The sequence below is a fragment of the Phascolarctos cinereus genome, unplaced genomic scaffold (genome assembly GCF_003287225.1).
Source record: "Phascolarctos cinereus isolate Bilbo 61053 unplaced genomic scaffold, phaCin_HiC Scaffold_726;HRSCAF=1367, whole genome shotgun sequence".
Taxonomy (NCBI): Eukaryota; Metazoa; Chordata; class Mammalia; order Diprotodontia; family Phascolarctidae; genus Phascolarctos; species Phascolarctos cinereus.
In genome coordinates, this window is record NW_027556098.1 from 54,858,238 (window position 1) to 55,068,091 (window position 209,854).

The 209,854-nt window shown below is 37.3% G+C and overlaps 1 protein-coding gene across 1 annotated transcript; it reads right to left on the minus strand.

Moving 5' to 3' along the window:
• Nucleotides 1-42,402: 42,402 nt before the first annotated feature.
• Nucleotides 42,403-177,319, minus strand: HUNK (hormonally up-regulated Neu-associated kinase). The gene is given in 11 exon segments (XM_020995942.2): nt 42,403-48,590; nt 55,297-55,474; nt 72,338-72,421; nt 76,389-76,471; nt 76,474-76,556; nt 83,579-83,714; nt 91,252-91,379; nt 100,265-100,400; nt 112,918-112,973; nt 126,342-126,634; nt 177,004-177,319. Coding segments are annotated over 11 exon segments (2,121 nt in total). The 5' UTR covers nt 177,280-177,319; the 3' UTR covers nt 42,403-47,922.
• Between the last annotated feature and the right edge of the window lie 32,535 nt (nt 177,320-209,854).

Sequence of the window (209,854 nt, forward strand, 5' to 3'; positions counted from 1 at the left end):
GTTCAGAAACCTTTTACTGTTGCCAAATTTTTTGTGACTCTCATTTTAAGCGTTTTTAAGTTTAAGAAGCACTGGTATAAAGAACCTGATCCTCTGGCTTGTGAGCTGCATAATTCCATTTCTGTTTTATAGGATGTTAGCCCTAAAAGGAACTTCAGAGGCCCTCTGGACCTGAATCATCAGTCTCTTTTAGAACATTCCTGACAAGTGATTGTCCAGGTTTTATTTCAACAGGTCCAGTGATAGGGATCTGACGGTGCTAACAAAGCAGTCAGTTACATCTTGGGAGTCATAGGGACTGACATGTATGCAGAGCATCATTGATGGCAAACCAGAGATCTTGTTTCTAGGAGAATCATGATGACATGTAGTGAAAGTGCTCTGGATTGACTATGGCACATGGGTAGACAGTACATAACTGGTTTTAGTATACTAACCATGTGGCTAGGAGAGGCCATTTTAATTGGCTATAGTTATGGAACTGGAACTTGAACTGGGGCCACCTTGAAAAAGCCTTAGTTGGCCTTAGCTTCATTCCCTTTGGCTGCTCCTATGGTAGAACTCTATTTGGTTTGACTCTCCTGACAACATCTAATGAAAGAGTGCTTTAAGGTGAGTGGTCTTGATTCTTTTCTCCTCTGAGACTGATGTGTGGCCCCATGATAACAATGTTCTTTTCTTTTGCCTCTACTCTTTTTTTCATTGAAGCGAAGGAAGGATTCAATCTTTTGAGTCTCAAAAAGCCAAGAGAATGATTCTCCAGAAGTCATATAGAGTTGGAGTCAGACCAGCATCAATGTCCCAGGAATCATGGAATGACCTTCTAGGAGCTATCCCAGTGGTAGCTGAGTCAAGCACTCATTCAACAGTCATGCCATATCTGGACGTGAACTTGGTGGGACCAATGTTATGTAGAAACTGTACCAAGTCTGAGCCCACTCTTCTCAGAGACTGAGATGGTATAGAAGAGAGTGTGCCCTTGAAATGTTGAGGAGAAATGTTTGTACTTTTGTTCTTTTATGTCTTGAAGTAAATCTCCCTTTGTAAAAACTAATTGGTGTTAAGTGTTTAAATGAAACCAGTACCTGGCACCTGGTAAAAGAAGAGGGAACATGGGGGCAGCTAGGTGGCACAGTGGATAGAGCAATGGCCCTGGAGGAGGACCTGAGTTCAAATCCGGCCTCAGACACATAACACTAGCTGTGTGACCTTGGGCAAGTCACTTAACCCCAACCGCCTAAAAAAAAAAGAAGGGGGGGATGCAACTGGTGAGGGGCTTGAGCCAATGATGTTAAATCAAACCCCTCTGGCTACCCCTAGAACCTTGATGGAGAGATCTCCCTGGCTATGGGAGGTAGAACCCAAAGAATACTCTCTACATTGGAAAGTTCTGCTGGGAAATTCTTGCTTTTCCCTCATTATCTTCCCTGTTAAAGTAGCTGTAAATAGCAATTATTTCTGTTTTGGGCCAGAAACCATGAAGGTCTTCCCCTCCTAGATTGATTTTTTTTAACTCGGTAGAAAAGGCCATTTGGGGCCTCATTTCTCACCTAGCCATAATCACGGAAGTCATATTGCCTCAGTTAAACCGAGACTTGGGAATGAACTTAACTTAAAAAGACCAAGGTACATTTGGGTGTGCTTCATTCGGGACCATCTCCAGTCATCCTGATCTATATCTTGCCACTTGGCCCAGGTGGCTCTGGAGGAGAAGGTGAGGCTGGTGACTTTGCACAGCCCTGCCTCACTTAAATCCAATCCACTTGCAAGTCATGGCATCACCTTCCTGGTCCTTTTCAGGAAAAAGGAAAAACAACAACAGCTGGTAATGCTATCATCTTCATCAGAAACAGAGCAGGGAAAAGGGAATGGGAAAGGAGGCAAAACTAAAAAGCTTAGAGAAAAAAATGTTTTATGGGATGCAGACTGAAACTAATGATTGGCATGAAGTTTCTGTATTGTGAGTAAGCATGCTGTGACAATGACATCCCTGTCCCCATACAAATATTTCAATTCAACAAACTTTTCTTTAACATCACTTTTCTAGATAAAGATATGCAAAAATATGCATGACATGTATCTTGCAATTAATCCCAATCACTCCACTCTGCATCTGCTGCTGGGCCTTGAACAAGATGCTCCTCCTAGGATAAGCTCATCACTTCTAACCTCATCACCATTCTGTTAACTCCCTCAGCCTCCTCTCTCCTGTGATTAGAGGACTGGAGGGTGGCATACCAAACTCCTTCCAATGCCTTCATTTAGAGAGGGCAGAAACTGAACTTTCAGATCACTCCACTTGGCATCTGCCTGGTTTTCAGAATGAGCATGCTCCCACTGTTTCCCTCTTCCTCCTTTCGAGTCTCCTTTTCTGTGTTGTCTCCTCCCATTGGATTGTAATCTTCTTGAGTCTGGGACTGTCTTTATTTTACTCAGTTGTCTCCCCAGTTCTTACAAGGGTGCCTGGCCCTGAATAGGTGCTTAATAAATGTTTATTGAATTTGAATGAATCCCAAAGGTTTGGCCAGGGCTGGGGAGAGAAACATCTTTGTTTCTTTCCACTTGGGTGAACTTGGACCTCAATCACTTAACCTTTTTGGGACATGTTGTAAAATGAGGGGGACCTCTAAAGTCTCTTCCAGTTTTAAAGCTATGATCCTAAGTATGCAAATAACCACAGCTTGAAAAAGGGAAAGGGAGATAAGGGCAAAGGAAAGGTGGTATGAGACATGGAGAAATCATTTTAATTTTTCCCTAGGGTGGGGGTAGAGGGTGAGGGTGGGTAGGGAAAGTGATTTGGGGAAGCTGTTGTGGAGGTATTGATTTATGAGTTCGGCCTTGAAAGAAGAAAGGGTCTTTTGCAGATAGGAATGGGGGACTCCTTCCTAGGTGGAGGGGGAAGGTATTAGCAATAGCAACAGAGACAAGAGAGGGTAGAATGAAATAGGAGAAATGAGATAGGTAGAATGAGATATTAGAAGGAGAGAGGGGAGAGGGGGTGGAAAAGACTGTGGAACTCAAAATTAAAAAAAAAACCTGAATATTAAAAAAGATTTTACATGTAATTGAGAAAAATAAAATAAAAGAGAAAAAAGGGAAAGGACATTGAAATGAATCAATGCAGACTAAAATTCTTTACTTCATTCTGTCACAGTGTCTGAAATTCTACCAATTAGAGATTCATTTGGGTTAACAGGTATCCCAGATCTCTCACAGTAGCTGCCCACATTCCAACAACCGAGGATGCAACAGAACAGACCTTGGGGAGCACTTCCCCTCCCCAGTCCAGTCTTATTTCCTAGTTCCCACCAGGCACCCCCTTCCACATGGATGCCGACTTCTTCCCTCCCCACATTTCCCTGTCATGAATAACTTAGAATTCTGATCCACTCCAAGCTTTAGGACCACAACCCCTTTCTGGTAGATCTTAGTTGGGAACATGGCTAGTTTTACCACTTAGATGAGCAGTGACTCATCAACTACGATCCTTCCAGCAAGACGATGGAATACTGAGTATTCCCATCTGACCTGATTGTGTTCCCTAACTCCCACTAGGCATTCCTATCTACCCTGCCAATGTGCTTTTCAGACACTTGGACTTTTATCTCTGACCTGCTATTGCATCCTAAGCACTCTTGGGCTTTATCATCTATTATGCTGCTGCATGCTAAGAACAGCCAGGCTTAGTGGATAGAGCACCGGCCCTGGATTCAGGAGGACCTGAGTTCAAATCCAGCCTCAGACATATAACACTTACTAGCTGTGTGACCCTGGGTAAGTCACTTAACCCCATTGCCTAGCTAAAAAAAAAAAAAAAAGAACAACCAGGCTTTTCCATCTGTACCACAGTTGCACTCTTTTATGTATGTCGTTTCCCCTAATAGGAAAGCAAGCTCTTTGAGAACAAGGACTGTCTTGATTTTCACTTTGTATCCTCAGAGCTTAGCATAACACAGGAAGCTCTTAATAAGTGTTTTTCCATTCCATTCTATCTAACCACCACTGTCAACCAATGACGGCTGCCTCTTCGCCCTGGGATAGCCTTCCAGAAGACTGAAGATCAATCCTGAGGCATCTCTCCCTAGATAAGAAAACTTCAACCAAAAGTCTCCGCTGTTTGGCTAGAGCTTTACCTCTGATTGACTGTGAAGACATACTGAATTTCTTTTTACAGCCTCTTATTAAGTGCACCACAAACACATGTCCTTCAAGTATAGAAAGGGATGGCCACGCTTTTTTTTTTAAAGCACCCTCTTTAATCTACCTTTTACCTTCTACCATCACAGTCCTCTTCTTCCTCCAACTTCTCCTTGTTATTTTTCTTCCTAACCACCTTTGCTGGTAGGTAGCCAAAAGACAAAATTAAAGCCTAGCCCCGCCCCTAAGTCAATGCATCAAAATGGAAGAGATTTCATGTAATCAAATACATACACACATTAGGGAGCTCTAAATCAAAGAAGGAAAAAGGTGTCCTGAAGACGTATAAATCTCTCCCCTTGTATCCACATGTAAGCAGGAAATTTTTCACAGGATCATAAAAACAAGATATGGGAATGAACTATGTGGTCATCTTGCCTATACCTCAGCCAAGTTGGAAAAAAAAAACAGCATTGAATTATGTTCTGCTGCCTTTGGTTTCTTCCAATTAAAGACGTTCATATGTGTGTTTCATATATATACATCTATATATGAAAGGTGGAGTGATTCAGAATAATGATTTCTATAGCCACATTAGCTTTGCACATAGGCATTACAGTGAGGAAAAGGCTGACCCCTTTCTTTAGAGGCCAGATTCCCTCAGGATTGAAACTAGTAGTTTTGAGCCCAGAGTTGGGGCCCTGAGTGGAAAAGGGAGCCCTGGTGTTCCTGGGCCATTTCTCTTGTAATACCTGTGTGCAAAGCCAATGCGACTATAGAAATCTTTATTCTGAATCACTTTACTTCTGTGTATGCTCAGGCCTTCAGCCTTAAATGTCATATTACAGAAATTTGGGCAGGTTATGAAGCAAGTCTGTCTACTCACAAATCATCTGGAGAGAGTATTTGAAGTTCAATTCAAGTGTATTGGGAATAAGGATTAGATCTGGAAGAAATAACCACCCTAGTCTATGGTAATATTCTGATTGATACCATATGTGTGGAGTATCCAATAAATTACACCCAAGTTCTAAAAGCTGGGGAACAAGGAACATCGATATGTATACAAGTTAGGAGAGCCTTCGGAGTCACTAATGGAACTTAATTTTCTCAGCTGACAACCTCCTCTTGTTTAATGCTCTGAGTTGCATTCCTAAATTCAACCACAATAAACACACATGAAGTGTTTACTATGCACAGAATGCTGGGAAACAAAGACAAAAACAAATCAATGCCTGTACTTGGAGGAGCTTTCATTGTTCTGGGAGCAGGGTCCATATGATATATAAACAGATAAGGATAACAGAAAGTAGGAAATGATGGGGATAAGGAAGTGTAAATATTTGCTGGCCTAGGAACACTAGGGCTCCCTTTTCTGATTCATGGTAACTGGGTTCGGGCCTAAGGGAGCCTGGCCTCTAAAGAAAGGAGGAGTCAGGCTTTTTTCTCATTGTGCTTGGCATGTTATGCTCCCAACCCCAAAAGTACTCTGAGGATAATCTCTTAAACAAAGTTTCAGTTTAACAATTCACATCTAGGGTCTACCCAAAAAAGGATTAAAAGGGTCCCTTCACTCAGTATACAAAATATGCCAAATGTCTAAAACAAAAAAAGATTTATAAGTACACACTGACCAATATTTAAGGCCTGAAACAGTTACACATAGCTCTTATGTGATTCTTCCAGCAAAGTGATAATGTAAAACAGCAACTACTTGGTGGGCTGCTAAACAGGTATTTCCCTTTCACCTCAATGGCTGTAGCTTCTAAAAAAACCAAAAGCTGGGGTATGGCTTGAGCTCCTGCTCCTGCTGGTGGTCATATCCTCCAAGAAGAGTGTAGTTGGAAAAAAAAATCCTCCTGCCACCAGTCACCTGGACCCCTCAGTAACTCCAGCTGTCTCACATTGACATGGTAGGCTCCAAGGCTGGAAATATTCATCTCAGATGCACTGTTTGGTCACATGTATTTCATAGAAAGCAACATAAAGCAGAAGAGGAAGCCAGAATCTTGGGATCCAGTTTCAGGCTTGACTAGGTCAGCACATGCTATTGCTTCCATGTGCGAGCTGCTGAGGGGGAAGGGAATAAGTAATCCCTCCCCTCTCCATAGACAGTCTATCAGAGAGCTGTTATGAATCCAAAGCCATATGTTCAGAAGGAAGAACAGAGCAGGAGGAGAAGCTGTCACTAACTTTAAAGTTTCCTGAGTGGATAACTCTTGCTATTCAGGAGCCAGTCTTCTCTGGTGGAGTACCTTGCCCTTCCAACTCCCTCCTGGAATGTTGGCACCTCATTGCCACTCAGAAGTCTCATGTCATATCCTTTGTCAAAAGGTCAAAGAACATCTTGCTAGAAGTAGTCAGGGAAAAGGCTCCTCACTTCTGGCTGGAAGCATCTTAGCCAGAACCCATGTGTTACCTGAAATGACCAGGACATTGGCTTATTCCCACGTATAATCCCTGGCATGGCCACTGTTAACAGAAGAAATACAAAGTCCTATGGGAAATTTGAGGAGGGAGAGAGAAAATTTTTGGTTTAAGGGAATGAGAGAAAACTATATAAAGTAACTGAGATAAGTCTTGAAGGAAGGTAAAGATTTGCAAGGTGAAGATAAGGCATCCCTCTCATATGCCACATGTAATCAAGGATGGGAAGTGTCTTATGGAATCCATGGAGGTAGGAGACAGAATACAGAGTTTAGGAAACAAATAGTCCAATTTGGTTGAAACATAGCCTGTGTGAAGGGGAAAAATATAAAATAAAGCTGCAATAGTAGTTTGGAATCAGACTATGGAAGACCATAAGAACTAGGCTAAGGAATATGTATTTTATCCTAGACCCAACAGTATACCACTAAAGATTCTTGAGTGGTTTGTGATTCAACCAGATGTATGACTGAGGAAGGTCTTTTTGGAAGCATGACTAATGTTTGGAAAGAAACTAAAGAATAGTTTGGAAAGATTAGTGACAAGGAGACCAGTTAAGAGGCTATTGCTATAGTCGAGATTTTGGATGAGAGAATGGAGGACTGAACTAGGGTGGTTGCCAATTAGGTAGCAAGTAGGAGAGAAATACAAGAGACATTGTAGAGACAGAACAGGAAAGATTTGGCAACTGCTTCCATATGACTAAAGAGAAAGGTAAGAGGCACGGATAATTCCAAGATTGCAAATCTGAGGGGCTAGAAGGATGGAGATGCCCCCAACTGAAATAGGGAAATTTGGAGAAGATAGCAAGTTCCTCTGGTTTTTTCTTTTGACTTTTAAAGGAAAAAAATATCATTAAAGTGAGTCAAGAAGTTATTGTTTGTTTTTTGTTATTTTTTTTTTAACAAAGAGAAAACTCTATAAGAAGTCAGGATAATTGAAACCTCCCATTACTGCTTTATAGTGTTCTTTGCTAGGCTGTCCATCCATCATCCTTCATTCCTGCCTCCTTTTCTGCTCATTGATCTTTTTAGTTACAGCTTTTGAACAGCTTCTTAGATGCCTTTCCTTTTTGTTAATACGTTGGCATCTATTTTTAGCCATCATTCCTCACTCCATTACTCTTTGGGGAAACCTGTCATTTTGATTCTGGGGAGATTTCTCCATTTGAAGAAATGGAACATCACTAGAAAAATACTTTCAATACTTTCATGGATGTATGGTCTCACTGATGAGTGTATTTTTGCCAATGACAAAGCTCCCTTGTCACTTTTGTTTATATGTTCCTCTAAAACCTCCACAGGGAGCCCATCCAATGGGCAGAGGGCCTTCCTCTGATTTTCTGTGGGTACCAATGGAACATAGAGCCTATCTGTTATCTCTCATTTTCACTGCATGACCGACTTACTTCTTCTAGGCAATATATCTTTTTGATGATATGTTTTATGTTGATTCTGATGCATTATTCTTCATGGCTAATGGATTAGTCTAGTCACAGGTGCTATAACATATCTCCATGGCACTTTTGGTGACCTTCAACTTTAATTCTTCTGAGATTATGGTGTGCCATGTTTTGAAGCTACATAATATCACCAGAAGAATTTTTTTTGGTCCAGACCTGTGATTTCATCAGTGTGAGGGACTCAAAGGTGTGGAAATTCCTAGTACTGATACAAATAGGCAACTAGTCAGTAATGTATGGACTTTAAGCTTGGGTACTGAGAGGGGCAATGATTTGCCCATGGCCATACAGTTAGCATGCATTGAAGGCAGGACTTAAATTGAAGTCTTTCTGACTCTGCGGCTGATCCTATTACGCCACATAGTCTCCCTACCAGAAAAATATTGTTGATAAAAGATAGGTCTTTGATTCATGGAGAAACTTGGGATCATTAAATGTACTGTATAATTTCCCAAATGCAATCCAAACTTTCCCACGCAAACCAAATCCATGCTTTACTCCTCCTGTTCATTTGTGGATTCAGTTTACTGTCCATCTGTAGTTACTGTTCAAGATACATGTACTGATGGACCAGATTTATAAACTGTCTGTCCATAGTCTTGACAATAATCAGTCTTTATTCATGTGGTTTTTCCAGCATGGATTATTAGGTTTAATTATTTTGAACTATTATAGTTCTTGGAGAACACCATGGCGATGAAAGTCGCAAGTATAGTAGCAAAAATAATGTTATTAAAGCAAAAGAAAAGATAAGTGTAAGAGAAAGTTTATACTTTTTACAGCAGGAGGAGGCCCCAATGACATCCTTGTATAATGGGCTGGCTCTATGGGGAGCTCCTAACATCACAGGTTTGGTCTTGGTAGAAGCCTTACTAAGCTAGGCCAGAGCAGTATTTTTTAAATGAAATTGAATTCTTTGGCATGGGACCAGTTCAGCAATTTGATCTTACACAATAGGTCCCATTCAGTGGTTCAGTATTTGGGTATTATACAAAACATAAGGACAAATAAGAACATTCCAATGGTTGGGGTTCAGGAAGAAGTCACAACATGTCTGAAATGGAGAGAGACCTTTTGTTAGATTTGTCCTTACATAAACAAAATCTTCTGCAAAATTCGCTTTTGGCTACAATCCACCTCCTTATACAAAAGTTTCTATTCCCTTGAATAGGGTGATAGGCCCCTCACAAAAACATGTTGATGTCTACAAAATGAAGGCAGTAGAAATACAAGCAGTAGGGTTTTTCCTACACATATATCCCATCACTGTAGACTCGAGGATGCATGTTCCTAGTGACACTAAAATTCATCATAGGACAACATCTAGGAAAAAAAGTGCTTTAAAAGGAGGAATAAGAATGTAGTTTAAAAAATAGCAAACTATTCTATCAGGCCTGAAAGTCATAGACTGACAACATAGTCCTTCAACTCAATTTGATTCCAGATAATGGTAATAAATACTTCCTTGGAATAGCCAATTAATATACAAGAACTCTACATCAGTGGTGTCAAACCCAAATAGAAACAGGGGCAACTGAGCCATGCAGAAGGATCATTGCAGGGCAAATATTGGCTTAGAAAACCACACATGTTTATATTCCTTTTTTTTAATTAATTTTTATTTTGCTAAATATTTACCAATCACACCTTATTCTGGTTCTGTCTTTCTTAAATGCAGCTGAGTATTTGACATCTCCTTTCTACATTATTCAAGGAGTGTTCTCACCTGGCACAACAAAGGTGAGAAATTTTACCATTCAAAGAGAAACAGCATAATGGGGAAACTAAGTTGAGAAGATCCTGCCATTTCCTTTTTAAGTCTGTCTTCTCAACCTTCCCAAGAACTTATCTCTACTTAGAACTGAACCTTTACTGAAGGTGTTATGCATCACTCCTTGGAGATGCCTAGCAGCACCTTCACCTACTTTGTGGATTCAGCAGCATAAGCACTTTTACCGGTATTCAAACTGAGGTCAAATCAAATTTACAGTCCCAAGAGGTCCTCTCCTCATATAGCATGCTCTTGAATAAAAACAAAAACTGGAAATAGAGTCCATTTGTGGTCCACATTATCATTGATACAAGAAAATTTTCAGTTGTAGCTTAATCCCTGACAGTCATTGAAAACATCCATTTTTTTTCTTTTTGAAAAGAATGTTTATTTTATTTTTAATTTATGAAATTAAATAGTGTTTTATTCCACATTTCCATAACATAGTACAGTTCAAAAGATGATTGTACATGAAACTGCAAATCTCATCTATTTTTCTTGTACCCATTAAGCTTATTGGGTTTTTTTTCACTAAGTGTTTTCAGCTCTTTGCCTCTCTCCCTTGTTAAACATTTTCTTATGTTAATAAAAATAGAGGTATTTTATGACCACAAACATAAACAATCACATTTTGGGACTTAACCCCAAAATGAGCACATGACAGTTTACAGAGAAGTCATGGAGAGTTGCTCAAAACCAGAAAGACTCTCGTTAGCAAAGTGACTCTGAGGTTACAGGAATTGTATGCCAACTTCTCAATGGCAAAAGTCTTTTAAAATGAGGTCAGTGGAACCAAGGTTGAAAGTTCTGATGTGAAGTAACAGTGCTAGTGGTCTGGGGTGTTAAGTATGTTCTTTTCCCAGCAAGCTTGAGAGTAGTCTAGGCTTGGGAATTAAAAATTTTAATTCCATTATTGTTCAGTTGTTTCAGTCATGTCCAACTCTTCATGACCCCATTTGGGGTTTTCTTGGCAGAGATACTGGAGTGGTTTGTCATTTCCTTCTCAGCTTATTTTACAGATGAGGAACTGAGGCAAACAGGAAAAACTTATTATATGCAAAGCTACAAAGATGGTCTATTTTTCATTATTTTATCCTATTTCTTAGCACCATATAACTAGCAGATAAGAAAAGCAAGAGGCTTTGAAATAACTTATATATACACATGTTTATTAGATAAATAAAATTTTAAAGTTCAGAAGCCAATTTTCCAATTTCTATAATTTATGGGTTTTTTGTTATGAAAAAAAAATCTATGGAAGGTTTCTTGGACCACACAAACATTCTTTTAGAAGCTAATACTTTATCTCCTACCAGAGAGCTGATGAGGTTATATAACCAAAGGCAGTACAGGAACTAGACCTATGATTTCATTGGTATAGGGAAATCCCAGGTGAGCAAATTTCCTCTACCGAACAAGTTGGCATCCTTTCTGCCACTTATATTCTTATAAAGTTGCCCAAAGTACCGAGAGATTATGACTTGCCTAGAATAACACAACCAGCATTTATCAAAGGTAAGACTTGAACCCAGTCCTTCCTGGCTGTAAAGCCAGATTGCTATCCACTGAGTCATGCTTGGAGGCTGGCCTATTCTCAGATTTCTTGCAGACCTGAGACTTGCCAAGGTCTTTTGTACTTTTCCCAAAACCAAGCTAATTCTTCACACATGAGGATTAGGATGACATCTGTGAGATTCCACATAAAAAACATTTATTTGATGTCTCCCCAAACCTCTAGTAGTGGTCTGGGTGGGTGGGAGTTTCTTTAGCAGGAGGCTGTTCTAGACTTTAAGACAAAACTTCCAATTATAAATCACAGTCTAATACAGTTAAAACAATAAAATACCCTTTCAATTCTTGGTCCACCAGGGCTATACACTGAAAATCTAAATGTTTTTCTTTTACAAAAAACATCAATATAATCAAGGCAGCTTTTAACCAAACTCCTATGCTTCACAAACTCTGTCCTGGTCATGGTGGGAGAAGGGGTGGGAGGAGTAGGAGAACAAAAAGAGTATACTTTTTGATCTGGATGCATTAACATAGAAATTTCATAAAATCTCTACTTTAATAATTCCAGGGGGCCATAGCCAGGAAACCTCACTAGATTTTAGCATATGAAAACAGTCAAAATTCATTCCCATCACAGTTTGGAAATCCACGTTAAAAAGATCATGCCTCACTCCTTTTAAGTCACACATACAGTCCTTTTTAAAAATTTCCAATGCAACAAATCTTGGGAATGAGAAGTTATTTTTTAGTTTGTTTGCTTCTTTCTGTCCAATCCATAATTAGTCAAATCTAAGAGGAGAGGAAATAAGCCCTGAAAAATTCAGAGAAGTATTATTTAAAAAAAACCAAAATGATATTTTCTTAAAGTGATTTTGCATTTTGTTTTTTAGGAGGCAATTGGAGTTAAGTGATCTGCTCAGGATCACCCAGCTAATAAGTGTCTGAGGGCAGATTTGAACTCAGATCCTCCTGACTCCAGGGTTAGCATTCTATCCAATGTGCTGCTTAAAGTGATTCTTTAAATGCACTAGAGGCTATTCTTCTCTTTTTTTTTTTAACTAAACAAGCCCAAGTCTCCTCAGATGCAAAAAGACTCAGAAGGAAAATGAAAGTCATTTTCTGAATTCACTTTCCCAACTTAAATTACTCTAGCAGTCTAGGTTCCCAGAAGTCAAAGACTGCTTCATCTCCCATGCTTCTAGGGGTATTGAAGGTTGGGTATTGTGGTTCAAAGGCTCCATCCAATGTATACTTTAAAAATTGAATACCAGTTGACATTAATTAGTTTTTCCAGGAAGGATATTTACTGAAAAGGTATAGCAGAAATAGTATTTCTAAAATAACCTCCCAAGTCAGGGGCAAAGTTTTCTCCCCGTACACATTTGGTCCCTAAGGAAGGTGGGCTCAAACTCAAAACGCTAATGCAGTGAGACACACATATAAAGAATACCCAGCACTGAGGACTGATTTGGGACTTCTGGTTCTAAGGGTCTTTTTCTTCACTCAAGTCCCCACTAAGTTGTGCAGAGGGGCATTTTGTGAGCAATGGACAAGTTGTTTCCTTGCTCAACTGGAATGGCTCCTTATAGGATGTGGTGTCTCAGCTGCTAGGTCAGTTTACTGCTGGATGGTCAATCCAGTCCAGATCACTCTGCTGCCCTGTTGGATCTTCAACAGTCTCAGCAGCCACTGCTATAGGCTTAGGTGACAGGTGAGACTTCTCTGATGGCTCTGATGGAATTTCCAGACTCATTGGTCAGCTGGGCATACTGCCCTCAGAATGCCATTTAACAGCATTTAGCATAGTACATGGTACATGGTTGTTATTGTTCAGTCTTTTCAGTCACGGCTGACTCTTTGTGACGCTATTTCGGAGGCTTCTTGGCAAAGATATTGGAATGGTTTGTCATTTCCTTTTCCAGCTCATTTTACAGATGAGGAACTGGTATGTGGTAGGCGCTTAATAAATACCTGTTGACTTGATTTGGCCTAAGATCAGTTAAGAATAGAGACAAAAGAAAAAGAGGCCCACCATGGCTATGTAGGAGATAGAGAAACCAATGCCCCTCCCCTACCTGGAAACTCAGAGCAGTTCTTGTGCGGCTTACTTTTGGAAAGGAAAATGCACAAAGTACCCAGGGAGGGATGTTATCAATCATTTTGTATGCAAACTCAGTTCCAGCTCTGTGCCTCCTAAGTCATCATTCTCTCCAGCTCCTGAGCTAACTAAAAAACTCCTTGTCACCACACACTTCCAGCATCCCTAGTTATTCATGGTTGGAAGTAGTTTCGCCAAACCCCTACATGCTGCACTGGAAGCAGGCAGGGAACATTGCTCATCCTCTGTATAACTCATCAGGAAGGGCAAATCCGAGCATACTCCAAGGACTGGGACCTCATTGGCAATGCCCCCCAAACTCCTGTTACCTGTATAACAAAGACCAGATGAGACTGTGAGATAACTTTGCAAACTTCTCTCCTTTAGAAGAGATGTGGCCACTACTATTTCTGTTGAAGAAGAGTTAAACCCTGTGGCCAAAGCCTGGGAGGTACTGGTTTTTCTCTCTGCCAAGTCTGCCTACGATGCTTTTCTTCCTTTTCCCTCCTCCTCCCAAGCTCATCTTCTGCAGCAGGACTCCCTCCTGTTTCCCTAGGCATTAATTGCTGATTCACTTCTCGTCTCAAAACGCTTTTATATTTGCATGTTTTGAGCTTTTGCTTGAAGCAGACTCTCAGTTAGGTAAGTGGTAACGATCCCCAACTGCCTTATATTTTGCTCTACATCTTTTTTTCCAGACCTGACACTAGTACCCCAGCTATCTGTAAAGTGATTAGAGACCTGGATTTGAACAATGAGAAGGAAGGAAGGGAAGGGGGAAGGAAGGGAAAGAGAGAGGAAAGAAAGAAGGAAGGAAGGAAAGAAGGAAGGAAGGGAGGGAGGGAGGGGAAAAGGAAAGGAGGGAGGGAAGAAGGAAGAAAGGAAGGAAGAAGGGAGGGAAAGAGAGAGGAAAGAAAGAAGGAAGGAAGGAAAGAACAAAGGAAAGGAGAGAGGAAGGGAGGGAGGGAGAGAAGAAAGAAAGAAGGAAGGGAGGGAGGAAGGAAGGGAGGAAGGAAACTATTTATTACTATGGGGAACCCCTGTGGGGGGAAATTCTCTTTATCAATACAAGTCAACACCTTCTCTGAAATTTAGAATCTAAGAGAATTGCCTAGAGCCCTGAGAAGTTAAGTGACCTGCCCAGCCAGGTCATACAACCAGGATGTATCAGAGGTGGAATTCGAATCCAGGTCCTTCTGATTTCAAGACTAGCTCTCTGTTCACTATGCCACCAAATGTAAAATGGCCAATTAGTAGCCATCAAAATTAACCACAAGGAACTGTTTGCCTGAATATTAACCTCTCAACTTGATAGTAAGGTTATTTGTTCCTGTAAAAGACAGCAGAGGACACACACAGACTAGCTGAGTTCTCAGCCATCACAGTGATATTCAAATGATCTTTTGCCACCCATAGATGTGGGATTTCTTCTCAACTATTTTTGCCCAGACCAGTGACATGGCTTCTACCTGGAGTCATTCTGTCCCTAATAGTTTTGCCAAATGGACACTACAGAAGATCTAAGTTCAAGGGTCATGGGGAACACAGGCATAGTAGCAAAACAAGTTTAATTAAGGTAATAGAAAAGATAAGTGAGGGGAAGCTTAGCTCCCAGAAGCAGGGGATGACAGTGACAACATTCCTGCAGGATGGTTGGGTTGTGTGGGGAACTCCCAGCATAATGGAATGGATCTGGGTAGGAGCCTCACTGAATTAGGTAACAGCAATATTTCTTAAATAGAATTGAAGGCTTTAAAATTTTTTTTTCCAAGGACCAGCTTGGGAATTGCACAACAAGCCTCAACTAATGAGATAAGACAAATAGGGAATTCTGATGGCTGGGTTCAGGCTGAGGTCATTGACTGCCTCAAAAGCAAGAGAAACCTTTTGTTCACCTGTCTTTATATAAATAAACTCTCCTGCAAATTCCCTATGGGCTACAGAGTGTCTTTAAGGTGGCACTTTGCTCTACTGAATGAAATGCTTTTTTATAATCAACAAATATAATTGACACAGAAAAAATGAGCACAGTGGGATCTTGAATTCTTAGCACTTTTCAATCAATTGTGCAAAAAAAAAAATACTGCCTGCTGATATCATTTGTGGAAGCCTGCCCTTTTCTTTCTCATATTTTCATAATGAATGTCCTTGATATGTGTTCAGAGTATTCTCATAATGATTTTCTAGAGATGAGAAAGCAGGTATATTGGTCTGTGGTTATTGATGTCCTCTCAATTATTTTTTCCAGCAATAACATCACTCATGATTTTTTCCAATTATTCAGTATAAGCTTCACTTTCGAATCTCTTAAAAACCAACCCCTCAATGCCCTTAAAAGTGTTTTGCTTTATGTATAGACGATCTCTGTGTGTACTTTGTCTGGCCTAGCTATTCTTCCCAAATTTGTTTTCTTTTTGTGAATTTCTATGTCTTCCTGTAGGACATTAGATATTGTGATGTTAAAGTCTAAATATGATGGGGGTAAATTTCCAGAAGAAAGGGAGAGCATTTCAATAATAACTAGATTCTGTGAAATGAGAGTGGAACAATGCCAAGAAAGAAGGAAGGGAGGGAGTAAGAGAGAGGGAGGAAGGAAGGAAAGCAGGAGACTAGTACTTTATAAATAAATCTAATTTGATCCACCTAACAACCATGGGAGGTAGATGCTATTATAACCTCTATTTCGTAGTGAAGAAATTGAAGCAGACAAAGTTTAGGTGACTTGCCCAGGGTCTCACAGCTATTGAAAATCTGAAGCTGGATTTGAACTCAGGTCTTCCTGACTCTTGGCATAGCCTTCTATCCATTATACCACTTAGCTATCTCTAATAATTTCCTGGGTTAATTAGAAACTTACTAAAAGCATTTTAAAGAGATAAGGAAGGAAATTAGAACCCTGAAAGGAGAATTTGGAAAGACAAACATGAGAAAAGAATGACAGAGGCAGAACAGAAGAAAGCTTAAGTGTAACAAATATTGGAGAAATGATTTCCTAATTATTCATGTCTCCATGCATAGATATAACGAATGTTTAATTGGATTAATAAAAGCATAGCAAAACAGAAAAATTAATGAGCATTACCCATTCACATAACCTAAGGCTCTAATCTCCCAACCTAAGCTATATCATTCTGCCTAGATCCTCCCACATAGACGAGAGTTTAGTAGCAATATTGGGAAATCCACTTGCTCCTTCAACCACAAGAGACACCCTAAAGCCATCACCTCTTTGTAATGGATGGTGTGTTTCATCGTGAGTCATCTGGAATCATGAAGGGCCATGGTGTTGATCATAGATCTTATACCTTTCAATGTTGTTTGTTTTCACGGTGTTGGTATTGTATAAAATGTTCTCCTGGTTCTCATTCTTCGTCAGTTTGTAACAGTCCTCAAAACTTTGTACACTCTTCATGTGGATTACATTTTAACATTCACTTTGTGTTGATGGTATTGTATAAATTGTTCTTGTTCTCCTGTCTTCACTCTGCAACAGTTCATATATCCTTTTGTGTCTTTTAAAAATCATCTAATTTTTCATTTCTTACAGTTCAATAGTACTAATATACCACCACTTATTCAGCCGTCTCTCAATTGATAAGCTTCCCCTTAAGTCTCCAGGTTTTTGTTTTTTAACCACCACAAAAGAACTCCGTTGGCCATTTTAATAGGTCTCTCAGGCAAGAAGTGGTTGGGGTAACTTCTTCCCCTCTTTCATGGGTCCCTTTCAGCCTACTAGTTTTGTGACAAAGTATCCCTTAGAGCAGTGGGGTTTTTTTGTTTTGGGGGGTTTTTTTAGGCAATTGGGGTTAAGTTACTTGCCCAGGGTCACATAGCTAGTAAGCGTCAAGTGTTTTGTCTGAGGCTGGATTTGAACTCAGGAACTCCTGACTTCAGGGCTGGTGCTCTATCCACTGCGCCAGCTAGCTGCCCCAGAGCAGTGTTTCTTAAACTGTGGGTCGTGACCCCCTGGAGGGTCATAACTGAATGTGGGGGTTGTGGAAAATCTGGCAACAGTATAAGGTTTCAGAATGTGCAATGACCAAAAATTAATTCAAAATCAAATGCATAATGAATCTAAGGTGTTTCTGGCAGCTCTTGCCCATGTTGCATTGTGTGACTTCACTATTGCCTTGGTTCTGAATACAAAATATGAACACTTTGCATTGTGCGAGCTGTCACACCATGCAATGCCAAGGAAGGCTGCCAGAAACGCCGTGGCTGAGATTCGAGACTATTGTATGTTATGAATTGCAGTGTTTTTACTGTACATACAAAGTTTTCTGCTCTTACAGAAACATAATAGTTTAGTTATGGAAAATAAAGACTTTTAATATTTCCTACTGTCATTCCTCATGCCTGTAGATATCAAATTAGTATATCTTTGGATTGTATTCTGTTAGAATGGTTACTTTTAAAAATTGCTGTTATCTCCTTTTATAAACATATGTAAACATATATAAAATTGCTGTTATCTCCTTTTATAAACATATATAAATATATATAAACCTAAGTGTTTAATTGCAGCAAGTAAAGACAAAAGCCCTTCAATAACATTTCTCCATCACTGCTATATGCATCTGTAAATGTGAACATTGATTTTTTAAATTAAGCACAAATAAATGTAATTTCATAAACTAAAGCTAGCATTTACTTGAAAAATTATTAACAATATATATTTATATTTTAGGACAAAATATTTTTCAGTTATGGACAAGTGGCTAAATTTAGACAGAAGAGATAAAAATGCTGATGACAGTGCTGCAGAGTCTTCACTGCCAGGTTGTAGTACACCTACATTGACAAGAAAAAGAAAATATGTCAAATCATTTTTCAATATGTATTTACTTCTGTTTTTGTTTTGCTTTCAGGCAATTGGGGTTAAATGACTTGCCCAGGGTCTGACAGCTAATAAGTGTCAAGTGTTTGGTCTGAGGTCGGATTGAACTGAGGTACTTCTGACTTCAGAGCTGGTGCTTTATCCACTGCACCAACTAGCTGTCCCCTGGATTTACTTCTAATAATGATGATGGTGTGGAAAAACCTCTTTGCTTAATTTGTAATGAAGTTTTGGCTGCAGAGACCATGAAACCAGCCAAACTAAAATGACATCTTAATATCAAGTATGCAGTGTATGCAATAAACCAAAGGATTATTTTGAACAACTTTTAAAATCTTCAAATAAGGAAAAACAATTTTTTGAGAAATTTGTTACTCTCAATGAAAAGTATTGACTTGCATCTTATGAAACTTCTTACTTAATTGTAAAAACTAAAAAGCCCTATGCAATAGATGATGATCTCATGTTACCTGCTGCTATTAAAATGTCCGAAATAGTGGTACATGGGAAAAAGTATGGGGAAGAAATTTGTAAAATTCTTTTATCAAATGATACTGTTTCCAAAAGAATTTCTGAAATTAGTAACGACCAATTCCAGCAGCTTATTACCAGGCTTAAGGGCATCCCAAAGTTTGCAATTCAGTTAGATTAAACAATTGATATTTCTAACATGGCACAGTTGTTACTTTATGTAAGATATGTTTGTGAAGGAAGCATACATGAGAAATGATTGTTTTGTTGCCCTTTGGAAGGACACACAAGAAGGGAAGTTATATATCTTAAAGTTGATGAATTTTTTTTTACAAATGAAAGTTTACAGTGGAAAAATTTCATTGGAGTCTGTACAGATGGTGCTGGAACAGTGATGGGTGAGAATGTTGGATTTGTAGCCAAAGTTAAAGCTGGTGGCCATGATCATATCACTTTACTCACCTCATGATCCATCAGGAGGCACTCATAGCTAAAGAAAAAAAAATCACCAGAGTTAGATGTTGTGCTTCACCATACTATCAAAATCATTAACTTCATTAAAAGCTGTGCTCTTAACAGTCATTTGTTTTCAAATCTTTGGAAAGACATTGATTCTGATTACAAAAGCTTATTACTACATGCAGAGGTAAAATGGTTCTCAAGAGGGCAAAGTTTAAACAGATTATTGAAACTGAAAGATGAATGTTATATTTTTGACTGAGCAGAAATCCAATTTTGTTAATTTTTTTTCATAATCACTTATGGCTTTCAAAATTGTATTATTTGTCAGATATTTAAAAAAACTCAATGATTTAAACATGTTGCTTCAAGGAAAAAATTGTAACATATTTATGTTGAAAGATAAAACTGAAAATTTTGCTAAGAAAAGTTAACATATGGAAGAATAGGGTGGAAAATAGTTCTTTAGGAATGTTTACAGCTACAGATGATTTTATAATTGAAAATAACTTTCCCAAGGATTTAATTGTAAGAATTATAATTGATCATCTGAAGCGCCTGGAGACAATTTCAGAAATACTTCCCTTCAAATTTTGATTCTAAAAAACTAGGTTGGGTTCATGAACCACACACAATTGAAATTAAAAATAAATCAGTCATCTGCCACTAAAAGTTCAAAAAGAATTTGCCAAGTTATGAGGTGATACAGGTTTAAAACTTGAGTTTCCTAAAAAAAATCATTAAGTGAATTTTGGCTTGAGATTGGGACAGAATTTCCAACAATTTCAGAAATGGTCCTAAACATACTTCTGCCATTTTGTACTACGTATTCATGTGAAGTGGCATTCTCAGCACTGATGATTATAAAATTAAAATATCGATCAACTCCGAAAAATGTTGAAGATGCTCTATGTCCTGCAGTATCAAATATTCTGCCAAAATTTAATTATTTATGTAAAAATAAACAAGCATATCTACCTCATTAGTATGCAAATTTGCTTTTGTCTTTAATAAATGGTAAAATTACATGTATACCAAAGAATTGTTTTAAAATAAATTTCTTTGTGATTTATTATCAATAAATGTTTTATTTATAAACCTATTTTATGTACCTACATACCTGGGGTCGCATAACAATTTCTCAGGCAAAAAGCGGTTGCAAGTGGAAAAAGTTTAAGAAGCCCTACCTTAGAGTTTATTTCAAACTGATTTTTTTATATAAAAATCTTAGTGAAAGGGAGGAAACAGTGAAATTTTCAACCTTGTGGGACAACCCTGGGTCTCACTAATAAGAATGGCCTTCAAAACCACAAAGTTCATATAGAGAAGTTTCTGTCTTCTGCCCCTAGCCTCCACATCAGAAAAAAATCTAAGGACAACACAGACATCTGTGCAGGGGTTTAGTTGTGTAAATAGTACTTCCCTGGGCAATCAAGAAAGTGCCATAGTCTCTTATAGCCTTGAAAATACATTTCTCACAGTTTGTTCCATTAATATTGCTTTCCTGGCTGAGTTTCAAGCCAAACATTATATGTGAATGGTAATAAGAGGATGAGGACTGTGGCATTATCCTTTCTTTAGTAGACCAGAACAACAACAATCACCAAAAAACACTAGTAAATACATGGATACAAAGGTAAACAGGCTAGCTATTTCTTAGCCACTCATGATAGGCCCTCTCTGAAGATGTCCCCATTCTGGGGACAGGAGAAGCTAAAGGTATATCTTGCCAGGGCTGACTTCAGGCAAAGTTGTGTCTAGAGGAAGTTCTTGTTACTTGGGACAAGCACACTCAAGCTGGAATCTGTAAAGAAAGAGACCCAATTAACCAATTCATTATCATTTGCTGGTGCCTTATGCTATTTCTTTTGGAAGTATTTGCACTTTAAAGGAGGATGCCTGGGAAGGTAATGAATCATTAATGGTATCATTCCAGGTACTGGGGAATCTGAGCAGAAGAGTTATTGCAAAGCAGGAAAGACCTTTCTAGAGGCCCTTCAAGGGTGGGGAAGCTGTGGTCTCAAGGCCACATGTGGCCTTTTGGGTCCTCGGGCACCTCCTTTTGACTGAGTACAAGTTTTACTGAACAAATCCTTTTATTAAGAGGATTTGTTCTGTGATGTTTGGATACAGTCAAAGGGCTGCACTTGAGGACCTAGAGGGCCATATGTGGTCTCAAGGCTGCAGGTTCCCTACCCCTGCCCTAGACCTATCTACTCCCTTGTATTCATAAGATTGGGTCATGCTGCTTGCTTTTGCTAAAGCCTTGCATAGAGCTTTATCTTGAGGTAACTGGGGCTTTGTTTCTGGGAGCAGAATTTAGAGGTTGATAACAGCACTAAGGCAGGCAGTGTGGCTTAATGGATAGAGAGTTGGTCTTAAAGTCAGCAACATCTGGATTCAAGTCCAATCTTTTAATGCATATTAGCTGTGTTACTGTAGGCAAATCGATCAACCTCTCAATGCCCTAGGCAACTCCCTAAGACTAAGTTATGGAGGTGCCAATCTGTGTTTGTAGAGGGAGTTTTCTCTCCTGGGAATTCCCCATAACAGTGAGATCACAGGTCCAATGACTATCCCTAATCCAAAGAGCACTTCTCATCCTACTGTAGCATAGAAACAAAGAAGTTTAGCATTCAGTTAATAAGAATAATTAGAAGGTAGCAGATGTCAGGTGACCTCTTTTTTCTCCCTTCCTTGTTCCTCCCTGATTTTGTGTGAAGGCAGCTAGGTGGTAAAGTGGATAGAGTGTTGAGCTTGGAGTCAGGAAGACTCATCTTCATGAGTTCTAATTTAGCCTCAGACACTTACTACCTGTGTAATTGGGCAAGTCACGTAACCCTGCTTGCCTCGATTTTCTCACCTGTAAAATGAGCTGGAGAAAGAAATGGCAAACCACTCCTGTATCTTTGCCAAGAAAACCCAAACGGGTTAGATGTTAGACTGAACAACAACTCTGTGTGATGGTCACCCAAGAACTGCCTTACTTTGATGTTCCAGGGTCTCTACTTCCTTTGCCTTGTTAAAGAATCTCTCTCCGTAGATTGAAGATGTGCTTTGAAATGCTTCTCCCAGGCCCAGAAATTCCTAGTTATGTTTCTAGCCCTGGTCTCTAATATACCAAATCAGCAATGTTCATTATTTCAATGTTAGGCAGACAGTCATCTTATCTGTCATGTTACAAAGTAAAGGAAAAGCAGAGAGAGCTTCAGGGGGCATTCAGCTTGGTGCTGAGCAGTGCTCACTTGTGTGAAGAGAATATTAGATGAAGCATAAATTATTTCACCCCCAGGCAACAGTCTTGCTAGAGCAGAGGAGTCTTGACTGCATGCCTAAGGTTACTAGACCTGGTGGAAACAGTGAGATTTCTGTGACTCTGAAAAGGGAATGTGGCCTAAGTCTATATACAGACAGACAGATAGATGTGTGTGGTGGGGGGGGAGCACATCTGTGTGTGCCTGTCTGCACTTCCAAAAACCTTTATTTGGGAACATGGACCTCTGAGTCCATGCTAAATGGAAATAGATAAAATGAGAAAGGAGACAGGGAAACTCAGACAGTATCTTTACATCCTGTGAAAAACATTTTTTTTCCCTCCAACAATAATAGATCTGGTATTTTCAACCTGCACAGCAAATGAATATGATTCTATGAGTAGGGTCTCTCTTACTCGTATCTCCTCCCCCAGAGGCACTCATTCTTTCTCTCTCTGTCTCATTTCCCTTTGACCTATCTTCACACTGGCAGGTCACGGTTTCCCCAGAGAAAGGCAGCTGCTGCAATTCACCGCTCTTGGGGTCTTAGGGTTAACCTTTGTGGGTGACTATTCCTATTAAAACTGTAGGTCATGAGCCTCTGATGCTGTATTTCCCATTAATAAATCAGCCACTAACACTCAATTAACCTTAACCAAAACATTTAATGAAATACAAAGCAAACACACAATATTTATATACATTCCACCCATTAAGCTCTTCCACCAATGAACACAGTGTTAGTAGGAAAGCATATTCTTAAAGTGAAAGGAATGCATGTGGCCGGGACAACTCATAACTCCAGAACTATAATCTTTGATATACTTCTCCTTTGATTTACTTCAGGTACTGGCCATAAAAGTTTCTTGAGGAGCTAGCTTCTGGGTAAATAAATGCGTCTACTACTGTTAAATTGAGCTCATCCATATTGTGCTGGACAAATATCTCCCTGAATGTGGCATCTCTGTAATTCAGAAGGAAGACATTAACTGACGTTGGATAAATCCATGAAAGGCCTCTTACAGAAGGTGAAATTTGAGCTGAGTCTTGAGGTAAGCCAGAGAAACCAGTAGGTAATGGTAAAAAAAAAAGAGAACATTCCAGGCTTGATAAGGCCCAGAGTCAGAAGGTGGAATGTTGTGTGCAAAGAACTTTTAAAATGTTTATGGCAACTCTCTTTGTGATGGCAAAGAACCGGAAATTGCAGGGATGCCCATCAATTAGGGAATGGCTTAACTAGTTGTGGTATATGATTGTGATGGAATATTACTGTGCTATAAGAAATGATGAGCTCGATGATTTTGGAACAACATGGAAAGACTTGCATGAAATAATGAAGAGTGAAATGAGCAGAACCAAGAGAACATTGTATATGGTAACGGCAGCGCTGTTTTAAGATTGACTTTGAGCAAATAAATTATTTTGATTATTATAAATACCCAAATTAACTATAAGGGACATATGAAGAGAGATACTATCTGCATCCAGAGAAAGAACTGATAAATAAAAGTATGTATAGGACAATTTGACATATGTATGTATGTATGTATGTATGTATGTATATGTATGTATGTATGTATGTGTATGTATATATACATATATAAATACATACACAAACATACTTGTGTCTAATGGCAGCCCTCTCTGGGCGGGGGGAAGGGAGAGAGAGGAAAAAGGGGAAAAAAAGAAATTTACATGAAAATTTTGTTGTATATTTGAAAGGAATAGGGAGCTGTGCTTAGCAGATTTGCCGTTTCATGTGCAATCATCTTTTTTTATTATGTTATGTTATGGAAATGCTTGTTTTATTCCATAAATTTAAAAAAATTCATATATAAAAAAAAGCTAACATGGTTGATTGTAGCATATGTGGAGGTATTATTATCTATGCCTTGTTTCAGAGAGGATCAATGACATCAAGAGGCGGTGTCTTGACTTCAGCATGAATTGTATTTAAGTGAAGTAGAGTTGTACAAAGTCATCATCAGCCTCATTCTCTCTTCTGGAGTAATTGAAGTCCAATGGCAGGACCAAAGTCAGGATGACTGATGATGGCCTGGGATGAAGTGGTTGACATTGGTGTCTTCTGTATTTGACCAAGCTCTAAGTACTCCACAGTGCTTGCTTCAGCTGTTTTCATGGATGTTGGAACAAATAATTCTCTTCTACCCATTCTGTCAGGGGAAATTTTCACGTGCTTGGGGTATACATATCACTGATGGTTACCCACAACCTGGTTTAGCCCATTTGCCAAAATGGTTTTACTGGGGTGTGGATGCAGTGCATGCTACAACTTCTTGGAGCCACAGGTGAGAATTGGGTGAAGGTAAACACCAAAGGTGGATGAGCAGCCCCATAAAAGGGATCTCTCACACCAGAGATGCTCATCTTCCTTAAATACCCCATACACTCCTGTGGAGGTATATAAAGTATAAGAAGACTTGAAGGGACAGGTTGTAAAGGGCTTTAAATCTCAAACAGATTTTTATATTTGGTCTTGAAGTAAAACCACTAAAGGTAATTGAATAGGTAGTTGAGGGGGACCAGTCAGACCTTCAGTTTAGGAAGATCAATTTGACAGCTGAAAGGAAAATTGACCAGAGTGGGAAGAGATTTGAAACAAGGAAATCAATCAGATGGGGAGTTACTTGTCTATCAGTGGTAGCTGATCAGTAGTTGGTCATGGTCATACTGGGAATAGTGGGCTCCTTCTCTAAAAAGGATACTACAAAACATTTTTTAAAGAAAGATAAAGTATAGGAGAGGAATTAATTGTTCATGGTTAGGTTGTACCAATATAATGAAAGTGACAACTAAATTAACTTATATATTCAGTGCCATACCTATCCAACTACCAAATAGATTTAGACAAATTAATACTGAAATTCAACTGGAGACACAAGAGGTCAAGAATCTCAAGATAAATTGTGAAAAAAAATGAGATTTGCCAAATCTGACACCAATTTGATACTGGTTAAAAATGCTTTTAAAAATCATTTAAACAACAAAACCCAGAAGCAATTAAACATAGTAGCACTGTGTTCATTAAATCTAAGGACACCAACTACTAGGATAAAGACTCTCTGTTTGACAAATACTGCTAGGAAAGCTAGAAAGCACTCTGGCACAAATGAGATTTAGATGTGGGAGGGTGTTGATGGAATCAAAGAGAGGGAAGTCAAAGAGAAGGAGGAAACTGGAAGACTTCTGTCCCAAACCAGCAGTCATCTGTCCCTAGCATCTTGATCTTCTTGGCAACACCTAGAAAAAGCTTGTACAAGAAAGTGATGTTCCTTTACCTTAGATCAGGCCTGCACAACCTGTGGTCTACAGGCACGCCAAATGATTTATGGCAGCCCACAAAAAATGTGAAGGATGTTTTCCTCTACATTTTTCTCAGGCTGCCCAAAATCCTTTGGTGGGCCACAGATTGTGCAGGCCTGCTTTAGATGGATCATGCACACCCTCATGACTTTTTTCTTTTCCTCCAGTTCCTACCAGAATGCGGAGAAAGTTTGATTGAGTTGTACCTATAAAAGTGTTTTGATGTCTGTGAGTGCCATTTAAATAGAAATTATCCTAGATGATCAATGCCTAAAAATTAATCCGTGAATGACTAATCTAGAATGATGCAGTGTAGGAAACGCTGATAAGATAATACTGGAAATGAATGATAGAAGAGAAGGAAACAATAGGATGAAACACCAAAATGGAATCCAAAATGGAATCATTTGTTCTCCCAAAAATTGAAAAAATAAATCAGAATGGAAATCCTTGTCTTCCTTTCTCTTTCCCTTTCTTTCTTTTCCCCCTTGCTCAGTGAGATTTGTTTAAACATGTTTTTTTTGTGCTTTTTATCTTGAGAGGAATTTTGCTATTAGTTCTACCCATCTCACATGACTGGTCTTCCTCTCTTAGACCAAACATCTCTTCTGTACATTTGCCTTTTCTGGTCAGACACCCCCAAACATAATGACAATGAGCTTCCAGAAGAATATACCACTCCTACTCCTCCTAGCCAAGGAACACAAGATTCACTCCAGCATTTCCAGTAACTTATGTCTGATTTTAAGTATATATCCCTTACAGAGGATTTAATTTACAAAAAACAATTATCTACGCATTGCCTAAAGTGAGATACATATTTGGTGTTAGGAAGACCAGCTAACTATATAAAAATAATTTTATTGCAAACTAAAAATTGAGACAACCTGTTATTCTACTGAGAATTTATTTAAGGAAGAGTAGGCAGAAAATATTGGATAGAACGACATTTCTGTCCAGTGCAATGTGGGGTTGGGTTTGGGGTTTGGGAGTGGATTATATATTACCTCCTGTGTAATCTTGTAAATAAAGAAAAATCCATCCTAACATTCTAGTTGCCTCTCCCTTGGACCTGATCCTTAGGACATTTGTTAAGAGTACCTACAGTACAGGCAAAGGAAATAAAAGTTGTTCGATGCATTCAGTGTCAACAGCTCTTATAAAAGCTTTGCCAAAGGAAAATTTATCATTGACTAAAGTGAGGGGTTTTTTTTTTGGCTTATCTGTGGATTTCCGTTTTTCTCTAGTAAAGTGTGTGCTTTCCATGTAAGATATGTATGTCCACATGGGCTATCTAAACACACAGACATGCAGTTTGAGGGTGAGCATAGATAGATAGCTCTAGAACCTTGTCTATTCCTCTCCAAAGGAAATTGAAATTCCTGCCTTCAGAGGAGAAGAAAGGCTTCAAGGTTGGTGCTCTACTTTCTAATCTCTGAGAGGAGGATACCAGACTGGACTTATATCTATCATTCCCCCCTCATCTCCCAAATATTGCTGGATGCTCTCACTTAAAAGGAGGAGATTATACCCACTGACTTGGCCTCTTCTCACTAACTGCTGGTGAATATCTGTAAACCTATTCACCCAAGCAAAGAGCAAACAGAAATTGAAGACATTTTATGGATTGGAATATGCCAGAAAATATACAAGAGTGAATGAGCTCTTTAAAAGGTAGTGATTTCAACTTAGCTCAAACCAAATGAAAGAAATCCCAATCTTATGCAAAGGAAAAGTACCTGAAGTTTTTAGGAAGGCAAATTGGAAAGCAGGGACATATGAAGGAGCCAACTTCCTGTACATTTCTGTAACTTGTCCTAAAGATTGTCTGAAACTATGCATGTCCTTATTTGAAGAAAGAATACCTCTCCTCCCCAAAGTTCTCATAGTGCTACCTTTCCAGGTTGCTGTTTTCTTTAAATATTTGAATGGGAATCAGACTTATTCTTATTGTCTCCAGAGATGAGAACTAGAAGTAATATTGGAAAGCCAATCTATGTTTGATATAAGAAAGATCTTCCTAACAATTAGATTTGGCCAAAGATGGAATGCAACAGGTTCAGGTAGAGTGGGCTCCGCATTAGTTGAGGTCTTCAAGTGGGATAATTTAGAAGACATTCATGTTTCAGACAAGAGTTGGAATCCATTTTTTTAGAACCTTTCCAATTTGAAGAATCAAAGAGATTTCATCCATCCCCTCACAGATTTTTCAGCTTCCCTTTATGTGCTCTCTTCCCCTCTTAGAATGTAAGTTCCTTGAGGGCAGGCACCATCTTTCTTTCTGTCTGTATTTGTAATATCAGCATTTTGCACAGTTCCTGGCTTGTTGACTTACAATAATCATATGATTTAGATGAACCTGATAATTCTGCTAGTTTCTTCTTTTTTTTGGTGAGGCAATTGGTGTTAAGTAACTTGCCCAGAGTCACACAGCTAGTAAGTGTTATGTGTCTGAGGTCAAATTTGAACTCAGGTCCTCCTGACTCCAAGGCTGGAGCTCTATCCACTGCACCACCTAGCTGCCCTTGCTAGTTCCTTCTTAACCACAAATATGCCCCAAATATGTACTGTTGGTGTGGAGACTCCCTGATAGCTAGGTAAAAGAAAGAATGAGAATGTGCTATGGTAAAATGTACACTGGACTTGGATTTTGGAGACTTGGGTTTGAATCATAGCACTCCTACTTACCACATATGAAACTCTGGAAAAGTTTTACCTTTCTTGAACTGACTATCCTTGTCTGTAAAATGAAAGCGTTGGACCAGATCACAGATTTAGATCTGGAATTGACCTTGGAGATCATCTAATCCAATCCCTTCAGTTTTACAGTCAGTGGAATTAAGTGACTTCTCAAAGACAGCAGTTCCATTTACCAGCTCTTCCATTACTTTGTAATAGAATTTATTTGGACCTAGTGAGCTGGACTTGTGGGCCAGCCAGACTAAATCAGTGATATTATTCAGAAGGGTCACCTTTTAGACTTCAGTTGAAGCATGTGCAAAAATAATGGTTTTGTACATCATTTGTTAATTAGAAAGTTCTAGACATGAAAATTTCTGATGTAGTTCAGTATAAATTTCTAGCCAAGCTTCAGAAGTCCATGAAAAGAATGACAAATATTTTGAAAAACATTTTTTGATTTGAAATATATTCATTCATCTTCTATTCCCATGCAGGAAAGATTTTGAGCCAAAAAAGACCAGAAGGTAGACAGTGACTCTTGTGTGATTCTGTTTCCAACACTGATCTTTCTACTCCCACTTAGTAAAAGGTTCTGTGAATCCTTCTAAATCCCAAGCACTCAGAAAATTATCTGGAATCCAAAGTCCTAGAGCTATACGTGTTTACCTGTGTGACCTCTGGCCAGTTATTTCACTTCTCCATTTCCTCATCTGTAAAAAGAGAGGATTGGACTAGGGGATGTTTAAGGCCCTTTCCAGTCCTAAATCCTGTGATTGGCTGGTATATTTTCCCAGCCTTTAAATTGTTCTGGTTGCTGCCTGGAGTCCCTGAAGATTAGATTTCAAGTCTGGATCACAAGCATCTGGCTTCAGTAGACAGGGAGTGAGACAGAAGCTCTGCCATCTGTGGAGTGTGTACATGGAGGATTTGAAAGCATTCAGTGACTCTGCAATTGTTTGGCATTTTAACATCCCCCCCCCCCCCCGTGGGAAATCACGGGAGAGGGGAAGCTACAGTCAATAAAGGAAATTGTGATGACAAAAAGCAGACTAATCACTTAGGAGGGTCTATTGAGCAATTTCAGAAAAATTTAATCTAAAAAGTAAATATTCAAAGACACAAAAAAGAATAAATATAATTATGAATGAAACAAAATTTTGTTTAAAATTTGCTTGAAATATGCAGATTGTAATTTTAACAATATTACAAAAATTCTATTTATTTCCATATCTCTTTCTTATCTTTTTCTTCTGTTTTACATATTTTGTGGCTGTCAGCATCTACAACACTATCATTATTTTAAAATTATTATCAATATTTATCAATTAAGTTATTACCAATAACTCAATGAGGAGAACATTTAAAGCAATTAGCTCCTATTCAAAACCAGTCAGAAGATGTACTTTTAGAAATGTAAAATGGACCATAATATATTTGGAAATTATCCTAACAAAAACTTATTAACATTAATGAAGCACGGGGACCATCATTCTTAGACAACTATGAAAGGATTAATATTTCCTTTCCAAAAAGGAAGAAGAGAATTAATAGACATTGATTGGTAGAGTACATGAGAAAATAAAAGCCTGCAGGAGTAGTTTTAGAACAAGCAGACTGGAAACAAGCAGTTAAGGTCACTACACTGAGCAATTGTAAAGATTTAAAATAAGTACATACCTTTGGATTTGTCCAATGTAACTAAACTCTAGATTCAAGCTGTGAAACACCTAAAATCCAAGGGTAGAACCAAAAAACCCTCCATGGCAACATCTGCATGAGCTCATCCAACAATACATTGACAAAGAAGTATTGAATAAATGACTGAGTGGTAGGAATTTACATACAGACACGGAGGCATTTATGTTGGCAATTCAGGATCAAGTCACTGCCATTAGAAATTGCAAAGGAGTTATTAATCCTCCTCCTTTCCCTTCTTCTCCTCCTTCTGATCTTCCTACTTCTTGTCCCCCTCTTCCTTCTCTTCCTTCTCTCTCTTCTCTCTCCTTCTCTCTCTTCTCCTTTCTCTCCCCCTGCCCTTTTCCTTCCTCTTCTTCTCCCCTTCCTCTCTTTCTTCCTTTTTCCTTTCTCCTTCCCTTCTCTCTTTCCCATCTTTTCTTTTCCCTCCTCCCTTCCACTTTCCCTTCCTCAACTTCTTCTTTCCTCTCCTTTCTGCTTTTCTTCTTTTTTACCTCCTCCTCCTCCTCTTCCTCTTCCTTCACCACTACCATCACTACAACTGCTACTACCACTACTACATCAACAACAAAAACCCAATAATCTAGCAGGGGCTATTTTTCTCTCTCCAGCATGTGGTAGTAGTACAGCCATAAAGTACATAGCTTTCCCCACCCATACTATTTCCTGAATTTGGAAAAAGTGAGTTCTGGATAATTTGAACAGTTCTGTCCAGTTACTCCCATAAAGGACACATGAGTATTTGAAATGAATTTGGGGCATTTTATCAAATTTCCAGACCCATGCAATGTACTTACTTGAGCAAAAGACACACCTTATCAGTGCCTAGGGAAAAGAGGACATTTATCAGTCATGTCCCATCTGGTACTATTGACAGAGACCCACTTGAAACCAATAATAACTGTAGCTACCATTTATATATTGCTCTAACTTTTGCAATGCTCTTTACATATGTTATATCATCTGATCATCACAACAATCCTGTGAGGTAGGTGTTATTATTATCCTCATTTTACATTTGAGGAAATTGAGGCAAACATAGGTTAAGTAACTTGCCTAGGATCACACAGCTAATAAAGGTTGGAGGCAGGCTTTGAACTCAGACGTTCTTGATTCCAATTTCAGCACTCTATCTATACAACCTATGTGAAGATAAGAGGAGTAGAGGTCTGTTCCTGACTTCTGGTTAAATTTTTGTGAGGGCTCAAGCTAATAAGCATTTATTAAGCACCTTCTATGTGCCAGGCACTGGATGAGTACCAGGGATACAAAGAAAGGCAAAAAAGTCTCAAGAAGCTCACAATTTAATGGAGGAGAGAACATGCAAACTACCATGTACAAATGAGATTATACAGGATAAATTTGAGGTAACAGAGGGAAGACATTATTAGCATTAGGGGGACCTGGAAGAGGCTTCTTGTAGATGAGATTTAATTTGAGATTTGAAGGAAGCCAGGAAAGTAAAGATGGGAGGGAGGGAGGAAAGAGGGAAAGAAAGAGGGAGAGAATTTCAGACATAGAGGACAGCAGGTAAAAATGGTTGGGGTTAGGAGATGGAGTATTTTATGAGAAGGACACTCAGGAGGCCAGTCATTGGCTTCAGTAACTGGAATGAAAAGTTTCCATTATACACAAGAAGGATTGTGTCTCTTGCTTGGTCGAAGAAATTTGGGAGTGTTTTATCTTCCATATGGCAAAGAGACCATGATAGAGAAGGATTTTATCTGGTAAAAGACTCAATGATGGGCAGCAGCTTCCTGGAAACTGTGAAGAACTACAGTAAGAGTGACATTAGATGTGGCACCAGAACCACAGCTTGGGCACTCTGGAAATCTACAAGATGAATCATGTGCTGAGGAGGACTCAGGAGAGAAAATAGGTAGTATCAACAAATAAAAAATTACTGGCAATAAAAACAGTGGGTTTGATTATACAAAGATAAAATTTTGCTTATCAAAAAACAATATGTCTAAAATTAATAGGACAGAAACAGATTGGGAAGGATATTTGCAGAAAATATCTGATAAAAGTCCAACATTCAAAATTTCAAAGAATAATGATGCATAGGATTAGTAATTCCCCACTCCCAATGAAATAATCATGAACGGAAATGAGCAATTTTTGAAGGAGGAAAAATAAGCTATTGGTTAAGAGCATGAAACAATAATGACATTCTCTATTAATCAGAGAAATGCAAATCAAAACCATCTTAAGACACCATCTTATACTCTCTAAAATTAACATAATAAATGAAAAATCAAAATAATAAAAAGTATGCTCACATAAATAGATGCATAAAAAGCTTTTTGAGAAAATGCAACTTCAATTTGTTTCTTTAACAAAAACCAGTAAAAAATAGGAATAAAAGGGATCTTTCCTTAAAGCGGTAAAAACCATCTATCTAAAAATAAGAGCTAGCATTACTTATAATGGCAAAACCCTGGGGATTTCCTTGCTAAGATCAGGGATGAAGCAAGGATTTACACTATGCCTTTTATTATTTGGCACAGTACTAAAAATTCTAGCTATTGCAATTATATCAGAAAAAAGAAATTAAGGGAGTAAACATTAGTTAAAAAGAAGGCAAAAATCTGTATTTCTGAATAGGAAAGTCCACTTAAGTGAACCCAAGAGAATCACCTAAAAAATCAGGAAAAGAAATAGCTTCAGCAAAGTAGCACATTCAAAATAACTTCCAGAAATCACAATTCTGTATATTTTTAAACAAAAGCCAAGAAGAAAAATAGAAAAATAAATTCCATTTGAAATAAACTACAAAATGTATAAGTATAATCTACCAACACAACATGATATAGAAATATAATTGTACACAGTGTTTACATAAACTTACTAGATGTGTGACTCTGGGCAAGTCACTTTAATTGCCTCAGTTCTTCATCTGGAAAATGAGCTGGAGAAGGAAATGGCAAACCACTCCAGTATCTTTGCCAAGAAAATCCCAAATTGGGTCACAAAGAGTCAGACAAGACTGGAAAACAACTGAACAACCACAATAAAAATAATTGGAGAGATATTTAGTGATCATTTCTGGGATATGACAATAATGTTAAACTTCTATATGTAGGAAATGAAACTTACTCTAGTGGTAGTGGCCCTCATTTGCACTTCTAATAACCAGAGGGAAGGATTTGAAAATCTCACAGACCATTCTGTCTCTACCTTCTTGGCCAGCTCAGAGTGGAACTTTCTCTTCTAGTTCTTGCCACTCAGTCCCCATACTCCCACCTCTCTCTCTCTCTCTCTCTCTCTCTCTCTCTCTCTCTCTCTCTCTCTCTCTCTCTCTCTTTCTGTGTGTCTCCTTTTCTCTATCTCTTTCTCTCCCCCTCTTCCATTTCTCTCTCCCTCCCCCTCTTTCTCTCTTTCCTGAAAGTGAAGGAGGGGAAGTGCTCTCCTAGGAATTATAACATAGGCTCCATCTAGAAAGAAAAAGAGATGTGGATTCCATTTTAAGGCTTTCTGCATTTTTATGACATCAACAGGATTATTAATAAAAGGAAAATAAAGACAAGGTTGGCTCAATATTCCCCAAAGGTGATTTTTAATAGATTATCAATGCTGGAGAAAGGAAGGTTGCAGCATGTATGCCCTAAGGAGTCACACTCCTTTACATGCTCTGCATACTTTTTAAATCCTACACAATGAAATGTATTAGTCTGAGATCAATCACATATGTTTGTCTGAAGACACAATTAAGATAATAAATAGATAAGACATAAATAAACAACAGATTATAAAGGTTTGGAAGACACAGTAAACAGGTAGATGAAGGAAGGAGGGGAATTAAAGAAATAATCATTGCCAGGCGTCTCCAGGTTCCCAGTAAACACGACTGGTGTTCCTTTGCAATGCAGTGGAATTCTCAAATACCATCTTGGTTTTATAAATACCAACTCTCAAATACCTCTTAGCTTTCCAGCCCTACCCCCAATCCCAAGGTCCAACTCCATTCCTTCCCAAATTTTCCTTCCACAGTCTCATGGAGAAAGCTCAGCCAAAGTTCCCAGTTCCAGAAAGTTTAGCTTAATATTTGCCCACTCTAGCCTGGGGAAAGATGGACCCAACCATGCATGGCATATTCAGAAAATGACAGTATTACCCAAATTAATCTGTAGCTTTAGCCCTATACCAATTGAATAACCAAAGAATATAAAATTAGACAGTGTAAAAACAAAATTCACATAAAAACCCAAGAATATCAAGGGAGCTAATAAAACAAGCAAGAATGAAAGGGATATAGCAGTACCAGATGTGAAATTATATTGTAAAACAGTAACAAAAATTAGCTGATGCTGGACCAAAAAAATTAGAATAGATGACATAAGCAAGAACTAAAAGCAAATGTGTGCAGTATTTCAGTGTTCAATAAGCCCAAACACAAACTACTAAGTGGTAGGGTAGTGGGTGGAAAGGACTCTTTATTCAACATGAGCTGCTGAGAATGCTGTTTAGTAGGAAAATAGGTTTTATACCACCAGTTATATCATATATCACAATTAATTCCAAATGTATATACAATCTAAATAAAAACCTGCACCACAAAAATTGAAGAGAATAGGAGGTTATAACTTTGGAAACTGGGGAAGAACTCATAATTGGAGGTGGAATGGAGGAAATTATAAAAGACAAAATAGTTTTGATAAATAAAAGCAGAAAATCAGTGCAGGGAGAACAAGAAAAAAGATATCAAATGGGAAATATTTTTTATCAAACATCAATGATAGAAGTCTGACATCCAAAATCCATGGGTGATTGATACTAAACTATATTTTTAAAAAGCCATTCCACAAATAATTTTTTAAAAGTTTTGAAAAGAATGAATTGGGAAGCAAAATGGTAAAGCAGAAACAGCACAAGTCCTAGGTTGGAGTCCAAGGACCTGGGTTGGAGTGTTACCTTGGATACTTAATTTGTGACTTCAAGAAAGTAATATAACTTCAATTAACTCATCTATAAAATGAAAGGATCATACTAGATGGGTTCTAAGAGACTTTCCTTTATCTAGCTCTGTAATTCTGTGATTTGTGAACACACTTGAATGGTATAAAGTATTCTACAAATGTAAATTATTAACCAGCTGAAAAAGTGCTAAAATCATCAATAATCAGAGAAATGTAACTCTGAGTTGTCACACATACTCCAAATTCACAATAATGGCAAAAGATGGAAAAATACTGAAAAGGTTCTAGGAACACAGGCATGCCAATTTACTGCTCTTAGAACCATAAATTGGTCCAATTATTCTTGACAACATTTTGTAATTAGGCAAGAAAAAATTGCTCATATCAATTATTAATAATATCAATCATTAATCAATCATCATTTGATTATTATTAATTATCAATTATTAATCATATCAATCATCAATCCCTTGTTCCACTCTTGGCTTAATAATTGAAGGACATCAACAAAAATCCCAAACATTTATATGCAACAAAATATTAGGAACAGAACTATTTGCAAGAGAACAGCTGGAAATAAGTAATGTATGCAATGAGTAAGGAATTGCTAAACAAATTCTGGCACATGAATATGATAGAATATTATTATTTTAATGCGAGGAATGATGACTTTGAAGAATTAAAAGGAACATAGAAAGTCTTATGTGGACTGATGCAGACTGAAGAAAAGAGAAAGAAAAGAGAACAAAGTGGTTGCTCAGTGGTTTACAGTTCTGACTTTTCATGACCATTTGGGGTTTTCTTGGCAAAGATACTGGAGTGGTTTGCCATTTCCTTCTCCAGACCATTTTACAGATGAGGAAACGGAGGCAAACAGGGTGAAATGACTTGCCCAGGGTCACACAGCTAGGAAGTATCTGAGGCCAGATTTGAAGTCAGGAAGATGAGTATTCCAGACTCCAGGCTGGGCATTCTATCCAATTTCCCACAAGACTACAACAATATAAATGAAGACAATAGTTAAGACAACAAAACTCAGGTCAAACATAATGAATAATGTTCTAAATTACTAAATTCAAATCACAAATCCTTTTTTTTTAAAGCATGTGATAAACTCTTAAAATGGAAAGTAGGAAAGAAATAAAAAGTTTACCAGATACACATACTGTCAGTAACAGTCATTATTTTATATAGCTTGGCTTAATTGTTTTTATGGGAAGATGCTATAGGGTAGAGAGTTGTTTGATGGGATGTGACTAGTGTCAAAACAAACTATCACTAAGCAAAGCAATGCAGAAGGCCATCCTTTGAAAGAAGCATAAGAAAGCATCCGATAGGCTTATAGGTTGTGTTCTTCTACAAGAACCCGCAACCAAATAATCTCTAATATTCATTGACATTTCCTGAGTGTGCACTAGAGATGGGCAGTGCCAGTTGTAAGAAGCTCCTTTACACCTAACATAGGTGTGGTGATTCCTAGGATTATTTTATATTCTCCAAAGTAAGAGAATTCGAAAGGGGCATTTTGACAGCTGGGTTTACTTAGTGGAAAGTTTGAGAGAGTGACAATTTTGGAAGGAGACAGAGCTGGGCCTGGGATTTGGGATGGTGCTGGAAAGCAAAGAGGATGCTGGTGTCAAGGTCCTACTGTACAAATACAGGACAGATGTAATTCAACTTGTATATACTGAGATGTACCACATAGATACAGATACTGAGAGAAAATTTGCACAATACCATAAACACCGCTGTTGTTTCTTTCTCTGGGCTTCTTTCCCCTCCTGTATTTAGAAGGAAAGAAAAAAATCAACATTGAACAATGTTTTCCAATTTTTGTAGGATCACTTCTACTGATAGGCCCTATCCTGGTGTGGTAACAGGGATGACCAATTCAATTTCATGTAGAATCCTAAATGGAAGTTTTCTATATCCGTGGTAATTATCGCATTACAGTTTACGGGGAAAAAATGACCAAAAAGGGTGCAAGCATACAGACATGATCTTATTACACAGTTATAATTGTGTGATCTTGATCACATTCATTTTAATCTCTCTTCGTCTCATTTCCCTTCTTCATAAAATGAGTCCTCTGTCAATATCATGACCTCCCTTCTATTGATGCTGTAAGACTATATATGTCGCCCTTGTCCCAGTTAGAGCCAGTCCCTCACAGACTTAGGCTTGTATTATGGAGGGTGTTCTCTAGTAAATGTGCTTCATTTTGCTCTGATCTAGGTGTCTTGCTAGGATCAAGCTAACCGAAGTATGGAGCACAGAACAAATTAATTACACACAACCAAACATACAAGGATTTGTACCAAGGCCCTGAGGCAGTCAAGAAAACTTTCTCCTTGGCTGAATATAATCTCTCCCAGGAATAGTTCCTTCAGGCATATAATACCACTCTGGACTGCCCCTCTGTGTCTCTGTGCATCCTTTCCCCTTGCTATCCCAGGAAGGCTAGCACTTCGGGATAACTAGGGAATCTTTTGAATTTTTTTTTCAGTCATGTCCAATTTTTAACCCTGTTTGGGGTTTTCTTGGCAAAGATACTGGACTGCCATTTCCTTCTACAGCTTATTTTACAGATGAAGAAACTGAGGCAAACAGAGAGACTTGCTCAGGTTACACAGCTAGTGTCTGAGGCCAGATTTGAACTTGGGAAGATGAGTCTTCCTGACTCCAGGCCCTGCCCTCTACCCACCGTACCACCTAGCTGCCTCAGGAAATCTTAGGATCACAAATAAGATAATAGATCTTCAACTAGAAGGGACCCCAGAGGCCTTTCTAGTGCTGGCCTAGAGGGTAGGCCCTCAGCCAAAGCAGGGACAAAAACTCAAGATTACTTAAGATTCCGGAAACTCTCCTCTGCCATGTCCCCACCTTCCTTTGGGACTTACTTGGTCCAAGTGACTCACAGTACCAGTAAAGAGTAATGTCTAGATTTATTCCTCTACATTGTGTCCCTGTGACTTGGTACTTTTTAGTTCCATTTTCTCACTGTGGCTGGAAACTCCCTTGTTCTCTACTTCGCCATTTTGTTCACCATCCACTCCTGTTGTGACTGGAAAGTTCCATTGGCCTGCTGCTATTATACTTTCTGATCCATGGCTGTCATCTGCTTCCCAAAGCAGCAGCTGCCTTTTTCTTTTTTTTCTTTCCTTCTTTCCTTCCTTCCTTCTTTCCTTCCTTCTTCCTGCCTGCCTTCCTTCCTTCCTTTCTTCCTTCCTTCCTGCCTTCCTTCCTTCCTTCCTTCTTTCCTTCCTCTCTCTCTCTCTCTCTCTCTCTCTCTCTCTCTCTCTCTCTTCTTCTTTCTTTCTTTCTTTCTTTCTTTCTAAGAGAATGAGATTAACTAGTCAATCATCCTTAGGGCTGGTCAATAAATTTCCAGAACAGTTGTTAGTGTAAGCAGTTCTACCTACTATCACAAAAAGGAAAGTGACTCAGGCAGCAGTCAAAACCTCTACAATCACCCTTCTCAAGGTTCTCAGCTCTTACTTTTAGCTGACTTGGTGCAACTGAATTCTGTTCACCAATTCCTTGCCTTAGATGTAAGTTATGTGCCCCACACTCAGTCAAAACCTCCTACTGGGTATCCTGCTGAAGAAAACACATACCTGTTACTATTTCTCTTTCTAACTCTCACCATCCTCTTTGGTGACCATGCCAATTGCCTAGAGGCTCTAATATGATTCAAGAAAACCCTAGATCAGGGAGGGGCAAAGCTAGTGACCTCTGTCAACATTCCTATTACCATACCAGAAGTCCATGGCTCCATTATATATGCCAAAGGCTTTGCATTTCTTGAAAGAAAAAGCTTTCAGGGAATTTAAAGTATTATTGTGCTTATTTCCTATCAGCCAAGAGTTCTTTGTGCATAGAGGGTAGCAGAATCTTTTCCAGAACTTTCCCTTCCTCTAAGCAAAATGAAGACAAAGGATTTAGGTGAAATCATTGGCATGGGTGTGAAATAGAGCCTCTAGTGTGTCATCTGATTCTCCTCTGAGCCTCAGGCCTAAATCCAGTGCCTTTTACAAAGACTACTCTTTTGTTCCAAGCCTCGTTGACTTATGACTGAACTAGAATCCTCTCTATTTTCAAAGAACCAAAGGCCCAAAGCAAATCCAAAATTGAGGTCAGTTTATGACAAACCCTGCAGTTGAGTTCATCAGGCCACTTTACCCTGTTCTACAGTGGAAGTCAGCTTACACCTTACCCCCACCGTTGACCCAGTTTCATGGAGTCTTCTGGTTTGGTGGGGTGGTGAGGATTTGCTCTTCTATTGCTGAACATACAACTCTGAGGCTAAGCCCAGAACAGACCATAAGTGAATGAAGAAAAAAAATTTATTGTGTGCCCACTATGTGCTAGGCACTGTGCTAAAAATGTGGATAAAAATACAAAAAAATCCCTACCCTCAAGGAACTTACATTCTAAAGGGTAAGGCAATGTAAATAGGAGACTGATGGCAAATTAGGGGGGCATTTTGGTTTCAGAGGTCACAGGGAGAGTGGGTAGAGTCAAAGAGCAACTGATTGACATATCCTTTACAGAAATGATAATACGATATTGATTTGATTACTCTTCCCAGAGCAAGAGGTGGAAAGAGCTGGGGTGGTGAGGATGGAGATAACAGGAAGAAGGCCCAGGTATAGTGTGCTGGATCTGAGGATGCATAGATGTATTGAATTCTTCCCAATCAGTATGCATTGGAAAGTAGTTGGAGTATTGGGATGGGTATCAAGAGTGTCATGTAGTCTTCTAGGTCATACTGACCTAAGGGAAAAGGAAATTAAAGAAGTCAATTCTCTCTCCCTGATGGCCTTCCTAGTTCTTTCAGACCTGTACATCCAAGTGTTAAAACAGTGAATGGGGGTGGGGTTAGCTAGGTGGTGCAGTGGGTACAGCACTGGCCCTGGAGTCAGAAGGACTTGAGTTCAAATTTGACTTCAGATACTTGATACTTACTAGCTGTGTGACCCTGGGCAAGTCACTTAACCCCATTGCCTAGCCAAAACAAAACAAACAAAGAAAAAACTATGAATGGGGAAGAAAAGATAAGGAGCCTGTAATGAACAAACCCTGATTGTAAAGCTTACTTGCTTCCTAGGGAAGCTAAGCAAATTTTCTTCTTTTGGCACCTCTTTTCCTTCCAATTCCCTCATGAGCCAATAATAAGGAAAACTATATTGCCAATTACATTGATAGTGTGATTTAAAGTATTATTATGTCATTTGAAAGGCTCAAGAGGATATTTTAATACAGTCACATGAAAAGAGTTCCAATCAACCAGTAAGAATCACTTCCAAAACATAACAATACTTTTAATTAAACCAGAATTCTGAAAAATAAAATGTGTGGTCTTTTACCAAGTTGGTGAATTCTGGCTCCTCCTTTTTGTCAGGTTTTTACCAATTGTGTTGATAAAACATTTTTCCCCCTCCTATGTACAGAATCTGCTTGGCTATCTAGTTCCAAATACCCATGGTAACGAAGGCCTAGAAAAAGTTAAACTCTGAGATATCATTCATAAGGATTTGGAATATAAACCAAAGATTTAGCGTTGAAGAGTTAATGTGTTATATTGAAAGTAAGAAATATGTTTACTAGCTCAAGCTCTCCAGCCAGATTAATTTATTTTCATTGAAAACTTCAGTTTTATTCCCAGTTAACATTGCCACTCTCTGTCTTTGCCCTCTTCTGGATATGGAAAGCCTTTAGATGAAAACCACTTAGTTTCAAATGAATCTAGAACTTGGATGGCATCAAGCTACTCTAGCCTTCACCTTGTACTGTGATCCACATACACCCCAAATATTTTAACATCAACCCTGGTGTGAGTATAATCAAGTCTGAAGAGATTTTGCTGCTGAAGCTTGAAATAGTTTCCTCATCAGAGCTTTAAGGCAGTTGTGTGTAGTGAAAACAGGTCCGTAGAAACATGTATAACCTATTTGTCTTTAGAATCAGGTGTCTAAGAAGTCCTTTTATGGAAAAGTTGCCACAAATAATACACTGATTTACTACTCGGGGGTAAGTTTCTCACGTTGAAAAGTGATGACATTAAATTGAACCAGCTCCCAGTATTCCACTGAATTATTCTTACTGTGCCTTCAGTGTGCTGAGGATCCTACAATGAAAATAAATACTAAAACCAAGGTGCCTCTAGGCCCAATCTCTCACTATTCCCAGCCAAAAAAAAATGCAAAATAAACAAAAACAAACAAAAAACTCTACTACCTTGGCCCCCGATACTTTATGAATTTACCACACATAGTATATGTCTTCATAGAAAATGATTTATTTGAACAAAGCAGGCTATAAAATTAAGCAGGAGTTAAATTTCATCTTGAAGGTGGTGTTAAGTGAGGTTGGAGGTGGGGAGAGGGAAGGAGGAAAGAAAGCTACTTTTCTATATAGGTTCTTACTCCACCAATCCCACATGACCTTATCACCTGTTTTGGACTTCAGGAGGACCGAAGGAACTAGGAGAGGAGATACCTTCGCAGATAACACCCTGCCTCCAATACAAAGCTCGACCAATCTCTTGTCACCAATTCACAAACAAGCCGATCTAAGACATCCTTCTGTCTCAGAATCCCAGCCTCAAATCGCTACACTCAAGAAAAGAGAAAAATCCTACTTCATCTTGATTAAATGTGAACATGTGACTTTGAAAACATTAAGTACTATGTACATGTGACTTAACATTATTATTAATTATCACAATGGCACATTAGTCAAAAACACGAATACATTCTTTGTTCTTATCATGTTGTATCTGGTACTTCTCTGTACTACAAGATTGTAAGTTCTTTGATGGTGGCAACTATGTTATCATCTTTTATCTTTGTAACCCCAGACTCTTTCTTAGTATCTGGCATATAACAGGAACTTTAATAAGTTTGTCAAGTTGAGTTGAACTGAACATTTGTCCTCGTAGGGATAAAACAGAAACCAAGAATGAGAGAAATATGTCTGAGGAAAATAGCTTTGAGCTTGCTTAAAAGTAAGGAGTGAATGGGGCAGCTAGGTGGTGCAATGGATAGAGCCCCAGCCTTGGAGTCAGGAGGACCTGAGTTCAAATATAGCTTCAAACACTTGTCACTTATTAGCTGTGTCACCCTGGGCAAGTCACTCAATCCCAATTCTGTTACCAAAAAAAAAAGTATTGAGTGAAATTTCTTAGTTAAATTTGACAGGTAAACTGTGCAAGTCAGTGGCTGAGATGAGATCTTTCGTGCTGCTGACAACACCAAAATATGCCATTTTCTCTTTTTTTTCCTTTTTAAAAAGCATATAAAACATTTGAAGGATGCAGATGTAGGAAGAAAAATATACATTTCACAATGACTTTGAAAAAGTACATACATTTAATGATAGTGACATAAATACAATCTTTACTAATGAACAAATCACAATTAAGATTTCATTTTTCTTGAACTTCATACAATCACATTTCAGAAATTTTCTTACACAATGACAAATTGAGTCCAGGTGTAGACAGATAGAAAACAGCTAACTCTTGGCAAAGCAGGTTACATTTGTATGTTCACCAAATAGATTGGATGGGAGGGTCAAATGCTCTACATAAATATAATAAAATGAAAGATTTGATGTTTTTCTTCCCTTCAATTACATGTATTTGCCATATACTCACAGAAAATACAGTTGTACCTGCCTCCTCCTGACCCAACTACTTTTCATGGAGTTCTGAATAAACCTAACTTCAAATGAAGTAATCATTTGTAACAGTCCATTACGCAGGAATCTGGGCTTGTTTCTGAAGTATGTATGGAATGTTCTTCTTATACTGACAACACACTGGTTTTTATGAGCAAGTATAAAAAAGTTTACCTACTAAGTTATATTTAAGGGAGAAAAGGAATTCACAGAATTTACTGGCACACTCATTGCAAACTTATAAAAAAGTAATAGAGAGGCAATATGGGGTAATGGAGAAAGATTTAGACTGAGGAGACCTATGTTTCAGCCCAGTCTCTGACACTCTAATAGTCACTGTGCCACCATAGGTAAGTCTTTATTTAAACTCCCTGAGCCTCATTTTTCTTGATGTAAAATGGGGATGATACTTGCTCTCCATATCTTGCAAGATTTGTCATGAGCAAAAAAAAATAATAAAAAGCCCTTTTTTGGGTAAATCTTAGAATCCTATATAAATGTAATTATGTTTGCAATTGGAAATAGCCAAAAAAAGTTTCTTCCCTGATTTAGAAACAAATAGTGTCAGATAGAGGGATATTATTATTATTATTATTATTATTATTATTATTATTATTATTGGCAATGTGGTCCCAGAGAGCCAGGAAGATGGGTTCAACTCTGCTTCTGACACCTACCAGCTGGTTACTTGTGGGCAAGTCACTTAAATTCTCAGTGCTCTAGACAACTTTCTAAGATAAGTAAGAGCTTGCAAAGCAGAAGCTTATCTGGAATGGTAAAGGGAGTTTCATCACCCAAGAGCTCCTTATATCAATTTCCTTATTATTAACTTTGCTCTTCCTTCCCTTAAAAAAAAAGTCAGTGTCAACTCTGAAGTTCTAGAGATTAATTTGAGGGCAGCTAGGTGGTACAGTGGATGGAGCACTGGCCCTGGATTCATGAGGACCTGAGCTCAAATCCAGCCTCAGACACATAACACTTACTAGCTGTGTGACCCTGGGCAAGCCACTTAACCCCATTGCCTAAAACAACAAAAAAGAAAAAAAGAGAGATTAATTTGGATTTGCATACAAAAATAACAAAATAGTGGAAATATAATTGCCCCTCCCCAAAACATAGTTTAGAATTGGAGGATGTAGAAGTTGGAAGGAACCTCAGGGGCTATTTAATCCAATCTGTAGAGTCCCTTCTACAATACAGATGACAAATGCTCACTCCACCCTGAAAATCCTCCAATGACAGGGACCCCATTTCTTCTCATGGTAGGCATTTTACTTTTGGCCAGTAAGCACTGCTAGAAGCTTTTCCATATATCAAACCAAAATTTATTTTCTTTGATTTCCACCAAGTGCTATTCTTCCCTGAATCCAAGAATAACAGCTATTCTCCCTTTCATACAATGGCCCTATATATTTTTGAATATGGATGAAATACTGTTCTAGGAGTCAGGAAGACCTGAGTTCAAATTCCACCTCATACAATTACTAACTGCCTAATCTTGGGCAAGTTATTTGACCTCTCTGTGCTTCAATTTCTTAATCTGTAAAATGAACGGGTTGATCTTGACAGTCACTAAGACCCCTTCCAGCTCTAAAACTATGATCCTTTGTACCTCCTCAGTATTTTCTTTTCTAAACTAAAAAATCTTGGTTTCTGTTAAGGCATAGTCTCCAATCTCCTCACCTTCTTGGTCATCTTCCTCTGGAATGCTCCATTTTTTATCACTGTTCTCACTAAAACATGGTCCTTGGATGTAAATAAAATCCTCAAGACCTGGTCCACCCAGAGCATAATACATTGAGAATATTACCTCCCTTTGTTTTGGATACTGTTTTTTTTTTAAATAGCCTAGTATATCATTAATATTTTTGGTTGTCATGCCACACTATTGTCTCAATTTGAGCTTGCAATCTTATAAATTCCCTACATCTTTTTCACACAAACTGTTACGTGGCCATACTTCCCCTCTTCTAAACTTGTGAAGTGATTTTTGTTTTTAGAGCGCAAAGGCAGAACTTTACATTTATTCCTATTATATTTCATCTTACAAGTTTTGGTCCATTGCTTTAGCTTAAAAGATTCTTTTTGATCCAGAGTTTGTCAAAAACATGTTAACTATACCTCTCTGCTTCATGTCACCTGAAAATTTGAGGAGCATGTTAGAAGGACTCACACAAGGGAGAAGAAAGTAGTTTATGCTTTTTATTACTGAAACTCCCATCTGTTGCTAGAAGTATGGGGAAAGATAGGAGATGATATGTTTCAAAAGTCTGAGGAATCAGTAAGAAGAAAAATATTATCAATATACAACCTTAAATAGATTTTTTCATCTTTTAATTCAATTAAATTCAGAAAGCATTTGTTAAGTGTTACACATTTCCTCCACATGTACCTACCCTTCACCCAATTTAGCTTATTTGCAGATCCTTGTAAACAATATTCATTCTACACCTCCAAGCTTTTTCACAAGCACTCTTGCATATGGCATGTTCTCACCAACACTTTTTACAACCTTTAGTTTCCTTCTAGGCTCAGAGGGCTTTCCTGATTTCCCCATGTATTTGTGTCCTCCCCATATAATTTTGTATTTATTTTCTCTATTTCCTGTATTTACTTATATGAAAACTTGTATCTCTCTAGTAGAATATAAGTTCTTTGACGGTCAATGGGGAGGGAACAGTCTTAATCCTTAATTCGCATTGTTTTAGGGACTATTTGCCCGTTTACCAAGAGAAGATGAGGTCCCTGACCTGCTTTCAATGGAGTGTTCATATGGGATTCTGGCTCGTGATTACCTTATTCAATAGGCAAAGGACTTTCCCTGAGCCTGTGACCCATCTCTCCAAGTTATGTAACACCTATGTTAAGCTAATCATGTTAGTGTTCCAACTCTGCTCACTCTCCTTTGATTACCAATTGTTTCCCCCAAAGTGTCAAGGTCCATTCATGATTCCATGAAGCAGCAGCAAAATCAACAGCTAAGAGGAGAAAGTAACTAAAGCAAAGAGCTTAAGCTGGAAATAATCAGATACAGTGAAGATAACAGCCCAGACAAAATCCTCAATGCACCCAGCTTTGGTTCAGTCTTTTAAAATCCTCAGCAAATCTGTGTGGGGAAAAGAGAACTAAAACTTAGTGCTTACCCTCCCTCCTAGACTTTCTCCCCCTTCCCCTCCACCCCCAACCAAGGGCAGTACTTCAAAGAAGACAATGGATTTAAACATGGCATATGCCTGGTAAATTTGTTTTCACAGCTTGTAACAGATAGCTTTGTTCTAGAATGTGCTACCTTTCTTGGCAGTCTAGAAATAACACTGCTACAGAGATGGTTTAGCCTTCTGGCTATAAGAATTCCACTTTAGTGCTCCTTTTGAGGAAACCAATTGCAAATGTCTGAGAAACATTCTGGAATGTTCCAAGCTAGCTTGTTAGAAGATGGGTGTGTCAGAACACACCAACACAGCAGATTTACGCCCCCCCCAACCCCTAGCCCCTGCAAAACACATACAATCCATGTATGTGAAATGGATAGACATAGGCCATAATTGGCCTACTACATACCAGACACTTCGCAAATTTCATTTGATTCTCACAATAATTCTGGGAGGAAGGTGATGCTATTGTCCCCATTTCACAGTTGAGGAAACTGACACAGACATATTAAATGACTCGATCAGGGTCACATAGCTCTTAAGTGTTTAAGGCCAGATTTGAATTCAGGTCTTTCTGACTCCAAGCCAAGCACTCTATTATCTATTCCACCACCTAGCTGCCTAGCCAAAAGAAGACTGGGTTCCAGCTCTCTTTCTTACTATGTGATTGGTGAACAATCTCTGTTTCTTTCTCTTTAAGATGAAGCTGTTGGTAAAGTCCCTTCCATCTCAAGGACTATAACCTTTAGCAACCTTTTTAAAGTTCCCAGTGAAACCATGTTGAGCTTAGTAGAATCATTTTTTAGCTTACCAAACAACTTCTAAAATAGTTATGCTATTTGTGTTCAGTATCTCATGATGAAAATTTCCTTTGTGAAAGAGTGGTTTGCTATTTTGGAAGCTGAGGTGGGGAGAGGATCAGTGAATAGTGATAGGAAGGAAAAAAAAAGAATGGACTAACAGCAAGACATTAAAAAATACACATAAGAGCAGAAGGAATTTCAAAAAGGGGCACAAATAGGACATTTTTGTCACTACCATGTTAAACTTAAAACACAAACTGTACTAACAGAAGTTCATAGTTACATATACAGTCGTCTTCTGTTCTTTGTCTATGTTTGTTGATATGAATTTCGTAATAAAAATTTTTAAAAGAAAAAGAAATGATTCACCCATTAACTAGTTTCAGGTAAGGATGGGAGGAGGGTCAAACACCTCAAACCAAACAACAACAGAAACCTTTGGCAAAACCTTGCTCTAGAGAGCAGAGTTCCTGTCTTCTTTCCCATCTTAATTCTTGAAATTCAGTTCATTCTCAGTCCAACAGCCCTTTCTCTGGGGAGGTGGCTCTGTCTTGCGTCTGTGGCTCAACAGTGCATCAAGGTTGCCTGTATCTCTTAATTGTGATATCCTGTGTCAACAAACCAGAGCAATGAACTCTAGTTCTTAGCTTACTGGAATTCCATGACATTGTAATGGAGTCACTCCATTGCAAAATCAAGGACTACTTCGCTAAAAATAGAAAGCTTTTGTGAATCAAACTTTTCTGCCAACTGAATGCTTTTTTGATATAGCTGTTTACACATGATTATGACATATAGTAGAATGAGAAGATTCCACTCAGAAACACAGAGATGTTGGCAGTGTCTACATGAGACAAAATTAAGGAGAAACCTAACAATTATCTGGTTAATCTGATACACATAGACTGTCAATACATAAAAGTTCTTACTCCAAAGGGGATGGTGATGAAGGAAGAGGGGTTGAATGATATATCAAATTCCTCCCCCTCCCCCAATATGCTTTTCTGTATAGGCTTCAGAAACATGGATGAACTTCAACTGTTGTTTTTTTTTTTAAACACAAAATATATCAAGAGCTTATCTATCTCTCATCTCATAAAATAAGCCTGTAAAAGACAATCAATACAAGATTCCCCAGACATAACACTCTGGCAGATATGCAGAGTTATGTAACAATACTTTCCCTTTGTGGTGAAATGTTCAAATCCTAAGACACTAGAACTCTGATGACCTAAATTAACATTGGCCTTTCACGCTGTCATTGGTATCAAATGAAATGTTTCCTGGATTAATCTGATGTAGTGGAGGCAGCCGGGTCTCCAAAGGCTTGTCAGCAGAGGACTGAATAGTCTGATTTCTCTTTCTCAACATTTGTCCAACTCCCATCATGGGAAACCTGCCTCTACTTTTCACACAATTTGGACTCCCCAGAGGATGTGTGGTGCCATTAGGAGGAACTGCTGGAGGGGAACACATACCCTCTTCCCTTGAAGGGCTATTTTTTTCTTCACAGGCAAAAGAGACTGGAGTAGAATGAGTGGGAGCTTTGCTAGGGGAGATGCTCCCCAGTGGTAAGACTGGGGATAATGTCCTCTCATTAGAGTTTCTTCGTAAAATGTTCACTGGTGAACTCAAAATCCTATAGTGATGAGTTGGAGAGAGCAGTTCTATTTGGTCCTCTCGATCAACAGATTCAAAAGACCGCACAACATCTAGGATTAAATGAGCTTCCTTTGACTGGATCCCCATGCTTGCAGGTTCTTGCTGATGAAGCTCCTGCTTCTTCATAATTCTTGGGGTCCTGGGATGCTGAATTTCTAGATATTCCAAGGAACAAGAAGCAATACACCCAGTCTTGGCTCCTACAGCAGCTTCGTGGAAGGGGCTAAGGCCACGAAATGAATCTGCAATCAGGAAAATCAAATTATAGAAAAAGCCATAAATGCCTGATATGACTTGCCTGATATCAACAGGATAAATGAGGACAGGAAGAAAGAGAGTAACTTTTTACTTCTTTTTTAAAATTATAAATTATAAGTTAGTCAACAAAAACAAATATTTCCACATATAAAGGTCAGAAAAATATGATTACATAAGAAACCATGAATCTAAAAAAAACCCATGGATCTATTACATATTTTAATACATACTTTAATATATAAGTATTTTAACACATACAGTATATCAATCATAACAATTATATATTATTGTAATATTAATGTATACAGAATTTTTACTACATATGGCTATGCTTTTCTGAGCCCCCATCTAAGCTTCCTTCTGATCTCTTCTGTGTATTTTTTAAATGTTTGTGTGGTTCTTCCTTCCTTCCTTTCAGTTCCTTACCACTAATCTTCCCATTCTACATCCCAAAACCCTTCCAAATAAAAGCCTTCTCTTTAACAAATAATTATAGTTAAACAAACAAATTTATGTTGTACCTATTCTATCACCTCTCATCCAAGAGGTAAAAGGTATGCTTCATCATTAGTCTTCTGAAGTTATTATGATCACAAACCAATGATGCACAAATAAAATTAATTGTTTTAAAAATCATTTTTGTTGGCATTTAATTGGGCAAAATGGTTTTAAATAATTTCCTTTATTTTCTCTTCATCTGTTGTGAGTTCTTCATTTTTTGAACTTAACAATGTGGTTTTTCTTTCAAAAACATCAGATTAGCAAATACTATGTCTATTGGTTCAAAAAAACCCCTCTAGTTCCTAGTATTATTTATAATTGAATAGGTTTTTTGTTTTGTTTTCAATTTTATCTCTTTGATTTTCAGAATTTCTGCCTTGGTGGTAAGCTAGTTTTTAATCTGTGTAACAGACAGAATACAAAAGTATCTTTCTACAAAAGAAAATGGAAAAAAATCTTGACAGACTAAAACTTTAGGTTTAATCTAATATTACAAAATTCAGAGATAATTATGTCTTGCACTTGACTGAAAAACCAACCTTTTAAGTACAAGATGGAGGATTCATAGATAGACAGGAACTGTATTGAAAAAGATCTGTAAGCTTGTAGAGTGTCAGCTTAAGGAGTCAGCAATGTGACATGGCACCCAAAACAGGGGTATTGTGATGCATTAAGGAGCATAGCTTCTAAGAATAGAGGAGGTATTAGTCTTACAGTACTCTGATCTTGTCAGGCTTCATCTCAAATAATAGTTTTATTTTTGGGCTTCAAAGTTTATAAAGGACATTGATAAACAGGAGAGGATCCAGAAGGAGGCAACCAGGATGATGTAGGGTCTCCAGTGCATGACATAAGAAAAGAAGACTTAGGAGAGACACAATGGTGATGTTTAATATTTGAAGGGTGGTCATATTGGGGAGGAATTAGAGGTGTTCTCTTTGGTTCCAGAGGGTGAACCAAGAGCAAAGTGTAAAAGTTGGAAATAGGCTAAATTATTGTTTGATATCATGAAAGACTTCATAACAAGTAGAGCTGTCTCAAAATGGAATGGACTGCTCTTTGTCCTTGGAGGTCTTCCAACAGAGGCTGGATAAACAACTTTTGGATATGCTACATCGAATGTTTCTTTGATGCCTAGAGTGCACCATGTGGCTGTTGAGGGCCCTTCCAAATCTAAAATTCTGCAATTCTATGAAAGAAACTCCAAATTAAACACACTTATAAATATCATAGACACAATCTAGAGATTCCAGGCCAAAGAAAGAGTCTCACAAGAAACCAGGAAAAAAGTATGAAAGAATCAAGTACCAAAGAATTACAGTCAGGATCACACAAAATCTGGCAGCAACTTATCTTAAAGAAAATAAATCTTGGAATACAATATCCCAAAAGACAAAAGAAAAATGCCTATAACTGCTGGTTCATAAAAGCTTCTCATAGAAACTATAGATACTGTTACAGTATCTTTAAAGTCCAAATGGGATGTTGAGGGAGGAGTACTTTGCACTGACAGTTGGGGGGTCAATTGAAAAAAATGTCTTACTGTGAGATACCTTGCCCTATGGAGTCAGGAAAAGAGTGTGTGTTTTAGAGTTTTGATTTATGGGAAGGAAATGAGTTTGGTAAAGAGAATGTTGGAGAGAAGCTGGAAAAGAAAGGTAAAGAATATGGACAGCTCTTTTCTTATGAAGATGTTATCACCTTTATTTTGAGGATTTTTTGAGAAGAAACTATATTTGACGTCTTAAGAGAGATGTGGAACTTGGTTTTTACAAGTGAAGAAAAGTCATTTGCTGTTAGAGTAAGGATTTGAGGTGACTAACTTTGACATTTGCCATAACCAAAATATTGTAAATAATTATCTGTCTTTGCTCTATTACTCATTTTTATTTGTTCATAAATTGTATATGAGTAACTACTATTAGGAAAGGAGAGTTCTCCAGTATATTAAATAGATGATATTGAATGAACTAGTTGAGGGACTTAATTAACTAATGAATAAAAAGAGGTCATATTTTTATTAATTAGAAGGAAAACATCCAACACACCCTCTAAATAACTGTAAACTTCTATATAACAAGGATAAAAATGGGAAAAAATCAAGTAGCAGGCTAAGGAGTGACTTACAAGCGAGTGTGGTAAATCCCATAAAACCTGCCTACACAACCAAGAAAACTTATCTGTAAAAAATGACTATAACATTACAGAGGAGAAAATGGGGAAAAATAGAATAGAAGACTTTAAAGCATTCCTTTTGAGAAAAACAGAGCTGGGGACCAGTCTTTCCCCTCTTTCTACACAAACAAGAGAGACAAGAGAAACCTAGAAAGGTAACTATGCTTGAGCAATTTGAGAGAATTAAATAATAATTAGATGTTTACATCTTAATAAGGAGAAAGATCATTATCCCTTTAAAACCTCACCTTTTTTAAGAGCCAAAGAAAACCTCAAGTCTTGAGGGGAATCTGTGTTGTTTTGTTTGATTTAAGAGAGCAAAGAAAAACAAAGGGAAAAGGCACATAGAAAGAAAGAAATGAAGAAGAGGGAGGCACTTACTATTCATCATTATAGGTATGCATCATAATAAAAATATACAAACATGGAGGCAGGGGTAAGGGCATGCAGTTATCTTACGAACTTTTATCTGAAGGTGGAGAAGAAGACCCATGAAGAATGGAGTGTAGAATTAAATAAAAATCAGTTGGGAAGTTGAAAGGGACACGGAGAAGGAAGAGGAATGTTTAAAAGGCTGGGTAGAACTGAAGAGGAAATAATCAGAAACAATTCCTTTTGCTATGGAGGTCACATTGCAAAGGGAGCTTAAAAGGAAAAAAAGATTAAGATCCAGTAACTTAAATATGGGCTGGGTGAATAGAGGAAGGACAAAAGGGCGAGATCAGACAGACTATTTCAATTACAGATAACTATCAGTAATCCCAGGGGCAGCTAAGTGGACCAGTGGATGGAGTGCTAGGCCTGGAATCATGAAGACTTATCTTCATGAGTTCAAATATGGCCTTAGACACTTATTAGCTGTGGATCCTGGGCAAGTCACTTAACTGTGTGGTTTTTTTTTTCATTTCCTCATCTCTAAAATGAGCTGGAGAAGGAAATGGCAAACCACTCCAGTATCTCTGCCAAGAAAACCCTAAATGGGATCATGAAAAATCAGACATGACTGAAAAAAAAAAACACTGAACCGAATAACTGAATTGTTAATGCCAATACATTTGTCTCACTTTTCTTTTTCCTATAAAAGGAGCAGGGGGCAGACAAAGAAAGGATATGATATAAGGAAAAAAACTAACAATCATATCCATGAATTTGAATGAGATGGGAATTCTCATAAAACAGAGGGTGGATGAATGGAACAGAAAGCAAAATTTAACAATATTTTGTTTAACATTCTCCTACTGAACCTGTTCTTCACCTTACAGACTTCAAAATCATGCCTCTACTTTTCTCTTATCCTGAACCTTTCCTTCTCACCCTGGAATATCCTACCACACCTGTGGTCTGCTCATAAAATATCCCTCCACCAGATTTTCCTTTTTCTCTCATTGGTGAGTTGCTCCTGAAACCTCCTTTTTAAAAAGGGGCCCAGGCTGGCCTGTCTTCATTCCTCTTTCAGCCCTATAGGTGATTTTCCAGATTTCAAAATCAACCCTCGCCCCAACTAGCTAAGTACCACAATCCCACCTTCCTCACTTTGCTTCTCAGCTTCTTTTTTGCGCGTCTTCCTCCATTAAAATGTAAATTGCTTGAGGACAGGAAATATTTTTCCTATTGTTTGTATGTTATCTCCAGCTCTTAAGACAGTTCCATCATGCTCTCATACAAGAGAATAGTGAAAATGTAAACAGTAAAAGGAATTAAGAAAGGAAACTATATTTTATGTAAAGGTAACATAGAAAATGAAGTAAAATAAATATTAAAAACATATGTAACTCAAATGAAACAGATTAAATATTTAAAGGAAAATCTAATTGAACTTCAGGGAAAAACAAACAAAACAGTAATTTTGAAGAATCTTAATTTGCTCCTTATTTAGACATATTTAAACAAAATATAAGTATGGAAAGATTTAAAAATATGAATAACATTTTAGAAAGGCTGAATGTGATAGTTCTCTGGTAATTTACTGAACAGAGAATTAAAAGGACATATTTCTTGGGTCTAGATGGCACTCTTAATCCAAATAAATGTAGAAAAATCAAACATCCATTACTTATAAAACAAAATTATAATCAATAAACATAATTTAAAGAAAGGAAGGCCTAAGTGGAGACAAAAGAGTGTGTGAGTCAAAAAACAAATTATAGACATGACAGAAAATTTTATCAAAGAATATTATAAAATTTTAGTCAATATTATAAATATTATAAAAATTTTATCAAAGAATATTACAATATAATATCATATTAAGAAACCTGTGAGATGAAGCCAAAGCAATTTTAAGGGGAAAAATTATATCTTAAAACATACTAATCAACAAAAGAGAGATGCTAGAAAAGCCACAAACACAAAAAAAGAAATTTTGAAAGATATAATTGAAAAAGTTTGATGAATAAATAAAATTTTGAAGTTTTTAAAGAGACTAATAAAGTAGAAAAACCATTAACTAACTTTTAAAGGAGGAAATACCAAATCACCAATATAAAAATATATAAAAGGAAAAATCACAACTAATGATGAGGAAACAAAAGGAATTTAGACATCATTTTGCCTAATTACACGCCAACTTATATCAATGGATAACTTAAATTCATATTTATAAAAATATAAGACACCTGACCAAGACATCAAGTCACTTTAATTTTTAGGTGCAACTTTCTGAGGTTTACACAGTAGGGAATGATCCGCATTATACAGAGAGAATTAATTTGAGCTTCTTTATCTGGGAATTCCCTACACCTGTGAAATTAGAGGTATAGTCCCCATTCTTATCACTATCAAGTAGGTAAGGGATAGAGGGAAGGGACCTATAAATACAATAACATTTAAGGCAGCACTTTTTATTATAATAATTATAAACAAAATGGGTGCCTATTATCTAAGGAACAGCTGAACAAATTGTCATTAACATGAATGCAATGGAAATGAAGGCTATGATAGATTCAGATATATGGAAGAATATGTATGAACTGATGCAGAATGAAATGAGCAGAATCAGGAGAACAATTTGTGTTTGCCATAATAATGTGAGGGGAAACAACTCTGAAAGACTTTTGACTACAGGAGCAACCAATCATGATTTCAAAAGATAGAAAACAAATCTTATCTTGCATCTCTTAGTAGAAAGCTAATGGATTAAAGCACAGAATTAGATATACATTCTCAGATACAGCTAACATATTTGGTACAAGGAAGGACTTTTCCTTGGGGGGCAGGGCATGGTAGAGAGGAAGATAAGTTGGTAGTTGCGATAATTTTAAAAAGCATCAATAAAACATTTTAAGGGTTAAAATAAATGAAAAGAACAAGATAAAAGTAAAACAATATTTTAAAAACAAGCTTAGTTATATAAATGTTATCCATTATTAATCTTTAATTAATGTCAAATTCTTAGCTTGCAATTTATGCCAGGAAAGAAAGGGGAAGGCCCACAAATTTGCTTTTAATAAAAAAGATAGATTTCAAGTTCAATTTGTAACATGATGCACTTCTATTTTTTTTTCTACCAAATATATATGTAGGTATAAATGGCTTATTTTAATGGCCCAGTGTAGGCAGCTGCCTAAGTGGTGTGATATGACGAGTGATTTAGGGGCCCTGGCAAATCTCCCAGCTGAAAAATATCCCCTTTGTAGACCATCTCCCTGTTCCCAACACCCCATGCTCATTCCTGCCTCTTTGCTTTTGCTCCTGCTGTTTCTTTACTTCAGGCCCTCCTCCCTAATCTGTCAAGTTCTGCTGCCCCATAAAGCCTCGAACTTCTCCAGCCCACACAGATATCTCCCTTCTTTGACCTTCTGTTGTGCGTATAATTGGCAACACAGTTAGACGTGTACTTGTTCTCTGTTTTATGTACCTTAACCTTGTCTCCTCAATATGACTGTAAACTGTGAGGGTAGGAACTATGCTTTATACTTCTATATCTTAACAGGACCAAGGATAACAGTGGGCATATGGAAGGCATTCAATAAATACACCTAGGTTGATTGATGAAGGAAATTGCTTTTGACTAACCTTTTTCTGGGAAAGTAGGCTTGGTAGCTTTCTGGTCCTTTCTGGCCTTGGTGTTTTGAATCTGTGTGATGAGACAAGCAGATGGCTGCTTGTATGAAGTCAGGTTTTTATCTAGTGTTTTTGGAAATGGTCGATGAAGAAAATCCCCTTTCTTCTCTTGCTCTTTAAGCTTTTTGTCCTTTAAATCAAGAGACAAAGAAACACACACACACACAAAATCAATTTGATTCTTCTTTAAAACGGAAACAAACGAGAAATGTTGGACCATCTGAGCATCACACTATGGGCTGTATTTAAAGAAAGAAAAAGAAATCAGTTAATCAGGGAATTAAATGCCCCTTGAAATTCTGCTCTCCTGTGCTCCTGGGATTTGATGACTTCTGGATACTTTGAACCATGCTGTTTCAAGGAATTCTACCCCAGGGCAAGGTCATTCTTGTGAGGTCATTTATTATGGGTCACACTGATTAAAGTTAGGACATATAAATCTAGGCTATCACAAATCTACCATCTGCCTTTAAAGTGATACTCTGAGATTCTGTTTATAGCATTTCCTTTGCAAGGGCAGCACTAAATTTAAAAGCTTCTAATTTACTTTAAGCCAACAAGTATTAAGGAGAGTCAAGGAAGTGAATAGCAGAATTATGACTACAAATTAGTTTCTCTGTAAGATCCTGGATAAGAGTGAAGTAGCACAGTGGACAGAGTGTCTGTCCTGGAGTTAGGAAGATCTGAATTAAAATCTGGATACTTATTTAACTGTGTGACTCCAGGCAAATCACTTAACCCTTTTGCCTCCGTTTCCTCATCTATAAAATGAGCTGGGAAAGGAAATGGCAATCTACTCCAGTATGTTTGTCAAGAAAACCCCAGATGAGGCCATGAAGAGTTGAATATGACTGAAACGTCTGAACAACAAGAAGATCTTGGATAGTGGACTTTGGTTTAGGTAGAAAGGCTAGAACTTTCTCTTACTCACTATTCTTAGAGGCATATAATTGAGTTACTTAATCTTATATATGTATATCTAAGGGTGTGCACATACATTTACCTTTTAATTTATGAGTCTCCAATCCCATGACATAGAAGGGCATTCTTTAGGGGTTCAATGAACTTATAATAAGTAGATTTTGTTATGAAGAACAAAGTTTGGCCAACAGAACAAGGGTAAAGCAGATTCCTCCCAAATTATACCTATTTTATCTAATTGGGTTTGGCTTCAGGCATCACCTATCACCTTCCCCTGGTAGCTGTAGGGCAGAGACTGTCTTTTGCCTGTTTTTTGGGGTATCTCCAGTACTTAGCATAATGGAAAATAATAGGTACCTAATAAGTGTTTATTAACTGACTGACGGCCCTTTTCTACCAGTTTCTTTCACTTTGGTAGAGGCTGGAGATTTTACCTGGGTGATTGGGGTTTTTTTTGCTAGCAATAAGCTGTTTATTAGCAAATGCTCCCAAAACACATTTTTGCCATATTGTTTTTGCTGTGTTGGTTAAACAAAACCAGTGAATCTAAATCACCTTAAGTAAAATAAAGTATTGAGTGTTTTTATCTGTCAAATATCATACCAAGTCATACCTTGTTATGACAATTAGTTTGTTTTAGTCTACAGGCTAAAATACAAGCTCCTTTTCCTTACTTTCCTAGAGACTTTAAGAAAATCTAGGTTATTAATAAAAACTTTTAACCTTAGAACCTCCAGATAAGAATCTGCCTGGTCATTAGGACAAAGTCAGTCCCTGACCTATTTAAATTCTTGTATATTCAGATTAGCCATAATCATCTCCTCATTTATACTCTCTGTAGGGAATTAAAGACTAAAAGATAAAGATTGTTATCATCACTCATTTATTTATTTTGCCCATATTCTATTTAAAATTGTATTTTTCTCCCAATTACATGTAAAAACAATTTTAAACATTTAAAAAAAAAATTATAAGTTCTAAATTCTCCCCCTCCTTCCCTCCTTTCCCTTCCATTCATTGAGAATGAAAAGGAAAACAATTTGAAAACAAGTTATAATGTGTAGTCCTGCAAAACATATTTGTATATAAGTCATGTTGTGAAAGAAAACACAGGCAAAAAAAATAACCCTGCAAGAAAATAAAATTTTAAAAAGTATGTTTTGATCTGTATTCAGACTCAGTTCTTTCTCTGGAGCCAATGGATAGCATTTTTCATCATGAATCCTTCTGAATTGTCTTGGACCATTGTGTTGCTGAGAATAGCTAAGTCATTCACAGCTGATCATCACACAATATTGTGTTATTGTGTTAAATGGTCTGGTTCTGCTCATTTCACTTTGCATCAGTTCATATAAGTCTTTCCAGGTTTTTCTGAGAACATTCTGATCATCATTTCTTAAAGTACAACAGTATTTCATCACAATCGTATACCTCTTCAGTCATTCCAACTGATAGGCATCTCCTTAATTTCCAATTCTTTGCCACCATAAAAAGAGCTGCTATTGATATTTTTGTACATATAAGCCCTTTTCCTTCTCTCTTTTGGATACAGATCTAGTAGTGGTATTGCTTGGTCAAAAGGTATGCATGGTTTTATAGCCCTTTGGGCATAGTTCCAAATTACTCTCCAGAATGCTTGAATCAGTTCACAACTCCACCAACAGTGCATTGGTGTCTCAATTTTCCCACATCCCCTCCAACATTTGTCATTTTCTTTTTCTGTCATATTAACCAATCTGATAGATGTGGGGTGCTTCCTCAGAGTTGTTTCAATTTACATTTCTCTAATCAATAGTGATTTAGAGCATTTTTTCATAGGACTATAGATTGCTTTGATTTCATCTAAAAACTGCCTGTTCATGTCCTTTTACTTTATATCAATTGGGGAATGACTTGTGTTCTTACACATTTGATTCAGATCTCTATATATTTTAGAAATAATGCCTTTATCAGAGAAACTTGCTGTAAGAATTTTCTGACAGTTATGATTACTGTGTATTTTCCCTCCATCCTCTTTCCCCTCCTGTATATCCTACTCTTCCTCTCCTTTCACCCTGTCCATCCCCAAAAGTGTTTTGCTTCTGACTACTGCCTCCCCCAACCTGCCCTCCCCTCTTTTCTTACACTCATTTCCCCTCCTACTTACCTGTAGGGTAAGATAGATTTCTATACCCAAATGAATGTGTTATTCCCTCTTTGAGCCAATTCTTATGAAAGTAAGGTCAAAAGTTCCTCCCTTTCCCCCATCTTCCCCTCCACTCTAAAAGCTCTTCTGTACCTCTTTTCTGTGAGATAATTTATCCCATTCTACCTCTCCCTTTCCCTATTCTCCCAGTGCATTCTTCTTTCTCACTTCTTAATTTAATTTTTTTTAAGATATCATCCCACCATATTCAACTCACATCCATGCCCTTTGTTTATGTACACTCCTTCTAACTGTCTTAATAAGGATAAAGTTCTTAGGATTTACAAGCACCATCTTCCTATGTAGGAATCTAAACAGTTTAACTTCATTGAATCCCTTACGATTTCTCTTTTCTATTTACCTTTTCAAGCTTCTCTTGAGTTTTGTATTTGAAAATCAAAATTTCTATTCAGCTCTGGTCCTCTCATCAGGAATGCTTGAAAGTCCTCTATTTCATTAAATATTTTTTTCTTTCCCTAAAGGATTATACTCAGTTTTGCTGGGTACGTAATTCTAGGTTGTAATCCTAGCTCCTTTGCCCCCCGGAATGTCATGTTCCATGCCCTCCAATTCATTAATGTGGAAGCTGCTAAATCTTGTGTTTTTATGACTGTAGTTCCACAATATTTTAATTGTTTCTTTTTGGTTGCTTGAAATATTTTCTCCTTGACCAGGGAGCTCTGAAATTTGACTATAATATTCCTAGCAGTTTTCATTTTGGAACCTCTTTCAGGATTGGTGGATTTAAATTTCAATTCATATTTTACCCTCTGGTTCTAAATATCAGGACTGTTTTCCTTGATAATTTCTTGAAAGATGGTATCTAATCTCCTTTTTGATCATGGATTTCAGGTAGTCCAATAATTCCTAAATTGTCTCCCCTTGGTCTGTTTTCCAGATCACTTGTTTTTCCAATGAGATAGTTCACATTTTCTTCTTTTTCATTCTTTTGATTTTGTTTTGTTGTTTCTTGGTGTCTCATTAAGTCATTAGCTTCCACTTGCCAAATTCTAATTTTTAAGGAATTATTTTGTTCAGTGAGCTTTTTTGCTTCCTTTTCCATTTTGCCAATTCTACTTTTTAAGGAGTTCTTTTCTTTAGTGAATTTTTGTACATCTTTTTCCATGTGGCCAATTCTTCTTTTTCAGGGTTCTTTTCTTCAGAAGATTCGTGTGCCTCTTTCAGCATTTGGTGTATTCTGTTTTTTCAGGTGTCATATTTTTCAATATTTTTTGTGCCTCTTTCACCAAGCTGTTGACTCTTCTTTCATGATTTTCTTGTATCACTCTCATTCCCCCCCCCAATTTTTCATCTATCTCTCTTATTTGATTTTTAAAAATCCTTTTTGAGATCTTCCAGGAAATCTTTTTTGGGCCTGAAACTAACTCACATTTTTGATTTGAGGCTTTGGATGTAGCAGTTTTGACTTTGTTGTTTTCTGAGTTTGTGTTTTGATCTTCCCTGTCACCATAGTAACTTTCTATGTTCAGGTTCTTTTCTGTTGTTGTTTGTTCATTTCTCTAGTCTATTTCTTGACTTTTAACTTGATGTTAAAGTGGGGCTTTGTTTCTGAAGTGCAGGGTGCACTTTCTCAAGCTTCAGGCGTTTTGTGAAGCTATTTTCAGAGCTAGTTCTGGGGGATCTGTAAGTTTTCAGTTGTTCCAAGGTGGTAAGGAAAGGAACATTTACTACTGTTCTGGCCTGTGTTCTGGTCTGTAACCCATCACAAGCACTCTTTTCTGCCTCGAACTATGACCAGTGTCTCCACTCCTCTCCAAGGTGTGCTAATGCTCCTCCTCACCTGGGACTGCAACCTGGATCCATGTATGGGAAATGCAGAGTCCTACACCCTTACCAGCAAAAGGATCCCCATAGTCTTTTGACCAGTTGGATGACCTCCTTAATGTCTATGGCCTGAGAGCCCCAGAAGTCACTGCTGCCAATTCAGTAGCTCTCAAAGCCTGCTACTGTCCTGTTGGGGGACTGCCTGTGCTGGATTGAGCCCCCTCTCACCGCAGTATGACAGACCTTTCCTGCCAATCTTCTAAGTTACCTTAGGCTGGAAAATTATTTTACCCATTCTTTTGGGGGTTTTGCTGCTCCAGAATTCATTTTGAGGGGTCATTTTAAAGTTGTTTGGAGGGGAATTTTGGAGAGGTCAGGCAAGTCTCTGCTTTTTCTCTGCCATCTTCTCATTATTATTTAGATAAAGATGACTTTAGAGTCCTACTGGCTACAGTGAAAGAATAGTTTTAAAAGATTATAGCAGGAAGAATTTGGCATGGGGAGAAAGAGTTGGAAGAGATTCAAAGCCTTTGCTGTTTTTGTATAGTTTTTAAGGTAAGATTGTCACCTGAGTTCTTTGTTCTATAACATGAAAGGGGTGGATGGATTGAAGGGGCAGCCAGATATACTTAGTCCACAGTCACCATGGTACTACTACTCTGTCCTTCTCTCTCCACTATCTCCTGTTTTTTCCCCCCTTCAGACAGCCTATTCACTCTCTTTTGCTACTTACAGAATGATTAAAAAACATACTGTGCAGAAATTCACCATCCAGCTCAAAGGATGCAATAGCTTGTTTTTTTCCAGGATCACTGTTAGTCCTTCACTTTAAAAAGGATCAATGACCTCACAGGGTGATGCCTTGACTTGCATGCAAACTGGATTTAAAGCCTCACTCTCTTCCAGAGTCATTGAGGTCTAGTAGCAAGACAAAAGTTAGGATGACTAATGATGGCCCAGGATGCAGTGAATGACCTTGGTGTCTTCAACATCTGACCAAGCTCTAAGGGTTCCACAGACCCTGTTTCAGCTGCCCTTATGGCCACTGGAACAAATTGTCCTCATCTGCTCATTCAGCTGGGGGAAATTTTCACATGCTTAGGGTAGACACCCAACTAACTCACCATTGGGTTTGAGGCCTTTGGATACCTTCAACTTGGTTTAGTCCATCTGCAGAGATGGTTTTACTGGCGTATGGCCACTGCACATGCTATAGCTTCTTGGAGCCATAGGTAATAGTTGGGTGATAGGTAGGCACCAATGGTGGATGAGCAGCCCTGAAAAGGAATTGGCAAGCCCTCATGCCAGAGGTGTTAGTCCTCCCTGAACACCCCATACACCCCTTTCCAGGAGCAGAAGGACCACAAATTCCATGATGTTGGACCCTTTACTCCATCAGCAAATCACTCAATCTGAGACCTATCTGAATAGACTGTTACATATACTAACTGAAATAAACATTATTGGGTTTTTGTTTTTGGGTTTGGTTTTTTTGGTGACTTGCCCAGAGTCACACAGTTAGTGAGTGTTATGTGTCTAAGGCTGGATTTGAACTCAGGTTTTCTTAACTCCAGGGCCAGCACTCTATCCACTGTGCCACCTTGCTGCCCCAATAAATATTATTGTTAATGGAAACTGAACTGAATTGAAACTGCTTGAACTTTTGTGTAGGAGTATTATCACTATTAAGAGAAAGCATTTTCCTGCCCTGAATTCTTTTTGTAATATTTAAAGTTAAACGGGCAGCCACACACCTGGCCTCACAAAAGGATAAAAAAGGATTCTGACTTTTATATTTTGCTTAAAGTTTAAAAGCACTTGTAATTGAAAAAAGAGTCATCTATTCTTTCATTGATACTGTCCAAAAGCTTTTCAAGGAAATAACTTCTTGTACTTTCATAATTCCTTCCTAATAAAAAATTTCAAAGCATTTTAAAAATAAGTTGAGTTTCATTATTCCTATTTAGTGTGTTAAAGTGATTTCAAGGAAGATATATTAAGTGGCTCATATGAAGTCATTCAGCAGGAGAGTGAGACATAGAAACCAAAGCTGAATGTCACAATAGGTGGTGACTGTGGGTATGGAATGTGATATGTGATGTTAGTTGTTGGCTTTGCTTTGCTATAGGGAGAGATAATAACATACTTATTAATTTTCATGTTTAATTTTTAATATAATACATCAACATTGAAATAACAATATATTATTTTATGTAAAATAATATAAAATGAATAATATATTTAACTCATATTTATAGAAAACTTTAAAAGTTTGCAAAGTGCATAGATTATCTGATTTGGTACTCACAACAGGCCTTCAAGGTAGGCAGAGGCAGAGAAAGAGCTTGATTTAGTAGTTTCAGATCTTAGCCCAAACACTCACTATTTATGTGACTAAGTGATCTGACTTCTCTGGGTGTCAGTTTCCCCATCTATTGATGAGGAGTTTCGACCAGATGAACATTGTTAGTCCTTCAAATTCTAATTTTATGATACTTAAACATGTACTACAGTTATTATAATCCTTATTTTACAAGTAAGGAAATCGAGGCTTTGAGAGTTTAAGTAACTTGTGCATAGAAAATAAGGATTAGAGGCAGGATTTTAACCCAGATCCCTCTGACTCCAAGTTCAGCGTTCTGCCCCTGTTTTGGTGAGGGCTTGATCTCTCTATGTCCCTGGTAGTCCTCAGGCTGGGATGATCCCCAACATCAATCTGCACAAAAGCTTTAGCCTGTTCCATTTTCCCAAAATTGCACATTGTGTCTCTGCTTTGGCAGCCTGCCCTCTGCTCTGAACATATTGAGATATGAAAAGAAAACAAGCAACTTGAAGAAGAAAAAAAGAAAAGAAAAGAAATGGAAGTCAAGATTCCTGGTCCCCAGGATATTTCCCATTCTTGACCCTAAACTGCATGTGGGAATGGTAAGGAGGAAAAGGTAGGGCCTCCCAAAGAACTATAACTTTGGGGGCAGGGCCATGGAAAATGTCTGGTGGTGGTCACAGCATTATCTCTGAATATTCACGAGAAGCCCAGGAATGGAGGGACAGAACCAGGGATAGGCCTTACTGCTATATTTTTTCATTTCCGTTAGCTGCTCAAGACACCTCAAAAATGATCCTTCTTGTCTTCTAGGCTTCCTCAAGTCTATGCCAAAATAGATTAAAGCACCACTTCTCCATCTTGTTCTCCCCCTCCTATGGATATGCTCCCGTGTCTTTTGAGAAAAACTGACAAAGAAAAACCTCTCACAAATCATTTTTGCTTTGCAAGGTCTATTTTTGGCCTTTTCTGAAAAGGCCAGAGTCAATGTTTGTAAAAAGGCCTTTAGTTCTTCTCATTTTTCATATTTCACCAAAAAGTAGATCAAATCTTCCTTGTGTATTCATGAACATTAAAATAATCAATACCAATTCCAGGGACTTGATTTTTTAAAAAATCAGTCCAAACAATAATAAAATCCAAAATGGAACTAAAATGAAGAAAAAAAAATTGAGGGGGGAAGGAGGTAGACTTAAATTCACCCTACCTTAAAAATATATTTTTTGAAAATACAATACTCTTTTTAACATGTTCAGAAGCCAGCTTATAGACTGTATTCCTCCACTACATCCCCCCCAAATGATCAGTAAACTTTCAAAATTTCAAAAATCAAAAGACAAAGGGCCAATAGAATGATAGGTTTGACAGTTCAAAATGTATAATGGGCTGTCAAACAAGAGACAATTTTCTAAGTAAAGAGAAGAAAGGCATCCCAAAGCATCCCTCTACTGATTAACAAAATCATTTGTCAACTAGTAGAGAGAAATTGATGCTAGGGAGAGGACAAGTTAATGTATTAACCTGTAAATTCTAAAGCTAACACAAAGGATTTTGGCTGTCTTGGTAGGCATTCAAATAAATGACCTGATCCCTGCATGCTATTGTATTCTGCTAGTATTTTAACCCAAAGAATCTCTACGACTGTCAAAGTTGGCTTACCAGTGCCTCTTTCTGAGATGTTGAAATTGTTATAGGATCAGTATACCTCTTAGTCATTCTACATAAAAAGAGCCAAATACCCACCTGAAATTGTGAAGGATAATCTCATTGACTCTGAATGACTTTTACCACATGAACAAATCAATCATTCTACAAGCATTTATTTCATATTTGTATGTACTAGGCCTTATGCTAGGTACTGGTGATAAATGACTTCTCAATTATACCTTTAATTTACATGGACTATGTCCTCTGGGGAAAAATATTGGGGAGTTCCATCAAGAGCCCAGTTCCTCCACAGAAATAGCTTAAAACAACAACAACAAACTTCTAAGTGAATGAACTATTAAGTGAATTAAAAGGTAAAGGAGAGAAAAGAAGACAAACTCTTAGAAAAAGAATGAGAAAGGATAGGGAAATGAACAAACAATGGGGAGGGGGGAATCCAGCAAAATAAACAAATAATATGGATTAAAAGATTCCAAAGTGATATCAACACAAGGAAAAAACTGATTTTAATTCTGGCCCAAGAAATAAAGCAGGACCTAGCATATGGTATATCAAATTACAAAGTAAACACTAAAGAAAATCAGAGGACCTGATATCAGCAAAGAAAGATCAGGCATCTTTAATGAGAAAGCTATTATTGATAACAAGAAACAACACCAACTAATAGCAGAAGAGCAAATAAGAAAGAAATTACAGAATCTTACAAAAATTTGGAAGAATTACATATGATAGTTATACAGAACTGAATGTGTGAACAGGACATTCATAAAATGGTATCACATTTTGAAACATAAAGGACTTAGAAATAAATACACAAAAGGAGAATTTTAAACAGGTCATTAATGCTATTAGAATAGTAATAGATAAGGAACATACAGGAAGATCCAAGACTAAATGGAGACTAAAATGGTTTGCCTAGGAATAATCTTGTTATGTACGTAGAAAAGTATTTTAGACATATTTTCATTGTAGCAAAGACCTGGAAACAAAGTGAGTGACCATCAAATGGAGAATACTAACACAGCTTCTTGCTTGGAACCATTAGGCTCAGCAAAGTGTTCGTGTTAATGTAGATATATTTGGCTTTGATTTAGCATTGTTGGGATTTAGAGCTGAAAGGAACTGCAGGGGAAATCTAGTCCCACACCTTCATTTTAGATGTAAGGAAAACTGAGGCTTACAAAAGTTAAATGGCCTGACTTGGATTCAAACCCAGGTTCTCTGCCTTCCTTTAGCATTCATAGTCACCTGCCAATCCTCTACACAATGCAATAAAATCTTGTGTTTGTGTCTAATTCTCAGTGCAAAATATCAGTGACTCCTATTTATGTTTCTCAGATTCACATGATGCCCAGGTTTTTCCTAAGTTTACTGTATTTCCAAATCTTTATCTCTCAATTGCTTCATTCAAGCTTTTTCTTCCCCATAATAGTTAACAACTATTTAATCTCCTCCTTCAATCTTTCTACTGTCATTTCATTTTGCAGGAGAAAGTGCTGTCCGTGAAAACTTACTCCCCGTTTTTCTTTCTTCTAATAAACTGAATAGCCTATCATAGACATTCCCTGCACTAGAAGGGCCCAGGGGCTTGGAGAGGACAAATATAGTTTCTTCTGTATCCTAGCTTGGCTCAGTCCATGTATATTAGACAATGGGAAAATACTGAAGATGGTGACAACTGTGATAGGAGGGAGAGAAGAAACTAATCAGATTTCTGAGATTTCTTCCAAGCTGCAGAGGTTATTTTCTGACTGCTGTTTTGTTTGTTTGTTTGTTTCTCCTTGCCTGCCAACTTCATAAAGAAAAGTCAATGGGGGATTTTCTTCTCTCTTCCTTTTAGAGGAGGATTTTCATAACAAAATAGACAATAAACATATCTATGGGTGATTTAACAGGCAGAGTCTTGCAGAAAAAATTGGGTTGTGACTATAAGTCTAGCTTGGGAACACCTGGCAAACTACCCTTTTTAACTTGGGTAGAAATACCTTCTGCTCAACCACTATAATGAGACGGCTTTATGTAAATTGTATTATAAACATAATAATCATCAACAAAGACCAATAGACGAAAGCAATAAAATATGAGATGGCTTTACACTACTTTCCAAAGGACTTAAGTGTCGGAATGTTAACTGTGGGAAAACCTTAAATTAAGTGGAGGAATAATACTGAATAAATCTTGGCACAAAGTGGGATGTAGACCTTGAGGCAACATTGGTGGGCCAGAACTATGCAGAGACTGGGCTTACCGAAAAGAGTTCTAGTCCAACTATCTAACTGATTTGATGCACATATGTCGTATTATATATTAGTGTTATTCATGTTTGTGTCTCATTTCCTTATTAGACTTTACAAGCTCTAGGAAGGAATGGACTGGTTCTCAACTGAACAGTATGTGATTTAAGGTGTTCTATTCAGGTGCCCAGAGTAACCTTCCAGAAATAAGCATTTTTAACTGCTCTAGTGTTTCCTTAAGAAGCTGCTGCTAGTCGACCCGAAGTCCAGTGTCTTGACCACCTTTCTTAGAATAGAGGTTCTTAACTTGGGGTTAGCAGGTACTTAACAAATGTTTATTCCCTTCTCTTCTCCCATGAAATTAATAGATAGATAGATAGATGTGTCAATATAATTATATGAAATAAATTCCTTTGTAAGCCTACATATTTTTATTTTAAATATTTAAAAACATTATCCTGAGAAGGGATCCATGACACAAAAAAGGGCTGAGAATTCCCTGCCTCAGAAGCTTTCATTAAGAAACCATGTTCTTCCTCTGAGAATATTCAGAGAATATTCAGATCTAGTCACTACTAGAAAATTTGGCAATCTCTAGTTTTCATTTTTTCTTCACGATTTTGGTGTTTTCCATTCTAAACTGTTTCAGGTAAGTTCCAGGATAGTAGTGAAGAGATATTATCACTATAGTTTAGATTTATGGGGTCCAAAGTGATCCTTCACCCTAAGAGGCTGGAGTGAGGGGTGGCAGAGTGACTTACTAATGGATTCTGCAGAGTTCAAGGGGGCAAGTGGGAGGATCAAGTTCTATGCCTGCCTCTTAGTATTATCAAAACCCACCTGCCTAATCTTTGATCTATAGAGCTACAGGGATATTTGATATCAAGTCACTCATTGTCAATAAAAGACACTGATTCAGACCTTCCACCTTGGCTTTCCATAGTACTTTGTTCTGTATCTATCTGATGTGCTTCTGTAGTATTATGCATTAGCATTCTCTGTTTCTGTCTTATTTTCTTACTAGACTTTACGAACTCCATGAGAGAATGAATTGGTACAAACTGACACCAACCTAAACTTTGTATCTCTCTTTACATCTCTGTTTCACATATGGTCTATTGTCTTAATAAATGCTTGTTGCAAATCTACCTCTGATGTTGAGAACAAATAAAAAGTCAACTCACAGGAGTTAAATAAATTCATATGCATTAGGATAGGACTTAGAAGAAGAAACTATTTTTGTACTTACTCATAACAAATGATTCATAAAAATTCATCGAGAGTTTACATCTACAATAATAATTGTTTGCATTTAAATAGTATTTTAAGGTTTACAAAATGTTTTACATATGTCATCTCATTTGAGTCTCACAACTCTGTGCGATTATCTCATTTTACAGATGAGGAAACTGAGGCAGAAAGTGGTTAAATGACTTGCCCAGGCTCACACTGCTGTAAGTATCTGGGGCCAGTATTTGACCTCAGGTCTTCCTGATTCCAGGTCCAACACACTTTCCATTATGCCACCTAGCTGCTTGTTTTTCCCTTCCTTCCTTCCTTCCTTCCTTCCTTCCTTCCTTCCTTCCTTCCTTCCTTCCTTCCTTCCTTCCTTCCTTCCTTCTTTCTTTCTTACTAATGTTTGAAACAACATTTCAAATTAAGCTTAGCTACCAAATGCAATACATCATGCTAGATATAGGATATGCAAAAAAAAAAAGCTAAAAAAACCCTCTGCCATCAAGGATCTTATACTACTTATATTACTGGAATATATATAATGATATAATTGTTATTATATTACTAATTGTATTACTTATATACTTACAATACTGGGGATTAATAATCCACACACCAATACATGAATAAGAGTAGCAGGGAAAGCTGCATGGAGGAGGTAACATCTGAGCTTTAAAAGAAAGTTAGAATTCTGAAAGGTGGAGATCAAGAGGGAGTGCATTCTAGACATGGGGGAAAGTTTGTGCAAATGCATGAAGGCAGGAGATGGAACAGGAAATTCAGGGAAAAATATCCAGCAGTCCAGTTTTCCTGGAACATTCAATGTCAGGTGGAGCCAGATTTGGAGAGCTTTGATTTTGTTCTAGGGGCAGCACCTTTATTTTAGAGGCAAAAGTTTTTAGGCAAAGGGATAACATGGTTAGACTTATGTGGTGGGAAGGTTATTTTGGCAGTCATGTGGAGTATGAATAATTGGACAGACTAGAGACTGGAGTCAGGGAAAGCAATGAGGAGGCTATCATAATAATCTAACAGAGAATCAGTCGGGGCTTGTAGTATGGTGGTGATTGTATGAGTGGGTCAGAAAGAGATGGAGACATGCAGAGATTAGAATCAACAACAGTTGTTAACTGAATGAATCTAGGCATTGAGGCAGAGGAAAGAGTCAAGGATGATTATAAAGTCATGAACCTGGGGGATTAGGAGAATGATAGTACCCTCCAACAGAAATAGGAAGGTTCTGAGGACGGATACACTTTAGACAGTGGAATGGGAAAGGTCATCACTTCCACTTAGATCTGTTGAGTTTGAGATGCTAATGAATGGATGAAAATACATTTGTTAAGTGCTAAGTATGGGCCAAGGATGGAACATCCAGGGAGGGATGCAGGTGATTGGTAACATGAGGCTGAGTTTAGGGACTACGTACATACTTGGTCCATCTGAAAAGAGATGATACTTGCTATCCTGGAAGCATATAAGATCACCAAAGGGAAAGTATAGACAGAGAAGAGAAAATGGCCCAGTATATAGTCCTGGGAAATACCCATGTGTAGGTGACAAGAGGTGTTGAACTTTCAAAGGAGACTGAGAAATGGCCAAGGAGGAAAGAAAGCAAATCAAGGAAGGATGCCACCATAAAAGACAAGTGAGGTAAATAAGAGTATGGGGGGAGAGGGGCGCACGACTGATTGACAGCATCAAAATCAGCAAAGAAGTCAACCTTCTAACATTTTACCTTTAAATGTCCTTTTAAAAAGTTTATCAGTATTAACTTTGCTTTGTATAGAGGGCTCTCATCTCTTGGCAATATTTTACATTTTAAAAATGCAATTAATAGTGTTTTTTTTAAAGATCAAATCAGAATTCGTTTGAGCTTTCTGACCTGAGGAAAGTTTTTAAATGGGCATTCCCTCTATAGGGGTCACTACTGTTCATAGGATAGTTTTTGGGAATAAATAAAGTCATTAGGCTCAGACTAATTTAATTTAATACAGGTGCAGTTATTTGAAATTTGTAATCCACCTCCACTGATTCAATCTTTGGCTTTTAAGTCAAAAAGGGGTGGGGGGGAGGTTTGGGTAGGGAGAGGGAAGATAATAAAGCCTTAAAATCATAGAGCTCTGATCTCTGGATTTAATTTTCTTTTTCTTCATCTCAGTTCTTCAAAGGGGGTAAAAAAAAAAAGAATGAGACCATGAAGAACAAAATGGCAATTGACCATATTTGATGAATAGAAAGCATTTTTATGAGCACCCAGAGGAATATAAGCTAGGAATAGCCTTTTATTAATCATTGAGACAACCCTTTCCCTATCACGGCTAATATCCTATCCTACCAAGAACACAGATTCCTTTCTTGGACCATCAACGTAGTTCAAGCTAAAACCAGAAAGGCTTTTAGAGGCTTTTACCTGCAGAGTTTGGCTCTCCAATTACTTTATTGTGGCTATTTTTGGCTCTTTTTCTTTAGCCTCCTACATAAAACTAAGATAAATTTATCAATCTAAAAAGAGTCTGTAGTTTAACTAACAAAGATAAATAAATAAATTTGTGTTATTTTTCCATCAAAAATTCTGTTTTCATGCTATATCAGATCCAGTCATTAAGGACTTAATAACTATCTTCATTAAAGAATTAAGATGTTGAAAGTGTTCTGTGTTCCCAACTGTTAATTCAGCCCACTTTTTTATCTCTTGTTCAATTCTGGGTATAGCTCACGGTCCATCTGTAGTGCCTGTCCAAGACAGATGTCATGAGGGATTAACTCAGTGAGCTGCCCATTCAACTGCACGTCAATCTAGATAAGTATTTTTCCATTGATCTAAATTTTGATGACCACTCTGGATTGGAGAGGACTGAAGATGAAACATACCTCTCTCTCCTCAGGGGAGAGGAAGTACAAATGAAGTACATGATTTTAGAAATGATCAACATGTTGGGTTTTTTTTTTGCTTCACAACTTTTTTATTAAAAGGGAGGCTTCTACAAGGGGAGGGGATTGTTAATGGGAAGTGAAAACAATGTAAACAAAAAGAAGCAATAAAAATTTTAAAATAGAAAATGAGGCTAAAAATGGCTAAATGATATGCCTGTGTTTACACAGCTAGAAAGTGTCTAAGGTAGGCCCATGTTTTTTGACACTTTCCAATACAAATATTTGATTTTAAACTCTCACCTACGAGAAAAACCCAGAAACAATGTTCCATGGATTAGCAGCAAAGTGAAGGGCTAAGTAAGCTCAGTGGATTTGGAGGGCTCTAGCATCTATTAGCTATGTGATTATAGGTAAGTCATTTAACATCTCTGAGACTTTGTCAGTAAAATCTTGTCTGTGTAATGGGGATAATAATACCTGGAGTATCTACCTTATAAGGCTGATGATATGAATATCAAATGAAATGATATGGGGCATCTCCCAAAAGTTTTAGTGCAGCTAAACTAGTAAGCTTTAATACCTGAAAACTATTGACAAAGTGTGAAGCACTTTGCAAACCTTAAAATTATATAAGGGTTGGCTATTTTCATACTATTATTATACAAATTAAGGAAATCTTGAGATTAAAAAATGGAAGATGAATAGGCCCTTCCTCCTCATTTGGTAGTCAATTCTTGCTCTGCCTTCAAAAGAAGGAATTCTTGGCAGCCTCTCCTAGAGAAAGACAAGCAAAGCAGGGAGTGCTTTGTGAAGCATGCTCTGAGAAAGAAACAGAAGAAGCCACTTTAGGGGGGCAGCTAGGTGGTGCAGTGGATAGAGCACCGGTCCTGGATTCAGGAGGACCTGAGTTCAAATCCGGCCTCAGACACATAACACTTACTAGCTGTGTGACCCTGGGCAAGTCACTTAACCCTACTGCCTGGCCAAAAAAAAAAAAAAGAAGAAGCCACTTTAGGGAAGGAGTAGGAGTATGGGATTGTCCAGTAAGGAGAGGTGACTTGAAAGTAAGAATAACTATATCCCAACTCCCCTCTGCTGAGCTTTTGAAATTAAGAGACACTACTGAAAAATCACTAAAAATTCTACACCTATTTGCGTGACTACTTGCCACATAAATCATTGCAAAACTGTGAGTTTCCTTTTGGGAACTTCTGAGGCACAATAGTCAATCCTTAACTTTTCTTTCTTTTTTTTTTTTTAGGCAATTGGGGTTAAGTGACTTGCCCAGGGTCACACAGCTAACAGGGTCACACAGCTAATAAAGTGTCAAGTATTGAGTCTGAGGCCAGATTTGAACTCAGGTCCTCCTGACTTGAGGGCCAGTGTTCTATCCACTGCCATCTAGCTGCCCCCAATCCTAACTTTTCATACCAGGATTGTTGACAATAATTATTTTGGTCATTCTAAAACCTTTTCAGACTCCTTTGTCACATTTTCCTTTCTTGAAGCCAAGTCTTCTGTTCATTTATGTGTGACTTTAACTTTTGCTTTTAATAAATCCCCTGAAACTCTGCAAACCAATGGATCCCACATATTCCATTTTTCATGGTCAAGGAGTCATTTGGTAACTTTTGCTCCTGTAATTGCACTACGCTACTTTGGGGCCTGGAATAATTTACCTTCCCTTACTATACATAAGAATGGAAATGACTGACCAAAGATTCCTTAGTCTTAGAGTATCCCAAATATTGCTGATGTCCTTACCTCACAAGATTCTTTATTCACGTTGTATTTTTCTATCTGATAGAGCTGGTTCTTGTAGAAAATGTTGTCCTGAATGTTCGATTTCTGCCAGGGGAAAAATAAATAAACCTTAACCATTAGGAACTATCAGTTTCCATTATGATGTTATTAATCCTCTCTGGCCTGAGAATATTTGAATCGTATATTTATTGTGAATATATTTTTGTCATGCCCTTTGTCTACAGATCAGTCATTTTAACCCCCACATCACCCCTATTCCAGATGGAACCCTCCTTTATAACACTGAAAAACAATTAGGCAGAAACATCCTATAGAGTGATATATGTGACCCTATTATACCATATATTTGATTATCCCTGCCCTTCTTCCTGGAACAAGGACACATAATAATGTTTCATTATTGCTTCTGTAGGCCCTGGATGGGCTTTTCAGTCACTCACAGTTCAATTTCTTTTTAGGAATCTTTTTGTTTATGATGTTCTAGTTATTGCTAATATTTTCTTGGTTCCATTTTGCTCTGTATCGATTTTTTTTTTACAAATCTTCCCATGTTTCTCTAAATTCTACATATCTTGTGGTTCTTATCACATAATAATATTCCATTAAATTCATGCCCTAGCTTTATCAGCCTTTGTCCCATCTATGGTCACCCAGTCTATTTCTAGTTCTTGGCTACCACAAAAACTGCTAAAAATATTTTGGTATAGATTAAAATTTTGCTTCTGTCTTTGACTTCCTTGAGGCATATACCCACAATCCTGGAACTCCCAGGTCAAAGGGTAAGAGGGAATTTAGTCCCTTTAATTGCATTATTCCAAACCAATTTCTAAAATGGTTGGACCACGTCACAGATCCACCAATAGTGCATTAGTATTCTCTCTCTTCCCACAGTATATCTAATATTGAATGTTTCAATTTTTTGTAGATGTCACTATTTTTTTTTCTTTAAAGAAATTAGTTTATCTGAAGATATTTAAGATCATAGGGTCAGAGATTTAGAATTGGAGATGATATTAGCAGTCTAGTACAACCTCTGAATTTTGCAGATAATAAAGTTTACAAAATGTTTCACATACATTGTCTCATTTGAGGCTCACAATACCCACGTACAACAGATACTATTATCCCCATTTTACAGAAGAGGAAACAGGCCCAGAATGGCTAAGTGCCTTGCCTGAGGTCACACACCTCAGCCTACTATGTTCTAGGGCAGCCCATTCCTTTGATGACTGTGATAGCAAGTTTTTTTTTTTTAATGAGACAAATTCTGTAGCTTCCACACATTTCTTCCAGTTTTGCCTTCTGGCATCAAGTAGAAAAAGCCTGATTCCCCACTTCAACATGTTAATCCCTTAACTACCTGAAGGCAGTTATTAAGTCCCCTTAAATCTCTTCTACTCCAGGCTAAACATTCCCAATTCATCCTGCGATCCTTGTATGGTAGATTTTTTGTTTCGTTTTTGAGGCCTTTCACCTTCCCTATTGTTGTCCTCTAAATAGAGCTCTAATTTATAGATGTTGTTTCTAAAATGTGGGTCCCCAAAATGAATATCATCCTCCTGTTATGGTCTGAATGGGACTAAGTACCTATAGGTCTATCTTTTCCTTCATTCTTCAAACTACAATTTTTCCTTGATGCTGCCTAGGATAGTAATAGTTTTTCTGGCTGTCATGTCACATTGTTGCATCATTTTGCATGTCCTATGTGTTCACTAACATAGTTAGGAATTTTTCAAATGAATGCTTATCCACGAATGCTTCCCTATCTTGAACTTGTGAAGTTGTTGTTGTTTTTAATCAACTTATTCCTATTAAATTTCAGCTCATTCTCTCTAGCCCATTGTTTTAGCCTTTAGAAATCTTTTGGGATTCTGATTCTGCCATTCAACCTAGCCATCTCTATCAGCTTTGTGTTATCTGGAAATCTGATAAATATCCATCCATGCATTTAACTAAGACATTGATTAAAATACTGAACAGAATAGGACTAAAGATAGAATCTGCAACACTTCTTTAATGTAGCTTCAAGAAATTAAAAAATGCTTATTTGGAACTATATCCCTTATGATTCATGACAAACGGGACTCAACATAATTTGTGCAAATTGTTATAGAAGCCTTCATAATTGATTAGCATTATAGGATTTAAATTTGGGGGGAACCTAAGAGATCATTTAGATCAAAGCCTTCATTTTACACATGAGGCAACTGAGGCCAACAGATTTGCCCAAGGTGTGTCACTTGACTGACATCAGAAAGTTTGCTTTCCACTTTGAAGTAAGTTTGAACCCATTAGGAGATTACATGGAAAAGTCATGACAAACCAAGTTCAGTGCCTATAATAAACATGGTAAAAACTCTTTTCAAGAACTCTCATCTTCAAACAAGATTTGATTATCTCCTCCTCCTTCCTTTTGCTTTAATTACCTTCCTTTTTTTTTTTTTTGCTAAGTGGTACAATAGATAGAGTATTGGACCTGGAGTCAGGAAGACATTAGCCCTGTGACCCTGGGCAGGTTCCCACGCAGAGATCAAAGGTTCTTTCCTCACATTCATCTATGAGCAGAGTTGTTTGATGAATCCCTAAGCTTTGGGAGTTAACAACAAGCAAAAAAGGACAAAGTTCCTCTAGTTATCTCTTAAAAAAAAAAGACTTGGGGATCATATACTTACAGTCAGCCTTTTATCCTTCCAACTATTACAAAGTACCAAGTGGGTAGAATTCATCTTCACCATCAACTATACCCTTCAGGTTATATTCTGTGTGATTTTTTTCCCCTTATTCAGAGATGCCTTCAATAGTCACTTAAATCTGATTTCACCTCCAAAAAAATGTTTCAGGAGTAGAACAAGAACACAAAATATAACATGCCCAGAGCCTTCCATTATTTCTTGCTTGGAGTTGTCTTAGGAGGAACAGGCTGGCTACTACTCCAGCCTCAACTCCCCAAGGCTTAGCATCTGCTAAAGGGAGCTTATAATGCTTATTTCCCAGTGATGCTATCAGGATTAAGAAATCAAATGATCCATAAAAAAAAAGTTAAAAGGAAAATATCTTCTGTATGATTTTTTTAAAAGCATACCTATTAATACATAATTATGAATTTGTTTATCAGTTTTCTAGTGGCCAATAATGAGGGCCCTAGAGATGAGTAAATTTAAACAGGGACAGTATGTAGCCCTGCTGAAGAGGGCAGTGTTAAAATTAATTATCTGAAATAAAAAGAAACTGAGGTACAAAGTTACTGAGTATGATTTCATTTGCAAAACTAGAATTTGCATATCAAAACAGGTCATCTGACAGATGTCAGAGACAAGCAGTGATTTAAAGGGGTAATTTTTATAATAGAAGAGAGGAATAACAAAAATTACAGAAACTTGTTTTGAACATAATTCAATTGGACAAGACAGGTCATCTGACTAGTGCGTTTCTCCTAGGCTTTCTTAACCCAAGATAATACCTAGCTGTCAAAACAAGATTACCCCAGAAGCCCTTGCCCTCCAAGTGATACCTTTTGTAACCAGAAAGCTTACTGGGAAAGAAATACTTGTGGCTTGGAGTTAGCAGTCACCGTCCTCCTATGTTAGTCTAGCTTAGCTGTTAGGGCTAGCTCTTCCTGAAGAAGGGAGCTTAATCCTATAATAAAACTAAATCAATTTCTGTTTCAGCAGGGAAGTTTAGAGAACATATTCTGGCATGGATACCTAGGGAGATAACAGGTTATGAGTCTAGGGTTGAAGGAATAGAAGAAAAAGGAAAGATGCCAAAGGAGAAGTAAAAAAAGTCAAGAAGTTTGAATCCTTTGCCTAGGGCCTAACTTTGTGAGAGATTATTTTTAAAACATCTTGACTTCCCTTGAACTAAAAGTGTGATATGTGACCCAGGTTTGGATCCTATTTTATCTCACATTCCAGAGACTCAGCAACACATCAGATTAAATTAACAGCTGAAGATCAAGTGTCAGCAATTGGAAAATAGTTATGGATGAGAAAAAGAGAGGTTTTTTCCCCCCACCAAGAACAAAGAAATCTATCAGCAATGCCAAACTTACTCTAAGGCCTGACAAATAGCGTTCAAGTTTCTTGTTTAGCAGGAAGTAGATGGCAAGGATGTGGCAAGCCCTGTTGGACAAACTGTGTTGATCACATCGCTATTTTTGTACCCGAGCTTTTCAGTCATGTGAAGTACCACACTTTGGCTCAAGTCTTCTAGGTGAATCCTAAACCAAAAGGGAAAAAAGAATACTGTATGTGATTTTTGAAATCTTCCCAAAGGAGCCTTAGAAAATCCACTAGTTATAAAAACAAACAGATCCATATATGCTCAAATAGCACTGCCATACAAATGAAATATTTACTGTAACTAAAAGCTATATGCATATGTTATTTTAGCTATTACATGCAGGGTGGTTCACTGAATACAGTTCTAGGCCTGGACACAGGAAGACCTAGGTTCAAGCCTGGCCTCAGATACTTAATAGCAATAAAATGAGGATCTTAATAACACCTACTTCACAGCGCTGTTGTGAGCATCAAACGAGATCATATTTGCAAAGTTCTTAGCACAGTGTCTGCCACATGGTAGGCTCTCAATAAAATACTTATTCCTTCCCTTTCCTTCAAGATGAGTTCAAACACTACCTTCCTTATGAAGTCTTTCCTGGTCCCCTCAATTGCCACTGCCCTTCTTCTTAAACTACATTATATTTGTATTTACTCTTCCCTTCTTTTTTTCCCCTATAAATCTGTACTTGTTTACTCCCCTTCAGAATGTAATTTCTGTACATTTGTATTCTCAAGGCCAAGTATAGCATCTAGCATATAGCAACCTTAATAAACTTAATAAACACTTGTTGAGTTACTGATCGATCTTATCTTACAGACTGAGGTTGTTCTGAGTCAGCATAGAGCTTATGCTAAATTATTTGATTCCTCCTCTAACCCTGGAATATCTTCCTTCCTTCCCTTTGCCTGTGTATATAACACATATATTATATACAATATAATATAGAATATAGAATATAATATGGGCAGCTAGGTGGCACAGTGCTGGACCTAGAGTCAGGAAGATTCGTCTTCCTGAAATCAGATCCAGCCTCAGACACTTAACTAGCTATGTGATCCTGAGCAAGTCACTTAACTCTGTTCACCTCAGTTCCTCACCTATAAAAATGAGCTGGAGAAGGAAATGGCAAACCACTCCAGTATCTTTGCCAAGAAAACCCCAAATGAGGTCATGAAGAGTCAGACATGACTGAAAACAACTGAAGAACAACAAAATATGCTATAATGTTTTATATGCACTTATAAAATACACTTTTGATACAATATTGTGAACTTAGTGAGAGGACATAAACAAAGTGGGTGGGAAAGTGGATAGATTTTGCTGGACCTAGAGTCGGAAAGATTTAAGTTCAAATCTGGCCTTGGAAATTTACTAACTATGTGATCCTGGGCAAGTCACTTAATTTCATTTGCCTCGGTTTTCTCAGCTGTAAAACGAGATTAATAATAGCACCTTCTTCCCAGGGTTGTTATGAGTATTAACTGAATAGCATTTGTAGGGCACTTAGTAAAATGCCTGGCATAGAATAGGCACCATATAAATGCTATTGATGATGATGGTGATGACTGGCATGGGATGGGCAGGCATAGATGGGTTATGATCTGCAGATATTGTTGGGGGGAAATTCCAAATCAATGAAATCCCAGATCCATTGAGCAACGAATATTGTGTGTTATAATTATTTGTGTGTGAGCCCTATTTCCTTGGTAGACTATAAATTGCATAATGGCTGGAACCCAGATCTCTGTATCTCTCACACTGCTTACTATGGTGATCTGCACATAGATAGGATCAAATAAATGCTTAGTGTTATTATATTATAAGCAATAAAGCCCATAGGTATACTCCTGTGTGTTGTAAACACGAATTACAGTAAAGAAGGGTGTCAAATGCTGGACTTGGAATAGGGAAATATGGACCTGAATTCCACTTCTAACAGACATTACACTGACTTCTAGACAAGACCTAAGCTTCTGTTTTCTCGCATCTAAAATGTGAGTAATAATACCTACTTATAGGCTTGTGAAGCTAAAATGAAGAAAATATGAAGAACCTATATGTTAGTCAATATTAGCTATTATTAAAATCATAACTAGATGATTGTCACTATTATAATGTGGATGCTATTAGAAATGGCACTAGATAATAATTTATTAATGCAGCATAGTATGAAAAAAGATCACAAAAAGACTATCAGGCTTTCTATATAGTATTACTAAAAACTAATAGAAAGAGATATAAAAAAATCCCATTCACAATAACTAGAGAATGTATGAGATCTCAGAGAATCCATCTATCAAGACATTCCCAGAATTTATATGAATACAGAAACAGAAGTAATGGAAGATAAATAATTGCAAAGATATTAATTGATCATGGTTGGGTCCTGCCAACATAATAATATTGATACATTTAGCACCACAAATTAGCATCACAAAGTTAGTGTCAAACAAAGTTTATTTTTCTAGATGCAGACAATAAAGTTCACTCAGAGAAATAAGATAAAGATTTCAATGGGGGGAAAAGTAGGAATAAAGGAAAGCTAGTAGTATCAGATCTCAAATTGTAATGATTGAAGGGATTTGGTACTGGTTAAAAAAATACAATTGATCATTGAAACATATTGGGTAAACAAAACCCAGAAACAATTGTACATAGCAGTATAATGTTCAATAAAATCAAGGGCACCAACAAACAGGAACTGACTTCATGTTCCACAAAAAACTGCTAGGAAAACTAGAAAGCAGCTCAACAGAAATCAGTTTAAACCACTATTTTATTTCATATACCATAATAGACTCCAAATGGATACATGATACTTAAATACATAAGATCATATTATATAGAAGTCAGAAGACAAAGGAAGAAGATAACTTTCATAACTAAGAGTAGTGGAAGAATTCCCGCAATTTTGATTTTATAGAATTGAAAAGATTCTGCACAAGCAGAATAAATGCACTTGGACTCAGATGGGAAAAATCTTCAGAGTAGAGTTCCTCTGGTATATTGGTGATTGATTGGTGATTGGTAATTGAAGATAAGAAAAATAAGAATGATTAATTCCCCAACAGATAAATGGTCAAAGCTAATATAGAAATGTTTTGCATGACAATGCATGTATAACCTATATTAAATTGCTCGCCTTCTAAATGAGGGGGGGAGGGGAAAGATGGAGGGAGAGAATATGGAACTTAAAATTTTTAAAAATGAATGTTAAAAATTGTTTTTATATGTAATTGGAAAAAATAAAATATATTTTTAAAAATACATGGTCAAAGGATATGAACAGGCAGTTCTCAAGTTAATTAATGCAAGCTACCAAATCAATATAAAAATGCTCCAAATAACTATTAATACATAAAAATGTACATTAAAGCCATTTTTTATTTCCATCTCACATCTATCAGATGTTTAAAAAGGAAAATGACAAATGTTGGAGGGGCTCTGAAACAATAGTCACATTAATGAACTACTGGCATAGCAGTAAACTGGTTAAACCATTCTGGAAAATGATTTGGAACTATTACCCTTCCCCCCGCCCCCAATCACTAAAATATGCATGCTTTTTGACTCGGTGATACTTCTATTAAGTATGTACTCCAAGGAAGTCAAAGACTACAGGTAATCTTGTAGGGCTATACTATTAATATAGGAGCCCCTACCAGTGTGTTTCCCACTAACAGCCAGCAGATTCAATTAGCTCTTAGCAAAGACATTTATTCAACATAACAAGCAGAGCAGTCATAAAACATGTTCCCCTGAGGTGTACTCCCACAGATACACACAGCATACATGGTCAGATTAAGCTAAATGGTAGTGAGACACATATGGAAGATACATAGTGGGCAAAGGCAACTGACTACTCTTGGTATTGCAGAGATTGGACGTTTTTTTCTCTTTTCATAGAGTCCTCTGAGAGCTCTCCTTGGATTCAGCATCTTCATTAGGCCACTTAGGCAATTGAGTTCCCAGGGTTCCCAGACTGATTCTCTTTGTTGTCAAGGGCTACATTCCCGGAATGTGTTTCTTTCCCTGAGTGCCCATCTTTCTGTATATTCTTCTTGAATATTTATCTCTGTTCTTGTTGTATACAGTGTCTCATACTGGCCCAGTAACTCCCTTTCAAAACTCCATGGCCAATGGGAGGTAGGAGAGGGAGAGAAATTGACTCCTCCACAGGCTTGTAATGTCTTCAACTCTTCAGCTCTTGAACTGTTGAAATTTGTCCACAGGCTTAGCCTTTTAAAGCCCTTCTCAAAGTCTGGCTCATCTGTTTGTTCAGCCAATTACATTGTTCCTTTCTTAACTCAATGAAAGTTGTTTCAAAAAAAAAATCAGGGTGTATCTTTTACAGTTAGCTTAATACCTCATTAATATATTGTATTGTAATCATGTCTCAATTCACTCCAGCTTCTCTAGCCATCAGGTTTCTGACTTTTTATTCAATTCTAGGATGAAGGAGCTTAATACTGTTTCTCTCTTGATTTTCTTAATCGTTATTTGATCCGTTGACCTTTTTAGGTATTTTCTGGAGTATGCTGAGATTCTCTGTAATATTTCATGTTGCCATATTAGCTAGAAGTGTTGTTTTCATCCTGTATTAAGACGTCTGCCTTCTGCATAGACTAAGTAACAGGTCCATCATTACAGAAGACATAACACTGCTGCTTTCTTTAATATACAAGTTGCTACCTACTCTCTAATCTACCCAACTAGTTAGATGTTTAGCCAGTTATGATTCTGATTAAACCTCAAAGCAAAATCTGAGCTAATAGCATAAAGTATCTGGAACTTGTTCTTGATTTATGAGAGTTTACCTACAGACAGTGACAGAATTAGAGGCCAAATCATAATTTTTTTTAATGGAAACCAGGCCAACACAGGGAGAGAACTGCTTCTTAATTTCAGCCCTATTTACTTAACAGATGTCACATTTAGTGGATTCATTACACTCATTTAGACAGTGATTACATTAACTTAATGACCTATTCCATTTCCACTAATTTTCCCTTCCTTTAACAGAAAACATACCTATGTGTTGTACATTATTAGCAAAGTGTAATGAGCCATAGGCTCTTAGTTTTGCTTTCAGAATCTCTTTCAGTTTCTTTCTTTTGGTATCTGACTAGGACTGGTGTCAGAAAGCAGTAAACAATCCATTTCAAGATTTCCTCTGTAATATTTCTGTTGTTGTCTAAATTACTTCCCACATGCTAGAACTTTGGGCAGTGACTGAATGGAGCCACCATATGTTTACCTGAAATACAAATAGTACCGATACTATATATACATAAGGTTCTCTGAGCCATATCAGGGTAGATCTGAAGAATCATGAACTGGATCTGTTATTTCCATTGGAACCTCTTCTCTACAATGAAGAACCTTCTAACCCCTACCAATAACTATTTTGTCCTCTCTCATTTTAAGAACTTTTCAAAAGGCTGCTCTTGTAATTCTGTATTTCTCCAATGAAGAGTGTCCACATCTTCCTTTTTATTCTGTATTCATTTTCTCCCTATTCCTAATTCCCTCTACATTTCTCTCCTCACATTTTTTCTATTTAAGCAACATTTCCATCTCAATCATCTAATCTTGGTCAATTGCCCAGCCTGCTGTCATGTCAGGCATAGGAGTATTGACATAGGAGTCTTGGCAGGACTATCTTTGTAATTGCTTTTATCTCAGATTTAGAGTAATGTTGGCTATATCTGCTTGCTATTTACATAGGAAAAGCAAAAATCTGAGTCAGCTGAGAAGAATGTGGATTTGCACTCACTTTACCCTCAGCACTTTTCCCAAGGGGAAATGAATTAATATATTGTATTTAAGGACCAGTGAGTCTTTAATATTTACTTGCAAGATTGAATGAAAGATTCCTCCCTTTCAGGAGGCTGAGACAGTAATGCCTCTTATCTCTCTGGGAACAAATATTACCACTGCTTCCCTCATTCCACCCATCTGCCTACCCAAACATTTTTGTATTGGTAAGAGCAAGCTAAAAGGAAGATTAAGAACAACCCAGAAGAAAAAAAGGTTACGAAAGTGCTGACTAGATGAGTCTATATACTTGTTGAAGACACAAGAATTTTTGGACTGATTATAAGAGCCTTAGCCATTTTTTGATAATGGCAGGAGCCCTACTGCCGTTTCCCCAAGTCACTGTCCAATGACCAGCAGCATAGGACTTCCCAAAGGACTGGACTCCACTTACTTTACACTAGAGGACTCTGATTTCATGCAATCAATAATCAAGATGGCAGACAGGTTGGCAGATAGTATCGGAATGTTGGACAGAGTCAAAAAGCCTGAATTCTGTTCAAATTCTGCCTTAGACTTTTCTAGCTGTGTGACCCGGAAGCAAGTCATTTAATGTCTCTAAGCCTCCATTTCTTCAACTGTAAAATGAGATGGTTGGACTGGATGGTTTTGAAGGTTCTTTTCAGGTCTAAATCTCTCATCCTATAATCTAAAAGCTACAGATGCAAAGACAAAGATGAAGTAGTCCTTGCCTTCAAAAACCTTTGATTCTATTGAGGGAACACAATACACATATATATTAGCACATACAAGATAAATTATGTAATTTATGGGACGAAAGCACTAGCAGCTGGGGGGGAAGGGATCAAAAAAGGCCTCATGCAGGAAGGAGCAGTTAAGTTGAACTTTGATCCAAAGTATTTATGAGGAATGAGGAATATCCATTGCTCTACACTCAAAGTATCACTTTGGTGATATTCCCAGTAGTCTCTCTCCTACCTGGGGATAGAATAATAAGCTGCTCATTCCAGTGAAGCACATAAAAGTGGAAGTTTTTTTCTCTGCATTCACTCATGATCCTATGACTTTCTTAGCTCAAAACTTTCCTAAGTCCATTTTCTATCAGCTACTCTGTTTGGCTTTCACTCTAAGAAACAACATGCCCCTGAGTTACTTCTCTCCCCCTCCCCATTTTTTAGTATTTTTTTCAACGTGTATTTTCTCCCATTAGACTGTAAGCATCTTGAGGGCAGGGACTACCTCTTTTTCTTATTTGTATCCCTAGCACTTAGCGCAATGCTGGCAACGTAGCAGGTGTTTATTAAATGTTTATTTAACTAAATTGAATCTTACATCATTTTCCAAAGTGGTCTCACACATAAACTCTATTTCATTAGAGATCAGCATTTACTGAAGTACCTGTTTGGATATGTGATGTTATATGGAGCTTTCCCGGGACAATTCTCATTAAGCCAACGATTTGCCAGTGCTTGCTGAATGTTCGGTCTCTTTGCAGGATCTGGTTCTAGTAGAGATCTTAGGAAGTTTGTGGCTGCTGTGAAGACATCAGGAAAAGAAAATACCAGTGTCATAGGCTTGTCAATCCCTAAGAAACTCTGGGACCCCTACCCCGCTCTGACTAGTAATTTCTAATCATTCGCTACCTACCTCCAATGTAAACTCCTGGGAATCTCTGCGGAGACTAGCAATTTCTAACTGCTCCTGTTTATAGACATAGTTCCAAAGACACTTCTGCAACCCCTCCCTTCATGCAGTTCAGCTATTTTGAGAGCCCTACAAGTGACCTCGGCTTGGGGTACAGGCAGTGGCCTACCTCTGTTGGCTAGAAGTGGCTTAAACCAATCCTGTGGTTTTTCTAGGAAAGTGCTATCACTCTGCAATAAATAACTTGTGAAGAGCTGTTCCATCTATCTACCTAGCTGTCCTGCTTCTGTTTTGTTTGTAACTAGCCTCACTGAAGTTCCTTGTTTGATTAAGACAGTGCCATTGTTCCAAACTGCAATTCTTTGACCATGAATAAATGCCTTACTTTATTTATTGATTACCTTGCTGATCTAATTTTTATACAGGTTTGATGGGCTTGGTAGGGTAATTACTGAGCAATTACAGTAGATAACCATTTTTTTTGTCCCTCCTTTCCACCTTTTTTTCAATCCCCCTAACTTCCCACACATCAAAAAAGAAAACAAAAACCAAAAAACTCCAAACCACTACAAGTCTCTATCTTTGGGAATGTTCTCAGAACCACTGATCTGAGAACTAGCAAGATCCTCAAAAATTCCATTTGTTCCTATTCCCTCTTTCTTGCTGGCTAGTATGAATCTGTAGTCCTGTTCTCATGCGAGGCATTTAAAACCTAGAGAATGAATAGATCTATACAAGAGCATAGAGATAGCAAGTGATGCAATGGAGACCAGAAGCGATAACCCTTAGGGCAATGTTTCTCTCCATTATACAGCACTTCTTCTTTCTATCCGTTAGCAAAATGGAAAATATCCAACATAATTACAAAGGAATTAAGAGAAACAAGCCAAGTAGGGGGTTTGTTCTCAATGGAGCCTTTCAAACCTATCAAAAGATATCAATAGGGCAAAAAGCAAGTCTAAGATGTACCACCACATAATAATTCATACCACATAATACTGTTTAACTCAAGAATTGTAGTGGATAGTTAAAATCTGTTTCTGAAGTTGTCAGTTTTTTTTTTGGTTGATAAAATCCCTTTCAGCAAGCACAAATTTTCACTAAATTGAAAAAACGTGATTTTTGCAATATTTGAATACAAGTTGGGTCATGAAAGAGAAAGGATAGGCCTAAAAGATATTGTCTTTATGAGGAAGTTACTAGTAAAATTTTAAAGTATGATTCAGAGCATTATATCAAGCTCCATTGAATAAATTTAAAATATGGGTACCTAGGCAAAAGGTCTGGAAAGGTCCTATTATGTTTTCCTTGCCAAACAAACCTTTCAACTAAAATGTATCTTAAGAGGTTAGCGATCTAAAAAAGTTTTTTGTGTTTTTTTTTTTGGTGAGGCAACTGAGGTTAAGTGACTTGTCCAGAGTCACACAGCTAGTAAGTGTTATGTGTCTGAGGCCAGATTTGAACTCAGGTCCTCCTGACTCCAGGACCAGTGCTCTATCCACTGCACCACCTAGCTGCCCCCAAAAATTTGTTTCTTAAACCTTCTAAATCTGTAGTTCCCATACTGGAGTACCCTCACATGGTTCAAGAAGCTGTCAAGGGGCATGGGGAAATTTGGTAAAGAACTATATTATCCTATTGAAATAGTCTAAAAGTAGTAGTATTAATGGGGGAAAAAAACCCAATGGATTGGAGAGACAACAGTGAGGAGGTGGGATTGGAGTAGGAAATGGAGGAAGCTTTATAGCCCATGTGAAAATTTTTAAAGAAAACAGTTGAAGGATTAAGTCCTATTGACCTAAAGCAAATGGTGAGATTTAAATATGAAGTCATTTTCATTCTGGGCTAGAAAAAGTCAATGATGACACAGTGAAGCTAATTGATCTTCGTAATAACCAGAGACTCTAAATTGATTTCCAACCAATGAAATTACAAAAATTGTTAAATGTTTCCTAGGCAAAGCATATGCTATTCTTATTAAACATGCTCACAAAGCTTTAACTCCATTTGCAACAACTTATTTTTGTGAACCAAAACTCTCAGCTCTGTTCTCAACCAAATCCAAAGCAAGAGATAACCAACACTCAGCAAAATGATCAGGGATCTCTTTCAAAAATAAAATAAAATGGTTGGTTGGCAAGAAACAGAATCAAGAGTCTCATCAATTTGTTTGACTGGGTTCTGAAAAACATTGAACAACTTTATAATACTAAAAATGTTACATGTCAAAGTTTTAGGAAAAATTAATCTATTTTATTCCTTACGAATATACACATAGTTAACTCTAGAATTTATTTGATTTCATATTGAATAGGGGTATGGAAAGGTTTATTGAAAGCCAAAGGAACATGAGACTGAAAAATTTTGGGAAATTTCCCTAAATTTAAAGAGTCATTCACTTTTACTTTAAATGTCTTTTAACTTAATAAGGAAGGGAAGGGAACAAATATTTATTAAGCTCCTTCTCTATGACAGGCACTGTGCTAAGTGCTTTAGAAATATTATCTCATAATAGTCCTGTGAGGTAGGGTACTGTTATTATCTATGTTTTACAATTGAGGAAAACTGAGGCAGATAACCATTGACTTCACACAATAAATGTCTGAGATCAGATTTGAACTCATATTTTCCTGTCTCCAGGCCTAGCTCTTTCTATTGTGCCACTCACCTGCCTCCAAGGAGCATCTGTCAAAATAGTGATGCCATAATATTAAAAAAGAAAAATTTCATAGGAATAGAACTAGTTATTGCAATAGTCATTAAACTTTTAAGTCCTAACATATAAATATACATATACAAGTCTCCAAAGAATTTAAAAGGAAAGAAATATTAAAATGCATGGGTTTAATCATGTATTCTTTAATTATGTTACAATATGGTACAACTCATCATTTATATGGATTTGGAAAACAAAAAACAAAATGGCAATATCACCATGCAACAAAAATCTAAAATAAAGTGGTTAATCTATGAGAGGTATTTATTCTAACTTCTAATATCACATTTTGAAGATGCTCCAATTGAATGTTGTTTCTCTACAAAGGCTTTATCTACTGCCACCTTTATTCAGTTATCAAATAGGCACAATTTTCTGCGTTATAAAATGACTACTATACCCGGCCTGGTTGACAAGCCAAATACTCTGCAAAAATGCACAAAGAAATTTACCTGAAGGCATTACCTATTCATGTTCAAAACAATAACAGAAATTTACTTGAACAAATACTTTTTGAATATACCTCTACTAGGATATTTAGCATGTAGAGGACAACACCAGGAAAAGTCCATCTATACTACAGAAATGCCTGTCATTTGATTGCATAATGAACAGGAAGCCTGCCCCTTCAAAAATGATGGGTCTTTGTTTCCTTATGCTTAGAGCTCTTCATAGGGAAAGAGGCCTGCCATCAAAGATGGGAGTAGCTGATAGGCGATCGTGTATCAAAGGAAAAGAAACATACCTGAGACTCCAAGAAAGAACATGCCAGAATAACTCTGTAGACCCTTAAAAGTTTGAGTGGAACAGTCAGGAGCCCCACTGGTAACTTTTGGTACATACTTCCTGAAGGAGACCAAAGACATCAAGGTCCACCTTCCAGCCAATCCCTCAATAAATATTTATTAAGCACCTACTAGGCAGCAAAGTGGATTGAGTGCCAGGCCTGGAGTCAGGAAGACTCATCTGCCCGAGTTCAAATCTGGCTTCAGATGCATACTAGCTGTGTGACCCTGGGCAAGTCATTTAACCCTGTTTGCCTTGGTTTCCTCATCTGTAAAATGAGCTGGAGAAGGAAATGGCAAACCACTCCAATATCTTTGCCAAGAAAACCTCAAATGAGGTCATAAAGAATCAGACAAGACTGAAAAACGACTAAACAACTAGAGTCTTGAGTTGTCCCAAAGACATGGGTGTCCCATACTAATGTGTTTCCTTACTAGGTTTCTGTAACTTTGTGCCCACTCTCCCCCAATGACACATGATGTACATTGGTGGTAGAGTCTGACCAAAGTTTATGGATATTTATTATTGTTCAGTTATTTCAGTCATGTCCAACTCTTCATGACCCTGTTCGGGGTTTTCTTGGCAAAGATATTAAAATGGTTTACCATTTTCTTCTCCGGCTCATTGTATAGATGAGGAAAAACTGAGGCAAACAGGGATAAGGGACTTGCCCAGAGTCACACAACCAGTATGTGTTTAAGGCTAGATATGAACTTAGGTCTTTCTGACTCCACACTCAGCACTGTATCCATTGCACCTCCTAGTTGCTCTCAACAACAAGAAGAAGCAGACTTTCAAAGCAATATTAAAAAATAGACAACACTTTTATCATTTCACGATTAACTGAACTATGTAGAGAATGTAAGATCCTATTGACCAAATGCCGCCTTATAGGCATAGGCTCTTTGGCACCAAGACCATCAAGGACTCTTTGGAAGACAGAACAACATAAATATTGTTAGCTGTTTGTTGTTTAGTCATGTCTCAGTCATGTCTCTTTGTGACCCCTCTTAGCCTTTTCTTGACAAAGATACTACAGTGGCTTGCCATTCTTTCTCCAATTCATTTTATAGTTGAGGAAACTGAGACAATACAAATAACCCCATTCAATAACTTTCTTATAATAAATATCAATCAAAGCATAAAAAACAATATGTACTCTGGCAAAAGGCATTTGCCAGTGTGATAGAGGAGGTCCAGCAAAGAATACAGATCAAAGGGCAATCCCTATGGATGGTGAGGTCTTCCAGACACTCCTGTTTGAAGATACTATGCTGATTCCATCAAGCCCCAGGACAATGGAGAGTTTCCTGGAAGACATCTGTAACCATGCAAAGGAATTTGGCGTGTCTGTTCACTCCGGAAAGACCAAGCATAGATGGAGAAAGCCATGTGAAAGCAAAGGACCATCTTTTCATTATTAACATTTTAGTAGTGTTGTAATATGGCAGTGAGACAAAGATCATCAGCTGCTTTCAAAGAACTAAAGATGAGGGCAATGGGGAGAAGTACAAGGACTGTCAATAGGGTACAACAAATAAACATAGAGAAACTCCAAAGAGTAAGAGTAAAAAAATGGCTTCAAGGAATAGCCGGTCTTGTGGCAAGAGTGAGGGATGAGAACTGGACAGCCAGAGTACCCCCACTAGAACCTTTGTAATGTCAGGAGAAACTGAAGAAGGTTTCCATCATGTTGGGTAGTCCCTTATGGTGAACTCATAGACAAAAGATACATAGGATAGACAGGCATGGATGGGTTTTGATCTTCATCATAGGAGAAATTTTAAGTATTATTATTTTTTTTATTGGTTATTCCACCAAGTCCCTTGCAAATCAAAGCTATCTTCTTGGCATTTAAAATCTTCTCCTCTCCAAAAAAGCAATGGGAACAGTTTAGCTATGGTTGATCCTCACTCTCGTTTTCTTTGTATTGCCTTTTCCCATTCTTACAGGCCCTGGGTTTCAAGATGAGCCACGCATAAAGGAGATGTACCGTGTTTATTCTCACACTACACTCAACCCAACACAAGGCAAGTGTACCTGCTGTGCACAACCCACATTTTCTATCTTGAAGGCACTTGCCCCCAATTCCTATTGCTGTCTCAGTGTTTCATCAGCTTTCCAATATTTGTCCTGGCTTGTTTGGAGTATGCTGAAAGTGGGACGAGAGAAATGACTTCAGGAAATATATGAAGACTATCAAGATCATTTCACTACAACACTGAAAGTTGGACAGAACAAGCCAAGTCCCGTCCAGACTCAACAGGCCTCCTCTTCTTGCATCTGTACAAGTTATTAGCTAGTCTAGTGTTTTCTGAAATTTTAATTAGCATTTGTTTGACCCTCATAAACACAAACATCTCATTTTCTGCTTCATCTCAGTGAGCTTAATGGTACAAACCTTCAAGTAACCTCAAGCCATTGCTTAGAATGTATTACAAATGCTATTCCTGAGCTGTAGTAATTAAAAGATGCACTGTCAGAGAAATTCATCAGCCATGGAAGACATTTGTTATTCCATGATGCAACAGCTCTAGTAAGCAGAGAAGAAAGTACCTACTAGGGGCAGCTAGGTGGCGCAGTGGATTGAGCACCGGCCCTGGATTCAGGAGAACCTGAGTTCAAAATTGGCCTCAGACACATAACACTTTATAGTTGTGTGACCTGGGCAAGTCACTTAACCCCATTGCCTAGCCAAAAAAAAAAAAGTACCTACTAGAAAAGTCAATCAGACAGGCTAAATTGATTAATCTACACAATAAGAGGGTTCCAGTGTTATGGGAACATTATGGCTCTGTTATTTAAACAATCCTATATTTTTACTTGCAGTGATGGTAAGGTCTATTGAAAACTTCTTTGGGAAAAAAAACTCCCTTAAAGAGTAGTGGAGAAAAAGTGCTGGCACATTACTCATTTCTAAAACAACAACAAATTACATCATTCACATTATTAACAGCTTAATTAAGAAGTTTGTAAAGCTAGTAAAAATGTGACATAATTTCAATTTAGATTGATATTACAAAAAACAAAAAAGGAGATGCATCATTGCATAGTGGATAGAGAGCTCACCTTGGAGCCTGCTAAATAACTGTTTGCTAAATTAGAACACCGATCAGGATACGCAAATTCTTTACTTTTTAAGTTCAAAGGGCTGTTATGGGGAAGAGATATAAGGTTTATATTGGTTGACCTAGGCTGGGGCAGGAGGAGAGAACTAAGAGCTGAGTGGAAATTAAAAGGAGACAGATTTCAACTCAACATTAAAGAAAACTTTTTTTTTTAATGATTAAGTTAGTGTTAAAATGAAAACTTATGGGGGTAGCAAGGTGGCACAGTGGATACAGCACTGGCCCTGGAGGACCTAAGTTCAAATCCGGCCTCAGACACATAACACTCACTAGCTGTATGACTCTGGGCAAATACTTAACCTCAATTGCCTCACCTCCCCCCAAAAAAAAAAAAAAAGAAAAAGAAAAAAGAAAAAGAAAACTTATGTTTCAAGGGCAGTAAGCTTCTGTCACTAGAAGTCATCTAAACACTAGACCTCTTAAAGATGTTGTAGATTCATGCTTTGAGTAGGGGTTGAAATGGGTAATATCTGAGGTCCCATCTGATTCTAAAACTCTAAGATTCTATGAATATTCAGATTGCTACTTTTAAAAACATGTTTTGCATGACTTCACATGTAAAATGAGCATCATATTGCTTGCCCTCTCAATGGGTGGGGGAAGGACTGAAGGAAGAGAGGGGATTTGGAATTCAAAATTTAAAAAATGAAAGTTTAAAAAATAATTTAATTAAAAATCTCTCTTTTACACACACACACACACACACACACACACACACACACATACATACACACACACGCAAAATCTGTTCAGAGGTAGAATGATATGTGCTGGATTTGGATGGATATGGGCATTACCGGGAGAGAGTTGAGTAGGGAGGGGGTTCATTTCTTTGTCCACCATCTTTTGGTATAAAGCTCTCAGACTGAAGGGCTCCACGGTGAAAGGCAGTGTTCCAGTTAACATAGCAAACATATTCACACCTCTACAAAAGAGAAAAGAGAAAAGATGACAGTTATTGGAGCAGAATGATTCTATTTGGGGAAGGGTAGAAACATGATGGGGAAGCTTAAGGTCAATATTATTTGCACATTATTTCATTCTAGGAAACAGTAAGTTCACTCATTCATCTTTTTGAAACATTGTCTGCATTAGATGAGAGCAGCAAAAACAAAAACCTGGCATCACTGGAGTGAAGCCTTGGGCAATGAACCATGGAAACAGGTTAGGTCTACAATGATAATGATGAAAAAGGTAAATAAATTTTCCTTTTCTTTCTTCAAATTGATAAACTCACAACAATGTCCTTAGCCGCAAAGTACAGAGAGGATTATTTGAAAGATTTTTTTGGAACGTTAGATATAAGAATTTATTTCTAAATGTTTAAATGGAACTTGAGATAGTTATAGTTTATGACTGTAAGAACCATAGAATCCTAAAGTTTGAGCTGGCCCTCATTTTATAGAAGAAGAAAATGAGGCCATGTTAAATGATTTTCCCAAGCTCACATCGGTATTAAATAGCAGAGCTCGAATTAAAACCCAGATACTCTGTCTCCATAGCCACTTTGTATAACAATGTTTCATAATGTAGCACCTAACCACAGAGTCGTGCCTGGTGATTACTAATTCCTAGTACTTTGCTATTTCTTTGAATTAAATTTTGGCTTATAATCAAAGATATTTCTTTTTGGTGTTTTCTTATCACCTTCTTATTTATAATATTATTCCTAGCATATAGTAGGCACTTAATAACTTGTTGATTGATAAATAATAAAAGATATACAAAATAAAGTATGCAAAAAAAAAAGGATCAGTGATTACATTGATGAGGAGGAACTCCTGGTGTAGAAACCCTTTCTAACAATGCTATGTGTACTCCCCATAGGCCCCCTATATTATAAATTGGTAGGTAAGTCCTAGGGATTTGCTCCAAGTATTTAGTGTTTAAGTGACTTAACCAGGCTCACACAGTTAATAAGTTAGAGTCAATATTTCCAGGCCAAAACTCTATCCACTACGCCATACTATCTCTTTAATAGCTCTGCCTCACATAATATAATTAGATGGCTGTTGGCCAGTAATGGCCAATCTGATTTTCTAGATGTATCTGAAAGGCCATCAGAATGAACCTGGCTGTTTAGATCAAAAGCTGATGTGTCTTTGGAGGATTTTTTCCCCCCTAAAGTGCACACTAAATATAGTTCTGAAGATTTTCCTGATGGGAAGGAAATTTTTCACTGCCAGAATGCTTAAAGAACTTTGGAATGCCCAAAGAAAGATGCGTTTAGACTATAGAAGAGGATTTCCAGTAAAAAAAAAAAAGCAAACCATAAAAACAGATTTAAATTAAGATTACTGAAGACCAGTTTCACTGAAATTCCACTGAACATTTCTGAAGATAAAACTGGTATAGCAATTCAATAATTCAGATCTATAAAGGGGCTGAGGAACTGTTTCTTTTGGGTGGATGGAGGAGGAGCAAATGAATTTTCTTGCCCCTTCCTCAACCAACAAAAATTTTGCTTTTATCTTCTTATTACTTATTTGGTTCTCCCCAAGATTGCCCCCTCCCTATTAGACTGTAAACTCTTTGAGACAATAATCTATCTCTTATCCGTCTCAAGTAAATTGTCTGGAATTAGAGATGTATACCATTTATCCTAATGCCATTGATTTTACATATGAGAAAACTGAGGTCCTAAGAGGTAAAATTAGCCAAAGATTAGAGGTCATCTGACTCCAAATCCAATGGTCTTTTCATTAGGGCTTAGCTTTACTCAAACAAAAGATCCTGGCATAGGAAAAAAAAAGGTATGTCAGAATTCTAGTGTTTGCTCTTGCATTCCCCAGATGCCTTTTCGTATCCCCATTTCTAGATCTCCCTAGTAATATGCAATACTTTAATCCTAAGAGTCTTAGATTCTACTGATCCACCTACTCCATAACCTCTGATGCATAAATTCCTTCATTATACACCACTGCTACTCAAGTTTTCAGAAGCCTGGGGAATACAAAGGGTTAGGCTTTGCCAAGAAGACTGTGATAAAACCACCAAGTACAAGTTACAAACCAAAATGTTCCTTGCATTAACTATTAGTACTTTCTTCCATGAGCACCCAAAGAGACGAATAAGAGGACTATTTCTTTTTGGAAACTAAAGACCATCTCTATACCTTTGTTCCATAAGCCCTCCTCATGAGTCTCCAGCAATCAATTAACAAGCATTTCTTAAGCACCTACTATGCGTCAGGCACTGAGAATACAAGTGCAAAGAATGATGCATTCTCTCCTCTAAAGGAGCTTACACTCTTAAAAGGGGAAGACAAGAAATACATATATAAGGATAGGTCAAATAGATACATACAAATAAATACAAAATAGTTAAATACAAGATAGTTTAGGAGGAAAGCACTAAGAAGTTAAGGGTGTCAGATCAGAAAAAGCTTCACATAAAAGATGGAATTTGAACTCATGCAGGAGGACAGGGAATCTGAGGTAGAGGCAAAGAAGTGTATTCTAGGCATGTGGGAAACACTGGGGATGGGAGATGGAACTCATGTGTAAGGAACAATGAGAAGGCCAGTTGAGCTAGATTGGAGAGTGTTGAAGGGGAAATGTTGGCCAAGGAGTCTGGAAAGATAGTTGGATCCAAATTGTGAAGGGCTTTAAAGGCCGTTGGACTTTTTCAACATATGCAATCGTACATTTTTATATTTTCTCATTTGTTAATGTATATACTGTCAGACGTGGTCAGTATGTCCGTTTTTTTTTTTTTTTGCTTAACTTTTTTTTTTAAACAAGAGAGAATTCTAGTTGGGTGGTTGGTTTAGGAAATGACAGCTCTGTAAAAAGAAAGAATCAATAAAACTTTTAAAAATGATAATCTATCTTTGTCTCTTTCCTTTTTCTTTGTTACTAATATATAGAAATGCTGATGACTTTTTGTAGGTTTATTTTGTGCCCTACCTTCTGAGAGGCTATTTATCAATTAATTTTTGTTGATTCTTTTAAGTTTTTAAGTATACCACAATATCATTTGCAAAAATATTGTCTCCTCATTGCCAGTGTTCATTTCTAAGTCAACTAATACTGATTTTACTGAAAATTCTTGCATCACACCTGATCTTAGTAGGAAAGCTTCCAATATTTCTCCATAATAAACAATGGGAAACTGTTTTTTTTAAATATGAAGCAAATATTGAGCAAATTAAGGAAACGTCCTTTGACTCCTACACTTAGGGTTTTTAAAAAAAAAACACAAATAAGAACCACATTTTATGGGCTTTTTGCAGATCATTTTGTTTTAAATATTATTTATTCTGTGAATTCTTTCCCTAGTTTTGCATTATCTTTATGTTCTTATACTAAAAACCACTTGGTTATAATTTTTGGATATATTGCTGTAATCCCTTTGCCAACATTTGATTTTTTTTGCATCACTATTAGAGATCTTAGTCCATAGTTCTCATTCTATGACATAATCTTTCCTTGGTTTCATTATCACGTTTGGCTCATAATTGAGTGACATTCTCCATATTAAAAGTTTATGTGGCATAGGAATTATTTTTTAAATAGTCAATAAAATTCATTTATCAATATAATTGGTTCCAGGTTGTCTTCCCCTCCGTGAAACTTCATTTATGGCTTGTTCAGTCTCTCTTTTTAAGATTAATTTGTTTAACCTATTTGTTCAATTTGTTAGATGTTTTATATTTTTGCAAATAGCATCTATTTCATAGAAATCTTCTGATTTTGTTTCCATATAGCTGGGTATGTAATCGTTTCTGAAAAATTTTTATTTCCTCTCATGATTTTATCTCTTCTTGTTTTTATTGTTAATTTGCTTTTTAAAATTATCATTAAATTAAGTAATAGCTTTCGGTTTTATTGGCATTTTAAAATGCTCTTTACTTTGTTTAGTAGTATGAGTTTTTAAAAATGGAAACTTTATTCCATCTTTAATTTTCTTATTTTCTTCTCTTTTGCTTTTTTGAGATTTATTAAGTCATTGATTTTTTACATTTTCAAATACTGTTGCCTCTGAAGACTGATTTTCTTGCATTTCCCACATTTTGGCATGCTGTATCACTCTTGTGATTACATTAGTATAACTAGCAATTATTTCCATAATTTACTTAGGGTAATTAGTCATTACTTAGAGTATTTTTTTAAACTACCTATTTAGGATTGCATCTTTTGTTCATATCTTTAGTTACATAACTCCAGAGCTGTTCGTTCTCATTAACTCCACTTTTTCACCACACATTTTTTAATGGTATCTTGGCTTGGGACATCTTTATTTAATTGAAACTTGTTTTCTACAGAGTTGTCAGTCTTTGTCCCCTGTCTTCTGTCCTTTCTTGGCCCTTTCTATACCCTCTCTTATTGATTTTCACAACTTCTACAGGTTCAGTGATTGGTCATCTCTGAGAATATGAATCACAAATCAATGTATATATCCAGCTTTTGGGGTTATAGGGTCATAGATTTAGAGCTGGAAGAGATTTCAAAGATCATCAAGTTGAAACCTATTGTTTTTATGGTGAGGAAACTGAGGACCAGAAAGGTTTCATTATCACATTTGGCTTGTAATTGAGTGACATTCTCCATATTAAAAAGTTTATGTGGCATGGGAATTATTCTTTAAACATTCGATAAAATTCATTTATCAATACAATTGATTACAGGTTGTTTTCCCCTCCATGAAACTTCATTTATAGCTTGTTCAGTTTCTCTTTATAAGATTAGCTTGTTTAATCTATTTGTTCAGTTTGTTAGAGTGTTTTATATTTTTGCCCATGGTCACAGAGGGACCAAGAAGCAATATTTTTAACACTTTACATTTTACATTTGTCATGGGCTCTAGTACCACAGCTATACCCAGGTGACACCTTCAAGCGTTCTAAATTCCATGTGTCTAAATCTAACTTATTCTCTTCTCCCTGAAACCTACCCCTCCTTCAAATTTTCTTATTTTTGTTGAGGGAACCAACATCCTTCCAGTCACGAGGTTCACAACCTCCGAGTTATCCTCAACGCTCTCCAACTCCTAAACTCCACCCACCACAGTAAATTAGTTGGTAAGTCTTATCTATTCTATCTCCACAACATCTCTTGTATATAAATTCCCTTCTTTATACTCACATGATCACCTAAACCCCAGTTCAAGTCATCATTATCTCTTGACCAGACTATGGGAATAGTTTCCTAATTGATCTCCTGATTTTCAGCCTCTCTCTTCTCTAATCATCTGTTTGCCACATTCCTCCCAAAACAATTTCCCCAAAACACAGCTCTGTCCATGTTATTCTCCTGTTAGAGAATCTTCAGTGGCTTCCTATTGCCTCTAGGATAAAATACAGACCCTTCATCTAGGTATTTAAAGACTTCACAATCAGTCCATCTTTTTATGCCTGTTTCCCATATTCCCATTCATGTATTCTGCATTCCATCCAAAGTGGACTACTACTGTTTCCTGAACCTGACTTTCCATCCCAGTGCCTTTGAACAGGTTTCTTCATGAATAGAATGCGCCCCTTCTTCATCTTTACCTCTTAAAAGCTACCTCTAAGACTCAGCTCAGGTACCTCTACCTATAGGAAGTTTTTCTCCCCCCCCTCCAAAATTTTCTTATATTTTGTGTTTATAGGCTTCATTCCTCTATATAATATTTCCGTGATGGCATAAAATGTTTTTTGATGTTTTTCTTTTTATTTCAGACTGTAGCAAAGTGCTTCATCGATACAAGATGCTTAATAAATGCCTGTTGAATTTATTTAAATACTTCCTTGGTTATTTGTTGTTTTATTACGTGATGGTCTAACAAAGACAAGTCAATATGATCCAGAAACAGTGCTAAGGTCTGTAGCTAAAAAAAGAGACAAAAAAAACACAGTTCCTGCCTTCAGTGAGTTTACATGCTATAAAATATTTGGTTGATATTTCTGCCTTATGTCCTATATTATAAATGCTTTTTATAGCAATACCATAAAAAAGAAAACTCTCAGTTCACATAGAATTATTTCCATATGTCTGTCAAATTCATTTCTCCCTAAAATTTCTGTTGGATTGCAATTTCCTTCTTACTTTTCTTTCTGTTAGATTTATCAAGTTTTGATAGAGGAATATGAAAATCTCTTAGTATTAACGCCTTACTGTGTAGGGTTTTTTGTTTGTTTTCATTTCAGTTGACTTTTTCGCAAAAGGGCTTACTGAGGTATCAAGACATTTGTGTGTGTGTGCACACGCGCACGCGAGCGCATACACACACACACACACACACACACACACACAAGATCTATGCAATTTCATCTTAGAGGGACCATTTAAACCCAAAGACTTATTTTTCCTCTCTCTCTCTCTCTCTCTCTTCTCTCTCTCACTCTCACACACACACACACACACACACACACACACACTCCTCTGTCTCTCTCTCTCTCTCTCTCTCTCTCTCTCTCTCTCTCTCTCTCTCTCTTTCTCTCTTTCATGATTCTTCCTATTTTGACTTCTGCCTTATCCAAAATCACGATTGCAGTTTCTGGAGTTTGGTTTTCATTTTTTGAGGATTCAGCAGAAGCATAAAATTCTTCATTCTAGCCTTTCACTTTAAGTTTGCATGTATCCCTAGGTTTATATGTTTTCTTAAGATGACATATATTAAAGATTATTACAAATCCAGTCTACAACTCTTTTATGTCAGTTCAATCAATTTGTATCTAAAGTTATAATTATTAAATTGCATTTTCCCCTTATATCACTTCCTGTCATATTGCTTGTTTTTACCAGCACAAAGTGCATTGCAGCTTGTTTTATTAGTTTCAGTTCAATTCCAGATGTTGCACAAAAACATAGACAAACACTCTACCCTTTCTAGATGAAAAATGAAATAATCTGTAAAAAATTCCTTTACCTTTTCTCTGTCTTCAGGTAGATATTTGGTTTATGAATTATCATCTCCCCATGTCCACATTTCCTAGCTAGCTTGTTCTTTATCTATAGTGCCCAAATCTAATGTATAAAAATCCCCTCCTTACCCCCTCATGCCCATTTTTAAAATTCTATTCTATGGAGTTTCCCCCTTTTCCACCTAGCTAAAATGCTTGGCATATAGTAAGTGTTTAACAAATGGCTGTTGCCTTGTTGGCTCAGTTCCTAGCTATGACTCCTCAATATTCCTATTACAAACTGGTACTTCAAAGAGGCAACAACCTTTCTTTTCCTTAGTGCATGAAAAACATGAGCCATAATTTTTAAAATTTGCTTACAATATTATTTATCTACTAGGGTTATACTTGACATTCATTTTGCAAGTTACCAAGCCTGCCAGGATCTGGCTCCTTTTGCCATAAAGTTTGGAAGTTTTTACTAGCATTAACAAATTATCTTTTCTCATTAAGGAATACACCATTACTATGGCACAAAAAAATTCCTGGGGAGCAAACTATGTAGACTGGTAAAATTATAGTATAGTCACATATTCCACTTAACATATCTCATACATAAATTCAGCCTTTTCTTTTCAATCCTAGATTGGTTACATAATGCCTCATAGCTTCAATCCATGGGAAATCTATGTCCTTTCTAAGGATGTTGAAAATGATTCTCTTCTGTCACTTGAACTCCAAGCTAATTGCTGGTTCCTCTGTATTCCCTGACCTTTTTTTTTCTTTTAGAGTTCCCTTCCTTTATTTTGATCTCTAGCCTTGACTTTGGTTGCTACTTAATAAATGCCTGTTGCTACATTTCTGGTTGCTTACTCAAGCTGCTACTTTTATTTCAAATCAGCCTTTCTCACCTGAAGAACTTCTGAATCAAAATCATATCTCCTCCCCACCCCCAATCAACTTCTGTCCCACAGCCTATTTCCCTCTGCCAATGTTTATAACCTCCCTGTCCTGTTTCCGTCAATCAACTCTTTGCCCATCATAAAATTATCACTCACATTTACAGTAATGTGCATAATAACGTTTTTGTCCATTGTCAGGAAGGGAAACAATTATAGTCAGTTTGTGGCTTACAAATAGGTCATGTTTCCAAAGTTCGTTTGGAAGTTGGTGGACAGGAAATTGGAATGCATTTTTATCATAAAAACAATGTAGTTTGGTTCCCAGGACAGCCCACAAAAGTCCCTTTGAACCACAGTGCAGTGAAACTGTAGGATAGTCATAATATAGAATGCCAGAGTACTATAGTACCACAGAATTTAACCATAGTTGTTTGTATGGGAAAACCCATCCTGAATTTCCATTCACATCACTGGAGCATGGAGCCTCTCAATGCAATGGAAAAAAATGTGAAGGGATGCCCCCTGCCCAATCTCCCAGCTCTCACAAATTCCAAATACTGAACAAGGTACAGCAAATACAAATGAGATTCTGAGGCTGCAGTAGCAGTACAAAAGAAAGTATGAAAGGGAGGAGGCTTCTAATTGCCCAAGAACATAGAAGAAGTAATGATCCAGAGGCAATATAGGAGAGTTGTAGTGGCTAGGCTGAATGGGTGAGTGCTTCGCTGGGGTAGATATGGTAAAGAAGGGGAAACTGTAAGCAAAGTACATTTATGTGTCCATTATATACACATAATAATGAGGATAGAGCTATTCAACACAAACACTTGGGAAGTCAGATTTACTGACTAAATGGTTTTGGCACAAAGCCTCATCTCTGAGTAAAGATGAAAGATTCTGATGGTGGTATATTTCTTTCTGGACCCTAAAGAATAGAAAATCATTTATTATACTCTCCACAGCTTTCAAGAACATGATATCTCTTCATTTAACATGCTAACTTCACGCCTATATTAAATGAGTGGGGGAAGGGAAGGGGAAGACGGGGGAAAAAAAATCACTTCTGTAAGTTGAATAACTCACATGGACCAGACATCTATTTTGGAGCCATATTTTTTCCTGGCAAGAAGTTCTGGAGCTGCATAAGCTGGGCTGCCACACTGGGTACTGAAAGGATCTGAGTAACCCAAGATGCCTGCATAGTTGCTCAAGCCAAAGTCTGTAAAAATGGGAGGGGGGGAGGGGAGAAAAGATGCAACATTAGAGATGAAAAACACACCAAATCAACAATAAAATCAGACTTATTCTCCATCAAAAACATTCAATTTTAGGTAACCTTAAATTGTAAGAGTGAACAATAACCAAAATATTGGTGACATAAGCTTGCCAGAATTTATAATTTTCTTTCAAAATTATATAACATTTTTATCAGACTTCATTATAAAATCCATTGAAAGCTAAAAACATGTTGCAAACCAAATACTTTTCCATCAAATGCTTTTTTCATTTCTAAATGAGCCATCTAAAATCACAGAGGACAACAACATGGTGGGTCTGAATCCTGAAGTTAGGCTAATTATGGCAGGCTCTCATTAATCAGGGGGCCAAGACCCCAGGGTGGGAACTGGAGAGCTGGGCTGGAAGGGAGGAGACATGGCATGAAGATGACCAGAGAGCAGGCAAAAATATACATCTATGTTTATACATATACATGTGTGTATACAAGTGTATTTGTGTGTGTGTATATATATATACATGCACCGCGCACACATATTCCTAAGAGAAAGATAGATTTAGACTATCACATTACACCATATACTACAATAAGCTCCAAATGTATAAACAATCTAAATATAATCACCCTTATTCAGCCCTTAATCACCTCTAGCCTAGACTATTGTAATAACCTCCTCCTTGGTCTCACTCCCAGATGCCAACAAGATTTTCTTTAACTGCTGGTCTGACCATGTCACTCCCCTACTTAATAAACTCCAAGGGCTCCCTTTTGGGCCTGGGATCAAATAGAACAGTTCCCCTGTTTAGCCTTCAAAGCTCTTCTCAGGCTGGCTCCAGCCTATCTTCCCAAACTTATTATACACTACTTCCCTTCCTGTACTCTAGGGGAATATTTTTATTAAATATTTTAAAAATATACACTGAGCAGAAAGAAGTTCAGAAGGGGACACAGATTAGCAAGACAGTGTTGGAACTAACATATTAAGTTTGAAATATGCTTGACAATAATAACCGCCATTTACATAGTACTTTGAGGTTTGCAAAGTGCTTTACAAGTACTTCACTTAACCCTCAAGACAAACTTTGGGAAGTAAGTGCTATTGTTATTCTCATTTTACAGATGAAGTAAACTGAGGCAGAAAGGTTAAATGACTTGGCTAGTAAGTGTCTGAGACAGGGGTAATCCACCTCAGTTCTTCTTGACTCAACTAAATCTACCTCATACACTCACTAGCTATATGACCCTGGGTAAGTCATTTAACCTCTGTTTCTCCATTTCCTCAACTGAAAAATGGGAATTGTAATAGCACCTCTACCCAGGGTTGTTGTGAGTAACTGGTTGTACTCTAACCACATGACAAGAAGGAGCCTCCTTGATTGTCTGTGGAGCCAGATCTGAAGATGCATTCAAAAGGTACTGGCTGATTAGCCACCTTCTCTCCAGCTGACTTCTTCCTATCTGTTGGTCTTCCAATGAAAGAAGAGAAAAAATACTGTGGTGCTGACTGTGGGCCTAGGTTCCTCATCTCAGTAAGTTCTGTACTTCATTCTCTCACCTGTGGCTCCAAGAAACATGTGTAGAGGCTACATTCCGTTAAAATAATCTTGGCAGATGGGCTAAACCAGTGTGAGGGTAACTGACAGACCACAAACTTGATGATGAATTAGGTGGATGTCTACCCCAAGCATCTGAAGACTTTCCCTGGTGGAATGGATAGATGGGAACATTTTCTTCCAATGGCCATGAAGGTGCCTGAAGCAGGCATCGAAAATGCCAAGGTATCTCCTGCATCCCAGGACATCACCAGTCATCTTGACTTTTGATGACTCAGGAAGAGAGAATGAGACCGATGACTGTGCAACTCTGCCTCACTTCAATCCAATTCACAAACAAGCCAAGACATCATCCAAGTTGTCATTAGCCTTCTTCAAAAATGAAGGATAAACAACATTCTTTTATTTTAGATGAAAGTTAGAGACTGTAGAGTTTCAAAAGCTCAGGAGAACAAATGATCAATAGATCCATGAGAGGATTCTATGCTGAGGTCTGCAGCCAGTCAGTACAGTTTTGAGGCCCCAAGGAGGGACCTTTGGGATCCAGCCTAGGCATAGCTTAGACAAGGAGCAATCCTGCCTTTGAACATGAACTTCTCAGGACTAATGCTATTTAAGTGTTAAGTATGAGGCTACTCTCTTGAGGGAAGAGTGTTTGGGGGAGTGGGGAAGAAAATATTTGTATTTCTATTCTTGCTACATTTTCAAATTTAGTAACCCTTTGTAAAAGTCATTAATCTTAATTGGCTAAATGAAACTGGGGTGCTAATCATTTGCAGCTAAATGTTGGGAGAACACAATGGAATAGAGGCTTCAGCCACTGTTATTACGAAAAGACATTTCAACCCCTCAAGGGGACCCCTAGAACCTTAAGTAAGATATGTGACTAACTGGCCAGCCTCTGGGAAAGTAATTCCAGAAGACTAGATACTAGTACTATTACTAGTACCAGTAATAAAAAGGAATTCTTTTTTTTTCCTTCTTAAAAGAATACCTTCGCTATTTCAAAATTAGGCTCATGACCCTTTTTCAATTCCAGCCCCACCCCTCAACTCAACTATTAATGCCTTGATCCTGTAAAATCTATCTGGGTGCGTGTGTGTGTGTGTGTGTGTGTGTGTGTGTGTGTGTGTGTGTATGCTTATTTTAGATACATGTTGTTTACCTCAATAAAATGTAAACTGTTTGGTTTTTACCGTTATAGCCCAGTATGTAGCACATAGTAGGTACTCAATAAATGTTTGCTGATTAGTTGAATGATTACAACAATGCAGCTGGAAAGAACAACCACACACAAAAAAAGTGAATGTTATATAATTATAATGACCAAGCTTGGCACCCAAAAAGAGACATGAGAATTCACTTTCCTCCCTTTTTGCAAAGTTGGGAGACAATGTAGGTGGAGGACAGCATACACTATCATATTTGATTGATGTGTTGTTGAGTTTTGCTGACCTGCTTTTATTTTGCTTTATTCTTTGTTTCTCTGAGCGAGGAGGGGGATGTATTGGGAAATGAAGGGTTTTTTTTTTCAAAAACCTAAAAGGTTAATTTTTTAAAAGCTTTAAAAGTTATATAAAAATTATAAGTTATATCAGCTAGTCAAGAAGTATTGATGAAATGTTTGCTCTGGGCTAGGCATTGTGCTAACATTGAGGATATAAAAAAAAACTCCCTGTCTTAGAGGAATTTATATTCTAATGGGGAAACAATATATACCTCTGTGTATGTAGGTAATATGTGTGTGTGTATGTATGTATAAACAATGTAACTTTACAGAGGAAGGCACTAGCAGCTGGGGGATAAGGCCTCCTATAGAAGATGGAGCTTGAATCGAGTTTTGAAGGATTTCAAAGATTCTAAGAGATAGAGATAAATGAACGAAAGAAAAAAAACATTTAATAATTGCTTATTGTGTGTCAATAGTGAGGATACAAATACAAAAGCAAAAACAACCCCTGCCTTCAAAGAGAGGAAGGAAGGAAATAGGCACCTGCCATGTGCCAGGCACTGCGCTAAACATTTTATATTATCTCATTTGACCCTCACAACAACCTCGCAACAACACTAGGAAGCACACATTTTATGGTTGAGGAAACTGAGGCAGAGGTTAAGTGACTTGCCCAGGGTCACATAGATATTAAATATCTGAGACTGGATTTGAACTCAGGTCTTCCTGACTTCAGGCCCCACCTAGCTGCCCTAAAGACCTTACGTTCTAATAGGGAAAAACAATGTACCTGAAGAGTGGGGCCACAGGAGATATTTTGTCTTAGAATGTTGATTGGAGAATGGTTATTGGAGCCAGAGGGGAGGAGTAATGAAAGAGCTGATTTGATTATGATTTCAGAAATAGAAAAGTGGGAAAGAAGCTGGACAAGGGGTACACATTTAGGGGTTTGGTGGCTGGTGAATGAAGTCAAGCATGACTGCAGCCAATCCTAGCTGCAATGGGCAACTGAAGCAACTACCAATGGGCAATCGAGTCCCTGGACAAGAGTTCCAGGAATTAAAAGGTCAAGTCCTCCAGAGCCTGGTTTCTGGTATGTGGGAAGCATGATGTTTGCTGAGATGGCTGGGGAGTGACTTTAAAATACCCCAGGCACAGGGAATAGTTAGTATAAACACATGGAGATGATATGTTGAGTGTGACGAAAGGCCCAGTAGGCCAGTCTGCAGGAAGGGGAGAAATGTGTAAGAAAACTGGAAAGATAGGAAGGAGTCAGGTCTTACAGAATTTAAAATGCCAGAAAGTCTGTAATTGTTCTTGGAGGTGATAGGGAGCCATTCAAGTTCATTGAGTAGAGGCATGACAAAGTAAGATCTGAGATTTAGGAAAACCATTCTGGCAGTTGTGTGATTGTCAAACTGCAAGATGAGAAGACTTCAAATGCAGAATGAAATAGGCATTTTTGGACATGGTCAATGTGGGAATTTGTTTTGCAAGACTATGCACATTTGTTAGGAGGGTCTTCTTTTTATTTTAAAGTTGTTCAGTGGCAAAGAGTACAAGAGGTAAAATAAATGCTTATAAAAATGTTTTTAAACAAAAACAAATAAAAACATAGAGAAGCAATGAAATATAGTAGCAAAGAGTTTGATGTTCAAAAATCAATCCATAAATCAACTACTAGGGTAAGGGCTCACTATTCAACAAAAACTGCTTAGAAAATTGGAAAGCAATTTAACAGAAATTAGGCTGAGGTCAACATCTCATTCCATAAATCACAATAAACCCCAAACAGATACATGACCTAGATTTAAAAAGTCAAATTATAAAAAAAAAATTAAGAATATTGAACAACTATTGATAAGCAGGAAAATGTTTAAAGGAAGATGACAAGAATGGTGAAGACTCTCTAGTCCATGCCATATAATGAAGGAATTGAGCATCTTCAGCCTAGAGAAAACTCCAGGGGCCATGCTAGCTATCTTCAAGTACTTGAAAGGCTCACACCTAAAAAAGAGATTAGACTTGCTCTATTTGGCCTGAAAAGGCAGAAACAGAGCAGGTGGAATATATGGAATAGGTGGTAGTTGCAAAAAAGTAATTTTAGACTTGATTTAAGGTAAAACTTCCTAACATTAGTTATCCAGAAGTGGAAAGGGCCACCCAGATTTCCCTTCATTGGAGGTCATCGAGCAATGGCTGGATAACCATTTGTCAGGTACATGACAGAAAGGATTCTTGGGAGGAGCAAAGATAGTTGATGACAGTTGATATGGTCCCCTCCAATTCTGAAATTCTGTGGTTTTTCTTGGGTTCACTTAGCATGTGGCTGCCCATCTCACTCACACTGAACATAGAACTAGTAGACTTCTTCACACAATGGGTTCCCTTGGTACCACATAATTCCAGTGGCTTATATTCATGACTCTTGAGCTCAAATAGCATCTTGGGAAGGGGGAATGCAGTGGAGAGGACTTTCTCCTGCCTAGAAGTTGCTGTCTCATGTTAGTGGTCAATACATGAGATGGTAACACAGAGACTTATTTGGCTATAAATTTCTTCCAGCAACTCCTTTTACTAACTTGTCTTTCTTTTCTTATCATCTTTATATACTGAGGAACTGGTCTACTATTCCAGCTTTTCAGATAACCATAGTTACGATAATAATTATTCATCAACTAAGGCTCTTGAACAAGTCTACTACAGTTACTGTATTCTTAGTCATCACTTTGTGCAGTACCTTTCCTAACCTTGATACATTAACAGGAAAAATTTCCCCCTCCTTTTGGGTTGGAAACTATACAAGAAGGCGAGCTCTATACTCCCAAAGTGATCCTCTCATGACCTCAAGCATTCATACACCGTAACAAACAGTATTTTCCATTTTTCCCATGCACAACATATCAAACCCAGGCCAGCTGCATCTCTTTAGCAGTGGTAAATATTATGCTGTATTTGACATCTGCCTCTCTTTATAGCATATCAATAGCACAGGTCAGTCGATACCAAAATTTTCTTCTCCTAGGGAAACAGTTGTTGTTCAGTTATTTTTCAGTCATGTCCAACTCTTCATGACTCCATTTGGGGTTTTCTTGGCAAAAATATCAGAGTGGCTTGCCATTTCCTTCTCCAGCTCATTTTACAGATGAAGAAACTGAGGCAAATAGGGTTAAGTGACTTGTCCAGGATGACACAGCTAGGAAGTATCTGAGGCCAAATTTTAATTCTATTCACTGTCCATAGGGAAACAGTATCTCCTGAAAATAATGGCAACTTCTTATTGGAGATCCAGAGTGTAGCAATATCTATTTTAGTGCCTGGTCAACAACCTGTCTACTTTTGGTGATATGGCCATGCTAAGGGCTGGTGGGAAACTGTTACCACTCCAATATTTTTGTCATATCTTACATAGTTCTTTCACCCTTTCCTAAGAAGAAAAACAGTCCTTTCAAGAATAAGATTATAGCATCATAGATTTAGAACTGAGTGGAGTCTTAATAGTTGTCTAGTCAAAGTCCTTTGTTTTACAGAAGAGGAAACTTCCATAAGATAGCAATGAAATGACTTCTCCATGGTAACATCGAGAGTAAGCGACAGACTTAGGACTTGAAATCAGGTTCTCTGATCCAAAGCCAGTGCTTTGGATCACTAAGCTGATAGATATTCTGATGATTTTCCATGTGCCTTCCTCTCAATGCTTCCCTCTAGGAAATTCAGAAGGGTCTACTGATTCAGAAGATTCACACAGGGCAGTATGTGCCTTATCTTCCCCATGAACAATTTACCCAATGTTCTAAACACCTAAGCAGAGATTTCCAAACAATCTCTAGTAGCGTTTCAATGACACCCTCTTTGTGCTTTATTGGTATTTCATGCTCCAGTCCTCTAACAATGGAAAAAAATATTTCCATAATCACCCTTCTGTGAAAGGCGAAGGTTTAGCACCATTTTCTCAATGTAGGTTAAGCAAGTTCTCCTAAAAGCTGAGGAATCTGTTGCCAAGAGCTGATTCACCTAGGGGGCTTAGTCTCAAGCTAACAAGCTGTTCACAAGTCACTTCTGAAGGTCATAAAAAAGTTTCCTGCTGCCCCCTCCCTCCACCATGGAGAGTTGGGGCCCATGGGACTTGGAGAATGTCACAAAACTTCACAAGTCACTCCACCCTGACCTGATGATCAGATACATTTCTATATGGAAATGATGGGGGCCACATTTAGCAGAGCTGGGTGTGGTAGGGGCAGTAAGGTGGTGTAGCAGATAATGTTGGGCCTGGAGTTAAAAAGACTGCAGTTCTAATTCGGCCTCAGACACTTACTAGCTATGTGATCCTGGGCAAGTCATTTGACTTCAGTGTCCTCAACTGTAAAATGAAAATAAAAACAGCACCTACCTCCCAGGGTTGTAAGGATCAAATGAGATAATATTTCTAAAGTTCCTAGCTCAGTGCCTGGCATAGAAGAGGTGCTTAATAAATATTAATTTTGTCTTTCCCTCTCTTTTTTCCCTCCTTCCCTTCCTTCTCTTTTCTATGCTACGGCTGAGTAAACCTCCTTTAGTTAATTGTTGAACTACCTCCAAATATGTATCTCCTTGTGTTTCAATATCGGGCCTAAACTACCAAGGAACCAGCTTGAATCACCTTAATACCACTCTACATGCCGCATTACATAGTTCTATTAAGGATCAGCTATTGCAAACACAGACGGTACATGCTTGAGTGAGCACCCCCATTCCCCCCCCCAAAAAAAAGCAGCCCTGGAGTCAGAGCTTCTTTGGGGATATTTAGGATTATGTGTTCAGTCATGTTTCATTTGTATCCAACTCTGTGACCCCCATTTGGGGTTTCCTTAGCAGATATTAGAGTGGTTTGCCATTTCCTTCTCCAGCTCATATTACAGATGTGGAAACTGAGGCCAGCAGGATTAAGTGACTTGCCCAGGGTCACACAGTTGGTAAGTATCTGAGGCCAGATCTGAATTCAGGAAGATGAGTCTTCCTGACTCCAGGCCCCGAAGTCTATCCACCTATAGTTAGAAGGGATCTTAGAGATAATCTAATCCAACACCTTCACTTTACAGATGAGGAAACTGAGGCCCTGAAGAGGTGAAGTGATCTGCCCAAGGTCACACTGGTATTATTAAGTGGAAGAGCTAGGATGTGAGCCCAAGTACTCTGACTGCAAATGCAGTGCTCTTCCCCCCACCAAATCTCTTTTTTGCTACTTTCTTGGTTAAAGCCTCAGCTCAAAAAACCTAGGGAAACATATGCATAGTCCTTAGTACATTAAGAGTGACTCCCCTCTTAAAAGCATGGCATTCACAATATAATAATACTAATAATTAGTTAATAGCAATTATTAATTAATAATATCAATAATTAATTGGTAGCAATCACTAATTAATAATGATTAACATAATAAGAGGGAAAGTTTATTAAAATGAGGAAGACTAAGGAGATATCTTGGGATGAACCATCATGAGTAACAAAGACATATTTCCTGATTATTTGAGTGAGCTCTTTCCACCACAGTTAACAGTCTTGGCCCATAGCCCTCTGGCTACTCCCTAGGCTTGAACTTCCTGCCCTTCTTCAGGGCTCTGTAGCTCAAAGTCAAAGTTAGCAGCTATTTTTTGAGTTCTGTAATCTGTTGATGTCATACTCCTGTCATATAATGAGAGAAAAGAAAAAATGCCACACCTCTGTCTTCCTCTAGTCTTTTGATCGACAGTACTCTGTCTCCAAAGATCCTTCTTCCCTGCTTAGATAAGTCTCACCCGTCACTTTGCATATCCCTTGAGGGAGACACTTTATTTTCTGTAGTTACTCAAATAGGAGCAAATTTTATATCCTTCAGGGAGATGTACATGATTCTAACATTTGCACAGGAACACCTCGGAGGAGAAACTTTAAGGCAGAATCTTAGCTAAGAACTGAATGCTACTTATCCTCAGAAAATAGAAGTACATTAGGATTTTGTATTTGAAAAAACTTTAAGATAATTCTCTCAAAAGAGTTTAGTCTAACTATCCACACAGGGAAAACCAAGTAGATGGAGAATGTTGTCCAGACTCTGATTTTGTATGAATGACCCATAGTGTTGGTTCAGGATTACATATATCTTGAATGGTTATTGTGAGCAAAAATTTAATAGGAGGAGGATAATGAGATCAACAGCATGTGGAAAATTGCTCAGTGCATTTAATGAGCCCAGCCTGTCACAGTGACTGGTGCATAGTAACCTCTTAATAAATTACATTTTCCTTCCTTCTCTCTAAAACAAAGGTTCACCTTTTTTGACATTAATGTTCTTCCAGGAATGCTATGTGTCTAAGAGTCCCCAAAAGAACACCACACTATCCAAAGAATTAAAGGTACAGGTCACTTAAACGGCAATACAGTTGACATGAGTAGCCTGCAGAATGTTTCCAAGGGTGTGCTAGTAAATATTTAACAACCAGGATTGCCAGATTGGGTGGTGGGGGGAATGTATGCACACACTTTAATGTTTAATCAACATTATTATTACTTTCTTAATTCTAGACAATCAGCAAAACAATAAATCAAGCCCTGATTTTTAACAATTGCTAATTTCTGTAGTGGCAGCTAAGTGGCACTTAGATCACTAGGCCTGGAGTCAGGAAGACTTGAATTCAAATTTGGCCTCAAACACTTACCTGGCGGTGTGAATAATAGCTCACAATGAAAATTTAACAATTTAACATTTTAATTAAAAATTTTACATTTAAATATAAAATTTTTAAATATCAACAATTGGAGCTGGCTTCAGCACACATCTGAATATTATTGCAGGGCTAAAGCAGCATAAAGTATATCAACAAATATGTATATGCCTGGGAATGAAGAAGAAGATGATGATGATAGCTAGCATTAATATACTTTAAGGCTAGGAAAGCACTTTATAGATATTATCTCATTTCATCCTCACAACAATCCTGTGAGATGGATGCAATTATTAATCCCAGTGTTGCAGATGAAAAAATTGGGATTCAAAGAAATGAAATGAATTTGCTATCGTCACACAACTAGAAACTGTTTGAGGTAGATTTGAATCCAGGTTCGTAGCTGTCATTCATTCAAGGAGAGTGAGGAATGGATGGCCTCCATACTCTACTGGTATGTCCTCACAATGCCAATAAACCTAGAAGAAAGTCTCCAGAATAGTGGATGGACTCCCTGTAGAGGATTTATGGGAGAACACATACAAGCGTGGTGGAGAATGAGAAAGTGTGGATCAGTGGCAATCTGCCACCACATGGATGGGATCATGCATCCACTGAAGTGTTTAAGATCTAAAATGAGAAACAGGGAGAAAGGGCAAATGTCCAAATATCAGCTACATAAAATGTCTTTGCTTTATTTGCAAGGGTTCCTGCAGTGATACATTTTTCAGCAATTAACTTTTAAGTAAAAGAAACCCTATTAAGGAGGCTGACGCTTCCATTATGTACATTCTGAACAAAACTACAGCAAAAAGTTGTTCAAAACAATGCTTCCCAGTCCTTCGTATGCTATGGCACATTTACAAAGGCCAGAAAAACAATATATGTCAAGGCTTCAACTATGCAAATGAAAAGAAGAATAACAACCATAAAACAAATGAAATTGAATGGTGTGAAATTGCAATGACTCAATTTGGCTCCAGAGAAGAAATCTAAGAAGACACTTCCCCCTACTTCTCTGCACAGGTGTGGGGTCCACAGATGTAGGACCATGCAAGTTTGGGGGTTTTGGGGTGTATTGATTGGTTTTGCTGAAAATTTTTCTCTTATTCCAATTTTTAAAAATTATTCTAAGGGATAGATTTCTGGGATAGGAGAAGAGAAAGATACAGGAGGAAATGAAAGTTTTATCAAATCAAAAGATGCCAGTAAAATCTATTAAAAACAAATGGGTGACTACAAGGAAGAGGTAGTGGAAGCTAAATAACAAATTAACGTGGATAAATATTGAATTAGGATTTTAAAACCAGTCATCAGTGAACTGCCTTTTCTTCAATTTCGTTCCACATAGGTAAGGGCTATTTCTCTGAATTAACCGCCTTAGCCTATATGTTTATACAGTGTCATTTAAGTGTCCATTCGTGACAACCATCTACAATACTGTTAAGATGGAGTACTCGTATCACCTCTCCATGGACACAAAGAAAACCTGAGGGTCACTCTGGCCAAGGAATCACTCCCCCTCCCGCCTGAAAAAAAAAAGCAAACACCGCCATTATATTTCTATAGGAATTTTTTAAAAATCCAATATTTCTTACCTAAATATAAAAAAAATTCAGTTCATAAAAGCCTACTGATTCTCCTCTGAGATATCCCCAAATATAAAGTCTTTTTATTGTGTTGAAAATGGGGGAAAGAGTATAACTTTTTTTAAAGAAAGGAACTAGACAGCTGTGGAGGCAGAAAATGCTCCCTAGAAATTATATTGTGGGTAAATTCTAAGTACGGGTACAAAACTTAATCTCATACTGTCTTCTTATAAAAGATTAAGCTACAAAAAATTTTTAACCAAACCTGAGTAAAAGGAAAAAAATATTTTTTTCTATAGGGAACTTTATAACAATTATGTCTTATTCAATAATTAACCTATAATTCTAGATTTTTACACACTTCCTTATTTTTTGAAATAAGGTTTTTAGATACACACAGTATCTAGAAATAAGATTCTATTAAAAATAGATAGTGCTGTGTGTTCTCCTTCATCTCTCCTCTATTATCACCACTGAGTAAAGGGAAATAGTGATTAAATTTATAGACTCTCTGGCCCAATTAATTTTCTATGGTCTTTCGGCAGTGCTATAGAGAGCTTAAAAACAGCTTCTATAAATGTCAACTCTCAAGTATCTATACTTATGAAAGGGAGATATGGTGTTGATAATCCAATAACGCAGAAGAAAAAAAGTTTCTGTTAGGCTATAGAATACTTGATATGACTGTTTTATAGCATTTGTCTTTTACTTATGATTTGATATTACAGTTATAACAAATCACTCAGCTTCTATCTAATATGCAGGAAGAAAAGCAATATTAAAATTGCCTTAAATTCCCTCAGGCCTTATTATTTAGGCAATGAAAAGTGGCCCTGGAGTATATCTCAGTAACGAGAGATAACTGGATGGAAATTAACAATGTGCAATGGGTAATTCACAAATTATCCTATCATCCATGCACAAATAATTGACAGTTGATTTACAACACTGTTGCTACCGTTTTGCTTTTAAAAATTCATACATATTTCCATATTAGCCATTTTGCAAAAGAAAACACACACAAGAAAAATAAAGAAAATAAAAAATGTGTTTTGCATGACTTTACATGTATAATTGATGCATTGCTTGACTTTTCAAGGGGTAGGGGAGAGGCAGGAGAAAGAATCTGGAACTTAAAAATTTTAAAAATGAATGCTAAAAATTTTTTTTACATGTAATTGGGAAATAGTTAATGAAATAAATGAAAATATGTTTAAAAATTCATACCAATCAGCTTGATATTGTTGTCTTCATCTAGCAGCAAATTTTCTATCTTCAAGTCTCTGAAATAAACAAAATTGAAGAGTATTTTGAATGTCACATATTAGCATTGCCCAAAAACAAATAAGCTGCTTCAGTAATACTTTTAACTACCACTAGATTTTTCTTCTGAAATGTACTTAATCACCCAAGGCATAAAGTAGTATAAAATTCTATGCTAAATTATACAGGTATACTCTCTAAGAGTTCTATGAAGCAGGAGGACTCAGAGAGAAGGACGAGGCTTTCTGGAAGAGGCAGAAGTTAGGGGGCCATGGAGGATAACTGGATTTGAACAGTCAAAAGAGGAAGAAATGGGCCTTCTAGGAAGGGGAAACTGAACAAAAGCAAAGAAGTAGAGATGAGAACTTTATGTTTGTGGGAAATCTGCCTGAAGGGTAGTAATGAGAACAAAGAGTTAAGAAAGTTAGAAATACATCACTTAATCCAATCATCCTCCCAATATTATTTGCTCAGAGGCCAAAGGTGGTCCACCAAATGGCAGGTGGCCCTGCTTTCATGTGGTCCTCTTAGAATTATACATTCAAATTTAGAATCCCATGGGTGATTAACAAATTCCTTTCAGCATAGAACAAATATGCTAATTGGCCACTTGGATGGGTAGAGACATCTGTGCTTACATCTGCATCTAGTGAATAAGAAAGAATCACTGCACCCCTACCCACTCTATGTACATATTTCTTTATGGGGGAGGAAGGAGAGATGTGTGCTTTCCCTTTTAAAGGGCAATTTTAACTTCCCCTCCAAAACCAAAAACTTAAGTTAAAAAAAAAGTTAAACACTAGTAAAAACAGAATTCTATGAAAACTGCTTATAAAGTAGAAGTGCTATATGATGCCAAAGGAAGGAAACATAGTTTGTATGAGTTGCCTTCTCCAAATACATCCAGGCTGAAAACTCTGAGAAGAATGACTGCAATATCAGAAAACCGAAGGAAATATTTAATATCGGGGAGAGCAGAGAGATGGTAAATGGAATAAGATAAAAGAGAACAGGATTACTAAATTCAATCAAGAGAAAATTTGATGAAAGCAGGCCTACAGAAAGGATCAAATAGAAACACAAAGACAATTAAAATAATAAGAGGGACAAAAGATTTGTCATCTTAAGTTTTCTATACCTGCTAGACTAAAAGAAGAAAATATTTAAAAGAAATAGTGTAACATTTTTTAAAAGAAAGAAAAAATGTCATAAGCCAATGGAATAAGTAGTAAAATCACATTATCAAGACTAAATATAAATGTAAAAATAAGCCTACTGAAAATAATGTCCTAGGTGCCTTAATGGACAGCACAGACAGACCCGGTTAATACAGGTCATTTAGCAATTTGATGCCTACACATTAATGTTCTCCAAAGACTTAAGGAATAACCAATCTTAAACTATCCTAGTGTGCTAGTAATTTGCTGACTCAAAGCTATGTTAACTTGATCCCTATCAGCCAGGTCAATGTACTGATCTCATGAAAGTAAAATGTGATTGGTTTTTGCCTTTCTCTATTTCCCTTCAGTTTTACTTTTTGTAATTTCCCTATGTAACACCTGTTTCAAAACACTTTCCCACAGGGACCACAGTATCTTTAAAAGCCAAATGGAATGCAGTACATGTTGCAGGTTAAAGCGAAAAGCTTTGCCAGATTCAGTTCAATTCAACAAATATTTTTTAAAGCAATTTATGCTATCAGTTTGGAATTACAGTTCTAACTGTCATTGAATGAGGTCTTTTCCCTATGGAATCAAAGAGGGTATATTTTTATCTTTATCTATGAGGATCTATGGGATGAACTATGAGATGACAGAGAAAAAAGGTGAGAAGAAACTTCTTTCTTGCTAAAATTGTCAACTGTTACACTGTGAAGAGACTTTAAAAAGAAAATTATGTGAGAACTAAGTCTGGTAAAGAGACTGTTTTCTTGTCGTGGCTGGAGAGAAACTAGAGAAGACAGAAAAGAGGTGGGGAGCTTTTTGGAAGAAGCTGTTTTCAATTTACCTTAACAAAGAAGATTTTAAAGAAGAGACTTAACTTAGTATCTGAGAGAAACTAAATGATGTGGCACTGTGTGTGTGTAAGTGAAGAGAAGTCATTTGTCATTATGGTGAAGACTTGAGGTAACGGTTGTTACAATCTTTCTCGTACCGAAAATATTGTAAATAATTATCTGTCTTTGTTATTATTTACTTTATTTGTTAATAAGGTATAGATTTAAATGTATTCAGTTATTTTGATGTTTATTTAATCAAAGGACGGTAAAAGATTTAAAATATAGAAAGGTGAGCATTATTGGGAAAGGATGTTTCTCTTTAGTTAAATAATATATAATATACTCAGGATGAGAGCTTGTGATAATTAATCAATGAGAAAAGTTGCAGTCTTATTAGAAAGAAAATACACAAGAATGTCTCTGGATTAATCTAAAGCTCAAAATAAGAAGAGTAGATATGAGAAAGAATCAACTAGGAGGTTGAAGGATTACCTACACATGTGTGTAGGTACATGTGTAAAACTCTGTAAACTATCATTATGGACTTACTACTTCCCTCAAAACCAGACTTTCTTGATGGACAATTTTTAAAAGCTGATTTAAGATTATTTTTTCCTCTCCTTGAAGATGAATGCTTCAGGAGGATATTATAGCCAAATGTTTAATTCCAATGAATCTGTTTAGACTCTACCCAGAGTCCAACCAAATGCAAATTTAGTTCAGCAGACAAACTGACCCTCCACCCATCTGTGATTCAATGATTACTGATGCTCAGAATTATGATCCTGAGGTCTTAAAATACTTTCTGGACAGTAAGAGAAAGATTAAATTATGTTGTGCATTGTATTGTTTTCTAATTACTAAAAATGACAATTAACTAAAGTGTTGACTTGCTTGGCACATAGTAGGAGCTTAAAATGTTTCTTGACTGACTGATCAAAATAATTTTTGCTTCTCTGATAATTATACCTGATAGTTTACCGTATCAGCATCATACTGAGCAAAAATTCTTGTTGCTATTTTAAGGATCAATTTTTAATGGTTTATCTTTCATTCTAAACCTGTACCTTCTCTAAACTTCTCTATGTTTCTTGTAGGTGACACTAATCTTCCAGGTCACCCAGGCTTGAAACCTCAGAGTCATCAGACTCTTTTTTAAAAATTAAATTTCATTTTATTTTCAGATCTGCATTGATTCCCTCTTACCTCCCTCACTACCACTTTAAGAAAGCAAGAAAAACAAAAACCATTACAAACATGTGTAGTTAAGCAAAACAAATTCCCATATTTGCTATATCCAGATTAGGGGAAGAGGGAAATATCTGAAACTGTACTCTGAATTCATTGTCTCTTCATCAAAAGGTGTGTAGTTTCAACCTGAATAGTCAGGAACTATGGCTGATCATTGCATTGAACAGAGTTCCTAAGTTTTTCAAAGTAGTTTGTCTTTATACTATTGATATAATTGCATAAATTATTACTCTGATTCTCCTCATTTCACTTTGCATCAATTCACACAAGTCTTCCCAGGTTTCTCTGAAACTATCCCCTTTACCATGTCCAATAGCATAATAGTATTCCATCACAAATATCAATTAATGGGTACACCCTTCATTTCCAATTCTTTGTCACCATAAAAAGAGATGCTATAAACATTTTTGTAGAAATGGGATACAAGCCTAGTAGTGTTATCACTGGGTCAAAAAGTATGCACAAGTTAGTAATTTGGAGGGTAATTTACAGCTCCAGCAAAAGTGCCCAGATGTTCCTTCCCCACCCTCACCCCCACACCTCCTCTTGTACTTGTCATTTTCCTTGTATGTCCACTTTGTTAGCCTGATAAGTGTGAGACAGAACCACAGAGTTGTTTCCATTTGCATTTCTCTAATTATTATTAGTGATTTAGAGCATTTTTCATATGGTTACTGATAGCTTGTATTGCTCCCTCTAAAAATTATTTGTTCATAACCTTTGACCAGTTATCAATTTGGGAATCATTATACTCTTTCTTTTCTTTCACCACTCATATCTAATCAATCCTCCAGTCCTGTCAATTTTGCCTCTACAACACTGTTCACAACTGCTCCCTTCTCTAGACACTTAGCTTCTGGGCCTTCTTATCACAACTTGCCTGGACTATAGTGACAATCTCCTACCTGAACCTTCTGCCTCCAAACTCTTCCTTTCTCCAATCTGACTTTTACACAGCTATCATAATAGCTACTTCCTAGCCCACAGGTCTAAACATGTTATTTTCTGGCTCCAAAACCTTTTTTGTTTTATTGTTTCAGTCCTGTCCAACTCTTTGTGACCCCATTTTGGGGTTTTCTTGGCAAATATACTGGAGTCTTTGCCATTTCCTTCTCCGGCTCATTTTATAGATTAGGAACTGAGGCAAACAGAGTTAAGTGACTTGCCCAGAGTCACACAGCTGGTAAGTGTCTGAGGCCAGATTTGAGTTCATGAAGATGAGGCTTCCTGATTCCAAGCCCAGTGCATTATCCACTGCACCACTTAGCTGCCCTTTTTGCTAGCTCTCTCTTGCTTATAGGATATAATACAAACTTTAAGGAGTTCTACACAACCAAGATGGACTCTACCTTTCCAGGATCATTTCACATTACTTCAAGCACTCTATGTTATAGCCTATCTGGACTTTCCCCCTAAATTCAACATGATGTCTCCTACCGTGATGAATTCAGAAAAACTGGCCCCCATTCCTGGAATGCATTCCCACCTAATCTCCACTTTTCAGAATCTCTCTTTGTCTTCAAAGGTCAACTGGGAGGCCACTGCATCATGAAGATGTCCCTCATCACTCCAGCTAAAAACAGTGTTTCCTTACTCCAATTTCTTGGACCACATTCTCTTCTTCTTTCTTTTGCCTCCATCATACTTGACTTTATTTTACACTTATCTATCAACAGGTAGCAATATCCCTAGCAGAACATAAGCTCTTTTTAAGGGCAGGAACTATGTCATTTTAAAAATCTTTATATCCCAAGCACCTAGCTTAAGTGTTCTAGGCAGCTAGGTGGTACAGTGAGTAGGGTCCTAGACCTGGAATCAGGAAGACCAACAGTTCAAACCCAGCTTCAGACATTTACTAGATGTGTGACTCTGGGCAAGTCACTGTTTGCTTCAGTTTCCTCATCTGTAAAATGGGTAATAGCATGATTTTATGAAGATAGACTAAGAGTGCTTTGCAAAGCTTTGAGGTGCTATATAAATGTTAGCTATTATCAAAATTTGTTGAACTGAATTAAAGTGAATTTACAGGAAGGAAGATACATTTAGGTCAAATATTTCAAAGGGACAGAAACAAGCAGGTCAGCAATTAAAAACAAAAGCTTCAGCCAATGACTTTCAAACTTACTTGTTTCTGTTCTTTCTATCCCTAATGCTTAGTGACATACTACCAGGTGCAGATTGGATACAGTTAATCCTACTCCTTCACTTCACTCACACCCATGCTCAAGTGCCAGAGGGATTTATGCGCTCAAATGAGTGTAGATGGGTCCAGGAGCTGTTCCATGGCCTTAGTCAGGGTCCAAATAATCCTTCAAGATGAATAACAAGAATTAGGAGGGACAAGTAGAGATAATAAGAGCTATATGTACTATAAAGAACATTGGACTAAGAGTTAAGAGACCTGGGTTCAAGACTAAACTCAGCCCAGACATCACCTCTCAGGATTTCCTCATCTAGGAAAGGAGAAAGGACAAACCAAGTGATCTCTAAGGTCTCTTCTGGTTCCAATATCCTCTGTTAACTCTGTACCTGGATTTGCACTATTTTTTTTCTATCCTGTACAAAATAAGCAGTTTTTTTTCTTAATGGGGAACTTGACTCCTCTGGAAAGCTTCTCCTCAGACATTATAAAGCATGGGAAGGTGTCAATGACAAACCTCATTTTGTTTTAAGCCTAGGTGACTGACTCACAAAATGGGGGGTTGAGAGTGATGGGGATGGGGAGGGAGTGGAAGGAAAGATGTTAAGAGGGAGAGCTTTCTCTTCTTGCATTCCTGTACCCTGAAAGAATATGTATAGAGAGAAGAATAGAGAAAGCATCAATAACCTTTAAGTCACCTTTAAATTGTTTTCTTGTTTTCTTTTCCCAATCTGTTGCAATATATACTTGTCTAATCATCCCTCATTAAACACATGACACCTAATGAAGGAAGTCAGTGTTGAGAGACAAAATGCAAGAGGAAACCAATTAGTGTAGCAAGCCAAAGGATATTATTTAAGTATATGAAATAATGGAGAAGATAACAGTGGGAAAAAGGGTGAGAGGAGGGAGACAGAAAGCTATTGCACAGAGTAAAGAGATAAAGTAACACTGCAAGGAATATGAAAGAAGTCTACTAAGGGGGTCATAAGTCAAACTGAAGAGTTAAAAAATGCAAGACCAGTGAAGGAGTGGTAGAAAATTATAAAAGAAATGACTGACAAAGAGTAGTTAAAAAAAAACCCCAACAACAACTAGTGTTTGGAAACACAGCATTTTAAATAAACTAGAAAAAAAGTCAAATGCAATAGAGTTTGCTAAAACACATACTTAGGAAACTAGAAAAAATTTACCTGGGAGAATAGAGAAAAGATGAATTTTATTAATGGTACTTGAATGGGGAAAACAAAGGGAGGAAAAGGTTAAAATCACTAAAGTTAAAGAGGCTTCTTTTTTAAGGTGTCTCTGTGTCAGATCTATTATACCAAAAATAAAAATGATTTTAATCTTTATTTTGGGGTCTGTGTTTATGGTAAAAACCTAAGAAGGGCAATAATAAAAACAATTTGCCTGATTCTGTGTGTTCTCAAAATCAAACTGATGGTGAAAGTGATGAACCTCTACAAATCTAGTTGGTACTGAATACAAAAAAGTGAATAACGTATCACCGTCACTGTAAAAAAAAATCCCTCAAGTTTTGCCTTTTCTAACATTTTAGATTTTAAAAGATACACAGAAAATAGTATTATGGAAGCATATTAAAATCTAATTCTTGGGGCAGCTAGGTGGTATAGTAGATAGAGTACTGGCCCTGAAGTCAGGAGAACCTGAGTTCAAATGCGACCTCAGACCAAACACTTGACACTAGTTGTGTGACCCTGGACAAGTCACTTAACCCCAATTGCCTAAAAAAAAAATCTAATTCTTAGTTCAAATGAAAACATCAAGAAATAAATATTTCTCCAGGCTAAAGTCCTTTCTAGACTTTTTTTTTTGTCCTGGTTCATAATTCCTATAAATGTCATTTCAAAATGTCTTGTTAGAAACACACTCAAGGTGGCATGAGGCATACTGCCAATTTGGACATTTCTCTCTCAAGCAGACAATGCTTGAATTTAGAATAATGACAAATCAATAAAAATTGTTTCTGGTAGGCTTGTGCCCAAAACACGGAGTATGTTATTAATATTCTTCGATAGTTAAATCATTACCCCTGGGTACATGGTTCTTTTCACAAGAAGTCACACATTTCTAATTAGCACCTGAATGTGAACACGGAGCATATCTTTCTGTCTTCTGAAAAGGTCCTATTTTCCTCCTAGCCAAAAAAAAAATCTTCTAAACGATCCACCAATATATGCTAAGCCTAACACTATATAAAGAGAGGACATTCTTAAGGAGGTCAATCCTCTTTATTTGCTTCACTTTATTTGATTCACTTCAAGCAAGGAGAGCCCTTTTCAAATGTTAGGAGAACAGGGTCCTGCCCTGGGGGCGGTGGTGTTCATTCATATCAGAGCCTAAGGTTTGGCTCCCTCAGATCATCTTCCTCCCATCTTTCCTCCTTCCCACAGCCCAGTGGAACTAGTTTCTTCTTACATAGAAGCTGCTGTGCTATCTTTGTTCCATATCAAGTCTATTTGGTTATTTTTAAGTGAACAAATGAATCTCAAATTATCCTCTCTGCAGAATTAGTGTTCTTTTTTAATGCATGTTAAGGGCAGAAGCTCTGATTCAGTGAGGGAAAAGATCAGACTCTGGCATCCTGCCACATAAATTATGCTTGGGGGAAAAGATGCTACATTTAAACAAGCTATACATCTTAGTCTGTGTTAAATTCAGTAATGAAATGGTGAGAACAAACAACACCTAAGTACCATACATCAAAGACATACAGAGCAGCTTCAGCTCTATGGTAACAAAATGTGATGGATATAATAATAATAGCTCATGTTTATATATTAATTATTATTCCCACTTATATAGTGCTTTCCAGTTTACAAAATCCTTTCCTTACAGCAACCCTGTAAGGTATGCAATATAAATAATTGCTACATATACTCCTTTTACAAATGAGAATCCAGAAGCTCAAAGAGGTCTATATTCACACATGATCACATAGCTAAGAGACCACAGAAGTGAAATTCAAACCAAAACCTTCTTATCTCAAGTCCAAATGCAATATCCCATTAAATTAAGAATCGTATCAGTTTATTTTACTTCTCTATGAACCAACTAGATGATAGAGGGGATAGAGCACAGGAATTGGAGTCAGGAAGACCCAAGTTCAAATCCAGCTTCAGACACTTACTAGCTACATGACCCTGAGCAAGTCACTTTAACCTCTGTAATGTCTCAATTTCTTGAACTGTTACATGGGGATAATAATATCACCTACTTCCAGGTGGTTGTGAGGATCAAATGAGATAATATTTGTAAAGTTCTTTACAAACCTGAAAGTGCTACACAAATGTAGCTACTGGTAGCTATATTAAGGATGGTAAAAATAAGATTTTTAATGTATGTATTTATAATAAGTATCGAAGTTTCTTTTATATCATATTTAAATAGTTTAGGGATTCCTTAATACTTGGACATAATGAAAAACTAACAGTATGATAACCTTGGCTAAGTTCAACATTTAGTGATAAAATAGTAATAGGCATTCTTAAGTCTAAAATAATAAAACTTCATATTTGTATAATAAGTATTTTATGATTTACAAAATGTTTCAAAAGCATAAGGTGTTCATTAGGCATACATTTACCTAAGAAGCAGTTCCAAATAGTAGCAGATATTGTGTTAGAATGGAGGCATGAAGACCTAGGGTCAATTCTGCCTCTCAAACTTACTATCCATATGACCACTGAAAAATTACTAAACCTGTGAGACACTGGTGAGATACCTTTAAGCTCTCTATAAATGATCTTATTTGAGCTTCACAATAACCTTTATGGCAAGTAATGCAAATACGATCATTCCTATCTTAAAGATAAGGAAGCAGAGGCCACAAAACTGATGTGACATGCCCAATGTCCCACATCAATGAGGGCCAAAGCTAGGCCTTACTCTCTGGGCCATTGACTCCAAATCCAATATTCTTTCCCTTAAACACAAAGCAATTAAAAAGCCCTCCAAATCCTTTTATCCACATATTTACAAGCATGATTCCAAAGTACATTTTGTATGCAATTACTTTGTTTACAAATCACACCAAAGATATTAAGACCACTTTCTGTATGTCATTTTCTTCTCCTGGGTAGAAAAACCTAATCTTAAAGTAATTTGTGAAAACCAGCTAAGCTTTGTCATTTAAAGGAGAGACTTGTCTTCTTCAGGAAAGAACTGTTATAAATATTAGACCCATTGTGAGGTTACTTATGCTTAAAATGATGGAATATGCTCATTAAAGCTAAGATACCAAGTCAAAGGCTACCAATAATCAATTCTAACCTGAGTTTTGGAAAGTGATGTCTAAATAGCTGTGACAAGGTGTTATCCAACGTATTTTCAAAATGACTCTTAGGTAGAAAAGTATAAAAGTTCCTTGCTAACCTGCAGAAATATTTCTGATGTTTCATCACTTTTAAAAATCCATTTAGCATTATTACACTATGTGTGTGTATGTGTGTGTGTATATGTGCATATATATATATATATAAATATATATATATATATATATATAAATCAAAGAAAAAGACAGTATTCTTTTCACTATCAACACATTATTAAATCTATTCCTCTGACATTCTGGCAGTAATTGCTTTGAGACAGATAAAATGGTGCTTAAATTACTCTAAAAAGGTTGAGAATTTCCTGTGAGTGGTTCCAATTTGAACACCAAAGTTTTCACTAGTTTTTTTTTAATGTTTGTCTCATTTTTGACAATAAGAAGGCCTGTGTAAATGCCATTGGTTCTATTTTCCTCTAATACCACTGAGGTTAGTAATTTTGCTCTGATTCATAGTTGAGGTTTCTGGTTTTTTTATTTTGATTAAAAAAAAAGCCATACATCCCAGAGTGTATCATTTTCTAAATAATGGCAGAGCTATGAGTGTTTAGTCTATCTACACATGAAGGTATTTATTGTTGGCATGATCAAATATAGTATATAAATCACTTAATGTTTCTGAATGTTCCCTTCCATGTATATCCTGGGCTCAAAAAGTTCTAGCAAAGCATGGTTTCACAACATCTGTCACACACACACACACACACACACACACCATACAAAAAGATTTTCTTTAGTCTAAGTGAAAATAATCCTTCCTAAAGATTTATGTGTCCAAGCTTTATGGTATTCTGGAAAGTTATCTCAGGGACATGATATTTCACTCTTGCCCTATGTCTTTGGGTAAGATTTGGGGGAAAGATAATTGTTGCCAAATGTTTTAAAGAGAGTTTAAGTCAAGAACATTTCCTTCTTCACCCTTCAAAGTAAATTACTACTGTTCAAGACCTTTTCATGACACATAGTATGGAAAGACACACTGGTTTTTCAAGCAGATGTAAAAAACTATAGGTTGTTAAATTAAAAGCTTAGGCAAGAATCCACATCAATGGTAAACACTGATTTTTTTTAAAGATGCAGAACAATTGATATTTGTAATCTTCAAGAAGGGAGGATTATCTTTTGTATATAGTTATGTAATTTTGTTTTTCTTTCTTTTATTGGGGGTGGTGGTATGTAGGTGTCTGTTCTGTTGCTTTTTAACATAGTTTTGAAACTCACCCAAGTAAACTCAGGGGGTGGGGTGGGGGGAAATAGATTGGAAAAAAGGTTCCCAAACTTTCTCAGTTCTTGGCTCCCTTAGTGTCTCAGTAATTTTTTCACAGCATTCCTAGGACAAAAGAAATACCTAACAGTTATATTTATTAAGTGGTTAGTTTAAAAAAAACTAAGTCTTAACAACTTAGTAGCTGAAAAAATAATTCACATAAATTTAAAGAAAATTATATTTTTCTTAAATAACCACAATTATTTTCTAATGAAGGGCAGCTGGGTAGCACAGTGGATAGAGTGTTGGACCTGGAGTCAGAAAGACTCATCTTCCTGAATTCAAATCTCTCCTCAGACACTTACCAGCTGTGTGACCCTCAGCAAGTCACTTAACCCTGTTGGCCTCAGTTCTTCATCTATAAAATGAGTTGCAGAAAGAAATGGCAAAACATCAAAATTTCTTTGCCAAGAAAAGCTTAAAATGAGGTCATGAAGAGTTGGATACAATTGAAACAACTAGACAACAACAACTTACACTTGACACTTACTAGCTGTGTGACCCTGGGCAAGTCACTTAGCCTCAATTGCCTAAAAAACAAAATGAAACAACAACTTACTAATGAGATGTGTGCACTTGTTGGGCACTGCACAAATTCTCAAACCTTGGTGTCAGAGTGGACATAGCCACCCTCATTTCCTGTTCCACACTGATTTTTGACCAGTACTCTTAGGAGGTCTCTTGGGTGAAGAATTGACAATGACACCGAGACTGCATACTGAATATAGTAGTGCATGCAACAGGAATGGGAAAGTAGGGGAAGAAATAATTATTTCAGCTTTAGATATGTTGAGCTCGAGATGCCTATGGATCATCCAGTTAGAAGGAGAAACTGGAGATATGGGAATGGAGTTCAGAAGAAAGACTATGTCTAGAAACAGACACTGGGAATCATCTGCATAGAGACGACAACTGAACCCCTGGGAGTTAAGATCATCAAATGAGATAGTACAGAGAATAAAAGAAGAAAGTCAGGACAGAGACTTGGGTGACACCATGATGTTGCTACTGTATCGTAATAAAATGTCTGCTTTTTCATTTTGAATTGGTCCTCAGGAGACTGATAAGAACCAGTCAGATAGATAGGAGGAGAACCAAAAGAGAAGAGTCATACAAACCCAAGGAGGAGAGACTATCCAGAAGTAGAAAACAATCAACAGTGTCAAAAATTACAGAAAGATCAAGAAGGATGAAGAATAAGAATTAATTAGTCATTTGACTTGGCAATTAAGAGATCACTGAAAGCAAATGCCCATCAGTTGATTGAACAGGTTACACTACACAAATGTGATACTATAGTATTGTGCTTTAAGAAATAATAGAAATACATTGTTTACCTTCTCAATGGGTGGGGGAAGTTATAGGAGGGAGATAGAAAATTTGGAATTTAAAAAAAATTTTTTAATGAATGTTTGAAATAAATAATTTTTTAAAAAAGAAAAGAAAGGAATGATGAAAGGGATAGTTTTAGAGAAATCTGGGAAGACTTGTACGAACTGATGCAGAGTAAAGTGAGCAGAGCCAGCAGAATAATTAGTACAATAACAATATTTCAAAGACAAGCAACTTTGAAAAACTTAGACATTCTGATCATCATAATGACCAACAGCAATTCTAGAAGACTCATGATAAAACATGCTACCAACTTCCTGAAGGAGAAGTGATAGACTCAGAGTGCAGACTGAAATATAATTTTTTTGGTCATAGCCAATGCAGGAATTCATTTTGCTTGACTACACATGTTTGTAATAGGAGATCTGGGTTTTCTTCCTTTCTTGGTGGTGAGGGAGGAGGAAAAGAAGAGATGGAAGGGAGAGAAGGCTGATCTCTATTTAAAAAAATTTTTAATTAAAAAAACCAGAGGTTATTGGTATCTTTAGAGGCAGCAATTTCAGTTGAATAAGATTAGAAAGTGGAATGTACATGGCTTAAAAGAAAATGATGAGAAAATGGAGGGTGGCTTATTCAAAGCATTTATCAGAGAAAGGAAGGAGAGATATAGAATGATAGTCAGTTGGGATGGTTAGATCAAGTAAGGTTTTTTCTTTCAGAATTGGGGAGACATAGGTGTGTTTAAAAGCAGAGTTAAGGAGCCAGTAAATATTTTGCTACTCTTGTCAGTGAGGTTATGGATAATGGTTATGGAATTTTGCATGCACTAAAAGGCATAGTCATGTGTTGGTCAGCCTTGTTTAACTGTGCTTTTATAATAGAGGGGTCTATTATGAGAAGAAATGACTGTAATATAAAAACAAAACTTTGGAAAAGAATTACAATGAACTTCTAAAAAACATTAAAGTGCAAAAGTCTTTTAAACAATAATGTAACCTATTTAATTTGATCAATCATAGTTAACAATTATAACAATGATGGCACTTACCTGTGGACTACTCCTGCCCGATGAAGATGCTCTACTGCTAAGATAAGCTGCCTGATGTATCTGCGAGTTTCGTGCTCCTCCAGTCTTTTTTTCTCATATATTTTGTGCATCAGGTTGCCACCAGGACACAGCTCCATTACCAGGTAATAGCTATTTTCTGTCTCTAAGATATCAAGTAGTTGAGTGATGTTGGGGTGCCGGATCATTTGCTGGATCTGCCCCTCTCGTCTTAGGTTTTTTGTGACATAAGTGTCCTTTTTGGCTCTCTTCTTGTCAATAATTTTCACTGCCACCTGCAGAGAAATCAAGGAGAAGGCTGCTATCACATGAGTACAAGCATAGGTTATTTTGGGTTTATGGAGGGTGACAATTAGGAGGCATGAGACTTGAAATCAAGAAGACCTAAACTCAAATTCCACTTAAGATACTTAAGTATTATACTTAAGATATATATATGTATATATATCTTAAGTATCTCTGTCTCAGTTTCCTCCTCTGTGAAAAGGATGTTGATCACAATAGGATCTACCCCCATGGGATGTTGTAAGGATCAAATGAGATAATATGTGTTAAGCACTTTGCAAATCCTCAAGTGCTATATAAATGTTAACTATATACACCAAACACTGGGAAAATAAGTAGTTATTGACATGACCAACTTACCAACAGGAAAATATCTGCTATTTTTCATTGAAATCTAATTTTTATTTATCTATTTTGAGGAGAAAAAAACTCAAAGGCATTGTAATCAAGGTAGATAATAAAATTTACTTGACTATCTGTCTTGATGATTCTGAGTCCTGTTTTTGTGCAAATATATAAACTTTCATTTGGTCTTACATGATTGATAATTAACTTGATTCTCTCCCAGGGGTTCAGAAAGGTGAAAGAATATATTTTTCTAGATTGCAAAGGAGAAAAGAATTTTTTCCCTTTTTCTCTCCTATAATCCCTATGAGGCAACAGGTACTGAGGTCACTTTCACTTCTAAATATAATACTATAGAACCCTCAAGAACTGCTTGGTTGGCTGAAGGAACTGAATGTTTATGGCTCAGGCATTACAGTCCTATGTGGTCAATTTAATTTCCTGCTCTTTTTCCATCCTAAGACTTAGCAAGATACTAGAAACCTTGCTTCATTTGGAATTCAAGTATACTGAAACTTCATTATCTGTGTGTGACTTTGAGCAAATCACATCCCCTCTATGGGCTCCATTTGAAGTCCAAAGGACATCTTCATTTTACTGGAGAAATATTACAAAAACTAAAGAAGCTGTTTAATATAATTTTTGGTATAGCTACAACAATCATAATAATAATTACAACTATTTTTATCACACTGCTCCTCTAGAATAATTGCATAACTTAAAAAGTTATCACTTCATCAAAGGCCAGTCAATTCTAGATGAAATTGTAGAATAGGCTAAGTTGGCTCTTATCACGCTTTCATGACCCTGTGTTTTCCACTCTCCACTGACTCCTAAGGTCAGTGTTTCCTCCTCCTTGGGGGAAGTTGACTAGAATCCTCTGTTTTAGGTCCCTCCCCAGGCCCCCTCTCCCTATTTCTACTAGTCATGCCTCCCACACCACCAAAATTTAACTAACCAATGTCCTATTTCTAATTTTTTTAAGGTTCTACCCTCTCTCCTAGAACTAAGCCAAGCAAACTAGTCTGTCACAAAACCCATCTTTTGCTCCTTGCCACATGTCCCAAAAGACTTCTTTTTAAAGCTAAACTCTACTTCTCCAGACCTCATTAATTTTTTGATTTATTCAACCTCATTTTTGATCACTCTGTAGGGATATTGCTCTCTTGCATATATCCCCTGTCCTTCCTTCCCTCTTTCTTGAATCTTCAGTCTTTTCCTTTCCATTGACTCCTCCTCTGCCATTTAACTATATAAAGCTACCTTTAATCTTGGAACAGCCTTCTACAACTTCAACCCCCTCTGCAGTGACAGGGAGCTCACCCCCTCAATGGTGAGCCATTCTATTTTTGGAAAGGCTCTTATTTTTGAAAAGTCTTTCATTTTCTGAAGCCCAAATATGACTCCCTGTAGCTTCCACCTACTGGTCCTATTTCTGCCATCTGGCAGTTCCACAAAATATGTGAATTTCATTTTTCACATGACAGTTTTTCACATATTTGAAGATAACAATCATAGCCCCCTCACTCCCAGCCTAAGCTTATATTTTTCCAGACTAAACATTCCCAAACCCTCTTACCATTTCTCATGGCATGGTTTCTACACTTTCTAAGCCCCCTAGCCTCTACAATCTAGTTTCATCCCAACTCCTCTAATCTCATCTCTCACTTTCTCCTCAATTCTCCACCCCAGCCAGGATGGGCGGAACCATATCTTCATGGTTCCCTGAATATGCCACACTGAGAAATGCCAAATCTTTATGTTCTGAGTCCTCTCACTTAGAATGCTGCCCCCCTGCCCTATCCCTATCCAAATTAAATAACTTGGTCCTTCAGAGTCCAGGTGAGCTCCCTCCTCCTTATAACTAATCTAATATTCTTTAAGTTATATTACTACTACATAAATGCTGGCTATTCTCAGTAGGCAATCAATACTTTCATATTTGTTAAATTATTAACACTAAGTTGTTAACAACTCTGTTTAATATCCCTTTCAAAAACATATTTTAAATTGATTATATAGAATGCCTTAATCCAAAAGATTTGGGTACAGGATGGAAGATAGGGACTGGGAGAGTAAAAGGACAAGGAATAAAGTACAGGGCAAGGGGCAGGTAGTTGGCGCAGTGGAAAGAGCTCTGGCCTTGGAATCAGGAGGACCTGAGTTCAAATCTGGCCTCAGACACTTGACACTTATTAGCTGTGTAACCCTGGGCAAGTCACTTATCCCCAATTGCCTCACCAAAAAAGAGAGAGAGAGAGAGAGAGAGAGAGAGAGAGAGAGAGAGAGAGAGAGAGAGAGAGAGAGAGAGAGAGAGAAAGTAAAGGGCCCGGCAAGAATATACCCCACTGATATCCATTAGTTAGGGAATTGCTGATCAAGTGGTAGGATTTGAAAGTAATGGAATACTGTTGTGTTATTAAAAATAACTGAATAAGTTACAGAGTATGGTTGTGATGGAGTACTACTGTGCTGTAAGAAATAATGAGCTCAGTGATCTTAGAAAGGCATAGAAAGACTTGCATGATGTGATGAAGAGTGAAGTGAGCAGAACCAAGAGAATATCATATACAATAACAGCAATATTGCTTTAAGAATGACTTTGAGCTAATAAATAAAGGGCATATGAGGAAAGACACTATCTGCATCCAGAGAAAGAAATGATAAATAGAAGTATGTGTAGAATAATTTTACATACATACATACATACATACACACACACACACACACACACACACACACTTATTTGTGTCCAATGGTAGCCATCTCTAAGGTGGGGGGAAGAAAAAAGAAAAAAAGGAATTTACATGATAACTTTCTTTAGTATTTGGAAGGAATAGCAAGTTGTACATGGCAGATTTGCAGTTTCATGTGTGATCATCTTTTTTATTGTACTGTGTTATAGAAATACTTGTTTTGTTCCATGAATTGAAAATAAAATTTTAAAGGCAAAATAGAAATTGAAAGAATCCACCAATCACTTTCTGATAGAGATCCCCAAAGGAAAACTCCTAGGAAAATTGTAGCCAAATTCCAGAGTTCCCAGGTCAAGAAGAAAATATTTCAAGTAGCCAGAAAGAAACAATTTAAATATTGGGGAAACACAATCAGTATAACACAAGATTTAGCAGCTTCTACATTAAGGGACCACAGGGCTTGGAATATAATATTTTGGAGGGCAAAGGAAATGGAATTAATCCAAGAATCACCTACCCAGCAAAACTGAGTATAATCCTTCAGGGGGAAAAATGGACATTCAGTGAAATAGAGTACTTTCAAGAATTGTTGATGAGAAGACCAGAGCTGAATAGAAAATTTGACTTTCTAATACAAGACTCAAGAGAAACATGAAGAGATAAACAGGAAAGAGAAGTCATAAGGGACTTATTAAGGTTGAAATGTTTACATTCCTGCATGGAAAGATGATATTTGTAACTCATGAGACCTTTGTCAGTATTAGGGTAGTGGGAGGGAAAAAAAAGTATATGTATGTATATTTATAGATAGATAGATAGATCGATAGATAGAGAGATAGATGGCACAGAGTGAGTTGAAGATGAAGGGGTGAAATGTGGAGAATAAAATTAAGGGGTGAGAGAGGATTATACTGAGAGAAGGAGAAAGGGAGAGGTAGAATGGGGTAAATTATCTCACATAAAACAGACAAGAAAAGGCTTTTACAGTGGAAGGGAAATGGGGGAAGGTGAGAGGGAATGAGTGAATCTTATTCTCACTGGATTTGGCTTAAGGAGGGAATAACATACACACTCAATTAGGTATGGAAAGCTCTCTTACCCTACAGGAAAATAGGAGGGGTAGGGGACAACAGAGCAGAGGAATGATAGAGTGGAGGGCAGACTGGGGGAGGCGGTAATCAGAAGCAAACATTTCTAAGGAAGGACAGGGTCAAAAGAGAGAATAGAATAAATGGGGAGGGCAGGATAGGATTAAGAGAAATATAGTTAATTTTTCACAACATGACTACTACAGAAGTGTTTGGCATGACTACACATGTAAAACCTGTATCGAATTGCTGGCCTTCTCAGTGAGGGTGGGTGAGGAGGGAGGAAGGGAGAAAATTTGGAACCCAAAGTTTTAAAAACAAATACTAAAAAAATTGTTTTCACATGCAACTGGGAAATAAGATATACAGGAAATGAGGTACAGAAATCTATCCTGCCCTACAGGAAAACTGAAGAGGACAGGGATAAGAGAAGGGAGAGGGGGAGATAGAAGGGAGGGAAAATTAGGGGAAGGGATATTCAGAATGCATGCCATCTTGGGGTGGGAGGAGGGACGAGATGGAGAGAAAATTTGGAACTTAAAATCTCGTAGAAGTGAATGTTGAAAACTAAAAATAAATTAATTAATAATTTTTTAAAAGAGTGAAAGAATGAGCTGGTGGATTTCAGAAAAACCCAGAAAGACTTACATGAATAGATGCAAAGTAAAATGAGCAGAACCAGGAGAACATTGTACACAGTAATAGCAACATTGTGAATGACTTAGCTATTCTCAGTAATACAATGATCCAAGACAATTCCAAAGGACTCAAGATGGAAAATGCTATCCATATTCAGAGAAAGAACAGATGAAATCTGAATGCAGATCAAAGCATACTATTTTCACTTTATTTATTTATATTTTTGTGGATTTCTTCTTTTGGTCTGTTTCTTCTTTTACAACATGACTAATATGGAAATATGTTTTACATGATTGCACATATATAACCTATATCAAATTGCTTACCATGTTAGAGAGAGGGAGCTGAGGTGAGGAGGAAGAAAATTTGGAACTCAAAATTTAAAATTTAAAACAAATTTTAAAAATCAATGTTAAAATTTGTCTTTACGTGTAATTGGAAAAAATACTTTTTTTTAAATAAAAAGAATATATCCCACTACTTTTTCTGCACATATTAACCTATTGATGCAATTTGGCCACAAAGACTTCAATTTTGTTTCAAAATGTTTTTTCTGGCCCCACACTAAATTGACCCAAGCAAGTATAAGAAGTTGTTTTTAGTCTTTTGAAACTGTAGTCCTTAATTGTAATAGAAACAGCAACTTTTTTAGTGTAAAAATAATATTGTTTCTCAGGGATGTTAGGGTGGTAATTCCTGCTGTTTTTTGTTTTTTATTTTTTATTTCTTGTTTGTTTGCTTTTGTTCCAAGAACTCCTTTCAACCACAGAACAAAAGTGTTTGAATCCCCAGAGTAATTTATATACTACTTAGAATACTCTGTAATTATTTATTGCCTAAGGTTCTGTTAGGGCAAACCCCCTGGACTACCATCTCAAACCCTTAAAAGAGTACATGAATCATGAAATAGGAATCACTGGAGGTAGGGACAAGGAAGGATACTGGGGAGATTTAATGGTGATCTAAATGGATTCAAGGTGGTGCAGTGGAGAGAGTGCCAGTCCTGGAGTAAAGAAGACTCATCTTCTTGAGTACAAATCTGACTTCAGACATGTATATAAGCTGTGTGACCCTGGGCAAGTCATTTAACCCTGTTTGCCTCAATTTCCTCACCTGCAAAATGAGCCAGAGAAAGGAATGGCAAACCATTCCAGTACCTTTGCCAAGAAAACCCCAAATATGATCATGGAGAGTCAGACATGACTGAAAAATGACTAAGCAACAAAACTTGAATTATATGTTATGATTTTTTTAAAAGTTTCATCCTCTGGCAATGAAATTCTTAAAATACAAACTGACAAAGAGATTGAAACCCAGCAATTATCTCCATCAGTTATATTTATTAGGAGAATCTACCTACTGAAGCTCTATGAATTGTTGGTAACATTAAACATGGACTATTGCTCTTAATCACAGAAAACCACTTAATCGGCATTAGTTCTAACAAGAGGGGCAGAAACTGATGAGAAATGAAGGAAAAGGCAATCAATGATTTACATCTTAAATTATCCACCTTAATTTGACAAGACACAGAGATTTGCAGGCAAAATAGATCCATCACTAATTGTATTTATGAGATCCCCAAAGTGATAATGAATCTCTCTCTGTAGGGATAACCTGTTTTAGACAAGACACTTCAAGAGTAACATTTCAGTCTGTCACAACTACTGCAACTAATAATACCTAGAATTTATATAATGCCTACTCATGGCATCACCTCCCTGATGTCATGGTCCTCTTTGAGAATAGAGAAACAGTAAGCAACTAGGTGCCAGGCACTTTGCTAAGTGCTTTACAAATATTATCTCATTCGCTCCTTGAAACAACCCTAGAGGGTAGGTGCTGTTATAATCCCCATTTTACAGTTAAAGAAACTGAGGCACACAGAGGTTAAATGACGTGTTTGAGGGCTGGATTTAAACTCGGGTCTTTCTGATTCCAGGCCTGGCCCTGTATCCACTTCACTACATGGGTTCAGGGTACAAGAGGCACACAAACTCAATGGTATGCATTTCACCAATTCTTTTCTGAACTTGATTGGCAAGAATTGTACTCCAAACCATCAGAATCAAAGTCAGTCAAATCCTGTTCATCTAATCTTAATTCAATTTAGTTAATATTTATTAACTATGTAAAACTGTTTTGCTAGGTGCTAGAAATATAAGGGGAGAAGGAATAAACATTTATTAAGTACCTACTATGTGCTAAGAGCTTTATAAATATTATCTCATTTGTGGTAGGTGGTATTATTTCCTGTTGAGGAAATTGAGGCAGACAGAGGTTAAGTGACTTGCCCTGAGTCACATAGCTAGGAAGTATCTAAGACTGAATTTGAACTCAGGTCTTCCTGACTTTAGGCCTAGAGCTCTATCCACCACACCACCTAGCCGAATATTAAAATGACACAGTTCGGCATTGCCATTGGGGATCTTACAACTTCCTAGGAGACACGTGACATGGATACACAAAGTAAAATACAAGGTAGAATGTGATAGAACAAAGGCAAGATGCAGGCTAAGTGTTCTAAGGGAGTGGAGAGATACTTTTGGTGGGGAGGGAGGTGAGTGGATTTATGGAGAAGGTAGTATCTTAGAAGGTTGAGCCTTAAAGGAAAAGAAGGTTTCTAACAAAAGAAAATGCCCATTTACTCAACCCATGGTCATAACTGATAGAAAAAAAACCATCTGAAAAGAACATAAGGTACAACTCTCTGCAATAACATTGATAGAAAAATTCAAGATGGTGGTGATATCATTATCATAGGATCCCTTCTTTAAAGAGTGACGGAGTATATTTTGTGTTCATTGAATGGAAAGAAGTGCATCCTAGAATGTTTTCATGAAGATCTTTAAAAGCTATTATTAAACTTATGGATAGGAAAATAATTTATGAATAAACAAGAGACAGAGAGCATTGTAAGATGCAAAATGGAAAATTTTGATTACGTTAAACTACAAAGGATTTACATAAATAAAACTCATGTATCTAAGATTAAAAGTAAAGCAAAAAACTGGGGGATAGACAGTTTCTGAGATAGAGGTGTCATATCTGAAATATATATAGAGAACTCTGTCAAATTTATAAGAATGAGTCATTTCCCAATTGACAAATGGTCAAAGGATATTAATAGACACTTTTCTGGATAAAAAAAATCAAAGCCAGATGTATGAAAAAATTCTCTAAGTCACTGATTAGAGAGATTCAAATTAAATCTAAGATATCATCTCACACCTAACAGATTGGCTAAAATGATAGAAGGGGAAAATGACAAATGTTAGAGGGGATGTGGAAAAACTGGGACATTAATACACTATTGGTGGAACTGTGAACTGATCCAACCATTCTGGAGAGCAATCTGGAATTATGCCCAAAGAGTTATAAAACTGTGTATACCCTTTGATCCAGCAATACTACTTTTAGGTCTGTTTCCTAAGGTGATTAGAGAAAAAGGAGAAGAACCTATATGTTCTAAAATATTTAGAGCAGCTCTTTTTGTGGTGGCAAAGAACTGGAAATTGAAGGGATGCCCATCAATTGGAGAATGACTAAACATGATTGTGATGGAATACTACTGTAAGAAATGATGAACAGGTTGATTTTAGAAAAACATGGAAAGATTTACACTAAATAATGAAGAGTAAAATGAGCAGAACCAAGAGAATGTTGTATACAGTAATTCAAAGAGTAGTAAGTATGAACAACCAAAGTATTTGGGTATCACATACACTAAGCTATTCTGAGTATTATAAAAAATCAAATCAACTACAAAGGACCTATGAAGGAAGATGCTATCCACCTCCAGAGAAAGAACTCATAAATAGAAGTATATATAATAAGATATTCCATCTGTGTGTGTGAATGAAATGGTGGCCTCTGTGCATGGTCGGGAGAGAGGGAGACAGTTTAGAACTTAAAGTGTAACAAATTTTTTAAATAAAATAAAAGCTATTATTCCAGGAGGGAGTTCAGAGGGCAAAGAGGGTACTACTATGAAATTCAAATGCACTTTAAAAAAACAGCACCACCAGATTCATAGCTTTATACATAAGTTTTTTCTGTTCTTTGTATATCGATTATTCATAATTGTTTGTTTGTCAAATTCATAATAAAAAGAAAACTATAGAGAGGCAAAAACAATAAATCTATTACTCCAGATACATTGCAAATAGTTGCAGTTTGAACATAACCTCCAGGAGAAGAATGTATAAAGGAGATCTCTCACATAAATGAGCTTAAAAAAATTAAATCAAATAGCATCTTCCTCAACATCAGGACAACAATGACATGTTCTGAATTTTAGAAAACCTTTACTATATTTTAGAAAGACTATTTTCTTTAATTTTTCAGATAATGGAATCTATTCCATAGAGAATTAATAATTTGATGCTACAGAGCCTGAAGTCTGAACCCAAAAATGGTGACATTGTGGTTAATTGAATTTTACCACCAAATAAGAATTAGCTAGAAAAAAAATAATTTTTGTTTATTGAAAATCTACAAAAGAACAAAACAGTTACAACATTTCCCAGAGGAAATCAACATTTACTGAGCATCTACTAAAGTGCCAGGCACTGTGCTAAACCTCAGAGCCATTATATAAAACACAAGCTAATCAAGGGATGTAAATGGCTTTCAGCAGGAAAAATGCAAACTACCAAGAGTCATATAAATATCAAACTAACTGAGAATAATAGAAACACAAATTAAAGCAAGTCATACACATCAAATTGGCAAAGATTGTAAATGATAGAAATCATCAGTGTTGGAAGTGTTACCATAAGATAGACACACTGACCTCTCCTTGAAAACTACTTGCCTATCTGAGTTGGCTTAAACTATCTGTACTTGTCTCCTCCACTTTCTCACCTCCCAGTCATTTTTCAACCCTTTGGAATCTGGCTTCCAATCTTTTGATTCAACTAAAACTCCTCTCTCCAAGGTTAGCAGTGATCTGATGTCCTTATGTCAATCCTCATCTTTCTTGGCTTCTCAGTAACATTTGACAATGTTGGCCACCTCATCCTGGTTACTCTCTCTTCTCTGGTTTTTGTGAAACTGCTCCCTTGGTTCTCCTCCTCCTGCTTATCTATCTGCTCCTTCTTGGTCTTGTTTGCTAGATTCTTGTCACACTCCTTAACTATGGGTGTGGCCAAAGTCTGCCCTGGACAGTCTTCTTTTCACTCTATCCCCCTTTATTGGTCAGCTCTCATTAGTTCAGTTCTTATCTCTATGCATACCTAAATATTCAGCCCTAGTTTCCATGGAATTTTCCTCTGTTCATAATATCTCAGAAACTATCTAAAAGAACTACTCATTAACAGTATCATCACAGAATACATCATCTATCACAGTAATTTAGAAAAGTCTGGATGTGCATGGACTACCAGACTTTCAACCAAAAGAATGAAGTGGCCCAGTAGAATATGGCAAGAGTTCAAGATGACTCAACCATCTTCTTAGGTGGCCGGTGATTTTCTGTTTCAGATCTATACAATGGAATTGACCAAATATAGATATGGCAGAGGAAGACAGAGAGAAGACCAGTATAATTTTACCAGTTTGAACATATGCCTCAAGGCATCCCAGGAGCACCCACCACTTTTCAACAGCTTACAGAGAAGTAGTTGGTAACATGAACTACATGGAAGTTTGGCATTCTTGGATGATATCACTGTTTTTTGGAAACACATTACAACAAGACAAGGAAAGACTGATGAAAAGTGTTAGGCCAGCTTGAGGAGGCCAGTCTTAAGTTGGCACTTGATAAAAGTCAGTTTTGTGGAGCCTCTGTCAAGTATATAGGTTATATAGTATCTCAGCAAGGAGTGAATACTGAACCTGAAAATGCAGAAGCACTTCTCAGCTGGTCACATCCAAAGAATCTATATGAATTAAGGATTTTTCTAAAATTCAGTGGTTACTATCATAAGTATGTGAAGAATTATGCTGCTATTGCTAAACCTTTCAATAATCTTACTTAAAGAGAAATGGTTTTTTAAAAAAACAACCAAAACCATAAAGAATAATAAAATTATTTTAAGTCCTCAGAAACTCTTTGGAGAACATATGTGAATAAGCTTTTCAATGAAAAATGTGAATAAGCTTTTAAAGATTGGTAAACTGCCTCACAAAAGTGCCAGTGTTGGCCTATAGAGATCCAAACTAATCATTTACATTAGCTATTGATATGACTATCTTGGAAGGCTTGGAGCCACTTTTATATTAAGAAAGTGGTGGTCATTTAAAAAAAAAACCTGTCACATCTGCAAATTAGAAGATTTAACAGCAATGAAATTTCAGTATTTAATAAACAAGTTTCACTTCTTAGCTTTGAAATGGTTTATCAGTGAAAAGTTTAGAGATTTTTTAAAAAAGAAAGGAAAGTTCAGAGATTATATGTATGAAATAAAATTTAAAGAGTTGACTCCCATCCTGATGGCAAGTTAGATGCTACCTACCAAAGGTAGGTAGCCCAAATTACGAGTTGAGTAGATGCTATGGAAAAGGAATGACTAATATGGAGGCCTATGCTACCTAATGATAATAAAATCATGTTGATACCCAGAGGAATGAGAGCTAACTGTGATTCCCAGAGAACTAACTTTCAATCAAATATAAATTCAGCTGAAAGCTTATCAGAGTGGGGAACCTGTGGCCTCAAGGCCCTCAAGTGCAGCCCTTTGACGTCTGTGAAATTTGGATTCAGTCAAAGGGCTGCATTTAAGGACCTAGAGGGCCACAGGTTCCCCACCCCTGGCTTAGAAGTTATACCCAAAGTTATAACACATGAATCTTATTACCCCAATTAAATATTCTTTGCTTCAATATTATTTGGGCTATTGATAACAAGAAGAGATGAATAAGGAAAGAACAAAGGTAATAATACAAACAATAAAGTGAGGGGTTTATTCTGTGGAAGGGAATTTACTATGAAGACAATGGTGAAAACTGGAACTAGGTAATGGAGATTTGTCCCCAACGACACTGGATCCCAAACATGGTACTAAGAAGCAGCTGGAGGGGGCAGCTAGGTGACACAGTGGATAGAACTCCGGCCCTGGAGTCAGGAGGAACTGAGTTCAAATCTTGTCTCAGACACATAACAGGCACTAGCTGTGTGACCCTTGGCAAGTCACTTAACCCCATTGCCTAGCCAAAAAAAAAAGCAGGAAAAAAAAGAGAAGCAGTTGGAGCCGCCTCATCCTTTTTATCTGGGTCAGGAGAGAACCCCCAAACTATTGAAAGGTAGCTTTTACTTGTGCTCAATGTAGCCAAAGGAAAGTTTTGTTGCAGGGAGGCAGTGAAAACATGAGTCTCATGCTAGTAGTAGTAATTGGTCATTTTGCCCAGTATGCACAGGTAAATGTGAACAAACAATCATAGAGGATTAAAGAAGGATGAACTACTTACATTCTAATTACGGGGAGATGAAACATTTGTCCCCTCTGAACCCTGTTATCATCAGGGATCAGAGAGGGAGTCTAATTAGAAGGAGGCCTGTGAGTGGTTCTGTTATGCCTTAATGATCATAAAGGGATAGGAAGGAAAGGGAATGAGAATACACTGGGGGGAAGAGGGAGAAAAAGAGGGTAAAGTTAGGGAAAATTATCTCAAGTAATTGGGGTAGATAACTAGAAGCTTATAAAAACAAGGATGAATGGGTGGCAAAAGCAGCTGACACTTGAACCTCACTCTCATGAGAACTGGTCAGAGAAGGGAAGAATTCACACACACACACACACACACACACACACACACAGACACATAGACACACAGAGTTGGCTACAGAAATAAATTTTATTCAACAGGGAAACAGGAGGGATGGAGAAGGAGAGGAGAGAGGAGGGTAAGTTAGGGTAAGAGGTAAGGTAAGGTAAGGTGAGATGAGAGAGAACAAACTAAGAGAGGAATTAGTTCTAAGCAAAAAACAAACAAAAACCCCAACAAAAACCTTTAAAGATGCATAAAAATATTTATCGCTCTTTTTGTGATGGCAAAGAATTGAAAACTGAGAGGGTACCTATCAATTGGGGCAGCTAGGTGGTGCAGTCAATATAGCTCCAGGCCTGGAGTTTGGAAGACTAGAGTTCAAATCCAGACTCAGATATTTACTAGCTATGGGACTGAGGAGCAAGTCACTTATCTCTGTTTGCCTCAATTTCCTTATCTGTAAAATGAGCTGGAGAAGGAATGGCAAACCACTTCAGTATCTCTGTCACAAAAATCCCAAATGGAGTCATGAAGAGTTGGACATGACTGAACAAAAACAATACCCACCAACTGGGGAATAACTGGACAAGTTGCATGTATGAAATGAAATATTAATGTGCTATAAGAAATCATAAAGGAGATAATTTCAAAGAAATCTGGGAAGATTTGTATGAACTGATACAGCTTGTAATGAGCAGAACCAAAAGAACAGTTAGTACAATAGCAACAACATCATAAAGAGAAACAACTTTGAAAGACAGTGTAATGACCAGCCGCAGCTCCAGAGGGTTCATAATGAGACTTTCTTGCTACTTCCTCATGGAGAAGTGATGGACTTCTGTGCAGAATGAGACTTTTGTTTTGGACGTGGCTAATGTGGAAATTTAGTTTGCTTGACTATACATGTTTGTAACCATTTTTTTTTCTCAGTTGAGAGGAGGGGAGGTAAAGGGAGGAAAGTAGATTTTGTTTATTTAAAAAATGAAATTTAATTTAAAAAATAGAAAAGCTGTAGTAATAAACATTTCCAAGAAGAAAAATCAAAGGCTATTTCCTTAAAAACAATACATTTCACTTTCTTTTTCAACAGGTACATATTTGTAAATGTGTCACAGGGGAAAAGGGAGGAAAGCATGCCTGTGTAGACCAGAGTACAGCAACCAGATTAAAATACAATTGGGAAATAGTTAAAAAACTAGATAAAGTATAATAAAACAAAGATAACATTAATTTGTGGTTTTTCTAAGTCAATATGCAGCCCCTGAGGCTTCTTTTTGATTTTGACAGCACTAGTGTAGACCATGTATTTTTAATGAAAAAAGCAGAAGCATCCAAGTATCCATTTTGCGACATAATTAAAAGTAGGTCACTTTTGCTTTTACATTTTTGCTCAAATCCACAGAGGTCTGGTCCTGAGCACCAAACACACATCTCTGTCTCCTACAAGGGCCTATTAATTGCTGTTCTTTTTATAGTAGAGCTAAATTGCTTATGACCTTCAGTCTGCCCACTGCAATACCCCTGCTGCTGTGATACTCTAAAAACTAAAGTGGAAACCAGTTTGAAGAACAAAGCTCACAAGACTGCTTCAGTGATCTTTGTTAAGACCACAAAAATGGTACAGATTAAGGAAAAGTTCTATGTTTTTGAAAAGCTCTTTTCTTAATGTAGCACTATACTAATAGCCTATGGTAGGAAGCCACATTACATGGCTCCTTTGCACCTAATTTTAGCACTGCTTCAATGAGCAAATTTTACCATGGCATCCTAAGAAACATTTTCTTGTTGGGAAACCAGAAGCTAGTTCTCTCACAGGACTCAATGTTAAAGAAACATTTTTAGAAATTAAGGTATATTCACTGTTACGTTGGTTTTCCAATGTACGTGACAGGGCACATTTAGCAGTTGAACGCTCTACTCAAATTCTGTTTTCTTAAATTATCGATCTCTCCTTCATTACCAAAATGTATTGAATACTCATAATAGCATAAGTTTTAGACTAAAACACATCCAAGTTCCCATCCCATTGGGAGGACACAATTCTCTCTCGTCAACATTCAATTATCTGACCAGAAGACATCCTGGGAATCCCAAATCATTGATAATTCTAAAACATTTCTATTTGGTTTTGGCATGTAGTCTCTGTACCTTAATAAAGAGTAAGCCTTAAACAATCAGAAAAGAAACCAAGAGAAATATTTACATATGACAAAACAATGTGTGTATGGGGTGGGGGGAATGGGATATAGGGAAAAAGAGGAATAGTTTTTGTTTTGTTGAGAGGGGTAAGACATTGCATATTGTTACAAGATTGTCCTGGAGTACCAGACACTGCGTCTATTCTCCACAAGGAGACAATACAATACCCTTGCATCTAGTTGGTACATAGTAAATGCTTGTTGAAGGCACAAATGTGTATATTCAAGTGCTTATCAGCTCATCTTCCCAACTCCTCCTCCGTTGACACCCCACTTCTTTTTCTAACTCAACCCTCCTTTCTGATGGCCTAGGATGACCCAGGATGGCTGTCCAAGAGTTCTCAAATCACACAATCCATTAATGGTCTATATATGGCTATTCTCAAAAAAGCATCCTTACTACTTGCTAAAACAAAGTGCCACTGCAGTCCCAATTCAATCTAATCTTCCCAAATGAAGCTTTTCCATTAAAGCCATAGTGTGCTACATACTGACTAATGCATTCCAGATGCTACGCGTTCACCTTCACTCTTCAGAGGTGACTCACTGAGGAAGGGAGGAAATAAGTATTTATATAGCACTGATTATGCAACACCCACTGCGCTAAGTACTTTACAAATATCTCATTTGATTCTCTCAAAAACCTGTGAGGTAAATTACATTATCATCTCCATTTCATAATTGAGGAAACTGAGGCAGACAGGGGTTAAGTGACTTGTCTAGGATAACACTGCTAATAAGTGTCTGAGGCAAGATTTGAACTCTATCCACTGCACCACAGAGCTGCTGGTCAGAGAGGGAGGCATTTTACATTCTGCCTCAGTTTATGCCCCTTTATCACTGATAGCGCTCTGCATGTAGGGTTTTCAGTCTCTCCTTGCACTGGACTGGCAATTATCAGTACTCCAAGAAACTGACTGGAAAAATGATACCATGGGTAGGTATAGAATGCAAGAGCAAGTAATAGGGAAACTTCTGAGTGAGGTGGTGAGGAAGGTGGGGAGGGAAAGGGAAGGAGTAGAATCCATAATAAAATTTTAAGATCATAGGTTTAGAACCAAAAAGAACTGTAGAAAATCACCTGACCTGACTTTTGTCGTTCAGTAGCTTTTCAATCGTGTCTGAGTCTTCATGACCCCTTTTGGGTTTTTTTCAGCAAAGATACTGGAGTGGCTTGTCATTTCCTTCTCCAGCTCATTTTACAGATGAGGAAGCAGAGGTAGGGTGAAGTGACTTGCCCAGGATCACATAGCTAGTAAGTGTCTGAGGCCATATTTGGACTCAGGAACATGAGTCTTCCTGACTCCAGGACTGGCACTCTATCCACTTTGCCACCTAAGCTGCCCTTATTACAGACAAGTCCCTCATCATTTTACACAGCTAATAAACTGAGGCTCAGAGAGTTTGTGACTTTCTCAGGGTCACACAGGTAGCATGTGTCAGAGCAATCATTTCAACTCAAGTCATCTGACTTCAAATCCAGACTTTTAAAATTTTTTCTAAACTATGTTTCACCTAATTCCTCATAGCAAAATAATTGCAAAAGAAGCAATGAGTCACAAGGAAGAAGAAACTTAATGGCACTCTTAATAAGATATGACATGAATTCAAGTGAGTTTGATTTTGACAACTGACATGCCATTAATTAAGATATATTATCTGATCTATCTTATTCCCTTTTCATGTTTTTCCTGACTATAAAAATGAATATACTATTTATACCACATTTATTTATATAATTAAGAAGAGCTTTTTTACTTCATGAGCCTGCATTTCAAGTAAGAATTTGTAAAATAAAAAAGGCCAACTATCTTTGCATCTGGATACTTTTCCTTATTTTGCCTTTTCATAAAAAACTTCTGTTAGTCATCTACTGGGATACTTCCGGGGATTAGAAAATGTCAGATCCATTTGCTCTCTAGCTTTACTATTTGTTGAACTGGTTAAAGTTTAACAGAAGATGAACAGAAACGTAATAAAGTAAAAATAGTATTTACTTAAACAGCTTTCAAGGTGAAGAGTTTTGGAAAAACAGAATTCCCAAAGTAAACCCCAAGAGTAAAGTTTATCAATATTGTCTACCAGAGTTGAATCCCTTGATGATAGCTTTAGATGAGTAAGAAGTTAAGTCAACAAGCATTAAATGAATCCCTACTATGTGCACTGTGCTAAGCACTGGAGATACACAGAAAGGCAAAAATAGGAGAGCAGGTGCTTAATAAATATTAGCTGTTATTGTTATCATGTATATAACAGACAGGTGCTGTTGTTGTAGGGTTCCTAATTGTTGGATACTTTGTCTTAATCTGTATCCCTGAGATTACTTACAAAGTGCAAGTTGAACTGCATAAACATGACGCTCCCCTAAATGATAATTTTTTTTCCCTAGTGGGCTATCCCAGGACATAATCATTTTAAAATAATAATAATTGGCCTTTATATAAATTCAAAATATGCAAGGCATTTTGCCTTCACTATGATATTTCAGCATCACAACAAAATTGCCAAGTAGATACTACAGATATTATTACCCCTGTTTTACAAATAAAAACACTGATGCTGACATCTATGTTCTCCCAACTGTACATTTTTGTAGTAAAATTTGTAGCCATCTTCCTAACTGCAAATATGGCACTCTTAATATTCTGCCATCCTAGGGATCTGAGTCAGGGAGTTGCCCAGGCAACTTGCCACATGGTATAAACACCAATAACCTCTATATATCCTTACATCTCATATTTGGGGACTGCTGAGGCACCAGCAGTGCCCCAGTGTCCTGCAAGCACAGATGACACATTTGTTTCCGTATGCATCCTTTACCTCAATAAAACAGCTGTTGGCAAGCGAGTGCTCCCTGCTGGCATGTTCCATGTGTCAACTTCTGAAACTGAGGGAGAAGCTATCATTTAGCATAGCTAGTCAGAATCCAGCCACTACAGGCCGACCCTTGGGCAAATGAAAACTCCCTGCTAAGAGGTATTAAGGCATCACCCGCTTCATAGTGCTGCTGTATGAAAAGTGCTTTGTAAACCTTAAAATGCTATACAAATGTAGGCTGTTGCTATTGGGATCATGGTGGTGGTTGTAGGTATAGCTCTACTTGACGTGAAAAATAGGAAGATATGCTTTCTTCCCTGGGCATACTTTCAGGTCTTAAAGGAGAATCTCCAGCGATCTGTCAAATGTAATGTCTGCTACCCACTTCTAATGACTCAATATTGCGACAAATTAAACTATCAGAACAAATAATTAATAAATTAATAATTTATAATAATTAAATAATTAATGAATTAAACTTAACTATTGGTTAAGTTAAACATTATGCTGCTCTAGATAAGAAACTGAAGCCCTTAGAGACACATGAGTGACTTTACTGGTTATTTTACTGCTGTTGAACCATGAAGAGAGAAGTTTCAGATGACAAAGTCACACCTGGGAAGTAAACTATTAGTTAAGAAGTTTATGTCCTTTACAAGTAGAAAGGAAATAGTTCACTGGGAAAAATCTTTGCAGCAAATTTCCCTGATAAAGATTTCATATCCAAGCTATAGAGACAGTTCTTCCTTTATAGAAATTCACATTATGCAAATTGCACTTTACATAAAGAATTCTGAAAGAAATTCGCATTCCAAAAAAACACCTACAGTACTGTGCTCTCTTCCTCTCTCTACTCCTGCCCCTCAGCACCTTGGTCTCCCCCTCTTTTTCCCCACCAAAAAAAGCCCTCCAAGTGAAAGCAGAAGAACTGATGTTGGGTCAGGGGCTTGGCTTGAGATCTCCAGCGTACAGAAAAGAGACCTTTGCCTGGCTCTACTCATCTGCCCCATGTCCCCACTTGTCCTCTCCTGTCTGGCCCCAACATGTCTGTCTCCACTTCCCTCTCCCTTCATTGAGTTGTTCCCCTGGGGTATCGAGCCCCTGGTGGCTGGCCTCTACCATGTGTAATCCTCCTCCTTTCCTCCTATTCTCAATTGTCTGTCCCTAGCCTCCAGGTGTCCTTGATCCATGTGTGAGCCCCCTCCCTCCATGGGGATTCAACCTTCTTCATGCCTCCTTCCCTTCCCCACATCCTTGGTTAAATTTGCATTACCTAAAATTCACTTTACATAGAGGTCTGCAGAATGGTCCACTTACATAAAGTGAGAACTGTCTTATATGGAATTAATACAAATACATAGGAAGAATAGCCATTTCCCAATAGATATGAACAGGCAGTTCTCAAAAACTGAAATGTAAGCCATCAACAAAAATATGAAAAGTGCTACAAATCACTAATAAGAGAAATGCAGATTAAACAACTTTTAGAAAGTTGTTTAAAAAGTTAAAAAACTGGGAAATGACAATTATTAAAAGGGTTGTGGGAAAGTAAGCATGCTAGTACACTGTTGGTGGAGCTGTGAATTAGTCCAAACACTCTGGACAGAAATTTGCAACAATACCCAAAAAGCCACTAAACTCAACATACCCCTTGACCTAACAATACTAGTACTAGGTATATACCCCAAAGAGTTTTATTAAAAGAGAGAAAGAACACAAATATACAAAGATATTTATAGCAGTATTTTTTCATGTAAAAACTGGAAACAAAAAATGTGACCGTCGATTAAAGAATGGTTGAAGAAATTATCGTATATGATTATAACAGAATATTATTTAACTAAAAAGGGACTAAGAGAAAGGGAGTGATGAGAAGAAGGGTAGATTAAGGGACGCTGTGGTCAGAAGCAAAACAGGCTTCTGATGAGGGAACAGAGTAAAAAAAAGAGAAAGAGAAGAAAATAGGAGGGAGTGATATACACAGTTAGCAATTATAACTGTGAACGTGACTAGGATGAACTCACCCATAAAATGGAAGAGGATAACATAAAGGATTAGAAACTAGTATCCAATAATATGTCAGCTACAAAAGATACACTTGAAACAGAGATACACACAGAGTGAAAATGAGGAGTTGGAGCAGAATCTATTATGCTGAAGTAAAAATGGTAGGGGTAGCAACCATGATCACAACCAAAATAAAAGCAAAAACAGACCCAATTGAAAAAAAAAGATAGCAGCAGCTAGGTGGCGCAATGGATAGAGCATAGGCACTGAAATCAGGAGGACCTGAGTTCAATTCCCACCTCAGACCAAACACTTGACACTAGCTGTGTGACCCTGGGCAAGTCATTTAACCCCAATTGCCAACAAAAAAAAGAAAAAAAGATAACCAGGGAAGCTACATTTTTGCTAAAAGATACCATAGACAAAAATTAATACCATCACTAAACACATCTGCACCAAATGTCATAGTATCTAAATTATTTTTTATTATATTAATTTTAGTTTTCAATAATCACTTCCATATACTTTTTGAGTTTTAAATTTTTCTCCTTCTTCCTCTCCTCCTCCTTCCCCAAGACAGTGTGCAATCTGATATAGACTCTACATGTATATTCCTATTAAACATATTTTCACATTAATCATGTTGTAAGGCAGAATTAGAACCAATAGAAAGAACCACAAGAAAGAGGAAACAAAACAGAAGGAAAAAAAGCACAAATAAAAACAAATCTAAATAACTGGAGAAAGATTAACTGCTTATAGGTAGGCCAAGCCAACATAATTAAAATGACAATATCTAAATTAATTTACTCATTCAGTGCCATATCAATTGAGCTATCAAAGAATTATCTTGTAGAACTAGAAAAAATAACGATTCATCTGGAAGAATCAAAGGTCAAGAATATCAAGGCAATCAATGGAAAAAAATGTGAAGGAAAGAGGCCTAGCTGTAACAGATCTCAAACTATATTACAAAGTGATAATCACCAGTACAATTTGATACTAGATAAGCAACAGTGGTAGATCAGTAGAATAGATTAAGTACAGAAGTCAATGAATGCAGTAGTCTCATGTTTGATAAACCCAAAGATCCCAACTACTGGGGCAATAAAGCAGTATATTACAAAAACTGTTGGGAAAACTGTGAAGTAGTCTGACAAAAACTAAGCACAGACCAATATCCTATACCATATGCTAAGATGAGCTCAAAATGGGTACATGATTTAGATGCAAAGGGTGACATCATAAATAAACTAGGTAAGCATGGAAGAAATTACCTGTCAAATGTATGGATAGGGAAAGAGTTCATGATCAAACAATAAATGAAGGTTCACAGAAGGTAAAATGGGTAATTTTGATTGCGTAAAATTAAAGATGTTTTGCACAAACAAAACCAATACAGTCAAAATTGAAAGAAAAACAGGGAAAAAAATTTTACAGAAAGTTTCTCTGATAAAGGTCTCATTTCTCAAACATAAATATATATGTGTGTATTATATATATTATGTATGTATGTATACATATACATATATATATATACACACACACACACACACATACATATATATTTAGAGAGAGAACTGAACCAAATTTGTAAAAATAGAAGCCATTCCCCAATTAGTAAATGGTCAAAGGATATAAACAGGCAGTTTTCAGAGGAAGATATGAAAAAATGCTCTAAATAATTAAAATGCTCTAATAATTAAAAAATACAAATTAAAACATCTCTGAGATATCACCTCACACCTATGAGATTGCCTAAGATGACAGAAAAGGAAAACGACAGATGTTGAAGGGAATGACTGAATAAGTTATGGTATATGATTGTGATGGAATAAAATTGTACTGTAAAAAATAATGAAGGGGCAGCTACGTGGCACAGTGGAATAGAGCACCGGTTCTGAAGTCAGGAGGACCTGAGTTCAAATCCGACCTCAGACCAAATACTTGACACTTACTAGCTGTGTGACCCTGGGCAAGTCACTTGACCCTAATTGCCAAAAAAAAAGAAAGAAAGAAAGAAATAATGAAGAGGATGGTTTCAGAAAAAAAAACATGCAAAGTAGAGTGAGCAGAATCAGTAGAACAATCTACACAGTAACAGCAATACTGTATATAGATAATCAATCTGTGAAAGAATTAGTAAGTGATCGATAGAATGATCCACCACAACTCCAACGGAATTACAATGTAAAATGCTATCCACCTCCAGGTAGAAAACTGATGGTCTCAGAGTACAGATTGAAGGCTATTTTTTCCTTTTTTTTTTTTTTGGAACACAGCTAATGTAGAAATGTTTTGAATGGCTTAATATGAATAATGGGTATAGTATTTCTTGCCTTCTCAATGGTGAAGAAGGGGCTTGAGAGGAGAGAATGTGGAACTGAAAATAAAAATAGAATCCTTTAAAAAAATTTAAATGAAAAGATTATTAAAGCATCTTTTAAAAGGCATAGGAGGGAACAGAAGGAAATTCAGAAGGAAACCCTGATGTTTTGAAAGTAACATTGAAATTTATTATATTATATACTTTTTTGTTAAAGCAACCTATATGTATTAGGAATTCATGGTTTCATATATATTTTGTCTTCTAAAAAATAATATTTCCTCTCTCATGCATCTTCAATCTCTTCCTCTTCACTGACTCCTTACTATATGCCTAGGTCTAAAAGTAAAACATCCTTCCTCTGACTGTCCTATTACCATCCAGCTACCATTTCAATTTTCTCCTCCCCTTCACTGCTAAACTTATTGAAAAAATTGTTTACATTTTATGCTGCCATTCTTCATTCTCCCTTCAACGCCTTTCAATCTTGTCTTTGTCCTCTCTATGATACTATAACTTTCCTCAGATACAAGATTCAGGAGGATTGGGAAAGGCTTCTTTTAGAAGGTGGAATTTTAGATGAGACTAGAAAGAAGCCAGAGAGGCCTGATCATTTTTCATTAGATTTGATTTTCGTAGTCATTCTAAAAAGATATTTTAAAATAGAAAAAGTCTGGAAACTAAGTGGGTGTTTCTCCACCCATTGAGAAGGCAAGAAGTGAGAGAAAAGATTGTTTCAAAGAGACGTGGAAAGACCTTTGTGAACTGTGCAGAGTGGAGTGGGCAGAAACAAAAGAACAATTTATACTATAATACCAATATTGTAAAAATGAACAATTTTGAAAGACTTAAGGACTCCAATCAATGAAATAATCAGTCATGATTCCAGAGGCCTGATAAAGAAGAATCTGCACACCAAAGAGATGATGGACTAACATGCAGAATAAGAAATGCAGTGAAATGTGGATATTTGTTTGGCTTGACTATTCTTATGTCATACAGGGGGTCTGTATTTCTTTACTCATTTTCAGTGAGTTGGGGGAGTCAGAATGAAAAAAAAATACTTGATAAAAGAAAAAATAAAATAAGAAAAATTTTAAAGGAAAGCATAAAATGCACAAGGAATTATAGAAACTATATAATCAGCTAAAACGATGAAAATGCCTAAATTAACCTTTTCCCCCTAATAGTTTTCAGCTTACAGGCTGATTATATATTTCTGTAAAAATGTACATAAAATTTTTTCACCTGTTTTCCCTAGGATATTTCTTGACTTTAAAGCAGTTCATTTTCCTTAAAATGATGTGAAAGTTGGGAAAATAATGTGAAGTTTGGAAAGATGACCTTTTAGTTAAGACACCAATATTCAATTATGTACAATGAGTTAACAGATGATTTTTTTTTACTCTTCTTAGTTTCAAGAAAAAGATGAATTGTGCCATTGGCAACATGCAAATACATTTTAAAATAGTAAAACCATGATCTATTCAATTTAATCAAGGGGAAAAAAACTTTCAATTTAACACCATTAACTGACTTTTTATGTTTATAAAGTATTTTCTTTTCAACTATTACAATTACAAGAAAAGTAACCAGCCATGTAGTACGCAATGTATAAATGGATGACGATATAGTCTGATATAGTTAGCTCCCAACACCAGGAAAAAAAAATGTTTAAAGGGAGCAGGCTTTAATATTGGTGGTTTATTTCCTTGCTGAAAGCAAATGATCTCCAACTATAAAGGAATTTTTTTTTTAAGTTTGAGATGGGGGTGGTCAGCTTGGGGCTGAAAGAGAGAGGAGGCAGCAATTTTGCTGGAGTTACTACGGTCAGTTTAAAATTTCCCATCCTATTAAGTCACCTCCAATGAATCTGGGTCATGTTCAGTTATCTCTTTTCTTTCATGAAAATTAATGAAGCCCTGTTATAGTAAATGCAGGTGGCCAAAAATTTAATAGGGCTTTTCATGATATCTTGCTCTGAAGACATCATTTGTTGCGAGAAAAAACCTGAAGCACAAAAAATTAAAATATTGGATCTTGTGGGTTTTTTTTAAGTAGGTCAGTGATGTGAGTCTAATTATATTGAACATATAAACAAGAAAGAAAAAAAAGGAAACTCCTAATACAAAGCTTTACAGTAATGCAACATGATAGCTAGATCCACTGCTACAGCACTACAATGAAATAGAACACTGGCAATTGTCTGATTAATTTAAGCAAATCCAAACTGAGCTAGCCTTTTGGGGGTCAGTTCAACAAATCCAATTCAATAAACATTTATTACATTCCTACTATATATAATGCACTGTCCTCAGCTGTCGAAATCAAAGTAACCATCAGCCCTTTCACTTTGCGTAGTAGGGAAACCAATCAAATATACTTTTATATATGATATAAATGTATATTTATATATCTAAATGCATATTCTACAGAGGGTATAAAAGCTGTTACTGTAACTTTAAGAGCTCAAATTGAAAGCTGGGAGGAAAAAGCAATTTTGTGTTGGCATTTTGAAAAATAAGTTGAGAAATGTCTTTATAAAGTCAGATAGGGAAATGGATTAATGCAAGGTGCCTTTCTCTATGAAGTCAGGAAAAAGATGTATGTTTTACCTGAGATCCATAAGAATCTATAAAGAATCTATGCAATAGAAAGAAAGAAGGCAAAGATGGGCTTCTTTCTTGTGAGAAATGCTGTGTATGTGTGAATTTATCCAGAATCCTATAAAGGAAAGTTTGCAAAGAGAATTCTATTAAGAAATTGAGAGAAGAAAAACTGTTTCCTGTGATTTGTGAGGACAGCAATGATAAAGGACTAATCCGGAGGAGAAATATTAAGGAGATGCTTAAGAAACTTTAACCATTATCTGGAATGATTTGAATGATGTGGGCCTGAGTTTCCGGACAAAAGAAGTTATCTATAGTGAGGGATTGAGGTGACTTGGGTTAACACTGGTCGTAGCAAAAATATCGTAAATAGCTATATATGTGTCTTTAGGTTTGTAACTGATTCTGTTTGTTAGTAAATTAAATATTCCATAATTTAAATAGTGTTTAAATATAGAAAAATAAGACTAATCACTATTAGAAAAGGTTTTTCTAGTTTATTAAATAATTTAATAATAAGGTAAAACAGTTACTCAACATTTTAATTAATAGGATAGATTGCAAATTTATTATTGAGAAATAAGTCATGCAAGCATACTTAGATTGATACTGGTGTCTAGCCTACATCTCACCATCTTGTCCACAAGAATAGCGTTAAGAGACTTTCCCAAATGCTTTGCCAAAATCTGGGTAAATAATAGCTATAGCATTCCCCTGGTCTACCAATAACTATGTTTAAAAAGGAAATGATGCTAGTGTCACATGATAAATTCATGCTGGCTCTTTGTGATTACCAATTCCTTTTCCAGATGTGGACTAATCATCACTTTACTTTTTAGAATTTTGCCAAGATCAAATTCAAGCTTATTGGGTTTACAAATTCCAGCCTACTCCTTTTTTTGAAAATTGGGACAAAATTTGCCCTTCTCCAATCTTCCAATAACTCTCTTGTTTTCCACCATTTTTCAAAGTTTACTAATATTAGCTCAGCAATAACATCTGCCAGTTCTTTATGTATCTTAGGATATATAAGGAGCTAATCTACTAGAACAAAATAATAGAGTATTCATAGTCAATAAAATCATAGAATGCTAGGGTGGGAACGGACTTAGACATCATCCAGTCCCACCACCTTATTTTCCAGATAAGGAATTTGAGTCCAAGGAAGTAAAATGACTTGACCCAGGTCACACATATAGAGATGAGGTAGAGGCAAAAGTTTATCCAAGTCTCCCCAATCCAAATGCAATAGGCTTTCTCCAATACCATTCATTCCCATCTAATACCTTAAAATATAGTAAAATTCCCCAAAATGTAACAATGGTAAGTTGTAAAAGTCTTTTTTTCTGATAAAAGTCTTGGAAATCAACAAATAAAGTTGGAGAATGATGCCAACTAATGTTTACAACTCTTTCTCCCTTTCTGAAGCAACAACCCACACTGGGAATAAGAAAGGAGGATTCCTTTTCTAGTTCCAGGAGGGTCAGACCATTTGTACCACCACAACTACCATCTCCTATCAAACCCTGATGGAGATAGTCAACGACCTTGAGCATAAGATCCAGGAATAGCAGTAACCCAGACCATTACCCTATAGCCAAGGTGGTGGAAGAGCCAGCTCAAACCAGCTTACCTGATTGTTTAATTTTCAGTTCAATTGCTCATTTACACCTGGGAAATCAACAAATACTACAACCTCCCTCCTACCCCCCTGGATTTATTGTTTTGGTTGTCTAGACCCAGAGATGTCAAACCCATGGAAGACCAAGCAGGGAAATTGAACCTGATGAAAATATAACTGGGAAATGTTTAACAAAATTAATAAATAAAAATACAATACAACATAGATAATGTCAATCTATGACTTTCTAAGTCAATATGTGGCCAGTAGGGATCCTGAGTTTAACACCACTGGTCTAAACTTTGAAAGAGATGGAAGAAATATAATGAAGATTAAATTTTCCAGAGGCTGGGAGCCTGGATTTAGAATTTGTGCACTAGACAGAGGGCTCAGGTTGTAGAGGTGAGCCTACAATGACAAATGGAGACTGTTGTTATTCTAGACTGACCATAAGCATGAGCACGTTCCTTGCTCTGCATATAACATGGTCAGCTTAGATAGAACTTCCTAGACAGACTCTGCTTACCCAATGATGATGCTGGGACCTGGTGGATGAATTTATCCATTCTCCACTCTTCTACCCCCTCCCTATTCCACCCTCTTCTTATTGATGCCTAGAGAACCTTTTGGAATTTTCTTATTCTTTTAAGCTTTGTTTATTTTCTGTTTATACTTTCATGACGGGTTTTGTCTCCAGGCAAAGATAAAGTAAATTTTTAATTTTTATTTGTTATGAGTGTTGTGCTGTGTGTGTGAATGTTATAGAGAGTGGGGCTAAGAGGAGAAATGTAGTAAAAGGCTGGAATTTTTAAAAATGACCTACAGGACAGAAAAGCCAGTTTTTACCTGATGGCCTCAGAATAACGAAAATAAATTTTCTTCTCTAATTTAGGGGCTTTGAGCTTTGTTGATTTCCATTAATAATTGGCACTAACAGACTCTCTAAAATAGTAATGGGAAAGGACAGCGTAAACACAAGGGACTATTGCCAGACTTCAAAAAAAAAAGAGCTACAAGTTTCTCTAGTGACACTGATGGGCATTACCTGACACATTTATGTAAAGGAGGATGTTTTTTGTCTTTTTCAATGTGCAAACACAATCTTTTATTCCTTGGGGGGGGAAAAGAGATCTCAGAACTTTGATAGGTGGGAAATAAGAAACAAGCATTTATTAAGCATCTAATACATGCCAGGCACTGTGCAAAATGCTTTCAAAATATAATATCATTTGATAGCATTAATGCAGTGACAAAATCAGGACTTCAGAGGCCTATGTTTTCTCAGATGTGACCTGTGTTGACTTGTTTGGTGTAAGTGAACCTCCCTGTCACAAAGTATGATAATATCACGTGTGGGAGAGAGGGGTCACCTAGGGTAAGTCACTAACCTCCTCGTATCACAGTTTCCTCATCTGTAAGATGGAAGAGGTGGGACTGGAAGGCCTCAGAGATCCCTTCTGAATCTATGGTCCCATTACAAATTTTTCCTGACTCTTTGTGTAAGTAGCAACATGTATTTATTGCTGTTTCTCAGAATCTCTAATTCAAGGTTCTACTTGAGGTGTCCCCTGTTCTTTGTCAGTGTGTTCCTCGTGCTCCCGAAATCATCTTATATTTATTTTCTATTTATCTCTATGAACATATACATGCTTAAACAGACATTTTCTCTCCCAGCTGGACTGAAAGCTCCTTGACAGCAGGGAATGTTTTTACTCTTGTATTTGTATCCCTATCCTCACTTCATTGCCCAGGGTATTGAGATAGTAGGTACTTAAAAATGAGTGCTAATTAATTAATGGATAGACCATCTGGGTGACCTTGGGCAAGTCACTCAATCTTCACGTGCAGGAAGGTCCTAACTGGTAAAATGAGTAGGCCTCAGTGACACCAAACCCAAATAGATCCCTGCAGGTCATATATTAAATCTCTATCGCATTATTTACTTTGTGAAATGATTCCAGTCTGGTTTGGGCTAAACTCAGGAACTTTGGGGGGAGCCTTGGAGCTAGTGGGTTCCATTAGTTCAAGGCCTCTGATGGTTTGGTGATGGATCCATGATCCATCAGCCAATCAGCCAATCAACCCCATCTGAAACCCAACCTATCTCCACTGTAAACTTCAATTTTCTAAGAAGAGGATTTGTTGAGGTATGTCAACATAATCTCAATATAATACTATTTGTTATACAAAAGGATTAAGGGACAGAAAGAGAACAAAAAAATCTACTGAGTTTAGTTACTGAGGTAGCAAGAGGACCTCAATGAGGTCTTGTCTATTTCTCAATATTAACCTGTTGTGTACAAACTATAGCATGAATTACCAATGGATAAAGGTTTTATTTAAATCATGGATAATTACAGTTGATTAACACAGTCTTTCATTTGCCACCATGCACCAATCACAGGCTGTAGCTTTGGAGAGCAAGAGTTATCCAGAAGAAAGTGTTCACTTTGACAGCTACTCATGGAGATGAACAATAAAAATAAGACAGAAATGGAAAAAACAAAAAACAAAAAAGTGGGGGGTAGCTAAGTGACACAGTGAATAGAGCACCAGCCCTGGAGTCAGGAGGACTTGAGTTCAAATTTGGCCTCAGACACTTGACACTTACTAGTTTTATGACTTTGGGCAAGTCTCTTAACTCCCACTGCCCCGAAAAAATAAAATAAAATAAAATAAAATAAAATAAAATAAAATAAAATAAAATAAAATAATAAAATAAACAAAAAACCCTGAGGCAAATGGGGCTAAGTGACTTGCCCAGAGTCACTTGCACAGCTAGTAAGTGTCTGAGGTTGGACTGGGGTTAATCTATCAGGGGTTCCATAGCCCAACTCTGAGGTTCTCACTGTAGCTAAGAATAAGATTCTAGCTCAGTTCAATATGCCATGCTGGCACATGGCTGATGAGAAGGCACCAGCAACCACCACAAAACACAAGATACCAACCTACAGCTTCTTTCAGATGCAAGTACCTCATAGAGAAAGCAAGAGTTAAGCCACTACAAACTATGGCTTATTCCTGGATTGAAATGAGCCACATCTCACCCAGCTGTTTCTGATAAAGCAGAAACTGCTTTTCTAATGCTAAAATTTTCTTCTGTCACACCAAGATGGATGAGGATCTCAGATTACATAAGAGAAGATACCTAAAACAGATAGGGCCAATAGCCCAAACAACCAAGTCCCTTTTCTAAAAAAAAATCTTTTCCTTTTCCTTTCCTCCACTTACATGGACTTGTAACACTCTAACTATTAAATTGTCACACAGTTTACCTGTTTTGGTGATAAAATGTATAGAGGGATATACAGAAAAATCAGTGTCTGGGTGTAGATCATCTCTCTGGGTTTGTAATTCCATAGTCCCATTAGACCATACGGTTAACATACGAAGGCAACTGCTATTCTTGACACACAGGAAATCTGAATCCTGGTACTTTCAGCTCTATTGAATTATGACTTAGGAGACAGAAAGTTTACAGTTCCTGAGGCCCTAGGGAAAGGGTGTTTTCCCAAGACTGTAATTGTTATATATGACTATGCCCGTCTTCTATCTTTCTCAGTAATTACACAAAGACAACTGAATGTGCTCTTTGTAAAAATTCTTCATCATGCCTGTTCAGCCGTAGAATGAAGTTTCATTATTTCGTCAGGAATGTAAGCCAGATTCTGCAGGTTTTACTCACACTGAACTCCCTCCCAGTGGCCTAGCGAGGGCTATGGGATTGGTTATAGAGCTTCTTCTCTGACTCTGTTGCCTTTCTTAATGAATTCCTCTGTAAATCTCTCTTCCATGCAGTAAACACTTCAACTTTACATTAAAACTAGCAAGTGATGCTAAATTTTTTTAATGATATAAGGTTTGGTACCATGTCTCTGACTAGGGATGACTTCATGCTCTCTTTGGAAAACTTCAATCCCAAGAATTCATTACAAATTTCAGCAGATGATGATGTAATCTACAAAGTCACACAGGAGGCAAGCTAGAAGGCTGAAAAAGAAAAACAACCAGAGAAGAAAACAGGGCAGGGGGTGTAAGAGAAGCCCAGCTAGCCTCCTAGGAAACAGAAAACAAGGAAATAATTTGGAAAGAGTGAGCAAAACACCAGACTTTAGAATCCTAATCGAAAAATAAAGCACAAAGGTCCTCACTGAAAAACTGACACATGTAGGTCAAGAAAGGAGAAGAGAACTCCACAAAGCTATGTAGCAGTCCAGTTTGGCCAGAGTAGCAAGTGGAGAGGAATGCAAAAATCCATAAAGATCAGCCAAGGCCTTGTTTTGGGAATGGGGTGGTGGGGAAAAAAAAAAGGAAAATCAACTTATTAGTATCCAAAAATAAAAAAGAATTAACCACAAATGAAGAAAAAATAAAGAAATTATCAGTAACTATTTTGTCCAACTGTATAGCAACAAAAATGACAGTTTAAACAAAATAGACAAATATCAACAAAATATAAAATATAGAATTTTCTGTAATAAATAATTAATAGAAGAAATAGAAATTTGAATACAATTTTAAATAATCTAAAATTTTAAATAAAAATCTCAGAAAAAGACATTAAACAAATTATAAATTAACTCCCAAATTAAAAAAAAAAACCTCTAGGACTTACAAGTGAATTCTGTGAACCTTCAAAGAACAATTAATTCCAATTGTACATAAACTGTTGATTCAAATTAGGAAACAGATCCTACCAAAATCCTTTTATGACACAAATATTGCTTTGATACTTAAAAGGAGGAAAAGGCAAATCAGAGAAAGAAAACTATAGACCAATATTCTTAATGAATATCAATTCAAACATTTAAATAAAATATTAGCAAAGAGGCTACAACAACACATCAAAGACATTGTACATCAAGACATGTGGTAAAGCAATGATGTCCATTGTTGCTAATTATTTAACAAAATGTCTGAAATGCTAGCTATAGCAATAAGATTTTAAAAAAGGAAATTGAGAGAATAAGCATAGATAAAGAGAAAATACAATTATCACTCTTTTTTTTTTTAAGCGATATCATGGTCTTCAAAGAGAACCCTCTTACTTGGATAAATACACCAAGAAAGAATGGTGGTTTAGGCTAGCACTTAACCTGGCACATGGCAGGCACTTAATAAATGCTAGTTGATTATAATTATAACTACAACTGTTGACTACGATTATATGAATATTACAGAGTTAGCAGATTTAATAAACAAACTTCCTGAGACTGATGTGTGCTACTAGAAGAAGTTGGTCTTGCATTGAGAAGTGTTTTCATAATCCACATAAGTGGACTTATCAAGCAAGAATATCAGTCATCTCCTGAACTAAATCACAGAAGAAAATATTCCATTTTGTGGAGGAGGGTAGTGAATTCTGTCCATTAAACTGGATGCCAGATTTGCCTATGATCAGTGAATCCCAAGAGTTTCCAAAGAGTGCTTTGAAAAAGTAAATAAACTATCCCACATATGGAAGACTTGCAGCCTTTTAAATTGTAGAGAAACCACAAGTTGGAATCTACCATGACATCTAAAATATAATTGCATATGAATGTACAGAAAATATATACTTTTTGCTTATATTGGTAAATGTTGCACTAAAATTGTCAGTTTTCATAAAATTTTCCCCCACCAAAAAAAAACTATTTAATTTTAGCAGTTGTCGCTAGTATGAATAATCCTTTAGTAGTGAATTCTTCTTGCTTTTCCATAGTTTTCCTTTATAAATTGTACTTCCCATGTAATATATATGATATAGCTTTCTTGAATGTATAGGCCAAAGAAATTGTTTGGTGCCCCTGAATGCACAAAAATGATGTGTCAAACATTTCATTAAGAAGCTTTGGGAGTCCTGAGTCACAAGGTAAAAAGGTATGATTGATAAAATTGGGTATTCCTTTGCAGATGTTTTTTAAAATTGCAATCTTATTTCCTACTAAGGATAATATGCATTGTATCTGAAGGTAGTAAATTCAGGAGTCTAATTTGACTTATGGCATATTTGACTTTAAGACAAGTATGAAACATGTTTGATTTTAAAAAAAATCTAGTGCATGCAGTGACAAGTTAATATAGCTAATCATGGTGGCCTTACCAAAGATTTTTAACATAAGGGGTCATTTTACCTTTATTCGATGTTTTAGTTGATTTCCTGTCTGAATATTTCAAATGTTATTCAATTTAACACAACTAAAAAGGATATCTATTGAATACCAGAGCTTCATATACGCCTCATTGGAACTTTTTTTTTTTGCTATTTGATCATGAATGAACAACTTTAAAAGTTAAAAAAAAAGATTATAAGGAGGTAAATAATCATATCAGAAATGATACAGAGAAAACTACACGTCAATACTGCTGAGTTTATCATGCCATATTATTTAAGCCATTCCACCTGGCCAGAATGCACTGCCTCCACTTCCCTCTATGTCATGGGATCCCTCTCTCCCTTTAAGATGAATCCAGAGCACCATCTTCTCCCCAAGGCCTTTCCTGTTGGTCACTAAATTGCTGGTGTTCTCTCTCTCAACTACCTTGTATTTAACTACTTTGAATATATTGATATTTACTACCCCAATATTTATACTTTCCATATGTATTTGCTGTCTTTTCCATGACAATATGAAGATTCGTCCATTCTTTGTCCTTACGCATTCCTCAGCAGGGTGCCTAGCATGTAGTAGATACTTAACAAATGCATGTTGATTAAGGTTGAAAACAATTAAACAACCTTAAGTGCTCCATGACTAAACTAGCTTACAGAATTTTTAAACTCATAGAGATCACAGAATTGAGAGCTAGAGGGGACCTTATAGTCTAACATCCTTATTTTACAGATAAAAGAACTGAGACTCAGAATGCTTCACATATTTCTCCAAGATCACACAGCCAGAAGTTAATATAATCAGGATTCAAACCCAGGTCTTCTGACTCTAAATTCAGTGTTCTTTTCACTATACCAACTTTAAAATAATACAAAAACATTCTTTTGAAAAAATTTGCTTACTGGTCATGCTACCTTTACCTATCTATATAGGATTTTAGAGCAAGAAGAGACTGGAGAGATCCTCTAATTCAATTCCTTTGTTTTACAAATGATGAAATTAAAGTACAAAAAAGCCAAATGACTTTTCTAGGGTCACGTAGCACTAAGTAGCAGAGCAAGGATTCAAATCTATTTCTGTATCACTTTATACATAAACATATAACTCATTTTAAAGTGATTTATATATGTATGCAATATATTTATAGCAAATAGTTGATAGAATTAAAGTTATATATGTATGTGTGTGTATATATAGATACATATATATTTTGAAAATACTCTGATGTTGAGAAAGACTGAAGGCAAAAGAAAAAGGGGATGGCAGAGGAGGAGATGCATAGATAGTGTCATGAAAACAACAAACATTAATTTGGACAGACTTTGAAAGACAGTAGAAGATAGAAGGCCTGGGGTGCTGTGGTCCATGGGGTCAAGAAAGAGGAGTCAAACACGACTGAACAACTGAACGACGACAATAGTAATTATACAGTGCTTTAAAGTTTACAAAATGCTTTGCATATTACATATGCAATATCTCACCTTTGTATTGGAAATCAACCAGAGCTAAGATTTCTTTAACACAGGAAACTTTCAGTGACAAAACTCCCTTAATTAGGCAGTTTTTTTTTTCATTCTTAGAATTGTATCCTCAGTGCCTAGCACATAAATGCTTATTGATCAATTATTGATCAGCACTGCACAGTAGCTGATAACCCTAAGAGAGCTACCTGGGGCATATTTACATAATATTTCCTAATTTACAAAATATTTTCTTCAGGGGCAGCTAGGTGGTGCAATGGATAGAGCACTGGCCCTGGATTCAGGAAGACCTGAGTTCAAATCTGACACATAACATTTACTAGCTGTGTGACTCTGGGCAAGTCACTTAACCCCGTTGCCTAAAAAAACCCAAACAAACAAAAAAAATTTTCTTCAAAACAACTTTGTGAGATCTACAATGCAAGTATTATTGCCCTGATTTTACAGCTAAAGAAATTGAAGTTGTTATTTGGAGACAGTCACATACATAGCTAATAAATGTCAGAGTCACACTAAAATTTAGATTCTTTGATTCCAAGTCTAAGGTTCTTTCCATGACACCATGCTATAATTATAATTGTGAAAATCTTTGACATATGTTTGTGTGCTTTATCTATATCTATATGCATGACATTAAATTCTGCCAACAATGTATTTGTTCTGCATTTCTCCTCCTCCCCACCTCCCACCCCAAAGAAAATAGAGGATTACTAGTAATTCATGGAGAATGCCTGCTGCACTCTGGAGCCCGGGAGGGTCTACTCATAACCAACTTCAAATATGGAAATCATTATTCTGAGTCTAATTATTGGACAGAAACTATTTCTTATCATGCATTCTCCTAGGTACTTGTTCAACAGTTTCAGCAGCTGTAATTAAAAATATTTTTCACAATGTCTAGGAAAATTCATTCTGGAGAAGAGTACATTAAGAATATGGTACAGTCCCATTAGGGTACAATTCAAGTTTCATTACAGCAAATAAGGCTTGGAATAGCAACATTTCTCACAAATGGCCTTTTTTTATGTAGAATAAGATGTCATCCTGGGGGACAGACAGTACAAATTTAGAGAAGTGTTTTGGAAAGAAGCTTTATTTTTAAGTGAAATTTAAATGTTCAATCAAGAACTGAGTCATAACTAGTTCCTCTAATTAAATTTTTAAAATTGTGGCACAAATAGCACATTTCAAAAACTAGATTTCTTTCATGGTATAATCAATAATTCCAAATTAGAGATCAAACATTGTAAATGACCACATAATAACCTTTGTCCATTTGGTTGAGCTACACTAGGAATTGCAGTGTTGTTCTGATGTCCAGTCCAAACTATACAAAACTTTTCCCAAATCTTTTCACAACAACCCTTTGCAAATGCAAATGTTACTGCCCCTGGTTTTTTTTTTACAGATAAGGAAACTGAGGCTCAGAAAGATTAAGTGAAAAGTAGGAAATTTCCCCAAAGCCTTGATTCTTGTACCCTAGGTCACTTCTTCATTCCATACTCCAGGGAAGGCTGTTCTTACAATTCTTTTTTTTTTTGTGAGGCATTTGGGGTTAAGTGACTTGCCCAGGGTCACCCAGCTAGTGAATATCATATGTCTGAGACCGGAGTTGAACTTAGGTCCTCTTGACTACAGGGCAAGTGCTCTATCCACTGCCTCACTTAGCTGCCTCTGTTCTTACAATTCTTTTTTATTTTTAATCTCTTTTTTTGTTTTAACTTTATTAATTTATTTTGATTTATCAACAATCACTTCCATAAACTTTTGAGTTTTAAATTTTTCTCCCCCTCCCTCTTTACGTCCCTCCCCAAGAAAGTACACAATCTGATACAGGCTATATATACATATACATTCCTATTAAACGTATTTTCACATTAGTCATGTTATAAGTAAGAATTAGAACCAATAGGAGGAACCACCAGAAAGAAGAAACAAAACAAAACAGAAGAAAAAAAGTAGCAAATAGTATGCTTCAATCTGCATTCAAATTCCATAGTTCTTTCTCTGGATGTGGATAGCATTTTCCATCATGAGGCCTTCGGAGATGTCTTAGATCCTTGCATTGCTGAGAAGTGTTAAGTCTATCAATAGCAGTCATCACACAACATGGCTGTTACTATGTACAATGTTCTCCTGGTTCTGTTCATTTCACTCAGCATCACACCATAAAGTCTTACAGTTCTTATGAGCTAGTAAGCAACTTTTCTAGCTGGATAATGAAGGATAATGAACAAAACAGGGGGTGGGAAGGGGAACGTTTGGCCTCAAGGCCACATGTGGTCCTCTACGTCCTCAAATTCAGCCCTTTGACTGAATCCAAACTTAAAAGTATTTGTTCTGTAAAGTTTAGATTCAGCCAAAGGGCCGCACTTGAGGACCACCTGTGGCATCGAGGCCATAGATTCCCCACCCCTGGACAAAACCAAAGGTACTCTATTATTTTCATAAATAATCTAAGTTAACACTTTCAGGAAACTTAGTTCAGCTGGATCACAGAGGATGCAAACAACATAATTCGATTGGACAAGCATTTCCAGTATTTTGACATGATCCAAAATATCTCATCCATACTTTCTTACTTTCTTACCCTTCCTGAGCAAAGAAAGGATACTAAAAAGCTAAGGAGGGAGGCTAATTTGACTTGAAAGAAGGAGGAGGAAGACCAAGGGGGGAAAGCAGGTGGGATAGAAACTAGGTTTGAGCTTATTACTTATCCAGTCTCATTTTTAATGTAATATATTTTAGGACTCTCTTAATTAGAGCACAAAAGTAGGTAATGTCTTGGTCAGGTTAACCATTTCATTTAGAAATTACTCTGTAGAACAGATAAATACTTGGATGAAATAGACTTGTGGAGTTCTGAAGCCCTAGGTTCAAATCTTGTTTCAGATACTGTGTGACCCTGGGCAAGTTACTGAGCCTCTCTGAGCCTCAGTTTCCTGTAAAATGAAGGGGTTAGACTCCAAGATCTGGACTCCTGGACCCTTCCAACTCTGAATCTATGATCCTAAAGTCCTACAATCCTATTGTGTTGAATAAGATTGATTTTACTATTAAAACTTAATGCCTTACTATTAAATGAAAAAATCCTGAATGTACAAAGTAGAGTTCAATATTTGTTCAACAAATATCCATAAAGTGCAAGGGATACTGACTACAAGAATGTTAGTTATACATATATAATTTAACAAAGGTTGAAAGAGAAAAGAGAAATATGTTAATTGACTTGAATGTTTATTAATTCTTTTTTTAGTATTATGTTTACTTATAATACTTCAATATTTTTGACTGGCCACTGTGATTACTCTCTTCCTCGACAAGGCAGATCATAGCCCCCACTCATTTTTTTAGTGGATTTTTATAAACAACAAATAGACAGCTATGGATAGAGTGCCAGGACTGGAGTTAGGAATACTCCTCTTCCTGAGTTCAAATCTGGCCTTTTACTAGCTATGAAACCCTGGGCAAGTCACTTAACCCTGCTTGCCTCAGTTTCCTCATGTGAATATGAGCTGGAGAAAGAAATGGCAAACTACTCCAGTATCTTTGCCAAGAAAACCCCAAAATGGGCCAGAGAAGTCACTGAAAAATGGCTAAACAAATAAACAACAAATTAAGCCCCTTAACAAATGTTAACAAATTCACACTTGGTAGGCAACCTTACAGGTAATGAGCCTCTCCAATTCCACTCAACAAATATTTATCAAGCACCTACTATTTGCAAGGCACTATGTAGGCCCTGGAGATACAAAAGATAGGACAATCCTTGCTGTCAAGGAGCAAACATTCTACTGGGAGGGATACAACCTGGATACAGAGAAGTAAATCTGAGCTTTATAAACTGTAAGTACAAAGTTAGCGGGGGTGGAGACGGGGGTTGGGGGTAGGGGGTAGAGAAGAGGTGGGGGTAGGAAGTAGCACGTGAGCTAAGCCTTGAAAGAAGGAAGAGATTCCAAGAACACTAGTCAAGAGCAAAAGCATTGGTGGAAGACGGAAGGACAGGGAGGAAGCACAAATAGAGTACATGAAGAGGAATAATGTGAAATCAGCTGGGAAAGATCCGTTGGAGACAGATTATAGAAGTTTTAAAGTGCCAAACAATGGAATTTGGATTTTATTCTGGAGGTAACAGGGAGACACTGAAGCTTATAGAGCAGAGGAGTCACCTGTGCTTTAGGAATATCAGTCTGGCAGCTGTATGGAGGTCATATTGGAGAGGGGAGAAGATGGAGACTGCTAGCTTGTTCCTCATGCCAGACACACAATCTGTCACCACAGCCCATATGCAATCAGTTAATAAGTATTTTTTCTTTTCCATTTAATATTTATTTTTTTTCTCAATTACATATAAACAAAACATTTTTAACATGTCTTTTTAAAATTTTGAGTTCCAGGTTCTCTCCCTCCCCTCCCCCTGTGAGAAGGCAAGCAATTTGATATAGATTACACATTAGCAGTCATGAAAAACACTTCCATGTTAGCCAAGCTGCAAAAGCAAACAGATCCCCCAAACCCTGCCCAACAATAATAATAATAGAAAAGTAAAAACAACAAACTTCAATCCACATTCATACACCATCAGTTCTTTCTCTGGAGGTGGATAGCATTTTTCATCATAAATCCTTCAGCATTTTCTTGGATTATTGTATTGCTGAGAACAGCTAAGTCATTCACAGTTGCTCATTGAACAATATTGCTGTTACTGCGTACAATGTTCTCCTGGTTCTGTTCATTTCACTTTGTAGCAGTTCATGTAAGTGCTCCCAATTTTTTTTTTTACTTTTAGGCAATTGGGGTTAAGTGACTTGCCCAGGGTCACACAGTTCGTAAGTGTCAAGTGTTTGGTCTGAGGTCACATTTGAACTCAGGTCCTCCTGACTTCAGGGCCGGTGCTGTATGCACTGAGCCACCTACCTGCCCCCCCCTCCAAGTTTTTTCTGAAAGCATCCTGCTCATCATTTCTTATGGCACAATAGTTTAAAAAGTATTTATTAAGTGCCTACTATGAGTCAGACACCAGGTGCTAGGCGCTAGGGGTACAGGTAGAAAGAATGAAGCAATCCCTACTCTTCTACTTTGTTAGACTGGCCAGAATAGACACTAGGCTGACATAGTCTTAAAGAACCCAGGGTTTGTTGGTTCCACACCGTAATGAAGCCTCAGAATAATATTTCAGCAGAAGCTTTTTCAAGAGACTAACACAGAAAAGAAGAAAAGAAAGTTAACGCCATAACAGTATGCATTTGTTAATTCTGCCACAAATTCATGAGATTAGCCTGCTGCCTCCAAGCCTGCCAAGGGCTTTGTTCTTACTCATCTGTAAAACAGAATAATTCCCTTCCTCAGGAAGAGATGCCACATTTTCTACTTCTCTGTATCTCTCCATAGTACTAGGTCTAGTGATCTGTACACAGCAAATGCCCAATCAACGTGGTACAATTCTGTAGAAACACATTCTATATACAGGTCTCTCAAAAAGGGCAAGGACAAACCAACTTGAAAGAGTTCAGTAGCAAGAGTGTCTTGAAGGAAGCAGGAAGAGAACCTGGTAAATTACTCAAAAATTGAGGTATAAAAAGCATAAAGGCAAGCAAGGGAGAATCACAGAGAGAATCAAAAGTTTCAAGCAAGAGAAAAACCAAGAAGAATTAGGGAAAACTTTGACAGTGATTTGGCTTCAGATATTGATGTACTTATTATGGAGACTATATTCAAAGCGCCCAAAACCAAACCTTCTTATCGCTATGGGAAACAAGGCAAAAAAAAAGAACAGTGTTTGCAAATAACAAACTTCTCCCATCTGTTGCATTGTTGATACACTTTCCAAGGAGCCAAAAGCCTTTTAAAATTCCTATGACATAAAATATTTTTCAAAAGTCTAGGTTAGTCACTTATCACATTCTGATACCTACAAGCATATCAGGTATATGAGCAGAAACTCGGGCATCATGTGGAGAGATGAAAACAGTTTACAGAGGAAGAAAAAATCAGCTACACTTTTAAGCCCAGGAGGGTCTCCTCATGACCAAAAAAGCTCAGATCACAGGATCACACACAGGTGTTTCCCTTCTCTATTTCTTCTCATCTGGGCAACAGGTTTTCTTTCCAATACAGTGATGCTGCTGCTAGGATGTCACAGTTAGGGCGGGCCTGTGTCCTGAATTCACAGAAGTAGATATTTTCCGCACCTGATGCAGCCAGTGAGTAGGAGGGATATATTCCCTTGGGTAAAAGGAAAGAAGCATCCTGAGATGGAACTGCTACCTCTGCCACAGGGGCAGCCCCATGCAAAGAAAGAGAACACCAAAGATAATGAATGTCAATGTCTTCTAAATTCCCAACACTAGGGTGAAACCAGGGGCATCCATTCGGGTAACTGCCTTCTCAACTTTTATTTATAATCCATGTGTGTGTCCCCCAAGGCTGTCTTGGTTCTTCTAGAGCATTATGTCACTTGGTTATCTCATCAGTTTGGATGGGTTCAATTACCATTTCTATTCAGATGATTCCCAGATCTATATCTCCACACTCTCCCAATCACCCTAACCTCCCAATTCCTCAACTCGCCCACTTCCCATGACCTACTCCTCCATTCCCCTAAGCTACCCAGAAGGTCATACCCTAGGTCTTGCATCATCACCCACAAATGCACCACTTCCATCTTCATGAACTCTAAAATGGCTGTATCTGATCACAGTCTGTTGTCATTCTACCTTTCACCATTTATCATCCCCACTGGCATCTATATCCTTCAGTGCTTTCCCAGGCCATCACCCCTGCCCTTGCTACAGCCTCCTCCCTTCCCCATCTTGGTGAACTGTCTCCTTCTCTAGTCTCCTTACTCCCTTATCCTATCACTCATCTCCACTCCTACTCACATGCAGCCAAATGAAGCTTCAGAAAAATCACAAAAAGATGCTGTCTGGACGCACTGCAAATGTATTTTATGTAATATCAATTGTGCCCTTGCAAAGCAATCCTTTTATATTTCCCTACTTGACCAACTATTCCACTTTCCACAGTGGCTTTTCCAAACCTTTTCACCCTTCCTCAAACCTCCCATAGCTTCCCTTTTCCACATCCTCTGAGCTACAAACTGTGATTCACATTTTACTAAAAAACAATTGAGACCATTTGCCCTTTTCTCCTCTCTTCCTCATCTTGTATCACGCAGATGCCTTCCACCACTACCTTCTCTACCTTCGTCCAAGAAGAAAAGGTAGGTCCTCATCTTGCCAAAGTCAATTTCTCTACATATACAAGTGATCCCATTTCATCCTGTCTTCTCCAGCAGACTGCCCCTTTTATCATCCCCACTCCTTCACTCAACTTCAATCTCTCTCCCTCTACCGGCTGCTTTCCCTCTGCTTACAAACATGCCCATGTCTCCCCCATCACAAAAAAAATTTTTAAAAATAAAACTCACATTGCCATCTGCCTATTGGACATCTCAAACTGGATGTCCCATAGATATCTTCATCATCTTTCACCCCACACCCTTCCTTCTTCCTAACATCTGAATACCGTTGAGGGTATCACTATCCTCCTCGTCACTCAGGCTCACAATTTAAGTGTAATATCTGATTCTCACTCAACTCTCACTTTCTCCCATATTCAATCTCCTGCAAGTCCTGTCAATTTTACCTTTGTAACCTCTCTTGTATTCTCTTCCTTTCTGACACTTTTAATACTCTGGTAAAGCCCCTCATTACATTATGCCGGGACTATCTTAATAGCCTGCTGGTTGGTTTCTAAGCCACAAATCTCTCCCCACTATATTCCAACCTCCAGTAAATTATTGAAGTGATCTTTCTAAAGCATAACACATCATCTTTCCTACTCCATAAACTCCAGTGGCTCCTATCACCTGTAAGATCAAAAATAAAATCTTGTTTAGCATTCAAAGTCCTTCCTGACCCTCCCCACCCCACACACATATACACACACCTTTCCAGTCTTCTTACACCTTACTCTGAGACCCAGTGACATTGGTGTCTTTACTATTCTTCCATAAGACATTCCATTCCTCAACCCTAAGCATTTTCATTGGCTGACCCCATACCTGGAATCCTCTGCTTCCTTATCATCACCTCAATGCAACCAAGATTAGAAGGAAACCATAAAGCTGGGAAATAATCTTTACAGCAAGTATCTCTGATAAAGGCCTCATTTCTCAAACCTATAGAGAACTGAGTCAAATCTAATCATCCATCCTTCATACGGCTATGAAATTGATATTCCTAAGTGAAGGTCTGACCTTGTTACGTCTCCTGCTCAAGCAGCTTCAGTGGCTCCCTATTACCTCTATGATAAAATACAAATGTTTCATCTTGGAATTGAAAGCCCTATACATCACTCCCCTTGAGGCACTCTGTGTTCCAGCCTAACTGTTCTGCTAGCTGTTGCCCTAAGTTGTCATTCCATCTCTTTCTCTTGTGCTCCTGTACAGATTTGTCCTTCTGAACAAAAGAATGCATCACTTCCCCTTTTTTTTTAATCAAAGCAACTGGGGTTAATGACTTGCCCAAGGTCACACAGCTAGTAAGTGTCAAGTGTTTGGTCTGAGGCCAAATTTGAATTCAGGTCCTCCTGATTCCAGGGCCACTGCTCTATCCACCACACCACCTAGCTGCCCCTACCACCTCACCTTTTATAACCCCTAGCTTCCTTCAAGGTTCAATCCATGTGTCACCTTTTTGTACTTTCTCTTTTACACATTCTGTCACCCCAGTAGTAAATTCCTTGGGTGCAGGCACTGTTTTTCTTTTGTCCTTTTTCCATTGCCAGCACTTAGCCCAGTACCTCATGTTTAGTAAATGCTTAATAAATGTTTATTGGATTTTATAATCCCAAATAAGCTACACAGCAAATGAAATGAGACTGTCCCAACCCACAGCCTTCAGAGAGCTCTGCGACAGCCCCACTCTGTGACTGCCAACTCAAAGAGCTTTCAGTTTTGAAAACTGCTGTGACAGCTGATCAGTTAGGGTACCCTGGAATAGTCTAGCAACACTGGAAACTCCATATTCAGTTAGTCTACATAGATGCTAAGCCTAGTTCCTGTCATTCAACACCTGCAGAGATTTAAGGTTATACTCCTCTATGAAGGCACAGCTCTGTTCTGTTGTCTGCAAGAGCTCTTTTAAGTCAATGAGAGCTGTGTCAATGAAGACTGCAGAAGACAGCCCCATGTGCTATTTAAATCATTCACAAGTACGTCAAAAGGTGAGACAGGGCAGGAAGTGTAAAGGAAAGAATTTGCCAACCACCAAGACAGCGTGTAATCTTGGAAAGTATATATGCATTGACAGATTACACATCATACACTGGGCAGGTGCTTTTTCAAAATACTTTTGCAGACACATGAGAAGTGCCTGCTGAGGATTAATAGGAATTTCCAGTTCTCCAAAGATTCCTTGTTTCCCATAGCAATCATACCCTTGGATTTCTAGCATTTTCAAATACAGAATTTAGCACCTGTTTGTTCCAGAAATATTTTCTAAAAACAGATCTTTCAAAAGGCCACTTCTAAAATTAGTCACTTTCCTTCATTACAAAGCATAGTAAATTGTATTTTTAGTAAGTACTTCACACCAGGTATTTGGCACTATCCTGTCAAATCTATGACTACCAGCAATTTACTAAGCCAGGCAACCCTTTTTTTAGTTTGATAATAGCAGTAAAGAAAGTGAAAACAGATTTATTTTTAAACAAAGACCAGTTTTTAAGCAACTTCTTTATCAATATCACAGGGGATATAGAACTGGAAGGGACTTTTGAGATCATCTAGTCCAATCCTCTCATTTTTTGTTGTTGAGTCACGTCTGACTCTTCTTGACCCTACTCTGGGGTTTTCTCAGCTAACATATTGTAGTGGTTTGCCATTTTCCTCTCCAGCTCATTTTACAGATGAGAAAATTGAGGCAAACAGGGTGAAGTTACTTGCCCAGGGTTATACAGCTAGTAAGTGTCTCAGGCTAGATTTGAACTCTGGAAGATGAGTTTTCCCAACTCAGTTCCAGCACTCTATGCACTATGGCACCACTTAGCTGCCCCAAAGTTTCTTATTACTGATGAGAAAACAGTGACCACGAGAAGGAGGGTGAATTGACCCAAGGTCAAACCAGCCAGCAGAATAAGGATAGTTTCATTCTTTGTATTTGCATTCCCAGATCCTAGCATAGTACTTGGTGCTTAATAAATGCTTGTGGATTGGTCAAAGTGGCAGATCCTAGATTCAAACCCAGGTTTTCTACCTTTAATGCCAGTGTTTGTTCCAATAAACCACACTATATCCCAAATACGTGTATCCAACCTTATATCCTAGAGTAGCTTAATCAAAGTGGAGGTAAAGGTGATTTTAAATTGTGGTCCTTTTTGCAGCTTTGTTCCTGAAGTATTAGTAGAACACAGGCGAAGAAAAATGGCATAAAACAGTGAACGTCAATCAGACTTGAGAGTGCAAAGACCTGGTAGTGAGTGGGGGCACTGATATTCATTGGTGGTATGGTATTAGGCAAGTGATTTCATCTGCAAATTAAGGGGGTTGAACTATATCAGTAGTACCACTCAAATAGAAAAGGGGGCCACTAAACCATACGTAAGGTTTCCTGAAGGCCACATATTGACTTAGAAAGCCACATGTTAAATTAATTTTTATTGTTACATTCCAAAGAGGACATAGAAAGTAAAGAACCAGTTATCTAATAATTCAACTAGCTGTGACCAGCCCTACCACTATCTGATCCTGAACACTGTCATGTTATTAGGAAAATGATATTAAGCTCTTATAGTTGGTGAACTTGTCAGTCAATAAATATTAAGTACCTACTGTGTCAGGCACTGTACTAAGTGCTAAGGATACAAAAAAAGGCAAAAGGCAGACCTTACTCTCAAGGAACTCATGGTCTATTGGGGGAGAGAACATGGAAACAGCTAAGTACAAACAAGCTATAAACAAGATAAACTGGAAATAATCAACAGAAGGAAAGGCACTATCAAGGGGGATAGGAAAAGGCTCCTTGTAGAAGGTGGAATTTTAGTTGGGATTTGAAGGAAGTCTGGGAATCTGGGAAGCCAAGCAGGGAGACAACAATGAGGAGAGAGAGCATTACAAAATATGAGGCACAGTCAGTTAAAAAGCCCAGAGTCCAGAGAGGGAGTTCTTTCTCAAGGAACAGCAAGAAGACCAGGTACTGGATCTTAGAGGAATTGGAGGGTTGAGGGAGGGGAGAGGAAGTTTAAGGTATAAGAAGTCTGGAAGGGGGGACAGGTTTCAAATGACAAAGTAGTATAATATGCTCTTTAAAACATGGAAAAAAGATTTTCAGAAAAGCTCCTTCTGAATAAGGAATAAGGAAGCTCTTTCTGAATAAATTCCTTCTCCGATGTGTCTTATTTGAATGAATAAATGAATGAATGAAGTATTATTAAACACTATGTGCAAAGCACTATGCTAAGCACTGAATGTACAAAAAGAAATATAAGAAATCCCTGCTCTTGAGAAGCTTACATTTTAACTGGGCTGACAACACAAATTGAAAGGTGCAATGGTCCTTCAGGTGTAGCAGCAAAGTGAATGTTTCTTTTTTAATGTCATTTCCACTAATAAAATTATGTTTCTGATATTGAACCAATCAGTGGTACTGAGGACTTTGGTAGCAAATAGCTAATTACTCTAAATTTTCTCTGTGTCATTTTCTCGTGTCAACTGTGTCTTCTGCAAAACTCCCCCCAAATTCCCATTTAGTTTCTTATGCCAACCTGACACATATCAAAACCTTGAAGGGGAAAACCGTGATGTGGGAGGGATAATTATATATATATATATATATATATATATATATATATATATATATATATATATATATATATATATACATACATATATATACATAATACACACACACACACACACACACACACACACACACACACATACACATACACATATCAGTGTCAGTCTAAAAACATTGCCCAGGGGCAGCTAGGTGGCACAGTGGATAGAGCACCGGCCCTGAAGTTAGGAGGACCTGAGTTCAAATCCGGCCTCAGACCAAACACTTGACACTTACTAGCTGTGTGACCCTGAGCAAGTCACTTGACCCCAATTGCCTAAAAACAAACAAACAAAAAAACCAAAAAACAAAAATAAAAACATTTGCCTATAGGTTGAGAGCAGGGCATGTAAGAGTTTCACATGATTAACTGAGTAACCACAAGCCTGATTAACAGACTTCATCCACCTTAAAGATAATGGAGAACAAATTTAGTCAGGTTTTCCAAAGAACCATTCTTCCTTTTCCCAATACTTTTTTTCAAGAAATAAAAGACCAAACTGAACTCTAACAACTTCAGGAGGTAGTTTGTCTAGAAATAATTTCATCTATACAACTAGTAAGAAAGTTAACTTCTTGATAAAAGAGTACTGAAACTTGAAATGAAAGTAATTTTAAAAAGGACCCCTTTTGTTAGCATGACTCAAACAAGCCCTACTGGATTCCCACTCAAACCATTGGGAATCTACCTGAAGATTTTTCATAAATAGGGTCTGAACAGGATTTTCATAAACACCCAAGCCTGGCTGCACTCCACACATTAGCAAAAACGTCTACAAACAATAAACTTTCTGACATAACAACAAGGTTAAACAACTTAAAAAAAATTTACAGGTATTCTGTTACTTATAAAACCCTTGAGCTGTACAGTGTCCCAAAAATCTTATCTTAATGTAAGCCATTAAAGCCTAAAACTGCACTAAGACTTTTTGGACACCCCAAACAACCCTTGACAATTGGCAAAATGCTTTCTATCCCCATTTTACAGATGAGAAAACTGAGGGTAAAAGAGGTTAAGTCCCTTGACCAAGGTAACACTGCTAGCTAGGAAAGGACAGAAATGAACCTCAAATAGCCATCTTCTTTCTCCGAGTTCACTATATTCATGCTTCAGTATTACCACGTTTTCTGTAAATCCCATGGTAAGGGTTTTGACTTGAAATCTTCCTAAGAAAAAACCCAATTAATATTATTTCATAAGCTACCCCAGAGGCAGCCATAAAACAATGCAAAAAGCAAAATGCTGAGTCCATTTTCTCTTTCAACAATTCCTTTACCCTCTTGTGGTTCTTTTTTTTTGGGGAGGGAAGGCAGTTAGGGTTAAGTGACTTGCCCAGAGTCACACAGCTAGTGAGTGTTATGTGCCTGAGGCTGGATTTGAACTCAGGTCCTGTGCTCTATCCACTGTGCCATCTAGCTGCACTCCCCTCTTGTGGTTCTTGACAGCTAATGACAAAGTGGGTAGAGGTCAGATCTGGACTTACACACTAGCTATTTGTTCCTGGTTAAGTCACTTAACCTTCTTGCTACCTCAGTTTCCTCATAAGTGCCTGGTATATAGTAGGTGCTTAATAAATGCCTGTTTCCTTCCTTCTTGCTCCTTCCTGGGTATCCAGTTCTCCCAGGATGCCCCCAGGTACCCTCTTTTCAGGGTAAGGATGTGAAAAGAGGGATTCTCCTACATCATTATTGACTTACTCTCTCTCATGTTATGTCCCATACTCCATAAAGTATTTGAATTTTAAAAGATCTCAAAGAGAAATGGTAATACTCAGCGCAAGTAAAAGAATCCCTAATTTTGTCATTTCAAGTGGCCAGACAGAGGAGATACATAAGGGTTGTGGCTTTCCTTGTGCTCTTCAAAATAACAATGTAGACCCAGGCCTACTTACCCCCCTATGTGAACTCTCTAATCCCTTCAACTCACCCTTTTTCCAGGTCCTTTTCCTTTTTGTTTTCTTTCCTAACTTAGGTGCTCTAATAGAAAAAGTTAAAAACATCTTTCAGTGCATAAGGAATCATATAACATTTGATTTTAGTACCCAGGTAGGTGGTGAAGAAGATAGAGTTCAGGGCCTGGAGTCAGGAAGACTCATCTTCATCAGTTCAAATCTGACCTCTGGTACTTATACTAGCTGTATGACCCTGGGCAAGTCACTTAACCCTGTTTGTCTCAGTTCCTCATCTGTAAAATGAGCTGGAGAAGGAAGTGGTAAACCACTCCAGTATCTTTGCCAAGAAAACCCAAAAGGGGGCACGAAGATGCACATTACCTCAGTTTGGAGCTTGACAATGTGAGGTGTGTGTAGAGAGAATCTCATTAAGATTCTCTGGAATATTCTTCCTAGGCACATTTGTGAAAAATTGGTCTTTTGATCCTGGGGAAATCTACAAAGTCTACATTGATTAGACAACGTCCTTAAAGGTGCTAGATTTAGAAGACAATACCTATGAATAGCACCAGATGTTTCTTTGTAGTCAACAAATGAGGGTATTAAATCTCAGATTTAAAATGGTAGTCTCTAGAGAAAACCAAATGACTTTTCCTTTTAATAGACTAATTAATCTCTAAGTCTTCTAATTCCTAAGATTTTAAAACTATTGCTTTCCATTTAAAAAAAAGATTAGCTTGGATGGAAGGAGAGATGCAAGATAGATACACACTGCTTTTGGCATACTATCTGTTCCACTTGATTCTCACATAAATTTCAAGAACACAAAGATTTAGAGGGCATGATCCATGTTTTTGCTATGATCTTGTATAGCTGTGCAAAAGCCAAAAGACTCTCTCTCTCTCTCTCTCTCTCTCTCTCTCTCTCTCTCTCTCTCTCTCTCTATATATATATATATATATATATATACATATTCACATATGTATATATATATATATATGCAACAAGTATTTAATGGTTTTCATAATGAGATCTAGCTAAATAAGTAAAAATAGAAAGAACACACAAGACAAACTAGGGTGGGTGGCAAGGAAGGTGTGTACTTGCAGTGCCTTCTATTGTTATCAATAGAAAAATCTCATTACTTTTTTCTATATTTAGAGAGCAAATGCCTACTACTAGACTGAAAATGGAGTTTGTAAAGAAATGATGACATCCTGAGCCAGGGCAACAAAAGTATTTCCACTTATAATTAGTGAACAGCATGCTTTCATCCATTTGCATACTCTAAACTAAATAGATTGTAATTTATAAAGCACAAAGCTCGCTACAAACAAACTAGCACACTTTTGAAAGGGCTAGAATGAGATTTAGAATCTTTTTTTTCCCTGCTTTTGTTGGAACAGTCATTTCAGTTACTCATCATCCAACATTTCCTTTTGGCATGGACAATGAACACAAAACCACTATTAAAATAATTACTTACTCCAGCCGAGTCTGCACTAAAGAAATGGGCATCCCACACAAAAATCCAGCAAGACAACAGGCATCTCAGGGATCTCTTTATTAACTTAGATGGAGAAGGGCACAAGATCAAAGTAAAGGGAATTGGACAGCTTTGAGAAGCAGGGAAGGAAATAAGGATGGGTGAGTCCTTGGGATGCTTTTAAAAATTATCATTATTGTTATGCTTTAATGCAAACGGTGGCTCAACTTTCTATAGAATAAGGCTCCAACAAGAAGCCCAGAAACCCTGATGTATGTCTCAGAGTTTCTTCAACAAGTTGCTCATGGCATTACATCTGATCACTAAAACATTTTTATATTCCGGATATTGGCTGTCAGGAAGTAATGAATAGGGTCTTCTGAGATTCTCCGTCTTTTCCTTTCTAATGAGCCTGATTTCTGCACACTCACCGGGGAGCAAAACACATCTCCTAGCTTGGAGACCTAGCTCCTAGTTCACTTAGAAGTGAGGCACTACCTCCTCTCATGTCAGTCATGCCTGGTTCTGAAGTAAGATTCTTCTGTAACGCCTTAGATACAGAGGATGGAAAAGGAGGGAGAGTTCCTTCCACATGTTGAATGTATGGGTATGAGTGTGTAAACATAGTCAAGACAGAATCTTAATACTTCTTAAAAAGCATTCTAATGGAACTTATAAAGACAAGGCTGAGAGCATTGGGGAAGGGGGTAGAGAGGATAAAGTACTACCGTTTTGGTACTTTATATCAACTACATTCAGAACCAGTCTTCAAACTCTGTCTAGGAACACTGTCTAGCAGGGAAAGGAAATAGTTCCTTCCTGTCCAAGAGCTTTCCCCCAATTCCACCCCCATCCCACCTCGCCCCACCCCCCAGGTCGTAGTACCCGAGAGAGGTGTCAGGTTCTGAAAGCTTTAATGGTTAGATAATCTGTTTAATCCCCTAGCCAGTCCAGCAGAGGACCCTACTCCTCCCCAGAACTCCAGACCCACCTCCTCCACTCGGCCTTCCCAGCAAAGGAGTGAGGGAAGAGGGGGAAGGGGCAAGACGGGCAAAGAGAATTTCACCACTCCTTTGGTGGAAAGATCCACCAACCCAAAAAGCCAGCGCAATCTGCCAAGAGGTAAGAGTTAGGGTTAGGGTAAATGGGGTAAATCCGGAGGATGAGTAACCTCTAATCTGTTCTCTAGTAAATTATTTAAGGCTACTGGCCTATTCACCCCCTTTCTGTTCAGACCCCTAAATCGGTAGCTAGGGCAGGAATGTATGGAGATTAGAGGCAAGGCAAAGGTTACGTTAACCCTATGTGATCCATCAGGTTAACCTATGATACAAGGACGCCCTGCCCTGTGATTCAAAGTACAGGAGAGCCTGCCCCCCACCCCACTCCCCTTACCAGGGGTAGAGTAGCCCTAACTTTCGGCCCCAACCTCTCTCCGCCCCTGGACAGTGGGAGGCAGCTGGGGAGTAGGGTGCCCGTTCTTTCAACTTTCGGGGATCCGGACCTCCTCACCTTTTCTCCGGTCAGCACATGCAGTCCCTCTCTCACTTTGGCGAAGGAGCCTTCCCCCAGCTTCCTGCTGCCGATGAGGTAGTTGCCGACCCGTTTGTTGTGCTGGAAGTCACGGAGCTGCTCCCTGGACACCGCGCTCACCCAAGCTGGGAGGAAACTTCCCGCCGAGGCCAGAGGAGGCTTCGCGTCTTCCCCGCCGCCGTCTTCTCCTCCTCCCAGACCCGAGCCTGGCGCGGGCGGCTCGCTCAAGAGCCCGTCCCCAGCCGCGGCCGGCATCCTTCCCCTTGTCTTCCTCTAGCTGCTGCTGCCGCCGCCGCCGCCGCTGCTGCCGCCGCCGCCCGCCGAGGCTTTCCCCGCCCCTCCTTCTCCTCCCCCCTGCCCGGGTGGGACCCAGCAGCCTCTGACACTTTCCTATTGGCCTCGACTCCCACCCCAACCCCTGGCCGCAGAGCTGTCCAGTCCTAGGCTAGCTCCTCCTGCGTTTCACTCATCCACCCGGGAAGCCTCCTGCTATGCACGCATGCACCCTCCCCTCCTGAAGACCCCCTCCTCTGTCTCTCCCTTCCCCCCCACCCCAGTAAAAGAGACAATAGGGGAGTAATGAAAAGATTAGCTGGCCCCACCCCAAATCCCTGTCTTTTCTACTCCAGGGACAGTCTGGTGGCCAAGGTGGAAAAGACACAAACCTCAATTACACCTCCCTTACCCCCTTCCCTAATTAAGTTCCTCTTTCGAAGGTCTGATGGTTTTTCTGGTTTTGTTTCACTGGAATAGGATTCCCCCTCCGGGCTTCCCTACTGGCTGGGTCATGACAATAATCAAATGGCTCCAGCGTGCCAGGAATTGCATCTCATTCAGAAGAAAACAGAGAAACCAGCTCCAGCCGGGTTTGCTTTCAGGCACTGAGTAAAGCCCGAGTTGCTGCTGTCTTTTCTACTCAGGGTTTCCCCTTGTTCTCCCTCTGTCTCACGGGTGCTCCAGGCACTGGTTCTGTCTGTCTACCTTTTTTCCCTCCCTCAGTTTCTGCCCGGCTGGGGAGCTGCGAGCTTTGCTTCACTGAGGCTCTCTCAAGGAAGGAAAAGGCGGGGGGGGGGGTTGGAGAGAGGGTCCATTCAGTTTGAATTTGCAGTAATTTAATCCGATCCCAGTCGGCGGGAACAAATGTGATCTAAACTCAGCAGCCTGAGCATTTTCAAATGTAGCCAGCCCCTCCTTCCACTTCGTGCCTTACATTCAAACCCAAACACGCAGGACAGAAAAGCCTTGAGAGGAAGAGGTGGGGGACGTCTCTATAATTAGACTACACATTCTTATCTCCAAAGCTGTGAGACACGGCGTGATTTCTTTTTACAAAGGATTTGATTTTCCTTTTTTATCCTTTGATCGTGATAGTGTTTTTTTTCTTTTTTCTTTTTTTTTAATGCTTCTTTCTTACCCTAACTAACTATGAACGCTTCGCTTGCCTCACACATCCTTTAGGAGGAAAACCTTGGAAGACATGAGATTGTGACACTGGATTTGGTTGGGCATGCTCAAAGGACACTCTGGAGTTTCTTGGGTCTGGAAGGAGTCGAAAGATAGCAAAGAAAAGCGGAAAAGCAAAGGTGGTTGTAGTCTGTTTCTGTTTGTTTTACTCTAAATCCAAAATGTAAACAAACATACAAAGGAGGTGTGAGTCTTTCTATTCTTTTCATTAGGATGAAGTGAAGCTCCAGTTCAAACCACACTGAGTTTGGAGTCAAAAGAATTGGATTTGATTCCTGGCTTTGCCACAGCCTAGCAATGTATAGCCTTGGACAAGTCACAACCTCTTCTATGCCTCAGTTTCCTCTTGTAAAATAAAGGGGTCGGGCTAGATGGTCTCTAAGGTCTCTTCCATTTCTAAAACTACTATCATGTGAGCACAGCGCCAAATAATTATGATCATCAATTAACCCAGTTTTACAAGAACCTACTTGACCTGAAAGGTAATCCTGACTTAAAAATGGGTATACTGTCATTTTAAATGTGCTGCCCATTTCATATCTGCCCATATTAATTGCTGATTGTAATTGATTAGAGATTACTAATGTGGCACTAATTAAGCATACCATTTTCACTTAATGGCCTAGTTACTTTTTTCACAATCCTATTTTTAAAATTCAGTTTTGAAATTTCTTCCTGCTTTCCATTAAGTGACAACCTCCACAAAAAGTCACATGTTATCATGAGGAGTCAAGAAACCTGAATTCTAAAGATACTGGCTATGTAGATTAACTTTGGCAAAGTACAACCTACATCAGCCTTAGTTTCTTGTCTGTAAAATAAGAATAATAATATATTACTTGACTACCTCATAGGTTGTTTCTCATGAATGTGAAAGGGCTCCATATGTGGTAAAAGTATCACGTAAATACAAGGTACTACTATTTTTGTTATTATATTACCTTAATTTCTCCAGGAGCAGTGGGATAGTTTTATTCTTCCCTTTTGCTGGACTGACCTTCTGTATGCTATGGTCAAAACCACTGCGGCTTAAATTTCAGGATGAATTCACATTTTGAAGCTGGCCCTATTTAGCAAAGTGTTGAAGTCCCTCCACAAGGGACCCTGGTTCTGGAATCACAGGAACTAGGTTCAGTCTTGGGAAGCATGACCTCCAAAGAAAGACTTTTTCTAGAACTCTCTGACTCATTAACTCCATACCCCAAACGAACTCCCTTAAAGTTTAGTATTGACTAGTGTAATGGAAGCAACAAACATGAGCTTAGACTTCAGGAGAGAGTGGAGGAAAGAGAGGCCTGGCATGCTATGATCCATGGGGTCTCAAAGAGTTGGATATCACTGAACAAATGTCTAGGATCTTCCCAAAAGGGATTGCTCGTGTTCCTTCTAGAAAGTTACTAAATGAACTTGTAACTGTGGTCTGGCCAGGATAGGCTGGCACTGCCCAGTTTGAATAACATGGAGATACCTTTGTGGGGCCTTTGGTACCATGGAGACCTCTGCATCCTCTACAGCTTGGGTAGTGGTAGCTGGCTTTGTTCCATTAGCCACTAACAATTGGATGAGCTTTACCAAAAATTTTACTTAAAAAGTATAATCAAACATACGAACTTATTCCAATACTTGGGAGGCATAATCCTTCCTCCTCCCTCCATATACAACCTTGGTCTTTGAGGAGGAAAGGGAATTAGATTCATCGCTTAGCTCAGTGCCTATAGAGCCCCATTTCCAAGTCCAAAACCTTGGGCCCAAGTCCCAGGCACCCTGGCTTCTCAGGGCTTCCATGCTGGACTAGTTGACTGTACCATTCCCCCTGCAATCCTGGCTCCAAGGACATGTGGCTCCCGTCCTGTTAGAGTCACCTTCAGTATCTGAAAACTGAAGACAAACAATACAGAACAGAAACAAACACCACCAAACTAATTTCTTGGAGGCTGGGGTAAAAGAGAAGGAACAGGGGAGAGCAAGCCCTTCTTCCCTCACAGGTTTGGTGTCCATGGGGTGCAGCAGATAGAAGTTGCTGAAAAGAGTACAACCAAAAGAAGATAGAAAAGAGTAATTGGTCCGAGTCTCACTACAAAAATAAAGCCAGTCAAAGAAGTTACCCCTATCCATGTGGTAGGAGATGCAGAGGCCTATAAATGCCATTGGAATATGCTCCAAAAGGCCTCTCAAGAGCACCTCCATGTTACTGGAACTGGACATGCCCAGACCAGCACAGGGTTACAAGCAAAGCAGTATATGTCATTTATGGGACAGCTATATATTTCCTCTTTGTTCAGCCATTTTAGTCACGCCTGACTCTTCATGGCTCCGTTTGGGGTTTTCTTGGCAGATACTGGAGTGGTTTGCCATTTCCTTCTCCAGCTCATTTTACAGATGAGGAAACTGAGACAAACAGGGTTAAGTGACTTGCCCAGGGTCACACAGCTAGTAAGTGTCTGAGGCCAGATTTGAACTTAGGAAGATGACTCTTCCTGACTCCAAACCTGGTACTCTATTCACTCTGCTACTGAGCGCCCTTTATTTCTCTACTATAAAATAAATGTTTAAAATAAACACACACACACACACACACGCACAAACTGAAACCATAAACTATAATTCATCATTCCTAGAGGGTGGGGGGTGGGGGGAAACCTCTCAGGAAAGTTGTGGAGCTGTCAAACAGATAATTCGAATTCACCTCAGATCTGTACTTTCTAAGCAGCAATCCAGATCTATATCTTCTTGCCATCCAGCCATGCTAGGGAATTGAGATCCAGCTTCAGGTTCACCTAGATAAATATATGTACCCACTATCTACCATAGATAGTACTAGGGAGAGGACAAGAATCCTCTCCCCTAGCAGGATGTCCAACAGAGAGCCTTGAGAGTTTCAAGCCATACCATCAAAAGAGAGGAAGAAAGTGAAAAAATTAATTCTTCTTTTAAAATGTATGATGTTTGCTTCATATGAAAATCATCTTGAACACAGCCCTCAGTAACAGGAACCATGGGAACCAACAAGGAATCTCAAGTCACATATGTACTTTATTATGTACATTAAGTGCCAGAGCACATGTAAACCACTAGAAGGGGCCAAGGCATAGGCCCACCCGCCATGCATGCTTTGAGGAATATCCCTCCCCCTTCCAGCACACTGGAAATTAAAAAAATATTATTACAATGAATATAACATTGCAAACAAACTCTCCTATAAAATATACTTTTTGAAAATTTTTATTAACAGAAAAGAAAGTATAAACAACTCTCCAACTATTTCACCAACTTGTATTCACATTTACAAGTTAGGTTCCCAGAGAGTGGCTGCTATTTTGGGTTCCAGGGTAGGTACTCTGTGGATACCCACTTAAAAAATTATATCTCATAAGCCTCATTAACAATCAACCAGTAGCTCTCAGCAAAGGCACAGCTACAAAAAAATTCTCCCCTTAAATCTAGAGTTACACTTTTCCATTCAGCGTTCATGGAAAGCACATACCTAGGATACACATGAGGCAAAAACGGGTTAAATGATTTGCCCAGAGTCACACAGCTAGTAAGTGACTGAAACTGAATTGGAACCAAGGTTTTCCTGACTTCAAGCCCATGACTCTATCCACTGTGCCACCTAGCTGCCTCAGGACCTAGAAGTATTTTCTTCATGTAGTCCCTTCACAGGGGGAACATCTCTTCTGGGAATGTTGTTCAGCTTCTCACCATAGCTGCACTCTTCTCCGCTGCCAGGCACCTTTCCATGAATTTGCTGCCTCCTTGTAGAAAGGAAGCCAGTTATCCCCATCAACTACTACCTAAAGGAATGGTGCCTAGAGCTGAACAGTAGTACCCCCAAGATCACTGCTCCTACTTCTATCCCAGACCTCAGAGCCATCTCTGAATGGGGAAATCACTGTGAAGAAGGGACTCACCTTTCTTACCACCACCAACACTAACTTCTTACCAACTACTACTGATGGGCAGGTAAGCCCAAGAGCCTGAAGAAATGCAGCACCCTCCCCCAGTCCAGCCCTTACATCACCTTGGGAAGTAACTCCCATGGACATTCCATCTGGCCACTGCTTCTGGTAGGTGCTGCAGGCACAGCTACTGAAGACTCAGAAAACAGTTCTTGCCACCAAAGTCTCTGGCATTGTAAAATGGTTCAATACAAAGAAATGACATGATTTCATCTGTGGCAATGACATTAAAGGTGCTGCTGCACACCAAGGACAATAGAGCCTTTCATTTGCCTTGCAACTGTAACCTTCTGTACGTGTTTCTCCCCCATCAGAACACGAGCTCCTGGAGACTAGGGACTATCTTACTTTTCTGTTTCTATCAACAGTATTTTGCAAAAAGTGCATATAATGAATGCTTTCTTTTTTAAAATTAATTTTATTTTTGCCTTTCCATATTCACATATGTCTAAACTCTAGAGAACAGTGGTTTTAAATGCATAAAATTAAATACAGAGGATTACAAAGGAAACAAAATATATTTAAATAAAGTTATCAAAGTTTTTTTTAAGACAAGTTCAAGAATATGCATTAAGAAACCCCAGTCTAGAATGTATGTCTCTGCTCCCTCCCAACTTCTCTTGAACCAGTGAACTCTTACACTGCTGGATAGGGTATCTCCTGCTCTGCTAAAAATGCCATGGTTTACTGGGATACCCCTGATGTTCCTGGTGCTGTTGTGGCCCCTCATCACCAATTTATATCAGTAGATCAGTTGCCCCATCTCATCAAAGATCTGGGACTTGGTGCTTCCAAAGTGTGTACGTGAAGCCTGGGTTTTCTAATCTTTACTCTCCTAGTAAGTCACCTAGTACTATATTCCTTCAGGGGACAATCATATTACATGCTTTTTTTCCTCTGTCTTTTGTCTTCCTGCACAGTCTTTCTTTTACTGCATGAAAATCCTCCTGCAGTGGTGCCTGGTCTGTGTTTCTTACATCCTTGAGGTTAGAATTGTCCAGTAATGACCCTCAGGCTATTTAAAAGGTGAAAGACTAGCTAGAAGACCTTTAGGAACTTGCTACCAAGAATTATGGTAGGGGTAACATCTACTAGGTTGCCTGACACAAAGGCCTTTTCCCTAAAAGGCAGGGAAGCTGTCTCTAAGAGTCCATTATTCCAAGGAACTATGGTTCAAGCCAACGACATGATCATCCTAGTCACCAGAGATTTTAAAAGGCTAGCCACCGAGGAGTCAGTGCTGTTCCGAATTGATCGATGTTCCACTGACAAGAGAATTAACACACCCTGCTGACTGGATGAGTTTCTTTATGGAGCCAGGTGGGACTACATCTGCCGCAACCAGCAATGTGTCCATTCTGAATATCCTTTTCATGCTATGACTAAGTAAACATCTCTGAGCCTTGGCTTACTGAGGATAATATCCCTTTTTTCCTGAAGATAAGAATACTAGTAATATCAATTTAACAAGGTTGTTGTAAGGAATGAAGGACATAAAATTTAGGTAAAGCATTTTATAAAACTTAAAGCAATATGTAAATGTTAGGATTTATTATTACTATAATAACTTCCCCCTTATTCAATCTTTCCTTTATTTCTGTTAAAAATCATTTTGAAGTATTCATACAGGTCTGTTGTATATCTTAATAGATTAATGCCCAAATATTTGATTAATTTTTCATTATTGTAGGTTGCGTTTCTCTTTCTAAATATTCACTTCCATTGATTTTTGTTGATAAGATTGTAGAAATGCAGATTATTGGTATGCATTTATCTTATTTCCCAGTACTTAAAAAAGATCTTACTCCCTCAGTTTTTTGTTGTTGAGTATATTTAGTCTTTAAGATATAAAATTATGTTATTTGAGAATAGACATTTCAATTTTGGCATTCCCAGTGCTACTAACAAGACATAGGAGACCAGATGGTAGGTAGAAAATTTCCCATTGTTTAGCTGATTGGACCCCTGGAGAGCCATGGAGACTGTGACTCAAAGGCTAGCCTCTCTCTCATCCTAAGGGATAGGGGACATCAGAAGTGAGAAAAAATAAGACCTGAGAGCATAGAGCTGAAGTAAGCAAGGGACACGGGAGTGAGCATCCTGGGGAACCTGGAGTGGAGCCAAGGTTGCTGCCTCCACCAACACAAAAACAGACAGAGACATGAAAGCTGCCATGGCCGCCACTACAGCCACCACTACAGCTGCCACCATTGTGGCATGGACCAAGAGGCAACCAAAGCAGTAGTTCCGAAACTCTCAGAATGGGATACAGAGAGAGAAGAAGCAGCAGGAACAGTTGCCATACAAGCAGAAGCAAAGTTGCAGAAATAAGGTCATTAGTAATGGATTGCACATCTGGGCAGATCTTCGTATTGCTAAACTCACCCACTGAGGTCCAGGGTGATTCCATTTCCTTTCTCCTTTTTTTCTTTCTGGGAGAGCATGTTTGTTCCAAAGTGTATTTATGTGTCTTCAAAATTATTTAAATTCTTATTCATTTAGTCTTTTAAGCTGATACTAAGATAACACTGTGGTTAACCATTGCATTTTTCTGTTTAATGTTAAAAACTTTTCAACCGTTAAAAGGCAGCTGAGGCAGAGGCAATGGGCTGTGAGGTACATGAAATATAAATCTTGTCATTGGGACCTTTCTTGAAACAATGGATTATCAGAGCTATAAGGAAAAGAAACTGCATTGATTTTGTGTTTTTATAATTTATCTGTACACAGAGAGAAAATGTAGATCTGTATTGGTCCCAGACAAGTAGCTTAAGAGCAATTGAGTTGGGTTTCCAGTAGGGAGTTGGTATTGCTGAGGCAACCTCTATTTATCTCTTCCAATGGTCTCTTTCCTGCCTCTGGCTTGAAAGGAAAGCCCTTCCCGCTTAAGGACAAAACTCAGGAAGTAACTGGAGAGAAAAGTTATGCCTGAGGGAGACCTGGGAAAGAGAGGCACTGCTCCCAAGAGGGCTAAAAGTAAAAAAAAAAAAAGTAGCTAGCCATCTCAATAACTGAATACTATCTACAACATACACAAGTACTACATATGTCATATTGCTTTTGCTAACTTTCCTAACTGCATCAAATAGGAGTGGCAAGACTGGACCTTTTTGCCTTACTTTTTTTTTTGAAGTGGGAATGGTTCTAATATTTGTCCATTGTAAATCATATTAGTTCATGGTTCAAAGCATATACTTTTTTTCCCATCATATTGAGAAAAATCCTTCAAATCTTTTTTTATCATAGATAAATGCAATATTTTATCAAAGGTTTTATCATCATGATTAAATGATATAGTTTGAATTTTTTCTTGTTAATATATTTAATGTGGCTCAAAAGGCAAGAATAGACATCTCCAGCAACAACTTCTTCCCTCCTCTGTCCTGCCCTTCTTTCAAAGGAAACTTTAATTCCTGCCTGGAGGTGGAAGCAGGAGGTTGAGGCTAGAGGTTGGCCACTCTGCTATCCTCAGACAGATGGGAATACCAGGCTAAATCTATCTGCTCCATTATATATTATTAGTCTAGAGGATGTAATTTTTAGGTTTAAGCTAAACTCCTTATTCATTAATGGGTAAAAGGAAGGCCCCAACCTATATATCCAAAGCTTGACTTCTTTCCCAACAAATATCAGTACTACAATGAGCACATACAGCAAATAAGGAAGAAACTCATTATCCAAATTGAAAGGAAAGCAAAATAAGAGAAATTGTACATATAAAACTATACTAGACAATATAGATTGAAGAATCATTCCCATTTGGAGCAAGGGATCTCAGCTCAACTGAAAGAGTACTAGATCCCATCCAAGAGGAAATTCCCCAAAGTCTCTTGTGTAAGCTGAGAATAAACACATGATCGATGTTCCACATGTCATATTCTTCTTAGAGTCTCCCTCCATGACCTTGAAGAGATGTTGGAATTCAACATGTCTTCTTTCTTGACTCTGAAAGTGAGAAGAGCCTGAAGAGACTACTGGAACTGGATTTTGCTTCTCTCCCATTCTCATCAACTCTGCCCTATCCTTTACACAGGCTTAAGGCATTGCTCTCCAAAAATGAGGAGAGAGTCCCATGTAATGAGCCTGGGCCAATGGTTATATATAAATTAGCATATTGGTTTATCCCTTGGATTCTTGCTTCTAAATTTTACTTGATCATAATAGGTCATTTTTAAAATGATCTATTTAATATTAGAAAGTATTTTATTTAATATCTTGATCTCAATATTCATTACTGATATTAGTAATTTTATTAGCCTATTTTTTGTGTAGTTTAGGGATCAAACTATACTTGCCTCATAGACATATTTTGCCTCTTTCTGATACCCCTGGGTTTTAGTGTTCAGTCCATACTAAAATTACCTTGTATTTATTTAGCTGTTTTCATATTGCATCTTCTACTAAAATGTAGACTAGAATGGTACTGAATTTTGTTTCTGTTTCTGTATCCCTAGCAAAGCAATGACTGGCATGTGTTAAACTTAATAATAAATATAATTAAATATTAATTGTTTGTTGATTGATTTTAATAATTTATTCAGTGGTATTTTAAATTTATCTTTTTGTTAAATTTATCATATTCTGATGGAGAGTTGCTCAAGTATTCCACTGTGGTTGATTTTGAAAATCTATTTCTTTTCACTAGGCTATAATCTTTTTTCTTACAAATTATACTATAGAATTATTAGCTATATATATGTTTAAAGTTGACATACTCTTATTTTGAATAGAATCTTTTAGCATAATATATTGTCCTTGTTAATCTCTTAATGGCTCTGTCTCACATTTGACTAGTCTAATATCAGTGCCACTCCCACTTTTCATGAGTTAGATATCTCATGATAAATTTGAGATCCCATCTTTTGTTAGGTTGATCCCTATTTAACTTTATTTAATCTACTGAATTAAAATCTATGTAAATCTTTTGAGATTAAATGTTTTTCCTATAAACAACACACTATTAGATTCTGCTTTTAAATACATTTTAACTCTTTTCCTCTTTATTGGGGCTTTAGTCCAATTACATTTAGCATTACAATTGTTAAGACTGTCTTTTCCCATTATTTGTTAAATCATTATTCATGTTATTAGGAGAGAATACAATCTTTTTTATTCTTATTACTGTCGTCAATCCAAATGAATGTTGGAGAATAGATTTTTCAAATATATGAAATACAGGAGCATACCAAGCACTTGGAAAATAACATGGAAAATCCTACAACTAAGGTAATTTAGAAAACATCAATACTATAAGTTTGTATGTCTCATTTGCCATCTCCACAAAATCTTTATGGGAATAATGTATGTATATACTGAGACCATCCTTGATAAAGATATAAGAAAGGAATGGTTATGCTTTTATAACAAAAGACACATTTGACTCAAAGGTGAAAAGGATACAGAATTCCACTATGTTTCTTGTATATTGATTCTAAAACAATATTTGATTCAATAAAGCAAAATTTCACATTAAAGGCTTTCTTCCAACATGGTGTATCCCAAATGTATGTTAACTTCATATAACATTCATTGAAAGATACTTACATGAAGATAATTTTATTTTCAACTCTATAAATATCAAGCAAGACATAAAAGAGAGAGATATGCTTACCAAAGTTATTTGCCATTATTATAAATGATACCCAGCACAGAGTCCAAATGGAAGGAGTAATTCTCTAAAGATGGTAAAAAATTGAAGATACTCATGTTTGTAGATGACATTGTGTTGATTTAATCAATCTTGGCAATAAAAAAGACTTAAATAGGATCTATAATCACTATGTGTGTCCTTCCTATGCACACAGGAAAAACCAAGTGGAAGAACAACACTTATTGTCTAGACATATGTAATTGGATGGACAGCTCTCTAAGCTACATACATAATCCAGAAGGACAATGTATTGGATCCAGAATTGAATATGAGGAGGTCAATGGACTGACTTGCATTTGAAAACGTGTTCATGGATCTTAATGACACCAAACTTCTCTCTGAAAGAGAGACATATCTTTTAAATACCAATATCATTCAGTGATGCTTTTCTCCTACTGAGAAGCATGGAGTATGAAAGCATATGAAGAATTAGAATTGTGGGTCACTTAAAAGGTAATAGAGATTGTATTATAGTCAGGAGTGGTTTGTACCATATTACCAATAATATTCCTCACATAGCAACCCTCTGTACTCAATCCCCCAACTGGCACCAGCAACTGGGTCCCAAGACGGACAGCTGCTACTATAATTTGGTATTTGGAGTAACTCTCTGAGTGGCTTTTCTTCTAGCAGTGTAGTTCATGAATCCTCATTGATGTGCTACCCTTTAACAATCAGCCAATAGACCTAATTAGATTTTTAGAAAAGGTATTCATTCAAATGGAATAGCAAGAATAGTAGATATAATGCATTGTTGTGGAGTTGCAAACTGATCCAACCATTCTGGAGAGCAATTTGGATCTATGCCCAAAGGGCTATGAAACTGTGCATACCCTTTGACCCAGCAATAGCACTTCTAGACTGTATCGCAAAGAGAACATAAAAAAAGGGAAAAGGACCCACATGTACAACAATATTTATAGCAGCTCTTTTTGTAGTAGCCAAGAATTGGAAATTGAGGGGATACCCATCAATTGTGGAATGGCTGAAAAAGTTGTGATATATGAATGTAATGGAATACTATTGTTCCATAAGAAATGATGAGTAGGTAGATTTCAGAAAAACCTGGAAAGACTTACATGAACTGCTGCTGAGTGAAGTAAGCAGAACCAGGAGAACACCGTACATAGTAACAGCAACATTGTGTGATGACTAACTCTGATAGACTTATCTCTTCTTAACAATGCAAGAATCTAAGACAATTCCAAAAGACTCATGATGGAAAATGCTATCCACATTCAGAGAAAGAACTATGGAGTCTGAATGCAGATTGAAGCATACTATTTTCTCTTTTTTTTCTTTTTGTTTTTTCTTCCTTGTGGTTTTCCCCTTTCATTCTGGTTCTTCTTTCGCAACATGACTAATTTGAAAATATGTTTAATATGATTATATTTATATATAGCCTATATCAGATTGCATGCTGTCTTGGGGAGGGGTAGGATAGGAGGGGGAAAATTAAAATTCAAAATCTTATAAAAGTGAATGTTGAAAACTAAAAATAAATGAATGAATGAATGAATGAATAACAATTTTTAAAAAAGCATTTCCCCTTAAAACCTAGGACTCCCACAAACACAAAGTCTGTAAGGGAAAGAGTGAGCATCAACTTAAAGTATAAAGATAGGCATATGTGTAAGGAAAACACACTAACAACACAACTACAATGCTAAATAAAATATTAGGGCATCACTTCATTGTCCCTTTTTCTCTGTAGAATCTTCATGAAGTTCCCTGCAGGTGGGATATTGGCTTTAGTCATGGACTAGTTAGTTGCTGTACTGATAGGCTAAACTGGGGTTTTCACTGGGCTCAGCACCTCTAATGGAGAGGTAATTCATCTGTGCTAGTTCCTTGTGTTGGCTAGACTAATCAATGCTCTGCTATGTTGGGTCAAGCAGGTAGCTTGGATACTGAGCTGGCCCCTTCTATGGTCCATTTGCTGCTAGGATGGGCCAGATAGGTTATTTGCCTGTTAGGCTGTTGCTAGACTAGGTTAGATACGTCCCTTAACTACTGGGAAGCTGCTGTTGGACTAGGTTAAGCAGATCACTTGGTCACTGGCATGTAACTGTCCAGAGTTGATCTGCCAGACTCCCTCTTCCATGCACAGTTATAGTCTCCATCACATTTAACCTCTGGCTCTGCTGAATATTATAGTACTCTTTTTGAATAGAAGGTTTCAGAGCTCTTTGAACAAGGACAACAACCCTTAGCCTAGGATTGACAGAAGCCTGTCCTCTTTGACTCCTTCAGAGACTTAGCTCTGAGGTTTATCCTATTTAGACAAGAGGTGGGAGAGGTCTGGTCTCTCCCCCTTAGCTATCCTTTCTGATTCAAAGGAATTCTCCATTTTGGACTCAATTTGACTCTTTTTTTTTTAAACATCTGATGGCTAGCCAAGTTACACTTACCAGACTTCTGTCTACTCCCTATCAGATAGAAGTGAAGATGACTTGCTGGTGGCCCCAAAAAGATAAAACCTAGATAATAGTGACAGGGACTACCAGTAGTAGCAATCACAAGATCAACAGAACAATGTTCACCAAAACCCACACTTCCAGTAGTGACCATGGGACCAGAGGAGAACAAAGATGCAATGCCCCACAAAGAGCACCAGGATGACAACATCAGAGTGTATCAGCAACCCTGCAGGATCAGAAGTGTGAGTTGCCCCGGTTCCATGGGTTCTTATGTGTGGCTTCCATCTGTGTGACCCGACTTCACTGTATTAGGGCATTTGCCTCATTCCCAAGTTCCCTGGTCACATGTAACCCTATATTTGAGTCCTCTATGTTTGGTCTCTTGTCACATGTGTTCTTTATATGTGTGTGCCCTTCATGGTCATGTGTGTTCTGTGTATGTGACCTCCTCATTGGTTGTGTGAATAACCTCTGGGAGAGTGTCTAGTGAGGGTGGAGGGGGAAAGACCATTTCTCGTCACTTTGTTTGCTATGCTCTTTGATGAAATTCCCTTTGTTTGAGCTATGTCAAACATATTTGTGGGAACTCATGAGTTATGGCTTTGATGAGGTACTATACTTAGAATACTTTGAATCAGGGGGCCAACAATTCTACTTCTGAGGAGTTCATTGAAAGGAGGGGTGCCCCATGTACTACAATAATTCCACACATCCATTTCTAGCTTTATTTATGGCATTCATTCTGTATTTATATTATTTCTTACCTTTTAATGATTTTCTATCCAGATTTCTAGGTTTCTCCCTATATTTGCTACTCTCTCTGATCTCTCACTTAATGGATTAGGGGACAGCAAAAAGATTAAATACAAGAAGAATTTTCTTTTTATTCTTCACTATTTAATATCATTTGTTAGAAAGCAGGGAAGAGATTAAATCTATTGAACCAAATAACTGTGGAATTGTAAAGCTTAGAAGGGACCTCAGAGGTCACAGAGGTCATGCTAAAATAAGATTTTGGGATTATCTCTACTATTTTTGTCTACTTATCTCCTCTACTCTTGCCCCTACTCCACACTTGATAGCCATGAGTATCTATAGCATTTGCAATTTCATTCATATAGCTTGCTAGTACAGTGGATAGCACTACACAAAAGAATCTGTATAACAAAGCCATTTCTGTTATAGTGGATGACCCATAGCAACTGTACTTGGTTATTGGGGCTAAAACAATGGAAACAGTCAGCATAGTGCTTCCTACATAATAAACACTCAACAAATACTGGATTGATAGATTCTTTGAAGTAAATAATTCTGCATAATAAATACTTTCTTCAGTCCAGATAACAAAAATATCATTTTATAAAGAAAAAAACTTGACCTTGGTACTATTAAAAGAAGCAAACCATGCAGTTAATTTTTACTTATGTGCAGATGATGAGGAAGTAGGGAAAAAAATCTAATGAATAAATAGGACTCTCTAAATTAAATCAACATAAACATTAATTCTCAGTGATTCCAAAACAAAGGAGGATATAGGGGGATGAGAAAAACATAACAGAAGAGGCTTTAGGCTAAAGACAGAAGCCTTGTATCTGTATCACATTAACACTTTCCTCAAGAAGAGAGTCAGAAGCCATATAAAACAATAACAACAACCTCTTAGAACAAATAAATTTATACCTGAATTCTATCAAATATTCAAAAAGCATTTAATCCCAACCTTTCAAAAATGGAGAAAGAAGGCAAGCTATTGAACTCCTTTTATTAGACCCAAAGCAGAGGATAAAGAAGAGACCAGTATCATTAAACAGTGGTGTAAAAATTTTGAATAAATTATTAGAAAAGAGAATAGCATCATATAAACAAAAAAGTTGGTTATTCATTATGACCAAATTGGAATAATACCAGGTATGTAAGAAGAATGATTCAACATTAAGAAAGAAATGAGGATATGTATTTATTAAAAATAACAACAAACACAACTATATCAATGGATGCAGAGTCCTCAACAAAAAGCAGTACTCATTTATGCTAAAAACAATAAAGACATAGGAATGGAATGACCTTTTCCTAATATAATAAAAAGCATTTTTTTTTAAAAAAGCTAGCATAATTTTTCACGGAGAAACATGGAAATGCTCCCACTACATTCAGGGATGAAGCAAGGATGCCCCCTATTGTCTGAACTTAAGGAAAAACTTCTTAACAGTTACAAAGAATGGGCTGCTTTGGGAACTAAAAAGCTCTCCTTCACTAAAGGTCTTTAAACAAGGTTGGATAACCACTGTTTAGAATGTTGTTGAGTGGATTCTTTTTCAGGTAGGGGTTTGGCGAGATGGCCTCTGAGGTCCCTTCCAATTCTGGGATTCTACAATTATTAATAAAGTACTAAAAATGCTGTCTAAATCAATGTAATTCAAATACTTCTCCAACAATGCAATTTATGATCCATCCATGTCTACTTATTCTGTGTAACTCTTGTCCATGTATCCATAACTTTATCAGAGAGAATCCACCCAATATGTTGGAGACTTTATTTGGTTTCCCCTTACTTGATGAAGATGCCAAGTGAGAACTCAGGCTGTCCACTTTTCATTCTTTATCTTTTTAAAATGAAATTAATTTATTTTTTGTTACATTTTATGTTCTGGAATATGTCTCTCCCTCCCTCCTCACCCCACAATACAGAAGGCCACTATTTGACACAGATTTATAAATATATGTAAACCCACACTATGTGTACTTCTATTTTGCAGTTCTTTCTCTGGAGGTGGATAGCATCTTCTTTCACAGATCCTTTGCAGCTGATTTGAGTATTTCTGTACTCAGAATAACTTGGTTGTTCACAATTATTCTTCAAATTATATCATTCTTTACCTTTATCATATAACTAGCTCTTCTCTTCCAATTATACATTTCCCTCATGACATCTTTTTACTCCTATAGTCTTTGAAATTCCTCATTTGTTGCAACCTACCCATACCCATCATGCACCTCTTTATGACCTCTGTGTGTTATTCCATTGTTACTGTTCAAATACTTGTTACTTCAATCTCACACTTATTCAAAAACATTGGCAGAATGTTGGTTTCTGGATGAAAATTTGGGGTCATTTAAGTCAGCCAATCAGTAAATAAACATTTATTAAGCACTTACTATGTGTCATGCACTGTGATAAATGCCAGGGATACAAAGGGAGGCAAAAGATAGTCCCTGCCCTCCAAAAACTCACAATCTAAATCTTATAATAAGTAAATAAATATGTACAAACAAGCTATATATAGGATAAACAGGAAAAATTAAAAGAGGGGTAAGAGAATTAAGAAGGTTTGGGAAAGGCTTGCCTGTAGAAGATAGGATTTTAGATGAAACTTAAAAGAAGCCAAAGATGCCAGGAGGTGGAGATGGGAAAGGAGAGCATTCCATGCATGAGGAACAGCTAGAGAAAATGCCTGGAGTCAAAAGATGGAGTGGCTTGTTCGAAGCACAGTCAGGGGTAAGACTTGATGCAGGCAGACCTACCAGCAGTGTCAGAGGAGAGAAGGGGTCATATTGGAGAGATGATATAAAGGTAAAATTGATAAGCCTTGGCAATAGATTGGATAGGGAGTGAAGAACTGTGAAATTTTCTGTACACAATCTCGTCCACTCTTCCGTTCCCATTTAATTTGGGGCTAAACTAATTTTCCATTTATACCATTTACATGGTAGTATTCTGATGCCTCATTGTGATAGGACCACTATCTACCAGGATTCCTTCCTTCCTCCTGGTTTTTCCCTGAAAAATTTAACAAAGCTGGCAACTGGCCTAGGAGACTCAGGCTCAAACTGTACCTTCCTGAAGCTTCCTGATAGCCTCTGGCCATATTGACATGGCTTTCTGGCACCTAAAAGGATTAAAAAACCCAGCCTATGTGCATTGGGAACCTCTAGACTTGGCAGATGTCTCAAGACCATGCAAGTCATTATACCTTTCTCCGCCGATCACGTGGTTCCATATGAAGACAGGAGGTCACATCTAACTAGGATAAGTGTTTGAGTATCCTTACTGGGTATCATTCCTATGATGTTGCAAAGTAAACCTCCTGTTACTAACTTCTGAATGAACTACAAGAGCCTCATTTTGTTCTAGCATCAAACTTGAATTAACATGGTACTGGCCAAAGTCAGGCCTTCCTGACTTAAACTCATTGTAGCATGAAGTTGATCTGGGGCTCTCAAAGGCTATAACAGCTGAAAGCAAACTTTGCTAAGTTCTTCCATGCTAGGAAAGCTTTGATTATGGTCCTAGCAACATATAAGGTCTGCTTTCTGAGGATGGGCCTAGCTAAGCATAATGGAGCTCATCTACAATAGACTGGTCATGGCATGAAACAAAGAAAGCTGTAAGATAAGAAAATGAAGAAGTGCTTCTTTGCAAAGAAGAGGCAAAATTTATCCCTATTTGCAAATGATATAATAGTTTATTCAGAAATTACTAGCAAATAAATGGTGGTGGTGATAGTGGGGTACATAGCATATAATTTACATAATAACAGGATACAAATGAAGTCTACACTAATAATCAACTTTTCTGTAGGTTGCTAACAAAATCCAGAAGAAAGCTATAGAAAGAAAAATTAAATCTAAAATACCTATAAAATGCATATCTAATAGTTATGCTACTATAAGGGGGCTTGTTTTGGGCCCTCTAGGAAAAATTGCTTAACTGTGCAGATACCCTTGACTAAATCCAATACAAATCCTTCCAGAATCTGGAGAAGAGGGAGCCACACCTCCTTTCCAGCTCGTCTCCTCTATCAAGTGACCTAATAAATTTCTTTCTAAAACTATGTCAGATTTGGGGTTTGTTCTCACGAGAAACACTCAGAGTCATGGAGCTAGTAAGTGTCTGAGACTGGATTTGAACTCAGGTCTACCCTGACTCTAAGCCTAGCACTCTATTCATTGTACCATCTAACTGCCTATAAGGAAAAGGACCTGGTAATCTAGTCTTCAGACTACCTACCAGGTCTGAGAGGCCCTGAGTGCCCTCTGCTGGGTTTTTTTTTAATATAGTGTTTAACATTTAATATTTATTTTATTTTTTTCTCAATTACATGTAAATTTTTTTTAACATTTGTTTTTTAAAGTTTTGAGGTCTAATTCTCTCCTTCCTTATTTCCCCTCCCCCTTCCTTGAGAATGCTAACAATTTGATATAGATTATACATGTGTAGTCACGTAAAACATTTCCATATTAGCCACATTGCAAAAGAAAATGCAGACCAAAAAACCCCACAAAAATAATAAAGAAAATTTATAAAAAGTGTGATTCAATTTGCAGTCAGACTCCATCAGTTCTTTCTCTGGAGGTGGATAACATTTTTCATCATAAGTCCTTCAGAATTTTCTTAGATTGGCGAGAATTGCTAAGTCATTCACAATTAATCATCCTACAGTTTTGCTGTTACTGTGTTCAAAGTTCTTCTGGTTCTGCTCATTTCATTTTGCATCAGCTCATTCAAGTCTTTCCAGGTTTTTTTGAAAGTATCCTGCTTGTCATTTCTTATAGCATGATAGTATTCCACCACAATCATATACCACAAACTTGTTCAGACATTCTCTAAATGATGCACATCCTCTCCATTTCTATTCTTTACCACCACAAAAAGAGGTGGTATAAATATTTTTGTATATATAGGCCCTTTTTTCTTTTTCTCTGATATCTTTGGGGTACAGACCCAGTAGTGATACTTCTGGGTCAAAGGGTATATACACAGTTTGATATCCCTTTGGGCATAGTTCCAAATCTCCAGAATGGTTGGATTAGTTTACAACTCCACCAACAGTGCATTAATGTCCAAATTTTCCCACATCCCCTCCAAATCTGTCATTTTCTTTTTCTGTCCTATTAGCCAATCTGATAGGTTAAGATTGTACCTCAGAGTTGTTCTAATTTGCATTTCCCTAATCAATAGTGATTTAGAGCATTTTTTCATATGACTATAGATGGCTTTGATTTTCTTTTCTGGAAACTATTTGTTCACATTCCTTGACCATTTATCAATTGGGGAATGACTCGATACTTATAAATTTGACTCAGTTCTCTATATACTTGAGAAATAGGGCCTTTATCAGAGAAATTTGCTGTAAAAATTCCCCCCAGTTTCCTGTTTTCCTTCTAATCTTGGCTGCATTGGTTTTGTTTGTGTAAAACCTTTTAAACTTGATATAATAAAAATTTTCCTTTTTATATCTCATTATGCTCTCTATCACTGATTTAGTCATAAATTCTTCCCTTATCCATCAATCTGACAAGCAAAATATTCCATGCTCACCTAATTTGCTTATGATATCACCTTTTATGTCTAAATCATGCACCCATTTTTACCTTTTCTCAATATATGGTGTGAAATATTGGTCTATATCTAATTTCTGCCAAACTGTTTTCCAGTTTTCCCAGCAATTTTTGTCAACTAATAATTTCTTGTCCTAAAATCTTGAATTTTGGGGGTTTTCCAAACACTAGATTACTATGGTCATTTGCTACTGTGTATTGTGTACCTAATCTATTCCACTGATCCACCACTCTATTTTTTACCTAGTACCAGATTGTTGTGATAATTTCCACTTGGTAATACAGTTTGAGATCTGGTAACACTAAGCCACCTTCCTCCACATTTTTTTTCATTGATTTCCTTGACATTCTTGACCTTTTGTTCTTCCAGATGAATTCTGTTATTATTTTTTCTAGCTCTATAAAATAATTTTTTGGCAATTTCGTTGGTATGGCACTGAATAAGCAAATTAATTTAGGTAGAATTGTCATTTTTATTATATAATGACTCGGCCTACTCATGAGCAATTAGTATTTCTACAATTGTTTAGATCCGACTTTATTCATATGAAAAGCATTTTGCAATTGTGTCATATAGTTCCTGGGTCTGTCTGGGCAGGTAAACTTCCAAGTATTTTATATTGTCTGAAGTTACCTTAAAAGGCATTTCTCTTTCTATCTCTTCCTTCTGGACCTTGTTAGTTATATGTAGAAATACTGATGATTTATATGGGTATGTTTTATATCCTGCAACTTTGTTAAAGTTGTAAATTATTCTAATAATTTTTCAGTCAATTCTCTAGAGTTCTCTAGGCATAACATCATATTGTCCCTTGTTTCTTCATTGCCTATTCTAATATTTTTTTCTACTCTTATTGCTATAACTAGCATTTCTAGAACAACATCGAATAGTAGTGGTGATAATGGGCATGCTTTCTTCACTCCTAATCTTGTTGAAAAGGCTTCTACCTTATCCCCATTACAGATGATGCTTGCTAATGGTTTTTGATAAATACAACTTATCATTTTAAAGAAAGTTCCATTTATCTCTATGCTTTCTAGTGTTTTCAAAAGGAATGAGGCTGCATTTTGTCAAAACCTTTTTCTGCACCTATTGAGATACTAACATGATTTTTGTTATTTTTGTTACTGATATGGTCAATTATCTTGATAGTTTTCCTAATATTGAACCAGTCCTGCATTACTGGTATAAATCCCACCTGGTCATTGTGTATGATTTTTGTGTTATATTGCTGTCATCTACTTGCTAGTATTTTATTGATCATTTTTGCATCAATATTCATTAGGCAAACTGGTCTATAGCTTTCTTTCTCTACTTTTGTTCTTCCTGGTTACAGGAAGATTACCCATACTTGTGTTGTAAGAGGAATTTGGTAGGACTCCTTTGCTTCTTTTCCTAAAAATAGTCTATACAGTATTCAGCTGGAGCTATTTATACCTTTAAGTGATGAGGAAGCTGAGGCCAATCAGGTCCCAGACTCAGCTTTTTCTTCTTTTATGGAAAATGAAATTCTAAGGATTAAGGAAAGAGGAGGGACCTTGGCCTCCCCATATTACAGGTGGAAGGAAGGAGGCTGGTCAAATGTTGGTAAATATTACCTCTATCATAGGACCCAACCCAGAAGTATGAGAGCAAGTAGGAAAAGCAACCTAGAGAAACTATATGATTAATTACTCAATCATAATTATTAACATAAATGATTTTCTTCTAATTCCTTAGTCCCATCTTTATTCTGCAAAATGTTTTGCAGTTGAATTCCTATAGTTCCTGAATGAATCTTGGTACGTAACATTACCAAATGTTTTATAGCTTCTGTAGTTATTTTGAAAGGAATTTTTCTTCTTAGCTCTTAGCTAGGTTTTGTTGATAATGTACACGAATTCTGATGATTTATGTAGATTGATATCCTTTAATTTTTCTGAAGTGATTGTTTCAATTAATTTTTTGGTTGACTCTCTAGGGTTCTCTAAGTACAAAATCATATCATCTGCAAAACTTGACAATTTTGTTTCCTTTTTGCTTATGTTTATTTTTTGATTCCTTTTTCTTCCTATTCCTATAGCTAGCATTTCTTGAATTATGTTAAATAGTATTGGTGATAACAGGCAACCTTGCTATTCTTCATTACATATAATGTTGATCTTGGATTTAGATAAATATTTACCATACTCACAAAAGGTTGATTTATTCCTAAAGAATTAGTTTGGCAGTTGTGTAAAGGATAGATTAGAGAGAGAACAAACTTGAGACCAGGAGACCAATTAAGAGGTTACTGTAATAGTTTAAGTAAGAGGTACTGAAGGCCTAAACTACAGTGGTGATCATGTAAATAGTAAGAAGAGACAAATGGTAGAGATCCTGTGGAGGCAGAAATGATTGGGGACTGACTGCAAGTATGAGGTAAAAGAGTGTAAGGAATCAATAATAATTCTGAGATTGCAAACCTGGGTGCTGAAAAAGATGGAGGTACCCTTGTCAGAAAGAGAGAAGTTTAGAAGAGAGGCAAGTTTTGGAGAAAAGATAAAGAATTCAATTTTGGATATGTTGACTTGGACATCCATTTTGAAATATTCAAAAACAGTTGGATCTATGCAGCTAAAGTTCAGGAAAGAGACTGTGACTAGATATATACATTTAAGAGTCATAACCACAGAATTGATAATGTTTGGGAAAAATATTGCTAAGTTAATATGGTAGGTAACTGTTGCTAGATATATATTTACCACAAAGCAGAAATTATAGGGGTAAAAACAGGTTTTATTATTATACTCAAGCATAGGTTCAGGCCTCAGAGAAAACCTGGACCCTTATAGAAGTCTCCCAAGGCTCGTTTTTTTTTTTTTTGCTAGGCAATGGGGGTAAGTGACTTGCCCGAGGTCACACATCTAGTAAGTGCTAAGTGTCTGATGCCAGATTTGAACTCAGGTCCTCCTGACTCCAGAGTCGGTCCTCTATCCACTGTGCCACCTAGCAGCCCCCCAAGGCTTGTAGGCAAAATTATATCGGAGAGAGAAATTATTCTTACATATTGCAATTTTGTACATTACTATTAGGCCATAAAAACTCAAGAGAAGAGACAGCCATAATCATATATTTCCCTCAATGTCACAAAAAATTGAACAAATTTAGTTAAGCAAAGTCATAATCTCAAACATTCCTAAGGAAACAAAATTCCTCAAATAAACTCTGTAGGTAAACTAAGTCAGATTATAGGTTAAGTACATTTAGAGGACTCTCAGATTAATTTGAGGAAGAGAATTTGCATGTCTTTAAGGAGTTAGGGACAGTTGAGAGTCTTCCTCTAGTTTATTATCTAAAGAATTTTTAAGGCTCTCAGCAAATTTTCACATTTTCACTAAGTTGATATTAAGACAAACTTTTAGTTAACCAAAATTTGCAGGGGGAATGAAAGAAAATTTAAAAATTCCCATAACAGTAATTAAACTCATGAGGTTGTGAAAATGATGCCACCAAGTGAGAGTGTAGAGAAAGAAGAGAAGAGGGTCCAACCAAAGTAAAACCTTAAAACAAAACCTTAAGGTTCTCTTAAGGCTTAAGTCTAGTAAAGGACTAGGATATGAATGATGGATTCAGAAAACAAGTCAGTCACAAGCATTTACTGTAAGCCAGGCACTGTGCTATGTAATAGGTTTACAAAGAGAAGCAAAAAACAGTCCCTGCTCTCCAAGAGCTCATTGGTTAATGGGGGAACACAACCAGCATAATTACATACAAACAAAGCATACAGAGAGAGAGAGGAAGAGAGAGAAGTATCTATATATGTAGATAGATTGATATGATATGATAAATAGGAAATAATCAATACAGGGGCGATAACAGCATTAAAGAGGATCAGGAAAAGGCGTCTTGCAGAAAGTGGGATTTTAGCTGGACTTGAAAGAAGCCAGGGAAGCCAAGGGTAGATATGAGGAAGATCATTCCAGGCATAGGGATGAAAGGCCAGGGAAAATTCCTGGAGCCCAGAGATGGAGTGTTGTGTGGAAGGAACAATGAGGACAACAGCATCATTGGACCACAGAATTTTTGGGAGTGAGTAGAATGCAAGAAAGGTAAGAGAGGTGCAGGTTAGAAAAGGCTTTGAATTCCAAACAAGGAAGTGAAAAAAAAATTCCAAACAAGGCTTACCTGGGAATGACAAGGAGCCACTGGAGTTTATTTTGTGTGTGTGTGTGTGTGTGTGTGTGTGTGAACCAGCAAAAGAGGCTGAGAAGGAATAGTAATAATAGCAAATGATAATAGTTAACATTTATATATCATTTACTATGCATCAGGCACTGCTAAGCATTTTACAATTATTGTCCCATTTGATCCTCACAACAACCCTGGAAAGTAGGTGCTATTTTTGTCCCCATTTTAAAGATGAGGAATTGAGGCAAACAAAGGTTGAGCGACTTGCCCAGGGTCACAAGCTAGTGAGTGCCTAAGGCTAGATTTGAACTAGGGAAGAGCTCAGGCCCGGAGCTCTATCCACTGCACCACCTAACTGCAAAATCAGGAAGAAGAGAACCAAATTAGCAACACAACAAAAAGCTGGAGTGGAATGAATCCAGGAGGAGGGGGTGGTCAAGTGTCAAATGCCGCAAACAGATCCAAAAGGAAGGAGACTGAGGAAGCTTTCCATTTTGGAAATTAAAAGACAGGGTAACTGGGGAGAGAGTAGTTTGAGTTGAGTGGTTTCAAAGGGATGAGAAGCAAGTGAGAGGACTGGTGTTAGGGAGATTTTTCTAGGAGTTTCATTATGAATACAGGAAAACGATACGATATAGTGGACACGGGATAGAATGGAAAGCTTGATTAAAGAAGGGAAGGTTTTGGAACAGCCTTGAAGGATCAATTAGTTAATAGTCCGTCAACAATCCACAAGCATTTATGAAGTGCTTACCACTGCCAGTCTTTGTTCTTGCTCAGTGGTTTTCAGTCATATTCAACCCCATTTGGGGTTGGCACTATGTTAAAGAGGGGACACCAAGAAAGGTGTCACAGTCTAAGTACTAGCTCCTTTCAGGACTGTTGGCAGTGGGGTGGAGGTGCCAGGACAAAGACATAACCATTGGCATGCTAATGTAACCGAGAAAAAGAAAAGGATTTTCTTGCTGTGTCTGGGGCCCATCAGTAACATAAATACTTGTGGACCGAGAAGGCTTAGTTGCATTTGTATCAGGGGTTGCAACCCATGGATCTGACAACTCATTCCATTTTGATCTAACACTAATTGTTAGGATTTTTTTTTTTGTCTTCAATTGGATTCTGGTGAGTTTTACTGCCCATCATTGTCTTGGAGCCAACTTTTGATTGTTAAATTTTCATTGTGAACATTTGCACCTCAATCAGCAAATGCCACAAATCCAGGTTTGATTTACTGTTTTATTGGCTGTTCAGAGAAGTGGTGTCAAATTCAAATAGAAAGGATCCTTAGTATGAGTATGAGAGAACTAGGTTAAAATGTAATTGGGAAATGTTCAATAAAATAAATAAAAACACAATGTAATATAGATAACATTACATTTTAAAACCAATTCCAGGGATCCTCATATACTGATTAGTGGCCCTGATTCTATTTGAGTTTAACTCCCCTAGTCCAGACTTAAGAAAGTATTGGGGAAAATGTAAATAATGCATATGAAACTTAAAAATGTGTCCCCTGTACATTTTCTCCCCAGGAAGCCGGTTGTTAAACATTTATCAGGACACTCCTGGTTGTACCTTGTTCTCTGTCTGTGCAATCACTGTGGCTCTGCCTTCTGTACTTTGAAGTCTTGTGAATATGAAATTTCAAATATATAAAAGAAAAGGAAATTCAGAGATGTTTGTATATGTGATAGGTTCTGTATGCCCACTTCTACAGGGAAGGTTGTAAGTCATGACCTTTTCTATAACAAGTCAAGAGCCAATGTTTTGAGAAAGCATCCAAATGTGTGGGGGTTGATGCATAAGGACACCCCCGCTGTTGCTGAGAAATAGAGGATTTGATGTACCTTCCATGATTAAAAAAGCCATTTTACTAGTTCCTTTCAGAACTGCTGGAGACCACACCAGGACAAAGATCCAGTCATTGGCATGTGAATGAGGAATGTCATTTCATTACTTTGAATATCACTCTAGTGAGCCCTGGGATTCCAAGATGGGAAGGTTCTAGAGATGTTACTTAGTATTCCCATCAGTGCTAAACGCTCTGATTATCATTCCTTAGCACTGCTGCCTAAGAATGCCAGCAGAGTGAGAACACCTGTGCATAGAAGGGAGGTTGTCAATTCATCCTCAAGCTCATTTTATATGCACCAGGACAAAGTCCCTCAATCCCCCGCTGAGAAAAAAGAGGACAGCTAGTTGGTACATTGGATAGAGTACTGGCCTTTGTGTCAGGGGCACATGAGTTCAAATCTGGCCTTAGACACTTACTGGGTGTGTGACCCTGGGCAAGTTACTTAACCTTAATCACCACCCCCCAAAAATTTGAAATTTAAAATCAAACAAATTTTTAAATGGAGTGGGTTGCCATTTCCTTCTCCAGCTCATTTTACAGATGAGGAAACTGAGGCAAACAGGGTTAAATGACTTGCCCAGGGTCAATTCTGAGAGTTATTGATGGTAGAAACTAAGCCTTCGCCATGTATAAGGAAATGTGGCTGTTTCGTTTGAGTGACTAAGTCCCTACTGAGAACACAAGAAGGAATTAGAGAGAGTTAAATAGCATGAATGAAAGTCAGGGTGAACATAAGAATCCTGAAAAATGTTTTCATTGGTGAGAGAATCACTGAATTATGCAGAGTACATAGGATTGTGGGTGAGCAAAGGGTATTTATTAATGGACCCAGGAGTGTTTTGTGTCCTGGTGTTCCCTTCCTTCATCCAATAATATTAGTATTCTACGCAGTGATGATAGGCTATAGATCATATCTGGTATTATGCCACTTATTTGAATCGGCAAGTTTCTGAGGTCCCTATAGTTTCTGAAGGGAGGTGTAATTGTCTGGGGGAGGGATGGTACAAAGGGACTTAGAGTTGAGGGCCTAAGTGAGTTCAAGAAAGATTCTTAATAAATATAGTAGAATGCTTAGAAGTCCCTTGCCACATTGTGGGGAGGGGTGGTGAGCAAAGTTTACTATGGCCACCTATTCCATGGATGGCCAGCTAGGTGGCACAGTGGATAGAGTGCCAGGCCTGGAGTCAGGAAGTCCTGAGTTCAAATTTGAACCTACTAGCTGTGTGACCCTGGTCAAATCACCTAACCCTGTTTACCTCAGCTTCCTCATCTGTAAAATAAGCTAGAGAAGGAAATGGCAGACCACTCTAGTACCTTTGTCAAGAAAACCCCAAATGGGGTCACAAAAGTTGGACACCACTTCAATGACCCAACAACAACAACGACAACATCATGGATGCCAGTGCAGACACAAGGTTGATACTGATATTTGGCAGTGACAAAGTATGGCATTTATGGAATCAGGATGTTTGGAAAGTGGCTATAGACAATGGCGGCAATGAGAACTTAAGGGGGTTCAAGTGATAAGATGAAGTTTATACTGGGGTAGCCCCTACTTGGTTTCCTTTCTTAGGATAGGCAAACTGTGCCAAGTATTGGACAAAAGAAAAAAAAATCTTCCCTGACTTAAAGGAGCTTATAATCCTATCAGGAAATAGAAAATTAAATTATATAATTTACATAAAATACATATTTATATTATATTTTATAATTATATACAAATTATGTGATTACATAATATAAATTATGTAAAAATTAAAATTTTAAGATAACGCATGAGTAAGTACCACTGAAAATTGTCCCAAGAGTTAAGTGTTGTAAGGGTTCATAAAATTTCCTTTAGGCTGGGTCTACAGCCTTGTCCTGCTCATCCCTCTATGTCTATGTGAGTCTCTGTCCCTTCTAAGTCTCCTTCTCTAGGAGCTCCTCCTCCACGACCCACAAGGTTTCTGCCACTTTAGCTGAGCCCTTCTGCAAACTCTCCCTCCTGCCCTTATTTTTTGGTCATGCCAGTATGATTAAATTTAATTGTCTCTGACTGCTTCCAGCTGGGTCCACTTAGCGTAGAGGAAGACATTCTGTCTTCCAACATATGGAGAAAGGAGATGGGTAATAGGAACGGAAGAAGGGGCAGCTGGTGTGACCAAACAGAGATCTTCCTTTCATAGGCATACAGATTTCCAGCTTCCTGTTCTCTGTGCTCACTCAAGTCATAACCCAGTTGGTCACATGACCAAACAACAGCTGCTTAAAAGTACTGAATCACAGAATCTAAGAACTAGACAGAATCATTTAATTAAATTTTCACTTTACAGATGAGGAAACTGAGTCAAAAGAAGAGTCACCAATTTACCCAAACTACTACAGCTACTTGGTGGCAGTCCACATGCAAAGGTGGGCTACTTAGACTACCAAACGTCTTGCGTTTTCATCCCACTTTTCCTACCAGCTGGAATCCTCACTAGCCTTGTGTGGCTTTCATCCTCTATAAGAAGTGTAGTATCTGTGAGATAGTCCTTCTAGCAACCTAAATTTTGACTCAACTACAATGAGGAAAGAGGCTAACTCAAAAGAAATGAATAAAAGATTAGGAATCTTCCTGAGGGCCCAATGCAATTATAATTGTATTCCCAATATTTTGTATAAAATAAACTCCCTGTTGTGAACTGATTCAACCATTCTGGGGAGCAATTTGGAACTATGCCCAAAGGGCTATAAAACTGTGCATACCCATTGACCCAGCAATACCACTGCTAGGTCTGTATCCAAAAGAGAAAAAAACAAAAAACAAAAAAGGAAAAGGACCTACATATGTACAAAAAAATATTTATAGCAGCACTTTTCTGGGGGCAAAGAATTAGAAGCTGAGGGGAAGCCCATCAATTGGAGAATGGCTGGACAAGTTGTGATATGTGATTATGATGGAATACTATTGTACTGTAAGAATGATGAGCAGGATGCTCTCAGAAAAACCTGGAAAGACTTGCATGGGCTGATGCAAAGTGAAACGTACTGTGTACAAAGTAATAGCACTATTGTAAGATGATCAACTATGGCAATATAACAATCCAAGACAATTCTGAAGGACTTATGATGAAAAATGCTATCCATCCCCAGGGAAAGAACTGATGGTGTCTGAATACAAATTGAAGCATACTTTTTAAAAACTTTCTTTACTGTTCTTGAGTTTTTTGTCTGTTTTCTTTCACAACATGACTATTAGGGATATGTTTTGCATGACTACCCAAGTATAACCTATACCAAATTGCTTGCCTTCTCAATGAGGAGGGTTGGGAGAGAATTTGGAACTCAAAGTTTTAAAAATGAATGTTTATTATAAAATATTTAGGAGTCTACCTACTGAAACAAACCCAGGAAAACTATACGAACACAATTACAAAACATTTTTCACACAAATAGAGTCAGATCTAAAAATCAGAAAAACATCAGTTGCTCATGGGTAGGTCAATCTAATATAATAAAAATGACAATTCTACCTAAGCTAATTTACTTATAAGTGCCATACCAATCAAACTACCAAAGGATATCTTATTGAGTTAGGAAAATAATAACAAGATTCATTTGGAATAACAAAAGGTCTTTTCATGAAAAGAAATGCAGGGGAAGGTGGCCTAGACATTTCAGATCTTAAATTGTATTATAAAGCAGCAATCATCAAAACTGCTTGGTACTGGCTAAGAAATATAGTGATGGATCAGTGGAATAGGTTAAGTATGCAAGATACAGTAGTCAATGACTAGAGTAATTTATTATTTGATAAACCCAAAGACCCCAGCTTCTGGGATAAAAACTCATTCTTTGACAAAAACTGCTGGGAAAATTGGAAAAGAGTATGGCAGAAACTAGGCATAGATCAAAATCTCACACCATATACCAAAATAAAGTCAAAATGGGTTCATGATTTAGACATAAAGACTGATACTGTAAACAAAATGGGAAAGCAAGGAATAGTTTACCTATCAGATTTATGGAGAACGGAAGAACAGGAAATAGAGAACATTAAGAAAAGCAAAATGGATTACATTAAATTGAAAAGGTTTTGCACAAACAAAGCCAATGCAACCAAGATTAGAAGGAAAGTAGAAAATTGGTAAAGAATTTTTACAACCAGTCTCTCTGATAAGGGCCTCATCTCTAAAATAGAATTAAGTCACATTTATAAGAATACAAGCCATTCCCCAATTGATAAATGGTCAAAGGATATGAACAGGCAGTTCTCAGATGAAGAAATTAAAGCCATCTATAGTCATATGAAAAAATGCTCTAAATCACTATTGATTAGAGTAATGCAAATCAAAACAACATCACACCTATCAAAATGGCCAACATGACAAAACAGAAAAATGATGAATGTTGGAGAAGGTGTGGAAAATTGGAACACTAATGCATTGTTGGTGGAGTTGTGAAATGATCCAACCATTCTGGAGAGCAATTTGGAACTATGCCCAAAGAGCTATGAAATTGTGCATACCCTTTGACCCAGCAATAACAATTCTAGGGCTATATTCCAGAGAGACCCTACAAATGGGAAAAGGACCCACATGTACAAAAATATTTATAGCAGCTCTTTTTGTGGTGGCAAAGAATTGGAAATTGAGAGGATGCCCATCAATTGGGGAATGGCTAAACAAGTTGTATCATATGAATGTAATGGAATACTATTGTGCTATAAGAAATGATGAGCAGGCAGACTTCAGAAAAACCTGGAAAGACTTGAATGGTATGATGCTGAGTAGAGTGAGCAGAAGCAAGAGAACATTGTACACAAAAACAGCCATGTTGTATGATGACTGATATTGATAAACTTAACCCTTCCCAGCAATACAAGGATCTAAGATATCTCCAAAGGCCTCATGATGGAAAATGCTATCCACATCCAAAGAAAGAACTATGGAGTTTGAATGCAGATCGAAGCATACTATTTGCTACTTTTTTTCTTCTGTTGTGTTTGGCTTCTTCTTTCTGGTGGTTCCTCCTATTGGTTCTAACTCTTATTTACAACATCACTAATGTGAAAATATGTTTCATAGGAATGTATACGTATAGCCTATATCAGATTGTGCGCCGTCTTGAGGAGGGAGGTGGGGAGACAGGGGGAGAAAAATTTAAAACTCAAAAGCCTATGGAAGTGATTGTTGATAATTCAAAATAAGTTAATTTTAAAAAAAGAAAAAATGAATGTTTAAAATTGTTTTTACATGTAACTGGGGAAAAAGAAAATATAAAATAAAAGCAAAAAAGGTAAAAATAAAAACAAAAACAAAAAAAGAAAAAGATAAAATCTGTGATTCCTTGTACAATGGAAAAAATTTTTTAAAAATCAAGCTCTTAAAATAAAACAAACTCCCTAAAGGTGCAAGTAAAGGAACCAAATGGACCTTAAAGTCCATTATATTGTCCTTAAGCTTAAAAATGAGCTAATTATTGTAATACAGTATTGTAGAAAGAGCACAGAAAATTGGAAAGGTGCAACAAGATTGGACAAGGGCAAATATTGTCATGCCAAATTAACTTTATTTCCTTTTCCAACAGGATTACTTAACTAGTAAATGAGGAAAATATGAATATATTTTACCTATAATTTAGCAAAGCTTTTGATAAAATACCTTATACTATTCTTGGGGAAAAGATAGAAAGATGTAAACTACATGATAATGAAATCAGATGGATTTAAATCTGGTTCCACATCTGAACTCAAAGAGTAGTTGTAAGTGGTTCAATATCAGTGTAGCCAGATCCCTCCAGTGCTTGATCTGTGCTTGACCTAGTGCCATTTAGCATTTTTATCAATGACCTGGATAGGGCAGCTAGGTGGCACAGTGAACAGAGCTCTGGCCTTGGAGTCAGGAGGACCTGAGTTCAAATCCAGCCTCAGACAGTTAACACTTAACTAGCTGTGTAACCCTGGGCAAGTCACTTAACCCCGACTGTCTTACCAAAAAAGCAAAACAAAAAATTTTTTTTGAAGATGACACAAAGCTGGGAGGAACAGCTAACACAATGGGGGACACAGTCAACATCCAAAAGAACTGTTACAGTCTAGAGCATTAGGCTATGTCTAACAAAATGGAATTCAGTTGGGATAAATGAATGTCTTGTACTTGTCTAAAAAAACAAAATCAATTTCTCAGCCAAACTCCTGGGAAAAGCTGGCTACATTCACTACCATAAACTATATTCTAAGGCAGCAACCATCAAAATAATTTAGTCCTGTTTAAAAAGTAGAAAAGTAAATAAAATTAACAGAATAGGAAAGGAAGAATCAGAAATAATCAAATTCAATAACCTACTTTTCAATAAACCCCAAACATAAATTACTTAGGGAAAGAATTCTCTTTTGATAAGAACTGCTGGGATAGCTGAAAAATACTCTAGCACAAATTAGGCTTAGCATCTTAAGCCATTATTCACAATGAATTTAAAATGACTAAGTAAGCTGAATATTAAAAATAATAAAAAAAATTCTGAGAAAACAGCAGAACATACACCTTTATAGCTATAAGTATATAAATTCTTAACCAAAGGGATATAGGAAATAGGAAAAGAAAGAATAAATCATTTTGATTATACAAAATTGACAAACTTTTGCACAAACAAAATTAATATATCTAGACTAAGAAAGGAAACCATGAGTGGGGTGGCGATGTGTGAAATTTTTTATCAAATTTCTGGAATAAGGATATGATATCCAAGATATAGGGGCAGCTAGGTGGTGCTGTGAATAGAGTGCTGGGGTTGGAAGCAGAAAGACTCATCTTCATGAGTTCAAATCCAGCCTCAGATACTTACTAGCTGTGTGACCCTGGCCAAATCATTTAACCCTGTTTGCTTTGGTTTCCTCATCTGTAAAATGAGCTGGAGAAGGAAATGGTGAACCACTCCAGCATCTATGTCAAGTAAACTCCAAATGGGGTCACAAAGAATCAGACACAACTGAAACTATAAAACAACAACAAAATCTAAGATACATAG